This window comes from Hyperolius riggenbachi, chromosome 3 (genome assembly GCF_040937935.1).
Source record: "Hyperolius riggenbachi isolate aHypRig1 chromosome 3, aHypRig1.pri, whole genome shotgun sequence".
Lineage (NCBI taxonomy): Eukaryota > Metazoa > Chordata > Amphibia > Anura > Hyperoliidae > Hyperolius > Hyperolius riggenbachi.
The window spans coordinates 203,263,319-203,551,676 of NC_090648.1; the positions used below are offsets into that span (position 1 = coordinate 203,263,319).

At 44.1% G+C, this 288,358-nt stretch overlaps 5 protein-coding genes and 1 long non-coding RNA gene across 14 annotated transcripts in view; 2 read left to right on the forward strand and 4 right to left on the reverse strand.

The window, feature by feature from the left end:
• Window positions 1–248: 248 nt before the first annotated feature.
• Window positions 249–6,841, reverse strand: MCEE (methylmalonyl-CoA epimerase). Its single transcript, XM_068275581.1, has 3 exons — window positions 6,737–6,841; window positions 4,159–4,499; window positions 249–741 (listed from the first exon to the last, which is right to left on the reverse strand). Exons 1-3 carry the CDS (start codon window positions 6,762–6,764, stop codon window positions 589–591), a joined length of 522 nt encoding a protein of 173 aa, XP_068131682.1. The 5' UTR covers window positions 6,765–6,841; the 3' UTR covers window positions 249–588.
• Window positions 6,597–19,636, forward strand: LOC137563296 (uncharacterized). Of its 2 annotated transcripts, none has more exons than XR_011030312.1 (4): window positions 6,597–6,899; window positions 9,783–9,907; window positions 14,233–14,793; window positions 19,470–19,636. It is a non-coding gene; the product is annotated as an uncharacterized lncRNA (long non-coding RNA). The 2 variants fall into 2 exon arrangements; XR_011030311.1 differs by lacking the exon at window positions 6,597–6,899 and adding an exon at window positions 6,906–7,029.
• MPHOSPH10 (M-phase phosphoprotein 10) lies at window positions 19,196–46,089 on the reverse strand. The gene is made up of 11 exons (XM_068275580.1): window positions 45,929–46,089; window positions 42,644–43,313; window positions 38,685–38,866; window positions 35,665–35,890; window positions 34,237–34,378; window positions 28,637–28,704; window positions 26,856–26,993; window positions 26,577–26,687; window positions 24,594–24,701; window positions 24,195–24,425; window positions 19,196–19,520 (listed from the first exon to the last, which is right to left on the reverse strand). The coding sequence occupies exons 1-11, from the start codon at window positions 46,009–46,011 to the stop codon at window positions 19,371–19,373; spliced, it is 2,109 nt and encodes a 702-aa protein (XP_068131681.1). The 5' UTR covers window positions 46,012–46,089; the 3' UTR covers window positions 19,196–19,370.
• FAN1 (FANCD2 and FANCI associated nuclease 1) lies at window positions 46,009–79,345 on the forward strand. 4 transcript variants are annotated; one of them, XM_068275577.1, is made up of 14 exons: window positions 46,009–46,494; window positions 50,275–51,497; window positions 52,265–52,405; window positions 52,818–53,007; window positions 54,859–55,092; window positions 55,923–56,054; window positions 58,821–58,929; window positions 63,511–63,630; window positions 63,783–63,947; window positions 67,728–67,893; window positions 69,261–69,364; window positions 70,722–70,916; window positions 74,089–74,217; window positions 79,149–79,345. In XM_068275577.1, exons 2-14 carry the CDS (start codon window positions 50,294–50,296, stop codon window positions 79,284–79,286), a joined length of 3,027 nt encoding a protein of 1,008 aa, XP_068131678.1. In that variant the 5' UTR covers window positions 46,009–46,494; window positions 50,275–50,293; the 3' UTR covers window positions 79,287–79,345. The 4 variants fall into 4 exon arrangements, with proteins under 4 accessions (XP_068131678.1, XP_068131680.1, XP_068131677.1 ...); XM_068275579.1 differs by having other exon boundaries at window positions 46,009–46,334; XM_068275576.1 differs by having other exon boundaries at window positions 46,010–46,494; window positions 50,253–51,497.
• Window positions 79,346–81,750: 2,405 nt separating this feature from the next.
• Window positions 81,751–189,646, reverse strand: MTMR10 (myotubularin related protein 10). Its single transcript, XM_068275583.1, has 17 exons — window positions 189,290–189,646; window positions 188,848–188,908; window positions 148,613–148,749; window positions 146,441–146,513; window positions 144,612–144,754; window positions 141,770–141,860; window positions 141,413–141,572; window positions 130,290–130,377; window positions 129,990–130,078; window positions 127,337–127,467; window positions 114,569–114,638; window positions 110,835–110,905; window positions 102,575–102,744; window positions 101,789–101,959; window positions 98,064–98,246; window positions 94,329–94,391; window positions 81,751–88,382 (listed from the first exon to the last, which is right to left on the reverse strand). Exons 1-17 carry the CDS (start codon window positions 189,344–189,346, stop codon window positions 87,780–87,782), a joined length of 2,361 nt encoding a protein of 786 aa, XP_068131684.1. The 5' UTR covers window positions 189,347–189,646; the 3' UTR covers window positions 81,751–87,779.
• A 29,394-nt stretch (window positions 189,647–219,040) lies between these two features.
• TRPM1 (transient receptor potential cation channel subfamily M member 1) overlaps window positions 219,041–288,358 on the reverse strand; it is a 299,961-nt gene continuing 230,643 nt past the window's right edge. For 3 of the 5 annotated variants that reach the window (XM_068275588.1, XM_068275586.1, XM_068275584.1), the window contains 11 exons: window positions 270,566–270,794; window positions 269,111–269,233; window positions 266,739–266,870; window positions 256,781–256,909; window positions 254,727–254,978; window positions 250,506–250,698; window positions 239,172–239,192; window positions 238,895–239,039; window positions 226,020–226,222; window positions 221,420–221,552; window positions 219,041–221,315 (listed from right to left, as the gene is read on the reverse strand). In XM_068275588.1, the coding sequence (XP_068131689.1) occupies window positions 220,034–221,315; window positions 221,420–221,552; window positions 226,020–226,222; window positions 238,895–239,039; window positions 239,172–239,192; window positions 250,506–250,698; window positions 254,727–254,978; window positions 256,781–256,909; window positions 266,739–266,870; window positions 269,111–269,233; window positions 270,566–270,794 (2,842 nt within the window). In that variant the 3' untranslated portion in view covers window positions 219,041–220,033. The remainder of the gene's footprint in view (window positions 221,316–221,419; window positions 221,553–226,019; window positions 226,223–238,894; window positions 239,040–239,171; window positions 239,193–250,505; window positions 250,699–254,726; window positions 254,979–256,780; window positions 256,910–266,738; window positions 266,871–269,110; window positions 269,234–270,565; window positions 270,795–288,358) is intronic. The other 2 variants (XM_068275587.1, XM_068275585.1) reach the window with 1 other exon arrangement.

Here is a 288,358-nt window from a genome sequence, read left to right on the forward strand (position 1 = left end):
TGTTCCCCCTCTTATTTCCTCTTTCCTTATTGGCTACTAGGTGGCCTTTCTCCTGACCCTGTTTGTTGTGTTGTGTTGATTTCTTGTGACACCATAGGACTCTTAATTACTCTCCTTGCCTGTTATCAATGGATGTTACCAATGACTCTACTTATCATTGTATTATGTTTTTAATAAAAGTTTTGTTGAAAAAAAAAATAGAGGTGGAGCTGGACTTACCTCCTCCAAGTAGACACAAATTAGTAATGTTGTATCAACAAAATAATTTATTTATACACTTCAAGAATAGGTACAACACGTTTCACAGGAATGACCCTGCTCCATCAGGCAATAGGGATGGAGTATACAGCAATGCAGGTCTTGGACTAAGCCATACGCCTCTGTAGAATTCATATGATGATCTACAGGAGATGTACATAGCCGAGACACACAAATATATTTTATTCTTGTAATCTGGCAATCAGCCCACTTACACAAAACAATGAAAACCGCTGATCATTGTGTAGCACATAATTTTATACGTTTATAAAGTTTATATAGAAGGTTCAGTGATCCCAGTTTAGTTTCCACGAGCCTCTGTCAGTTGCACTAAGCTTGCTCAAGCTCCACAAGGACACCATCACAGTCTTTTGGGTGCAGAAAAACAACTGGTTTGCCATGAGCACCTATCCTAGGCTCTTCACTTAGAAGTCTAATATTTTTCTTTTTAAGATCAGACATTGCTCCTTCGATGTCATCCACCTGTGAAGATATAATGGACAAGACAAAAATAAAACCTTCATTCTGCAAGAACTGGCACCTTTAAAGGACTTCCGAGGCCAAAACTAAGAAAATTACACTGTACCTTTTTTCTAGCCGAATCCACGGAGGACGCCCTGCGCGTCCTCCGCTCCGTTCTGCCGTCAGTGTTGGCCTATTCGTTCCCCCAGGGCAAGCCCCGACCCCACCGAACGGGTCGCATCGATGCCACCCCTAAGATGGCCGCCGCCTTGATCCGCGGCTGCGCAGTACGCTTTGCCGCGATTGCGACTGCGCAGCCTTTAGCCCGCCTCTCGCCGCGTATGGGTCCCGGCATCCTCCTGAAGCGTGCGGCGGGAGGCGGGCTAAAGGCTGCGCAGTCGCGGCAAAGCGTACTGCGCAGCCGCGGATCAAGGCGGCGGCCATCTTAGGGATGGCATCGATGCGACCCGTTCGGTGGGGTCGGGGCTTGCCCTGGGGGAACGAATAGGCCGACACTGACGGCAGAACGGAGCGGAGGACGCGCAGGGCGTCCTCCGTGGATTCGGCTAGAAAAAAGGTACAGTGTAATTTTCTTAGTTTTGGCCTCGGAAGTCCTTTAACATTTCACCAAGAAGTTCAATAATTTTTACATAATATAGCTATACATTTATTTACCTTATTTACCTAAGTAGTGAGAAGCCTTTGGATGGTCCAGAGACTTCCCAGATCCTCCTCGAACCCACTACTGCTGCTAGGGACCATCTTCATCTCCATAGCTGCGCTCCTGTCCAAGTACAAGCTTCTTTGTACTGGGCATGCATGAACACATGTTCAGTAGAACATAGCTGACTCATGCATGGAGCAAAAAGCTGTGCACAAGTGATTTTGTTCTACTAAGAATGTGCAGTACTCTTGCTCATACACAAATATGTTCAGAGGGATCCAGCGCTGGAACAGTGGGGCACCAGGAGGATTCAGGAAGCATCTGGACCATGCAAAGGCTTCCATCTACTTAGGTAAGTATCCATGCTCATCTCTGACAACCTTCCACCTGAATGAACCGAAACCCTTCTTTCAATGAACTGGAATCTTCCAGCAACCTGTTCCTGGTCTCAGGCCCTGCAATGCTACCCACCCCAATCAACACTCCCCCCCCCCCCCATAGACTATTATTAGACATTTTCATTGGCCTTTATTTTAAAAACTTATTTTTTAAAAAAGTTCTCATTGTGGTCGAACAAGCATTGCTACAATCATTTATTCATTCAACTGAAGTGCAATGGTTTGCTTTGGTTTACTGTACTTTAAAGTGGACGTGAACTTACAACTTATTCTCTGCTCTAAAAGTTAAACAGCAGCAAAACCTTTTAAAAGGGACTCCAAGCACCTCTCATGGGCATGCCTTTAAAGGAGTTATCAGGCATTCCAAAAGAAAATAAGTTAGTTACCCGGGGCTTCCTCCAGCCCAAAGCTCCCAGCATGTCCCTCGCCGCAGCCGTTCACAGCCTCTGCCTCTCGGTCCCCAGTGATGACGTCAGGCCAACCTCCAGGTTGGCCTGTACTGCGCCTGCGGCGCTGTCAATCATCGGCACGTGGACCAGAGCGTACTGTGCCTGCGCGAGCGGCGCTGTCAATCATCGCCATGTGGACTGGAGCGTACTGCGCAGGTGCAGAACTACTGCGCCCGCGCAGTACAGGTGCAGAACTACTGTGCCTCCGGTCCACGTGGCGGTGATTGACAGCGCCGCTCACGCAGGCGCAGTACAGGCCGACATCCAGGTCGGCCTGACGTCATCACCGCAGACTGGGAGGCAGAGCCGGCGAACAGCTGCGGGGAGAGCTGCGGCCAGGGACATGCTGGGAGCTTGGAGCTGGAGGAAGTCCCGGGTAAGTAGCACTTATTTTCTTTTGGAATGCCTGATAACTCCATCAAGACTCCGACCAGTACTGCAAAGTACTTAAACACTTGCCGACCGCGCACTCATACCGCGCGTCGGCAAAGTGGCAGCTGCAGGCCCAGCGACACAGTTCTGCGTCGCCGGCTGCAGGCTAATTAATCAGGAAGCAGCCGCTAGAGCGTGTCAATTCACGGCGGGGGCTCCGTGAATAGCCTGCGGGCCGCCGATCGCGGCTCGCAGGCTAAATGTAAACACAAGCGGAAATAATCCGCATTGTTTACATTTTTACAACGCTGCTACAGTAGCAGCGTTGTAGTAGATCAGCGATCCCCGGCCAATCAGCGGCCAGGGATCGCTGTCACATGACAGCGGGGAGCCTATTAGAGGCTGCACAGGACAGATCCGTTCCTGTGCAGCCTCCGATCTCTCGGGCAGGGAGGGAGAAGAGGGAGGGGGAGAATGTCGCCGGAGGGGGGCTTTGAGGTGGCCCCCACCCCGCCACCCACAGCATGCAGAAGCGATCAGACCCCCCCAGCACATCATCCCCCTAGGGGGGGAAAAAGGGGGGCGATCTGATCACTCTGCATGCCAGCTGATCTGTGCTGGGGGCTGTAGAGCCCACCCAGCACAGATCTGAAAATACAGCGCTGGTCCTTAAGGGGGGGTAAAGGCTGGGTCATCAAGTGGTTAAAGTTGCATACCTTTCTGTAGCTTGTGCTCTCCTCTTTCATTTGATGTCTGAATCACTGTTCTACACCAAATAAAAGATTTCAATTGCTGCTGCCATCTTGGCTATATTATAACTTCCGGGTCACCCCTGTCTTTTCTGTTAGAGAAGTGCATCACTGAATGAAGCAGGAAAAGGAAGTGACACGCATGGCCATTGCAAGAGGCAACTCCAGAGGGGTCATAGCATGACTTTGTTGAAAGTCGTCTGGCTTAAAGGCATGTCCATTAGAGGTGCTTGGCAGTGGCTGGATAGTGTACTGGTTAAGGGCACCGCCTTTGACATGGGAGACCAGGGTTCGAATCCTGGCTAGGGTCAGTACCTATTCAGTAGGGGGGCCTCTTGAGCGCATCCCAGTGGCTGCAGCTCTTGAGCGCTTTGAGTCCAACAGGAGACAAGCGCTAAGAAAAACATTTGTTACAGCTGATACAAATCCTGCAATAAATCTGTAGTGTTTCTACTTCCTCCTTTCATGGAAGCAGACATATTAACATCCTATGTTTCAAATTAGCCTCTCTGCCATGGCAGTCATCTGTCACAGCTAAGGGATCAAATTACAACTTGTGATTCGACACAGATGAGGGGGAATTAGACAGGCTAAACTCTCTAAATACATACAGGGTACACTTCTCTCTGTTTTCCTTCTGTCCTGTGCAAGAGTTCAGGTCCACTTTAATGCTATCCTGTAAATGTAACTAGGCCTCTGACTCAGTGTTCCTTATCATAACCCATCTGTTAGTTACTGGTCTTGCTGTCTCAAGGGCTTAACCTCTTTTACACTGCATGCAGCAAAGCTACACAGGATGGATTTACCTCAATGCAAATATGATGCATTCCACCAGCCTTGTTCTTCTGTAGGAAGTTGGATATTGGGCTGTTCTGACCCAATGGATGCAAGAGTTCCAGCTTTGTGTTTCCAAGCTCTACAAAAATGGTGTACACCCCATGTTCAGGAAGAGGGACAGTCTCACTCACTTGGGCCCCCAAGACATTCTGATACAGAGACTTGGCTTTTTCCAAGTCAGGAACAGCAATGGCAACATGGTTGAGTCTCCCTAATTTCCACAAAGAATCTGGAATTTTCTGGGCTTGCTTTTGTGTAAAGGAGACACTTCTCTTGGCTTGAATAATGCCATGAACTCTACAGGATAATCCTATGAAGAATAAGAAAAAACAAGGCAATTTGTTTAAAGCGTACCTGAACCGACATATGCTATGATGCAAGAAACATGCATCTATTGTATTCACAAATTATGTTGTACATAAGGTAGGGACTAACCAACGCCATTTGTGTTTCCACTTAAAGAGACTCCGAAGCGAGTCTAAATTCACTTTAACTTGTAGCCATGTTAAGAACTATAAGCCCTGCTAAATCGCCGCTAAACGAGGGGTTTATACCCCCCCCCCCCCCCCCCGCAAAATCCACGACTTTCTTGGTCGTGGATTCTGCTGCTCATGGAGGCAGAGCTTTCACCTGCAGCTCTGCCTCCATGTGTGTCAATCGCCGCGCTGATCTCCGCCTCTCCCCCGCCCCTCTCTGTGAAGGAAGATTGAGAGCGGCAGGGAGAGGCGGCAATCAGCAGGGATTGACGCGCCAAGAGGCAGAGCTACAGCCATAAGCTCTGTCTCTATGAGGAAGTGCTCCCCGGACACAGCAGAGGGGATTTGGGGGGGTATAAGCCCCTCGTTTTGCCGCAGGATAGCGGCGGTTTAGCAGGGCTTATAGTTCTTAACATGGCTACAAGTTAAAAAAAGTGAATTTAGACTCGCTTCAGAGTCTCTTTAAAAAAACCTGAACAGATGTCTAACTTAAAGGACTCACGAGGTGAAAAAGGTTAGCAATCGTTATTTACCTGTGGCTTCTTCCAGCCCCTAGATGTCTTCTGAGTCCCTCGCCGCAACTCCGGTGCTCCCCGCTGTCCCACTGGCTGCCCGTGAAGCTCAGAAACCAGTTGGCAGGTCGGCTCTTCTGCGCACGTACAGGCACAGCAGCATTAGGTCATGCACTCGATGACATGGATGGACGGCCGTGTGCGCTTACACATGCACAGAGGAGCAAACTCCCTGACGGGTTGCCGAGGTTCACGGGCGGACCGCAGGGACCACTGGAGCTGTGGCGAGGGACTCCGAAGACATCTAAGGGCTGGAAGAAGCCACAGGTAAGCTGCTAACCTTTTTCACCTCGTGAGTCCTTTAAAAGGACAACTTAAGTGAGAGGTATATAGAGGCTGCAATATTTATTTCCTTTTAAACAATACCAGTTGCCTGGCAGTCCTGTTGATCTATTTGGCTTCAGTAGTGTCTGAATAACACCAGAAACAAACATGCAAGGTCATATCTGACAATGTCAGAAACACCTGAATACATACTCATGTTCAGGGTCTATGGCTAAAAGTATTAAAGGCAGAGGATCAGCAGGAAAGCCAGGCAACTGGTATAGCTTAAAAGGAGATAAATATGGCAGCTTTCATATCCATCTCACTTCAGTTATCATTTAAAGCCTTGAACACGTGAGGTCCATACTGTGATGTACACCAGGACACAAAAAATACAGTGTCATAGAAGTTATCATATGTCAAAATCTCCACCTCCTGGTCTAACTCACAGCATTTAAACAACAAACAGAAAATGACATACTACACTAGTGTGAAATTATGTCAATTATGTACAGAGTAGAGAACACGTAGATCAACTGTTTAGCATCTTGCAGGTAGCTTATGTGATTAATGCTAGGTACACACCATACAATTTTCTGTTAGATTCTTCTGTTAGATTTACCTACAACATGGAAAAAAGCTATCTGGCAGATAAATCTAAGAGAAAATCTAACAGAAAATTGTATGGTGTGTACCTAGCATAACAATTTCCAGGAGTCTGAGTTATCAGAGACATGCGCAGTAAGGAGGTTATGTTACACTGACAAGAACAAGATGCTCAGAGCATGCGCAATGAACACTATGTGATGCACCCCTTGATTGGTTACATACAATACATTGGAGGAAACCCAAGATCTTCATGCCCATGACCCCTAAGGAGTCCTGGGAAGGTAGAGAGGGGACCCCATAACTTGCTTCTTGTGGAATTGCAGACCCCCAGCCCCTCTGGTTCCTGAGATACAATACACAACCTATCTCGGAAACCAGCAACACTGGAGATGCACAATTCGGCACAGAAGCGGCTGAGGGGCCCCTCCCTACTCCCAGAATGTGGGTCCCGTAGTGCGCCAGGTCGCGGAGAAACCGTTCTTTACATCGCTGCCGAGGTTCCCCCCTCCTTCGGGGATCGCTAGCCTCGGGGATTCTCCTGTGACACTAAGGGCTCCAAGTGTCCCGAGATGCAGCCCTCCGATTGCTTTTTTTAGGATCAATGTATTTACATGATCTCCTATTACCTGTCACCCTGAATATAGACGTCGCCATATTGTTAACATTTTTTTTCAATAAAACTTTATTTTTTAAACCCGTGTCTGCAGCCGTCCGTTGGAGAGACTGAGTCTGGGAGACTTCCGCTTTCGTAGTGAACAAGGGACGCTACAACCACCATATTTAAAATGGGTAAACCGAACCGCAAATCGAGTGCAAATAAACGAATGATAACACCGTTGTAGCTCTATAGATATGCGGTGGCTGATTAGGATAGAATACAGTCTTGCTCTGGGAACGGGAAAAGCTAGTTAATGAAAATGTATGTTTTTCTTTTTCAAAATGATGCTTATACACCTGAGAGAATAACTATTTCATTCTAATTTATCGTTGTTTAGGCTGGAGAATGGAACTGATACCTGAAAATTGAGAAATGTGTAAAGTACATTTTGCATAGTTGCCAAAATGTACATTTTTATTTTTTCAGGTAGAGCTGTTGGAGGCTTGGAGCTAGTCCAGTTGAGGTGACCCGCGATAGCTTCCTTCTAGCTGCTGTTTGGTTGCCACCACACACTAATTAAAATGAACCTTAACCGTATTCACTTATCTGGGGCTTCTACCAACCTTTTGCAGCCACCCTGTGCACGCGCCATTGCAAATAATCGGTCCTCCAGTCCCCTGCAGCGAACCCTCTGTCACTTGGATGTATGGCCCTGGTCCGCATGCCTCCTTAATCACATTCCCGTGGACAGGAGTGCTCTGTATATATGCGCAGTATGAAAAAAATACTACTGCGCTCCTGGCAACGGGAGCGTGATCGAGGATGCGCATGGATGGGCATGGGCAGTGGTCCATCGACTCACTAGTCAGCTGGTCAGAAGAGGGTCACTGTAGGGGACTGGAGGAACACTTAGTAACAGGGTCGGCTGCAGAAAGCTGGTAGAAGCCCCAGGTAAGTTAAAGTGGACCCAAATTAAAAATAAAAGATTTAAAAAATTAAATCTATTTTCTAAATTATAATAAATAGCAGCCTTTTTCCAGCTGCATGATGACGAATATAAAATATTTTACATTTATTGGAGGAACCCCTCCTTTCCTTTCATATTGCCGGGTCAGAATCCGGCAAACTGGTGGAGGAGATAAAAACCAAAAACAAAACACAGCCTGATTCTGATGATGTCACGGGGGAGGTGATCTCAGCTTCTGTGAGATTTCACATAGACGACGCCCCTGTGAGGGAGGGTAGCTGATGACAAACACACCCATGATCTAAACCTCCTACTAAGCTCAGAAGTAATGGCTGCCACCTGTATAACCCAAGTTATGAAAAGAGAAGGGTGAAAAGCATGCACTGAAATTTCATAGGCTTGAAGGAGTGTTTATTTATCTTTGTATGTGTCAGATAAGTCAGATTGTCCATTAAAAAAATGTTTGGTTTGGGTCCACTTTAAACTTTTTTTTTTCATACTGTTAAGGTTCTCTTTAAGAAATAGGAAATCCAATGGGAAACACTATCCATGAGTAAACGGCTGCCACCTCCACTCAGGGTTGCCAACCTCATTTCCAATTTTTGCAGGAAAAAAGGTCCAAAAATGTGAAACCTAACCTTTTGGATAGATGAGGAGTGGAGTCAGTGGCAGAGCCAGCAGCGTACTCTCTGAAGGATAGGGCTAAATTGTAGGTGCATATTTGCATACTTTACACACACACATAGTAAGCGTGTAGAAATAGAAATTTCATGCTGAATTTGATCAGGAATCGGCCTGCGGTGTATGGGCAGGCAACAGATCTCTCTCTGATCAGATTCGATGAGAGAGAGATCTGTCTCTTGGTCGATCTGCCCATACATTTGCACACTACATAACAGCAAAATCTGATAATTCTGGTCGGCAAAGGCAGGGTTTATCAATAAGCAACTAAATGAAGCGAAAAGACACAATTTTAACCCTTAAAAATCAGTCAAATTGTTTTAGCTGTTAATGTTTTGCTGTGTTTAACACTATAGACTATAAATTAAATTTGAGTATAATATACTTTAAGTGACCCTTGTGCTAGCATGACAGAACCATATTTCCATAATGTGTTTTCCCGAAAATAAGACAGGGTCTTATATGAATTTTTGCTTCAAAATATGCATTAGGGCTTATTTTTAGAAGATTACTATTTTTCCATGAACAACAATCTACACTTTATTCTTCAACAAAATAATCAACATCTATCCGAATATAGTCATGTCATCACATTCAGGGACATCACCACGCCTCTCTGAATTACATCATGAATTTCTTGTGACCCTACTTCCTTTTCCATATACAACAATCTACATTTACAGATGTTCTTGTTTATGAATAAAAATCAATATTTATTTAAAAAAAAACCCTGCTGACTGAATGCAGCTACAACTCTCCTTCACGCTATGTGAAGGGCTCGGGAGTGGAATGACACCAGCGGGATTTCCCGAATTGTGTGTATGAGTCCAGCACTTGCTAACCCTTATGCTATTTTTCTTGGTCACGTGGGGTCTTTAGAGTGTCATTCTTTTGAGGGTGTCTGCTATCCTTGGTGAAGGCTCTATCTGTCCTGCTGCATTCTAGCGCATTGCCAACTGATTCTGATGCTTTTCATGTACACTGTAGGGGCCTGGACTTTATTTGCATTGACTTTTTTATGAACTGTAACGGGGGGCTTATTTTTGGAGTAGGGCTTCTATTTCAAGCATTCACAAAAATCTTGAAGCAGACCTAAACTCAGAACTTCCTCTCTGCTCTAAATGATGAGCAACAGCATAATAACCTTTAAATCAAAACATTTCTTTGTTACAACTGATACAAATCCTGCAATAAATCTAGTGTGTCTACTTAATGCTTTCATGGAAGCAGACATAGGGTTAACATCCTGTGTTTACAGATTAGCTGCTTTGCCAAGGCAGCCAGCTGACACAACTGAGGTCCACTTTAAAAAAATCAAACTTATTTTCAGGGTAGATCTTATTTTTAGGGAAACTATTCCTCCTTGTACATGCTGCCTAGGTATCTAGTGATAATGTTCCATTGTTTGTATAATTTGATATTGCAGATGGTCAACCTATCTGGAAACCATTGTTACAAGCAGCTACAGCCATACTGGGATACTTTTGAGGAAGAGGATGAGGAGGATGAGGAAGACAGTGTTGAGATAGAAGAATTCCCTACAGATGAGAAGTAATTTTACTTTATAGATGTATTTTTTTCAGGATTATTATGTAATGGAGAACATGCCAATACTGTAATAAAATATAGACAAACATTGGTAATGCAGATATACTCCAGAGCCAAGAGACTTTTGGCTAAAGTAAAATATGACAGGAGACACGGAGAGTCGCAGTACAGTGTTGTCTGTGGTTGGATCCGGTAAGGTTGTGCTTGAACCACCATCACTACCATTATTCTGCTTAGGGAGGGCGGCCACTAGACCACCAGGGAACACTCTATGGGGGAGGGAGGTGAGAACCACTGGATGTCAGGAAACACTGTATGGGGAGGAAGGTGGGACCACTCTACACCAGATAATGCTGTATGGGGGAGGGAGTCGCACCAGGTAACATTGTATGAAGGAAGGAAGGTGGGGCCACTATAAAACACCAGGTAATGCTGTATAGGGGAGGATGCACCACTAGACACCAGGGAATGCTGTATAGGGAGGAAGGAGGCACAAAACATCAGAAAGCAGTATATGGGGGGGGGGGGGGGGGGGGGGTGGAACCACAAGACACCAGGGAAGGGTATATGGGGGAGGGAGGGAGACACTACACCATCAGAGTAGCAATATAAAAGTAGCAGCACAGGTTTTTACTCATTTTTCCAGTTTCTCAAGGAAAAAAATATGTATCTTGGTTTATACTTGGATCAGTTTACATTCAAACTAGCCATTCGGCCCATTTATTAATGGGTGCTAGGTTGTACACAGTGCCTCCTGCTGTACTGTGCATGTGCAGGGTTGCGGCCTTTTGCGCGCACGCCACACGGGCCTGCGCAGTACGGAGGTGGCGCACTTGAGCGCAGACACCTGTGGTTTTATTAGGTAAGATATACACAGTTTTCTTCCTTTAGAACAGGGGTCAGGAACCTTTTTGGCTGAGAGAGCCATAAACGCCACACATTTTAAAATGTATTTCTGTGAGAGCCATACAATATGTTTCAAACTGGGATAGTGCGCATGCGCAGTGGATGGCTGTCCCTGTTGCCATGGTAATGTGTGTACAGTTGATCCTCTGGTACAGCAGAAGTGTCAGACACATCTTCAGCGTCTCTTGGGTTTCAGCAACATCAGCAATTTCCCCAAGAGCCAGACAGGAGAAATACAGACTAACAGCTTGTACAATTAGCTAGCTGACTTGGGGGTTTATTCACTTTGTAGGATGAGATCTCCGCACTTCGGCCCAATAGGCTGCTTATCAAGTGACAGGCAGCCTATTGGGCCAGTCAAAGTGCGGGGATCTCGTTCTACAAAGTCACTGGACCTGACAGGATCCAGAGTGGGACAATTGGGGTAGCGTGAGTAAGTTAGTAGTGCATGCTACAGCAGTAGCGTGCCTACTCTGAAAATTTTATTTGCTCTGCCACTCTGTGCTGCTTGAGCGGTGTAGCTCAGTGAATCAACTCCTACTGATTTGTATGTGAGACAAATGCAGCCATCAAAAGAGCCACATCTGGCTCCCGAGCCATAGGTTCCCTACCCCTGCCTCAGAACATAATAATACTTTAAAAAACTATTTTAGACTAAAGTTGATTTATTATAGTACCCTTGAAAGTTTAAACACATTTTACAGATATTTCCCAATATTTACTAGTGTACCCTATAACCATACTAACATATAACATCTTGAAATTATAAATCCAAATGCAAAGATTTTTCCTGCAGGTTATCTGCAAGTATCTATTCACGGTTAGCAGAATTTCAAGCAAAGGATAGGGTTAAATTAACCTTATACAAATAGCAAAGGTCTTTTTTATGATAGCTAAAAAAGTACTACATTTGCACTAGTCTACTTTGCAACAGGGACAAGTTGGTTTCAGGTAGGCAATTTTGCAACTTATCTTGGATGAGAAAGATCAAGAGCTCAGTTTATGACTTGATAAACTGCATGAAGCTGCCAGTGATGTTGTTATACTAGCATAGGAAGCCATAGAGGAATTTAAGTTTAGGCAACTTATGGCCTGTTTTCTAAGTTGCCTTTGGAAACACGATTGCAGGGACAACAGAGAGTGCATAGACTGCACTGTCTGATGTTTCCATACATGCGCTGCGATTCACCACTGAATTGCAGTGCATAGTTGCATGCATTTTGGGGTGATTGCGTCCGAGATCCCATTCATTCTAATAAATTGGATTGCAAGCGCCGCCTATGAGAATCATATGATGCAACACAGAGCCGTGCTGACGTACAGCCACCTGCATTGCAATGGAAACGAGCCCTAAGGGCTCTTTCACATTAGACAACGAGCTGTTTCCTGCACGCATTGTCTAGCCTGCGGCATGTCGTCGGGATGAAGTGGTGCGATGCTCATTAGCGGTGGTAGTAATTAATGAACCCAACGGGAAAGCGCCGGCTCCTGGCGGTTCAACGCTCCCCGGTGCGTTGAACCGCAACGCACCGAAACGCAGCGTCAGGTGTGAAAAGTAAAATGAAAGTCTATGGACTTTTATTTTACCTTGGTTAACGCAAAGTTTCGACTTTGCATCGAAACGCAGGAAAAGGGCTCTAATATGAAAGAGCCCTAAGTGTTCAGAGTGAATGAAATAAAAAGCTATAGGGTTTTCCTTTGTCCTTGAACCAAATGTCAAAATTACATTCACTTTGATTGGCTCTGGACATTCTTGTTAAATTGTACACTGTACTAGCTATGATTTACAGACTTTAAAGAGAGTCTGAAGGTAATTACATTTTCTCTTTTTATTGCCCACTTAAGTTAAGCAGTAAGAGCAAAGCTGATTCGCTGCAACATCTCCTCAGAATGAGGTATTTATCCCCCAAAAGCCCGGGGAAAAATTCCACGACTGTCCAGGTCATGGATTTTGCTGCCTGGGGGAGGCAGAGCTTTGCGCTGTGGCTCTGCCTCCAGTGCAGTCAATCTCCACCTCTCCCCGCCCCTCTCAGTGAAAGAAGACAGAGGGGCAGGAAGTGGCGGAGAGTGACTGAAGCAGAGGCAGAGATACTGCGCAAAGCTCTGCCTCCCCTAAGAAGCGATCCCCGAATTTTGCCCCAGGGATTTTGGGGGTATAAATACATTGTTCTGCCGTGCTGTTGAGCTTTGCTCTTACTGCTCAACTTAAGTGCGCAATAAAAAGAGAAAATTTAATTCGCTTGAGACTCTCTTTAAAGAGACTCTGTAACCTCAAAAACATCCCCTGGGGGGTACTCACCTCGGGTGGGGGAAGCCTCCGGATCCTAATGAGGCTTCCCATGCCGTCCTCTGTCCCACGGGGGCGTGGGAAGCCTCATTAGGATCCGGAGGCTTCCCCCACCCGAGGTGAGTACCCCCCAGGGGACGTTTTGACATTACAGACCTCTTTAAAACCCATTTAAAATAGAATTAAAACAGAATTAGACAACATATGTCCTAAAAAACAAAACACTACTTAATTATACTTAGAGGATCTGTAATCCACCCCCCCCCCCCCCGCCCACCTACCTCAGAAGCGAACACGCTGAAACCAGCTCAGGAGATTTGAGCGCAGCCACCATGCAGCTGAAACCAGCTCAGGAGATTTGAGCGCAGCCGGCGCCACCATGCAGCTGAAACCAGCACAGGAGATTTGAGCGCAGCCGGCGCCACCATAGGCCGTAATAGGAATTATGGCTATAGCAGGCACAGGGAGTAACTTCAGCGCTGTCAGAAGACGGAGCTGAAGTTACTGTTAAAACACTATAATTCGGCCTCCAGCAATTGCTGGAAGCTGAATTATTTAATTTCCCACTATCCATGGCGGCCTGGAGGGGGAATAGTAATTAACACGGCCCGGACTTGTGCGGCAGCAGGATCAGCCATATACCGGCTGTATCCTGCGCCCAAGTCTCCCGCGCCATTATCTCTCGTATGCCTCAGGAAGGGGAAGCCTCTGGATCCTAACCAGGCTTACCCCATCCTCCTCTACCCCTCGGTTCCAGTGCTGGCTTCCCCGCAGTAGCGCCTGCAATATTTACTTTCCCTGGCTCCAGCGCAGGCACAGTAGTGGCTTTCAGATTGGGCTCAGTCAGAAATAGCAGAGCTAGATCAGGTCCGCTCTATTGCGCAGGCGACTCACGCTGGAGTCGGGGGAAGGTAAATATTTAGATGTCCACCGTCCGGTGGCTTCCAGCGCTGCAACTGAGGGACGGAGGAGGATGCCTCATAAGGATCCAGAGGCTTCCCCCTCCCAAGGTGAGTACCCCATAGGGGATTTTTTTTTTTTTACAGATCCGCTTTAAACTATCTTCCTGTAATTTAGGTTTTTTTTAAAGTTATTAGAAAAGCAATTTTAAAACTATTTTTTTTTTAATTTTTAGATTATCCACAATATTGTTCTGGCAATCACTTTTTAGCCTCAGTCTGCTGCTTATAGAATTTACAGTCAAGGATGCCGAAGATTTTCAGAGTAAAGTCATCGTTACCGTTCTTCAATTATTGAAGATAATTCAGTGCGTTTTCTTAGGCATCTTCCTGGCATCCTACATTTTCATCTTCATTCTTGAGTCGAGAGGGTTGCGAAGGCCAACAGTAGGGTGCAGCTTACCCTAATAAAACCTGCTGGAATCTTTTCTATTGCGCCACTGTGAGATCTGTGCCCGGTGTACCTTCAGATTGCACACCCGTAGATGGAAGTGTTCTGCACAAGTGCCGTTAACAATGTTTGTGAAGTATGCACATGCAGAACACTCCCATACTTCTGAACCGTGTGAATGCCAGATAAAATGAACAGAGAGTGCACTGAGTGTGATGGAACACTGGCCCGGAAGCTGTTCTGGAATCAGCGCCATTTTCAAATGGAGGAACAGTCTTTCCCAAAAGACAGCAGACATATGGGACAATAGATGACCAAAAAGAGGACGTCAGGCTGAATCTGAGAGGTGAGTATTTAAAACGGGAGTTTGAAAAGGTGTTTAAAAAAAAAAAAAAAAATATATATATATATATATATATATATATATAAAGGGGAACTGAAGCGAGAGGTATATGGAGGCTGCCATGTTTATTTCCTTTTAAGCAATACCAGTTCCCTGGCATCCCTGCTGATCCTCTGCCTCTAATACTATTAGCCATAGCCCCTGAACAAGCATGCAGCAGATCAGGTGTTTCAGACTTTAAAGTCAGATCTGACAAGACTAGCTGCATGCTTGTTTCTGGTGTTATTCAGATACTACTGCAGCCAAATAGACCAGCAGGGCTGCCAGGCAACTGGTATCGATTAAAAGGAAATAAATATGGCAGCCTCCGTATACCTCTTACTTCAGTTTCCCTTTAAAGCGGATCCAAACCAAACATTTTCTTATTTCAAAATATTTAGTTGCACCACTCTGACACATACAAAGAAATAAACACTCCTTCAACCCTATGAGCATTTCAGTGCATGCTTTTCACCCTTCTCTTTTCATAACTAGGGTTATACAGGTGGCAGCCATTAGCAATTCCTCCTTTGCCGGACACCATCCACTCCACCAGTTTGCCGGACACCATCTACTCCACCAGTTTGCTGGATTCTGTCCCGGCAATATGAAAGGAAGGGAGGGGTTCCTCCAATAAATGTAAAATATTTTATATTTGTCACCATGCAGCTGAAAAAAAGGCTGCTATTTATTATAATTTAGAAAATAGATTTTATTTCTGAAATCTTGTATTTTTAATTTGGGTCCACGTTAAAGAGAGCCCAACGTGGGCTCAAAAAAAGAAATTATGCAACCTGATCCGGGGGGCTCAGGTAGCCACCAAAACCGCCACTCCTATGGGCCACACTGACTGATGCTAGAAAGAGAGATCTCTCTCCTAGCGTGCAGGCAGGCGGGGGATTGGCAGGGGCCGTGGCCAGGGACAGAGAGTTGCCCAATAGTTGCTCTGGAAACCCAGCAGGAATGCCCCTAGCGGGCATTTTGAACATGGAATCCCTCTTCACTATTTATCCTCCGAAAAAGCGACAAATATTGTCGCTAATTTCGGGGGGAGGCTATAGCGTGGTTGTGAAGGTTAGGGCAGAGAGCTGCGGTGTGGGGACACAGAGGCATGTCATGAGGCAGAGAACATGCCTCTGTGTCCCCCAAGAATCCGCCTCGGGTTCTCTTTAAAGAACAAGTGACACCCATGCTAACCTAGAAATAAAAAACACATACTGTATATAAGTAAATAAGCAAAAACTCGGTATACAGAGGCGCCAGAGTAAAACGTTTAAAAAAAACGCTTAAAAGCAGAGGGGGATGTTAGGGTGAACTTACCTCCCTCTTACAAAAAAAAAGAGAAAACTCACTCGAGTCTCGATAAAACAGAATTGACAAATAATTTATTCAACTCCACAAATGCGACGCGTTTCGCGGGCGTGACCCCGCTTCCTCAGGCAAAAATGGGAGCATAACTCAATGGGCCAAGCACAGAGGCCCTCAAACCTATTGCTTGACCCACTGTGTTGTGCTCCCATTTTTGCCTGAGGAAGCGGGGTCCCGCCCACGAAACACGTCGCATTTGTGGAGTTGAATAAATTCAACAACCGCCATCCGAAAGCGGTTAAATAAGACATGCAGTCAAGTTTTAAATTTGTAAATTTGAATTTGTTCACTTCCGACATCCTTTCAGGCATAAAGGTATCAGTCATTTGTCTGCATTTTATTGAGTTGGCAGAATACAATTTTACTGTATTTCCCCATCAAGAAATCTCTACCAAAGCAACAATGAATAGAATGAGACGTGTAGGGGGAAAATGCAAGTGCAGTCAAATTAGGCTGTGTTTAGTGTAAATGGGATATAAAATAACTTCTCTGCATGACTGGATGTTTGAAGTGTACAGGATAAAGTTAACTGTACATCTCTTTCAATTGCTTACCCCTACACGCTTTTTATATTAGACACCCTGATAAATGAATCCCAGCATGGATTACTATTTTATATAAATTAAACTGTCAACTTAATTCTAGGAAGTAATTACAGTTTCCATTGTACTTCAGGTTAAGTTAACAGTTTGCACAGCAGTAATCTAACAGTTCCCATGTTTAAAACGCTGGTAATAGCTTCAGCCATGAAACTTCACATTCCAACTTAAAAGTAAACATTTGAAAAAGACTAAAATACTGCCTAACAACACAGCTGGAATCCAAATGTGCTGGCAGTGGCATTTAGCATCCCTATCTGGCCATTTCCCAGCCTTTGGCCTTCCCGCTTGTGTTGCTGGGTCCATCACCTCAGCATGATGCTGTTGCCTGAGCAACCAACTATATGTGGTAGCATCATCCTGTGAGGTGAGGAAGCAAGTGCAAATATCAGATTTCAATAATTTACAGAGAACCCGAGGCGGATTTAGTAAATCTTAAGACACAGAGGCATGTCCTGTGCATAATGACATGCCTCTGTGTTGTTCTGGACCGACCCCAGTCCCCCCAAAAATACAGCCAGGCTAGCAACAATCTGCTTGTCACTAGCCTGCTATTTACCCAAGCTTGTCAATCAGCTTGTCCTCCATAGCGTGGCTACCCCCTGCCTCTGCTAGCTTCCTCCAACTGGAAGCTAAGCCGTGACCCAGGAAGTGCTTCCTCCGACTGGATGAAGCTAGCAGAGGCGGGGAGAGCCACGCTATGGAGAACAAGCTGTATGACAGGCTCAGGTAAATAGCAGGCTAGCGGCGATTTTCGGGAGGGGGGGGGGGGGGAGGGTGTGGAAGACACGACTGAGGTCGGTCCAGTACAAGACACAGAGGCATGTCGTAGTGCACAGGACATGCCTCTGTGTCTTATTAAGATTTCATGAATCCGCCTTGGGTCCTCTTTAAACTGTTGTCTTCCCCAACACTGCAACTCTGTAAAGTAAAATTCAACTTTGGGAAAAGAGTGCACTCAGTACAACTTTATAGACTGAAACGTCATTTCAACTTAGCCAAATGCCTGTGTTGAACCCTGGTGCTGAGCACTGGATAACAGAAAAAGTTTGAAAAATTAGGAAGCTCTCGATCTGTGGAGCTTAATACTTAAGCAACAAGGCAGTAAGTACTTGCCAGTCCGTATTCTACAGGCAGTAAAAGGTAAGTGTGCAAAGGTACTCTTGGATCATATTTGGTTACGAATTGAAATGGAAAGATGGTTACTATTAACATTGAATCTTAAAAATATAAAAATTGGAGTGAAAAGGGTGGTGAAAGGTCGTTGCAAATAAAATGTAAATCAATACAGCTTACACATGCAGCAGTGCATAACCCCTTTTGGCCAGTGCTTCCAAGCTGGAGCTCTCCTATTCTTATAAAACTACAGCTCATTATTGCAGTGGTGTAAGGAATTAGCCAAACTATAAGGGCCTGTTTCCACTGCACGCAGATTGGATGCAGAAAAACTGACTCCAATGAGTGCCTATGGGAAAATCTGCATCAGAAAAATCGTGTTTAGTGGAAACAGGCCCATAGGCATTCATTGGAGTCAGTTTTTCTGCATCCATTCTGCATGTAGCGGAAACAGGCCCCTAAGTGGAAGTGAATGGGTGCGATTTTTATAAAGTGCTCTGAAAGCGCTAATCAATCACAAGCGCTCAGAAAAGCGCTTATAGTGTGGCTGAGCCCTAAGAGAGTTTGTAGCTCCTTGAATGGCTGCTTGGATGCATATATGTGCATGTTCCCTTATTTAAAGGTCAAGAACACAAATTGCGCCCACTCTAAATTTCAAGTTGTGTGCATGAATTGTCTGCTTACATGCTGGTATGAGTGAGCTAATCCTAGGGAGGGAACCGTGACAAGGTAGGTTGACTTTACTTTGAAAATGCTGCAGCATCTTTGAAGTGTGAAGATTCTCCATTTTAAGACCCCGATTTACATTCTAAAATTCATCACAGATGGTGACACCTTTAGTGCTCTCAGGAGCAGCTCTGTGAAATGTTTGTTTACGGAGAGTTCTAAAGTCGAAATACCTGGTTTTCCAGAGGGTTCTGGGAGAAGAATTATGCATAGCTAAATAGGCTAGGCTGTGACATCACTGGGAGGCAACGGCTACAGCAATATGTAGATATAGGAAAGATATCTATAGATATAGGAAGTATTTCTGATGCGGAAAACAGGGTATTCACATAAAAGTCTTCAGTGACTGGTGCCCCAGTTTCCTCACATATCCTGAAAACATATCGGTAGGTTAACTGACTTTCCAGAAAATGGATCCTAGAATGTTATGACTGACTAAGTTAAGTGCATGGTTCAAAGTTCTCTATAAAAATACTGAACATGTCTGTCCCATGGACAACATGTACAATAATCACATAGCAAAATGTATAATTTATTATTTGTCAAGAAACTGGAAGTGGAACAATTCTCATTTAATGAGCTGAGGGCACAGTAAACAGATACATGAAAAATAAACCATTGCCATTTAAATAATTCCCATATTTCCAGCTTATATAGCCAAAACGGAATAGTTTTTGTTTTAGTCTGTTGTATTCTGGAAAAAATTGTATTTTTGTAGACATACATTTTTTTTTACAGTTTTAATTTATGAGCAGAAAGTTCATTCCGTTTCTTTGAGGATTTCTGTGCAGACTTCACACCTTTAATCTGTGATCTCACTTGATCTTGCAGCTGAGAGAAGAATACTTGAGAGGACTTCAGTGCTTTATCCTTCCCTTCGTCCTGAAACAAAATAACACAATGTAAAAATGCAGCACTAATCTCCCAAGATCTGAAATAATGGGCAGAAATGTATAATTAATATTTCATGAAGTCCGTAAATAAATTCTGTGTGGTAATGCTGACTTCTTTCATTACAGTGAGTGGAGCAGGACAAATTAAAGAAAACTTCTATCGAAAAAAAGGGCCCCTGGAGGGTACTTACCTCAGGGAGGGGAAGCCTCAATCGGATCCAGAGGCTTCCCCATCCCGAGGTAAGTACCCCCCCCCCCCCCCCAGGGGCCCTTTCTTTCTATCCCACGGTGGTCTTGTTGGGCCACTCCGAACAGCGGCCATGTAAAAATTTACCTTCCCGGCTCCATCGCAGGCGCAGTAGTGGCTCTCGGCTCAGGATCAGGCAGAAATAGCCGATCCCAGTCAGATCCGCTTTACGCAGGCGCAGTATACTATTTCCGCCTGATCTGAGCCGAGAGGCACTACTGCGCCTGTGCTGGAGCCAGGGAAGGTAAATATTGCAGGCGCTACTGCGACTGAGCCAAAGCCTGACTAATTGGAGGAGGACGGGGGAAGCCTCAATCGGATCCAGAGGATTCCCCTCCTAAGGTAAGTACCCCTTTTTTGCGGTACAGAGTCTCTTTAAAGGGGGATTATACTTCCAAAAAGAAAATTTCAGTAACAGCTCTTATTTACATAGAAGAACATTTGAAAGCAATCTCTATGTGTAAAAATGAATTCCTTCACTGCAGAGATATGTAAAAGATAGCTTATCTCTGGCTACTGGCAAATCAAATGTAATCATTGCTGGCTGAAGCTATCTTGTACTGATTTCCGCATCCCCCTTGTACTTCCGCTTAGCGAGAAGCACAGGGAGGGAAAAAAAATTGAAGGTGGCCATCTTGTGGCCAAATAGTAAAACTACATCTACATATTTTTTACATTACAATTTACACATATAACATTAAAAATTAACTGTTTATGTCCCACACCAAAATATTACCCAAATAAAATTTTTAATGGAAAAAAAAAATTACAATTAAAAAACAGTTACATTTAAATATGCATTTGAAGGGGGTATCATACAAAAATGTTTTAAATTATGAGCTTGTAAATAGTGATGGACACAAAACGGAAACAATGCACCTTCATTTCCAAATAAAATATTGGAGCCATACATTGCGACAGGGACAAAATTTAAACGGTATAATAACCAAGACAAACGGGCAAATAAAATACATAGGTTTTAATTATGGTAGTGTGGATTATTTTAAAGCTATAATGGACGAAAACTGAGAAATAATGATTTTTTTTCCATTTTTTTCTTATTAATCCTGTTAAAATGCATTTATAAAAAAAAATAATTCTTAGCAAGATGTACCACCCAAAGAAAGCCTAAGGCCCGGTTCACATTAGCGGTCGCCGTCCGGAATCGCCGGAGCCGGACCGCATGCAGAACGGACGGAACGGACGCACGGCATAGCAATGAAAGCCTATGCGTCCGTTCACATGCGTCCGTTTCGTCCGGACCGGATCCGGACTCCGGCATAAGACCCAACATGCGCTATTTTTTGGTTCGGCTCCTCCGGCAGCCGTATCCGGAGCGGAGCCGGACAGCACCATCCGGCCAATACAAACCAATGAGAACCGGAGAGCGCACAACACACTGGCTAAAAATCCGGATGTTCTACCCCACTTCCTATGCGTATTGAAGCGGCGATTTTGGATGGGGACACATGGGCAAGCATTTTGAAGTGGAGCAGCAGTGATTTTAAACGTGCTGGAGATGTTGGCAGTATGTCGGAGGTGGAGGTGAGTGCTAAACAGCGGAGGGCCTGATTCCACAGGTCCACCTTCTGCTGACCTCCCAGACCCCAACATTTTTATTCCTTTTCTACTATCTTTTGCCAAACGGATCCGGATCGCATCCTGATGAACACCTGATGCAAACTGACCGGATCCGGTCAGGTCATCCGGTCCGTTTGGCAGAGAACCGCAAGTGTTAACGGGGCCTTATTAGTGGCGGAAAAAACAAGATATAGATCAATAAATTGTGATAAGTAGTGATAAAGTTATTAGCGAATGAATGGGAGGTGAAAATTGCTCTGATGCATAAGGCGAAAAATCCCCGCGGGCTGAAATGGTTAATAAGGGTGCAGCAGTGCAATATGGCATTAGCAGGAACACCAGACATTTCCTTCTCTGAAATGTCTGATATCTTTACACATCACATACTACATGCAGGTTATTACACCATAAAATCTGCAGAAGACTTTAGTGTTAATACAGCAAACCAGACCATACAATTTTAATACAGCAAACCAACCCATATGACTCCAGATTTGCTTTGGAGAGGCCAAATTCAACAGCTGATAAATAATTATAAGAATGCTTTGTTAAGTATAAGAAATGAACATGTTGTGACTTTTAATGACCAATGGTAAGCTGGAAATTTGGTCTCCTTTCATTATGCCCATCTGTCACTTTTATATAAAAAGTGACAATATATTGCACTGCTGAGATGTCCACTGGGCAGCTTAGCTAACATGGAATTTTGTTTTATTGTAGAACAAGTTAAAGGAGTTATCAGGCAAAAAAAAAAAAATGAGTTTCACTTACCTGGGGCTTCTACCAGCCACATGCAGCCATCCTGTGCCCTCGTAGTCACTCACTGCTGCTCCAGTCCCCCGCCGCCAGCTAGTTTCGCTTTTGGCGACCTCGGAGTCGGCGGGCCGCATTGCGTACATTTTTACGCATTCCCGCTAATGCAGGAATATCAACACATACATTTTTACGCGTTAGTGGTTCAATGCGTACATTTTTACGCATCGAACCACCTACGCGTAAAAATGTATGTGTTGCTGCAGCTTGAGTGCTTTGAGTCTGACAGGAGAAAAGCGAAAATGTTCGTATTATTATTATTGGATACCTAAGCTCTCAATTAATTCTGTATTAGATGCCATGCGTGCATGGAGAGGTGCCCATAAGCTTACTGTACCTCTTGTGGCCCGGCGTCTGCCTTCATTCATCTAAAAAATGTCTCGGTTATAAGCAGGGATTGGTGGGGTTGGCGCGCACTCCTATGGGAGAATGCGTAGCTGGCACACGTGGTCACAGGTGCCCAAGCAGACATACTGCGCATGTGCATGCAGTATAACCAGGTCAGAGGATAAGCACGCCAGCTAAGTCTTCCTGCGGGAGAGCGCATGCACTCCCTCGGACATACTGCGGCTGTGCCGGCCCCTGCTTACAACCAGGACCTTTTTTGTAGATGAACGGAGGCAGACCCCGGGCCACGGTAAGCCTATGCACACCTCCCCAAACACACACATGGCGCCTATTACAGAATTATTTAAGAGCCAAGGTATCCTTTAAAGGGGCACTACAGCGAATAACTGTAAGTTTTAAAATATGTGCAAAGATATACAAATAAGAAGTACATTTTTTCCAGAGTAACATGAGCCATAAATTACTTTTCTCCTATGTTGCTGTCACTTGCAGTTGGCAGTAGAAATCTGACGGAAGTGACAGGGTTTGGACTAGTCCATCTCTTTATAGGGGATTCTCAGCAAGGCTTTTATTCTTTATAAAGATATTCCTGAAAAAGGATTTAAACAATGATGCTGGCCAGCTTCCCTACACAGTTTTTTGGCAGTTGGACGGAGCAACTGCCATTCACTAAGTGCTTTTGAAAATAAATATATCCCTGAGAATCCCCTATAAAGAGATGGGCTAGTCTAAAACCTGTCACTTCTGTCAGATTTCTACTACCTACTGTAAGTGACAGGAACATAGGAGAAAAGTAAATATTTTAAATGTTATAGTTTTTCGCTGTAATGCCCCTGAAGCCACTGAAGCAAAAAAAAAAAAAAATTATAATATAATATATAAACTACTCAGCATTATAAATGATTTTACAGAGCAGGCCAGCAAACTATTGGTCTGTCCTTTGCAGAAGAAAAAAAACAATACAGTGACTGAAAGTTGAGATAACAAGCTTTAGAAGACGAGTGCGACTTTGAATGTTGTGGAGCTCAATGGCTTTTTTGCATAGATAACAACTGGAGTTTAACTCTTCCTGTACTGGAAACAATGTTAGGCTTATGTCTCTGCTCCTAATGTTTTATTTCTTAGCTGTACTACACATACACAAATATTAGATCATAATTTTTTTTCCGCTTCAGTGTCTAAGTCAGCAAAGCCATACATCACCAACAAGTCCTAGTATACACAGATTGCTTCCCAGCATTTAAACTGCTTTACAACTCCAGAAATGCTCTTGTGTGAAACCCCCAATCACACTAATATAAGCATCTTAGGGCGTCACATTTATCGAAATAATAGCAACATGATAAATTTGGGCAGTGGGCTCAGCAGAACAACGAAGGGGTCCGAGAAGACACCGAGGGACCCAACTGACTACATGGGGCTGGAAAAAAAACCCAGGTGAATATAAGCCAACTTTGTCCTTTGTCTCGTGTACTGTTTAGAAAAGTCCTGTAAAATATTCCTGTTAGCTGGGCCTAGAATAGCTTTTATAGGCAGGCTGCTGTACTAAAAAAATAGTAACTAAGCTTTAAAACCATAAAATGAACTAAGATTCCTATTTAAGAGTGAAAACAATGTCTCAGGTTTTATAAAACAGCAAGCTAGTAAGTGGAAGATAATTTGTTTTAGTTTTACCTTGAGCACGGTAGCCTTTCCTTCCTTGGCGAGTTTCTTTATGCTGGCCTCCGCTGCTTGTTTGGTTGGCTTCTTCCCTTTTTCTGCTCTCGTCTTCTCTGCCAGTTTCTGTCGCTTTTCTTTTTCCTTCAGTTTGAACTTTTTCATTGCCTTCTTCTTTCTCCTCTCTCGCTTCTTGTCTGTGGCGGTCTTCTCTGCATTTGTTTTTAAATCTCCAGCTTTGTTCTTTTCCTATAAAAGAACAAATAAAGAGTGAGCTATCTGCAAGCATAGTGCCATCCTGGTCAGGGCTTTTGGGATTAATGAGCTAACACATATCTGGCGTTTGCACGCTGTCAGAGCCTATCATGCACTCGGACAGTAAAGCCCACAGACTCAGGGCAGGGAACAATGGCTTACTTTAATTTCTTCTGGAGCCAGGAGAACAGCTTCACTCACTCCTACAGGTGCCACCTCTTCCATACTGATTGCAGGGAGATTTGATACCACCTTAATTTCTGGAACCGGCTGCAAAACAAAAGAAAGGAGTTAGCGCACAAATTTTCTTATTTCCATTAATGCTTTTCAATAGGTTCCTCCCCTTCCTTAAAGTATACCTGTGAAAAACATAATAAAAATTGAATAATCATCCCGAGCCTTTCCCCAGCTTCTTCCTACCTTGCTGTTCCAGCGCTGGGAATATCTGGGTATATTTGACAAGAGCTTATTGAATATGTTCAACATGGCTGTTTTACTGTACGTGTATGATCCCAGTCACACTGTACAGGCACAAGTATGGCCTGTACCTGCACAGTAGCACAGAGCTTTGTGCTACTGAGTAGGCTGTACTTGTGGCTGCGCAGTGCTGCTGCACTCATACACGTACGGGAGAGCGGCCATGAACAAGAGGGTCCCAGTGAGCAGCGGTGGGGTGGATGGGAACTGGAGAAGCCTCTAGATCATCCAGAGACTTCCCTTATACTGAGGTAAGTAACTTTTCCCCCCACAGATTTGCTGTAAATCATATGGTAAATGAAATGTACACATTTATCTGCTCTTTTTCTGTATAAAGTATTGTGGGGGGGGGGGAGGTTGTAAATCAGAAAAAATGAAGCACTTCCACATGTGCACGCTGGGTGTACAGTTGAACAACCAGAGTCAAAGACTGCCACTAAAATGTTTGCAAGCAAGACATAATACAATCAACCCTGATGACCTCCTGGCTCTGGCCCCAGATTCACACACCTGGAAGGTGCATACAATCAATAGACACACATCAGTTGGCCTGCATATTCATTCTGGGGCACAACACAACAACCAGGCAGGTTGTATTTTTCAAGAAGTTACAAACATGGCAGCCTCCAATTTAACTAGAGGGTTTCCTGAAAGTATCACTGTTTTTGTGCAATCTGTACTTCTTGCCTATTCTCACGTTTGCTTGATGCACAACCAATGCTGACCGTGCTGGCCTTCTTCCTACCTACATAAGAATGTCCTCTGAAGGCAAGTGTTCCAGATGTCTGGTCTTTCTCTAGGTGCGCAGGTAGCTAATAATTATATGATGGGAAAGCTCAAAGTAAACCTTTAGGGAAAAAAGTGCCCCTGGGGGTTACTTGCCTTAAGGAGGGGGAAGCCTCTGGATCCTAATGAGGCTTCCCCCATCCTCCTCAGGCAACTCATTCCAGCGCTGGTACCCCAGAGCAAACAGCAGCAATAATATTTACTGTTGCCTGCTTGGGCAGGGGCACTAGCGGCTCTACACCCGGACTCCGGCAGAAATAGCCGAGCCCTGTTGGGTCTGAGCAGGCACTGACCGCTTGCGCCTGCGTAGTAGAGCGGACCTGATCAGGCTCGGCTATTTCCGCCAGAGCCCAAGCAGAAACCAGCTAGTGTGCATACAGACAAGGCTTCTTCCAGCTCCTAGAAGTCTGTGTGTCCCTTGCCGGAGGTCCGCCAAGCTCCAGGGTCCCGCTGTCAGCCCTGTAGTAGGTCAGTGGCTTCTGCGCATGCATAGTGCCTCTCGTTATTCTGCTGCCAGGTACGTTTTATGCATGCGCAGTGCTACTTCGATAGGGAGAGACCAGCACATATGGGTCAGTGTTCCACTACAGGGCTGACAGCGGGACCCTGGAGCACAGCGGACCTGCGGCGAGAGATACACAGATTTCTAAAGGTTGGAAGAAGCACCAGATAAGTAAAGCAATTATGTGAACTCCTCCTGACCCTGTCCACAGGTTTGGGTGCTAAAATGTGGTGGCAGGCGAATTCAGAATTTCAATTACCTAAATTCAGACACCAACACTAGACCGTTCATCAGCTAGCTTACAGACCAGTATAGAATGATGTTCTGTCTACACAGGACTGGGAAAATATTTGCGCCTGAGGTCGGGCTAAATATGTTACCGGCTTTGGAGTGAAATGGAAATTTGCTAAGGCATCAAGCTTCAGGAAAAGGCTATCCATCAATTTCTGGATTTCCACGTGCCTTGGATCTTCTTCCTCTTCTTCCTTTTTCTACAAATAAAAAAAGAAGTTGATCAGTTTCACACACCTTATTCCCATTGTTTGTTATATTGAAAATAAACAATACAATTATTATAAATATTCTTGCACATTTTTCAGTTCACTGATCTCAAGCCATTAAAACAAAAACACTTAACATAAAACATTACACTTATTTACCTGGTTGAGTTTCAAGTACTCCTTTTCGTAAATCTCTGCAAGACTCAGTTTGCTTTTATCATGGTCCAGTGTGAGTCGCTTTTTGTACTCATAAGCATTTTCTTTTGGTTTTTCCTTTCGGACTACATCATCCCACACCTTGGCACCGGAAGAAGAAAAAAGAAATCAAAATGTCTTGTGTGTAAGTGGCAACAATTTAACAGTCTAAAGTAAGAAGCACTTAACACTAAAAGAATACACAGATTGAACAGCAACTATTGTGACTCCATCTGATTGACCAAGTCTAAAACTGCAGCAAAAAAAGGCTGTGTTTACTGGAACAGAATTAACACAAACACAAAAAATGTACATTAAATGCATCCCATGTAATTAATAGGATGTGTTTACACTGTCAAAACACAAATGCAGGATGCAATTGCCAGACTGCAAATGCAAATTCCCAACCTGCTGCATTATTCCGCAACAGTATCGCAAACGCACTGCAAATACCGCAAATCAGACCCAATGGAAGCCTATCGGATAGGACAGTGTCTGTTCACACTAGGATTCTCACCACATGAAAATCGCTTACTTGTGCCGTGGATTTTTGGTTCCACCACGGCTGCTTGGTCCACTGCAGGGCATCCAAGCCCAGCAAAGCATGGTGCACCTCATTGGTTTGCAAAAGGATCAATGGAAATCTTCTTACAACAGGGAAAATTCTCATTAGTTCATGATGGACTAATGTGAATCTACCCTGTTGCTAGGTAGGATCCGCATTTTTTTTTTTTTTTTGTCAAACCAACAGGAAGCCCTATGCTTCCAGGTCTCATGGATCGAGCAGGGACAGCGGGAAAAGCAGCAGAAATGATTAGCGACCGAAGGGACAGATGGCAATGCAAATGCAGCAGATGTAAATGGCAGGAGTGAACAATGCAACACACATGTACTTTAATTTTTCTGCATCCACAGCGTTTGTGTTGCAGTGTGGACCCAGCTTTAAAGAACAAGCAACACCCATGCTAACCTAGAAATAAACACATATATAAGTAGATAAATAGTACTTCTACTTACGAAACACATGTATTGTGCTATCCACGTAATGATTCCTGTGAATTTTGTAAAGGAAAAGCAGAAAATCCTATTCCAGGCAGTGGCCATTTTGCAAAGCTAATGCTGACATCATATCCTCCCTGACTCTTGTTTCCCCCCCTCCCGTCTCTTGCTCATTGTGTATTCATTAGCTGCCCTCCTTCCACAGTCTTCAGACACTCCCACCAAGGTGTATACTAGGAACTGCACTGTCTTTTCTCCTCCAATCGCTGAGTCACCTCAGCCTTGCTTGTAAACACAAGTGAGCAGAGGCGTTTCAGATAAGAAGCCAGGCAGGGAAATAAATGGAAGAGGAGGAATATATTATAGATAAAAAGAACTCCCAGCATTCAACTGTTTGACACTGACTACTAAAAGGCCAGTGCTCCTTAAGTATGTGATAACTCCAAATCATAACAGCAGAAAAAGTTTTGCAAGTTTTGAATGCAGGATTAGCACCTTTATCACTTAATGCACTCAGACCAGTTACTGTTGAAATTTGATTTTTATGGTGACAATACCGCTTTAACCTTCACCTCACAGCAGTAAAGGTACATAAACACGCAGGACGGGAGACGCTCTAAACAATATTTTATCGTCAATTTGTGCAACAGTTTACCTGTGATCCATGTAAAGGCATGTCTCATTACTGTTCAATACCAGATATTAACAAGTATAGCTATGTTTTGCCACAAATATAATGCACTAACCTGGTCTTTGATTCTCTGTTTGATGATATCTTCCAGCTGTAGTGTGGTTTCTTCTGTGATTATGGGTGCTGTTATCAAAGATGTAGGTGTTAAGACCAAACACTTATAGTCCACAATATACAGTAATTTACACTGTACAGCAGGCAAGGTCAAAGTATGGTCTATTTCTCTATGTTTAGTATAATTATATAATGTTACTATAATCATATTAATGCAAAAGAAGAAAACAACAACACTAAACAAAAAAAACAAAAAAAGATTTAAAGAGCAGGGGGTAGGGGTGGGGGTATAGTGATACATAGAAAAATGCCCCCATTATTGGGCGGAGGGGGGGGCAGGGAATGCCAGTAACGTAAGGTACATGTTCAGTATGTCAGGCAATGCTTTTAGGGCCTGTTCACACTAGGGTTGCCGCGATATGACGGTATATCACGGTTTCAATGTGCATGGTAATCGTACCATGCACATTCACGAAATACCGTTTTTTTCCGCTTCCGCTGCGCTCTTCGTTTGCCGCCAAGTGCCCGGCTGTCTCTGCACACGAGATATCGCACTTCCCGGCAGCAAGTTCGTGCACTCATTGGCTCAGCGCATGGTAAGAGGCGTGACCATAGCGCTTGCCGGCAACTGCAGACAGTGCAGAGGCTCATGGCTGTCTGAGCTGTGTAGAGACGTGATATGCAGAGACTGTGCACAAACACTGACCAGCTGAGCAGGAATGTTAATTAGTTTATATGGAATTCAGCGCTTGAAGCGGGGACCGGGGACGGAGCAGTGCGGCGGGCTGCGATTGATCGCACAGTGAAGAAACACGTGCTGGAGTCCTACATGGAGCTGATAGTGGGACTGAGCAGTGTGGTGAGCTTTGATTGATAGCACAGTGAAGAAACACGTGCTGGAGTCCTACGGGGAGCTGATAGTGGGACTGAGCAGTGTGGTGAGCTGTGATTTACAGCATAGTGGAGGGTCGCATGCAGGTCATGGAGAGGGATGGAATACGGTCTGTGGAGTCAGCTGCAGTGTAAACTGCAGACATAATGTAGTGAGAGCCAGTGGAAGCACTTAGCTCTCTTTATTGTTCTTATATATTGTTCTATATGTGTGCTTGTGAGGGGAGAGTCCTGGGTCTCTCTCTAGGTATATAGATTTTTTTTTTCCTCTCCTACCATAGTCTGAGATTCCCCTGTCCACCATTACCTCCCCATCAGCATCACACAGTGTGAGACCCCCTCCCCATATCACCCAAAAGGAAGATGCTCCCTTGTCCATTAGCAGCAGCCAGTGTTTACCCCCAGTCCACTAGCATCACACAGTGTGAGGCATCTAGTAAGAACCCCTTACCCACATCAACAGCTCCCAGGGTGAGATCTCCCTCCCCACCTTATAGCTTTCAGTGGCACTACATTCCCATCCAGCAGCACTCAGCACAATGTTCTCCCATACCCAGTTTACCGAAACCCCCCACATGACATGTGATCATCTACACACACCCTAGAACTGCACCCTGTATGTACTTAACCTGCCCTCTCATCTGACTGAGCCCAGCAGAACACATAATTTGATCTCTCCCGTGTCACTTGTGACCTGACTGAGGGAAGGAGAACAGAGATTTCTGCACCCTGCATGTATTTAAAGAGAACCCGAGGCGGCATTTTCAAATCTTAATAGGACACAGAAACTTGTCCTGTATGCCTGTGTCATTGTGCTGCAGCCGATTCCCCGCCCCCCCCAACCGCTCTCTGCTACCCCCCCCCCCCCCCCCCCCCCAGCAAAATACCACCAGGCTAACAACAATCTGCTTGTCCCTAGCCTTCTATTTACCTGCGGCTTTTCAATCCATCAACAGGCTCCCCCCGCCGCTAGCTTCCTCCCGGAGGGGCAAGCAGCTGCAGCACAATGACACAGAGGCAGGTTACTGTGCACAGGACATGCCTCTGTGTCTTATTAAGATTTAAAAATGGCGCCTCGGGTTCTCTTTAAAGAGTTTTAGAGCCTGTCTAATGCCCTGTCATCTGTGACAAAGCACAGCACACATTGTAATTTAATCTCTCCCCTGTGTCCACTGACTGCCGCCTCAGATAAGCTAATTTTGAAAGTACACCAACTAACTGAGCACATGTTGTAATTTGATCTCTCCGCGTGTCACCTGTGACCTGACTGCCACCATGGCAGATAAGCTAATTTTTAAAGAGAACCTGTTGCACTGCAGATACTGTAGCTGAAGATTTTCAGCCACAGATCATGCAAGCTCAGGCAGCAGAGATGTATGCAGCTGTACCTAAGCCTCTACTAGCTGAGTGAAGCAAAGGAAATATGCAGGATGCTGATGTGATGCTTTTTATAAGGGTGATTGCAATGAGAATAATTGTGTAATACCGTATACCGTGATACCGTCATACCGCGGTATTTTTTTTGACGGTTATCATACCGTGAATTTTCATACCGTTGCAACCTAAGTTCACACTAGGGGCATTTTCCGCCTTTTTTCAAGCCAGGCGATTTTTAAAAATCGCCCACAAAACACTTGTGCAATTATTTCCTATAAGAGTTCACAGGTGAGCGGTTTGTTTCCGATCCACTCAGCAAAGCGGCTGTACCATTTTTGAGGAATTTTTTGCTATAATGGAAGGTATAGGAAAAACACAAAATGCTCACAAAATCGCTTTGTACAGCGATATTGTGAGCATTTTTAAGAATAAATACATTGTATTTATTCATTGCCAGGTCAAAGAGTTCACTTCCCTACTTGCGTCAGGGAGCGAGTTACAAAACCGTTCTGAAAAAGCACTTAGAAAAGCGCCGTTTACAAAAATGCAGCACGCAAGTGGAGCGCCGGAAGGGGAAAAAAAGTGCACAAATGAGGCCTTAAAGCATTCTGTGAAAACTTTATTAGAACTTAAAAATCTTTCTGCTAGGGAGAAGGTGGATTTAGCAATGGCATTATTGGCCCAGTGCTGAGCTAAGCAGCCACATCATTAGTTATATTATCAGCGGGAGGAGACAGATTTGGTGACTGCCCTAGAAAGCAAATTAACATTTAGCATTAGGCATTATGCTGGGCACACACGGTACGACTTTCCACTCAATAGATGGATCTGATAACATAATATCCGGCATGTCCGATATTACATCCGATCAATTCTGCGCTCGATTTCTCATAGAAGTAAATAGAAATAGATAAGAAAAACGAGCGAAGATAAGAGAATCAAGCAGAATCGAGTGCAGCATCGAGCAGAAAAAACAATCGGGAGGGGAAATCGAGCGGAAAATCGTACCGTGTGTACCCAGCATTAGGAGGGTTAGTGCTGGAGATCAGGGTAAACAGAGGTTAAAGAGCACCAAACAAATTTTCTAAACAACAGGGCTTCTCAACTGGGTAGTCAAAAAAATGCAAACAACAAGTCTCTTTAATAATAATAATAATAAAAAAAATCCATTATTACAGTACCTTTTTTTAACTGGAAGATTCTATCCAAGGTACTCCTTAGCTACCGCAGGTGCCACAGGAACCAAGTTCCTGGCTGCGAAATGTAGCTCTGTGTCGCATGTAAACCACAGAACTGAAATCTCCCGGGAACTGGCCAGCTTGAGGCATGCTGTGGAAAATACAATACAAGCAACTCTCCTCTCTTCTATGCTGTTGCTTTGTCTGTTCTCAGTTAGTGCAGTCAGATAAGAACTGTTCCCTAAAGGTGCGTACACACACACACACACACACACTACTACAGAGAACGACGGGTCCGTCAGACCCTCCCGCTGGGCGGTCGTTCTCCCAACAGTAGTGTGTGTACAGTCTGTCTGCAGACTGATAAAGCTGCTTCTCAGAAACAGCCTTATCAGTCTGCAGACAGAGTGTGCACCCGCACTACTGTCGGGAGAACGACCGCCCAGTGGGAGGGTCTGACGGACCTGTCGTTCTCTGTATTAGTTTGTGTGTACGCAGCTTATGCTGTTTAGTCGGTGGTTATTGCATAATGTAACAATTCTTACCCGACCTGCAGTCAAAAGCCTAAACAGGGTAAGCAGGGAGGACAATAGGGCACTGCTTGTACTGAATTACAGTGTGTTTCAAGCTGTTCATAGAACATTTTGTTCAGACTGCAGCTGGGATTTGTGAGAGGGGGAAAAGGGACCTGTAGAGACAGGTAAGCACAAGACAACGGAGGGATGCTGGCTGAGGGCAGGCAGAAGGCAGGAGGAGGTAGCTTCCCCCATCCCCTCCTTGAACACGGTGGCACCTACAGCTACTTGAAAATAGGTGGAAGTGCGGGAAAATGAATGGCAAAGAATCCAGGATACTGCTCCAGACCACCATTGGGATACACTCGGTGAGGCATTGCGTTTGCCATAGTTTTTAAACTTTAATATATGCTACTGATATCCCTTTATAGAAGAACAGGTTTAGGCATCAAGAAGATGGGATATTAGGGTTAGGCATCAAGAGGTTAAATGATAAGGGGATAGGCAAGACGCTATTCATTAAGGGGATTGGTTAAGTTTAGGTGATCAAAGGAGGTACAAGTCCTAAAACCAATGATAAAACAGCATTGCATAGCAGAAAAGCACATAGCAGGTGGGGTGGGGGGAGGGGGGGGGGGTGAGAGACGAAACCAGGTCCCCATAGCAGCATGTTATGCTGCATGAGGCGTGTAAGAGTAATTCAGGGCTCCGGCAATTCCCGGACCCCGAATTACACCACCCTCCATGTTGCCACAACATAGAGGGGGAATAGTATTTAATGCTGCCAGGGAGTTTAGCGGCAGCAGGGAGAGCCGTCATTTGGCTCTCCCGGCGCCCAACTCATCGACGGCATTCTAACGCGAAGAGCAGCCTTTGCCAAATGAGTTTCTATGAAAAATCAACTGAGCCCAAGTGTTCAGTATGTATTCATTCTTTTTATTTCCCATTTAAAATTCATGTAAAATTGTAGCAATTTGGGATATATAGTGCAAATGGCGATAGCTCACCACTCTTGGAGCAATTCTAGCTTATTCAGAGAAACGGAAAAGAATATAGGGAAAATAGTAAGAAAGGGTTGCAGCCCATCTGAGACTGAACAGAAGTAGTGAGGACCTACTATGGGTATGCTACAGCATTTGTGGTGGAGACAACAAACCAAATCTTGTGGAATAAAGGAAGTCTGTCCCTTAAAGAGAATCTGTACTTGGAAAAAAAAAAACCCTCTGGGGGACACTTACCTTGGGAGGGGGAAGTCTCAGGATCCCCCCTCCACTGTAGCTTCAGGCAATACAGAACTGCCCCCCCCCCTCCCCCGGCACACTTGACAAGGCATTATATATTTACCTCTCCGGGATCCAGCGCAGGTGCAGTAGTGGCACTTCATTGGGGCTAGACAGAAATAGCCAAACCCGTTCATTGCTAGTGCACCTGTGCAGGATCACGGCGGGTAAATATTTACCTTGTCATACTTTGGGGGACCCTGGCTTTAATTGAGCAGTTTGGTGCAATGTGTTTTTATTGAATATTAATAGAATATGGGAAGATCTAAAATCACAATACTGTTCACACCAGAAAGCTATTCAGATAAAAAGGTCCATCAGCAATAAGTTGTTGATCAACAAGAAAAAAAAAAATCTCACCCATTTTGGAGGCGTGGTCAAAAAGTAGGGACTCTGATAGAAGACTGTTCTCTGGCCTCTTCTGTGATGTCACCTCTCCAGTCAGTTGCCATGACTTCTCACCAAGCATTTGTTCCTGCAGTGACTGAATCTTCTCATTCATCTGTCAATCAAAAGTTTCCTTAGTCAGTTTCTTTATTAGTATTTTATCTAGTTTCTTATCCTAGCAATAGCCAGGGCTCTAGTGTGATCTAAACTTTCTATTTCCTTTAGGGGGTGCTTTCTCCATAAAAACACCTGGGAGTGGTTTCACTGCCCTAAACTCAACAGTAGTTTCCCCTAAACAAAGAAGAAAAAAAATGACATTGCAGAGTGGGAATTGGGGAGATTGGCATACAACAATGCCTTGGGTGCCTGGGGCAGGCAGCGGGAGCATTCATTGCTCCCACACTCTATCTCATAAAGATTAGAATTACAGCGTAACATAAATACATGTCTACTGTAAAGGATTTACACCTGTACATGCCATTATTGCTCTTCAGAAGCATACTGGGAACTCACAGTAGACTTGTGTGAACATTCTGACTTCAGGTTGAGCATGACCTGACCGCTTCTCAAATTACTACAGTGAGAGACAATCACAATGATCATCGGTTAAGTTCAGAAGGCACTAATGCAAGGTTTTTTTTTATTAAGTTTTGCATATCAAAGTGTCCAGGATTTGAGGCTCCTCTTGAAGAACAATATACTTCTGTTGCAGGACTTAGAATTCAGCTGTTTTTATAAAAGAATGAACTGTAAATTGTGCTACATCTGTCAGCATAGCCACACAATTGTACTTGGTGCCCTCTATGAAGTACTGTAGTTATTGTGTCAGATAGACAACTCTGCGGCAAGCATGCCATATGCAGAAGTCTTTATATCCCAAGTCTGTGCAAAATCGAAGTTTTTAATCACAGTCTATCGCACATTACCATAGCAACGCACACTGCCCCCCTGCTGTTCGTATATTAAAAACTGCAGTGTGCTGACAATTTTACCATTGCATTGTGTATCAGGCCGCGGTTCTCTACCCACCTTGCCACTTTATCTCAGGGAAGCTTGGCAGGGATCAGAGTAGCTGCATTCAGCAGCCAGGGCAAAGCTAAGCTTACCTCTTTCAAGGAAAGGCATGCAACTGATGTGAAAGTGTGATTTATACATGATCATGGGCCACTTGTACTTCATGTTGTACTTTCCACATGAAGCAGAAGTGACATGAAGTACCTGACTGGCTTATCAGAGACTTACAAATTGCTCTCATGCTTCTCCATGAAGTTTTATGTGGGATAAGTGGACCATCTCTACCTATAGGCTGCAGTGGGCAGCTGCTTCAATTCCCTTTGCACCTGTTTCTGTAAATCACACTGTTGATGTAGAGCACATATTGTTCTAGCTTCTCATACTAACCTTTTGTTCTCTCTTCTCAAAAGAGGACTTCAGTTCAGCTGGATCCTGAGGTTTTTCTGAATTCTTCTTTCCACCAAGTATGTCATTAACATCTTCACCATCACTGTCATCTGACAGGTCAAATGTCACCCTCTTGAAAGCTTCCTTTGCTCTTCTACTGTCTTCTGTGTCCTCCATCATTTCTTCTTCCTCTTCTTCATCATCCTCACCCTCATCCAATTCATCCCTGAAATAAAAAGACAATGTGTTATCTTAGAAAGTGTAAACAATTGGTTTAGGCTTTGTTCCCATCTTTGTTTTTCCTTTGTCAAGACTCATTTTAAAGCAAGTTTTACATTGGTGTATAAAAACTACTGAACTACTCGGAACTTCATTCCAAAGCTAGAAATCTGTAACAGAACATATGTCTTCAGTTGTCAGTATACCTTTGCTTAAAGTACACCAGAGATGGGATAATTAAAACATGTGATACTTACCTGGGCTTCCTCCAGCCCCATAAGCCGGTAACTGGCTCAGTCGCATCATTCCGGGTCTTCTGCGTATGTGCGGACCCCGAATGAGCGAGTTACCGGGTTGATTGTGGCTGAACAGCAGACCGTGGGAGGACGGCGAGGGGCTTTGCTTATGGGGCTGGAGGAAGCCCCGGGTAAGTAGCAAATCTTTTAATTATGAGAGAGAGAGAGAGAGAGAGAGAGAGAGAGAGAGAGAGAGAGAGAGAGAGAGAGAGAGAGAGAGAGAGAGAGAGAACACGTTGCTTACAAGCAGATTATTCAAACGGGGATTAGTAAAACTGCAATTAGTTTACTATCATCATAAGCTTAACCGTACTGCACATGTGCAAGCATGGCCACGTCTGTGGAGCAGCATAAAGCCTTAAAGAAAATCTGAGGTGGGTTTTACAAATCCTATTAGCACACAGAGGCTGGGCCTGCATATAATGTCAAGCCTCTGCTGGCCCCCATAAATCAAACCACCATGCTAGCGACACACAGCATGTCTCTAACAAGCTGTTTACATGTAAACTGTCAGTCTCCACCGCTCCCCCGCCTCCTCTATATCGTTGTTCCCCGCCTGCGTCCCTTTCCTCCAATCACCGGGGAGGGAAGGGATGCAGGCATGGAGCGGCGGAGAGTGACAGTATACAAGTAAACAGCTTGTTAGCGACACGCTGTGTGTCGCTAGCATGGCGGTATGATTTATGGGGGCCAGCAGAGCGCAGGGGGAGGGGCCTGTGTGAGAACTGTATATTAACAGAGGCTTGACATTATATGCAGGCCCAGCCTCTGTGTGCTAATAGGATTTGTAATACCCACCTCAGGTTCTCTTTAAAGGACAACTAAAATGAAAGGGATATGGAGGCTGCCATATTTGTTCCCTCTTAAGCAATACCAGTTGCCTGGCTGCCCTGTTGAACCTCTGCCCCTAATGCTTTTAGCCACAGACCTTGAACAAGTATGCAGCAGATCAGGGGTTTCTGACATTGGCCTCAATTCACTAAGATCATACTGGAGATAATAAGGCAAGAGAAAACGTACCTCCACACAGTGAGAGAGTTATCTTATCTCTTCATTCCCTAAGTTACCTCCTCTGTAGTTATTTTCTCACACAGGTAATTAACAGCCTGTCTTTAACTTTAGAATTCTGGAGTTATTTTAAGGATTGAAGACTTAACTTAAAAGACAGAAGAGTTAACTTTAGGTTTGACTGAGGTAAAATGTTTCCTGAATACTACATGCCTCATTACCATGGTGATAACTATAGAAACTATCATTAAACACATGAGATAAGCTTAGTAAATTGAGGCCATTGTCAGATCCGACAAGATGATCTGCATGTTTGTTTCTGGTGTGATTCAGTTATTACTGCCACCAAACAGACCAGCAGGGCTGCCCGGCAACTGGTATTGCTTAAAAGGAAATACATATGGCAGCCTCTATATACTTCTCACTTCAGTTGTCCTTTAAGCATGTGCAGTACAAGGTCATGCTCGTACATGGAGGGGAGCACAGCATAAGAATATATCCAACAAGCTCTTGCTGGATTTGTTCAGAGGGACCCTGCGCAGGAACAGTGGGTGGATCAGGAAGCCTCTGGACTATCCAGAAGCTTCACTCTACTGAGGCAAGCATTTCTTTTTTTTTTATTCTACAGGTTTGCTTTAAGCTCCTTTTAAGAGGACAACACCAGGATACTCCATTACCTGCAGTGCATGACTGACAGAAATTAGCCTTTAATGTCTAGCGTTCAATCATTTTTTTTCTATCAAAAATCTAAAAAGAAGGCCATTGTTTTCATCAGATTTTAATTCAATTAAATGCTTTTTCCAAATCAAATAAGGGAGTGAGACACCGAGAGCCCAGTATAGTGTAGTATGTACTGGGAAAGTGAAGTGGAAATATGATTGTAAGAAACACACTCACAAATCTGGGTTACCGTCCAGGTAACCACTGTATAGGCAGGTGGGGAGAATTAGACCTGTCCCCACTCAGGATTAAGAAGTCGCTCTATGTAGATCGGACAAAAAGGGGCCAAAATACCCTCCCACCAGGGGTGGACTCAAAGTGTAAACAATGTTACAGAGGCGCCAGTAGTGTAAAATAATGATAAAAGGTTTCAAAAAGGGAAGGAGGCTAGTCAGTGGTGGACTTACCTCACAAGGTAATGTCGATTTTTCAACAAAAATAATTTATTCACATACGCCAAAAAATTGCAATGCGTTTCTTGGGCATATCCCACTTCATGGGATATGTGGGATTCAAGTGCGATATACCCAAGAAACGCGTTGCAATTCTTTGGCGTACTTGAAAATTCTTTTTGTTGAAATATCAACATTACCTTGTGTCTACATTGGGGAGGTAAGTCCACCACTGACTAGCCTCCTTCCCTTTTTAAACCTTTTATCATTATTATACACTACTGGCACCTCTGTAACATTGTTTACCAAATCAAATACCTGCGTTATTTAAAACAGGTAACTGAGCAGGGCAGATAGTCTGCTACAAGCAGAATTAAGATCTTACATTTCTTCCAAGGCACCCTCTTCATCTTCACCCAAAACTTCCTCTTCATCTTCTGACATCTCTTCATCTCCCGATTCTCGTTCTCTCTTTTCTTCACTCGATTGTCTGTGCGCCTCATTTTCATCCCCCTCTACTGGATCAAAGTAATCTTTATACTTAAGGTTCCGGGAACTTTCAGCCACCTGAAGAAAGAAAACCGCATTTAATTACAGTTTTTATCTGTAATTGCATAACACAAAGAGTAAACAGAGTAAAAAAAGACAAAGTACAGTGACAAGTGAGTGCTTCCCAAGGACTAGGAGCCCCGGCATAAGTATTTCTGAGCTTACCACTGTAGCTTTCAATTGATCCAGAGCGTCCAATTTTTAGAGAACACTGGAACGCAAGCACACCTAGACTGGTTTTATCTTATGCAGGGGTAAAGGTCAGCAAAGCTTGCTATACCTCTCTGTCATACCTGAATAAAATGCTGAAAGGTTGGGAAGTATTAGTCAAGGTGGTTACATGTATGTGTGCACAACAGGAACTTCTCCCCGGCAACTCACAGACAACTTTAAAGGAAAAAGAGTCCATAGCAGACCTGTGGGAATAGCTTATGTTCTCCAACTTTAAGTAAATCAACTCCAAAGTATTATGGCTGAAAAATACAAACGCCATGCAAGTTTTTTTTTCTTTGAGGGAAGACATCTATATTCCTGTCACTGCACCTTGCAGCAAATTTACTGCCAGGTATCCCTACAACCCCCCACCACCCTTCATTTTCTGAAGCAAGGCTTAACTGCTATTTAATACTTGATACTGCAGAAAATGTGTTAAGCAAGCAATCTGCTGCAGTGATAAAAACAATTTCTCAGCTAAATATCAGTCTGGCTTGCATTCATTTGCACCAGAATGGCCGCTGTGAGCTGGGTGACAGCTGCTCTCACAGCAGAGTCTGGTCTGTGCTCAGAACAGGTTTCCACTGCTGCAGAGCTCTGCATTAAAAGAAAATTCCACCTTTGCTTAAAAAATTGCTATAAAAAATGCTTCTCAAGTATTTTGTATTTTAATGTAATTAAAAATAACCTTTCCATTTCAATTTCCAGCGTACTGTGAATGTTCAAACTGACTGTAAGCTCAAGTTCCTTTACTTATCTAGTAGGGAATCTATTCTGTGTTGCACTAGTTTTCAGTTTAAATGACCCAGGTCTCTCTCTCCTGCATGAGTACTTATGGGTGGATACTAACCAACTGATGGGGGAGGCTCTTGCTCATGAGAGGGGATTAAGCAATTTAACAATACATTCATTATATGTACGTCTGTTATTTTTAAAAACATTTTTTTCCCACAACAGTGCCCCTTTAAAGGGGTTCTTTCGCGAAAAAAGTAGGCAGTTAAAAAATGTGACAGATGACAGGTTTTGGGCAAGTCCATCTTTTTAAGGGGGGTTCTCAGGGCTTTCTTTGTTTTCAACAGCATTTCCTGAACAGCAGTTGCAAAATCTAACTGACATAATAGTGTGCAAGTGATTAGGGAGGCCGGCTGGTATCTTGCTATTTTGGCAGTTAAACTGCTGTTTAGGAAATGCTGTTGAAAACAAAGAAAGCCCTGAGAATCCCCCTTAAAAAGATGGACTGGCTCAAAACCTGTCATCTGTCACATTTTTTAACTGCCTACTTTTTTCGCGAAAGAACCCCTTTAAGTAATTGAATTCATTTATACAAGAAAGTATTTTGAATTCATGGTAATAGATGTCAGGGTCCAGGCAAACAGAAAATCTAAACAAAAATCTATACCAGGACATGTCGTTTGGTGATTGGTCATTTTATAGCGCAACCCATCAATAAGACATGCACATTCTTTATCATTCGTGAAGAGAGGAGCAATTGGCACACAATCAACATTCCCATAGTTTTGTACTGCATTGAGCAGAACAAAGCTAAAATCTGGTCACTAATGTTATGAAACTTACACTAAATATCACGTCTAAATTGTTACAAACTTCGTATGGTGTATGCCTAGCTTTAGTCAAGGCCTATCAACAGGTCTACAGCCAGTGACGTCTGAAATATCTCATTTTCCATTACAGCTACTTCCAGATCAAAGACTCGCTGGGTACTGAAACCCTGTTTGGGATAAAAGCTTTTGTTTTTGCATATGTAAACACAAATAGCGCAATACCTACTCTTATGCTAGGTACACACTATCAAGGTTGCTCTCACGAGTAATCATGAGTGCTTACTCGTTATTTAAATGAGGCTTAATTGGCGCAGGTGTGCGGCGGGGATACAAGGGGTTATTTACCCATAAATCCGCCATCCACCCTGCGTTCCAAACAGCTTGCACATGTCCTATTGGTCCCATTGCAAGCCTCACACCTGCGCACTTCCTCCTCCTGGCTTGAAGGAGGAAATGCGCCGGGGTGAGGCTTGCAACACAACCAATAGGATGCGCGCAAGCTGTTTGGAACACAGGGCGGGTGGCGGATTTATAGGTAAATAACCCCTTGTATCCTCGCCACACACCTGCGCCAATTAACCATTTCCCCTCTACATCCCTGCAAAATGCCACAACTCTGTGCAGGGGCGTAGGTACTACGTCCCTCCCCCTGCGCTCGGTACCGCCGCTCATTACCGCCGATCGCCCGCCGCTAGATCAATGAATGGGAAACAAATCCATTCATTGATCTTATTCCCCGTGTGAATGGCTGCAGCCGTCTATTCAATCGGCTCTGCCACTCATGAATCCCGTGCACGTAGTGCTTCCGTTGCCGTACTAACAGTCACCACCTACCATCTTGTAGTATTACATCCCCCCCTTTTTTTTCAGTTTATCATCCCGTTACTTTTTTTTTTTTTTTAATGACCCCCTGACCTCCCACACTCCCCTAAAGTTACTTTTTTTTTTTTAATTAAAAAAAAAAAAAATTACAAATAAAAGAAAATACATAAAGTTACCTTAGGGACTGAACTTTATGTTTATACAAAAAATGTATACTACAATTACTTTATAAATTATGGGCTTGTAATTAGGGATAGACGCAAAACTTAAAAACTGCACCTTTATTTCCAAATAAAATATTGGCGTCATACATTGTAGTAGGGAAAAATTTTAAACGTTGCAGTAACCGATACAAATGGGCAAATAAAATGTGTGGGTTTTAATTACAGTAGCATGTTTTATTTTGAAACTATAATGGTCAAAAACTGAGAAATAATGCATTTTTTTCCCCCATTAAAACTGAGTTAGAACAAAATCATTCTTAGCAAAAAGTACCCCCAAAGAAAGCCTAATCAGTGGCGAATAAAAAACAAGATATAGATTGTTTTGTTGTGGTAAGTAGTAATAAAGTTATAGGTGAATGAATGGAAGGAGCGCTGATGGGTGAAAATTGCTCTGTTTTTTTTTTTTTAGAGGAAAAACCCTTCGAGGTGAAAAGGTTTAGGCCCCTTTTACACTTAATCAGTTGGTGTGCGTTAGTACGTGTTGGTATGCATTTTTTCCATAGCAGTGCATTTGGAAGAAGATTTCAGTTAAAACGCCTTAAGTGTAAAAGGAAAACATGGGCATTACTTTGAAAATCAGTTTTCTTTCAGTTATAACTGAGAGCAACTGATTAAGTGTAAAAGGGCCCTAAGCCTCATTTGAATCATGGGTAAACACTCGTGAGAGCAACCCTGCACACTATAAGATTTTCTGTCAGATTGATTATTTCCAACATGTCCGGTCTGATTTCTGATCGATTTCCAATTATTTTCCAATCAAAGTGAACGAGAAATGTATGTAACCAACTTCCCTAGCAGTGCCACAGTAAAGAACACTGCATGTGCCATTACTAAATGCTCCAACTATGCCATACAGTCTGACATAGCAGCACCCCAACATTTGCAGACCAGAGGCAGATAACTAGGGACCCTTCAGACACTTCTGATTTATGTATGGGAAAACAAAGTCACAAAGCATTGTTCAGGTATTTTACCTGTTTTGTTGTTTTTCTTGTTTGAAGCTCTTCCTCGTCATCATCATAATCAGAATCAATGTCTTCAAAATAATCCACATCTTCATCATCATTCTCCTCATTATCACCATCTTCCTTCTCGGCCTGCTCCAAAAAAGCCTCCATCTCAGACAGCTTGAAGAACTGATCATCTACTATGGACTTTTCTGCTGGCCGTTTAAGTGTTTTTTTATTTGGTTTGTTCTTGTTCTGTTGTTCCAATTTATCAATATCAAAGTCTGTTTCCAAATCATCTTCGCTGAAACTCTCTGCATCCGGCTTCCGGGCGTTTTTACCTAGAAATAAGTTACGATTCTTTTCTTTCCTTTTATGACTATCAGGGTTTATCTCGGGTTGTTCTTCTGGATCTTCTTTTTCTCCGTCTTCTTCATCAGCATTTTCTGATTCCTCCTCAGAAAGTTCTAAGATATTCAGTTCTTGGTCCTTCACAGCCTTACTAATGGCCTTTTTGAAGTAACCTAGCACAGCAGTATTCTGAAGTTCAAGCTGCTGCCAGATTTGCTCTTCATCAAAATTTTCAGTAACCAGTACATTCAACGGACTTCCTACTCCAAGGGCAACCTCTGATTTATGCAAGTCGTATAATGCTTTTGTTAAACTGGAAAACTCAGAGGCCAGTCCCTCTTGAACACTACAAAAAGAGTATAAGTGTTAAGACATGAGATACATTATTTACAGTTTTGCAAAGTAATAGAAGATACTACATTGGTTAGCAATCGTAAGCTCCTCTACAGCAGGTATATTTTGTGCACATCTGTCAATAAGTTATGCATTTACAGTACACAAACTTAGTACAGTACGTTTAATTTAAACGCCTACATACACAACATGACATGCACAAGAGGCGGCAGGTGACTAGCACAAAAACGCATCAAATTTCTGTAGAATGTCTATATTAAATAGCAGAGAATGCTCTCAGTGTAGACTACTATCTGCTGAAACGAGCTGTCATAATTCTCTAAACAAACCAAGGACTGGCCTAACTGGCTCCCATATTCCAAAATCATTTATCGCTAGTTCATAGATCAATCCATGTTACAAGAACTCAGCTAGCAGTGATTTTATAGAATATTGTGCTGCTTAGATATAAAGGTCAAGAGCACTGTTTTTTTACTCAACCTGCCCGCTATGTCATACACAGTGCAACCCCTGCCCCCGCCCTTCATAGCAACAAAATGTTTTTCTAGCCTATAGGCTGGCGACGTGTCTATACAGAACGTGGTCCCAAGCTGTTGCCCAAAGAATTGAGTTCAGATCACTGTTTACATGTGTACAAGGCTTTTTTAACCAACTTGGCGGTAAGGACAAGCCAGACTCGTCCAGCTAAAAGATGTGGCTTGTCCATGCCACGAGGGAGATTTAAAACGGCTCTGCTTCTGTGTGCTTCCCTAGGTCTGCTGGATGCCTGCCAGCACACTATGGGTAGTGATCTGTGCTACCCACAGTGTGCCAACAAGCATCCACCAGTCCTACGGAAGCCCACATGGAGCTGGCAGAGCTATTTTGTGTGGTGTCTCCTTCCCCCACTACTTCCCACTCTCCCTGCAGTGATCCCTAGTGCTGTGATGCATGTGAGTATCAGGCATGGGCAAACTTGGCCCTCCAGCTGTTAAGGAACTACAAATCCCACAATGCATTTGCCTTTATGAGTCATGACGGTGGCTGTCAGACTCCTGCAATGCATTGTGGGACTTGTAGTTCCTCAACAGCTGGAGGACCAAGTTTGCCCATGCCTGGTGAGTATTACTCACCATGCCTCTCTCCAGCGCTGATCACACCACCTCCGCCGCATACAGCTCCGGTCTACTGTCCACAGCACTGGGACGTGGCTTGATGACGTCATCAAGCTGTGTCCCGCTGCTGTGGACAGTACACCGTATTGAATTCAATACAATAGCCTGTTGTGAGATGAGAAACTGCATAGTATTTTACATGCATTTTTATGCAAATGTTTACATATGATTTTTCACAATAGCCCTAATTTACATATACTGCTATGTGACAACATGACAAGTTCCAATGAGAACCATGCATAGAATATAATATTTTATGCGATAAAACCCATAAGGAATGCAAAGAAATGCAGCAGGCGGTCAGTTATTTTTCTTGCATACAAAAATTTGATTGAAAAGGAAACTAGCCCATTCACAATTATTGGTTTTCAGACAAACGGAAACAGCCTAGTTTCCACTGAGCATGCCGAATCTGCCTACATGCAATGACAAATGCATAGGTAGGAGGGTTAAGGTGCCCATTAACGGTACAATTTTTTCACTAAACGTGATCTTTCCATGTGATTTAGATGATCGCAAGTAATCTGAAGGCAATTATTGATTGTTCACATTTACTGAACGATTCTTTCTTCAAATTCAATCATAAATTCCAACTCTCGGATCAATGTGATCCTATTTAACGATCCACCAAAGAATCGTTCATTATCGATAGCCTTCATAAACCAGGGCTGTGGAGTCAGTACAAAAATCTTCCCGACTCCAACCCCGACTCCTCAGTTTATGAAACCACGACTCCGACTGCCCAAAATGGCTCCGACTCCTTAGTCTAATACTTAACAGGGCTGTGGATTTTGTACAAAAATAATCCGACTCCTCAGTGTATGAAATCAACGACTCCGACTCCGGGTGCCCAAAATTGCCCAGACTCCACAGCCCTGTCATAAACAGCAAATTTCCATGCAATGCGATCATAAAAATTGCATCAAAAGATAGCATTTGGTGAAATTGTACCATTAATGGGCACTTTTAGGGTTAGGGAGGGGATAGTAAAGTCAGTGGGATGTAGGTTAGGTTGACAATGTAGGCTGTCATTGGAACACCGGCGTGTCTAGCAGGACGCACGCCAATACTTGCAGTAATGCAAGTACCCATCAGAATTGCTGAGACATCCTATGCATGACCATAGGGATTCGGGTGCGTTGCAGCATGCCATCCAGAATCACACTGCGATGAGATTCAGAAGGCAAGCCATTGCCCGAATAAGAAGCGTTTCCCGAGGCAACTCGTCTGCTGTGAAAAGCTGCAGACTTGACCCTTGAAGAAACTAGACCAGTGGACCTGATTTAAACTAACCATAAAGTTTCAAAAAGGCATAAAGTATGAAAAGACATTATGGCAGTCATGGACACTATACTACTCCAACAGCTGAAGAGGTGATCAGCTGCTAGTACACACGCTCACAGAGCCTGTTACATTACTGCTCATGTGTTGCCACCAGTGCATACCATCGTACCTGAGCAGCTGCTCGGGATGAGCACTGACATTCTCCAGCACCTCTGTACACCGCCACAACCCCGGCTGCGACACCTCTGCCATGTTCACTGTATACCGCAGCACTTTCCCATACACAGTTCCCACATGGTCAGCGCAGCAGCGGATGTGCCCTTGCTAAAACAACCCAGCAGGAAACTCGAACCGTGCTCAAAGGTTCCGTGTAACATTCTAACTATCCATACTGATCGCTCGTATTGCAGATTTCTTAATATCGAACAATTAGCTTCACATTTATTTTCCTACAGGACGATTTGGAGCAATTTCTTTTCTTTACTCCGAATTGTTTTTTTTCTTGTCTGTCCTATGAATAAAGCTACGTTTGAAGACTCTGGCGCCAATATGGCGGCGACCATGGAGAGTCACAGGTAAATGAGCTTTCCTGGAGGTGTACTGTAGTGAGTACTTTGCCCCTGCTGGTTCATACTGTGTCCTGCGGATCGCTGGATTACACCAGGCAGGCACTGCTGGACAGGACGATGGTTTCCAAGACTCTCTGAGCAGAAGCCCAAGCAATTCAGGCTCCAGGTTTGTGGTTTAGAAAGCCCTAAATAAATGACATGCCTGTTTGGATTGGTAATGTCTGCGTGTCACTGATAGGAAGAGCAATGGCCTGCAGGCTGCAGCTAGGAAGCGCACGACAACCAGACATGTATGTTATATAATATTTAATACTAGTTTTGGCATTTCTGTAGTGCCAACATCTTTAGCAGTGCTGGGCAGAGTATATTGTCTTGTCACTGAGCTGTCCCTCAGAGTGTCTCACAATCTAACCACTACCATCATCATATGTGTATGTATGTATCGGAGTCTAGGACCAATTTAGGTAGAAGTCAATTAACTTAGCTGTATGTTTTTGGGATGAGGGAGGAAACCAGAATGCCTGGAGGAAACCCACACAGATACAGGGAGAACATACAAACTCTGCAGATAGTGCCCTGGCTGGGATTCAAACCAGGGACCCAGCGCTGTAAAGCAAGAGTGCTAACCTCTATGCCACCATACTGAGAAATGTTATATATAGTACTAAATAATAATAATAATAATAATACTATTGTAATTAATTCTCAGATTATGTAGAGATGCTACCTGAAATTCAACTTTAGCCGTTTTTGATCTTCAAAGTCTGAAAGGTGCTGAACTAAAACTTTGCTATATTCTGATATAGAATTGATAACAAGATATGAAGCTGTCAAGCAATTCATCATCATTTAACTTTCAGGCTTCTTGCACACAGGGACGTTACAGGCGCACGTTAGTGCAGCCTGTAACGCTCCCCCAACGCACAGCAATGTAACACAAGTGACCGGTTCACACTGCCCACGTTGCGTTACATTGTAACGCAGCAAAGTGCTGCATGCTGTGCGTTCTCCGCGGCTAAGCCGCGTTAGACTGTTTGCACATGCTCAGTCATGTTGGGGAGGAGGGGAGAGCGGCCGGGCACATGGCTAATTAATATTCACTGAACTCAGTGACGTGCAGTGTTTACTTCCTGGAGCGGCCGCTCTGTGCGGCAATTGGCCGGGCGGGACCGCATGTGTCCAAGAGTACGCATCACGGACGCCAGAGTGAGCTGCACAACGCGGCTCACTCCAACGTCCACACCAGAGAGCACCAGGCGTTGCATTAGGGGCACGTTATGTGCCCTATAACGTCCCCTAAACGCAACGTCCTGGTGTTTAACTAGCCTCCAACCTATTTAGCACTGTGAATTTCAAAGTTCCAAGGGCTTAACGCTTATGTTTAACCCCCTTGGCGGTATGAAAAATACCGCCAGGGGGCAGCGCAGCAGTTTTTTTTTATTTTTTTTTTAAATCATGTAGCGAGCCCAGGGCTCGCTACATGATAGCCGCTGCTCAGCGGCATCCCCCCAGCCCCGCCGATCGCCTCCGGCGATAGGCGATCAGGAAATCCCGTTCAAAGAACGGGATTTCCTGGAGGGCTTCCCCCGTCGCCATGGCGACGGGGCGGGATGACGTCACCGACGTCAGCACCTCATTGGGAGACCCGATCCACCCCTTGGCGCTGCCTGGCACTGATTGGCCAGGCAGCACAGGGGTCTGGGGGGGGGGGGCCGCGTGCCGCACCGAATAGCGGCGATCGGGCGCGCGGCGGCGGCGATCGGGGAGCTGGCGCAGCTAGCAAAGTGCTAGCTGCGTCCAGCAAAAAAAAAATTATGTAAATCGGCCCAGTAGGGCCTGAGCGGCACCCTCCGGCGGCTTACCCCGTGTCACACACGGGGTTACCGCTAAGGAGGTTAATGTCATTGTAAATTGTTATGACCAAGTCACACAAGCAATAAAATGTCAGTGGACATCGTGGATACTACATGTATCGGGTAAGATGATAGGATCTACCGCTGTGTTTTAGCAAACGATGCAAAAACTTAAAAAACCGCTTCCATTCATATAAATAGAATGGTGGGCCCGTTCACATATAATCGCAAAACGCCGACGATTACCACCGGCGTTTTGCGGGAGTGATTTTCCCGCAATTTAACGCGGAAAAAAATCACTGGACACTGCGGCAGTTTTGGAGCTATGCATGCTAATTGCGAATCGCCGGCAAACCGCTGCATGTAACAGGTTTGCGGTTAACGCTAACTGCAAACGTGGCAGTGAGAACACTGCCATGTGTTACATGCTGTAGCGGTTTTTACAAAACCGCTAGCGGTTTGCCTTGAGTGGGAATCGCTGAAAACGCAGCATTTACCACCCATCGGAACCAGCCCTGAACAATACAGTGGCTGTTGTCTTGTCATCATGGCTGATAGCGTTGCTAAGGAAAATAAACCTTTTTATTTTTACTCCCTTCACACAGTCTAGTAACCCAAGTTTTATTTTGTTTCTTGCACAGCAGGGAAGCCTAAAAAATCTGATCTGTTCCCAAGTTGTGGTAGGGCCCATTCACACTTGCAAAACGCTAGAGCTTTTGCTAGCATTTTGCTCTGGCAATTTTTGGCGATTAACGTGAAAAAAATCGCCATTCACACTTTGTTATTTTTTTTTTTTTTTTTTTTTTTCGATCGCGTTTAGTGCTTCTATAACACTAAACGTGATCGCCAGGAAATTGCCTGACAATGGTGCAGGATACAAATTTGCATTTGGGGATTTGCATTAATCGCCGGTGATTAACACAAATCGCCCAAGTGAGAACGGGCCCATAGGGTATTATGGCACTAGCGCTTTAAAAAGCGTGAAAACGCTCAGATGTGAACTGGGCCGTAAAGTGGTCCTGAACTCTTGCACAGGACAGAAGGAAAACCTAGAAAAATGCACCCTGTATGTATTTACAGAGTTTAGCCTGTCTAATTCCCCCTCATCTGTGACTAATCATCACAGTAATATGATCTCTCAGCTGTGTCAGCTCAGGGATCTCCTCTGCAATGGCAGAGCAGCTAATTTGTGAACACAGGGTGTTAGCCCTATGTCTGCTTCCATGAAAGCACACACACTGCAGATTTATTGCAGGATTTGTATCAGCTGTAACAAAAAATGTTTTCTTTAACCACTTGAGGACCGCAGTGTTAACCCCCCCCGTGACTAGGCCATTTTTAGTTAAATAGGCCACTGCAGCTTTAAGGTGAAGCTGCAGGGCTGTGCAACGCAGCACACAAGTGATTTCCCCCCCCCCTCCCCCGCCTTTTCTCCCCACCAACAGAGCTTTCTGTTGGTGGGGTCTGATCGCGCTCCCACCCCCCAAGCCGTGTTTTTTGTTTTTTTTTATAAATATTTGTTGTTTTTTAATAAAATCCTGCTTTTTTTTTAATTTTATTTTATTCTGTATATTAACTTTACTACTCTCCCTCCCCCTGCCAGCCAATCGGCGCGATCGGCTGTGATAGGCTTCAGCCTATCACAGCGGATCGCTTCCCTGTGTCCCAGCGGGACAGCAGTGTCAAACGGCTGTCCCCAGTACAGCGCTGCTGCAGATCAGAGCACTGTACAAAGTAATTAGACGGCGGTTTCGCCATCTAAGTCTCCTGAGCAGCGATCGCCGCTCCGAGTCTGAAGGTGAGGCGCGATCTCCTGCTAGCCCCATAGACAGCCGTTCACGCCAATCGGCGTGGAGCGGTCCTGGGGCTGCCGCACTGCTCACGCCAATTGGTGTAGTGCAGTCGGCAAGTAGTTAAAGGTTATTATGCTATTGCATCTCTTTTAGAGCAGAGAGGAAGTTCTGAGTTCAGGTCCGTTTTTAAATGTATTGCATTTTTCATGCTAAACTTATGTTACTAATATTTGAATTGTTATTGTATTTTTTTTTTTTAATTTATTTTTTTTTTAAAGCTGAAACCATCAATGTTTTCAGATAAATCCATCGAATCATTATGTCACCATCTAAATCTCCTGAAAAGAAAAAGTCCCGTCTGTCCCTGTCTAAAAATCGAAACAGTTTAACTCCAAAACGTACTCAGTCTTCAGACAAGCCATCAACCTCTCCGTCAATTCTTTCTCTGTTTAAGAATGCACCCCCTGCAAGACTTTCTTGCCCTCTCTGCAGTGAGATGGTTCCTCGCTTCAGTCTGAACAAACACATTGATGAGGAATGCTCTAAGGCAAAGGAGGAGAATGATGATGTCATCTTGGTTGAAGATGTGAAATCGGCCCAACTGTCTTCATCCATCTCGGAGCCTCAACTGTCGCAAGAATTTAAATCTCACGCTACAAAACATGAAGCTAACACAGATGACTGCCATCAGACAATAATCGGCACAGAACAACACAGCCAATACTTCAAGAAAAATCCTTCTGTACCAGATAATGTGAACGATGTGAAGGTAGCAAAAACAGTACCTCTGGGTAGTCTTTCCTCTAAACTCTCCCGGAGAACTCACAAGCCTAAACAAGATGCAAGTAAAGAACGCACTGACCACCTTGATTTTCTGTCACAAGAATCCCTTCCTACTGCCATCTTACAAAAAGAACCACTGTCTTGTAAAAGGAGTGGCTATTTGAATGTACCACCTGTTAGAGAAGGCACAGAAAGTGTTGAAAAAATAACTTTACCTGTATGTACAAGTAATGAACACAAGAATAATAGTGATCAAAAATTCAATTCAGTTTCTAGTGATGAACCAAATATATCACCCTGCCCTGCACATGATGTATATTCTAAACCAAACCAGAGAAGTGAGCCTATCAAGCATAAGATGGACTTGCCCCTTTCAGACAAAACTAGCTGTGGTAAAAAAGCCAAACGCAGCACTCCTCTGGAGAGCTTTTCTGACCTTTCTGCTCCACCTGAGAACTGTGGTGATTCTCTTCAAATCTCTTCTGTAGAGGACAACGGTAATATTCTTCCTGTGGAAGATCCTAATTTATTTGATGAATTTCTGAAGCCCTTTGATCTAGATGGTGAAGCTGAGGCAGACAAAACCAGCATAAAGGAAAGTGGTTCTGAGTCAGACAGGCAGCCATATTACTTGCGGAACTTCTTAATGGTTTTAGAAACTGTAATGGAGACTGAGGAGGACATGAGTCTGTTTGATGAAGAAGATACTCGCACTTTAATGACGTTCAAAGAACTATCTGGTATGTCTTTATTTTTCAAACTGCCTAAGGTGCCTAAAGTATTGTTTTAGAGATATGATGGCTACTTTACATTACCACTGCAGATATAGCATGTCGGGCTCCTGACCGGAAAGTTACAGGGCCATGCTAAATGGATTGTTTAAAACTGGCATCTCTCCCATGACAGAAAATGCTATCATTAGGCAGCTTAGCCCAGTCTACAGACAGAAAAGGGAGTCAGCTGCCTCTTGGCTTTGTGATTGGTCTGTAACTCACAGGATCACAATGGAGGGGAAAAATCGCGTTGTGTGCAATGCATACAGTACATAAAAAGTATGCTTCACTCCAACTGTTAAACACACACTTTATGCATTACCGCACTGCATTCCACATGTTATTAAAGTGGTTTCCATTGTACAAATCTAACACGCCAATGTGAATATGCCATTACAGTATAATTGCAACACAATGAACAATGTAATCACATTGCTCATTGTGTTGCAATGATACTGTAATGGCATGTACTGTAATGCACTGCAACAATTTCGTATTGCCGTTTCACCATCTTTATATTTTCCCGTTAAAAAAAAAAAATAGCCTTTAGAGCCGTATGAAAAAATGTTGTGCATCAGGGCCATTGTTACTAGGAGACAATGAAGAACTTATAGCAAATGTGTAATGTATTGATATGTGTTTGACATCTATATACTGTATAGCTATGCTTAGTTTGCATAACGATGTCCTCTCTGTCGCTTTACCTGTTTGTTACATATGATCTTGTCTTGAAGCCGGGGGACAGAAGTTGTATGTTCGGCTGTTCTTGCGCAAGTTGAACTGGATAAAAACAAACAAGATAGAATATTCTGAGATTGGCTCAGACCTGACTCCTTATATCGAGGAACTGATTCGGTTTGGTTTCCTGCAGTCAGGTATTTATATTTTCTTCCATTAGAGACAATTATGGGGAGGGGAATTTGCTAATATGACCATTTTTTGTAACTGGAGAACTCAGGTGTGCCCAGTTTTGTCAGTGAATTATTCAAACATAATTTCCATTCATTGCAGCTCTATATATTACAAAGATCATTAAACAATCAAACATTTAATAATTGTTTGGCAAACATCATTTTAACTTTTACTCTGTTTTACATCCTTCACCTTATTCAAAGAAATAAAGCTGTTTGTAATAAATATTGTTCTAGAACACAAAAAGCATCCAGTTGAAATTAACTTTGCGTGTTGTTTTTGGATATGCCATTAACCTGGATACAGTAGATGAGAAATTGTAAGTCTGAGGAATAAGCAGTTTGAAATGACCAATTTTCTGGGTTCCCTCTCTAGACTGTGAGCTGGAGGACCTGTCAGAAGCTCTGGATCTTCTGTCTGCTCCAGAGCTGAAGAATTTGGCTAAAGGATTTCGCATGATAAATCCCAGCGCTCCGAAGCAGCAACTTGTGGAGGAGTTCCTGAAACTATCTAAACAACGATCCATATTCAGCAAATCCGGCATCGCTTCCACCATTCTTAAAAAGTACCTTTCTCTGCTATATTTTGATTTAGAAGATGTCAGTTTCATTGTCTTAAAGGACAACTGAAGTGAGAAGACTATGGTGGCTGCCATGTTTATTTCTTGTTAAACAATACCAGTTACCTGGCAGCCCCGCCGGTCTGTTTGGCTTCAGAAGTGTCTGAATAACACCAGAAACAAGCATGCAGCCAATCTGTCAGATCTGACAATAATGTCAAACACCTGATCTGATGCATGCTTGTTCAGGGTCTATGGTTGAAAGTATTAGAGGCAGAGGGCCAGCAGGGCTGCCAGGCAACTGGTATTGCTGAAAAAGGAAATAAACATGGCAGCTTCCATATACCTCTCTCTTCAGTCTTCAGTTGTCCTTTAAGCTTTATACTTATACTAGATATTTTGAAATTAACCTTAAATGATTGTGCATGTCTATGGAATATGTTATACTGTAAATCAATAATAATAATTTGTTCATGATATTGTGTGTGTGTGACCGCATACCACTTATACAGGTGTTCTCTGACCTTGGCTTGTGCCATTTCAGCAATCTATTGAGTTGGCTATAGTTTCCGCTGCAGCAGGATTTCTTTGGCTCAAATTTCCTCTTTCTATCTATCTATATCCAAAGAAGTCCTGCTGCAGTTGAAAATATATATAATTTTTTTTTTTTATTTATTTTTTATTTTATTTTTTTACTAGAGGCATCCTTACATTAGTTATGTGGATTTCAGATAGTTCATGTCTGGCAAATCTAGGTATTATATAAAGTTATGGAAATGCTTAGCAGAAAGTCTGTAAAAAATAACACCTAAAATAATAATACATATTACTTAAAATGTGTACTAGCTGAAAATAAACCTTTGAATTGGCCAGTTAGCTTATTAGTTTAGAATGGATTTTTTTCACCTTTAAATTAGAACTTTTGTTAAAAAAAATCGCCCTATAAGTTCCATAGTGATTGTTAAACAAAGTGAAAATGATGTGCCAAAAATGTAATCCGATAATGATCTGTATTGGCTTATAGAGCAGTATAAAAAAGTGCTATTTTTTTGTAAGCACTTAGCATCTTACAAGTTCACAACAGCTGCATCTCACTGAGGAGGAGATTAAGACAGCCAAGTCAAGTTACGGTAGTTGCCTCTCTTATTTACAGTACTTGGGTATTAACATATTGGTTCGCTCATTATGCTGGATAGTGTACTGGTTAAGGGCTCTGCCTTTGACATGGGAGATCAGGGTTCAAATCCTGGCTAGGGTCAGTACCTATTCAGTAAGACGTCCTTGTGCAAGACTCCCTAACACTGCAGGGTGGTCCCTTGAGTGCGCCCTTAGTGGCTGCAGCTCTTAAATGCTTTGAGTCCAATATGAGAAAAGTGCTATACAAATGTTAAGATTATTAGGATCTTATTAGGAAAATACAGAAGGCCATATTACCCGCGTACATATAAAAATGGCACCTTATAAAAAGGACTCAGGTGATTGTTGTTAGTAGAATATCATTAAAATTAGCGATATTTTTCTACTGAATTACCAATATTTTACTATGACTAAACCTAACCGTACTCTCACACGGAACCCTACCTTTACCGATGCCTAACCCAGAACTGTCCCTCTACCGATGCCGAACCCTAACCCCATAGAAGAATAACTTGTAAATCTGTGTTTGAGATTCAAATAAGAAAACAATGCAGCAAAACATGCAAATTTTATAAAAGTAACACATTTAGTTTCTATTAACTTGTACAATAACTACTTGTTGACCGCAAACTATAGTTCTCTTAGACTGGACAGTTAGCTTATTAGGATGAGTTTTATGCAGTTCATTTTAGTATTGCAATTCTTTCCATTTATTTGTAGAGTGAAAGATGCTGCTGGTCGAGCAGTGCGGATTTGCCGAGCGCCTAGAGCTGTGTTTTGCCGAGTCCTCCTCTTGTTCTCATTGACACAGTCTGTGGATGTGGAAGAAGCTGCTAGTGGAGGACAGAGTCTGCTCTCCACAGTCCTCATGGTTAACATGGGCCGAGTGACCTTCCCAAAGTACACTGTACAGCGGAGCGCCCAGATATTCCAGGACAGAGAAGACCTCATCAGGCAAAAACTAAACACATTTGTTTTGTATTATCAACATGCAGAAAACCATTTGTTTTAATAGGTACAACCTTTCAGTGGAGAAGCACAATATGTGAGCTAGGAATTTGCCACTTCTGAAATGTCCTCACAGCTTTATTTCAGAAATGCCTTTTGTATACATATGCATCACCAGCATTGCCAGTAATGATTGTGCTCTGTTCTTAGTGATACTGTGAGGAATTAGTGCTATACAGACATGTTACTATGATATAAGCAGTATATACTGTTCATTGGCGTGAAGTGGAGGAGGGGCAACAGGGCGGTGAACTTTGTCCGCTTCTGGGGAGGGAGGTAGGCGTGAGAACAATAGAGGTATTTATACGTGTCACCTTGAAATATGGTGTCACTCTTTCACAGTGTGACATCTCAGTTTTGGTTGTGAATCCATTTGATGAATGTGACACCATTATTTGGCTTTTAAAGACCATGTCAGGTCAATACAAGTATCTTGACCATTTACGCAGCTAAACTAAATTGTAAAGGTAAAATGCATCATACAGTATTTTTATTACAGTTTCAACTGAATATGCTAAATTTTATAAGTTATGCACTTGTTTCTACACCATAAACAACATTGAGCTACAGTCCAGTTAGTATTTAGTTATCCTGCACCACACAAAATGCATTAATATAAAATGTGATTTGAAACCATAATTGTTTTCATTCTGCAGGTGACTTTTAACATCCAGGCATTATGTAATGAGAGAGAATGGGTTATCTGGCTGGTTTGTTTGGAAATGAGTGGTGCATAGTTCTGCATTCGCTTACCATGTGATTCTGCCTTCCTTTAGATATGAGTCTGCAATGCACAAGCTGGTAGATATTGTACTTGCCATGACAAATGGTAACTGGAATGATGCACACATGTTGTATCAGGCTGCTAAAGAAGACTGGGAGCAGCTGAAGAATGAACCTGCATTAAGGTACCTTATCTCAGCTCAGTGGCAAATCTATTGTGTGATCTCTTATGAATCTCATGTTACAACTGTTGATATTTACAACAATATTTAAATTTAATTTGAGTCAGGACGCATGAATTTCTAGGTGCAACTCGTACTGTGTGGCCTTGCTAGTACAACTGTGCTGGAACTGACATTCCTGTTGGCTAAATGCTTCTTAAACCGTGTACAAACTATAAATACGTGTCGCCTGAAACAATCATTCCTGGTTCTCAGGTGTCAGTTGTGGGGTGGTCGGAGAGGCGGAGAGTGAGGGCCCATTCACACTTCAGCGTTTTGCCGGCGATTTTGGCAAAATGCTCAAAAGCTAGCGTTTTTCAGGGTAATAAAAGTCTATGGGCCCATTCTCATTTGGGCGATTTGCGCTAAGTGCCGCAAATCGGCCCAAAACGCTAAACGCAAACGCGTAGCCTACACCATTTTCAGGTGATTTCCGGGGGATCGCGTTTTAGTGCTACAGAAACGCAAAATGCGATCGCTAAAAAATTGCCAGGTGTGAATGGTGCTTTTTTGGCGTTAATCGCCAAAAAACGCAGAGCAAAACGCTAGCAAAATCGCTAGCGTTTTGCGATCAGCAAGTGTGAATGGGCCCTAAGTGGTTCTCTACTGTGGGAACTTTCAAGGAATTTTCCACCATTTATTTTGATGGACATTGCAGCATTCAGCTAGGGGTTTCTTTGGCATGGTGTGGCTGGCTTTCCCCTCAAGTTCCCTGCAGTACAAGTCCTATAGGGTTCGGCAGTATTTGAAATTCTAGTCACAAATCTGGTGTAGTGAGGAGATGCTTCATGTGTCTAACCCTACTTCTCAAAAGCGTACAGCATTCTGACTTGGCACTGACAACTGACTGACAACATTAGTATTAATGAGTAAAGCCTAATTGTGGGAATATTTAGCCTTTAATTAATGAAATATTGGTTCCACTGGGACATTATTCTCTTCAAACCAAAATATCCTATAGTAATAGGCATAATGTTTTGAATAAACGACTCCGTGTAAGGATTAGTGAGCAAGCAAATGAATTAATAAACCTAGGTAATCAATCTTCTATAAAAGAAGGATGATGAGTGAAAATTTCTCATGCACCATGCCAACAAATATATATAATGAGGCCACAAAGAAGAGAATTGGCTCTTGGGTGCATGAAAAATTAGTAAATATGAACTTTATTATAAAATAGTAGAAAAACACATAAAGACTATACAATAATACATAAACCCCCCTAACACATTCTAAAATGTTAATCCTCCACCTCAGCTAGGTATGTGCTCCACTGAATCAATAAGGGGCTGCAGTCCCCAAAACTCATTGAATGATTGAAGGCAATTCAATGTGATGGCTGGACAGCAAAATCAAGCGACATATATAGGCTGATGTACTGGCAAAGATTTAAGCATGAAGTCACAGAGCCTGTAGTGATCATGAATAAGCAGCTGGTGATCTGATATTAAACATGGATCCAAGATCTCCAATCATGTATTGCCAAATGAATGGTATCAGTTCATCATATCATACCATGCAGGAAAAATGAAGCAAAGCTTCTTATTCCAATCAACTATTGCCAAAAGCATCTTTCATATAGCCAGAAGGAACAGGTGATCAAATCCTCCATATGCTAATATGGGCTGTAAGTCCCCCACTCGCAGGGACAAGCATTGATTGATAAGTAGCAATGATGTGAATGTAGCAAGGCAAAGCAAAGCCATACACGACCGGTCCATGCAGGATAAATCTGGCCATGCAGTTTATGCAAAGCAGGTCCAAGCAGTACAAATGCAAGGCATAGCCATCAGAGGTCGCATAGTTACCAGTCCTTGTGTACTGCTGCCGTGTAGATAAATGAGAGGATAAGATCCAGTGGAGGTTCCTATAACATGCCCAGCAGGGTGAGGTTACTGTCAAAGATGCAAAGGCATATAACATGCCCAGCAGGGTGAGGTTACTGTCAAAGATGCAAAGGCATCTTTGACAGTAACCTCACCCTGCTGGGCATGTTATAGGAACCTCCACTGGATCTTATCCTCTCATTTATCTACACGGCAGCAGTACACAAGGACTCGCCGGCTGCTACTTTTTATTGTATGGGGGGCGGGGAGAGGAGAGAGGCGGGTGAGGAGAGAGGCAGTGCGAAAGCCGGCGGCTTCATCTATTACATTGCCGCCGGCTATATTTAATTAAATTAAGCAAGGTTGTCATAAATTTGGCCGCAGCGAGACGGCATAAACATAACATTTCTAACATTGGCCGCTGCGCTGCGGCCACTTCGCACATTGGCCGGCCACAACCCGAAGTGGCCACACTACGGGTTCTGGCCGTAACATATACAAGGATATACGGTAAATTAGACTCACCATTTTCTGTGACATAACGGCTTTAATTCTAATCATGAATATTAAAGCTCTTTCAGATGTACATTAAAAGGAAGCTTTTAGACACTGCATACTGTATGTATAATACGTTTTTTTTTATTCACTTTTGTTTGTTTTACTTTGCCTGTAACGATATACACATCACCTGCAGAATACCATATTGGCTTTACAGTTTAAATACCCTAGTTTATAAATTCCTCTTTAGTCAGTGAGACAAAGGTTTTATAGACAACCCCAGTCCAAATTATCTTATATGTAGATGGAGGGGGTGGGGTTTCTCTATCACTTATGAGAATTGTAGTCTCCTGATGTTTAATCTTTACTCTGTGAGCATGAATTAATTCTATATATCATTGTACAGGTTCCATGCAGAACTGCCATTATACCTGCGCTGCTTTACCGTGGGCTGGTTGTACACCAGGATCCTGTCACGAGGCGTGGAGATACTGCAGAGACTGCATTTGTATGAGGTACGCATGTTTGATCTTTAGGATTTTTTTTTCTATTAGTATCTACTGTATTGCATTGTATAGTACTGCATGTTTAAAGCGGCATTGTCACCATAAAAATCAAATCTCAACAGCAACTGGTCTGAGTGTATTAAGTGATAAAGATGCTAATCCTGCATTCAAAACTTGCAAAACTTTTTCTGCTGTTATGGTTTGTAGTTCTCACATACTTTAGGAGCACTGGCCCTAGTGCCAAACAGTGCCAAAGAGTTGAATGCTGGGAGTTCTTTTTATCTATAATATATTTCTCCTCTTCCATTTATGTCCCTGCCTTGCTGCTTATAAGAAACACCCTCTGATTACTTGTGTTTACAAGCAAGGCTGGGGTGACTCAGTGATTGGATGTGTAAATAAAAAAAAAAAAAGACAGTAAAGTTGTTAGTATACACCTCAGTGATGAGTGTCTGAAGACTGGGAGGAGGGCAGCTAATGAATACACAATGAGCAAGAGAAGGGAGGGGGGAAAACAAGAGTCAGGGAGGATATGAGGTCAGCATTAGCTTGGCAAAATGGCCATTGCCTAGAATAGGATTTTCTGCATTTCCTTTATAAAATTCACAGGAATCATTACGTAGATAGCACAATACATCTGTTATGTAAGTAGAAGCAATATTTATCTACTTATATATGTGTTTTTTATTTCTAGGTTAGCATGGGTGTCGCTTGTTCTTTAATGGGCACCTATCCAAGATATTGGTCTAATACAATATGTACAGTTTCCAAACTTTTTTTCACTTTCCTCCACTTGCCTAATAAGGAAAAAAGAGCAACAGTCCAGATATATTTTTCCTATTTTTTTTTTTAACAATACTCTTAACCTCTGCTCCAGAATTCCTCTTCTTCCCAGCTGAATGTTGCCCTTGGGCTCATGCTTGTTTATAAGTGGATGTCAGATGATGCAAGGAAGGCTGCGGGCATTTTCATTACTTTTCCTATCAGAGGCTATGCAGGTAGGAAGAGGTGGCACTTGTACTGAATTATGCAAAGATAGTGAAAGCAATTTCAATAGTCAAGTGAACCTTAAGTGATAATAAACTGATGAGATATACAAGTGTATCTACTCTCCTACTCCTAAAAATGACTTTTAGATATCCCAAAGTAGATTTATTGTTTTGTGTTTTTTTTATATCCTCAACTCCATAACAGTCGGTCTTGTGTCTCAGAGAGCTAAAATGTATGAACTATTGACCTTTTTTTATCTTCCCTTTGCGCCCAATTCTCTGCCAGAAAAGTATTTTCTGGCTATAAATCCTTATCAGTGAGGAAGTTCTAGTCTGACTTGCTCCTGGATATTAACTCTTTCATGTATTTGTATGCTGCAGATTTAATGAGTCCCAATGGCTTGATTGATAGTTCAATCGATTTTGGTCAAAAATCGATCAAAGCAGTCAATTGTAACAGACAGAAGATAGCAGGCGGCCGGTCAGGAGCGATGGAAGATCGAGATCATTGAGAAGCAGATTGATTCAGTTTGGAATGGGACTAATAAATCCAGTTATAATAAAGTTTGCATCAACTCTGGATTTTTACAATCTGATTGACCATCCCTAGTTACAGCCTTATACTTTCTTGGGGCGTGCTCATATGTGTGCAAAAAGTGTACAAGAGGGGGAGCAGTTAGAAATACTGAAAAAGGCTAGTGCTTGTTGGTGAGTGATGGTGGGTGATGGGTAAAAAGCAGGACAGCTCAGGTGTGCTATCATTCAGTGTCCATTGTTAGTACAGGGTTATTCTGCTTCCACTATGTCAGTGAGTCATACAGCATTCAGGTGTGCATCACACATCTACTCTTAACTTGAGACGTGAACTAAAATTCAACAAGGGAGTGTATTATGTTCTACAATGAACGGGAACTCCCCAGAGCTAAAATGGACCTTTTACAGGACTAATCAGATTCAGAAGGTTAATGACTGATGCCTAATAGCCAGAATACATAAACTGTCAGCCTTCCGGATCTGATTAGACCCATACAATGATCCATAGCCGGCCTTTGACTTGAGCGACTGGAGAGGTCACTCAGGGTGCTGGCTTCCAAGAGGACGTTAGCGTCAGTATAATATGTGCACAAATTATTCCCTACTAAGGAGACATTGGCAGCGCTTCCAAACAGAGGCTGCACCCGAATTGACTACCTGCAATAGATATGCAGAGCTCCACAATTGTGGACTAAAATACACAACATGCATTCAAAACAGGTACAGCAAAGGAGGACGTTGGCTTCAGTATAAATAATATGTGCACAAATGGTTCCCTACTAGGAGACATTGGCAGCGCTTCCAAACAGAGGCTGCACCCGAATTGACTACCTGCAATAGATATGCAGAGCTCCACAATTGTGGACTAAAATACACAACATGCATTCAAAACAGGTACAGCAAAGGAGGACGTTAGCTTCAGTATAAATAATATGTGCACAAATGGTTCCCTACTAGGAGACATTGGCAGCGCTTCCAAACAGAGGCTGCACCCGAATTGACTACCTGCAATAGATATGCAGAGCTCCACAATTGTGGACTAAAATACACAACATGCATTCAAAACCGGTACAGCAAAGGAGGACGTTGGCTTCAGTATAAATAATATGTGCACAAATGGTTCCCTACTAGGAGACATTGGCAGCGCTTCCAAACAGAGGCTGCACCCGAATTGACTACCTGCAAATTAGTAGGGAATAATTTGTGCACATATTATTTATACTAAAGCGAACATCCTACTTTGCTGTACCTATTTTGAATGCATGTTGTGTATTTTAGTCCACAATTGTGGAGCTCTGCACATCTATTGCAGGTAGTCAATTCGGGTGCAGCCTCTGGAAGCGCTGCAGTTTAGCACATACACTCCATTGTATGGTTCAGAAATTCCCCTAGAGCATCTCAATCAAATACACTTGTGAAGTTCTATTGCCGTGATCTGCAAACTTGGCTCTTCAGCTGTTAAGGAACTACAAGTCCCAGAATGCTTTGCGGGAGTCTGACAGCCACAGTCATGACTAATAAAGGCAAATGCATTGTGGGACTTGTAGTTCCTTAACAGCTGGAGAGCCAAGTTTGCAGATCACTGGTCTATTGGGATGCATCTAGCAATTCATCTGAATGAATATTTAGTATCACATTTTTACACATAACTGAATGGTCTTTGATCTCAAAAATGTATATATACAAAAATGGTATTTGGTAAAGTCTGAGCAAATAGCACCCTCTGTTAGGAAGTAAAGCGCTGGGCACAGAGTGGAGAGTGGTCATCCCATATTGCTATGACTAAGGAGCCATGTTTGCTCCGACACACGTAGGCTAGTGTATGCGGTTTGTCCGCATTGTGAAAATAAAGCTTTTTATTGCCATACAGTGGGCAGAGTTTCCTTTTCTCCATAAAGTGATTGACCTCCCCTCTCTGCCCCCGGTGGCATGTTTGATGGTTTGCAGCAGATTCTTCTGCATAACCATTCTCCCCTTTACGTTTTCATACTTTTGTAGGTAGTCCTATTGAAAGCAACACAGTGCTGTTTAGACAGATTACATAGTAAATATTTCTATGGGTTGCATCTAGCTTTAATACATTTATAAGGTAGGTAAAGTAAACAGTAAGTATACGCAAGGAAGCTAATCACTTTGCCACTTTTAAGATGCCCATCGATCATACAATCTTAAAGGGAACTTTAACTGAGTGGGATATGGATGTTTCCTTTTAAACCATACCAGTTGCCTGGCTGTCCTGCTGATCTCTTTGGCTGCAGTAGTGGCTGAATCGCATACCTGAAACAACCATACAGCTAATCCAGTGTGACTTCAGTCAGAGCACCTGATCTGCATGCTTGTTGAGGGGCTGTGGCTAAAAGTATTAGAGACACAGGATCAGCAGCAGGAGATTCAGGCAACTGGTATTATTTTAAAAGGAGAAATCCATATCCTCAGTTTAGGTTCACTTTAAAGGCTAACTGATGTGAGAGGCATATGGAGGCTGCCATATTTATTTCCTTTTTAGAAATAACCGGTTGCCGGGTTATCCTGCTGATCCCCTGCTTCTAATATATTTAGCCATAGACCCCAAACAAGCATGCAGCAGATCAGGTCTTTCTGACATTATTGTCAGATCTGACAAGATTAGCTGCATGCTTGTTTCTGGTGTGATTCAGACACTACTGCAGCCAAATAGAACAGCAGGGCTGGCAGGAAACTGGTATTGTTTAAACTGAATTAAATATGGCTGCCTCCACATACCTCTCACTGCAGTGGTCCTTTAACATAGTAGAAGGGTAAAGTGAGTGAAACTACTTTGGCTACATTAGGTAGTCTTATATTACATAGATGTGGTAAGATTGTACAACAAGATTGTATCATAGATGGACACAGTTACACTCTTGGTGATTGAATCCTTTGTGTTGCTGAATGCTCTGACCATATGCAGTCAAAATTTAGGCTTGGTTTACTTCTGGAATAGTCAGAAACTCTGCCATTTATCTAGTAGATCCTCTTATATTCATTACACCTCTGTCTGGTGGCTATACTGAAAACTTGTAATAAAAAAGTGTGTGTTATATTGCAGGAAGCAGTGGAGCTACTGCAAACACTGCTGGCTCAAAATATATACTGCCCAGACAGCAGGGGGCAATGGTGGGATCGGCTTGTTCTGAATTTGCACCAGCACTTAAAGCAGACACAGAAGGTGAGTGCAGTAGTGTTTCGATTTTTGTTTTTTTTCTTGATAAAGAATTTGTAAATATTTGGGATTGGATATTTGACTGCGACATACATGACTGGTAGAAATGGCAGTTGATACAAAAAAAAAGTCATGGCTAATTCTGTGTTGTTTTGCAGGCGATAATGTTTATAATGGAGGGCTTGTCAGATCCTTGTGTCCGCACTGGGCATCAGCTGTCTCTGTATCAGAGGGCGGTGAGAATGAGAGACTCTCCAAGCTGCAAGAAGTTCCACAAGATGTTCAGCAATCTACCAGAGATCATTGTAGAAGATGCACCTCATGTGAGACTGAGCTTCTCTTCATTAAATGATAGTGTACCAAACTAACACAAACCCGTATTTAAGGCACACTTCAAATAAAGGTGACCTTATCTGCATTTGAAGTAACATGCTTACCACAGTATGATTTCACTGTTCTTGCTGCATCATCGCTGGTATCTGCTGCCTGGAGCTGCCATCTTACTGTTGGTTGTGGCTCTATGCACATTGACATATTTTATGTTTTTTTTATATATATTTTATAGTCTATATTTTATAGTCACATGATTTGTTTTTTATTTTTGCACATGTCAGCTGAGACCACTACGCATTATTAACTGTTCAATATTTTCCTCAGGTGAGATCATTCAATCAGATTTTTATGATTGAATTGTACAGAAAAACAATATGTGGAAAATAATCATTGTGAAATGGTTCTATGGTTGCTAGAATACAGACTTATGTCTTTTGGAATGTTGGATTTTACATTCATATCTGCAGAAAGAAAGTTTCCCAGAAAACCCATTTATGAGAACAGTCTATAATTACCTTCCAATTACTTCTCTTTGACTCTGACTCTTTGTGACCATATGTACTTTTGCCCGCCAGCTGTGTTGGTCAATCACTGCTTCTGTCAGCTATTGCATAGGCATGTTCATAGCTTCACATACTCTGTCTATCCATCTTAGCCTCTGCTTTCCTCTTCTCATTAGCCCTCATTTTTTCCAAGCATCAAGAATTTTGCCAAAGAATCTGATCATTTCAATATGGGACAGAAGTATTTGAGTTTTAATAGTATCCGCCCTTCTAGTGAACACTCTGGCCTTATTTCTTTAACTGCTTTAAGTTCCAGGATGTAGATTCGACGTCCTAATTAGACCCCCTGTATGTTCTAGGACGTAGAACCTACGTCCTGCATTAAATTGCGCTGTCTGCTGCCGCATGCTCGTGCACAGTCACGTGGATGGTCCTGTGAATGATTGTTGCTGTTAGCAGCAACAATCATTCAACAATGAAGTTAGGGGGAAAAAAAGTTGTAAAATTAAAAAAAAAAAAAAAAAAGTGACGTGGGCCCAATAAAATAAAGTGGTTTTTTTTTTTTGTTTTTTTTTTAAATTTCTCATTAATTTTTAACCCAAACTTAGCCTATTAACCCCTGCAATACCTATGCCTGTTTATAAACTTTTAATGACTGCTGCCAATAGCGATCGGATGCAATCGCTAGGGCGAAAGTTTCAGGCCCCAATACTCTACAGATGTAACGCTCTGCCATTGCCTAGTGATGCATCTGTACAGCTCTATGCCCCCTGAACTGTCACCCTAAAGAAACGCATTCGATCGCCACAGACGCGCAGAATGGGATATCGGTCCGCCACATGCTCCGCTAGAAGTAAAATATGGCATATGGGGTATCATTTTAAACGGGAAGGGCCAAATCATTTATTTGTAAATGTTTTATAACTATGGCACGTGAGATGTGAAAATTAGGGAGGGGGCAAAATGAAAAAAATGTTTTTCTGCGTTTACTCCTAAATTTTCCCCCATAAATGGACTATAAAACAAAATAGTTTGGGGTGAAAAATATTACCCAAACAAAACCTAGATTGTACTGAAAAAAAACAAAAAGATATGTATCACTAAGATGGCATCGATACTTAAAAAGTTACTACTGTATCAAAACGACACAGCTAAAGTGTCAAAAATGCCAGGAACTTTAAGTTGTAAAAACCGTGGACCGCGAAAGGGTTAAAGTACACCGGAACTAAGAGTAATATGGAGGCTGACATATGTATTTCTTTTTAAACAATGCAGATTGCCTGGGTATCCTGCTGAGCATCTGTCTCTAATACTCGACATACGGTAGACCAAGAACAAGTATGCAGATCAGATTTTTCTGACTGAAGTGTGACTAGAATAACTACATGCTAGTTTCAGGTGTGTGAATCAGATACTACTGCAGCCAAACTGATCAGCAGGACTGTCAGGCAACTGGGATTTCTTAAAAGGAAATGAATATGGCATAAATAAGTATTGATCTTCTGGCAGTCCAAGGACCTCTTAATTTTTTTTTTTTTTTTTTACATTTTGCATATATACAGCAGCAACAAACCATACCGATTCCTAGTTCTCTCCCAGCCAGCCCCCTCCCCCAATGCCTTGGTCCTTTGGGTATGCTAATCAAGGCAACCAAATTCTGTCAAACTTTGCCAGGCAATTTCTCTGCGTATATGTAAGTTTGTACATTTGAAGAGATGAGTTAACCAGTGTCACCCATTCACCTGAAGTGGGAGGCGCTGTACGGATCCAATGTAAAACTATGACTTTCCATAATAAAGACACAGAATGCACCATAACAAGACTGCTCTTCTAGAGGTTATAATCTCACACCCAAACCCTAATAACATTTTGGCATCCAGAGTAAGTGGCATGTGAAAGATCTTCTTCAAAATCTTAACTGTATGTTCCCAATACCTCCTAGAATAGGACAAGACCAGATCACATGGGTAAAATCACCAATTCCTGTCAAACATCGAGGGCATGTATCCTCTCTTCCCACAAACCTCTTTTCCAACCTTACCGGGGTATAATTAAATCCTATTTGAGTTGGATCAAACAATCCTTCATTGAGATAAGGTAGTCTTTTGTGTCTTCCAGCAGGTCGGTCCACACCACCTCATCTAAGACGCGCGCCGCTCAAGTGGAATCACGCCCTCACAGTTCAAAAGCATACATTTTCTATGCATGACCTAATTTATAGTTCAAGTTTCACAGCCATACGGTGCTATTGTTACTCGGCACCTTAAAGCAGCCCATACACTCAGCCGATTTTCTGGCTGACCGATCGATCCCGATCGATCAATCGATTGCAAATCGGTTGGCCAATCGACCGATCGACGGCCGATTTCGATGGATTTCCATCGAACTTGCAGGGTGGAAAATTTAGGTCGATCTGATGAGATTGCTTATCAGTTTGCATTGGCCTTAATGGAAATCTGATGGCAAAAAAATGCCATCAGATCGAATTTCAATAGATTTCAAACTGAAATCTATTGGAATTCTATCCTGGTAAAAAATGTTCTAAAAACGCATCAGATAGATCATCAGATGCATTTCTTATCTGTCTGCTGCCAATCTGACGAGTGTATGGGCACCTTAACCGTCACATAGAAGTCATTTCTTATCACTTCTCAGTTTGTTGGAGGTTTCAGCTGGACACTATTTGATTAGAGACACACCACAGAGCACTTTTCAGATAATTTTAATTAAAAAAAAAAAAAAAACTCCCATTGAGTTGCATTAAAATTGTTGCAAAACATTTTTTTAAAATCGCGATTGTGGCTATTTTGCCATGGGTTTTATCACAATGTTAATGCAAGTCAATGGGAGTGTTGCTGTTTTTGTTTTTGTTTTGTTTTTTAAACGAAAAAAGCGATCTGTGGTGTGAATCCAAATTAACTACTCAAGGACCTTGACTAATGTTAAAGTGACTTTTTATTTAGTGTTGACCTGTTTAAATTCAGTACAGCCTGGGTTTATTTATAAAACAAAAATCCTTACTACAAGTGCTGCGCACGACGGCATGTGATTTGCTAACCTAACCCTCAGCCTAGAGTTGCAAACCTTTTCACATAATAGAAAAAAAATATAATAAATGCAGTCTGGGTTTGCTGAATCACATAAGTTCTCACGGTTCTTCCAACATTAGTAAGTCAACCCTCTGGTCTTAGTGTATATCCAACAATACTTGTTGCACAGTTGTTAGTAATTGTATATTTTATTTTTTTTTTATCTTGTAACATGTAGGTCACCATCAAAGGCAGGATGTACCCCCAGACCGGCATGGGCAAATCGGTGTTTCTAATGGAGAGTCTGGCAGAGGAAGAGGGTGAGGATATTTCTCTCTCTACGGTCATGTGTTCAGTGGAAGAGTTGGCGCTGGCCCACTACCGAGAGCTTGGCTATGAACAAGGTATGTTTGCTGCCACTGTGCACTAAGCACAGCATTCTATGGTCTTCTGTAACTAATGTGTATGAAAGCCTGTCTAGCTTCAAAGTTAGTTTGTATGTTCTGAAATTGCTCTTTTTTAATATATAGAATGAGATTTTAGTCAAAGTGATAAATTGTGCCTGTCCCTTCCTGTCTTGCACATCATCACTGTAAAACATTAAGCAGGACAAACTTTTCAGGGGAACCAACATTCCTTACATTTACTGAAGAAGTCAAACGCAGGATAAAAGCCTTGTACACATGCCAAACAGTTCTCTGCCACGGTAGCCAATTCAGGCCACCTCTGTGGGTACTGTGCGTGCGTATACCCATCCATCTAATGGCTTCTTGTGCCTTAATATGTCAGTCAGAGATCCAAGACATGAATTGTAAAATGTAAAACTATACACCTGATGACCCTTATTACTTATACCTGTATATATTCCAGAGGTGGACAAATTGATATGGAATTCAGGAACTAGTAAGACGTTTTTAGGAGCTTAATTAGTAATAGTTAGCAATAGAGGAAAACTCAACTTGGGCACCAGTAGTAAAATGCCAGGAATCTGGATCTCCTGACTCCAAAAAAATAATTCAGTAAATTGTGGAGTACATTTTTTCACAGACATTTACTTAATAATTATCTGAAAAGATTGCTGCCTAATAAGTCTGCGCACAGATACATTTACAGCAGGTCTTCTAATAATATATGTGCAGTACATTCCTTCTTAATCTGTTAGTGTACCCGAGGCGACATGTGACATGATGAGATAAACATGTGTATGTATAGTGCAAAACATATTAATAACCAGACTGTGCTACTATTTTTAGGCGTGACAGCTTCTGTCTAGTCGGGAATATAGTAAACATCACTGATAAACATATTACAGCTATAAACGTTTTCCTGGCAGAATACAACTTCTGAGAGCAGGAAGAGATAGAAAAAGGGCAATAGTTCTTGTATTTTAACTTTGGGACACTTGACAGGCTGCCACTGAGCAAAGGCAACAAAACGGTCACTCTACTTTGTAAGTGTTTAACTAGAAAACCCTGGGATATCTTAAAAAAAGCAAAAATTTAGGAGTAGGAGAATAAATACTATTGTTTATCTCATCAGTTATTGTTCACTTTAAGGGCCAGATGATAAATTCTGATTTGAGCTCAGGTAGTGTCATTGCCTAGTGCAGAAACAGGTCGGCTACATAAACACAGGAAAATACGATTGGGCATATTTTGAGTGAGTGCTTGTTTTCAATTCTACTTTATCACTAAGTAGGGCTAACAAGATGTTTTGAAAAAAGACCCTTGTATTGCTCTCTGCATAAATTGTCTCGTCCATTCATTGCCAGGAATTCATGGAGAAGGCTCCACATTCTGTACCCTGTATGGCTTGCTCATGTGGGATATAATATTCATGGACCATATTCCTGATGTTTTTAGGAACCCTTACCAGGTACTTTTGATAATTTTTGTTTGTTTGTTTTTTACAGTTTACATCATCTAAAAATTAAGGCTACGTGCTGGAAAATCTTGCAATATTAAAAAGCCTTCAGTATACACTGGCATTTCTGCTATAAAATAATTGTTAGTTTAAACTACTTATTTAACTGTGTATATACTATGCAATACTTTGTATAGCGATGATATTTTTGCAGATTTTACAGAGTCCATAGTCATGTCACTAACTGTGCCTCAGAGGAATTCACTATCTAATGTCTGTCATAGCCTAATATTTTCAGAGCAGGCTATTTGATAATGAGGTTTGGCACGAGTCAATAGTGTTGATTAGTGGTAATTGGGTGTCCAAGCAGTGAGTGGATTGTAGTGCTTGTTTGGGCCCCAGTGTTAGGAGGTTCGGTTTAGGCACTTATTCTGTTGAAAGTTCACTCTCTGCCTACCACTTTATTCTTTTCCGGTTGGTTATTGTTGATGGTTAGATGCTATATGCAGTACCGGATTTACCATAAGGCACATGCCTACAGCTTCCTGATGATTGAAAGGCGGCTCACTCCCTTACCTTAGTGCTTCCCTCCCTCCTTCCCTATGGAGAGCCCTGATGAGAGTGTAAATGTGGTTACTTACCCTGCTCTCAGCATTCCACTGATGAGATCTCCCTTCAGTCAGGGGCATCTCTAGCTGCTTAATACTGAGGTTCTTCTAGCTACCTAATACTTGGGTTCACCTCTAGCTACTTAATGTTGAGGGTACTTCTGGCTACCTAATACTAAGGGGCACCTGTGAAGGGCAAGGGAAGTAAGAGAGAAGTGACAGCGGGGACAGCCAGCACACTTGCGGTGCAGTTTGGTGTGGGTTTCTAGGTTTATGTAGGGTGAAGTATAAGGTGCCAGGGCTTATGTGCCTATAGGCTCCTGTGAGGTAAACCCAGGCTTGGCTATATGTAACTTGCGAAGCATTTAACCGCGTTATGTTGTCACTTCTCTTCATCTGTTTGGTTTAAGTCATAAACTACTGCAACAGCAATAGCCAGTGATTTCCACCAGGTAGAGCAATACCCGGGCAGTCAAGATACCTCTCCACTGTATATACTGTTATGTTTGAACTAAATGCTCTTCTCACCCACCAAGTCTTACTTACAATTTTATTGATTGCTGCGTGAATTTGTTTTTGACAAACTATTGTTCCTCGGTACCCTGTTTGTAACCGTTGTCTTTCTTAAAACTTAAAAATTATTGAAAAAAAAAAATTTGAGGACCTGCCTTCCAGACTGGCCTGCAGAGAGTGTGTCGGAGCCTTGTGAAGCACTGAATTTTGCCTCTGGGCAATGTCAGCATGCATTATTTCTGTTGCAGGCATTTCCTTTGGATCTTTATACAGACAGCTTTTATGAGAATAGAAAGGAAGCCATAGAAAACCGTCTCCAGGTGCTGCAGGAATCCTCTGAGGAAACTCTGCATGACTTGATGGCGGACGTGTGGAATGAACACCTTGGGGAAGCAGCTGCTCTTGTCAACTGGGAACGCTTCTCCTCTCTGCAACAGGCTCAGGTAAATCACTCCTAGACTGAGAGAGACATTTTGTACGGGTTTTTTTTTGTATGTGTAATGTTACATTAATGTATTTGCTTGTCTGGCCTCACTTGTATTTTTCTGAAAAGTTGAGGTTGTTGAAAACAATAGTCTGTGGTTCCTGTTTTGCATTACAAGGGAGAGTTTGATAATGTGATTTATGCCTAACCTCTTTTCAACGGCGGATGCAGTGCGCAAGGCTGATTCTGGATTAGGAATCGGCCTAATTGGATTCGATTAGAGAGAGATTTGTCTCTTGGTGGAATCTGCCCATAATCGCTAGATGCATGGCTACCTTAAAGTGAACCTTAAGTAAAAAAAAAAAAAGTTTTACTTACCTGGGGCTTCCCTCAGCCCCCTGCAGCTGTCCGGTGCCCTTGCTCCGACCCACCTGTCCCCGCCGGCGGCTACTTCCGGTTTCGGCGACAGGCTGGGAACGCGAGTGATTCTTTGCGTTCCCGGCCACAATAGCACCCTCTATACTGCTATTGCGGCCTTCCTTTACTTAAGGTTCACTTTAAAGTGTACCTGAGCCGAAGCTTGTGTACACAAAATCAGATCTTTACCTAAAGAGAGAGGAGCCTCAGGATCCTATTGAAGCTTCACTCACTACTCTGTTGTCCCCCGTTGCTGAGCTTAGCGCCCCGTACGATTAGCGATTGGGGCCGCGCAGCTCCTCTTCCGTGTAGCCGCGCAATAGCCGACTGAGCCAGCGTGCGCTGTAAGCCAGAGCTGCGAGCCCCGCGCTACTGCACATGGGTGGGCTTGTGAGGCTACAGAGCGACCAATAGTGTGGAAGTGAAGCTGCGTGGCCCAGATTCAGAGAGGGGGCTGCACTCTACAGTGGGGCTGCTGACAAGAGAGGGAAGCCTCAATAGGATCTTGAGGCTTCTCTGCAGAGTAAGAACTTCTTTAAACCCCAGCTTCAGCTCGGGTTCATTTTAACAGCTTCCTGACTGCCTAATGCAGAATTGTGGCAGGAGAGAGGCTGTCTCGTTCTTCTGCGGCGCATATGTGCATCATCTTGTGAGGAATGAGATTAAACGGAAGCTCGAGCTCCCGTCAGACACAGCGGGCCCCAGCAATCATTGCATATTTTTATTCAATTGTAAAAAAAAAAAAAAAGAATATAGTCTTGTCACTTAACTGTCCTTTGGAGGGGCTCACAATCTAATGCCTAACATAGGCATCTGTCTATGTACATATAGCGTAGTGTATGTAACGTAGCCTAGGGCCAATTTAGGGGAGGTTATTATAAAACTTTTTTGGGGGGGGGGGGGGGTTGTTTTTTCTTTTTGCTAAATTTTTTTTTTTTTTTTTTTTTTTTTTTTTTTTAATTAATAAAAAAACTAAACTAAAACTAGCAGCAGCATTCAAATGGCACCAAAAGAAAGCTCTATTTCTGGGAAGAAAAGGAGGTAAAATTAATTTGGGTGCTAAGTTGTATGACCAAGCCCATTGGAAGGAAGGAAGGAAGGAAGGAAAGAAAGAAATGCTTCCCCACTCATTATTGCCATTTTGCTATAGAGGGCATAGCTGGAGGGGGACCTGCTACCCCCTCCAGCTCGGCGGCCCCCCGCGGCCAGGGCTGGGCATGCTGCAAAAATGTCTTTATGACCCTTTTAATGCATCCCAAAATGTTTGCTTGCTCTTGTGCCTCACGTGACTTGATTCTTCCTTCTTAAGGCACCAGAGTCGCGTGAAATGAGCCGTGAGCCAGTAAGTGAACTGACGCCTTCCACATGTTGCTGAAGTGTGATGTTTGGCAGAATTTGGGTGTTCTGAATGCAATGTGCCGAATTCTAACACTAGCATCAAACCCCCAATAGCCTGGATTAGAGTGCACTGAGCATAAAATGTCATCATCATATTGCAACTTATTTAGGTATTTTTGATCTTTGTGAGTTTTAAAGTGAGACAAATCACGGGAGGGTCAGGAAGATATATGGAGGATTTTCTAGGAGCTTAGAGTATCTTTTTTGGACTTCATTACTTTACTTGTTGCCTCAACTACTAATTGGTCCTTGGAACTCACCATAAGCCCTGTAAAGACAGAGGGCTTTTGCCAGACACAATGATCATGACCGATTCTGCTAACCGTGTAAAGCACATATGAACTGAGAGGGCATATGGAGGCTGACCTACTTATTTCCTTTTAAAGGGAACAAGAGATTAATAAGGAAAAATATTTTATATGTACCTGGAGCTTCCTCCAGCCCCATCCGCCTGGATCGCTCCCACGCCGCCGTCCTCAGCTACGAGAACCAGGTCCTGTCACTGACCTCATCTGAGCCAGCCTATGCAGGAGAAGTTCGCCCTCCACGTATCTCTCCAGCGGCTGCTGCAGAGATACGCAAACAGAGCACTTCTCTTACGCTAGACTGGGTCTGACTGATGGAAGTGCGCGGATCTAGTTCTCGTAGCTGCGGGCAGCAGAGGACAGCAGTGTTGGAGCGATCCAGGCGGATGGGGCTGGAGGAAGCCCCAGGTATGTGTAAAATATTTTTCCTTATTCATCTCTGGTCACTTTAAGCAATGCACATTGCCTGGCTGTCCTGCTGATTATCTGCCTCTAATACATTTAGCCGTAGACCCTGAACAAGCATGCAGATTAGGTGTTACTGACTAAAGTCTGACTAGATTAGCTGCATGCTTGTTTCAGGTGCATGATTTAGACACTACTGTAACCCAAGAGACCCAGCAGGACACCAGGCAACTGGTATTGTTTAAAAGGAAATAAATATGGCAGCCTCCCTTTCACTTCAGGTATACCTTAATCCAAGCAGTGAAAGTACATAGACGTAGCTGGGGCTGCCTTTTCTGAGAACCCCCCAAGCATTTGTATGAGGGTTAAGACTATTCCAGCATGTAATAGTATTTACTGATGCACTTGCAAAGACATATGTTAAAGAGTAGTTCTAATGTTCTACATCAAGCATCGAAGATGGAACGGAAATAATAATAAAAAAAAGTGTACCTGGCTGGTTGCCTTTTTATGTGTTAATGTGATAGTACAACAAATTACGGGAGGGATACTTCTTTTTGTCACTGTCAATATTAGGACTGAGTGGTTTATGGTAAAAATGTTTTAATAATTACCTGTAGTTTACCTTTTTCCCTTTGATGATAATCATTTTTCCTGGCTTCCCAGAGTCTCGCCTCCTGCCTTGGAGGACCGCTGCTAAGTGGCGTGTGTAGGAAAATGTCTAAAGACATGAGGCACAGTAGAGGAGGCCTCCCTGATCTGGTGGTGTGGAATGCACAGAAGATGATCTATAAGGTAAATTGTCAAGCATAAACCGTGGTTTTACTGTACATGCGTTAGGACTTGCTTCTTGATTTACCTTGTCTGGTTTGTGCCCAAGTTGTGCTGTTTGTACAGAGTGTTTCAATGAGTTGTGCTTAAAGGGACTCCGAGCAGTGCAAAAACTATGGAAAGAAGCATATCATTTTAAAGCTCTCTTTCTCCTCTTTCCAATGATATATAAACCGCCACCCTACGCCTTTTAGTTTTCGCCATTTTCGCGATTGAAATTGCCGCGGCCGCGATTTCAATTGCGAAAATAGACAACTAAAAGGCGTAGGGCGACGATTTAGGGGTCGTCAGAAAGAGAGCTTTAAAATATCCATCTTTCCATAGTTACATTGTATTACACAGGGCGACGTTTTCTCAAAGTCAGCAGCTCCATTCAGCAGAATGGAGCTGCTGATTTTAGGCCACTAAAATCTGCACTGCTCTGAGTCCCTTTAAAGCGGACCCAAACCAAACATTTTTTTTTAATTCAAAATATTTACTTGCACCACTGACTCATACAAAGATAAATAAACACCCCTTCAAGCCTATGAGCATTTCAGTGCATGCTTTTCACCCTTCTCTTTTCATAACTAGGGTTATACAGGTGGCAGCCATTAGCAATTCCTCCATTGCCGGACACCATCTACTCCACCAGTTTGCCGGATTCTGTCCCGGCAATATGAAAGGAAGGGAGGGGTTCCTCCAATAAATGTAAAATATAAATATTTGTCATCATGCAGCTGAAAAAAGGCTGCTATTTATTATTATAATTTAGAAAATAGACTTTATTTCTGAAATATTGTATTTTTAATTTGGGTCCACTTTAAAAGGAACCTGAAGTGAGGCTGCTATAATGCTATCACATTTTAAAAATTCAATGTATCTGGCTATTGTATTGATCCTTAGCTTCAGTCACACACCTGATACAGGCATGAATGTTCAGTGAGTCAGAACACCTGACCTGCATACTCACTCTGGGTAAAGGTGGGTACACACCTCAGATAAGTCTTTGGAAAATGAAAGATCACAGACCAATTTTACCCCTTCCATGTAGTATGAGAGCCATACTCTACACAGTCTATTCTATGGAGCTGAACTCCCCATCAGATAAAAATCTTTGCAAGATGCTGCACACAAAGATGTTGTACACATTCAACAGATCAGTATCTGCAAAAGATCTGTTCCTGCAAAAGATCCGTTCCTGCAAATTGCATTTATAGTTTGATATCTGCAGATCTCATACACACCTTGTTTAACGTACATTCATCTGCAGATCAGACAATTATCTGCCGATCTGAAGATCCATCCTGGTGGATCTGATCTGCAGATAATTGTCCGTTTAAACAAGGTATGTATGAGGATCTGCAGATATCAGACTATGAATGCATTTTACACGAACTGATCTTTTCCATATACTGATCTGTTGTATGTGTACAGCATCTTGCAAAGATTTTTATCTGATGAGGAGTTCAGCTCAATAGAATAGAATGTGTAGGTATGGCTCTCATACTACATGGAAGGGGGTAAAATTGGTCTGTGATCTTTCATTTTCCAAAGACTTTATCTGACGTGTGTACCCACCTTTAGGCCTCGTTCACACTTGTAAATGCAGATAGCCATGTGATCAGAATGCAAGGCACATGATCGCATACCATCTGCGCTGCTAATACTATTTAGTACAGTGAATGGATAATCAGCGTTGCTTTTTACCCAAAAAGTCAGCAGCGTGATAACGCGCCGCAGGTATCCTTAACGTCAGACAGTGCAGTCTATGCACTTCTGATGTTCTTGCGCGTCGTACACCATTTGCGGGGGAGAATTATTCACGCTACATGTGTAGTAGGCCTTAATGATTCAGTATGACAGAGCGCCAGTCCTGTGAAGCGAACACGGTAAATCCAGCGCTGGAGACTTGGGCGCAGCAGCGCAGGAGACTTGGGCGCAGCCGGCGCCACCATAGGCCGTAATAGGAACTACGGCTATCGCAGGCACATGGAGTAACTTCAGCGCCGTCAGAAGACGGATCTGAAGTTGCTTTTAAAACAATAATTCGGCTTCCAGCTATTGCTGGAAGCCGAATTATTTTATTCCCCCACTATCCATGTCGGCCTGGAGGGGGAATAGTAATTAACACGGCCCGGACTTGTGCGGCAGCAGGATTAGCCATATACTGGCTGTGTCCTGCGCCCAAGTCTCCGGCGCCGTTCTCTCTCGTACGCCTGTGAAGTGCCTCCTAGAGAAAGCATTTAGGCCTAGTGCACACCAGAGCGGTTCCGCTGCGGTTTGCGATCCGGTGCAGATAAGTTTGGGTAATGTATTTCAATGGGCTTGTGCACACCAGAACGGGAGGCGTTTTGCAGAAACGCATACTCCCGGGCTGCTGCAGATTTTAGATTGCGGATGCATTTTTGCCTCAATGTTAAGTATAGGAAAAAACGCAAACCGCTCTGAAAAATGGCACTTCAGAGCGGTTTGCCTGGCGGTTTTTGTTACAGTAGCTGTTCAGTAACAGCTTTACTGTAACAATACATGAAATATACTACACCAAAAACGCTTCACAAAACCGCAAAGTGCTAGCTGAAACGCTACAGAAAAAGAACAGAGTTTCAAAATCTGCTAGCATTTTGCGGATCTGCTAGCGTTTTTTGGTGTGCACCAGGCCTCAGAGAGAGGACATGAATATACCTACACAACTGTGTAAGGCTGGGTTTACACTGGCATAAAAATGATTCAGCTTATTGAAGCAGAACAAGATGGTTCCTGTGAAAGGCAAGAGGATTCATTCACATTGATCTGTTCCGATGAGTTGGACTGAAGGTTCTGCATGACATAAATCTCGGGACAGACAGATCGTTAATGCAGCAGATACTATTGGAAAAAATGGAAGTCTATTAAAACGGACAATGTGTGTTCAGCGCTTGTACATTTTTTTTTTCTTCTTCCTACTCAACTATCTTTTGTCACCTGTTTTCGGGTCCACTGCAAGGGGTAAGCGTTGCTATACAAATCGGAGCCCTGGCAGAAGCATTATGAGGCACATTTGTCCCCTACAGTGCACCAGAGCAGTAGTGGCGGACTTGAGGTGGCAGAAGCATACCGTATGTGAACAAGTCTACAGATGACAAACCACAGTGTACTTGCACTGTTGTATGTCCAGAATAGTATGAACCCAGCCTTACACCTTTCCTTAGAACAATATTCAGAAGGAATATGATATATACCTATGTGAACTGGCATAACCTCTATGGTCCAGCCTGCATATGACCTAAAAACACCACACAATTCCCTTTCCATCAAAGGAGCTATTTGTTGTAAACCAAATTATCTGACTTATTTCCCGTTTCATGTTCAAATTGGATAGGTTGCATTGAGGCAACAGCAAATCACTAAATTTATTTGTCCTTCAAAACAAGCATACCTGGCTTGTAAATCAGTCTGTTCTGTGTCAGGGCTGTCATTCTAATGTGACAGCGTGACTTCAGCTGACTAGCTAGTAATTATGGAACTTATCTAAGTATAGCCCCGCTATCTGACTTACATTACAAGGTGTCATTTCTTCTGGAGAAGCAGAGAGCAGTAACCTGCAGTGGGACTGGGGGTGACTTTGTATTCTTCTGTTGTTGCTGCTGTGTGCAGTGTATTCTTACATGAAAAACATCTCTAGTTGACTTTTGTTGGTGCAATGTTCTTGAATATACCTTTCATAAGTAGCCTACAGATAAGATGTTATTAACCATGCTGAATAATAGAGATTTCTTGGCTGTAATGTGTTCTAAATTGCCTCCTAGAACATGTATGCAGAATTGTTGCTCTGAAACTTCAAATCTGCATCCATGTTCAAATTCAGTATCACAGGAAGTAGCATTTGTTGGAAAAACAAAAAGTGTCTATCGGAAGCCATTAATATAAACACAGTCCTACCTTCCATATAAGGAAGAAAAGCTCAGTCTTCACAGCATGCTTTGAACCTTTATTGGAAGCAACACCCAGTGAACATAATTAAAATGATCACTACTTCCAAACTGAATAAGAACTTTGGTTCAGTAAACAGTACCTTCCTCTGTCATTAAAAACACAGCCGGCTATGCATATTTAGAAATACAAAAGCCATTTCAGTGCCGTTGTGCTAAATGGTCTTTGACCTAAAAATAATATTTATGAAAATCACAAATAACCACCCTGTTCTCAAGTAGTGTGGAAGCACCTGTTTCATGCAGTATGCTTCAGTCAAAGATTTTTCAGTCAGAAAATTATAAAAAGTTTACGTTGAAGCTCCTCCTATATAGATTAACCTTTCATCACCTATAGTCACTGCGGCTGATTGCAGCACACTGATAAAGTTCATTGGAAAAATGGAACTAAACCAGTTAGATCTTTCAGACACATACAATAAAGTGCTGCAGTAATTTGGGTGCCGAAAAAGTGGAATATTGGTAAAATTACTGATATACTACTAAAAGATTAGTAATTTTTTTTCTACTAATATTTTACTACCACTTAACTCTGTTCTCACACAGGCCCTCCCTCTACCAATGCCTAACTAACCCCCCAACAAATGGCTAACCCTAACCACCACCCCACCTTACTGCTGATATAGGCACCCATGTTAATAGCTGTGATTATATGGATATTTGGGTGCCAGGCAAACTGTGGCTACAAATAGCAGGTGCCAAGTGCAGCGGTTTTTGTATAGGGGCTATTAACATAAGCACCTATAGAAGCACCCAAATTGTCTGATTTGCTTTGACACCTTTTGCCTTATGATGGTGTACCTTCTCTAAATGTATTTAAGTGTTCTGGTTAGCGCCACTGCACCGTTCATATGACCACTACTGTACTTATATTGATTTACTGTTGGCATACAACTTTCTTGCATTGTTCTACATTCTCTAAAACTGATGTTCTGTATGTTGCAGGTGGTGGAGGTGAAGGGTCCAAATGATCGCTTGTCACACAAGCAGATGGTTTGGTTGCATGAGCTGAAGAAGTTGGGGGCAGATGCAGAAGTGTGTCATGTTGTTGCTATTGGAGCCAAAAGTAACAGACTTACCTAAATTCACTATGCCACTAAATTAGCAGTATTCATTTTGTAAATAAAATCAGCTTTATGTAATTTGGCTCTTCTTTCTTTTCATGTGTAAATCAGTTATACATGTAAAATTGCAAGTGAAGGCTCAGGTTAATTTATGTCCTCACCTGTGCATGGATCAACAATCCCAGGTTTTCATTATAATTAAAGATCAGACATCCTAAAGGCAGCCATACACTGGTCGATTGCCACCAGATAGATCCCTCTGTTCGAATCTGATCAAAGAGGGATCTATTGGCTGCCTACACTGCAAACAGGTTTTGAATCGATTTCACTATGAAACAGATTCACAATCTGTGGAGCTGCCGCCCCCTGCATACATTACCTGATCTGGCTGACACGAATCCCCAAGTCTCGGCTGTCTCTGCTTCTCTCTGGGCTCCAGCTTCACTTTACTTCCTGTCGGGGGAAGTTTAAACAGTAGAGGGTGCTTTACTGTTTAAATTTCCCCCGACAGGAAGTGAAGCCAGCCGGAGCCCAGCGCGGAGAAGGGACAGCGGGGACACGTGCCGGCGGAACAGGTAATGTATTGCTGCTAGCATCGGTCATTCGAATGCCGCCATTACAGTGATCGAATCTGCTGGCTATCATCGGGAAATAGCGTAGGTGTATGAGCACTTTAAGGCCGGATCCACACTAAAAGCAATTGTGAGCGCTTGCATTTGATTAGCGGTTGTTAAAAAAAAAAAAATACACCAGTCGCACGGATGCGGCGATTCATATGCTCATACTGCTAAAGAGTACTAACTAGATAGTAAAAGGTAATTTTTTTTCACTTCAGACCCTCTTTAAATCTCAACACTCAAGTGAGAACAGACATAGCATTACATTACCCAAGTATTTTTCAAATCACTGTAGCTTGGAAAAGCACTCATAGGCCTAGTGCACACCGGAGCGTTTCCGCTGCGGTTTGCGATCTGCTTGCGGGTGCGGATCCGCTAGGGTAATGTATTTCAATGGGCTGGTGCACACCAGAGCGGGAGGCATTTTGCAGAAATGCATACTCCCGGGCTGCTGCAGATTTTGGATTGCGAATGCGTTTCTGCCTCAATGTTAAGTATAGGAAAACCGCAAACCGCTCTGAAAAACGGCACTTCAGAGCGGTTTGCCAGGCGTTTGTTACAGTAGCTGTTCAGTAACAGCTTTACTGTAACAATACATGAAATCTACTATAGCAAAACCGCTACACAAAACCGCAAAACGCTAGCTGAAACGCTGCAGGAAAAAAAAGAAAGAGTTTCAAAATCTGCTAGCATTTTGCGGATATGCTAGCGGTTTTTGGTGTGCACTAGGCCAGGGGTCCCCAACCTGGGGGCCGCGGCCCCCTTGGTGGTCCCTGGGCAGTTTTTCTGAGGGGCCGAGTGTATATACTACACTCACAATCGGGGGGGAAAAAAGGCAGGAGGGGGACTGCCGCCGCCACTAACCATGACCCCCAAATCCCCGCCCCCCTCCCCTGGGCCCCAGAGAAAAGTTTGGTCGGTATAGGGGGCCCCGGGCTCAAAAAGGTTGGGGACCCCTGCACTAGGCCATAGTGCAAACCAGCCCTTACTGTAGATGGGACACAGTGATGCTGAAAGCCTGCATGCAGAATGACCTTCAGAAAGAACAGGCTCACTCTAATGCTGGAAATACAGATCCAATCGGATTTTGATTGTTTTTCTAAACCATTTCCTGATCACTTCTAAAATCGATCGGACCTGTGGGCAATGGTCTATCGATCCAGCCGTTGGAAAATTGCATGGTGTATTCCCACCATAAAGCCAGCTAGCAGTAGCAGATATCAGAGGATGGCTAAAATTAGTTTGTGTGGATTTCCACTATACATTTTGGGGAAGTAAGGGCCCGTTCACACTTAAAGCGCAAAACATGTAGGCGATTTTACCACGATTAGCAAGATAATCACTGTACACTTCAGAGCGATTGCAATCAGTGCTTTAAGCACTGTACTGTGATCTCTCCAGAATTGTGGCAAAAATTCTGCAGGTAACGCGTTTTACAATTACAGCTAATCGTAAAGTGCCCGCAATCGGCACCAATCGTGGCAGTGAGATCACTGCCATAGGTTAGAATAGATTCCCGCTAATCGCTAAAGCGCTATTCTAACCTATCACCTAGTGTGAATACACACTAATGGCTTGTACACACAAGTCAATATTCAATACTGATCAACTTAATGGTGCGGGGGGGAAAAAAATCAGAATATCCACAGAGCCAAAGAAAATTTTGGTTCTAGAAATGGATGATATGGAAAACGAATCCATTTTCTTGGCCACTGAGCAATCAGACATGCTAAATCTCAGATAATTACGATAAATGACTCAGCAAAGTATAGGAAACCTCTTACTACTGGATAAAAACTCAGTTATTGAAGAAATTCAAAAGAAAAAACTTCAGTCCACATAAATGCAACATTTGTCTTTATTTAAAAAAAAAAATGATTTTTGATCTGCATTTTAAATACATCACATTCAGTAAGCAGTCACTACAGAGTACCAAGGTTATGACTCAGGTTTAATAATCTGCACTATATACAGGTTTTAATTTAAAGTTTAAAGGCACTTCTACATCTATATTATAAACTTAAGACTTATCTACAGCAGAGGTTAACAGTGCACATCATTTTAATAATTCATGAATTCTTGAAAATGCCAACTGGCATACCCAACGTTTTGGATGGCCAGCAATACACAAGAACAAATCTTCTACTGAGAGCCACCAAACTCTTTCACTAGTGTTCTGTACCAGCATAGACTAAACTAGTTAACACAGCATAATGATACTCTCACTTCAGGTACAGTATTGGTGTCAGTGTATAATAAACTATACTAAAAATAACTGTACCCACCTATTAAAAAAAAAAAACACTTAAGACGAGGGAAGGCTCTGGATCCTATAAAGCCTTACCGGTTCACTTGTTCCCCTGTTGCAGTGATCCAACTTAATTCTCAAGGAAGCCAGTAGGGGGTTTGAATGGGCTGCTGGCGGTGGAACGAACAGACCGAGAAAGGATCGGGAAGTCTCTAAAGGATTCAGTCATCCCTCATAAGTATGTAACTTTACTTTTTACTTCTAGGTGGGTACAATTACCCTTTCAGGTATGGAGCCCAGAAAAAACTAAACCATTTAATGATTTTTGCTTAGCCGCCTGTGCAGTAGTGTGAACCTGATCAAACTTGGCTTTTTCTGCTCAAGGGGGTCTGTGCTACTGCACAGGTGCAGTGCAGCCACACTTCAGTCTCATCACTAGATTGGCCTGGCTGAGGACGACAGGTGAAACCTCTTGAGGATCCAGAGGCTTCCCCCTCCTGCGTTTAGTACTGTATTCCAAATTGCCTGTAGTAAACCTTACAAGTTTGCTTTAATGAAAAAGTACTGGTTGGAACGATAAAGACCCTCCAAGATGACCCAAGCAAGGGGGTACAAAAAGATCTACACCAGAATTCCACACATCCTACCTCACTAAAATTGCCTGGATTTAGTTAACCTGTGCAGTGTTTTCTTAGCAGCCAATTTAAACAAACCGTGGCAGTGGGTCACCAGGTCTTTAGTAATCTTTATCAGAAATGAAAATACATGAGTATGCATACATACAATATCCTGCCCATAGTAGTTTACAGTTTTGGACTAGTAAAACTCTTCAAGTTTCCTTTATTTTTTTTCCAACAATACTCCCTGGGAAGGACCTATACAAAAGATACTGGTTGGCCTGTGTACTAGCTGTACACTATTCTGGCAGTCAGACTGTGCCACTGCCATTTAGACACTGCTTTTGAAAACAAAGGAAATCCTGAGATATTCCACAATGAGGAGTTGGACTAGTCCACAAGCTGTCAGATTAATACTCTGTACTGTAAGTGGCAGCTACATAGGAAGAAGTCATTTATAGTGCATTTTACTCTTAAGACACGTGACCTTATACATACACAGTACATGCATTTTAGAATGTATAATTTTTTCATGATAGTGGTTGTTGAAGGCTACTATGGCTATCATTCATAAAGCATTTCCACATGCAGAAATGCATAAAACAGCTGACTTTACCGAACACTCGGCAAAGTCAGCATTCATAAAGGCTCTTTCCGCATGAAAAAATTACATTACCGAGCAGAGTGATAAATCACCGCTTTGTGCAGTGATTATTGGAACAAATGTAGCAAAATGTTCATTCATAAAGATTAGAGCAAGCGGTGTGAGGTCGGGAAGTACCGCTCACTCTGATGTGGCGATACCAATGTAAGTGAATGGAGACACACAGACCTCCCAGGCAGCTGCAGCAGAGCGGAACACGGAGAAATGTATCAACTCGGCAGCTTCCGTGTCTCCGCAACCCTTCCGCCTGCCTAGTTTGGAGAATCTCCGCACTGCTACCGCACATGGATACATTTTTATGAATGCCCACCCAGAAGTCTAAAATACCGGCAGCTGTGTTTTCCCGCACTGATTCTCCAACAGCTCCTTTATGAATGATAGCCTTAATCTTGTTTTAAGCCATCGTTAACATTTTGGATTTGTATTCAATGTTTCCAGGCAAGCTTTGAAAGGTATTTTAGAAACTATGGAAAGGTGACTACATTACAAATGAGAACCACTAAGTAAAAGAAAGTACAGGGACATTGATGATTTTACTAGACAGCACTCCACCCACTAGTGTGTCTTTCACTGTAGGGGCCTAGGAATTCCCCAACCCTCACAATGCAATGCTTGGTAATAGAGTACCTACTGCTACATTAGCTGTGCTTATGCAACAACAGAGTCTCAAAGGCATTTATAGAAGTATCCTGTAGTTTCAGCTATTAACCTAACATGGCCACAGGTTCATTATAAATGTGCCTTTTAAAGCTTGAGCTTCAGACTAGCATTTTCAGGGTACGGTTAGAAATCGCCTGGGTTTGGGTCCTTTGACACAACTAGTTCACTAGGCAACTGGGGAAAAAAAAGGCCCACATTAATATAAGATTTACTATAATAAATGTATGTTAGAAAATAATCTACATTCCAGAAGGAATTAATTTGCTTGACTAATTTCTAAATTAAGAGATAAATTTAAACTTTAGAAGAAAAAAAAAACCAGAACTTTAACATACTGACTACTCTAGAACAATCCAGAGCTACAAAAATATATAAAACATTCAGTGATTTGATCCCCAAGCTCTAAAATTAGCATGTTATACTTTGTCTGGACCTATAAATCTGACAGCAAGAAAACCACAGAGAATACATTTGTGAAGAGGAGGCCACACAGTACTTCCAGAGTGCCATCAGAATACTCCTATCTGCCAGCGTAAGAAATGCTCCGATCTGGTAACAAGTTTCCAGTGATGACCATACTGACCCCGTATTGATGTTGGCCAGACCATAAGCACTACTTTCAATGTGTGCAATTAAGGGCTAGATTCTGCCATCAGAAAAAGCCAGCGCTCATCCACACTACAATAAAGTAAGGTCTAAATAACAGATTACTGCATACTATAAAAGTGCTTCCTAACATCCGTGGCCAGCGTAATCGGTCACGCCATTTCTGCAAAGTACTCACCAACCAGGTTAAGGTCCCACCCCTTCCCTCTAATGTTTACAGTGGCTTCTCAGATGATCATGCAGCTCTCCTCTGAGCTCCAGCTATCAGGTTTGCTCTATATATGTGACAGCATACAAAATGCATAGTGTGTACAAAAGACTCCTCCCAGCTGCATTATAGTGGTTTCATAAGCTACATATTCTAGTTCAACAACATATTTAATACAAAAATGCTTTTTAGGTAAACACTAGCATTTTTGCACATAAAAACTGAATTTGTGATCTAGATTTGCATTAAGAAATATGAACGGTACATTATTAAAGCCCAATTCTAGCTTCCTGATAAATGTGATAACATAAGACAGAGTAGCAAATATTAATGCTAAGACACAGCATTAGTTTCCCTGGTCATTGGTAGATGCACAGCCTCTTAGCTGAGTGCCTTGTGCTAACAGGGAACAGTGAACAGTATGTGTGCACAAGTATAGCTGTACTCAGCTGTGTCTACAATTCCTCCTCACACAAAGGACGACCCTAACCATCCTGTGCAAATATGAAGTGGCAACATAGGTGGAAAACAATATTCACTTCTAACTTCTGCCTTAAAGTATAACATTAATCAGAAAAAAGTGAACACTTTGGGCACTACAAGTCCAGATCACATGGAAGGCAGTCCCCTATATTTCCTGTAACATCGCTCTGTACCATCTGCTTAAAAAGCACTATGTCACTAATGAACATTTGTAAGAATCTGAATTAACACTCTCTAATTCTAGAAGTGAAGTATTATTATTCACAGTCTCGAATTCTAAAAGTAAAGTATTATTAGTGGACCAGTTGCTTCCCATGTCTATTTACTATTTCTTGCCTCATCAAAATAAAAACCATGCTTATCTGCAGTTTATGCTGAGAGGTGTCTTCATATGACTGTGCTTCTTAGGCTGATATGTGATTTTTAGTTTGGAAAATTACAATATATAACAGTTAGGCCCGGTTCACATTAGCGTTCGCTATCCGGATTTTCCGGATCTGATCCGGACCGCATACTGTACAAACGGAACGTACGTTCCGCATAGCAATGTAAAGTCTATGCGGACGTTCACACGCGTCCGTTCCGTACGTATCGGAGCCGGACCGGATCCGGACTCTTTTCCAACATGCGCTATTTTTTTGGGTCCGGATCTCCGGCCCACGCACCTGGACCTGAGCCTGACAGCACCATCCGGAACACAGAAACCAATGGGAAACGGAAGGCACAGAACACACTGCCTACACAAACCTGACGTTCTACCCCACTTCCTATGCGTATCCAAGCGGCCATTTCGGATGGGGACACATGGGCCAAGCATGTCTGGAGTGGAGCAGCAGTGACAGACGTGCTGGAGCTGCTTGGCAGAATGTCGGAGGTGGAGGTGAGGCCTACAGCGGAGGAACCTGATTGTACAGGTGCACCAGGTGCATCTTCTGCTGACCCCAACATTTTTTTATTTAAATTTAACTATTTTTTGCCCACTGATCCGGATGGCAGCCTGATGCATGCCTGATACAAACGGACCGGATCGGAACCGTACGGTTCTGATCAGGATCAGGTCAGGATCCGGTCCGTTTACTTGCCAAAACGCAAGTGTGAACGGGGCCTAAGGCTGGAATTCAACATGGCAGCATTTCCTGTTTTGGTATGAAAATTGGAGTTCATCAACTTGCAGTTTTGTTGGCCATAGCGTGATGAGAAATGTAGAAACAAACTGACATTAGCTACTGGGATTCAATGTTTTGAGTAGGATATTAACAGCTAACAGCCACCATGATGGGAAGTGTAGCTCTGCAGTTGGTGCCTGAGATAGCATCAGCCATTCTAGAGATCTACTGATAGGGAGGTACAGCAGAGCTAGACTGATGAGGTCATCAGCATAAACAAAACTATTTTAGGCTTTGTTTAAATTTCAATGCATGCAGTTATGCACCATAGTGCACATGCCCACTGAGTTGGGCCATATAATGCATACTCCTTTAACTAACCTGAATGGTGCTGTGAATCTTACAAATGCATTTGAACAGCTTGTCGCCATATTCCATAGCATGTGATGTGAACAGGGACGCTGAAATACACTGGCTGTACCAGCATCTAATGTAAAATATGCATTAAGCATCCAGCAATTAAATAGTGTTACTGATATTAAGGGCTCAGCAAGCCTCATGTATTAAAGTGTATAAAGTGAATGTCATCAGAGGAGAGTATGGAATGTGTATGGGGATTTTCTAGGAGCCGGATATCCCCCTTAAAGTGAACCGAGCAGCAATTTTAGCCCCCCAGGGCATCTCAACAGCACATTAAAAATGAATGCTTACAATGTGGCTTATTACTAAAAAAAAAATCTACCTCCTCTTCTTACATTTAAAAGTTTGTTAGAGGCTTTTACTGCCCAAATTCCATGGCGTGCTGTCGGCAGAAAGAGCAGCCAGTAAGGACTGCTGTAATTAGCAGTAGCAATGAGAAAACAACAGCTTTCAGCAGCGGGGGGGGGGGGGGGGGGAGATAGGACACTGTAATTCAACAGTTTAGAGAAGTCACACTTGATTACATTCATACCTACCCCAAGAAAAATAAGGGCGGGGGGGGGGGGGGCGGGTGTCAGTTCCTACAGCTATAAGAAATCAGGTCAAACTGCTGTAAAAAAAAAAAAAAAAAAAAAAAAGCTTCTTGTATCCCTTTAAGTGGTCTGGAAATAAAAGACCGGCAGCTTACATGGGACAACAACTCATTTTAAGGATTTCAGTTAAAGTCTAACCATATTCCCATAAAATGTGTGTGCAACTTTTTATGAAGTAAAAATAAAATAAACTTAGAAGGTCAGTGTTTGGTTAACGATAAAACAAACTGCAGCACTTTGTTCTGTGAATAATCCTTATACCATTGTGTAAGCCTTAGGTTAAACATTTCTCAGTCCTCATTTGCAAGCGTTTCGGTGGAAAGCCAAATTTTGGCACCATTCAAGAACTTGGTTAACGGAGTCCCCAGAATACTTCTTCGGCATAAGTTCCCAACTGGAGAGAAAGGGAAGGAAGACGAGAGGAAGTCCAAGCTTTCATAGCTACCGTGCAAGTCGTCTGCTCGGAAAAACATTCTGCTTTGTTCACTTTCTGGGGAGGTGGCCTGGGACAGCGGGTATGACCGATACTGCCGCAAGCTGGACTGCAGCATTTCAATCTCATCTGCCAACAGAGAAATTTTATGGAAAGCGGTAATAAAGCCGCCATGGTTAATTTGAGCTTCTGGAACCCATCTAAGGTAACAGAGTTTCCACAGTTTTATGTCTGGCCCATTTAGCCTTGGTAACAAGACCCCATGCAGGTCTGCTGGCTTAGAGAACCAGTCTCTGACATACTCTTCTAGTCCATTGTTCCTCGTTTCTGGAACATGGTGAACAAGGTCAGGCTTCAGTCTTAATATGAGAGAGTTCCTGCGTGGCATGATCTCTGGCTGTGGAAGAATGCCATTCTTCAAGGCTAGTGGCATCCCCCTCAATGTGGAGCTATAGTTCTTCTGGATGGAAAACAGGAGAAAGATTGTTGTTAGGCACAGATTGTACTGTATGTGGGGCAGCAATATACAAGCAGATAACTTGATGACACAAATACATTCCTCAAAGCTGGGCTAGATTGTGCCCTTACCAGGAAACATACTATGGGGAGTCTCTAAACGGCAGAAAATGTTATAGGGGGAAAAGAGCTTTTTTTTTTTTTAATGGAAACCTGAAGTGAGAGGTATAAGGAGGCTGCCATATTTATTTTCTTTAAAATACCAGTTGCCTGGCAGTCCTGGTGATCTCCTTGGTTGCAGTAGTGTCTGGCTAATCCAGTCAGAAACATTTGATCTGCATGTTTTTTTAGGGTCTATTGCTTAAGATATCAGAGGCAGAGGACAAGCAGTAAAGCCAGGCAACACATTGTTCGAAAGAAATATGTCAGCCACCATATCTCTCTCTTTCCTCCTTAAGGCTGGTTTCACAGTGGGACGTTACAGGCGCACGTTAGAGCAGCCTGTAACGCACCCCACCGCACAGCAATGAAAAATCAATGGGCTGTTCACAGTGCCCACGTTGCGTTACATAGTAACGCTGCGCCACCAGACAACGTACTGCATGCAGTACTTTCTAAGCGGCAGAGCCGCGTTAGACTGCTTGCACATGCTCAGTAACGTTGGGGAAAAGCGGAGAGCGGCCAGGCACATGGCTAATTAATATTCACTGCACTCAGTGACGTGCAGTCTTTACTTCCTGGAGCGGCCGCTCTGTGCAGCGATTGGCCGGCGGGACCATGTGATGCCGCACGCGCACAAGAGTACGCATCACAGCATCACGGACGCCAGAGTGAGCTTCACAACGCGGCTCACTCCGACGTCCAAAGCAGGGAGCACCAGGCGTTGTGTTAGGGGCACGTTATGAGACCATAACGTCCCCTAAAACGCAACGTCCTGGGGTGCAAGTAGCCTAAAGGTTGTTCGGAAAATTGGATTCACAGATTCTCTTTATGGGACATTCGCCATATACAGTTGCTGCAATTCATACAGATTTTAGAAGCCAGTCAGTTTAAACTTGCAGTTTTGCTTGCTAGATCGAAACTTCACCTCAGTCACACCCCCAGACCAGACAACAGGACCGGGGGAGGGGTGGGTCTGCTCCTCTCCCCATCCTGCACTTTCCGTGTCCTCACACCACCTACCTCTCTACAATTCACATCATTCGAGGCCCACACCATCCGCCTCTACCACCCCCTCCCTGCCATTGTTGCGGTCTTATACCGTCCTCCGGGCTCCACCCCACAATTTCTCGATGACCTTGCCTCCTGACTCCCTCACATCCGCTCCTCTGACCTCCCCACCATCATCCTTGGGGATTTCAATATTCCCATTGATGAAGCCCAGAACTCCGCTGTGACCAGGCTACTCACCATTGCCAACTCACTTGGACTAGTACAACACACCAACACCACCACTCACACTGCAGGTCACACTCTCGACCTTATATTCACTAAATCCACCACCATTGCAGACCTTGACATCGCACCCTTTCCACCCTCAGACCATCACCTTCTCAACTTCAACCTCCTCACGGAAGGCACCTCCAAACTACCCACCCACCCAGTCAATGGCAGCGAGACCTACGCAAGCTCAACCCTAGCGTCCTTGCTGACCCCCTCCATGCCCTCTCCTCCACTCTCCCCACCCTAACCTGTCCTGATCTTGCTGCAGCTCAGTATCGCCAAACTCTCTCATCAGCCCTAGAGAAAGCTGCTCCACCAATATTTCGCCGCAACCGACCACCTAACCCCCAGCCCTGGCACACTACCCATACTCGCAACCTTCAGAGGAAAACATGCGCCACTGAACGGAAATGGAGGAAAACTAGACTTAACCAGGATTTCCTACAGTACAAGACCAACCTGCTGCAGTTCCACACTGCCCTTGCTCATGCGAAGCAAGAATACTTTACCAAGCTCATCGGAGCACAAGCTTCCAACCCCCGGCGCCTTTTTGCCACTTTCAACTTCCTGCTTAAACCTACCCCACCCCCACCCTCCGTTTCCTCCCTCTCTGCCACAGATTTAGCCACTTACTTCACCAACAAAATTGTCTCCATCCGCCAGGAAATATCCAATCTCAAATCTTCACCTCCCAACCAGCTCCTCCTCCACCCTATCCTCCCCTCACATCCTTCACTCCTACTACCACCGAGGAAGTCATCCACCTACTGCAAACTTCCCAGTACTTCCCCCCCCTTGACCCCATCCCTTCTGATTTACTCCAGCCTCACTTCACTGAATTGGCCCCAGTCCTTACTACCCTGTTCAACCTCTCCCTATCCACAGGCACCTTCCCCTCAGACTTCAAGCAGGCCACTGTACTACCCCTGCTTAAGATTCGCCCTTTCCTGACCTCTGCCACCACCAAACTCCTCATCCATGCCATCATAATTTCCCACCTTGACTACTGCAATGCCCTGCTGTCTGGTCTCCCTATGACCCGAACAGCCCCACCGCAGTCCATCATGAATGCGGCAGCCAGAATTATCCACTGCTCCTATCGCTCCACCACGGTGGATCCCCTCCTTGAATCCCTCCACTGGCTTCCTATCCAGTCCAGAATCAGATTCAAGATACTGTCTCTGACCTACAAATCTGTCCACAAAACCTGTCCAACCTACATTTCCGATCTTACTCAGAGGTACACACCTAGCCGCTCACTCCGCTCTTCCAATGAACTTCGCCTAACCGCCCCCCGCATCACCCAGTCCCATGCACGCCTCCAGGACTTCTCAAGAGCTGCTCCAACACTATGGAACTCCCTACCTCCACCCATTAGGGCAGCCCCCTCCAACATCTTCAAGAAAGCCCTCAAAACTCACCTTTTCACTCTGGCCTACTACCCCTCACAAGTGCTCTAAACCCACAGCTGAACTCTGGTCCCCTACCTTCCGTGTCCCTACCTCTCCCTCTAGATTGTAAGCCTTTGGGCAGGGTCCCCCTCCTTTTGTGTCCTACCTGATCATGCACCTCCATTACTGTGAAACCATGCTATGCATCTGCGTGAACCTAACTTGCCTAATCTCCATGCTCCCCTCCAGTGACTGACTAAGCATTACCTTGTACTCATACTGTGCTGCATGAACTGGTCTTTCTTGTATTCAGGTATTGTTATTTTGCTGTATGTCACCCCTAAATATTGTATGTATCCCTATTTATTGTCCAGCGCTGCGTAATATGTTGGCGCTTTATAAATACGATAAATAAATAAATTTATTGCAGAATACTTTAATAGATTTCTTAGATCAATAATGCAATTCAATAGCCTCACTGAGTTTCCCGTGTAATGACTGCAATGCAGAGGTTGGTAAGTCCCCAGCTGAGAGGTTTATCCCTTTACTGTTGGAAAGCCCCAACCACTGTAGAAGTGCTTCCCTTTGTGTCTGAATCTCCTCAGATCTTGCAAACGCAAGACATTACCCCTGTGTGACAGTGGCTAAAGTCCCATTACAGGCCTGTCAGCGGCTGCACAGCAGTCCTCTCCTCACACATGCCATGTGACAGTTATTCTCCCAGCCAAACAGGACTGTAAAAAGCCTCTGAGGCTAGAATCCAGTCTGTTCTGAGCAACATATTCTGCAGCTCTCATGCAATCTGCTTAGCAGGACTCCACCTGGAGCTCTTAAAGGACCACTATCACACAAAGTAACATTTTAAAATACACAAACTCATTCAAACAAGTATGTTTCTTACCTGAGTAAAATGAGCCATAAATTACGTTTCTCCTATGTTGCTGACACCTACAGGAGGTTGTATGAATCTGACAGAACAGACAGGTTTTTGGCTACTCTATATCCTCATGGGGGGATTCTCAGCATGGCCTTTATAGTTTATAAAAGACAATCTTTGAAAAGGATTTATACAAATATGCTGGCCAGCCTCCCTGCACACAACTGCCATTCAAGTGCTTTTGAAAATAAACAAAACCTTGAGAACAACTGCCATGAGGAGATGGGCTAGTCCAAATCATGTTGGTTCTGTCACATTTCTACTTCCCACTGTAAGTGACAGCAATGTAGGGGAGTATGGCTCATTTTACTCTGGAAAACAAAAGTTTGCTTTCTTAAAACAGAAATAATTTGCGATAATGCAGGTTGGAGTGAGATTGAGATGTCTCCCAGAGCAACACTGCTGAATATATGCAAATTAACCATTGTCGTCCTTAGAAGCTAAACACCTCCAGATCCGCTGGAATGCAATGATATATGATATCAGCTTGTTAATTTGTACAGAGCCATAATAATCTAACATGCATACAGACTGTTTTGGATTGTTTGATCCTCATCAGTGCATGGCATAGATGGAGGGTAAAGGGGGTCTCTAGATTGTAAGCCTTTGGGCAGGGTCCTCCTCCTTTTGTGTCCTTCCTGATCATGCACCTCCATTACTGTAAACCCATGCTATCCATTTGAGTGAACCTAACTTGCCTAATCTCCATGCTCCCATCCAGTGACTGACTAAGCATTACCCTGTACTCATACTGTGCTGTGTGATCTGGTTTTCTTGTATTGTCATTGCTGTATGTCACTCCTAAATATTGTCTGTAACCTAAACTAATGTCCAGCGCTGTGTAATATGTTGGGGCTTTATAAATACAATAAATAACAATAATGGGAGGGTAAAGGCAATGAAGCCAATGCTTGTCAGCTGTTTCTGTGCGGTACCTAGACTTTCACTAGTGCTCGACATGGCAGTTGAGATGCCTCCACCACACTGAATCGTATCCAGCAGGTGGGAAGCTGTGCAGTACCTAGACATTCACTAGTGCTCGACACGGCAGTGGAGATGCCACCACCACACTGAATCGTATCCAGCAGGTGGGAAGCTGTCCAGCACCTAGACATTCACTAGTGCTCGACACGGCAGTGGAGATTCCACCACCACACAGTCGTATCCAGCAGATGGGAAGCTGAACCATCCGACAAGCACACAGTTCAGCCTCCGGTGTGAAATAGGTTTTACTGCAGCACTTCTCAGGGCACTTTATGTCAACTGTACCCTCTGAGGAGCAGATCATCTAACCCTACCCTAGTCTAAGGCTGATTTCAGGGGAGCCAATTAAGATACCAATTTAGATGAGTGGAAGTGAACATAAGAGTGCTTGGAGGAATCTCATTTCATGCAGATAGATTTTTGGCTAAGATTTCCACCTGGAACTCTGGCCCAGGCGGGAGTACTGGTCACCTCCCCACCCCATATGGCAGTTTACTTTTATAGGTGCAGGCCCGTTTCTAGGGCCGTGCGGTCTCCTCTTCTCTTCATAGCCGCTGATACACACACTGCTTCCTGTTTAGCCGGAAGCAGCGTGTGTATCAGCGGCTGTGAGGAGAAGACAGAAGAGGAGACCGGCGGCGATTCGAACCAGGGAGGCGAGTTGCCCTCCCTACACAGCACTTCCCTACAGTCAGAGTCAGACTCTGAGGAGGGAGCACGGAGGGCGGCCCGCGGCGAGGAAGGGATGGAGAGGTCGGGCTGCCCTCCCCGCGGCTGACTCCCCCCTCCATACTGGGGAGCACCTACCTAAGCTAACCTATACTGGGGGGCACCTTCCTATCTAACCTGTATTGGGGGCACCTACCTACCTAGCCTATACTGGTGGCAACTATACTGGTTACCTATATTGGAGGCACCTACCTATCTAACCTAGGCTGGGGGCAACTATTCTGACTCCCTATATTAGAGGCACCCACCTAGCTAACCTATACTGGGGGCAACTATACTGGGGCACCTATGCCTGGCTACCTATACTATGCCTGGCTACCTATACTAGGGGGAACCTATAGCTGGCTACCTATACTGAGTGCAACTAGACCTGGCTAACCTATACTGGGGGGAGGGGGGGGGGGGGTTGACTGCGGACTGCTAAAGGTCATGTCTCTTTTGCTGCTCATACTTGTTCCACACTCACATTTGGCTTGATACTCAAGTGTGACTGCTCTGGTACACTCCGTGTTGTCTGCGTCCCCCAGTGCTGCATAGAAGAAAGAAAAAGGGGAAAGAAGAATAAGAATTCAAACAAAAATTACATTGATTATATAGGAAACACAGCAAAGACAGTTGTTAAAAACTATGCATTTTCTGCATGCAGGCATCCTAAGCAAGTCTTTTTCAAGAAGGGTGCAAAAAGTCTTAAGGCCGGTTACACACTCAAAACGTGCAGGAGAACGGCTCCTGCAGGCGTTGCGGCGTGTCAGGAATCTGCGGTGCGATGCTGAGTAGCGGCGGTAGTAATTTATTTATCCAGAGGGGAAGCGCCGATTCCAGACGATAAAATGCACTGGAATGCGTCGTACCACAACGCATCGAAACGCAGCGTCGGGTGTGAAAGGTAAAATGAAAGTCTATGGACTTTCCTTTTACCTTGGTTAACGCAACTTTCAGTAAACACCATTATAAGTTTATCACTTTAATTTGTGCTGCAAACTGATGCCTCTTTGAAAGGTCCCCTACCTCTGAGCCTTAATAGATAGGATCTGGTGGATATACTACAGCAGGCTTTCTCAACCAGGGTTCCCTGGAACCATATGGAACACATTTCATACAAATTCAAGTCAGACTCCATGTGTTTGCCCAGATTTGGTACCATTGAATCGTGATTTTTTTTTCCCCCTGAGCCAGATATCTAGTCCTTAGGTTCTTCTGCTGTATTTATAGAGCTAAAATCCTTTATAGTTAACCTCTTTCTTTCTGGAGTAATGAGTTACTACCAGTGGCATACCTACCCACAAGGCTGCAGGAGCTCCCCGCCCTGAATGTAGCCATGCTTAGGGGTGCCGCTGCGTGCTCAGCTACTGTGTTGCTCCACTTGGGACTTTTTTTTTCATATTCTGGCAAATAGCTGCAGGCAGTGCAGGGGACTGTACTACTTCCTACACTAGATGTGGTACCCGGTTTCCAACTCGTCCCCTCCCCCCAAAGTAAAGTTATATAGCAAATAGGTTTACCCTAACTTTCTACAGATTACATAATTATGAGACAGACTGTCCTCAGAGAAGCTCAGAATCTAATGCAGTCATAGTTTAGTTTAACCACTTGCCGACCGCACGCTTATACCGTGCGTCGGCAAAGTGGCAGCTGCAGGACCAGCGACGCAGTATTGCGTCGCCAGCTGCAGGCTGATTAATCAGGAAGCAGCCGCTCGCGCGAGCGGCTGCTTCCTGTCAATTCACGGCGGGGGGCTCCGTGAATAGCCTGCGGGCCGCCTACGGTCGGCTCGCAGGCTAAATGTAAACACAAGCGGAAATAATCCGCTTTGTTTACATTGTACGGCGCTGCTGCGCAGCAGCGCCGTAAGGCATATCGGCGATCCCCGGCCAATCAGCGGCCGGGGATCGCCGCCATGTGACAGGGGACAGCCTGTCACTGGCTGCACAGGACGGATAGCGTAGTGTGCAGCCCGGTTCACCAGAGGGGGCCAGGTAGGAGAGGGAGGGGGGGGGATTTCGCCGCGGAGGGGGGCTTTGAGGTGCCCCCCCCCCGCAACACCTGGCAGGCAGGAGCGATCAGACCCCCCCAGCACATCATCCCCCTTTTTGGGTAAAGAGGCGCCCTGGTTGAGATAAAAGCGTCTAAAAACAGCTTAAAACAAAAAGATAATATGAGGTGGCTTACCTCAATAACGAAATCTTTGTCTGTAACAAAAGATTTTTATTTAGCACAGGCAACGCGTTTCGCAGGTCTGAGCCCGCTTCATCAGGCCAATAAAACTGCCAAATGACTGGGTAGATACAGCATAGGGAGCCTCCCTATGCTGTATCTACCCAGTCATTTGGCACTTTTATTGGCCTGATGAAGCGGGCTCAGACCTGCGAAACGCGTTGCCTGTGCTAAATAAAAATCTTTTGTTACAGACAAAGATTTCGTTATTGAGGTAAGCCACCTCATATTATCTTTTTGTTTTAAGCTGTTTTTAGACGCTTTTATCTCAACCAGGGTGCCTCTTTACCCAAATTGTGCTTAGTTCACACCCACACACTCAGTGTTTGAGGGGTGGTGACAGATCACCTCTGGGTCCACCACAGTGGATACCTGTCCCTGTTTTTCCAAGGAGAGCGACCACATCCAGGTCCCAGCTGGGACAACCCCGAGTGGAGTCGGGTTCATGGTCTCCACCTGCTTCTTACGGTCGGTTGCCCTTTGCAACCCCCCTTTGTGAGTAGTATTCCTTTTAATTCGATTCTTCATTGTATACAGACATATTACACTATTGGGCTCCCGTTTTTGTCTCCTATATTTTTTTCTCTGCAAGGTGCCGAGACACCCCCACTGCATTACATCATCCCCCTAGTGGGGAAAAAAGGGGGGCGATCTGGTCGCTCTGCCTGCACCCTGATCTGTGCTGGGGGCTGCAGAGCCCACCCAGCACAGATCAGCTAAAACAGCGCTGGTCCTTAAGGGGGAGTAAAGGGTGGGTCCTCAAGTGGTTAATGTCCTACCATATTATGGTGTATGTACTGTATATACTCGATTATAAGCCTAATTTTTCAGCACAAAAAATGTGTTGCAAAGTTACCCCCTCGGCTTATAGGCAAGTCAGTGGAGCAGAACGGAGGGTGGAGCAGGTTTTGGTACTGGTAGAGAAGCATAAGGATCATGCACTAGTAATCCTGCTCTGGCCATCTGGCTCCCTGCTGTGTCCGTGCCCCATCCCCTGCAACATGGTGTGCAGCGTGCGCTTCTCAATACTACCTGTGTCCCCCAGCATGTGGAGCAGAGCATGCCAGCAACTTCTCAGAGGTGCAATGAACCGGAATTATTCCTTGTTGGCATCTTGAGACACAGCTGTATTATCCTTGGGGTACATCTGGCTATGGGGAGGGGAGCTGGCTTGTACTGGGGCACATCTGGCTTCTGTGGAGGGGGCTATACTAAAGAGTGGGCTTATACGCGAGTCAATCAGTTTTTACTATTTTCTTAGGGAAAAGAGAGTACCTTGCCTTATGCACGGGTCGGCTTATATGCGGGTATTTAGCACTGACATCTGCAGCACTTTAGAGTACATAGTAATGTAACAGACTGTCCTCAGAGAATCTCACAATCTAATCCTATCATAGTCCTAGTCTAAGGTCCTACCATATTATTATTGTGTATTTATATAGCACTGAAATCTTCTGCAGCACTGTATAGAGTAAAGAGTTTCATAACGCTTACCCCAGCCACATGCTGATGACTGCTTTTCCCCCCAAATTGCCACAAAATTTGCAGGAACATGCTCAGCTCATCAACCCTCCAATCCCAAAAAATTGTTGATTGGATGAGGGAGGGGTGTGTGTCTGTAAATGGTCAGCGCCGGGTTTCAAATTCCCTAGGTACGCCATTGGTTACTAATACCTGTATTCTGTGTGATTGGATTTGTTTCTTAGTGACCCACTGCTTTGACCACTTGTTATGTTTATTTTGCTTGCAACACCGTGTCTTGCCTGTTATGTTTAAAAAACAAAAATGAGTACAAATTTAAAGTAACAAAAAAAAAAGTAATAGACCCACAAGGCTGGAAGATACGGGAACCACTGTACACAAACAGAAGAAGATTGACCTGATTTTAGAAAGAAGAAACTGGCACTACACATACCTTCATAACAATTACATCATTGTCAATGAATTGTGCAAATTGCTGGAAGCCTTTTTCATCAGCTCAATTTACCTTTGATCTCTTAAAAACTTTTGCATTTCCATTCTGTACATTGGGCACACTCTTTCCGATGTACAAAGGGTTATTGAACAGAGAGCGATCTTTTGCTGAAAACTGCAGAGCCCAGTTCCACACAGAGGGGAATTTCAATCCCTTTTCATCCCCCAGTTGAATATTTTTCCCTATTGCGAATTCCTGGAAGGGAAGATGTACAGGAACTACCGTAAATAATCAATATAAGGAAACCTAGGCCAAACCAAGCAATCATTGTAGATCTTAAATTAGATACAAACAATGAGCTGATAGAATTTTTTGCGGAAATTTTATGCAACTTGAAGATGCTACGGCATGTGAATATGTCATTTTCAAGATTCATACATTAGCATAAGTTACCATTACACTTGCATCAGTTCAGATTTATCTCATGGCTCATCCTTAGCAATTATAGTAGGTGCCCAATTTTACAATGTAAAATTGCCCCACATCTAACAAACATTTCCTCTTCCTTTGCCAAACACTAACCATGCACTCAGCCTATATACCAAGACTAATTCCCCACTCACTTCTGCCATATATAACCACGCATCAGCCCTTTTTCAAGTACTAACTTGCCCGCCTTCCTCTGCCAAACACTTGCCATGCATGCCCCAGCCCCTTTTTCAACACTAATCTTCCCATGCTCCTCTGCCAAACACTAATCGTGCCCCCAAGCCCCTTTCTCAACACTAACCTTTCCAGCCCCCTCTGCTAAACACTAATCCTGCCCCCAGCCCCTTTCTCAACACTAACGTTCCTATCCTCTATCAAACATAAACCATGCCATATCTCCATACATTTGGATGAAAGACAAGTCTCAGGGGTGCTGTCTAAGGATTTCTTGGGAAATATTCATAGAACAGAATGGCTACACTTATTACCCTACGTATTAATGTATAGAGTTCTGCAGCAGCAAGCTAAATCCTTGCATAGATAGGTCATCAATGGAAAAGATCTGCCACCTGCTGCATGCTTCTAGGCTGTGTTCCAGCTAGCTTGAGAATTCCACTGGAAAGAGAAACAATACAAAGGGAGGGGAAGGGAAAAAGAGCATACCTAAAATGTGTACAAAGTAAAAAGAAAAGGACTGATACAACCACCAAACAATGAAAGGAGCTCAATAGATTATATGGCTGGTGGTGACTGCAGTTTGCTCCAGCAACCAAAGCTTATGTATATCCAAACCAGTCTTGGCGTAAAAGACCTACTTTGTGTTCACAGATGCCATTAGCTGCAGAGTTCTGGAACACAGCCCAAGTGATGAGCCTTGTAAGATTGCATATATTGAATCCTAGGCTCCTTAAGTAAGCATTCACTGGAGAATTTAATATACAGTACTAAAGCCTTTACTAAACAGACCCAAAAAGGGTTTAAGACAGGTTTGTCCTCTGGAGAAGAGGTATTGGTTTCTCTTGAAATGCCTGTCCAATTCAGTTCAAGCGCCACTGCACTTTGCATTAAACACTCCAAAATTATTTGATTAACAGGAAAGCCTTCACCACACCTGGTCAAATGCTATTCACTAGATCGTTAGACCACCATGGTCTAGTCACGCATTGGGGATATTCCCAGGTCATCCCTAACCTTCAACGATCAGTACATTCCACTCCAGAGGGCTTCTTGCAAGAAAGTGGAGTGACACTTGAAGTGAATTGGACTTGTAACCATATATAGCAGGGCACGCACCCTACCTGTTAACAAGACTACAACCTTAGGGAGCTGTTGCGCACCAATATATTTTACCAATTTTCTTGAAATGCATTGGTTCTGTTGACTTTTATTTGCATTAGGTCCCAGGTCAGGGTGATGCACTGTTCCTGAGTTAGGGAGCATTGAAGGAGAGGTGTCTCCTGAACCTGGCTGCAGAGAGTGTGTTTAGAGGAGTACCGGACGAACCAGAAACAATCATCACAGACAAACTAGGCGATCATCAACAGTGCACCTGGGAGGCCACCTTCCTCCTCCTTCAGACGAGTCTGTTTTCATGAATCTCGAGTTCCTGGTATCGCGCATTACAGCAGAAGAGGGAGAAGCCAAGGTATGCATCTTCATCTTCTGTCCCTGGATGTCTTACTGGCTGGCACTGGAGACTCAATTCGAAGAAATGTGTCCTCTGCAGCCAAGTGCGGGCGAGGGACACCCTTCCTTCAAAATCCCTTAACTTGGGAAGGGGGCATTGCGCCAACTTGGGACCTGGATCAACAGAAAGCCAGGACTGCTTTCCTAAAATTGTAAGATCTTGCCAGGAGAGTAAACAGAATTTTAACCGGGGGTTGCAAAACTCAGTCGACAGGATAATACACACTTATCAAAACTTCTAAATTCTCCAGTGAATGCTTACCTTTAGTGTCCTGCAATCCAATAAATGGCATCTATCCAAATCTCATCATCTGGGGTCAGGGGCGTAGCAATAGGGGTTGCAGAGGTTGCGACTGCATCGGGGCCCTTCCCTCAACTACAGTATCAGCTCTCTATTGGCCCTGTGCTCATAATAATCACTTCTATAGATATATAGAATTGTGGTAATCATTAACAAGCTGTTCCCCATCCCTTTCTTGCACCTCTGACACTGTAGTTGCCATTGGGAGAATTTGGTGCACCATATCAATTGTTATGTATAGAGTGCTTGAGGGCCTCATTGTAAAATTTGCATCGGGGCCCACAGCTCCTTAGCTACGCCACTGTCTGGGGTATGCTGTAGCATTCTACAGCTAGTGGCATTTGAGAACACAAGATGTGCAGTTTCTATAGGTGGTCTCTTGCAGCATACCTGCTTGGCTATACATATCTTTGTTGCTAGACATAACTGGCGAGACACTGACAGCCCTATAATTTGGTGAGCCCTGTCCTTGTACAGGTCATATTGAAGGTATCCATATTTTACCTTTAGATGTGCTCCTAAGGAGCAGCTCCTTTTACCTTCTCGTCACTTTTCTGTACTGTACAGTTTTAGCACCTATACCTCTAATAGATGCACAAATTGATGGCAGGTCTTTCACTGGCTACACTGGGAAGATTGCAAGCAGTTTCTCCCAATCTCAGGTTTTATCCCACTAAACTGGCAAAGGAAAGAGAAGAGAACAGTAATGGGCTTTCAGTGTTAGGTGTTAGATTCCCAAAGGCAAAGTTTGGTATTCTCCATTTTACAACATGCTCCCAGGTTCTGATCCAATCAGGCTCTACTAAATTGCATGCAATTGTGTTGCCAACTCCAAGCTTTATCTAGCTTTTAAACTTCAGTCACTGAACAGATAATTCATGATTGTTTTGGGTGAGCCTATGATGTCTATACATTACTCATTTTCCCATACACATTAATTCCTTACTAGGGAAAGGGCAAGAGCATTGTTTGGATTGTTTCAGCCAATTCCAGTTGTATTCCCTCTAATATTCCTCCTCCCATTTCCCATGGCACAGTACACTGCAGTGTCTCTTTGCAGAGATGAGTGTGGAAGTCTATACTCTGATTGCTGTGCAGAACGGAGATATTCATAAAATCCTGACTATCAGGTTTCTGAGACTGATTAGCATTGCCAAGTAGGTAATCACTGCATACGATATCATTAGCCTCCCACTTTGTAACAATTACAATAACAGGTATATTTTTTGGTAACCACTCTTTTAAATTTAAGAAATTTAAGTTAAAGGTTCATCACATCAAATAAGAAGACTTGGTTGAGCAGTGATGGAGTCATACTCACCGTACTTTGTTGGACACGTTGGTGGGGACAGTTGAAGAGAAATGTTCCAAAGAGTGAGATGTTTGTACTGTCATGTAACACAGTCAAATAGGTCTCTGTAAACTGAAAGGCTGCTGGGTACTGCTCCTGCAGCTGCCAAACACAGTCCAAGAACAAGACAAACAGGGGGCACTACAGAAGAGAAGCAGGTGTTAGATCAAAAACAGATTAATGGATTCACTGTCAAATAACAGGTTACATTTCCATCCCTATGCTTATACACTGACATTATACTGGTTTTTAAGCAGATATGGTTCCACAAAGAGGAGAAATATATTCCTCTGACTAGTTCCTTTCATGTAGCATTCATCTTGGAACTGGTCAGGTAGCACAAGTCTTGACATGAATACAGAGGTGTTCCAGCTACAATAAACAAAATATATTTTGGTTTGTCTATACTATAACGATGTACTGTTCTATTTTGGGGTCTAGATATATACTTGCTTTGGTGCCAATAGATGAAGTTTTAAAATGTCATAGATATAAGAATATGGCTAAATATCTACAAATACTTGCATTATATATTCAGAAGGTTATCAGTAACATTAAAGATCAGCAAAATAATGATCACACAATATACATTTATTATACTGCAAGCTATGTCTATTGGCCATAAAATCACTGCAACCTATTCTGCTGAGCAGATCTACTCTGGCTTCTGCTGACTCTCCCAAACCAAGTTTATTACAGAAACAGCATTATGGCAGTAAGGTAGACGAGAAATCACTTTGTATAACTGTGCTGTACCTCCTTGTCAGATTTTCTTAAGTGGTTGCATCTGTCGAGAAATGGATATCCAGCCATGACCCACTCTTTCTGTATAAGACTCTGAAATCCAACAATGGTCCGGAAATACGGGTCTGACATCAGCTGGACAAGAGAGGCCACGAGGCAGCTGAGATCCCGGCCTTCCTCCTCTGCAAACACACACACATGAAAGCAGCTGTCAGAGCAACCACTGCATCACATCACTGGCGTGTGGCCAGATCTAATCTGCAGAGTACATGACAAGCATTCGTAAACATGCAACTAAAGATTTAAAATATTTCCACGGAAACTAGTGAGAAGTAGAAACTTGCTAGCACTGGCACTGTCAAGACAAGAATCAGAGTTTATTAAATAAAACAATTATAAAAAGCATTGCAAGTACTGAGAGATGTAGGTGCTTGGAGCCAAAGTACCAATCGGCGAATCCCTGCAGGCCTTCCAGGAATTAGCGGTGAGCCACCAGACATAAGGAGACCACTTCTCCCCAAAAAGTCCACCAAAATGACAAAAAAGACCAGGGCTCAACCAAACAGTGCTTATCGCATATAAAGCTTAATTTGTCAGAAGAATACACAGAGAAACACCGTTGACACCTAAGAAAGGGAGGACTAGCCCTTCTGTAAAAAGCATTGATATTTACCTAGGGCTTCTTCCAGCCAGGGACACATAGCTATTCAGTTGATGACGCAGGGACACTTGCATTTTATTGTATAGGATAGCTTCCTTTATGGTTATTTCCAAAATATTGTCATTTCTGGTTTAACTGTGTTACTCTATTTCTCACATGTTAAGAAGCCCGTTGAATACACAAATACCGTATTTTTCGGAATATAAGACGCACTTTTTCTCCCCCAAAAATAGGAAGAAAAAGTGCCTGCGTCTTCTATTCCAAAAGCAGGGAATCCCAGACCTCAGAACCGCCTGCCGATGCCAACCGCCGATCCGCCGCATTGTCGGGGACTCCCTGCCTTGTCCCCCTGTGTGGTCTGCCGATCCGCTCCCCCGGTAACAATAACTGCAGAGCAACTCACCTTTCTATGGATTCCAGCGTTGTGTAGTCTGCTATGTGGTCCTCCGCCTCCAGCATGTCAGCTACACCTGTAAATGAAAAGTAAGCGCAGAGACGCTCACCTACTCAGCGGCAGCCGCGCGGTGGCAGCACGATCTGCAGACATCTCTCCCGGGAGGCTTCCCCTAGTGACGGCTCCTGCTAATGACTCATTGAGTCATGGGGAATGACTCATTGAATCATTAACAGGAGCCGTCACTAGGGGGAGCCGCGCAGCTTCCCCCAGAGACGGCTCCTGTGAATGATTCAATGAGTCATTCCCCATGACTCTGAGTCATTAGCAGGAGCCGTCACTAGGGGAAGCCTCCCGGGACCAAGATGTCTGCAGATCGTGCTGCCACCGCGCGGCTGCCGTCTCGGCCTCCCGGGACCGAGATGTCTGCAGATCGTGCCGCCGCCGCTGAGTAGGTGAGTGTCACTGCGCTAACTTTTCATTTACAGGTGTAGTGCTGTCATGCTGGAGGCGGAGGCCCACACAGCAGACCACACAGCGCTGGAATCCATAGAAAGGTGAGTTGCTCTGCAGTTATGGTTACCGGGGGAGAGCTCGACATGGGGAGGGGGGGGGGGCAGAGGACAGGATGGGGACTGGGGGGGGGGGGGGGCACACACATGGACATGCACAGGAGGGGCACACACAGGAGGACAGGAGGGGGACACAGGGACTGGAGGACCACACAGGGGGGTGAAGGGGACACAGAAACACACACAAGGGGGGCAGGAGGGGACACAGGCACACACAGGGGGACAGAAGTGGACACAAGGGGCCTGGAGGACCACAGAGGAGGGCTGGAGGAGACACACAGGACATGAGGGGACACATGGGGCAAGAGGATCACACAAGGTGGCAGGAAGGGATGCCACACACAGGGGGACAGAAAGGGACACATAGTGGACACAAGAGGACAATGGTGAGAACATGTACTGTACAATACGCTCCTGGAATATGGACGCACCAGGTTTAGTATATACTGTATACATTTTTTCCCAGATTTTTGCCCTCTAAACCTAGGTGCGTCTTATATTCCAAAAAATACGGTACTTCTCATAATGTTTGTAAAATGCAAGGTAATCAATATTGTAATTTTTTCCATCTTTATTCTCTCAATAAAAATTATTGATAAGTAAAAATAAATACTTTATTTTTTTCAGTTTAAGGGACTGCAGCAAAACCCCACCTTTGATTAAAAATCAAATATCATCATACATTGTGACAGAAACATAATTTAAGTGTTGTGATAAATGGGAGAACTAGAACAAAAAAAAAAAATTAGAGTTTTTTTTTTATCTACAGCAGCACTATTTTAAAACTAGAATGGGTAAAAACTAAGAAATGTATTGTTTAATGTTTAGGTCTCCATATCTGCTGTATAAAGCATAAAAAAATAAAACACACACACACACTGTATCACTTAGTAGTCTTAAGTAGTGGTAAAGTTATTGCTGATTGCACAGGGACATAGCTAAAATGTTAAAACTGCTCTGGTCCTTAAACCGCATGCGCAGAGGGCCTCGACTGACGTTACTGAGCCTTTTACCGGGGCTGATCGTGGCTGAACGGCAGACTGTGGGAGGACAGCGAGGGACTCGCACGTGCTTATGGGGCTGGAGGAAGCCCTGGGTAAGTATTGTTTCCTCTTATTAAGTCAGTGCTGGTACACTTTAAGGGGGTTTTGTAGGTCGGTACTGAAGTGGTTAATCATTGTGTGTTTAGACTTCTTACGACTAGTATATGTGGCTACTGCTGTATTGAAATAATTAATGGGCAAGTCCAGCCACACATCTAAAAACAACAGTGGATACAAACACAGACATTGCTTTGCCTGGAAAAAATAGCAAAGTAATAGTTTTGTGATGCACCCAACCCTGTATAAAAACATTGAACAAGTAGGGGGAAACACTGTGCGAGTACAGTCTTTCAGCACCGCAGTTTCAGAACTGTGCTTTGATTTATCTGGTTAGTGTTATATTGGCTTTTCAAAAAACCTTTGCCAAGGCCTAATCTTCACCTGCATATGCCTAACCTTAAAGTGCTACCAAACCAAAGCTTGGGTACAAAATCAGATACTTACCTTAAAGGAATACTATCGATACCCAAGTGTTCTAAAATGACAGTGTACAAATAATGTCTAAGTAGCTGTGTAAACATTTTCCTACTTTTCATGTTAAATATCAGAGGCAAAAGCTGTAATTTATTGAGGATAGGATTCAGCTATATTGGGACAAATCAATTGCAGAAGGGGTGTCTGCTTCAATGCACAGCCAGAGTTGCATATCAGACTACAGAAAGCAAATATCAAACATATCAAACTCTGAAAGCAAAAACAGTATGAAAAAGCTGTGACAATTAGTTACATTTCCTCTGCTCTCTTCAGACACTTCAGTCAGAAACAGAGCTCCCAACAGCTGCAGCTTCTGTGTCCTGTCTCTCTCTGTCACACACAGAGCTACACTTAGGCCTAGTGCACACCAGAGCGGTTCTGCTGCGGTTTGCGATCCGCTTGCGGGTGCGGATCCGCTAGGGTAATGTATTTCAATGGGCTGGTGCACACCAGAGCGGGAGGCGTTTTGCAGAAACGCATACTCCCGGGCTGCTGCAGATTTTGGATTGCGGATGCGTTTCTGCCTCAATGTTAAGTATAGGAAAAACGCAAACCGCTCTGAAAAACGGCACTTCAGAGCGGTTTGCCAGGCGTTCTTTGTTACAGTAGCTGTTCAGTAACAGCTTTACTGTAACAATACATGAAATCTACTACACCAAAAACGCTTCACAAAACCGCAAAACGCAAGCTGAAACGCTACAGAAAAAGAAGAAAAAGCGTTTCAAAATCTGCTAGCATTTTGCGGATCTGCTAGCGTTTTTTGGTGTGCACCAGGCCATAGAGTGAACTGATCAAGTGTGAGGGGAATTTCCCCTCTCCTCATGGCTCAGTCAGCCGTCAGTTTTGGCGTCAGTAAACTTTGAATGTATTTTGCTAACAGTAAACAAAGAAGTTGCTACTAAAATGTATACACCAGTACTTAGCAGCACTTCCCAAACAATTCCTGTGTCAATTGAAAAAAATATGTGAATAGATAGTATTCCTTTAAGAGAGGGAAGCCTCAGGATCCTATTGAGGCTTCCCTCACTACTCTATTGTCGCCCATCACTGAGCGTGGCCCCTCGGAAGATTAGAATCAAGGCATGGTCGCTAATCACATTGGGGCTGCGCAACTCCTCTTCCTCCAGCGCAGCCACACAATAGCCAGCCGAGCCCTCCGATGCATGCACAGTAAGCCTCCGCAGCTAATGCATGGCTATGATAGAGGAAGAGGAGTTGTGCAGCCCTGATGTGGAGGGGGTCAGCGCTCAGCAGCAGGGGGCGTCCGACCACGAGGGAAGCCTCAATAGGATCCCAAGGCTTCCCTCTATATTCAGGGGAAATATGGGATTTAAAAATGCCTTTTTAGCAGTAACTAATTAACGCGAAATTCCATTTTTCTTGAAAAATACAACATTTTAGTTTAGCAGTACACACTGTTTGGATTAATGCCAAACCATTCTAAATCGTGTACTTTGGCTCCAAGCACACAATCAGACTATTTATGATTGACCCACAAGTGTACAGGAAGGATACAGAGGTATGTGGTTAAATTACTATATGCCTCTTACAGGGAGCTTGTCAGCAGCTGGAGAATGGAAGAGGCATTGCTATCATACTTAAAAATGTTAATTACATAACTGTCTTTTGCCATTAAAATGGTTTTAAACCCCAACCCTAGAAGACTTATGTATAACAGATTTTGTCAGTCCACTCTGCCTCAGCAACCCGCATGCTTGCTGTACTTGTGTGTTCAAATAAATGATGCCAGGGATCACTATGACAAACAGGCAGATTGTAGGTTTTCACAATGAGGTCAGCAATCTCTCCTCTCTATACATCTAACTTAACTTCACTACAGAGAGGATTTTCCTTGTTTGGTCACAATGAGGTTTCCTTCATTTGGCGTAAAAAAGCCTTTAACCCAAAGAACACCATCCCCATGGTAGTGGGAACCTAATGCTTTGTGGGGGGTCTGCAATTATAGGGAGGGTTTGTTTGCTGTAATAGCCAATAAAGGCTTTTCTATTGATTATTGAGAAGGGTATGAATAATTTTGGACTGGACACTTTTTGCTCAAATGTAAATAAAAGCTGAGAAATGTTTTTTTTTCTACAGTAATGTTTCTTGTACATCATCTTCTCTTTTGGGAGACACCTATGTCATTTACCATCAAAAAATGACTTGCTGGTTGAATAAAAGTAACTAAGTCAACATTTGCCAGGGTATGAATAATTATGGGCAGCACTATAACTGCGTAGAGGAGGAAGGGGGATCCCACAAGCATCCTCCTGCAAATGAAGCATGTAATTGCTACACAGGGATTTTGTCTTTTGGCTGTTACACTGTAAGATATAGTACTTTTTAAGGGGGAGATGGTAGACATAACTTAAGCTTGGAAGGGAGATGGAATTTAAGGATTTGGCTGAGGATGCAAAACAGTTTCACCAAAATAGTAATTTTCTGACTCAACAGCTGTGCAAGCCTCTCGGATCAGTGGACTTGGCAAGAGAAGGGAGTGAGTCACACACTGGAAGGCTGAGTCTGAGAGGGAAATCCCTCTATACTCTGCATACAGAGATGGAATTCCTTTACAGCAGTAACTAAGCTCCTGTTCGGATGCAGATGCTTCAATGGGACAGACCTTTATCTACAGCACATCAGAGATCAGTTTTAATTCCATCATCTTTCAGCTACATGTCCTGTATCAAGTAGATCACATACAAAGTGCAATCAAATAACCAAGCTAATTTCCCCTTTCTGATTTAGTCAAAACCATTCACCCCTTTCCTACATATCCAAGAAATAGAAATTAAGGTTTAACCTTAAAAAACAAAGATGAAGTAGTGTTATCTGAACAATATTGATAGTCACTTTCAAAGGAACTTTCTCTACTTCTTACTTGGTGGCAGAGTTTTCCTAGCGGACAACTATGGTAAAAAGCAACAAGGAAGGTAAACATACAGACCCTTCTGCTTTCACCTTCAACAAATCTCACTATTGGAGACGGAATCGGATTGTGATGAATTACTACGCTTAAAACTTCTTTTCAACATAAGCCCTGAAGACTTTAAAGTAAAACAACGTAGACACTATCAATATTGTTCATACTATGCAACTATGACACTTTAGAGACTTTCCTCAGCCAAAGTAACTGTTCCAAAATCTAAAGTGGATAAATGGGTCCCTGAATGTAACATATCCCTTTGAGAGGCAGGTGAGGGAGTAATATCTTTAACTGCAGAGGTGTTCCCCAATGTCACAGGCCTTCTCTTTAGTCAACTGGCAGGATAGATCACTCACTCTTGATTCATTGTTTGCACAGCAACCTCAGAGAAAGCTTCTACAGCCAGGTGTCCTCTGTCCCCTCTGCATAAAACAAAATATGCTGCTCAACTGCAGTAGAGAGAGTAGAGAGTAAAACAGAATAGAGCAGCACCTCTGTACTGTGCCGGTAGAAAAACAACTGCACAAAACAATCCTTTGCCATCATTTGGGCAACAATGTTCCATAAGGTGCATGTAGCTTAAAACTGTTAGAAAAGGAATATGGGAGCTACCACTGGTGAACTTTCCCCTCTTCAAATAAAGTTATTCTTCAGCTCCCAGTGAATTCAGTGCTGAAATAAAGTGGTCATGTGATACATGCTGGGATGTTGGTCAACATTTCAGAAGGTCACATGGCCGAGCTGCTACTCACCAGCCCTATCATTCTGGACTACAGAGGGGACCATGCCTGAACATTCCTTTTGGAATGAAAGGTGGACAGCTAATAGTGCGGGGACAATAGAGTGGGCACACTGCACCAGCTTAGAAGTGATATAAAGCAAACAAGTATCACAGATGAGGTTAATAAATCAAATTATTATCCACGTATAATCAGTGATAAGGAAAACTTGCCCGCTGTTATTTTTGGATTGTAGGATTTCTATTTAACGTACAATTACACCATAAGCTAGCAGCCAGTGTAGTCTAAAAAGACCCATCCTTTATGTCTGTAAAACCTAAGACTTACTATAGGGTGAAAAAACAGTCTTGGGGTAATGGAGCTTGTACCTTTAAATCCAATTCTGGAAAATAGTAGCCAAGCCAGAGTAGAAGCCCTACCAATCAAAAGTAGTCACAAGTGATCCTATTCTTAGTAAGAGAGGTATTACATTTTTCAAAGTGCTTCTAGTTTGCCTTTGTTTAAATAATACCGTCTCACCTTCACCTTCAGCCTGCAATTAGTTAAATTAGATAAAATAATAATGATTTCATGTTAAAATGTAACGCTAATTATTGTGACAGGCATGATCAGTTTTTGATTTGGGGCTGCTTTAACTTTGCAGGGACATGAGTTTTTATAACACCCTCTCCCCATCCCTTCAGTTGGGCAAAGGCGCATTATAACAAAGCCTCAGGCATGCTTGTTGGATACAATAATAATACAACAACATTTGTAAAGCGCTTTTCTCCCATAGGACTCAAAGTGTATAGATATGTCTCAGATCAATTCAGGGTTGCAGGCTGGACTGTGTAGTCAGGTATTCATAAAAGCCAAACTAAACAGGTGGCTTTTCAGTTCAGACTTAAATGTTTCCAGGGATGGAGATGTCCTTATTGGGTGTGGCATGGAGTTCAAAAGTGTAGAGGCAGCATGATAGAAGGCTTAGTCTCCAAAGGTTTTGAGGTGGACTCTGGGTCATTGTACATATAGATTGTGACATGTTGAATTCTCTTCCCCACAGACTTTTGTCATTTGTAATTCTTTTTGACAGTCGTACACAAATTGTAAATGTTACATTTGGTACTGTTTGGTGGCTAGGTATTATCTTGCTAAGATTAATAAAACATAACTAAAAACTTGCTAGACTTAACAGAATCAGAGCTTTTTTGTGTGCCAGCAGCAAAATGTCACATGGACAGGAATTCTTCCCAACAGGGACAAAAACAATAAAAACACTTGACAAGTTCTAACTTTTCCAGGATATTGCCAGGAAAACCATTTCCAGGACTTTTCCAGGAAAACCATTCAATAGTATTTCACCTTCGTGATATATACAAAAATAAAAATAATAGACAACAGTATAGTTTAATAAAAGAATAACCTTGAATGACAACAGAAAGCCTTCTGCAATCCAAGACATAGACAAGCTCAGCTGCTTGCTTCAGAAACGTCCTGCAAACACAAAACAAAAAGAAAAGAGTAAACATAATTTAACAAGCCAAAAAGTAGCCACACACACTACAATTTTTTAGATTTCTTTTTTCAAATTAAGAATTATAATCAACTACGGTACTATCAAATTTTCTGATTGATTGTATCATCTGAAAAATCTGACCAATGTATCACACGTCTGTGACCAATTTTTTCCCCTTTCTGAAAAAAAAATCAAAAATAGCTTGGATCTAAAAATCAAGAAATTGTCAATCTGTCATACACCATTCAATCTCCATAAAAATTGAATCAGAAAAATCAGCCACTTCTGATCATCTTAGATCAATAAAAAAAATAGGAAATCAGAATGGATTGCTCAACCTAATAAAACCAACACGACCAGCAGTAAGGTTACTATCCCTGCCATGCCATCTTGATTTGATCAGTGGCTATAATGAGACTCCTGGGTCTACTACAGTAATGTAGAAAATGTACAGAATGGAGTACCACACTTTAATGTAAGAGTAATGCATACATTATTATTTTTTTCATTTTTGTGTGTGTTTATTTTTATCCATTTAGTGTTGTCTAATGGCAGAACCCCACTCCCTCATTCATAGTTCATTCGTTTAGTCGACTCCGACTCTTTGTGACCGTTTGTACTCTTGCACACCAGAGGTGTCTGTCAATCCGTGCTTCTTTCAGCTATTGCACAGGCCTGTTCACAGTTCTAGTCATTCAAAAATCTTCGGCTTGTCTCTTGTGCAGCCCAACCTATCAAAATCCTTATTAAATTTAATATACAACACCCTGATGGGACAAAAAGCAAAACCAATGGCCTTAGATACAGTACTTAATTTTTCGTTTTGCCCATTCATGTAAATCTGTCTGAAGTTCCAAGATATATGCAGTGTGGCAGTGTATGCTGACAACACACTGCTACATGTCTTTTAGTGTGCACAGCTGTTCAGTTACAATCAGTGTTATTGAATGGTGTCAATACTGCAGTGAAGAGCAATGCAGGTGATGTGCATTTCTGTAAAACCCACAACCACTTCAATTGCATAATCAAGACGAAGAACAGAGGCACCAGAACAATAAAAACAGACTTTAACCACTTGCCGACCGCGCACTCATACCGCGCGTCGGCAAAGTGGCAGCTGCAGGACCAGCGACGCAGTATTGCGTCGCCAGCTGCAGGCTGATTAATCAGGAAGCAGCCGCTCGCGCGAGCGGCTGCTTCCTGTCAATTCACGGCGGGGGGCTCCGTGAATAGCCTGCGGGCCGCCGATCGCGGCTCGCAGGCTAAATGTAAACACAAGCGGAAATAATCCGCTTTGTTTACATTGTACGGCGCTGCTGCGCAGCAGCGCCGTAAGGCAGATCGGCGATCCCCGGCCAATCAGCGGCCGGGGATCGCCGCCATGTGACAGGGGACAGCCTGTCACTGGCTGCACAGGACGGATAGCGTCCTGTGCAGCCCAGATCACCGGGGATGAGCAGATAGGAGAGGGAGGGGGGAATTTCGCTGCGGAGGGGGGCTTTGAGGTGCGCCCCCCCCCCCCCCCCCCGCAACATGCCAGACAGGAGGAGCGATCAGACCCCCCCCTGCACATCATCCCCATAGGGGTGAAAAAAGGGGGGTGATCTGATCGCTCTGTGTGCCAGCTGATCTGTGCTAGGGGCTGCAGAGCCCACCCAGCACAGATCACAAAAAATAACGCTGGTCCTTAAGGGGGGGTAAAGGGTGGGTCCTCAAGTGGTTAAAATTGTTAAAAATTGCTTGGGAGGCAGTGGTGGACTTAACTCCTATAAGCAGACATTGGAAACTCAATTAATGAAACAAATGATTTATTGGCATACTCCACAAAAGGTTGCAATGCTTTTTACAGGCAATCTGCTGCTTCCTCAGGCAATTAAGAATGGGGGAGCATACAACTGTAGGCCGAGGCAAAACAAGGGAGCATATGCATCAGAACCATATACTGTGCAACATAATAGATCATTTTTATACAAACTTTACAATCAGCTAATCAGATATCAATATAATTATGATTATAATCGTTCCAATAGTGAACGTGTTCATAGTGAGTAGTGTGGGAATATAGGACACCTTATTATAGGTCTGATCAAGTAATAATGATAGATAACTAAATAGTTGAAGTGTGTACTGGTAAGGGAGTATGGGTGGGGGAGAGGGGAAGGATCTGCCTAGTTTGTAGCATACGTGTGCATGGTGAGGGAGAAGGAACCCATTTTGTGGCTATGGTCATAATATTATGCCTATTATACCTAATATGCTCACAAGGGTTTTTATTCTGCGCCCCCCCATTCCATACCCCCCCCCCCCCCAGCAAATACCTGATGTATGATCATAGCCACAAAATGGGGTCCTCCCTCATCATGCACACATATGCTACATACTAGGCAGATCCTCCGCCCCCCCACCCCCCCCCATACTCCCTTACCAGCACACACTTCAACCATTTAGTTATCAATCATTATTACTTGACAGGACCTATAATAAGGTGTCCTATATTCCCACACTACTCACTATGAACACGTTCACTATTGGAACGATTATAATCATGATTATATTGATATCTGATTAGCTGATTGTAAAGTTTGTATAAAAATGATCTATTATGTTGCACAGTATATGGTTCTGATGCATATGCTCCCTTGTTTTGCCTCGGCCTACAGTTGTATGCTCCCCCATTCTTAATTGCCTGAGGAAGCAGGAGATTGCCTGTAAAAAGCATTGCAACCTTTTGTGGAGTATACCAATGAATCATTTGTTTCATTAATTGACAGTTTCTAGTGTCTGCTTATAGGAGGTAAGTCCACCACTGCCTCCCAAGCAATTTTTTACAATTTTAAAATCTGTTTTTATTCTTCTGGCTCCTCTGTTCTTTGTCTCGGTTTTGAATCCACCCTTGGTGGAAGGGGGACCCCCCCCCCCCCTTTCTTCCTATTTCCAGACAGCGATGTCTTAATCCTGAGTGGGGTCAGGAAAATCTCCCCACCTGCCTATTCAGTGGTTTGCCTTGGAGGTAACCCTGGCTTGTGAGTATACAATTTATAGTCTTTACTTTTCCACTATTCCAGTACATACTACCTATATTGGGCTTTGTGTCATTTCTTTAAATATCAATTGCATAATGTACACAGGTCCCAAGGCCTAGGTGATGGGACGCTATTATTATAGTGGTCATATAGGTAAAAATCAGGCTTCTTTCAGTCCATCACATGCTGTAAGCTTACTGGACAGCTATTTTCCCTAAGGATTCCTTCACTAACAGACTGAAATAGTGTTTCCTCACCTCCTCTGAGATGCAAAATTCAAGGATGTGAGCGAAGTGTCTGCACCACATGCGTTGTACCCAGGCCATCACAACACTGAGCTAGTGATCTTTATTCTTTTAACTTGGAATATAATCAAGAGGTGAACCTCAGTGTAGAAAATTACCAAAACTACTCACAGACTTGCACTGCCCGAACCATCACATATGCAGACCATAATGAGGTTTTATCACCACTGGAAATATTATCACTACATAAAAATGTGCTCAGGGTGAAGTCATCAAAACATTTGTTATCAATGTTCTCAAGCTATGACACGATTGTATATTCAGACTAAAATGCAGGCAAACACAAAGAAAATGTACATTAATCAGTGTATACCTGACATACTCCAGCCATCGTGTGCTTTCTAGGGAAGAGAACCAACGCTCCTCTGTTTCATCATACGGTTCTATAGGGAGAGAAACATTTGCTTACAGTACTGCCACAGCACAAGGCACACAGATATACAGTCCTCTACATCCTGCAACATGACAAATGACAAGAGTAACCATTTGCTTACAGTACTGCCACAGCACAAGGCACACAGATATACAGTCCTCTACATCCTGCAACATGACAAATGACAAGGGTAACAGCCGACAGCATGTAAAGTAGATAAAATCTGCAAGGCCTCATGGACCCATTACAAGCAAATGAAGCATGAAGTAAAGGGAGCAAGATCAGTGAAAGCCAATTTCCTCTTATCTGCTTTTAACCACTTTTCTTTTTACAAGAGTCTTTCTTAAAATCAGTCAAAAAAACAAAACAAAACAGTAATTTGATACAATTAGACTGGACAATGTCATAAGTCAACATGAACAAGATTTGAACCATCTTTCCTGCTTTATAGTGTATGTGCCTGGAAAGTGCTATTTAAGGCATTTATTCCATCTAACTCTGAAGTAATTTAGTCAAAAGAGATTACTTGTTTTCACAAATTAAAGGGGCACTACAGCGAAAAACTGTAAAATTTAAAATATGTGCAAACATATACAAATAAGAAGTACATTTTTTCCAGTGTAAAATGAGCCATAAATTACTTTTCTCCTATGCTGCTGTCACTTACAGTAGGTAGCAGAGATCTGACAGAAGTGACAGGTTTTGGACTAGTCCATCCCTTTATAGGGGATTCTCAGGGATTTATTTCTTTTCAAAAGCACTTAGTAAATGGCAGTTGCTCTGTCTGTCTGAGAAAAGTAATTCATGGCTCATTTTACTCTGGAAAAAACGTACTTCGTATTTGTTTATGTTTGCACATATTTTAATTTTTACAATTTTTCGCTGTAGTGCCCCTTTAACCCCCCTGGCGGTCTAAAAAAATTCCGCCAGGAGGCAGCGCAGCAGGTTTTTTTCTTTTTTAAATCATGTAGCGAGCCCAGGGCTCGCTACATGATAGCCGCTGCTCAGAAGCATTCCCCCGCCCGCTTCGATCACCTTCGGCGATCTCCGATCAGGAAATCCCGTTCAAAGAACGGGATTTTCTGGAGGGCTTCCCCTGTCGCCATGGCGGCGGGGCGGGATGACGTCACCGACATCGGGACGTCATTGGGAGTCCCGATCCACCCCTCAGCGCTGCCTGGCACTGATTGGCCAGGCAGCGCACGGGGTCTGGGGGGAGGGGCCACGCGGCGCATAGCGGCGCTCGAGCGTGGGGCGGCGGCGATCGTTGTGCTGACGCAGCTAGCAAAGTGCTAGCTGCGTGCATCAAAAAAAAATTAAGCAAATTGGCCCAGCAGGGCCTGAGAAAACCTCCTGCGTGGCCTACCCCGAACGTAGGAGGTTAAGCAACATTGGGGGTCTCACATTACATCAATAATTACATATTGCCCAGCAAGCTTATGGTGAACCAGAACTCCTAGGAGTGTGTAAGGGCCCGTTCATACTTGGGCGAGTAGCAGGAGTTTACCGCTAATCACGGATGTTCCCTAGTGGTTCTTAAAGCGCTAGTGCAATTAAAAGTATATGGCAGTGATCTCACTGCTGCGATCGCCGGAAATTCGCGGTAAATGCAGATGCGCTACACGCAGCATTTTTTAGCGATTTTAGAGCGATTGAATTGTATTTACACGTGAATCCCTATCACTTGAAAATCACGAAAATGTAGTGATTTTTTTTCTCTGCGTTTGTCGTGAAAAAAATTGCAAACGTAATTGTGAAAGGGCCATAAGAGGCTTAACAGGACACAAACGTCCTCTTACTAAAAACATTACGCAAAACAGATATTTGCCTTCTTAAAAGGTATTGATGGAGTGACTGGTGGTAATGTGTAATTAAGGTGTTAATTAATGTCAAAGTTCTGTCGCCTTTTGACCTACTGTGATTTTCCAGCTTCCCCCCACATCTTTCTTATGCATCAACATTTATTAGTCATTTCAGATGATATTTTAGCAAATATTCACATTACAAAAATAGCCACTGTTCAGCCTACAAATTCATAGACTAGTTTCATTGTACATCTGCTCTTTCAGTAATCTTAAATGTAAGAATGTCAGATCTAGCACAAGCTGGTCCTTGTTATAACAGGTTTAGAAACCAACTTATAAAACACACCATACTTCCTCCAACTTAGTCCATGTCTGCCATGTGCTATATACCTAATGTCATACCAATATCAGCTTTTCCAGCTAGAACGGAAGAATCTGCTGTTTCATGGAGGCTACCATTTGGGATTTCTTCATTGCAGGCTAAAGACAGGGTGTCATGTCAATATCCACTCTAGCAACCCCCAATTCTACATTTGTGCTTTAAGTATTGCCACCTGCTACATTTTACTTAGAATAATTTTATTTTCTGTTAAGGAGATAACTGAAATAGAAGTCTTCAAGGAAAAAAGTAAACAATGAGATGATTTTGATGATGATGATGAAGATTTGTATGCCAATTCAAAAGACAATTGTATGCCGCTTGGAATTAGACCAGCAGAAGGTGTAGCGATTGGCCCAGCTCCAACCTGCATACAATCTGAATGCAAGCCAAAATAATGACCAGCTCATTTACATTGCACAATAGAGAAAGATTACAGGAGCAGCACACCGTATCCTTCATACAAAAATCCATATCTTTATACTTCAACTTCATAAAAAAACAGCAGCAATCTTGGTATAAAAAAAAAAAACAAAAACAAACAAAAAAAACATACTTATAGGCACATGAAGACTTCAGGAGGTACGGAGAGAGGTCGAAAATCGTTTCGCCCTGATATCTGGGCTTAATCAAGACCGTAGATGCAAGAGCTCATTGACTATCACTAATACAAACAAGCAGCATTTATTAGACGTTACGCCTATATGTACAGGCTGAAGGTGTCCCATGTATGGATGAATAGAAAGGTTTGTACTGCAAGGTATACATTTAACAAGCCAATCTCTATCTGCCTCATGTGTGACTAACTTTTATTGGACAGGCATCACCTTCTATACAATTATACTGACATTTATAACCACACTAAAAGCATCATTAGGTGCAATTACCTTTGTTTGGATAGTGTAATAATTGTAGCACTGCCTGATACCTAGCACCACCTAATAGAGATGAGAATGCAACAGGCCTCTAGACAAATACCTGTAACTGGAGTCCACTTGCCTATTACGTAGGTATAAGATACATAGACATGCTGTCTGAATGTCATATGTTCTGCTTCTTCACTTACTTGAACAATTCTATCTAATACCTTTGCTACTCAAGCACCCTGACCAACCACAGATATACTCTCCACATACTGCTCTTCAGAAGTTAATGTAAAGCCTACTGGCTTTAGTGGGGAGCCACCTCATAGATTTTATGATGGTGGTCACAGAAGGTAGAAAGGAAGACGTAACTGGATGAGTAATTATCTCTCTGTGGCAGGAGAGAAAGTGAGGACATCACCACTTATACAAAATAATCACACACCCTAGAATAGGGGAAGCTTACGGTAAGATGTACAGAAACCAGTCCAACTGTTCCTATTTTTTTTTCAACCTGCAGAGAAGCAACACTCAACAGGTATCGCTTCACCTCCTACAACAGGGAAGCATACCAAATAAAACAGAAATGTCATTCGTAAGGCAATGCTGGCATCTTCCAGTTTTTCTCATTTTAAACCCATCTCTGCTTTAGTCCAGTTCTTGTACCTGTGCAGCCTATGTAAACACAGTTAAAAAAAAAAAAAAAACAGCAATAGCCACTATACAAACTGCACAAGAAGCAGCTAAAAAGTTGAGGTAATTGAGTTATCAACACAGAGTTATATTCTAACTGCCTTTACATGGAACAAGACACTCTCCTGTTGTAGGAGGATCGGATTACAGATGATTTATAAGAGATGGCTTTAGTTACTCAGTGGTGGAGAGGTCCAGTCCCCAGTTACTAATGATAGGTGAGGAATCGCCCAGGCTGCAGTATGGAGCCAGCACTGGCAGGAAGAGGCCAGGATCTTCCAGTTATTGGTTAAGGAGGAGGTTGTGTGATTGCCCCAAGCTCTGCAGGAGCTGCTCCCCAATCACCTACAATGCTTTATGGCATAGAGCACTGGGGAAGGGTTCACCATTCCTGATCATGCTTAATTCAAGTTAATATGTATTTTTAATTTTAAAGCCCGTCAAAAAGATGGAACAGGAATTTTACAATTCCATTCCAATTACAGAGCTTATCAGCAGACTGTAAAGACATTGTTCCAGCTGAGCATTGTAAGAACTTGTACTACAGTGGCTTGCAAAAGTATTCGGCCCCCTTGAAGTTTTCTACATTTTGTCACATTTACTGCCACGAACATGCATACATTTTATTGGAATTCCACATGAAAGACCAACACAAAGTGGTGTACACATGAGAAGTGGAACGAAAATCATACATGATTCCAAACATTTTTTTACAAATCAATAACTGCAAAGTGGGGTGTGCGTAATTATTCAGCCCCCTTTGGTCTGAGTGCAGTCAGTTGCCCATAGACATTGCCTGATGAGTGCTAATGACTAAATAGAGTGCACCTGTGTGTAATCTAATGTCAGTACAAATATAGCTGCTCTGTGATGGCCTCAGAGGTTGTCTAAGAGAATATTGGGAGCAACAACACCATGAAGTCCAAAGAACACACCAGACAGGTCAGGGATAAAGTTATTGAGAAATTTAAAGCAGGTTTAAGCTACAAAAAGATTTCCAAAGCCTTAAACATCCCACGGAGCACTGTTCAAGCAATCATTCAGAAATGGAAGGAGTATGGCACAACTGTAAACCTACCAAGACAAGGCCGTGTACCTAAACTCACGGGCCGAACAAGGAGAGCGCTGATCAGAAATGCAGTCAAGAGGCCCATGGAGGAATCTGTCCATAGGACAACTATTAGTTGTGCACTGCACAAAGTTGGCTCTTATGGAAGAGTGACAAGAAGAAAGCCATTGTTAACAAAAGGGCATAAGTCCCGTTTGCAGTTTGCCACATGCCATGTGGGGGGATACAGCAAACATGCTCTGGTCGGATGAGACCAAAATGGAACTTTTTGGCCAAAATGCAAAACGCTATGTGTGGCAGAAAACTAACACTGCACATCACTCAGAACACACCATCCCCACTGTCAAATATGGTGGTGGCAGCATCATGCTCTGGGGTTGCTTCTCTTCAGCAGGGACAGGGAAGCTGGTCAAAGTTGATGGGAAGATGGATGGAGCCAAATACAGGGCAATCTTGGAAGAAAACCTCTTGGAGTCTGCAAAGGACTTGAGACTGGGGCGGAGGTTCTCCTTTCAGCAGGACAACGACCCTAAAAGCCAGGGCAACAATGGAATGGTTTAAAACAGAACATATCCATGCGTTAGAATGGCCCAGTGAAAGTCCAGATCTAAATCCAATCGAGAATCTGTGGCAAGATCTGAAAACTGCTGTTCACAAACGCTGTCCATCTAATCTGACTGAGCTGGAGCTGTTTTGCAAAGAAGAATGGGCAAGGATTTCAGTCTCTAGATGTGCAAAGCTGGTAGAGACATACCCTAAAAGACTGGCAGCTGTAATTGCAGCAAAATGTGGTTCTACAAAGTATTGACTCAGGGGGCTGAATAATTACGCACACCCCACTTTGCAGTTATTGATTTGTAAAAAATACTCAATGATAGAGGAATGAAAGGAAGATCGGCACCAAATGTAACAACAGGCAGCCTTCTGGGGGGTCCTCAACACTTGCTCCCTGTGCCTCCGGTTGAAAGACACCAATTGTGATGTGATAAAAGGATAAAGGATACCAGGCACCAGCTGCTTTGCAAGGCTAATTTATTTCATCCCACCAAGACAGACACCAAAATTCAGGCAGTAGGTCTAACAGCCGTTTCGCAAGCTGACAATGCTTGCTTCCTCTGAGGAAGCAAGCATTGTCAGCTTGCGAAACGGCTGTTAGACCTACTGCCTGAATTTTGGTGTCTGTCTTGGTGGGATGAAATAAATTAGCCTTGCAAAGCAGCTGGTGCCCGGTATCCTTTATCCTTTTATCACATCACGATTTGTAAAAAATGTTTGGAATCATGTATGATTTTCGTTCCACTTCTCACGTGTACACCACTTTGTATTGGTCTTTCACGTGGAATTCCAATAAAATTGATTCATGTTTGTGGCAGTAATGTGACAAAATGTGGAAAACTTCAAGGGGGCCGAATACTTTTGCAAGCCACTGTATTTGCACAAAACTAATGGGGACTAATGTGCCATGACCAACACTTTTTAAACAACTAGTCCATTTCTGATAGGTTAAATACACCTTATGTGCACTTCCTTGCTGTCTCCACACCTAGAGCTACTTAGTAGGTCTAGTGTTTGCTTACTAGCAGACAAATGCTATCTCATTATTTTGTTACCCAGACCTTGAGGCCCCTTGCGTCGCACCGTGGTACACTTCCCCACCGCTTCCACATTGCAAGGGCCATGCAAGTCTATGGAAACGTGCAGACTTCACGCAATGTGATGCGGTGCTCTTGAAGTTCTAATATCGCTACAATGCTGATGCAAAGGCTGCATGATCTGTACCTGTCGCACAGATTATGCAGTAATGCAAGTCAATGGGCGACGCAGGCAGTGTGCACAACAGGAGCGCAATATGACGCAGCGCACATGCATGGAACAATGGGAATCCAAAGTACTTCCTGCCCGGCAGGGAGCACGCCACTTGCTGGGGGGCGGCACTAGGGCTGCACGGTTTTTCGGTTTAAAACCGAAACCGTTGTTCGTGGCAAGACGGTCTGCTGATCGTCAGTACCTTTGGTTTTTCGGTCTGCTGTCTGTAATACCTTGCTTCTGGCCCCGCTGTGCGCGGATTGGCCAGAAGCAGTGAATATGTATAAGTGTTAATGAGCGGGGGGGCGGATCCACTCGAGCGAGCGGCCGGGCACATACAGCATTACCAATCACTGGCTAGCGATGGAATGACGGCAGCGGTAGGCGGAGCTGTATGCTCTGTACAGCTCCGCCTACCACTGCCGTCATTCCATCGCTAGCACACTTCTACATATTCACTGCTTCTGGCCAATCCGCGCACAGCAGGGCCAGAAGCAAGGTATTACAGTCAGCGGACCGGGCAGTGTGGACCGTGAACCAACCGCCCCCCCCCCCCCCCCAAAGTGCGAAAAGCAGGGTTTGAAGAAGAAAGAAAAAGAAAAAAAAAAGTGAAAAATCGAAATTGCAATTTCTGAGAGAAAAATCGCAATTTCGATTTTTCCCTAAAATCGTGCAGCCCTAGGCGGCACTATGCATATGACCCTAATGCTACACTGTGGTAAGGGGGTCATGTAAAGCCTCATATCTGCAGTGCTCACACCGCATCGCAAACATCAAGTGTAAAACTGGCCTCAAGAAAAGGCATGCTTTCACCCTTTCATAAACGGCAGAGGCCATTATAAAGTACTCTGCGCTGAGACTCAAATCTAAAATCCCCTCTCAGGTGCGCTATTGGAAAAAGATCACTGTATCTTTAAAAATAAACAACAGTGCGCCACAATCACATCTATACCCAGCTCTCTATAAAATGTCCAAATGCAACCCAAAACGATAATATAAGGATCAAATGACATGGACTATCATCACAGCCAAATTAAAACACCAAATTCAGTCCAAATGCAATCCACAGGTCACAGGACAACAGCAGTAGTCATGAAATGTACAATGTACTCGTTGCTCTTTTGTAAGAGTGTAATAACAACCCCCACTCACCAGATCCCCAGACTCACCACAGGAGTCTGCTGCACGTTGAAGGGTTTCAGCCCCCTTCTGGGTTCTCTGGCTTTTTCTCTCCTGCTCAGCAGTTTGTGTTCAACAACTTCCCCCACTACAGAGGATTCTCATCTGGTGCTGCTGTAAAAAAGTTCCCCCACTACAGAGAAAACGCTCCCAGCATAAAAATGTAGATGTATGTCAAAGCATAGAGTTTTTGCCGGGTTGTCCAGATGCTACCTCTAGTAGATATAGGGAGGTGGTTTCCTCTAGTAACGGGCAGAGGTTTAAACTGAGGGGTCTTTGTTGCACAAAGCAGGTTATTCACATGCTGTGGTGAACATGTGGAAAACAAACTTTGAAAATGTTGCTGGCCATGGGAGAAATGTGTCAAAACTCACAGTGCATCACAGTTTGCTAAATATGGGCCTGTGGACTTCTGTTCACCACCAAAAACACATACAATGGACTTGTGTGTGTGCGTTGGAAAAAATGAGCTCTATCACAGAGGTTCCAACTTTCCAAGTATTTTCAATCTATTGGCGCGTATGCTACATAGATTCGGTAAATCTGTACAACCAAGATTGTATGCTGTGTGTTGAGCCAGAAATGTTATGATTTCCTTACTGTACGTCTGTCTGTGTTGGACACACAGCATCAAGTAACACGGCTCTTTGTGATTTTTTTTTGTCTACACCACGGTGACCTACAGCTCAAGGCTATCCAGCCAACATCGACCTCAAAGACCAGACATGTCCATTCAATATTTTGATCAAATACTGACACCTTAGCTTCCAATACATTTTTTTTTTAAGGTCCGATGCGGATCTCAAATAATCAAAACTATTTAAAAATGCATTATGTATGCCTCCCTTTACACTGGTGTACAATTAATCAAAATTCAAAAATGCAAAGTGATTATACTGTTAAACAAATTACCCTGACTACTTTCTCTGTGCAACACCCACAATCTGCTTCTCTAACCTTTTTCAAGGGTAAATTACTTATGTTACAATACAATTACAATGTATTGTAAAAAATACAATAATGTTACAATTGTTACAATTCTGAATTTTACTGACACATGAAGAACTTATTTCACCTGGCATACACTTACTTAAACCCAGCTTCTGTAGAATAAAAGCATCAACATTATATTGAAGTATCTGGTGTAAATACAATAATGTGGTGTTGTATGTAATAGGATCAGGTTGCCTGAGGGCCTTGCTAGCTGATTCCAGCTACTCAGCACATTGCTGTGCAGTCAAACCAGTCAGTGAACAAACCTGTCCACAGTATTCTTAATAACTGGCTGAGCTGACTGGCTTGGTGAATATAATTTGGCACACGCACCTGTAATGTTGTACCGCAATAACACACACAATCAAGCTCTGTGTGACCGAAAGACAATCAATAGTGGTTCAGGGACAGCTCAGTGGTAGAATGTGAAGGTCAATCTCTGCTCTACCCTCAGGAAATTATTTAAGTGCAACTCCAATCCCATGGAAAATTCAGCTTTCAACGTAACAAGGCTGAAATTTAATAAGCTATAATTGTGATAATGAAACCGTGTGACCGTTTTCTAAAGCTGCTGTACGCTAGCTGTATTACGTATCTGACAAGCAGTACAGCTTGCAGACATTCAGAATACAGCAGGTCACTTTAAAGGTAGCCATACACTGGTCGATTTGCCATTAGATCGACCAGCTGACAGATCCCTATCTGATCGAATCTGATCAGAGAGGGATCGTATGGCTGCCTTTACTGCAAACAGATTGTGAATCGATTTCAGCCTGAAACCGATCACAACCTGTGGAGCCGCCGCTGCCGCCTGTCCCCCCCCGCGCATACATTACCTGACGCTGGCTCCCGGGCATCTTCTCCACGCTGCACCCGCTCCATCCCGGCGCTTCCTGTGTCACTCCGTGACCAGGAAGTTCAAATAGAGCGCCCTCTATTTGAACTTCCTGGTCACTGCAGTGACAAGAAGCGCCGGGATGGAGCGGGTGCAGCGCGGAGAAGATGCGGAGAAGATGCGGAGAAGACGCCCGGGAGCTAGCATCAGGTAATGTATACCTGATCGGATCGGCCGCCGCTAGTGACGCACTCCCTACCCGCGGGCGATCGAGGGTAATTTCCCACACGGCGCGATCGACGGACCGATCCGATTTCGGGAGGAAATCGGATCGGCGGGTGCGTTTAGCACGAACGACTGGCAGCAGATTTGATCCCAGGATCGAATCTGCTGTCGAAACGGCTGCGAATTGGGCCAGTGTATGGCCACCTTAAGAGTTTCAGCTGACTAGTGTTTACATAATCCCTTAACATGTACAAGGATGGTCGTTTGTAAAGACTAGGACTTAATCCCTTGGCCAAATTTCAGGGTCAATGCTATGGTGCTTAATATGGCCTATGTATGAGGGTCATCTGGAAAGTAATAGCTGTTTTCAATTCATCAGTTCAAGGAAACCTGAGATGGGGTAGGAGAAAAACTATACATAGCAGGGGCATTGTCCAGCTCCCACCAGGCTGATCACTCCCTCGCCGTCCTCCTGTGCTGCCAAGATCTTTCGCAAATTACTCCATAAAGTCCTCTGGTCGGGGGGGGGGGGGGGGCGTACTGCACATGCACAGCCCAGTCACGCATGCGCCCCAATCGCTGGGAGCATACTGTGCCCACGCAGTAATACTCTGCTCGCACACAATGCTCCCGGCCATGGGGCATGATGGGGCAGCACATGTGGGGCAGACTGCGCCAACTGGCCCCAACTGGAGGACTTTCCAGGGCCAACTCCAGAGGATCCAAGTAGCGCAGGATGACAAGGAAGGGATCAGCTTGGAGGGGGCTGGAGGAAACTTTATGATTATTATTTTGGACACACTATCTTCTGATTACTTCTCCACATAATCACTTTCTTTATTTATGTATATCTTTTTACCAGGTTTTCAATCCCTTTGTTGTAGTAGCATCACACTCCTCGTCAATGAGTAGGAGGATTTGACGTGAAAGTGGGGGTGGGTGGGGATTCAGGTTAATGCTACTTAAACAGTTACCATCATGTGACAACTGGTACAGGGAGAGAAGAGCTTAACCTGAAAGACGCAAAAATTACTCTAAAAGAATAACTTGTGTGGCAGCTAAAAGTAAACATCTGATTCTGCATGCTTGTCCAGGGTTTCTGGCTAAAAGTATTAGAGACAGTGGATCAGGACAGCCAAGCAATGTGTATTATTTAAAAATGAAAAAATAAAACCGATTTGGTTTTCAATACCATTTTTATGCAGATGGTATACAACATGTACCTCTCCGCCCCCCAACCTTTCATGTCTACCAATTCTGGATTAAGTACCAGTCTGTATATTTTGTGTATATCATTGTATGTTTATGTATTAATTTGTACCCCATGTTTGTTTCTTACACTTTACAACACCACAAAATATGTTGGCACTTTATAAATCAATAAGAATAATGCTAGTGAGTAGTCAGTGAAGAGCTAGTGGGAATGAGAATAAATATTTAGCAGCGTCTCCCTGGCTTCTATTATAGTGATGACAAAGGCTCAGCGGATCCTATATAGGATTGTGCAACATTAAGAATCAGAAGAATCATCTTTATTTTCGCCTAACTAAAGAAGAGGAAAGCTTTAAAGAGGAACTGTAAGCAAGAATTGAACTTCAACCCAATCAGTAACTGAATCTTACTAAATATAAATGTGAAAGTTTGGATGTTTGTTACTCAATCACGCAACAATTGCTGAACGGATTTGAATTAAATTTAGCACACACATAGTACATTACCTGGAATAACATCTCTATATATAATTGGCAAGTGTCTCTGCGTCCGTTTTTGTCCCTGTGTCAGTGCGTTTTAGCACTGCACATGTGCAAGGACAAGACGCAGAGACACTGCCGACGGTGCCGAGAGCCGGAGGACGGGACCAGAAGGTGAGGGCGCGTGTCGGGCTTTACCTGGGCGCGCGCAGTGGGCGTCACGGCGGGCGCCCCGGGGCGTGCATGGTGGGCGTCATGCGTGCGGCGAAGTAATGACAAACCTAGCCCGTTTTTAAACTGGCTAAGGTGACTAGTATAGGATAATTTTTATCCCCATAACCAAAAAGTAGGCAGAGACAAATACAACATTTCACTGGCATAATGTAAACTGTAGCCATTCTTACACTGTTAATGGCAGGGTTCTCAAACTTTGCACAGTTGGTCACTGGGTGACTGGGATGAATATTCACTAAAGTGGGTGGAGCCTACAAAAGCCAATCAAAATTCACCTATTGATTTTCAAGGGGAATATTTAAATGCTACAATTCTTGTACCATTAATGGCACGAGCCTCAAACCTGGTACAGTCGGTAATTGGGTGACTAGGGTTCAAATTCAGAAAAGGGGGTGAAACCACAAACAGCTAATCAGATTTGTTTCATTTCAGTGCAAATTATTGATGCCAAAGACCACAAAGCTCACAAACTAGGTCATTGAGTAATTGTGTGATAGGGTTAGAAAAAGTGGGAGGAGCCAACACCACATACCTGGGCAACGCCGGGCCATCAGCTATTGTATGTATGTATGTATGTATGTATGTATGTATGTATGTATGTATGTATGTCTGTGGGTCAAACAACATGAACAAATTATATGGCGAATATCAATCATTTCATTATCTCTCTTCTATTTTTTAACTTCTCACTTTTCAACGTATTGATTTATTTTTTCCCCTTTTTTTTTTTGCCAAAGTTCCTCTTTAACGTCTCCATCACAGTGGTTGGCTCTGATAAATAAACTGTACAGCTTTTAGAAAATACTAGTCTGGAATTCAACAGTCATACAAGATATTTATTTAATGCTTTCTCAAAAGAGCTGTAAGAAGAAAAAAGTTTGTTACATAAATGTGTGAAATCTAAAAAAAATTAAACTGACTGTCCAGCGCACTCACCATTTACACACAGCTGTTTGAACTTGGTGAAAGCAGCCTGAACATCCTGGATAGTTGGGAGGCCATGGTCAAGGTCACATTTGTAAACATCACTTCTTAGTGGATGACTACGGGTGATTCCACCACAAACCCTTGACAAGAAAGATGAGAGAAAAAAAATCAACGGTATAACTTAATGTTAAGCAGTCTATAGCAGCAGAGACAGCTCTGGATCCCTCTTCAAGTAGAGAGGTGATCCTGCAGCCAAGCATTGCAGAAAGGGTTAGCAGGCTACATAAGCTGCAGCCTTATCTTTAAAGCATAACTGTCAGGCATAAAATCAAAAATCAATTATTTTTATCTGGTAAACAAATAAGGATGCTACACAGGCAATCCAAAAGTTAAAAAAAAAAAAAAAAAAAAAAAAAAATCACTCTTACTTTTCTTTTCCATAAAACATCATTCCCCAGTTTCCCTGGCTCTTATTTGGCACATCTGCCACACAAAGAAAGTTGCAGGGCATGCTGGGTTTTCTTTTTTTCTTCTTTACTTTCCCCCTCAGACATAACTAATGCAGCCTGATTGGCTGAAGCCTCTTTCCTTCCCGTTTTCCACTCCCACACCTCAGTTCCTCTCTGATTAACCAATATTTCTGATGCGGAGAAGCTGGGTGGAAGTGTCTGAAGACTGGTAGGAGGGTGGGCAATGATAGACAGAATAAGGGAGGAAATTATGTCAGGATTGGCTTCAAGATACATAGTCAAATTGGAAAATTCCAAAAAGGATTTTCTCTTTTTTTTTACTATAGAAAAAATCACTAAAATCAAAATGTGGACAGTGCAATACAGATGTTATGTAAGTAGAGCAAGTATTTATCTACTTATATATGTGATTTTTTTTTCTGAGATAGTATGACTGACAGCTCCTCTTTAAAGGACATTATGTAACTGAAAAAGTATCAAGGTAATGTCTCATTCAGTCATTCGAATACAGTCACAGGAAGACATTCTGACATGCATGCAGGTTCTCAGCAGTGGAAAAAGCTCAGAGGAATGGCAATAAGATGTGTTTAGTTGCTTTAGACAGCGGTCACTATACTCCACCCATAGTGAGTAGCCTCCTGCTCCCATCCATAGTATACCATACATACTTACAGTGATAGCCATCTGAAAACATTGTTATTTATTATTTCAGATGGCCTTTCACTGTGCAAACAGGCTACTCTGCTCTCTGCCAAGGAGTATGTTTCAATCTATGGAGATCACTAAGCAAACTATAGATAACACCCAGATCAAGCTCAGCAGTGGTGCAGCAATAGGGGATGCAGAGGTTGTGATCACACCAGGGTCCCTGGGCTAGAGGCGCCTACTAGGTGACCTCCTTCATCCATCTCATTAGATTTGCATTGGTGCTATGCTGATAATGAACACCTCTATATGTGCTTTGAATAGTGGTAATCTTTAATTGTGTCCTTACTCCAAACACACCTCACTGACACTGCAGATGTCCTCGGTAGGTTTTGGGGCTCCATATTAATAGAGTGCTTGGGCCCCAAGCCAGTTAGTTACGCCGCTGAAGCTCAGGATTAGGATATAAAATCTGTAGATCACTTTACCTCTGCATCGGGCAGCAGAGGATCTGCAAGCTGAGGTCTCATATCCACAGGTGGCTGAATTACTTGTTTGCCATGTAGTTCAGCTGTCGGCCACAATTCCAAATGGCAGTGTTCTGTAACATCTCATGTGTCTTATTTCCCACACAGCGGCGTTACCCAGCAGTGAAAACCCGTCTCATGTCGCGTTTGAGTACATGGGGGGGCTGCCTGTGCAGAGCACGATCAAGTGCCCTGATGGTGGATGAGAACAGCTGACAGGTAGAGAGTACAACATCATCAGCTGATTGTGGAAGAGAGGGCTAATAGATGCAGACTTCGCAGTGTATTTGTACTTCTAGCGCAGAAGGCTGCATATGGTTTATCTCAGGAGGTCCTGAAGCAGTCCAGGAAGGTGTGTGGGCATTTCAGGCGTTCCTACACGGCCATGGCACGCTTGGCCGATATTCAGCAGAGAAACAACTTGCCGGTGAGTCGCTTGATTTGCGATAGCCTGACTCGCTGGAATTCAACGCTCCTCATGTTTGACCGCCTGCTACAACAGGAGAAAGCAGTCAATGGTTTATCTCCATAGTTGCCTAGCTAACTATGGGATTCCTGCTCCACAACCAGTCGTTATAAGCACACAAACATTGTATGGCTAGGATATCTAAATGCCTAGTACATAGATGACCTCACATCCAGGTACTATATCTCCTGACATGCATTGCAGGTAACTAAAGCAATTTGGCAGGTGCGGTCCGTCCGTGGAGAACATGGTGCAGCCCATACAGGCCAGAGAATCGCCACGCAGTAGGTAACTAGTGAGGTTTACCCCAACACCCGCCCTGCCAATGGCACACTCTAGGGAGGTTCATTTAAAAAAATAGTTTCCTAATGCTCAGTTGCCTTTAATAGGACAGCCGTGGAGGGGAGATTGTGAGAGCTTCAAGCAAGTATACTAGCTTCAACTAATCAGACTCTGCACTTGGGTCTCTCTCTACAATAGCTGGACAGACTCTTACACCTCGGCAGTACAGTCAAGAAATACTCACACTCATCCAGTAAAGTACTACCTCTTACCTCTGGTCTATCTTGCGCTGATGCAACAAATCCTTGATACTTGCCATCCTCACAAGAGCGCTTCCATTAGAGTGGTTCCAGCACCATAGCTGCATCAAACAAACACAATATCACATGCTGCTCAGTAGGAAATGCTACACATTCCCTGCCATTACTGCAGGCTAGTGGAAACGCATGCTTTCATCTTTCTCTGCTTCATTTAACAACCACTTAAGGTTATTAAAAGCTGTGCATGTATTATTTAATAGCTAGAACATTGACAACACTGCCCGTAAAAGACTTCAATCAATACATACTCACTGGCATGCGTCTTCCAAAAAATGAGTATGAATACTGCTTTAGATCTGTATCTGCCAAAGAGGAAGGAACGACGAAGTATTCCGGGAGGCTAAAAGAAGACACAAAAAGCCATTATAAGTTGTGTGCGCTATCATTGTAGCCGAGTAAATAGGCTTAGACAGAAGCTATTCATCATTGTGGCATGTCCTATCGTCCATGTCTATGAAAAATTACACACTAAGCTATCCTATTTACTTGTTTTACTTGTCACGAGCCAGTTGTGTGTCAGGGGTCTGAACATTGCTACAGTTGTGCTACTTCTTTTAGCTGTGTCAAAAATGCTAATCACATTTTTTGATCCATTATACTGTCTCTGGGAGTGTTAATCCAGCATAAGGGGAATTAGGGCTAGTTCATACTGGGGTGCTTTTCAGTGCTTTGCCAATTGCCAGCGATGACAATGAAACTCTATGGGAGCATTCTCCCTGCAGCATTACGATTTGTAGGTAAAAATCGCAAAAAGATGGATGCATTGCAAAAGCATTTTGGAGCGACCATAAAGAGGTTATTGTTCCCTCAAAAAAATTGCAATTGTGTTTTGCCATTGTAAGTGTGAAGCAGCCCTTATGGATAATTTGCTGAGGACCAATCTGACTGCTGAATTACGTCAGTACAGTCATTACACATCTGATATCTGTGCCAGAGATAACATCAGTGAACAGCAAGTATCTACGACAGATAATTTCTGCCGATTGCCATGTTCCATTCCAGGGCTGGATCACACTGCAAGAGCTTTTTCTGAGCGCTTGTGATTTTAAAAACTCTTGCTAGTGTAATGCTATGGGTGTGATCTCACTAAGAAAAAAAAAAAGAAATCGCCCATAGCATTGCATTAGTAAGAGCTTTTCAAATCACAAGCGCTTAAAAAGCTCTTGCAGTGTAAACCAGCCCAAAGGAGCTTCCTGCTTCTCCTCCCCTCACCACAGAACTGTACACGCTGGGTAGACTTATTTTTATGACCCTTTAAAGAGGATTTGAACATATTATAGAAAATGCATTGGCTCCTGAGCTCCACCATGGGCCCATCCAAGTCATTAGCAGTATGCAGCACAGGAAGTGCAGATGTTGTGGTGGAGGAAGGGGGGGGGGCGGGGGATCTCTTCACTACTCTACTCCCATGGTAGCAAGAGAAGCGGAATCTTTACAGGAAGTTATGCTTTTAAATGCACCTAGCTCCTCCCCCACCCCTCCCTTCACTTTCCCCAGTGCTATAGCCACTACTTGAACATTAAGGGCCAACAGATTTTAGATACTATGAACAGTTTTTGTAGGTAAGCTCTGAAACTACATGGAGTTGGTAAAATTGGTCAGTGATTTGCCAATGAAAATTGAAGGTGTGAACAAATTAGTTCACTTGTTATTAATGTACAAACAGCTTGGGAGATATTGAAATTTTTTCAATTTAAAAAGATGTGGTCTTTCAATATGTATAAAGAGGCACAAATATTAATTTTCATTTTAGCCGGTCCATAGTGATGAAACTTCACATAGTTACTGAAAGGTTGTAATAATGTGCTGCTTAAATCACCCCGATATTAAAATATATACAGCACATCACAATTTCTTAAAAATGACATCATTGCTTCAACTAGTCAGCAGCACATTCCTCCAGACAGTGCTTTACAGATACATTAATAATTAACACTCTAGAAGTTCCAGGCACCTGAATACAAAACCTGTATTTCAATACCCAGTTGGTATATTACCATACAAGCCACTGTGACAGAGATCTGAAGACTCAGACCTATTCATGCATTGTTGTTAAAAAACCTGGTCTATTGAGAAATTAACACATGTAACAAAGTCTACCTCTGCCAGTTGTTTACAGAATAACAAATCCTATTGTCTCTGCTGTCTGTACCATGTCTATGCTATTGTTTCAAATATTTTCTATGTGCACTCCGGTCTAATCTGGTTTTTCCCTAACATCAGGGTGTATATAAGATTGACCTGTAAATAAAGATTTCAGATGCTGTTCCACCAATTTAAGTGTTTGTGGTTCTGTATCTCCCAGCTGGAAGAGAGGGTATTCACTTGGATTGGGGGAGAACTTTAACCTGGGTTGCAGATTATTCTGCTAAGTCATCTTGTAGCTGCCTCCGCTGAAACTGAGCTAACAGTTTGGTGTCGAGAAGTTGGATCCGCCATATACAGTATCGGGTGAGTAATTCTATTTTTTGATTACCACCCTATACTGTCAGAGCGGATTAATAGAACCCGGAGGGAAAGTGCTTCTGTAGCGCCTCTCCCAGGAATCTGATATTCCTAAAGTAAATAGCGGGTCTGATGCCCCAATTAAGAAAGCAGTACTGTGTGTCTAAGTGAATATTCTCTCTAAACCTTGTATATTGTTGTATAGTCGCTTAAGTGAATTTTAGTTATATAAGATTGCATGTTACTGTATAGATTTGTGCATAATGGGAAAGTCTCAAAGGTAAGGGGACTCCCAAGGGTTATTTTTGATTTATGATGTATCATATTCTGTGATGCTGTTTAATGCGGATATATAGATTTGTAAGTTTTAGAAAGAATCATGTTCCACAATTTGCTTTGAATCTTATTTCTGACTAACTCTATTTAGGAGTTTCATTTTTTTTCTCGGAGACACTCAGCAGTTGCAGGTGTCTCTCTGGACCAGGACATTTTGAATGGGCATTGCGGCCGCAGGATAACTTTTTTTATCAGTCCCTCCAAAATGTTCTGGCCTGGCTACTAGATGTTTCTGAGCCTTTTCTTCTAATTACTGTAAATGTGTTTGTCTATCTCCTCTCACTGTAGTTTCTGTGGAACTGTGATTTAAATTGCTTGTGTATGACTGGTTGCACTTTTTCAGCTAGGTTGTACTTTAAATATGCATCTCTGGACATCTGCTCAGAGTTGTTGCAGGTTTCTACCCCCTCCCTCCATGTATTGGGAGAGACTTGTGTTAATGCTTTTGTTTTTTCTCTTTCCTCTTCCCTGAAAAGACTGGGGGCAATGAGGAGAGTGTCAGGAAACAGAAACAAAAGAAGATCCCAGCTATATGTTGTTTGTCTGTTTGTGTATGTGTCTGTGCACAGAGAGTATCCAAATATTTTTTTTAGAGTTAGGAATAAACCTCTTAATTTAATTGATCGTTTTTTTCTACAGTCAGAAAAGTCAAAAGCTAAATTATTGTTGGAGTCTAAGGTATGCGGACTGTGGTTATGTAAATGTGCATGTGTTGTCTTTCTTTGTCTACTATAGGAGAGGGTTTGTAAATTGTCTTGAGGCAAGGCAGGTGAGATTGAATGTGTAATTGGTTTTCACCTCATATAATGAATGACCCATGCACAAAGTTGCTGGCCATTGTGATGTTTTGAATTTAGTGTTTTGCAAAGGAAACAATTTATTTCGGGTGAACCAGATGTAACATGTCTTAAAATTTGTAATTTAAAGTTGGTTATAAAAAATTAACATACGGAAAGGCATGTTCCATCTGAAGTTTTTTGTTTTTCATGTGGGTTTTTTTTTTGTCAGGTATTTTTGCATATACCTGAGAATTCAAAGCACACAACAGTTTTGCTGTCAATGGGTGAATTAGGTTTGTAAATCTTCCAGTAGGAATTAAGTTGCTGTGAATGAAATGTAATCATTTTAACTTGAGCTTGCACTCATGCCGATATGAATGTAATGTAGAGATTGTGTCCAAAATCATCTTGCTCAAATTACTAGAAGTTATGCTCATGCCAGGTTTTCTGTTCATATTGCCAAGAATAATGCAAACAATTGTGTGAATGTTTGGGTACGTGTATAATATTAATGGTGATGAGTCCCTTAAGCAAAGTGACATACTTATATTTTTTCACTTGTAATTGTGTAAAATTCTAACAAATGCTTTTACAGCAATTTCTTTGTTGGTTTCTGGTCTGTCTCTGGTTACAATCTGAGGGGTGTGGGAAACAAACCCTGGTGTTGTGCATTTGGGGAGGGTTTTGAACAGCAGACGTTGACCCCCTGTACCACCTACTGTGCACAGGGTGAGATGGGGGGCCAACTAAACCTGCAAGTGGCTGAATCACACAGCCTCATAACCCGGCCCACATCAGTGTTCTAACATGCCTGGAGAGGGTGGAGACAAATATGTCATGTAAAATACTTATTGGTTGATTTGATTGTAATTGTCTCCATATGTCTGTTTGTATTGATACTGTGCTGTATAAAGCAAGGTCAGAGAAATGTGTTTAAGTGTCAGAACTCTATAGTACTAGGATTTACAGACAGTATGATGTTAGTAAAAGAAATTTGAATAGAGAGAGTAACCTTTGTCAAAAATATTGTTACATAGCTACGCATGTGGTAAATAGGTTGCACACACCCACTAAGCTGTTTAACTTCTTATTACCATTGAGGACCTCTACATAACTGCTTTGATTGAGACTGAGCTATCAATTACTTGTCTCATGCAGTTTGACAAACCTTGAACTCTTGTCTGATTCATCTTTACTAATTTGCCTGCACAAGTGTTCTTTATTACCTGTTCACTTGGAGACCTGCCTGTGATATCACCTGATTATGGAATACTTTGGAGATCATCTGATATGATTCTCCTGCACTGATGCAGCCCTAGAAGGATGACCCTCTGCTGTAAGGATGAGCCCTTCCTGCACCTGCCCTCCTCCTGTGTTGGTGATGGCTGCTTCAAGCCTTTCTTTTGTGTCATCCTTTGGGAAGAACTCCGCCTCTGCTGTTGCAACTGTGAGGTTTCTCAACTGGGATGAGAAGTTGAGTCTGCCCTTCCCTGCCTTCTACAACCTGGCTGCAATTGCTACATCCTTGTTATAAATCTGTTTCCATTTCTTTTGTGGGTGCCCAATGCCATACAATGAAACTGCTAACAAAAAGGCACTGGGTGTAGCCACGGTGATTACACGGCCAGCTCTCAGCCGCCACTGTCTGTTTGCCCCGAGACAGTGAGAGCTTGGCAGAAAAACATCTGCATTCATCATGAGGGCTTGTGGTGATGAATTCACCGTCCTCCTTCACCCTTCAAATGAACAATATTCTACTCTGCAATAATGAACTGACATTTCCTGGACCCACTCGAGGATCATTTTTTTTTCCAAAATGCATTAAGGAGTTCTAACCTTATGGGTGAGGTGTGGCTTTAGGCAACCTGTTACAGTTTACCACATTCAGTTTTCCATTAAGTTATGCAGGGCTAGATTAGGATGATATACTAGCAAAGCTAACTACTGTTAATTCATCGTGTAGTTGTGTAACCCTTTAAACTGTATATTGTATTTGTGTACCAATGACAACACTAACTCATTGATCTCTAACATACATAGAGCTGTGCATAGTATCTAAGTGATCCCGCCCTTTCCTTTAGAAAAGGTTGGGATCAAAGGTTGGGTTGAAAGGTTGTAATAATGTGCTGCTTAAATCACCCCGATATTAAAATATATACAGCACATCACAATTTCTTAAAAATGACATCATTGCTTCAACTAGTCAGCAGCACATTCCTCCAGACAGTGCTTTACAGATACATTAATAATTAACACTCTAGAAGTTCCAGGCACCTGAATACAAAACCTGTATTTCAATACCCAGTTGGTATATTACCATACAAGCCACTGTGACAGAGATCTGAAGACTCAGACCTATTCATGCATTGTTGTTAAAAAACCTGGTCTATTGAGAAATTAACACATGTAACAAAGTCTACCTCTGCCAGTTGTTTACAGAATAACAAATCCTATTGTCTCTGCTGTCTGTACCATGTCTATGCTATTGTTTCAAATATTTTCTATGTGCACTCCGGTCTAATCTGGTTTTTCCCTAACATCAGGGTGTATATAAGATTGACCTGTAAATAAAGATTTCAGATGCTGTTCCACCAATTTAAGTGTTTGTGGTTCTGTATCTCCCAGCTGGAAGAGAGGGTATTCACTTGGATTGGGGGAGAACTTTAACCTGGGTTGCAGATTATTCTGCTAAGTCATCTTGTAGCTGCCTCCGCTGAAACTGAGCTAACAGTTACTTTTATACAAATACTGACATCAATAATCAATCAATAATCCTGCAGCTAATGTGAACAGCCGAATTACAATTGTCACTTTATATGTGAATGTAATCCATAGACATGACCCGGGGGGGGGGGGGGGGCGATGGTGACTATTGGAGGCACAGATATGTGCCTCCAATAGTCACTTCAGTACTGATAGATCATGTAATAACACATACACACATTATCTGCATGTAAATTGTATGTTCTCCAAAAACATACTTGTAAGTTCATTGGCTTAGACCACAGGTGCCCACACTGTTTTCCGCTTGTGAGCTACTTAGCAACTTAAAATGATCCACCTATACAATTTTAGGCGCACAGTTGTATATACAGAATGGAAAATGTAGTGCGGTTGGGATCTACCATGAAGTCCTTTGTGATCTACCAGTAGAATCTGATCTACCCAATGGGCACCCATGGCTTAGAAGATGACAGAGATTCTAGACTATGACTGTGGTAGAGATAAGATTGTGAGTAACTATCCAACCTGTAAAGCACTGCAAAAAAGAATTTAAGTCCCAGTTTTCTAGCTCTGCGTAATGAGTGGCCCCGCTGCCAGCAGAAGGGTTTACCCATATGCCTGTATATATGTGGAACCAATTAATCTCATTTTTTGGGATGTTGTGCTTATCCACTGGCTACAATTGCCTGTAACCTTGTTTATTGTAGAGCACTAAGTGATATGTTGGTGCTACATGCATCTAATACTCTTCCACAATATTTTTATTTGATGGTTGCAAACATGTCATACCAAGTCTTCAAATATTTTTTGGACGCCTTTGCTTTGTTTTTCACAAAGCAAGTCATATTTGAGCATTCTGATTACAAAGCCTATAGCTGGGGTATAACATTGACTCTGGGGAATGGATTTGTAAGCTGCATTATGCAGGAAGTACAAGTAGACTTACTGCCCATCTCTCTAATCATCCCCATATCTTTTTTGCTGCATCAGGCTTCACAAACACCCATAAATAGAAGTGAGCCCGATTCAGAGCAGGAAGCAATGGAGGAGACAGGAGAAACACATTAGGCTGCCATATGTTGTGCAATTACGTGGAATCATACGCACAGGCTGTGATAGCAGCGTGCAATAAAGTTTGACAGCAGCAAACTGACAAGCTCTCAACAAAGCCCGTCCTAATTAGTTGGTTCACAATGAGAACAGCCGCATCTCTGCCGTCTATAAAATGCTAGAAAACAAATTAGCTCCTATAGTCTGCTGCACAGTCTTATGCATTCTGCACGCTGGAGAAAGGAATTTGTTTTGTGCTCAGGATCATTTTTTTTATATGAAGAACATATGGCATAGAGAGGAGTGCTCAAAATAGAAACTCTTAAATGGCTTAGCTTTAATCTGCATTGTGCAGCGAACCACTACTCGTCATACTCCTGAAGCCAGTCACAAAGGAGAGACGAGGTATATTGTGGGAGCTTTAATCTGCATTGTGCAGCGAACCACTACTTGTCATACACCTGAACCCAGCTACAAAGGGGAGACAAGGTATATTGTGGGAGCTTTAATCTGCATTGTGCAGCGAACCACTACTTGTCATACACCTGAACCCAGCTACAAAGGAGAGACAAGGTATATTGTGGGAGCTTTAATCTGCATTGTGCAGCGAACCACTACTTGTCATACACCTGAACCCAGCTACAAAGGGGAGACAAGGTATATTGTGGGAGCTTTAATCTGCATTGTGCAGCGAACCACTACTTGTCATACACCTGAACCCAGCTACAAAGGGGAGACAAGGTATATTGTGGGAGCTTTAATCTGCATTGTGCAGCGAACCACTACTTGTCATACACCTGAACCCAGCTACAAAGGAGAGACAAGGTATATTGTGGGAGCTTTAATCTGCATTGTGCAGCGAACCACTACTTGTCATACACCTGAACCCAGCTACAAAGGAGAGACAAGGTATATTTGTGGAAGCTTATTACCTTCTATGACCCAGTTATCCTTCCTGACACATTTTACTCATATACAGGAAAATTAGCTTTTTACTTTCTATAGAAACAGGATTAGGCAGCAGCATACCAGTATAGCCAAATGATGCAAGAGAAGCAAGAAATCATAGATGTAAAGGTACTGCTGATCACTACGATCGACAGTGGATCGTAGTGATCACTTATAGAGCTGCAGCGGTAGGGGGAGGAAGAAGAGGATCCACTCACCTCCCTGTTCCCCCGACAATCGGCGCTTCCCTCTGCTCTGGCTGGCATCTCTGCTCCCTCTGACGTCAGCGCCGGGGCTTGATGAGGTCATCAAGCTGCGACCCGGAACTGAGCGGTAGTAGGAGCAGAGATGCCGGCCGGAGCAGAGGGGTCCGCTGCGGCTCATCTTTTGAAATCAAAGCAATTGAGGAAAAACAAACAAAACAAAAACAAACACTAATGGTGCACTCTTTACCTACCTAACGACCGCGTCACGCCGACGGGCGTGACCACGGCGGCAGCCCCAGGACTGCCTAACGCCGATTGGTGTCAAGTCCTGGAGCTGTAGTTTGGCAGGGAATGCATGCACATGATGCGCGATCGTTCCCTGCTGGTTCACGGAGCTCCGTAATCGCGGCTACCAGACTGTTAAATAAATAATTCCCCTTTGTTTACAATTGTACAGTGCTGCCATCTCCTGCAGCGCTGTACGAGGGACACTGGGCTGTCCCTCAGAGCGGCTCGATCTGTGTGCCCTCTCATAGACCGATGCCTATGAGAGGCGGGGAGCAGTGCCGATCGCCGTCCTATAGACCTTAAGGACCAGAGACTTCTGGAAAGGTAAAATGGTGCTTACCAACGAATCGCTGCAATCATCCACCGCCGGTCACGCCGTTCTGTCCCGTCCCTCTCTCTGCCGTCCCTATGACGGCAGAGCTGTGCGAGAAGGTCAGGTCATTGGCTCCTGACACTGTCAATCAATGTAAGCCAATGGGATTGGCTTACAGTGATGACCAGGTCGGGAGCCAAGGAAACCAGCTCCTGACCAGCTGCACACAGCTCTGCCGTCATAGCTGTGTGCATGGGTGAGTGATCTGCAGCAGGAAGACAGCAGCGCCATTGGCAGGAGCGGCGGAACTGCGTGGTGAGGAGTGTTGTAATCTACCTCCTGTCAGATCCGCGCAGCAACATGCAGGACGTTGGTTTCAACTGTGTCGTTCCGGAACAGTTAACATGTGGGAATATTTCATCTTCCATTAAAATGAAGGGGGGAGGGCAGCAATGCTAGTGCTACAAGTACAGCACCACCCTGCATGTCTCATCTGTCAAAACAGTGATTTAGCATAATGCAGACTGCTCTCCTCCACAGTGCCTCGCATCTTAGCTAGTGATTGTAGTTGTTCTACACTTGTGGTGGCTCATGCGTTGAGTATCTGTGTAAATATGTGGTCATAGGACTGCCAGAGGATCCACTGATCTAGGCATCTGTGACACAGGCCTAGCATCCAGCAGAGTGACATATGCCATGGAAGGGGGAAAGCTGCATATAATCCAATTATAAAAACTTAAAGAGGAACTCCAGTGAAAATAATGTAATTTAAAAAAAAAGTGCTTCATTTTTACAATAATTATGTATAAATGAGTTAGTCAGTGTTTGCCCATTGTAAAAGCTTTAATATCCCCGAATTTACAATTTGACATTACATGGTGACATTTTTACTGTTGGCAGGTGATGTAGCTGCTGCATGCTTTTTTTGGCAGTTGGAAACAGCTGTAAACAGGTATTTCCCACAATACGAGGTTCACAGACAGGAAACTGCCAGGAGTGCTACGGTCCTCAGAGTTTCTTGTGGGAGGGGTTTCACCACAATATGGTCTGTTTGTGAAAAAGAATAGATTTCTCACGTAAAAGGGGGTATCAGCTACTGATTGGGATAAATAGGAGACACCGAGAGCCCAATATAGTGTAGTATGTATTGGAAACCGTGGATAAATGTAAGTGTGAGATGAATATACTCACAAACATGGGTTACCTCTTAGGCAACCACTGTAGATGCAGGTGAGGAGATTAGACCTGTCCTCACTCAGGATTAAGATGTCGCTCTCTGTAGATCAGGAAAGTAGGGGTAGGTCACCCCTCCACCAGGGGTGGACACAGTATTATCGTAAGAGAAACAGAGGCGCCAGCAGGATAAAAAGGTAATAAAAATTTTAAAATTTGCTGGGAGGCAGTGGTGGACTTACCTCCGGAAGGCAGACTCAAAATACTGTCTGAATTAAACAAATACATTTATTATTGGTACCCCAAAAGGTGCAACGCGTTTATCTTATTGCCTGATGAAGCGGGCTGTGCCTGCAAAATGCGTTGCACCTTTTGGGGTACCAATAATAAATTTATTTGTTTAATTCAGACAGTATTTTGAGTCTGCCTTCCGGAGGTAAGTCCACCACTGCCTCCCAGCAAATTTTAAAATTTTTATTACCTTTTATCCTGCTGGCGCCTCTGTTTCTCTTACGATAATACTGATTGGGATAAAGTTCAATTCTTGGTCGGAGTTTCTCTTTAAAGAGAGTCTGAAGCGAGAATAGATCTCACTTCAGACCTCATAGCTAGCAGGGGCATGCGTGCCCCTGCTAAAACGCCGCTATAGCGCGGCTTAACGGGGGTCCCTGTCCCCCCAAACCCCCTCCGTGCAGCGGGGGAACGCTTCCTGGTTGGGGCAGGGCTAACCGCCGCAGCCCTGCCCCATGTGCGTCTGTCAGACGCGTATCTCCGCCTCTCCCCCGCCCCTCTCAGTCTCCCTTCACTGAGAGGGGCGGGGGAGAGGCGGCGATGCGCATCTGATAGACGCGCTGGGAGGCAGGGCTGCAGCCGTTAGCCTTGCCTCCAGGAAGAGTTTTCCCTACGACCATTTTACGACCAACTTTTGCGGGGGGTGGGTTGGGGGTGAAGGGACCCCCGTTAAGCCGCGGGATAGCGGCGTTTTAGCAGGGGCACACGTGCCCCTGCTATATATAAGACCTGAAGCGAGATTTAGTCTCGCTTCAGTGTCTCTTTAAACTCAACTACACTTTAATTTGCTAGGTAAAATTGGTAGAATTCTTTGTTACTTGCCATTTGGAGATCATGTAGCCTTCATTTACAGAGCAGACTCTCCAATCAGTGGCTCGAGTTCTCTTGATCTCGCGATCCCAATCAGAAAAAGTTTCAAATAGAGGAGTCTTTGCACTATTATCGCCTCCGCCTCCTGGATCTATCCCATTGACTTTTTCCGCTGTAAATTATAGTTTGCAAAATAAAGACATTAAAAATGTACACCATAAAAAAAACCCTAACTGGGTAAAACAGAATTTGTTCTTCTGCACAATTAGAATAACTTCCACAGATTTACCATCTATGGCATTTACTTTTCAACATAGCTACATGGACACAAATGAAATCACAGTAAAACATATAAACAGAAAGGTGTACCTGGACTGTGATACATCCTAGCAACGTATTCAAAGGCAAACAGAAGTTGGAGGTCTGTTGGTTGTGAGTAATGTGCCAGTGCAAGGCATACCTGCAAGGGTAGAAGAGGAAAGTGTTAGGGCCTGTTTCCACTACACGCAGATTGGATGCAGAATGGATGCAGAAAAACTGACTCCAATGAATGCCTATGGGCCTGTTTCCACTAAACATGATTTTTCTGATGCAGATTTTTCCCATAGGCATTCATTGGAGTTTTTCTGTAGCCAACCTGCATGTACTGGAAACAGGCCCTTATACTGGCGGAAAAAATAAAATGTACAACTGGCTGTAATATTTAAAGATGTGTCAGATCACAGAAAGTTTCAGCTCCCAAAATTGCATTCAGCACTCCGTTATAAAAGTACAGGTGATGATCTATATTTATCTTTTTCATCACCCATAGTATACATACATTCACCTTATTAGGCACATATCTGATACAGGTCTGCTGTAGCCATGTATGTAACAGTGGAGTGAGCACTGTAGCTTTCTACACTGGCCCAAGTCCACGCAGCACTCCATAGCAGGAATTACTACAGGCAGATTACACTAAAGAACGTGGTTTGTACTGGATCACTTCTCAGAACATGGGCTGTCTCATCCATTCTCTAATCGAGCCAGGTTGAAGTAATTTAGTGAAGCACAGCCATACTGCAATGTTTTCAGGAAGTTCTGATGAATAATCCTGTTGTTCACCCTTTCCTGAACTACCAAAGTGGAGTTTGGCAGGTTGCACTGAGTGAAAGCATTCCTCTGCCAGAGGAAATTGTGTCCAGCTCAATGTCCAGGAGACAGATTTTACTGATCAGTGAATGACTTGTATGCGGATCTGGGAACGCAGGAGTATTCCAGCAAAGAACTGGCAGATACACAACTCCTGCTATTTCAGTCATAAAAACTAGTGTTAAAGAGGTCTGAGGCCCTGTAATTCAGTAAATGTTATGACCTAACATACACAGGAATTTCATATCAAATGTAAGATCTTATATTTTATCACCATCAAGCTGGTTAGGTTATACTTCACATGGTCTTATCTGTAAAAAGGACTTTACAGTCACAATTAACAGAGCTGCTTGACATTTTCATCTTATATGGAAGAAATAACATTCAATCTACTGTATGGATAAAACAAAATCACATCACAGACTTGGCATGTGCTTCCAACACTGAAAATGAAGTGCAGGCTGGAAGATGTGGTAATGAAGAAAACATCAACCTCTTGCTCAGTTCAGGGGCAGGAGATCAAATGACTTTGCACCTTGGCCATTACAATTGGAAAAATAGTGAATAGACGATTGAAGCCAGTAGGATAAAGCTGAAAGGACATTTGGAACCTGCAACACTGCAAGCCCTTCAATGTCTGTAGATTATAACACAATGTTCATACATGCCAAGTGCATGAACACCAGCATGCAAGTTAGAAGACTCATATCAACTGGTACCTCTAGCAGGGTCAATATGGATTTATCTAGCAACTAGGATATGAAGGAGCCAAAGAAAGAAAAAAAGTAATTTAATGTATACATGGACCACAAGGAGATCTTTAATGTCCAGTGCAACTTCACTTATTAGAAATCGGAAAAAGATGAACCCTACACCTAAGAGCAATCAGTGGGGTTTGGGGCTATCCTGTACATCAAACTGTGTGCTATTGCCAGGTAAGGATTGTCTGAGATGCAAATGATGTAATGCAGAGTCTATGCCGCTTGAAATGGACCAAATGAAGCCTGTGATGGCTTCATTTCATAGGACCATTTTTAAGCTGCATACATTTGGATAAAAAAAAATGTGCTTAATTCTGCACCAAACTTGGTTTGCATCTTACTTACAATCCCTATTGCCAGGCTACAGTGAATGAGAAATGAACTTCCTGGCATTGTTCCAGTACTGGTGATACCAAAGGCTCTTCTGTGATTAACACCAGTCCAGGATGTCACTGGGAAATAAAGCGCAGTATTCTCCCCAGACATTTTTTCCAGCCGGGTGGTATGAAAAAGTAACAGTGTGGTGTGAGACGGGGGGAATATGCAGGGCCAGCGCAACTCTGCTTACAGCTTAGGAGGAGGATAAGGTGACGAGCCAATGTCAGATGGTTGTTCACCAAAATTAGTTGGGTGGAGCACCCGGCTAAAAAAGCCTGGGGAGAACACTGTAGTGAGTGATAAAAAAAATAAATAAAGGAAAAAATAAAAAAAACCTAACAGAGGTTCTTCCTCTTCCTCATTGTATATTAAAAAGAAACACCAAAACAAACTTGTTTTCACTGAGGTTTCAGTCACTTGTTGACTAGATCTACCTTCTTTGCTGCCTGGATAGGAGTAGGGGGAGCATTTCCCCCAAGGGAGATGCATCAGGAAAAGAAGGGGAAAACAAAAAACAAAAAGTGCACTAGTGGACTTAGGCCCTTAGGGCCCGTTCACACAGGCAGCTGTGCTGAACAGTGTACACCATTTGGCATCGCCGCTGACTGTGGTGGTATACAGAGTTAGGCAGGACATCTCCATCTCTACAAAATCTGCAAGGATACATTTCCTACATGATACCACATCAATGGGTGGTGTGAATGGCACAATGTTCTTGAACGCAGAAACTAGGCAGCAGCTGGGGAAGAGGTCGTGCAGAGCGGTGAGCACTGTTCTGCGCTGCCTTTGGCGTGACAGTAACTTACAGAATCCACTGGAGTTTGCATTACACTGAAGAGCTAGCCCACCAGCTACAAATTATATTCTACCAGTGACCCCATAGGAACCCGCAGTATTGTAAGTGAATTTGCATCAAATCACTCTGCTCTCAGTGACTTTACCTTCTTTGCACTTTCTGGGCCAGATTCATCAAAGCGGAAGCGGAGAATACGGAAGTCTTTGCAATAAATGATTAACTCTGTTGGGTTGAATTTCAGCTTCTTATTGAATGAGAGGATCTTTTGCTTTCTTTTGGTGTCATTTACTGGAAGAAAAAAAAAAACATAATAGTGACAAAGTGATTAATTTATCTTCATGCATGACAGAGAGCACAAACATGGGGTGAAAAAAAATATTTTTCTAGCAGGCATTATAAAACCCAGGAGACTTAACTCAACACTGTGCCCAGAAAAAAAAAAAAAAAAAAAAAAAAACACCCTCCCTTTTCTCAAGTGGTATCCCAACCTATATTGTACCTCAGAAACAAAACACAATAAGTCATTGTCTTCAATTCATGAGAGACATTGAGGCTCATGCATCTCTTTGCATGCTCAAGTAGGAGTACAGGCCTTATGATTTATCTGCAGACCTGCTTGTAATTGTTCCATGAGATACCAAGTAGTGAGTATGAAATGATTAATCTGTTTTGTTTTTGGACACTCAGCAAGTTCCGTATACACACTTAACCAAGCCGCCTGATTGTCGTCCGATTTTGGTCTGTTGGACGACAATAAGGCGTGTGTATGCATGGCAAATGACTAGACGAGCGACTGATAACAGCCCTGATCCATCTAGCGGATCAACTCACACGTCTGTTGGGCTGATATTGTGCTGTTGGCCAATGCAAGTCATATAACCAGTTTGTCATGGTGTCGGCCGTGTTGTGGTGTTGGTCATGCACTTTGCTGGACGTGTGTACGTAGAATTAGGAAATTAGGAATTAAAAAAAATATTTTTACATGGCTTGCAAAGTATTTATTTTCTCCTGGTCAAATTGATTTTGCAGATTTAGGCTGCTTACACACAGGGACGTTACAGGCGCACGTTAGTGCGCCTGTAACGCTCCCCCAACTCACAGCAATGTAACACAAGTGGGCTGTTCACACAGCCCACGTTGCGTTACATGTAACGCTGCACGTTGTCCGGAAAGTGCAGCATACTACGGCGTTAGAGCGGCTATAGCCGCGTTAGACTGTTTGCACATGCTCAGTGGGGGGCGGAGAGGAGGCGGGGAGAGCCAGCTACAGTAGCCGCGCACATGGCTACTTAATATTCACTGCACTGGCGGCAGCTGATTGGCCGGCGGGACCACGTGATGCGGAGTGTCTCACTCCGCATCACGTGGTCCCGCCGGCCAATCAGCGCCACTCTGGGAGACCTTATAGGGATAGAGCCGCCTAATGCAGCTCACTCTACCGTCCTCTCTTGCAGCACCATACGTTGTGTTAGGTGCACGTTATGCGACCTTAACGTAGCACCTAACGCAACGTCTTGGTGTGCAAGTAGCCTTATGGCTGGTTGGTTACTCAGGAGTGACACTGCAAATCCCAAAAGTACAATAAATAATACAGGCAGTAGTAACAAAAGTGCACACCTGTACACAACACTGCCCACCTAATCCACACCCAGCTTTCTATAAAAGAGATTGGCGAAACTTGTGTCAGTCACTATGTTGGCACAGACTGTTCAAAACCCCACTTTTGGAACAGGAAGCCAGCTAGTGCAGGGGTCTTGTGTCTGTGGGGACAACTGGACACTGCAGGCAAGCACAAGTATACAAAAATAATTTTATATTTGAGAATACAGTACCAACCGGACTATTCACATCCAAAACACATCATTGGGTTGAGCCTGTAACATAACTGGCAGTCCCTTCTCTTTCCTCCTCGCATCATTGCTAGGCATTTCAGCTACCACATAGGCACAGCAGCACAAACATCACTGTACATACCTACAACTATTTGCTCTATACATGTTAATGGGACATCATGTTCACCCAGAAGAAGATTCTTGTAGTGGAATTTCTGGAATTAAATAAACAAACAAAATCAATATCAGATGCAAAAAAATTAAAGAAGTAAAACCAATAAATAATGCACAAAGCATTAAAAGGAAAATGCTACTTTTAGTTGAAAACATATTGCTTTTCATTCAGCTATATTTATAGCGAAAGTGAATATATAGTGATAGTGAAACTCCATGGGAAATCATTCTAAATTACATGAAGCTATAGTTAGGTTTAATAAAAAGTGTTCTAAACTTAGCATCATCTATCCACAAATGCTACACAGAGTGGATGTAAACACTCAGTCCTCTAAATAACAAAAATGGTGTGTGTGTTTGGGTCATATGCACCAAAAGGATGCCATAGCAGGAGCAGCCAACTTACAAGTAATTAAGCTGGAGGCCCAGTCAATTACAACAAAAAAAAAAAAGTTACTGCAATGGATTGTAACTAATTTACAGTCTATTCCCCTGGGCATTTGACCCTCCTGTTTTACATACTAGCCAGATTACCATCTGCTTTCTCCTCAACTAAAGGGTGGGATCTTTAACAATAGGAGTCCTACTGTGGTGTTCATAACCCAGCAGAAGGTTTTTAGGTTGCGCAAACACAAACCATGTGTGTTGCCCATCAGGATCAAGCTTGATCCTGTAGATAACACTGCAGAGTACAGAGGTATCACTCTAGAGAGGGAATGAGGAATAATGGAGTGGTGCACTATGAAGCAGCTTCTGACGAGCAGAAGTTTCAGTCTACAGGCTGAGATTCCTTCACACAACTGTGGGGAGCACAGAGGGTGTATGAGTGGACAGAGCATCTGCCTTTCCTGGGAGGGCAAAGCAGGAAGATGAAGGGGAGGCCAGTGAAGCTGAGGAGCCATAGGGATTACAGAGACATAAAACAACCCCTGGGTATGGCCACAGCAAATTTATTTTCAGGTCAGGTGTCCTTTAATGCCCAGTGCCCGCTGGAGAGTTTTCAACAGTAATTTTACATTCACGCTTACAAGATTTTGCACGCGCTTCACCACTCCTCTGGAATGCCCTCCCACAACACATCTGTCACTCGCCAACCTTTGTTACCTTTAATCACTTAACGACCGGGGCTGGTTTCTCTGATCTGTGCTGCGTGGGCTCTCCAGCCCGCAGCACAGATCGTGTAAAAGGCAGGGCAATCAGACTCCCCCCCCCCTTTTTTCCCCCACTAGGAGGATGTCTTTACGGCGCTGTATGATCTAAACACAGGGGATTTCTTCCCCACGTGTTTAACATTTAGCCTGCGAGCCGCGATCGGAGGCTCGCAGGCTGTTCACGGAGACACCCTCCGTGAACAGACATGGAAACCCACAAACGACCAGCCGCCGCCTATCTGCGTTAGCTGATCGTTACGTGGTTAAACGCTCTCTAAAAACGAATTTGTTCTGCCAAGCATATGCGCTACCTTAGGCCACTTCCCTTTGTCCTTAGACCAAATTGCACTCCTACTAGGTATCCTAAAACACACTGCCTTTATATATTTTATCGTATACTACCCCTCCTCTTGTTTCCACCCATTCCCTTTAGAATGTAAGCTTGCAAGGGCAAAATTACACATTTTATTCATCATGTTACTTTTATCACTGTCATTACCAATTCTGTATTCTGTATGTATCATTTTTTTGTATTTTGTCACTAATTATGTATCTTGTATATTGGTGTACACCACTGTCTGTATTATGTACCTCATGTTTGTTTCTTACTTTGTACAGCACCACGGAATATGTTGGCGCTTTATTAATCAATAATAATAATAATAATTTGCACTGCTGACGAATTGTCGGCAATACCCAAAACGCCTGGCTAATGAAAGCCTATGGCCATGATTCCACTACAATCACAACTGCAGTGTCATCAGTATTTTTGGAATCATTTGATTCAGGGAATGCAGGAGCCAAAATTGCACTCCATAAAAATTACACAGTTTTTAGTGGCAAAAATCACTCTAAAAAATGAGGGTGAGGATGGGGTGCATCACTTTATCGCACTGGATGTGTGGTGGGGAGCATTTGCAATCAAATGTACATTTAGTAAAATAAAACAGAGATTGTATTTAGAAAACATGACTATTTGGGATACAAACCTGAAATGGCACGGCATTGTCTGTAATGAAGGATAGCTTGAAGTTGGTGCACACCAGTTTCCCCCACAGATCGTACACACTGGTATCAGAGGCAATACACTTCCTCACAAAGTTCACTTCATTCACCACAATTTCACCTACGTTGTCAAAGAAAAATAGATGGAGGTTACAAAGGTTGAACATCCAACCACATAACACACTTTAATTGTATCAAACATGAACTTCTGAATATAAAATTTCAAGTCTGCAGTAACTGAACAGCATTCCAGCCATTTGACGGCTACTGCAGTAGAAAGTAATCAGCTAGCTGGAGTTTGCAGCTTAGGAAGGCAAATGCCTACTGAAATACCACCTTATACCGTGAGGCGCACACACATATACATTGGGAATGCCAGTGCTGAGGATGCCTCATACTCATCCTGTATACTACTACTCACAAACATTGGATTAGTCAATTTCCAAGCTGCATTTTTTTTAAATATAAAATTAGCATACAGTATGCATCAACTCTGAATAAATAGTATCTTGTTGAATATCCCCAACTACTCATGCAGATCCAGTCCTGGTCCTTCTATTGTCCATTTTGGTGTGTCCATTGCAGTAACAAAATGTGAAGTCCAGACCGGTACGATTTCTACAGAGACGGATGCTATTTTGACATGTCCAATTTGATCTGACAGATCTGGACAAAGGCTTTGTGCCATGGATGTGGACAGTATATGCACTTGTTTGCACTGTCACCATACATGGCACCCAGTCATCTAAGTTTGGACCCAGCCAAGACTTGTGCTTTACAAAGGCCGGTTATCTTACATTTCATTTGCTACCCATACTAACAGTTTTGTACTAGAATATGAAGAGAGGGGGTGGAAGAGGAACAAGAAGCCTCCTGCTGCAGGAGATTATTACAGCAACTCAATGAGTAAACAAAATCCCCTGCAGCTATTCATGAATGCATTGCTGTGCAGTGCATGTGTGGGAATGTTAAGGTGGCCATACACTGGCCTGATTCGCGGCCGTTTCGACAGCAGATTCGATCCTGGGATCGAATCTGCTGCCAATCGTTCGCGCTAAACGCACCCGCCGATCCGATTTCCTCCCAAAATCGAATCGGTCCGTCGATCGCGCCGTGCGGGAAATTACCCTCGATCGCCCGCGGGTAGGGAGCGCGTCGCTAGCGGCGGCCGATCCGATCAGGTATACATTACCTGACGCTGGCTCCCGGGCGTCTTCTCCGCGCTGCACCAGCTCCATCCGGCGCTTCCTGTCACTGCAGTGACCAGGAAGTTCAAATAGAGGGCGCTCTATTTGAACTTCCTGGTCACGGAGTGCCACAATAAGCGCCGGGATGGAGCGGGTGCAGCGTGGAGAAGATGCGGAGAAGACGCCCGGGAGCCAGCGTCAGGTAATGTATGCGCGGGGGGGGGGGGGGGCATCTGATACCCCCACTGCTATGTACCTGCTATTTCTCCCACCGGAATAAAGGTATTTTAAAGAAGCGGTGCCTCCTCCTTTGCTTTCTACTACATTGGATTTCAACTGTTTTCTGGACGTGCACGCTCCGATTCCCATCTCCGGTGTGTCCGCCCTGCTGCATTTGGTGCCAGGTACTGTGTTTCTATTTCTATTCCAGATTTGACCATCAGATAGATTTCTGTCAGATGCCTGTCAAGTCAAATCTGACAGGAATCTATCTAATGTGTGCCACACACTAGGAACAGATTTTCAATAGATTTCAGAATGAAATCTATTGGAAATCGAAGCAGAAAATGAGGAGAAAGATGGGCACAGCTGCATAAAATACCCTTTATTGTGACCGGGTTGACACAATAGTTACCGGAGGGGGGGGGAGGAAGATCTTCCTTCCCCCCCACTGCTGTAACTATTGTGTCAACTCGGTCACAATAAAGGGTATTTTATGCAGCTGTGCCCATCTTTCTCCTCATTTTCTGCTTGGGATCGTACACTGTACTGGGGCACGCTGCAGGTAAGCCCTGTGTGATTTGGGATCCGTCCCTGCCGCATTTGGTGCCTTTTTTTTTTTTTTGCTCTTTTTATTCCTGAATCTATATTGGAAATCGATCTAAATGCATTATTGGACCATTAGATTCAATGCAACTCTATGGGCCATCGATCTGCTGCCCTCAGCAGATCGACCTAGATTTTCCATCCTGTCAGATCAAATTGATCGAAATTGTCCGCAAATCAATCGATTTGATAGAATCGATTTCCGATCGATCAATCGATTCCATAGAATCGATCGATGGCTGAAATTGACCAGTGTATGGGCCCCTTTAGACAGCACTCTCTTGTGTCCTTGGCTTATCACACCATGTACATTGCTGGAAACCACAGAGCAGTGCTGGCGCATAAGATCTTAAATGAAGCTTAGGTTTGCCTGAAGTTTCAGAGCTAATTTATTCCTCAGTTTACTTAATTGCCATTCGTGAACAAATCTAGGATCATTTCTACACCTACTAAGAAATCATATACCTCATCCATAATCATAGGGTTATATGTGACAGGAGTCTACTCAATCAGCGCTACACCCAGACCCTCCCAAAAGCTCTTGGGTAAGGGAAATTAATCTAGCCAGCCAGAGTACTGTGACGTCTATCAGTTTAACTCATATCTAGTCTCGACTATTAAAATATACAGGAGTGATATTACCAGAAGAAAGATTCATTACACTATTACAAATTTGGGTGACTAGCAGTGAGAAATCATAAGCACACATAAGAAAAACAAAATGTTTTTGAAAGGTAATAAAAAACAAAAAAACTGTCTACAGACAACTAAAGCCTTATTTACACTGACTGTTGTTCCAGCCACTTACCACAGAGTATTACCATGCCTCAGTGGCTAATGCATGAAAAAGTAAATCTAATGTCCCAGTACAGGTGCCACTGATGACATTGCAATTAAAGGGTACCTGAACGGACATGTGACATGGCAAGATAAGCATGTGTATGTACAGTTCCAAGCCTACATACTGCAGGCTAGGCTGGGTTCCTTCTTAATCATTTCTTACTGAAAGTTTTAAGAATTCAGGTATGCAAATTACACTCAGCATGAAATCTATAAAAAAAAATAAAAATCTAACTACAGTGGTGCACTGCAGTGCAACGCTACAGAATGTCAATCTGCCACTGCTCCCATGCCACCACCGATCGATATCTTCCACCCAATACGATCAACCTTTTTGGTTGAGCTGGCATAATAGGGCATTGATTTCCAGCAGACTCAATCAAATGATGGAATCAGACAGATATTGACAGTAAAACAAAAACAAAAAAAACAGGGTAGGCCAAACTAACTTTACTGCAAATAAGACCTTTCTGTACCATTCTAGTTTGGTTTCAAGTCTGCTGGAAATTCTCCTGTTGCAGAACTGTGTTTTCTTTGCTCCCAAATAAAAAAACAATGCCAGTCGCTTTTATAACCATATATCAATTTAAAAAAAAGAATAAAATATGTTTAACTGGCTGTTAAACAGCAATTCAAAAAGTCACACACCAGACTTTTACCATTTTTGAATGTGAACTGTAGAGGTACTGTGGTTTGATCTGACAGAAATTGTGTTGCCCTGAGAACAACTCAAGATTGTCTGGGGCATAATTATAAAAGCAATGCAAAAAAGGAAGATAGAGCAGGGTTTAGGCCTCATTCACACTAGGTACGTTTTTGTGCGTTTTTCAGAGTGCATTGTGCAGTGCATTCTGCAAGACATTGATTTTCCCATGTAATGTGCCTTGTTCACATCTATGCGCTGAGCTGCGTTACAAAAACAGTGTTCCATGCATTTCTGTGCGTTGAGCTTTAAAGTGCACGTCAATGCAAGTGAATAGGTGCGCTTTTTTAGCGCATAGAAATGCATTCATTTTTACCCCTAAATTTTCATTTGAAAACAAATCTTTGACAACTGCTGCAATAAGCAAAACATGCTAAAAAAACGCAACTCACTGAAACGCGCACTAAAAGCGCACACAAACGCATGCGTTTAATGCACCCAATCCACTCTAGCACCTGTGATACTCCAATCTTCCTCGCAATGGTTTCAAATAAGTCTATCTCCTTGTTTAACTGTATAATCTGCTACTCAATGTACAATATATATTTGCCTGTTTAATACAAGCCATCAGGAACACAGAATCCAAAGAATTTCTATTCAGCTGATAATCTCAGCAGGGTAAAAAGAGTAAGTTGCATTCAGTCCAGAAATAATGCTGGTACGCTCTGCATTGCTCAGTAATTGCAGTGTTGATATAAATTAATTGCCGTCATGTGATAAGTGTAGTCTACAAATCTGAATTCACCTGGGAGGATGCAAAATCCCAAACAATGCAAATCCCTGTATATTTCTATGTATAAAGAAATACAGCTCTGTAACAGACTCCAACCCCAACATATAAAGGGGAAAAAAAAACCAACACCAAAATCCAGAACATGTTATGCAAAGAACAAAAAATTGGTTACAGAAGTAGTTTTACACATATTAAGTAGGGTCTTGAATGGTTACTTATCCAGATGTTGTTATGCAACAGAACCCTGCTCATGAGTGGCACACATTGTTCTGCTGAAAACCAGAATGGATACAAGTTGTCCTAGAGTCAGCCATTGCCATGGCACATGACTAACAACAAAACATGCTGTATTAGATAGTTAGCAGCCACTCTAAATCAGCCATTGTTAAAAAATACATAACAGTACTTTATTATTGCCACTAAGGAGACAGTTTCAGAAGCAGTGTGTTTTTAGCGAGGAGACTATATCATGGTAATAGGGTGGTTTCCCTCTTCACTAGAAATGTATATTTCTAGGCGTTAATAACCAGCACTGTTGCTCTTCTACCTTCCCTGCCTGACAGAAGCCTGGGGCCATTTATACAGCAGTGGAAACTATTTGCTACTGAAGTACTCTGCAGAATTAGGCACAGGATACTGATGGCTTAATAGGAGATACAGACATCCACAAATATCCCACACCCAATGTGGTGTTCCCACCTACCTTATTCATTGCCCTTTTTTAGTTAAAGCAGGAAGATCAATCTACAGCTTTGTTACACTGCAAGGATTTATAAAATTAATAAAAAAAAAAAAAAAATTACAATAAAAAGTATTTGAATACATAGAAAATGTATACATTTTCAAATATGGAGCAGGAATGCGGTCACCCTGCTTTGCTGGGTGCCACTGTGCGTTCCAGCATTCATACAGTTTTATCCCAGTTTGTTCAATTGCCCTCTGTTTCATTTTTTAAATTATGCTGCTGTGAGTTTATGAGTGCACACAAGTTTCAGGATAAGCAAGTACAGGTAGTCCTCGATTTACAAACGACCCGCCGATATGAACGGCATGGATTCTGTGTTGCCATGGAAACAAGTCAAAACATTTTTTTTTTTTCAAATTGGACTTATAGTTTGAGAAAAACTATAAAAAAAAATAAAATCAAAGAAAAAAATGGCTTTAAAACTTGTATAAGCAGGTACAGAGGGCAGAGGTGATGCCGAGGGTGATACTGGAGGTATGGCATGAAGGTCTGCTTTAAAGGATACCACAACTGAAATGTGACATAATGAGATAGACATGTGTATGTACAGTGCCTAGCACACAAATAACTATGCTGTGTTCCTTTTTTTTCTTTCTCTCTCTGAAAGAGTTAAATATCAGGTATGTAAGTGGCTGACTCAGTCCTGACTCAGACAGGAAGTGACTACAGTGTGACCCTCACTGATAGGAAATTCCTCTTTTTATCTCTTTCTTGCTCTCAGAAGCCATTTTCTGCTAGGAAAGTATTTTATAGGTGGAATTTCTTATCAGGGAGGGTCACACTGTAGTCACTTCCTGTCTGAGTCAGGACTGAGTCAGCCACTTACATACCTGATATTTAACTCTTTCAGGCACAGAAAGAAAAAAAGGAATACAGCATAGGTATTTGTGTGCTAGGCACTGTACATACACATGTCTATCTCAACATGTCACAAGTCAGTTGTGGTATCCTTTAAAGAGAACCCGAGGTGTGTTTAAAGAATGTTATCTGCATACAGAGGCTGGATCTGCCTATACAGCCCAGCCTCTGTTGCTATCCCAAACCCCACTAAGGTCCCCCTGCACTCTGCAATCCCTCATAAATCACAGCCGTGCTGAGAGGCTCTGTTTACATCTGTAGTGTCAGTCTCAGCTGCTCCCCCGCCTCCTGCATAGCTCCGGTCCCTGCCCCCGTCCCTTCCCTCCAATCAGCAGGGAGGGAAGGGATGCAGGCGGGGACTGGAGTTCTGCAGGAGGCGGGGAGAGCAGCAGACTGACACTATAGAGATAAACACAGCCAGCTCTGACAAGCTGTTTGTCAGCAGCGTGGCTGTGATTTATGAGGGATTGCAGAGTGCAGGGGGACCTTAGGGGGGTTTGGGATAGCAACAGAGGCTGGGCTGTATAGGCAGATACAGCCTCTGTATGCAGATAATATTCTTCAAACCCACCTCGGGTTCTCTTTAAGCTTTGGGGCCATGTGACACAGGTGGCTAAATCACAGCAACAAGTCGCTAAGCATTGCAACTAGCTGCTGCAAATCAGTCTTAGCAGCCAGTCATTGACACTATTGGTTAATTGCATTCACTAAAATCTATTTAAAGAGACACTGAAGCGAAAAAAAATATATGATATAGTGAATTGGTTGTGTACTATGAATAATTACTAGAAGATTAGCAGCAAAGAAAATATTCTCATACTTTTATTTTCAGGTATATAGTGTTTTTTCTAACATTGCATCATTCTATAATATGTGCACATTACACAACACTCAGCATTCAAAATGAGTCTTTCAGAGCAGTCTGTGAAGTAATGACCTCTCCTCTAGCAGAGGAAAAGTAAATAGTCCAGAAACAGTTGAGATAATAAAAGTCAGATAACAGCCCTCTCCACGACTAAGTTAGTCGGAGAGCTTAATGGCTTGTTTGCATAGAGATAACAACTGGAGTTTCTCAACTCTTCCTGTACTGGAAACAATTACACTGATGTATCTGATCTTAATGTTTTATTTCTTAGCTGTGCTACACATACAAATCATAATATTTTTTTTTCGCTTCAGTGTCTCTTTAAGCCTAGTCACAGCTACCAGTTGAGGTGACCAAGTTGCCCATGTAACATGGTCATTAGTTCCTTCCTAACAGCCCCTTAGAAAATCCCAAGCTTGAAGTAAAGCCAAGGAAAAAATAGACTGATGAAAAACAATTTCATCTATCCTCCTAGTCCTAAAAATTACTTGATGCTGGGTACACACGGTGCGTTCCCGCATGCGATGCCCCGCTCGATTATTTCCAACATGTCGGGTTTCGATGGGTCGTGAGGTTGATTTGGCATGCTTTACATGAGAATTGACCCCTAACAATCATTGATACGGGATCGGAGATGCTCGGAAATAATCGAGCGGCCGGGAATCGAGCAGGGCATCGAGTGCGGGAACGCACCGTGTGTACCCAGCATTAGATATCCCTAAACTTTATTTTATGTTTAAAAACGTAAAAAGTAGACTTAGCGTTTTATTGCCTCTGTTCATTGACAGAGTCTTTCAAGTGTCCCAGAGCTAAAATATATGAACTATTGACCTTTATCTAACCCATGCACTCAGAAGTCTAACCCCAAGATCTCCTTCCCATAGGTAGCTGGCTGCGGGTGTTTTGTGCACCTACCTCCTGTCAGCTTCTCCCATGGACCTGCCAGGTGCTTGCAAGTGCTTAGCAAGGGCAGGGTGGCAGAATCTGTTCCATTAATACACATCTGAGCGCATCAACTGAGATGTGAAATGAGGCGCTTTTTTTGCTGCTATGTAACCATACAGCATGTCAAGCACTGATGTGTGTGCAGCCAGAAGAGTCTCATTGGAGGTATCTCAGGGCTGAACTGAATGGAAAGCATGCAGTTCAGTTACCAAGTGAAAAAGACTTCCTCAAATCTTTCCTAACCTTCCTAGTTTTCATATGGATGGGCAAGCTGTAATTGTGTGTCTGCCGACTATTGATAATCATCTATCAGGATGAGGCTAATCACAATCAGCACAGACCCCAGGTGAACAGCACTGCAAGCTTCTATTTGTGCAGTGCATTTGTTGTAATCTGCAACACACACACACACACACACACAACACACCATTACAAAGTACCGTAACTAAATCCTTCAAAGTATACAGTAGGCAGCAGTAGTAAATGTAAAGGGAGAAACTCAAGCCCTGATCTTGTATAAGACTGTGACAGAAATTCCAAGCATCCTGGCAGGCAGAATGGCTGACACATGCATGAATTCTTAGTCATCCTTACAAGACTGCGCCAGCAACATTCCACTTTGTGAAAGGTCCAGAAACACACAATTCATTGTCTGACCTTGGCTGAGCGCACAGGATCCCAGAACAAATAAGTGATTAATTCAATTACGGAGGGATAGGATCAGCAAGTAACATCTTCCTGTGAATACTGGATATGGAAACTGGATTAAGCAACATAACAAAATCGCAAAGCCATGAGCGTTAACTCTACAGAATGGGAAGAAGTTTTTGCAGTGCAGTTACTGTATGCTCCATTTCTTTTAGCTCATGGAAAAAAAATCCAAGAAGCTCACGCTCATAGAGGCTGACTCATCTGCTATTGCATAACAGGCTAGTGACTTCCTCAGCATGTAATAAAGATTCCTTAAATTTACTGTGTCTCTAGGCAACAGTGACAACCCAAAGCCAGAGCAGAGGTTTCAGAGAATATGCACACTACAACACACTTACACATCTGAGAACTGGGACTACTAGTTCTGTAAAGTAACTCCGGAAAAAAAATAAATAAAAATAAAGTGTGCCCTCACTTTGGGGCTATAGATGCAGGACCAAAAGCAGTTCACTTGATGTTAGAGCATGTACCTAGGGGAGTCTGCATGTACCTAGGGGAGTCTGGATGTAGGATAAGTTATCCCTTGAAGTGCTAATGGGAAAGTCAAATGAGGTACCACAGCAAGCTAACTAGTGACTTTCCTCCAGAACGTCTGTCACAGCACAACTCTATCACTTGAGCTTCTCAGCCCGTGACTGTAGGTCACAAAGAGCAAGACTGAGGCCTTGGAGGCTGTGGGGCCGCTCCCAGCTTTCTACTGCAGTGATTATTGCCATTTCAAAGCTTTCTAGACACTCTTGTGGGGCTCTGAAGCTTGCAAAAGATGGGTTGATTGACCAGACTGGCCTGCTATCAATATACCACCCCATTCCAAACTATCGCAATCAGATTTTAGTTGAGGTTTTATAGAAAAGTAAATGGTTGCCTTGTTAGCAAAATCAAAAACAGACGAAGATCCCATACATACTCGCTAAAAGAAAATGCTCTGTGTAACGGGTCAGCTTTTAAAGGCATCAGTTTTCCATCCGTGACCCTCCATTCCGTTAGTTCGCAGTCAATGCGACTCAAAAGAAAGAAAAAAAAAATTGTGCAGACCCAAAACTTGCTATCCGTGCAGCAGAACAGACCCAACATATCCATTTGAACAGACCAATGTGAACGGATTCATTCATTAACATTGGATCCATTTGCATGCGTTCTCGTTCATTCCACTGCAGTCCGTTAAACTGTCCATTTTTTAGACCAATTTGAACTGGCCTTATTCAAAATGCCAAAATAGGAGTTAAAGAGGAACTCCAGTGAAAATAATGTAATAAAAAAAAAAAAAAAAAAAAAGGTGCTTCATTTTTACAATAAGTATGTATAAATGATTTATTTAGTGTTTGCCCATTGTAAAATATTTCCTCTCCCTGATTTACATTCTGACATTTATCACACGGTGACATTTTTACCGCTAGCAGGCGATGTCAGTGTAAGTAGCGGTTTGCTTTTTTTGGCTGTTGGAAACAGCTGTAAACAGCCATTTCCCACAATGCAACAAGGTTCACAGACAGGAAACTGCCAGGACGATGGTCCTCACAGTTTCCTGTGGGAGGGGTTTCACCACAATATCAGCCATACAGCGCCCCCTGATGATCCGCTTGAGAAAAGGAAATTATTTTTCATGGGAAAGGGGGTATCAGCTACTGATTGGGATGAAGCTCTTTTCTTGGTCACGGTTTCTCTTTAAGTGAACATCCTGACACACTCAGTCAAGCAAAAGGCAAAGGTGGTAAATGACTTGACTTATAGCTTGCATTAGGAGTAGCACACATGGTTAAAAATAAAAGATAAAATGAAAACAAGTCTCTAGCATGCGCCTTCTCACTGTTGTACTTTTTTTTATACTTCAATAGTTTGTAGCGTTTGCAGTAAACACATGCTTACCACAATTACATTCCCCTAAAACAAAAAAAACAAAAAATAAAATAGAATGTTTTGTGCTTATTGTATAAGCAAACCAGAAGAAACTGGCACGAGCTAAAACTCCATGTTAAATGTTTCTCCGGGTTGCCTTTATATTAGACAAGCCTGAGCAGCTGTGAAGCTTTCCCTGCAGTTCACAGTTAAAGTGGTAAATAGTAAATGTGTTTTATGTAATAGACATCCCTTGGCCTGTAAAGAGCAGACCAGCTCCCCAGCACAGTAGTAAACAAACACTTGAACTTGCATACTTATGAGATGTGTCCTGAAGAGTCAAACAATGACACTGGTCATGAGGCAGCCTATTGAAGCCAACTATGCTCACAGTCAGCTGCAGCCCTTCATGCTGTACTGGCTAGATGTTTTGTGCCCACGAGAAATCTTGTTAAGAACCCTACTTTTAACCAATACTGCTCCTGAAATTTGGAAAGGCTTATGCTACTTATGCACTTTAGGCCTGGAACCCACTAGAAAGCGCAAAACGCTATCGCAATGGCTAGTGGTTTTTGATAGCGTTTTGCAAGCGATTTCCCTGCTCCTGTACAATTCATCAGAATGGAAAAGCTCCCAAAATTCTGCATGTTCTGCGATTGCGATTTCCTTAATCGCAATCGCTCTAATGGAATCAGTCCCATCCATTTACATTGGCAGAGAGCTTAGGGAAATCGCTAGCAATTGAAAGCGCTCCCTAAAAACTCAAAAAAATGCTCTAGTGGGTTCCAGGCCTCACATTTTTTGTTGCCTTTAAAGTGTACCTGAGATGGGGAACTGAAAAGAAAATATACACACCTGGGAATTCCTCCAGCCCCCTCCAGCCTGATCGCTCCCTCGGCGTCCCCAGTTGCCGCTTAGTTTGTCTGCAACTGGCCCAGTAAGTCGTCTAGTCGGCACATGCGCATTCCTTCTGCGAGCGCTCTGGCCTGCGCAGTTGGCCCTGGACTGGAGGACTTTTGCTGAACAACAAGGACGACAAGGGAGCGATCAGACCGGAGGGGGCTGGCAGAAGCCCCAGGTAGGTATATTTTCTTTTTAGGGCTCCATCTCAGGTTCTCTTTAAGAACCACTATCACAAAAATGGTAATATTTAATATACAGATGTACAATAATGCACCTTAAATTACTTTTCTCCTATGCTCCTGTTGCTTATATCAAGCAGTAAATATCTGACAGATTGTGGACTAATCCAAATTTTCACAAGGGATACTCAAATTTTTTTTAATTTTCAAAAGCACTTATTGAACGGCGGTTGCTCACTCCAACTGCTAAAATAGTGTGCAAATGAGTAGGGGGCTAGCCGGCATCTTTGTATAGATCCTTTCCGGGGAGGATTTTAGAATAGAATAAATTAAATAGTGAGAATTTCCATGAGGAGATGCACCAGTGCAAAACCTCTCAGACTTACTGCCTACTGTGACTTAAACATAGGAAAAAGTAATTTACGGCACTTGCGCATTAAACCATCTAGCACATGGTCAGCTTGCCAAGCCGAAATGTGTACACTGCAACTGCAAAGCAGCCGATTTGTCTTGAATCAGCTGCTCCACCTCATCTGCAGCGCTGTTTTGGCCACAGCTGCAGATGCATAGCATTCAGAGAGTTGCCCATAAACAGCTGATCTGACTGGCAACAGCAGCTCGATGTAACATTAATTCTGCTGTATGTGACATACCGGTAATTACTGTATTATTAAAATATGCTGCCAAGGCTCAATCAGCTGATCCAGGTGGCAATATCACTTTTACACTCCCCTGCAGCAGTGAGTGCCTCCTAGTCTCTAGACAGCTCTCCTGTTGTCTGACTCTCCAGGGATCAGCACCACTGCTCAGACATCCATGGCCGTGATGATCTTTCCGACTGTTCAGGCAGAAGACCGATTAAAGGATAGAAAGCAGAGCAGACAGCTCAGCCCTGGTGTCACCATAGCTATCTTCCATGATCACCCCCATCTCCTGCTGGCCATTCACCCTGCTGCAGACACTACGGATGGATGAGCTGATTGAGCTCTGGCAGCATATTTTAATTACAGTAATTCACATACAGCGGCATTGTTACATTGAGCCGCTGTTGCCAGTCAGATCAGCTGTTGAGCAACTTTAAATGCTATGCAGTGCAGCTGTGTCCAAATCAGCGCTGCAGATAGAGTGGAGCAGAGTGGAGCAGAAGATTCAAGACGAATCATCTGCTCTTTAGTCGCAGTAGACAAGCCATTCTGCTACGGCTCAATACACAAGCACTGTAATTTCTATTGCATTTTACTCTGGGAGCATTGTACTTCTTATAAGTATGCAGACAAATGTATTTGACATTTTTTTGCAATAGTGGATTGTGCTTTGATGTGCTCCTTCCTTTACACTGTCTTCTACAAAGATTCAAAATTCCAGTCTACAGAAGTCTAAAGAAGGATCACAAATGCTCATATACAAAAAGTGCTGTAATATGTATGAACAGAGGCGCCAAGCAGAGTAAAACAATGTTCTAAAAATGACAAAAAGAGGTAAGTCGAGGTGGACCTACCTCCCTCTGGTAGTGGACACATACTCAAATGCAGACTAAAGCGACAGAGGCGCTCACACGCTTTATGGACCTAAACCAGTTTTATATGCTCCTGTGATGCCTGATGGGGCGGGATTGTTGACCGCGAGGCGTGTTGCGATTTTGTGGAGCTGTGAATAAATTGTATATTTTTTACTCTGCATTTGAGTATGTGTCCACTACCAGAGGGAGGCAAGTCCACCTCGACTTCCCTCTTTTTGTCATTTTTAGAACATTGTTACTCTGCTTGGCGCCTCTGTTCGTACATATTACAGCACGATTAAGTCCACCCCTGGTGGAGGGGTTCTTTCCCCATTTTCCTATCTACAGAGAGCGACTTTTATACCTGAGTGGGGTCAGGTACTAATACTCCCCCACCTGCCTGTCAAGTGGTTACCTGATGGTAACCCACCTTTGTGAGTATAAGAACCTTTGACATTACATTATATATTGAGCTTACCAGACAATATTGCACTATTGGGCTCTTGGTGTCCTCGGTTTTGTTTTTACATATACAAAAAAGGTAATTCACAGGTGTCATTTTTCTTGATATGTCAGTGGTCATAATGCTTTGGGCAATAGGAAGCAATTGTAACCTATTTCCCACAGTTGAACTTAAACTTTACTGCTGAACCTGAGTTTATTTATTCCCTAAGAAGTAAAATCTTCAAATTATAAGTTTTTGAACCGCTCTGTTTACACTGGAAGGGAATAATATACACATGGGTTTATTTTTATTTAGTTACATGCTAAACTGGGCGCTGAGTAAATAGTCACAGCTCCAGCTGTAACCACAGCTCCCACACCCTTGTCCTAAAGTATGGAGAACTTTGGAATAAATTAGGACAGTAGTTCAGCCAAAGCCTGTGCTCTAACCCGCTGGTCTGTCCACATTACTTAGTTTCTATATGTTCATTTTTCAACACCATTTAGAGACATTTTTGGACTTACGCCAGTTCTACACACCGCATGGGTGAAGTATTGAAACGGCGCACAGACTCTTCAGAGTTGTATACTAAAAGATGACATTGATTTAACTTTAACAGAAGATTTGAAGGATACAACGTTAGCACATTAGTTAATCCCGTACATAAGCAGGCTGTTATGGACGTGGTGTAAAGTTTCACAGTGAGAAGAAATTGCAGTTCCTGAGCACAATGCCAAAAATACAGCTCCAGGAGTTCACAAACAAGCTACTTGTATTTCAGTGTGGAGGTCAAACAATTTACTGACAAGTCTCTGAATTTAGTACAAATTAGGAAAACAAAAATGAATAGATCACAACACAAATGTCTGAACGTCAAAAACATAGCACTCACTCACTTAGGCCTAGTGCACACCAAAAACCGCTAGCAGATCCGCAAAACGCTAGCGATTTTTGAAGCGTTTTTTCTTCTTATTATGAAGCGTTTTGCGGTTTTGTGTAGCGTTTTTTGTGTAGCAGATTACAGATATTGTTACAGTAAAGCTGTTACTGAACAGCTACTGTAACAAAAACGCCAGGAAAACCGCTCTGATCTGGCGTTTTATCAAGCGTTTTGCATTTTTCCTATACTTAACATTAGAGTCCGAAACGCCTCTGAAATCCAAAAAATGCTGCAGCCCGGAAGTAGACGTTTCTGCTAAACGCCTACCGCTCTGGTGTGCACCAGCCCATTGAAATACATTACCCAAGCATTTCCTCAGCCGCAAGTGACCCTAAAAACGCGACCGAACTGCTTGGTGTGCACTAGGCCTAAGACCTGTTCAGTAAAAATTTCATGAGAGGCAAATTCAGGGCTGTGGAGTCAGTACAAAAATCATCCGACTCCTCAGTTTATGAAACCACCGACTCACAACTGTTCCTGCTCCGACTCCTTAGTCTAATTTTTACAAAGTCTATGAATTTTGTTAAAAAAAATCATCAGACTCCAACTCCTCAGTTTATCGAGACCACCGACTCCAGGTACCCAAAATTGCTCCGACTCCAACTCCTCAACCCTGGATAAATTATCACTGCCATTCGACTGCATTTAAACTGCACACGTATTGCACTTGCAGACGGGACGATGAATTGCTTGGCAAGAAAGCAGTTCAGTCTTCTGGCTGAAAGAGGCCTTACTTTCCTGAATAATTTCATTTGCATACCTCTTTGCTCAACCATCTGATACAGTAACCTCACAAGTGGCTGTTAGTCATTTTACCAACAGCTCCAGGCTGGAAGTAAAATAGAGAACATTTAACTTGTTTCACTGCATGTGTCATCCTGTGTGATTTGACATTTATGAGGCATTTACCTCACAAGTCAGTCATTTACCTCACTAGTCGATAATTTTATTCTTCCCTGTGGTAACAGCCTTTGTAAAATGATGTTTGACAAACTGTCCAGTAAAATCAGTTTACTGCTTTCCCGGTATAACACAACACAAAGTTTCTCACATCTCCTGCTTACTGCCACAAGCACGGTCAATGCAGACGGTTATGCCCCTGAAAGCCACTCACATCCAGAGCCACTAGTGCACATTGTATCTATATCATCTACATTTTCCACAGACACACTTATCCAAGATGCCTGCAGCCATTTTGGAGTTTTTGCTCCTTATCAGTGCATGGTATGGATTAATATGGCTCTATGTGGTAGGGCTTGGACCGAGTAGCACAGAGTACTTTGAAAGCTCATGGTGGCCCAAAACAAAAATGCCATTAAAAAAAAAAAAAAAAGTTTAGTAGAAATTTGCCTTCACTGCAATCTCTCAGCTGAGTAGAATGGGAACTAAAACGAAAAACTCACTATGCCGCACTAGGGGTATGTGGTGGCTGCATACTACATCACAATGTACAATCACCTGTTCTGCAAACTGGTGCAGTCAGGGGCGTTGCTAGGATCCTAGGAGTTCCGGGGAACTTTTGGGCACTCCCGCCAGAAAATGGGTGTGGCCATGCACTAGAATGTGGGTGTGGTCATGGGTGGAGCCAAATTTAAATTAACTTAAAGAGTACCCGAGGTGGGATTTAATAAAGTTAGTAGGGCACAGAGGCTGGCTGTGCACACTATCACCACCCTCTGTTGCCCTATGGTGTGCCCCCAAGACCCCCCTGCGTTCTGCTGTCCCCTGTAACAAAAACCGCCGTGCTAATGACACACAGCAAGTCGCCAGTAGGCTGTTTACCTGTGAGTGTCTGTCACTGCCGCTCCCCCGCCTCCTCTGTATCGGCGCTCCCCGCCCGCATCCCTTCCCTCCAATCAGTGGGAGGGAAGGGATGCGGGCGGGGAGCGCCGATACAGAGGAGGCGGGGGAACGGCAGTGACAGACACTCACAGGTAAACAGCCTACTGGCAACATGCTGTGTGTTGCTAGCACGCCAGTTTTTGTTACAGGGGACAGCAGAGCACAGGGCGGTCCTGAGGGCACACCATAGGGCAACAGAGGGTGGCGATAGTGTGCACAACCAGCCTCTGTGCCCTACTAAATTTATTAAATCCCACCTCTGGTTCTCTTTAACAGTAGTCTAAGTAGGCCTGCTCAGCAAAATGTTGGATGAAGCCCCCTCTCTATTAATACAAAAAAAAATAAATTAAAGACATGAAAACAAAATTATAAACATAATTAGGAAAAGTTACCTGGTTTCTGTGCTGGCTAACCTGACTTTCTGCTGGGCAGGTTGGCCTGCCGCCAGGTTATCTGGCAGTCCTCCCATAGCATTCCCTGACTTTCTAGTGCCCCCCCCCCCCCCCATGCCTCCCATTGAGGCACCACAACTCCCAGCATGCCCCTATAGAAGAACCACAGCTCCCTGCATTACCTCATAAAGGCTTCACAGCGCCCACCATGGCACCACAGCACCCAGCATGCCCACCATTGAGGCAGCACAGCTGACAGCCTGGGGGACATCCGGGGCACCACAGAATAGATCCGGGGCACGTGCCACTGGTCTTTGAGGCTAGCAATGCCCCTGGGTGCAGCCCTGACCCCTAATTACACTGAATAAGGCAGAACTGGGCAATAACATCACACAGTGTTTGCATCAGTATATGCTGCGTTTGCAATATCTGATGTCCTTACAGATCGCACATCAAATACTAAATAATAATAAATAATAATAATAATATGCGAGTCTTGCAAGTGGCTGAGCAGCAGGGCAGAGGGGGACGCAGGCACTGCCAAACCTTCCACAGAATGAAACACAAATTCATTAGTAAATCTATTAGTGAATCATATCCACTTACAGACAATTAGCCATGAATTACCAGCAGTAGCTAGAAAAGCAATAGCATTTACAGTCTGCACCGTCTGCAAACACAGGACTTGATTTACTGAGGCATCTCCAAAGCCAAGCAGGTCATTTTGGTGCTGCTGCACAGTTTTTACATGTACACCTTCAAGGTGGTATCATAAGTGATTTAGCAAACCCAAGGAAGGCCCAGTTCACACTGCACAGATGGAAAACTGATCCGTGTTAGTTTTTAAAAACATCAGTTTTCCATCCAGGACAGTCTCTTCCAATAGCACGTGGTCAATGTCACATCTGTCAATCCAGAAAAGTTACTGCAGATCCAAACTTACGGTCCGTCCAGCAGATGGTGTAGAACGGATCCGTTCAAATGGACCAATTTGTACATTTCGAAAGGGTAACATTGGATCCATCAGCATCTGTTCGGATCCATTCCATTACGATCCGCTAACAGTCAATTTTTAGTGCCGGTGTGGCCCGGGCCTTAAAGGACCACGATCGCAAAAAAAGTAGACAGTTAATATCTGACAGAACCGACAGGTCTTGGGCCAGTCCATGTCCTCATGGGGGATTTTCAGGGTTTTCTTTGTTTTCAACAGCATTTCCTGAACAGCAGTTGCAAAGTCTAAGGGCTCAGACACACTATGAGCACTTTTCTGAGCGTTTGCTGAGCGCTTTCTGAGCATTTTTAAAAAATGTCACCCATTCACTTGCATAAAAAAAAAAAAAAATCGCAGTAAAATCGTGTGAAAATAGCCGCGACCGCGTATGTTTTCACACGCTCATGGCAATTTTTCTGCAACTTTTACCACAATTTAATGCAAGTGAATGGGAGTGCCCAGCAATCGCAAGCGCTCAGAAAAGTGCTTACAGTGTGTCTGAGGCCTCATTTCCACGGACAGTTGGTAGGCAGTGAAATACCTCTCAAACTCTCACAACTGCTTGCTGTTGCCTGGCAACTGCTTGCTGAGCACACATTTCAACTGTCCAAGGAAAAGAGGTCTATCTGACAAAAGAGTGTGCAAGTGAGTAGCGAGGCTGTCTAGTATCTTACTATTTTGGCAGTTAAGCTAAGTACACACTTGAAAGATTAATGAAAGATCACAGACCAATTTTACCCCCTTCCATGTAGTATGAGAGCCATACTCTACACCAGGGGTCTCAAACTCGCGGCCTGCGGGCCATTTGCGGCCCTTGATACAATATTTTGTGGCCCTCGCCGGCAAAAGCTTCTTTATAGTTCGCTTCAGTGCTCCCCGCTAAACGAGGGCTGCAGAGCCCGCAAATCGCCCGGGTGCAATACGCCGGCATTTCCTGGAAGGGGCAGAGCTTTCAGCCTCAGCTCTGCCCCTCCTGACATCAATCGCCGCACGGATCGCCGCCTCTCCCCGCCCCTCTCTGTGAAGGAAGAGTGAGAGGGGCGGGCAGAGGCGGCGATGTGCCGCGATTGTGAAATTCCTTATGCGGCCCAGCCTCATCCTGACTTTGCCTCCTGCGGCCCCCCAGGTAAATTGAGTTTGAGACCCCTGCTCTACACAGTCTATCCTATTGAGCTGTACTCCCCATCAGATAAAAATGTTTGCAAGATGCTCTACACATTCAAGAGATCAGTTCCTGCAAAAGATCCGTTCCTGCAAAAGATCCGTTCCTGCAAAAGATCCGTTCCTGCAAAAGATCCGTTCCTGCAAAAGATCCGTTCCTGCAAAATGCATTCATAATCTAGGATATCTGCAGATCTCATACACACCTTGTTTAACAGACATTCATCTGCAGATCAGACAATCATCTGCAGATCTGAGGATCATCGGCATCCGCAGAAAATTTTCCATGGGGGGGGGGGGGGGCAAGAAGGAGTGGGGGGGGGGGGGAATGGTGCGGTGCGTGTAGCGCAGCAAAAATTTGGGGGTACGTTGTGCCGAAAAATGGGTGTGGTCATGGACCAGAAGGTGGAGCCAAATTTACATGAACTTTGCAATGGTGGGACATTAGACTAGGACAATGGTGGCGAACCTTTTGGAGGCCGAGTGCCCAAACTACAACCCAAAAGTCACTTATCTATCGCAAAGTGCCAACACAGCAATTTAAACTAAACACAAATGTTTTAACTAATACATGAATATTATGGAAAATCCAAGTTGAAAATAAACTGTGAAGATAAACAATTTCATCCATCCTACTCCTGAAAAATGTATTCATCTTTTTAGAACCTCCCAGTTTTAATTTTCCGTCCTAAAAAGCTAAAAAAGTAGGTTTAATGCTATTGTCTCATATGATGATTGTTCAGCTTTTCCCATAGTCTCGCAGCTAGCAATCATGTGACCCCCAACAAGACAAATTCAGCAATCATGAGGCCCCCAACAAGACAAATTCAGCAATCATGAGGCCCCCAACAAGACAAATTTAGCAATCATGAGGCCCCCAACAAGACAAAATTAGCAGTCATAAGGCACATACATAGACAGCATTTCACATAAATAGGCAGAATGCCCACTTAATATGGTAGACACCTCTCCTCTACTGGCTGCTGTGCTTGGCTGGCATGGCAATACTGTTTTTGGATGGCTTGGGGATGATGTGTGGGCTGAAAGGCCTGGCAGTGATGCTGTGCCCTGGCTGGCAGTGATGCTGGACTGGCCTGGCTGGCGGTGATGCTTGGCTGGCTGGCTGGCCTGGATAGTTTAGGTAGTGACAGGGCCCCCCCCCCCCTGACTTATACAGAGTAAGGGGGAGCCTCAAGGTGAGGGAAGGGGGGGGGGGGGGGAGACGTCCCCCCATCTCCACCGATGTGCCTGCAGCTCCCCTTTCACTGTGCTGAGTCGGGTGGGGCGCCACTGATTCGGCCGGAGGGGGGGGGAGGGGGCAGCAGGCGGCGGCAGCCACCCCAATTTGCCCAATGTGCGGATGCCCATGCTGAGGATTCATCCTGGTGGATCTGATCTGCAGATGAATGTCTGTTGTATGAGTTCTGCAGATATCATAGATATAGACTATGAATGCATTTTGCAGGAGCGGATCTTTTGCAGGAACAGATCTTTTGAATGTGTACAGCATCTGTGTGTGCAGCATCTTGCACAGATTTTTATCTGATTCCCGTTCAGCTCAATAGAATAGACTGTGTAGAGTATGGTCTCATACTACATGGAAAGGGGTAAAATAGGTCTGTGATCTTCCATTAATCTTTCAAGTGTGTACATAGCTTAACTGCTGTCCAGAAAATGCTGTTGAACACAAAGAAAACCCTGAGAATCCCCCATAAGGACATGGACTGGCCTAAAACCTGTCAGATTTTAACTGCCTCCTTTTTTCTCAATAGTGGTCCTTTAATGAAAAAAAACGGTCTACTGTTATGGTTTAAAAAAAAAAAAAAAAATTGTCTAACAAATCACACTTTAAGTGAGGTTTGTAAACTATGAGGGCCTCTTTAGGGGGTAAAGCAGGAATTTACTTCTCAGTAGCCCCCCCCACCCATATTCTATCCCCTGTGCTGCAGAGCCAAAAATTCCTGCAGTTTCGTCCTTTGCCCCAGGAAGCCACTACGCATTATTATTTAGTATTTCTATACAGCCGGCATCTTCTGCAGCACTTTACAATTGGTTTGTCACTTAACTGTCCCTCAGAGGGGCTGACAATCTAATCCCTACCACAGTCATATGTCCATTGTAGTCTAAGGCCAATTTAGGGGAAGCCAATTCACTTATCTGTATGTTTTTGGGATGTGGGAGGAAACCAGAGTGCCCGGAAGTAACCCACACAGACATGGGGAGAACATACAAACTCCGTGCAGTCAGTGTCCTGGGTGGGGTTCGAACTGGGGACCTAGCGCTGCAGGGCGAGCGTACTATCAACTACGCCACTGTGCACGCCAGGAGATGCAGCTCCCAACAATCTGATTATACCTCCTGGCAGGGAGATGAAACCACATCAATGAACTTCATCTCCAGGCCTGCATCATGATGGCTGGAGAGACAGGATATCACCACACAAAATGTGAACCTGCGGCATAGGAGATAGAAAATGGAGGCATCCATAAGGACAAGGGGGGCTACAGAGCAGCGGTTATAGGAAAGTACCGTAAATGCCTGCTGCTTCCCCCCCAAAGCGCACATATTTTACAAAATTTCCTTTAGGGGGAATGTCATTTGACACATTTTCCAGAACTAGGAGGACACAGATGCCCAGTTGCCATTAAGTGGTTATGATTTGCCAACCTCGCCCGGGTCATATCAGATTGTAATGATTGCTGAGCAGGTTGGGAATATATGGTATAATTGAAGTTACATGCAGCCTCCATGACAAGGTTTTCCCCTCCTAAAAAATAAATGGGAAGAAAAAAAAAACTTGCTATAGGCACATAAAGAGACTGCAATCACACTGCTGCTAAATTACTAACCTTTCAGCAACTCTCTCTTTGTTTCAATAATGCCAGGGTGAGGGCTTAAATCTTTTAAAGGCTCGTACACGTCAGATTTTTCCAAACGACCGGTGGTTTGGACGTTTGAACGTCAAATAGGGCGTGTGTACGATCGGTCGTTCAGCTGATAAGACTGGTTTTGATTGATCCACTTGGTGGATCGGTCAAATCTAGTCTTATCAGCTGAACAACCAATCGTACACACGCCCGATTTGACGTCCAAACGACCGGACGTTCAAACATCCAAGCGACTGGTCATTTGGAAAAATCCGACGTGTGTATGTTACAGCTTTGTTGGATCAGTTAAGATATCCCCTATAGAGATATCTGGCGATGCTTTAGTAGATCAGGACCACAGTCCCAGTGATGATAACCCACCCGCCTGGCTGCATCAGGCCAGGTTTTGATGTGTGCAGACACTGGTCACAAGTGCAATCAGTGAGCAGGAAATGTGGATGTTGGAACACAACAACTGACCCTAAAAAGGCATTTGCCTAGTTATCTACCCTAAAGTGTAGCACATTACAGCAAGGAACCACTGTGTGGAACATGGTGAGCTAAAACCACACACTAGAGGCCTGCACGGGTCCACTTTTTCATACCCGCAACCCGACCCGCATGCCCGCTTTTTTACATTTTCTTCTAAAGTGCACATTTTAAGTAACATTGGGGAGCTGTAAAGTTAATAAAACCGATTTTTATACACAAACCAAAGCTAAAGATGGTTTTTAAAGACTTATTTTTTTTTTATTTAAATGAACAGAAGATATAATAGTCATTACAAATATCACAACAACCTAATACCCAATCCAAGTTTACAGGATCATCTATGTGTGACAATTCAGCCTTCATAAAAACAACCCAATGATAGCTATATGGGACTTGAATATGAATGTATGAAAAAAAAAAAAAAAGTTTTATACATACCTGAGGCTTCCTCTAGCCCCATGCGCACAAATCGCTCCCACACAGCCTCCTCCAGTCTCCTCCAGCTCCGGGTCCCGCAAGTTCTGCCAGTCCGTGCAAGAGAAGTCATACCTGGGGCACTTCTCTTCACTATGCCGCAGAGATATGAAGAGGCCGCACTTTTCTTGCGCAGACTAGCCACGACTGACAGAACTTATGGGACATGCCGGTACCGGAGCTGGATAAGAGTGAAGACGGTGGCATGGGAGCGATCTGTACGAATGGGGCTGGAGGAAGCCCCAGGTACGTATGTATAAAACTTTTATTTACTATGTCTCCAGTACACTTTTATGCGCTCCTGTATAGTGACATTCAGCAGAGGCACAGGGAAGAAGAAAGGATATACTGTGCATGCATGGCTCAGTATGTCCGGGTCCTAGGTTTTGCGATCGTCTGGGTCGGCCAAATGAACAGACATTACTGAAGGAGAGCTGCAGGAGAATGGCAAATGACAGAGGGGAAAGGAAGGTGAGGTAAGTAATTGCTTATACCACCCTACCCACAACACATGCCTATTTAAAGTGTAGGAGAACATGTAGGGAAAGCAATCAACATTTTTTTTTCTATGCTGTCAGACCAAATCGATCAAAATCAACCGCAGATCGATAGGCAGTCGATTTTCAATCGATTTGATAAAATCAATCGATCACTGAAATCAACCAGTGTATGGGCCCCTTTACATTACGACACCTCAGCAGCAAAATAACAATGGCATTTGAATGAGACAATCAGCATTGCATAAAAGTACAACAATATGAACCAAAGATCAGTTAATTGGAGCAGATTTATCACAACAAAGAAAAACAGCTGCAAAATTGGTTTGAAAGTAGAGCAGTGCTCAATATTTTGTTCCACTTTTGCAATAGTTTTCCCTCCATCTTGCATGAATGTATGTTAATAAATGTGCTCTATTGTCTTGTACCTGACCTGTCTGATAATAAAAACCTGTATTGAATGAATCTTCTCATTTGCAGCAAAAACATACCTGTGTTAGCTAGATCAGTGCTGTCCAACTGGCGGCCTGCGGGTCGCATCCGGCCCGCCAGGCCTCCTGCTGCGGCCCCCCTGCCGCCTGCTCCATGCTGTGGAAGGCAGCACAACTTTTTTTTTCTTTTAAACCCTTTCCCCCATGCTGCGGCCTATAAATATTTACAGCCTCCCCCCTCTTTGTCCCCCGTGCTGCCGCCTCTAACACCCCTCAGACCGGCGGCGGCAGCAGATAGGAACCAGCCACACCAGCGCATGGCAGCCGCACGGGGGACTTTAAGTGCTGGACGTGAGCGATGATGTCACGTCCTCCATTCAAATTCACCGGGCGGCTGCTATGCGCCGGTGTTCCGACGTGACTAGTTCCAATCTCATGCCCGCCGCTGCCGATCTGAGGTGAATTAGAGGCGGTAGCACGGGGGACAAAGAGGGGGGAGGCTGTACATATTTATATGCTGCAGCATGGGGGAAAGGGTTTTAAAAACAGACGGCAGCACGGGGGGGAAGGGGTAAATATTTTAGCTCTGCGGCCAATCAGTGCATTTTGTGGGCACAACTGCGGCCAATCTGAGTGCATTTTGTGGGCACAACTGCGGCCAATCTGAGTGCATTTTGTGGGCACATCTGAGTGCATTTTGTGGGCACATCTGCGGCCACTCTGACTGCATTTGGTGGGTAAATCTGCGGCCAATCTTTGTGTATTTGGTGGGTAAATCTGCGGGCAATCTTTGTGTATTTGGTGGGTAAATCTGCAGGCCATCTTTGTGTATTTGGTGGGTAAATCTGCAGCCAACGTGAATGTATTATGTGGGTAAATCTGCAGCCAATCTTTGTGTATTTTGTGGGTAAATCTGCAGCCAATGTTTGTGCATTTTGTGGTCTGCTATCACTCCATTTGCATTTTGTGGGTAAATCTGCTGCTAGATTTTTTTTTTCCCAGGGGGGTGGGGGGGGGGGGTTAGATTGTGTCAGACTGCCGGCCCTCCACCATGTGGTCTGAAAAAAAAAAAAAAAAAAAACAGCCCTCCATGCCCGCGAAGTTGGACAGCACTGAGCTAGATGGCTGTGGATGCAGCTGCCTGGCCCTGCACAATTCTCTGAGAGTCTCTCAGTCAGTGTCTCTGCTTCTTTTCCAGCTCATGAGTGTGATAGGGTCTCCACCCTTCAGCTTTGAGAACTTGAGAACGTACCCAGCCCAAACCCAGAACATTCTAGACCCAGAACATTCTAGGCCCAGGCCCAGCCCATATTCACTGAAAGACAGTTTTCATAACTGCCCTCCCCTTAATTTAAACTGAGCAAACTGAGCATGCTCTAGGATGTTAGTTCTGTCCAGCTATGAAAAAAACATATACTTGGCTGTATTACTGTTCCCAGTTAGCTTGTTCTAGTAGAAACTAGTATGGAGGGAGGGGACAGGGAGTCTCTCAGGTTGAGAGCAGGAAGAAGTCTGCTCTGGCATTAAAAATTAGCAGCAGTAAACAAGTATTCTGGTTCCACTTACATCATCTATCACAGAATGTTGGGACGCAAAAAAGACAGTCAGAATTAACATGTTTGCTTTCACTACCCGCGACCCGCACCCGCAGACCGCTACCCGCACCCGACCCGCACCTTAAATCAATTTGGGTACCTGAAACCGACCCGCATTTCGGGTTACCTGCGGGTACCCGACCCGCTGCAGGCCTCTACCACACTACCTCAGAAAGGAACCACTGTGTGGAAGGTGGTGTGCTAAAACCACACATTACCTCAGAAAGGAACCAGTGTGTGGAAGGTGGTGTGCTAAAACCACACACTACCTCAGAAAGGAACCAGTGTGTGGAAGGTGGTGTGCTAAAACCACACACTACCTCAGAAAGGAACCACTGTGTGGAAGGTGGTGTGCTAAAACTACACACTACCTCAGAAAGGAACCACTGTGTGGAAGGTGGTGTGCTAAAACCACACACTACCTCAGAAAGGAACCACTGTGTGGAAGGTGGTGTGCTAAAACCACACACTACCTCAGAAAGGAACCACTGTGTGGAAGGTGGTGTGCTAAAACCACACACTACCTCAGAAAGGAACCACTGTGTGGAAGGTGGTGTGCTAAAACCACACACTACCTCAGAAAGGAACCACTGTGTAGAAGGTGGTGTGCTAAAACTACACACTACCTCACCGGTCAGCCACAACTTTTCTTGCAAATCCACAAATGAAATCAGGTTCCTGCTGCTCCCAGGAGCTCCTGTAATCAGCAGAGATCACCCTTTATGACGGACAGCAGCAATACGCTATAAGTTTGCTGTGGTATAGAAAATACAATCCATTTACATAACAAACAAATGTGCCTTCAATGGACAAATACGTCATTTTCTACTAAAATGTTACTAGGCCTGTTGTGTTTAAATACAAAACCTTGTTTCAAGACAATTTTCAGATTCCTTTTATGTCAGTACCACAGGCTAAACATCATACAATGTGTTGCTCTAAGCCTTGGCCCCTTTGATGATTTATAATAGGACTGAATAATAGGCACTACTGGTAATAAATGCATATTACGTTTCAATGCAGATCAATCAGGTACAGGGGAGGACTGGCCTGTACCAGTCCTCCCCTGTACCTGGGGGGGGGGGGGGGGAGAATCATCCCCCCCCCCCCCAGGCATCCTCTCCTTTAATGATTTAGGGCTGGTGCAGGGCCTGCTGCATTTGGGGTTTTGCATAAGGCAATGTGAAACACTGCTGGCTGAGGGAAATAAACACACAATTGCAGAGCAATTAGAGGATGGGCAAGTTGGTAAACATGCACAGCATGATGTAGAGCAGAGGCCTGCCTGGAGTGTCCATAGAAAAAAAAAAAACCTCTGTCTGCCCTCTCACCATCACAGCTATCAACTGTCCCTTTCGAAGGGACAGTCCCTCTTTCGACATAAGTGTGGGGGGGGGGGGGGCTTGGGGAATTAGGGTGGCCAATACTTTTGTTGACTCGGCAATCAATCTACTGTTTTCATAATAACGATCGAATTGGATGAAAATTGGTGCCATCACAAGGCGCCTCAAATGACTACCGGCATATAGTATGTGGGGCACGTATGCAATGCCATTTAGGCTGAGGCTGCCATGAACCGCATGGGCTTCTAGTTTGTGTTTTCCCCCCAGGCCGAAAGGTCCCAGTCCTCCCCTGATCAGGTATCAAGCAAACAATAGCTAGGCAGCAAACAGAACACTGCTTGATCAGCTCTGGGTCACTTTATACAGACAGCCATTAAAACAAAGAAAAGCTCTATGGAGCGTGTGACTGCTAAACTTGTGAACTTTAAATAAATAGAAAATCGTAGCTTGTAATCAATGAGAAAAATGCCAAATACAAAGTTACACTGGTATTAAACCTTCAAAAAAAGGGGGGGAAAAGAACTAGCGAAACAAAGTCATAGGTTCTGAATAAGGTTTTACGACTTAAGTAATCCTACCCCCTACAGTGCTTTTCCTTTCAATAATACAAACACTTGCAGATGTCCAGCATATTATAAAACCCAACAATGCTATGCAAGTCTTGTTTCTTGGCATAACTAAAGAATGCTCACATTGTTATTCTCACAAACCAGGAAGGATTTCTTTAAGTTGTATTTTATTGAGATGTTATTTGTAGATATACAAACAACCAAACAAAAACCAGGAAGGCTTAAAAGGCCACTCACTACCATGAAAAATTGTAAAAAAATGTAACATACATATATACACATACTATGTAAGAAGTAGGTTTCTCCCAGAGTAAAATGTACTATAAAATTACCCTTTTCCTATGTCACTGTCACTTAACAGTAGACAGTACAAATATTATAGATGTGACAGGTTTTGGACCTTCATGGAGGATTTTTAGCATTTCCTTTATTGTTTACAAAAGCAGCCCCTACTCACTTGTACCCCGTTCTGGCAGTTGGACTGAGCTATTCAGTGATTTATTACAGTTTCTCTTTACAGTGTACATGAGATGGCGTGTAGGGGCCAATTTATGCTTACCTGGGGGTTTTCTCCAACCCCATGAGCTACGTGGAGTCCCTCACCGCCATCCCCAGCCCCTCAGCCATTTACGAGAAGACATTCAGACACTTATGATAAAGACCCTATTCGCAAAAAAAAAAAACAACCCTAACACTAACAAGGGCTCCCAACTTCTAAGAATTGTCCCCAACTTAAGGGGAGAGGTTGCACCCCTATCATGAGGGCTACATTGCTCTTGTTCCAGTTCCACATGCCTTGCTTCCTGTAGTGAAGATGCCACACCTCCCATCCACAGATAAGAAATGAAAGAAGAGAGACAGGATGGCTTTGACCAGTACAACACAGTAACCAAGCAGCTCGGGGTGACCAGGGCAAAAAGAGATAATTTGCATATTTAGTAGCCGTGCATTGTGGGTAACTGAATAATTGTAAATTCCTTGTTTTAAGAAGGCAAACCACACGAAGGATGGCTTCATCTCCTCCCACAGCGTCACTTCACTCTGCATTATGACCAATGTCCCTCACCATTAACCAGAATGGGAAGGAGCAATTAGTGGCTGTAACCCTTACCCTCAGCTCCTTATATCCGCAGCAAAGGGAGGGAGTGCATGATGTCTGGTTGGTTCCAAATTCTTCCAGTGAGGAAACAGCCCCCTTCAGCAGCTGCCATCTAAGTTACCTACTGCACCCCATGTTCCCTAAGCCCATAATAAGATCTTACATTAAAAAAAAAAAAAAAAGTGCCCAATATGGTCGGGGGAAGGAAGCAGCTGAACATTAAATGTATGAGTATTAACTACTGTATACTATAATTCACTATCTTTACTTGTATTTATGGTAATCATCACATACTATTTACAAGATTATATCAGTTACTTTGCCTTAAAATCACCCATAACCTATAATGTATGTACAGATATCCATGGAGATGAAACAAACATGACATCATCCTGTCATTAACCATTCAAAGCACATCATTCTTCAGCAGACTCCCAAAATGCATCAAGTGAAAGGCCAAAGCAATGCCCATTCAGCATGCTTGTACCCTTCCCTGGCAACAGCATAGTGACTTTGTTGTTGCCTGGCAATACAATGTCATGAGGAATGACTAAATGGTGGCTGAATCAGTCTGCTGCTTTCCACTGCACAAGCAAAATGAGGAGAAAACATGCATGATACAAACCCACTACTTAGTGCCATATATTGGAGAGAATATTGCACAATTACTTTCACTGCCACTGGTTAGTATTTAAGCCTAACTTCATACAAAAACACACCTAGAGGCAGGAAGGTTTTAAACCTGGATGAGGTTTATATGCATATTCCTGTAATTCTGTAACAAGGATTCCTACTTCTCCTGGAAGTAGAAGAACTCTGGTATAAACTGTCTGTTTTGCACATTTTTGAAGTTGGGAAATTAGTAATACCAAATTATTTCCTCTTCTGTATTAGACATCCAGAATTGTCCAAGATGCCTTAACATACCGGTAACTGGGAGGCTGGAGGCTTCTGCATATTGCACATATGACATCTGCTCTTAGGTGCCCATTAATAGTTCAATTTTTAGCAAGCCATCACATTTTTAATAAGACAATTCAGATTAAAAGAAAAAAAAATTGCATTTAATATATCCACAGCAGAAACTACTCCCGACCTCTGCAAATGATTTTGCTACTGGATGAATGAAAAACACTGCCACACTAATCGGCCAGTTCTTTAACCCTTTCGGGACCAGACAGCTCTGGCCCCTTTCTCCCCTTAAGTCCTTCCCCTATTCGCACTGTAATTGGCTCGCAGTAACCACAGGGTCAGGATCCAATAAAATTGCCTCCTGACCGAGATACGGAAACTCCGCAGTTAGCATCACAGCAGAGCGAGTGGGTGCAGCGATGGAACATCGGCGCAAAAGTGATGAGAAAGCGTGGTCTGGTTGATTGAAATCTATGCCCTGGCAGGGATAGCAACACCCAACCAGGGTGGCATTGCAGGTGGTCAGTAGTCAAGAAACTACCTAAACCATAGAAATTGCAGAGAATTGCTTCTTGCATAGTGGAGCATTCCTCTCCTGGTACCCTCGTCCCCCTGCAGGCTCCCCCCCGATGGGTCAGGGACTGCTCTCTGCCGCTGCAGTAGGCTTTGGAAGTCTTAAGGAGCCTGAATGCTCCTGAAGACAGGCTGCTCCGTATTGTGCATGTGCACTCTCTCACACACTTGCACATGCGCAGTACGGAGCTGCCTGTCTTTGGGAGCACTCAGGCTTCCAAAGCCTTCCGTGGTGGGCAATTTGAACTAAGGACCCTGCGGGGAATGAGAGGACCGTGAGAGCAGTGGTCTGCCCAGGCTCTTTAAGCCGGGTGCTCAACCTGGCTAATTTTGGGGAGCACGCGGCTGTCATCAGCTTGCCTCCTCATGCTCCTCCTATGCTTTAAGGAGAGTTGCACCACCCCTGCACTCCCCCCTTGCAACCCACCTGGCTACTTTTTCCTGCCTACCAGCTGGAAAACAATTTTGTGGGGGACACTGAAGAGGCATGGGAAAGCTCTGTAAGACCCAGAGCCTTCCCTCTCCTTAGGGGAGCTTTTTTTTTTTTTTTTTTTTTTTTTTAAAAATTCGCTTCAGCAGTGTTCTCCCCAGAATTTTTTTTCAGCCGGGTGGCATGAAAAAGTAGCCGGGTGGGGAAGTAAGGGCCCTTTTCCACTAGGTAGTGCGATCGCAAATGCGCTGCGATCACGCAACCTACAATTTACACTACCCGTGATTGCTCCATATAGCTGCTGGGAACGGATCACGATCGCCCGACAATTGTGATTCAGAAAAATACGACGCATGCTAGTGGGAAATGAGCACCGCGATTTACATGTTATCACGGTGCTCATCAAAACGGCTGCGATCCGCTTTCTGAAGCGGATCGCAGGTAGTGGAAAAGGGCCCTAAGGTCATGCTGGGTGGAAAAGAAGGGTAACACCGAAGTGGTGTGGGTGGGTAAGTCAGGCTGGTGGGTTAAGTGGGTAGGTAGGTCTAGGGTAGGCTTGTGGTCAGGCTGGTGGCTAGTGGGGAGGTGGTCAGACTGGTGGGCTAGTGGGGTGGGTGGTCAGGTTGGTGGGCTATTGGGGAGGTGGTCAGGCTTGTGGGCTATTGGGGAGGTGGTCAGGCTTGTGGGCTAGTGGGGAGGTGGTCAGGCTGGTGAGCTAGTGGGGTGGTGATTGGGCTGGTGGGCTAGTGGGGTGGTGATTGGGCTGGTGGGCTAGTGGTCAGGTTGGTGGGGTGGTGATTTGGCTGGTGGGCTAGTGGGGGGGGGGGTGGTCAGGCTGGTGGGCTAGTGGTCAGGCTGGTGGGCTAGTGGTCAGGCTGGTGGGCTAGTGGTCAGGCTGGTGAGCTAGTGGGGTGGTGATTAGGCTGGTGGGCTAGTGGGGAGGTGGTCAGGCTGGTAGGCTAGTGGGGAGGTGGTCAGGCTGGTGAGCTAGTGGGGTGGTGATTGGGCTGGTAGGCTAGTGGGGAGGTGGTCAGGCTGGTGGGCTAGTGGGGAGGTGGTCAGGCTGGTGGGGTGAGTTGTCAGGCTGGTGGGCTAGTGTTCAGGCTGGTGAGCTAGTGGGGTGGTGATTAGGCTGGTGGGCTAGTGGGGTGGTGATTAGGCGGGTGGGCTAGTGGGGAGGTGGTCAGGCTGGTGGGGAGGGTGTGCAACTCACCTCGACCCCCCCCCCCTCCCCAGATGGAGCTGGCTCCCGGGCTTTCGCAAACCTTAAGTGGGGGCGGCAGCGTGCTTTGCTCAACCAGCTCCTCAGGCGGTGGCAAATTCAGCGTCACTGGCTCTCGGCTGTCTCAAACGCTAGAGCACAAGCCTGCTGCCTGATTCACGTTGTCTCATGTCCTCTCCCCGATGCTGCACATACTTTTTAGTAAAAACACAGAACGATTTAAAAAACACCTCAGTGTTCTCCCCAGGCTGCGAGCAGTGTGGAGTAGGGGAATGCCCACAAGTGCAGTAGCTGGGGTCCGGCCTCAATCCCCCCTCCCTCTCCCCCCGCTCAACCAGCTCCTCAGGCGGTGTCAAAATTCAGCGTCACTGGCTCTCGGCTGTCTCAAACGCTAGAGCACAAGCCAGCCGCCTGATTCACGTTGTCTCATGTCCTCTCCGATGCTGTGCATACTAAAAAGTATGTGCAGCATCGGGGAGAGGACATGAGACAACGTGAATCAGGCGGCTGGCTTGTGCTCTAGCGTTTGAGACAGCCGAGAGCCAGTGACGCTGAATTTTGACACCGCCTGAGGAGCTGGTTGAGCGGGGGGAGAGGGAGGGGGGATTGAGGCCGGACCCCAGCTACTGCACTTGTGGGCATTCCCCTACTCCACACTGCTCGCAGCCTGGGGAGAACACCGAGGTGTTTTTTTTTTTAAATCGTTCTTGTTTTTTTTTATTCCCTGCAATAGCTAGCTCCCAAATAGCCCCCGACAACCCGTCCGCCCGCAACTTCATTCATATGGCTAGATTGCAGGGCCTGTCAGCCTGTTACATATGCATACTTATAGGCTTGACAGTGTCCGTGCACGCAGACAGCCTCAATGCACGCCTCTGCTGTGTCGGCTGCCTCGCTCGCGCGCCGCCTCCTCTGTTGTTCTGCGTGTCAGTCTTCAGCCTCACGCGCTGGTCCCGCCTCTACTGCTCGGCCAATTAATGCACGAGCTCGCCGGGAAGCGCGAGATCTCGTGCACGGAACTGTGTAGCTTCAGGAGCAGCGCTGGGTTTTTTTTTTTTTTTTCCTTGCGAGAGTGCCCAACGCCGGTGATAACTGGAACGCAGCCAGCCGGGCGGTAATTGAATTTACCCGGGCGGCCCGCCCACTTGTTTGATCCTGGGGAGAACACTGCTTCAGACTCACTTTAGTAGGCCTTACTCACTGGCCCTGAATGAGCATGCAGATGAGAGGATTTGACTCTGGTCTGACCCAACTGGTTGCGTGCTTGCTGCAGGTGTGTGACTCAAAAACAGCTAAAGCCAAAAGCTCAGCATGGCAGCCAGGCAACCAGCATGGTGTATAAAAGAATGAAGATGGCAGCCTCCATATTCCTCTGACTTCAAGAAAACCTGAACAGAAAATTAAGTCAAAATAAACATACACAATTCACACTTACCTCCTGTGTAGTCTACGCCTCAATCTCTTTCTCCTCTTCCGCATCCTGTTTGTCCACTGTGATTGACCGAATTCTTCGCCCTCCATTTTGAAAATGGCCATTACCCCATAACAGCTTCCTGGTCAGCGCACTGTTAAACTGTAACATTGTCCACTTGAGCCATAGGGACACATGGACATTACCGGGCACATCAGTTGTCCACTCAGCTATAACTGACAGCAACTGATATATTTCAGTTCTGACAAAATATTGTCAGAACTGGAAGGGATCATTGTCAGAAGAAAATGGTGAGCTTCTGAGAGGAACTGATGGCAAGGTAACTATGTAATGTTCATTTGAAGTTACATCATGTGTTTATTTTAAATAATTTTATTCAGTACAGGTTCCCTTTAGGGTTGCCTTCATAGAACAGTTAGAAAAAACATGCAGGTCACAGACACTTTTCAAACTGTCATACGGCATTTTACTTTTATTGCAGCCTTCTCACTTTTGTATTCGAAATTAGCCAGGCAGCTTCAAGCTTTCCTCTCCAAAACCCTCCAGCTGCTCTTACAGCCAGGAAACAGCTGATCTAATGGGGTCTGAGTGTGATGACCTTCATTCAGCCAGTTACAAGCGAGTAGCTTTCCTAATTCTCTACTGCCTCAAGTGTCTACCTTTCCTCCATCTGAATCCTGCCATGCCACACCAGAAAGAAATGAGGTATAGTGGCTTCATATAGTCGCACTATTTGTCCATCGAATAACAAAGCATACCCCTCAGTGTAACCAGACAGGCAGTGAAAGGGTGTGCAGCTCGGCCTTCAATAGTGTTAATACACTGGGACTGTGAACAAAACACAACATGTAGTGCTGGGTGTTTATCTGAAAACATCAGCCTCTAGGTCACTTCTGTTTGCAGGAGTTTGCTGTGACTGCATGAGGTCAGCTATTTCCCTAGTTACTCATCTGCTGACAGAATCCAGCATGGCATTATGGGTGGGTCCCCACATTAACTCTGCCCGCAGGACACCTACAAATAAGATTCTCAAATAAACGCCATTACTCACAAATGGGGGAATTAAAAAAAAAAAAAAAAAAAAAAAAAAGTGAATATCAAAAATTCAACTGTTCCCATTCTGCACTGCCTCAGAATTACGGTATATTACAGAAAACCAAATATATACACTGGAAATACAGAAACTAAAACAGACTGGAAGAATTATCACATACATGCAAAAAGGGTGCCAATGACGTTGCTAGGATCCTAAGAGATCCGAGGCACTTTTGGGCACTCAAGCCAGAAAATGGGTGTGGTCATGCACCAGAATGTGGGTGTGGTCATGGGTAGCGCCAAATGTACATGAATTTAACAGCAGTCTCAGTAGGCCTGCCCAGCAAAATGTTGGATGAAGCCCCCTCTCCATTAATAAAAAATAAAATAAAAAATGCAGCATATCACATAAATAAGCAGTGTCACTTAAACATAACTAGGCAGAGTTACCTGGCTTCTGTGCTGGCTTTCTGCAGGGCGGGCTGCCCTGTTCAGTTTGGCAGTCCCCTCCATAGCATTCCCCCTCCCATGCTTCCATGGGCCTCCCATTGGGGCACCACAAGTCCCAGCATGCCTCCATAGAAAAACCACAGCTCCCTGAATGCCTCCATAAAGGCACCACAGCACCCAACAAATGGAATTTGATTTTGTGGCTGACAATGCCTCTTTCAGTTCCTGTAGCTGGCAACAATAGATAACTGCAACAGTGTTTCTAAAATGTTACCATGCAAAGGAGACAAATTATAATAGCTGCCCAAAAAAAATACCGCTTGTTCCCTAGTAGAGTACTGATGCTCTGTGCAGCATGCTCATCCGGGTTTAAGACATTAAAGCAGATGTGAACTCAGAACTTCCTCTCTGCTCTAAAAAATATGCAACAGCATAATAATCTTTAAAGAAAAACATTTCATTGTTACAGCTTATAGAACTCCTGCAATAAATCTGCAGTGTTTCTACTTCCTGTTTTCTTGGAAGCAGACATTGTTAACAGCCTATGCTTTCAAATGAGCTTATCTGCCTTGGCAGTCATGGGGGAGAGATCAAATACAACTTGCGATCTGATACAAATGAAGGAGGAATTAGACAGGCTAAACTCTCTAAATACATACAGGGTGCATTTCTCTAAGTTTTCCTTCTGTCCTGTGCAAGAGTTCAGGTATACTTTAACAAATAATGGAGTATGCAGATCAGGTCTTAATTATTTACAGTGCCATCCTCTGCCAACGTTAAAGCGGTATTGTCACCATAAAAATCAAAATTTCAACAGCAACTGGTCTGGTCTGAGTGTAATAAGTGATAAAGATGCTAATCCTGCATTCAAAATTTTCTGCTGTTATGGTTTGGAGTTATCACATACTTTAGGAGCACTGGCCCTAGTGCCAAACAGTGCCAAAAAGTTGAATGCTGGGAGTATCACGATCACTCCAAAATTGCGAGAAAATGCTACATGCCGAACGTTTTGAGATTGCCGTTAATTGCAAAACGCCCGCGATTGGCGGCATTTGCAGTAGTGAGATAACTGCCATATGGTTACAATTGCGCTAGTGCTTTGGCGATAAGCGGGAATCACCTGCTAATCGCCCTAATGTGAATGATCCCTCAGACACCTTATACAGGAACACACTTCTGCTGAACATCTCTGGTCAGCTGTTCACATATAGACCTTCGAACTCATTGTTACTGAGCATATCCGAAAGCACCTGGCAGCCTATTGTTTACACGTGCTTTCCCTATACTAGCTGGTGCAACAGCACTTTGCCCTCTTCAGGAAGAATCTTGTATCACTGTAAAATACATGCAGCATCAAGACTCACCTCCCAGTTCCTATAGTTGGCAACTGGATACAATTGCTGCAACAGCATTTCATGTTGTTTCATATTATGGTTATCCATGAGGTTAGCCAGCATAACAGGCTAGGTTTGTTGTGTCTTATTTGTTTTGAATACATGCAAGTTAACATCATCCCACAGCTCTACAATGACCTCAACCTACACAAAGCATCATCAGCCTTTGTTTTTCTCCTTTGATTGTAAATCCCCAGCCTCTATGTAATGATGTAACCATCCTGACATTCTGTGACCCTAATTATATAAACCTCAACGCAAACGCTGCGTGAAATGTACAGTATGGGAGAGATGATGGGTGTGTCATGTGGGTAACTGCATCAAGTACACAGAACTGATTCACAGCAGCGTGACTACCAGACTCTATCCTATCCAGATCTGGATACTTGGCAACACTGAAAATACCAAAACACCAATCTGCAGAAAGTAGTATCTGCACAGAAACTTTAATAATAAGATTTATGGCTGGTGCATTGGATAGCCTACAACCTACTGATGAACAGCCCAGCCTCTCACTATAAAGGAAAGGAATACGATTTTGGTTAGCTTGTAATAGCAACTATGTCCACACTATTTGGCCAATTAGAACTCACTAAGTTATAGAGGGTGCTGTGCTTGGAGAACTGTGCCTTATGAGCAGGGCTGTGGAGTTTGAGTCAAGGAGTTGGAGCAATTTGGGGTACCTGGAGTTGGAGTCAGATGTTTCATAAACTGAGGAGTCGGACTTTGAGTCTGACGATTTTTGTACCCACTCCATAGCCATGCAAAGGCTGTGGAGGAGTTGGAGCAATTTGGGGTACCTTGAGTTGGAGGCTTCCGAAACTGAGGAAATCAGATCATTTTTGTACAGACTCCACAGCCCTGCTTATGAGTTTTCCTGCTGGGTCACCTCAGCCATACTAGCACCAACAATGGGCAAATCCATACCTTGTCACCGCAGCGCAACAGATTCCATCTTAACAATGAGAGTAGAGCTGTGCACTACCGGACACCTTATGCTCACTGTACAAATAAATGGCGATGAATTACCACATGCAATACATGAGTTACTGGGACACTAGTTTTGAGACCAGTTGCAATCTGTTGCTTGAGCATCGCATTGTGTGAATTTAGCCTTAGGCCTGGAACCCACTAGCAGCGTTTTTCTATGCGTCTGTGATTCGTAAAGCTTTTGATAATGTAATGCTATGGGGGGGGGGGGGGGAATCAGCAAATAAACATTCCTCAAGTGGGATCACGTGCGTAGAATTACATTAGCAAGTGCTTTTCAAATCACAAAAAATAAAAAATCCCAAGTGACAAATGTGCATATTACAGGGAATCCAGAAAACATTACCTCCTTCCTTTGCAGCAGTCAGCAATGAAAGGAAGCTGTATTTGGGCATGTCTGTACATAGACTGTGAACAGACATTTTGCATATGCTAAATCCTACCTACAAAAATGAAGCACTCTCTACAGAACTACATAAAGATGTTAAAATGGAAATTTGGAGTTATTCCGTTTACCAAACGGTGGGCTGTTGTCATGGCTGCAATGATAAGCATGTGCCAAATCTACACAAACATACTTCATACTCAATTGGAAAGGTAATTTCAGCAGTATTAAAACTACATAGGGTTTAAATTAAAGTCCACATGACATATGCATTGGGCATGATTCACAAAGCTTTTTCACCTTATCTATGTTACATTTTTAAGCTTCCAAAGAGCAAAAAATATAATATAATTAAGGCAAGAAAAGTAATATTGAAATAAAGTTAATCACTTTGAGTGATTATTTTGTTTGTAAATGTGCTGAAAGGTAATTTTTATCAATTAGGTGATACATTGGACATTTATGAGAAGTGTTGTGAATAAAGCCTGTTATAGGTGAAGCTCTACCCCATTTCTTGAAGAATGAAGGACAAATTATAAGATCAGTGTTAACACTTCCACAATGAATGACTTTGCATAACCAGGGACCCTAGCACAGGGGCGGCTGTTCTTGTTCAAGTCACCTGTTACTATTTACTTTCGTAGAAGGAAAAGTTAGCCATTAATATGTTTCACAGACTTCAATGGGAGAAAGAAACAATCAGTTGCTCCTTACAGGGGTTCTGTAGCATGTAAAAGCAGGAGAAAAAAAAAAAAATACAATCTGTTCCCCGCCACCGAGCAAATTATTCATCTAAAGCGACTGCAGATGCGCGTCCGTGCGTATCTCCGGGAGCTTATTGCGCAGGCCGAGAAAATCTTGTACTGCGCCTTTGCAGTAAGCTCCCGGAGACGCGAGCGCGCACTATTGCTCGTTAGACAAATAATTGACTTGTGTCGGCGGCAGGGAACGGAGGCGGACAGTGTGGGACATCACAGCTACAGTGGGCTGATAGAAGCCCCAGGTAAGTGTCAAGTTGTTTGTTTTCTAACATGCCACAGAACCCCTTTAAAAGACACACCTGAGCTCTATTAACCACTAAAGGACCGGGCTCATTTGCAGCGATCTGTGCTGAATGGGCTCTCCAGCCCACAGCACAGATCGTGTTTGAGCCAGGGCGACCAGACTCCCCCCCCCCCCTTTTTCCCCACTAGGGGGATGTCCTGCTGGGGGGGGTCTGATCGCCGCCGGCTATCTTTGTGTTGCGTCCTGCGCCACCTCTGATAGGATTCCACAGAAATTAAATCAGAAAATGGAAATCGTATTTCTGCGGAAATACCGCATTACTGCAACTCGGTCATTTGAGCCCTATCACAGAACTCAGAAGCATTGGATCAATCAGAGAATGCAGAGTCAACTCTGAAATATTTGGCCAATTAAAGAATGCAAAAATGATAAAAAAAACAAACAAACAAACCAAAAACGACTCCTCAGAAATCAGAATTGGAAATTGGAAATCTGCAGAATCGGTATAGGTGGAAATCGGAATTTCCATAGAATTGGAAATCTGCATTTCCGACCATCCCTAAGTTGAAAGCCTTTGGATGGTCCACAGACTTTCCAGATCCTCATAAAGTCCCTCATTACAGCCTCTGGCCGGGGATCGCCGATCTCCTTTACGGCGCTGCTGCGCAGCAGCGCCGTATGATGTAAACAGCGGGGATCTCTTCCCCGCGTGTTTACATTTAGCCTGAGAGCCATGATCGGAGGCTCGCAGGCTGTTCACGGAGACACCCTCCGTTAACTGACATGGAAAGGCCGCTGGAACGAGCGGCCGTTTCCATGTAATACCACTAACGACCAGCCGCTGCATATCGGCGTTAGGCGGTCGTTAAGTGGTTAAAATAAAAATCTGCTTACCTGGGGCTTCCTTCAGCCCCTGCCAGCTATCCTGCGCCATTGCCATAGCTCCACCCACTGCCGGTGGCTCGGGATCCCCTCCGGCGCAGGATGTCCACTGTGCCTGCAGTTGCACTGACATCATCCGGACTGTACTGCATAGGCGCAAAAGCAGCAGTACAGTCAGGATGACGTCAGCACGACCAGTGAGCCGCATGCTGAAGCACAGGAGAAGCCGACCCGATCCGGGAGCCACCGGAGCTGCGGTGAGGGCACAGGATGGATGCAGGGGGCTGGAGAAGGCCCCAGGTAAGTGGATTTTTTATTTTTAAAAAGCTTGGACCTTCCCTTTAAAGGGAACCCTAGGTGAGAGGGATATGGAGGCTGACATGTTTGTTTCCTTTTAAATAATGCACATTACCTGGCTGTCCTGCTGATCCTCTGCCTCTAATACTTTAAAAAGCCATAGACCCTGAACAAGCATATGTAGATTATATGTCTATGACAAATCTGACAAAATTCGCTACATGCATGTTTCAGGTGTGTGATTTACATCCTACTGACCAGAAAGATCAGCAGCACTGCCAGGCAACTGATACTGCTTAAAGGGAAATCAATATGGCAGCTTCCATAGGTCTCACACCTCAGGTTCCTTTTAATGAGATTAAAAAACAATTATAACTGAACCAACATACCCCCAAACCCCCAATGCCCAATATACACGGTATGATTTTCCGTGCGATAGATGGATCCGATAGATAAAAATCAGTCATGTCCGATATTGCTACCGATCGTTTCCGCACTCGATTTCTCATAGCGGTGAATGGAGAAAGATAAGAAAACTAATGAAGATCAGAGAATCGAGCGCAGAATCGTGCAGGAAAAACAATATGTCTCAAAATCGCATGGAAAATCTTACCGGGTGTACCCAGCATAACTCTATAGTAAATAAAGCCTACCACTATCATTGCCCTTTCCAGTGCTAGTCTACTTTAGGGAACCCAGCAGGAAACGTCATAGGGAAACTCCACTCACATGATTTTGGTGGACAGCACCTCTGGAACTTCTAGGTTTCAGACAGGTTGTAGTACACTACAGCCGCACTATTCAACCAATCACAGCGCTTTGTGCTGTAGCGAGTACAGTGACTGGAGAACTGTTCCCTATGGGGTTCTCTGCTGAGTCACCCTAAAGTAGACTTGTGCAAAGTCTCCAAACACTATGCTCTATAGAACCAGAATCATCATTAAAAAAAAAAACTACATTTTTTTTCCTCCATTTTTTGGCATTAGAATAACACCTAAAATTTTAATGTTTCCTCTTTTTTACATGCAATTGGAACAAGGCAATACATTTACTCTACTTAGGGGGAAAACAGGTATTTGCTTCCTCATTTTCGTAGTTCTTCAAATGAAGTGTGGAAAATTCCCCAGCTTGTCAAACAGTAGTGCAAACTACTGGCCATGCTTATCACTTATCTGCATGACAGAAAACACACAGAGGCAGCAAACAGTGTATAATCAGTGCTAATGCCGTGGAAGGTCTGTCTCACCTGCCAGCAAGACTGGCTTCAGCTTCTTAATCTTGGTTTCAGGGCTCAGTTTATCTTCATGCTGGGAAAAAAAATTACATTTTTCAGTATATTTCACTATCACCATACACTGTATGTAGCGACTGTCTGATCTGAAAGCCCAACAAGCATGTGTTGGGTGAAACACATGTGTGGACCAGATTCCCAAGCTACAGAAAATATACAGCTATCTGCACATTAGTCAGATTTGTGGAACGTTCAGGCAAAACTTCAATCCCAGAAGTGACACTTGTGGCAAAAGGACACAGGCCTGCCTGCCTCCCCCTTCAGCTGAACACACTGCACCCCTGGCATATGAGGCACTGCTGTTACTGGCTGCCTATACTGCAGATCCCCAATATTTACAAGCTCTGCATCTACCTACCTCTGCTTGCAGCCTACAGATCACTGGTAGATCACGTACCTGTGGAGGCAGAAGGTAAGATTTAAACGTAGGTTTAGCTTGCTTCATGGAAAACATTGTGGCTTCCCAAACAAGTGTCCCTGCTGGTAGGTGTCTATAGAGAGGTGCTCCTGGCTGGAGCAGGAAGCGTAGGGGGAAGCTGTGTCCAGTTATCGCTGCTTCTCGCTCTATCCTCCCAAGTTATCCTCCCTGGACCTGTACATGCTGCTGCTGCAGCTCCATGGCTGGGGTCTTCTGGCTTTTGTTGTGTCTCAGGCCAGACATTTCCCTCTCCCTCTGTGTGTCTCACTCACTCCCACACGCACTTTGTATTTGCATTCTCACTGATTTCCTGTGAGTCTGTCCCTTTCTTTTCACAGCCTGTGCACATGTGCAGAAGCCCATTCAGGGACGCTGTTTCTCACGTTCTATATCGCCATCTAGTGTCCAAGAGCAATGCTGCAGTTTATAAAACAATCATAGCTCCAGCTCCATTATTGCCAAGAAAAAGTCAGCCCCTTCAGTTCAGCTTTTATTCAGCTCTCAACAGTGTAGTAAGTAATGGGAAACACTATTTCAGCTTGTTTGCATATAATCATGTAAAACATAAGCAAAAAAAAAAGTTTTAGTTGCAGCCAGTCAGTAAATTCATCCATGCACCTAATTATTCATGCAGCAAGATGGGAAGTTTCTGAGCTGTCCGTACTCCACAATGAGCATACAGGTTACAGATTTATAAAGAATGCAGTTAAAGTCATTTCTGGATGCAAAGTGCAATGGTGACATTGTGGTGTGGTGAAAATGTTTGCAACTTTATAAGATTTTGCAACCGGGTGCAATAAATTTATAGTGCAACCCAACCATTAACTTTAAAGAGGAGCTGTTAGGTATAGGGTCTCAGAGAAAATAAACACATATATCAGTAGCTAAAGATTGGCTGTACTTACATTACATATGCATTTCACTGTCCACGTTTGGATTTCACAGAATTTGTATATAGTATATGCAGAGATAGATGCTCCTGACAGCTCATGGCAGGCTCCATGTTTGTGAAGCCAAATGTGTCGTCATGTCCTGCCTGCTTCTGATCACAGATACACTCGTTCTTGAACAACACGGTGTGCAGTGAATATTAATGAGCCATGTGGCTAGGAACAATAGCTGACTCCTGCAGTGTAGTCTGCCCGGAGATTTATCAGTGCTGTGGCTGGACTGATTACACAAGCTGCTGTACCGTCTCATTAGCAGCCGAGGGGAGGGCCCCAGAATGCTTTGCAGTTTAGCTGCGGCTTGCGTCTTTATGGGTCTATGAGGGCTGGTGCACACCGAGCGGCTTTTTGGGCGTTTTCAGATCCGCTTGCGGCTGCGGATCTGCTTGGTCAATGTATCTCAATGGGGTGGTGCACACCAGAGCGGCAGGCGTTTTGCAGAAACGAAAAATGCCTGGGTGAGGCATTTTTTGGATTGCGGATGCGTTTCTGCCTCAATGTTAAGTATAGGAAAAACGCAAACCGCTCTGAAAAACGGCACTTCAGAGCGGTTTTGCAGGCGTTTTTGTTACAGAAGCTGTTCAGTAACAGCTTTACTGTAACAATATATGAAATCTACTATACTGAAAACCGCAGCAGCAATCCGCAAAACGCTAGCAAAACGCCTCATAAAAATAAAAAAAAGCGTTTAAAAATCTGCTAGCGTTTTGCGGATCTGCTAGCGGGTTTTGGTGTGCACCAGCCCTAACAGAGGTTAAGATAAGCACACATCAAAGGTAACTGAAATGTTTATCTTCACTAATGGCTTTTGAGCTTCCTTCTAAACTGTTTAACACAGGAGAATAGAGGTTTAAATTAGCTTCTGCAGCCTGACAGTTACTCTTTAATGTGTCATCTCATGATCCCAAAATGCAACTCAGCCTAACCCTATTCTCATACAGAACTGTGGTGGGCAACTAATAACCCCCCCGGAGGGAAGTAATAACCCCCCTTTGCGGGCAACTAATAACACCCCCTGGAGTGAGGTAATTACCCCCCTCGAGTGAATTAATAGCCCCCCTGGAGTTAATAACCCCCGCTTGGTGGCCAACTAATAACACCCCCTGGAGGGAATGTATAACTCCCCTCCCTTGGTCAGCAAGTGATAACCCCCCGGAGGGAAATAAACATCGGCAGTTGCAAAATCTTACTGCGGGGATGAGTGAAAGACTGTGCGCATGCACATTTATGAACAGTCTGTACAGTGCACATACATTGTAGGACAAGTTGCAAAATCTTATGGGTGGCAACATTTTTCATATCAATATTTGTTTGTAGCAGTTTTCAGTGAAAGTGAAGTTTCCCTTTAAAGGGACCGTCCAGTGCAGAGATGTTCAAACTTTTTAGGCCAAAGGTCATGTTGCCGTTCTTGAGAGTGCTAGTGGGCCGAACTAGTGAAATGAAACATAATTTTTGCTGATTGCTGTTAGGTACACTATGCCTGTGACATTTTGCCAATAACCCATATACTGTGTTTGTTTAGCATACTGGCAGCTGCTAATCAGTGGCTGTCACTGCTGCTGGCACAGTGGCAGCTGCTAATCAGTGGGTGTTGCTGCTGGCATAGTGGCAGGCTGGCAGCTGCTAATCAGTGGCTGTTACTCCTGCTGGCACAGTGGCAGCTGCTAATCAGTGGGTGTTGCTGCTGCTGGCATAGTGGCAGGCTGGCAGCTGCTAATCAGTGGCTGTTACTCCTGCTGGCACAGTGGCAGCTGCTAATCGGTGGGTGTTGCTGCTGGCATAGTGGCAGCTGCTAATCAGTGGTTGTTTGTGCTGCTGGCACAGTGGCATATGCTAATCAGTGGGTGTTACTGCTGCTGGCACACTGGCAGCTACTAATCAGTGGCTGTTACTGCTGCTGGCACAGTGGCAGCTGCTAATCAGTGTTTGTTACTGCTGCTGGCACGCTGGCAGCTACTAATCAGTGGCTGATTGTTACTGCTGCTGGCACAGTGGCAGCTGCTAATCAGTGTTTGTTACTGCTGCTGGTACCCTGAAAGCTGCTAATCAGTGGCTGTTACTGCTGCTGGCACAGTGGCAGCTGCTAATCAGTGGCGGTTATTGCTGCTGGCACAGTGGCAGCTGCTGATCAGTGGCTGTTACTGCTCCTGGCACGCTGGGAGCTACTAATCAGTGGCTGACTGTTACTGCTGCAGGCACAGTGGCAGCTGTTAGGGCCCATTCACACTTACAATCGCAGAACGCCGGCGATTACCGCCGGCGTTCTGCGGGAGTGATTTTCCCGCGATTAGCGCGGAAAAATCACTGGACACTGCGGCGGTTTTGGAGCGATCGCGATTAGCGTGCTATGCACGCTAATCACGATCGCAAATCGCGGAACGCTCGTCGCCGGCAAACCGCTGCATGCAACGCGGTTGCGGTTATCGCTAACCGCAACCGCGGCAGTGAGAACACGGCCACTGGCTACAATGTGTAGCGGTTCTTGCAGAACCGCTAGCGGTTTGCCGCGAGCGGGAATCGTGCGATTCCCGCTCAGGTGTGAATGGGCCCTTAATCAGTGGCTGTTACTGCTGCTGGCACAGTGGCAACTGCTAATCAGTGGCTGTTACTGCTGCTGCTGGCACAGTGGCAGATGCTAATCAGTGTTTGTTACTGCTGCTGGCACGCTGACAGCTGCTAATCAGTGGCTATTACTGCTGTTGGACCCTGCATGTGCAACTGCAGCTACAGCCTGCAGGCCGTGTGAAATTAACTTTAGAGAGTTTTGGGGGCCACCATAAATGGCTTGATGGACCATATTTGTCCCCCGGGCCAGACTTTGGACATGCCTGCTCTAGTCACTAGAGTCTAGTGGATCCAAGTATATGAATTTGCTACTATGTTATGAAAGAGATGTGTTATCATGAATGTAGCCAAACACATTTACAGGTGTAGAAATAGAAATTGTTCTTATAATAAATTTAAATTATTAAATCTTCTCTCAAGTTGTAATAGTGGATTCATATGCTTGGAAACACTAATGGGTCATTTTAAGCACCAAACATATTTATTTATTTATTGTATTTATAAAGCACCAACATATTACGCAGCGCTGGACATTAATTTAGGTTACAGACAATATTTAGGGGTGATATACAGCAATAAGACAATACAGGAATACAAGAAAAACCAGATCACGCAGCACAGTATGAGTACAAGGTAATGCTTAGTCAGTCACTGGATGAGAGCATGGGGATTAGGCAAGTCGAGTTCACTCAAATGCATAGCATGAGTGCACAGTAATGCAGGTGTGTGCTTACAATCGAGAGGGAGAGGAAGGGACATGAAAGGTAGGGGACCAGAGTTCAGCTGCGGGTTTAGAGCACCAGTGAGGGGTGGTAGGCCAGAGTGAAAAGGTGAGTTTTGAGGGCATTCTTGAAGAGGGGAGGGATGGTAAATATATAAAAACTAGAAAACATTTTTCTAGTTGGTAACATTTTAGAGCTTTTAAATTTTGACTTGCAGAAACTACCGTATTTGATTTTTTTCCCTTATTACAGTAGAGTCTTGGTTAACCATTTCAGCCTGCGGGTATTTTTCACTTTATGGACAAGAGGAATTTTCACATTTCAGCGCTCCTCCCTTTCATTCCCCAATAACTTTATCACTACTTATCGCAACAAAATGATCTATACCTTTCTGCCACCAATTAGGCTTTCTTTGGGTGATATGTTATGGTAAGAATTTTTATTCTAAATGCAATATAATGGGAATAATAAGAAAAAAAATGAAAAAAATCATTACGTCTCACTTTTTTATAGTTTTAAAATAAGACATGCTACCTTAATTAAAATGAACACATTTTTATTTGGTCATTTGTCACGGTTATTGCAACATTAAAATTATATCCCTAGTATTATGTATGGTGACAATATTTTATTTGGAAATAAAGTTGCATTTTTTAAGTTTTACATCCATCACTAACTTTTAGCCCATAATTTAATAATAATAATAATATGCCCTCTTGACATACATATGAAAAAAATGTTATTCCCCAAAGTCAGTAGGTGTAATTTTACTATTTGTCCACAAGATGTCCCCACTGAGTACTTCCTATCCGCGTACAATAAGTATGCAATAGGAAGCAATGTGTTGCTACACTGTAACTAGGAAAGTGACGCAGGCATCAATGGATGCCTGCGATCACGGTGGCCTAGAAGGAAGATTAATGAATGGGATCATTATTGATCCGCTTACCACCGCTGATCTAACGATCAGCGGTGGTAAGCGGCGGAAATCGGCGGCAGGAGGAAGAACGGCAGTTCTATTTAAGAATGAACACTTTTTTTTTAACTAAAACAGTGTTCATTCTCGGTGGACATGTACGGATTGGCTCAGGGGACTTTTGTCCCTTGCAGCCAATCTCCCCTGTTGCCAGTAACAGCGCGATCACTGGCATCTGCCCGCATGATCGCGCGCACAGACCCCCAAACTGCAGGGATGTGGCTAGTGCGTCCCTGCAGCTGTAGCAACTGCCACTGCGGATGTGAGGCTCACGTCCCAGCGGCAGAAATGGTTAAATGTGCTTTCTGGTTGCTTAAGACTCAATGTTAAAAAATAGGCCTAGCTGATACAATATTATACCCGACACTATATACATCTATAAATGCTGTATTAATGTTAAAGTACTGTAATTGAAAGTATATTAATCCATAGAGACAAATTTATTGAGCAAGACCCCAGGAGAGTTGGAGCAGTATGGAGTGCCACTGGCTGATGGCTTCTGTACTGTACTGTGGGAAAGCAGTACTGTACTGTAGTTATGTAAGCCCTTAACAATTACGCGCCTTAGCAGGACCTCAGGAGAGAGGGAGCAGTGTGGAGTGCATTGTCAAGAGATGAGAAGCATTTCTGCAAGTGATTCAGAAGCCAGGCTCTAAAGTTGTGGACAGCCACAGATGGTGAGCAGAGGCTCACTCGGAATGCAAATCTTGAACACATGCTTAGACTCCTTTCACACTAGGTGCTGAGCCATCCATTCTGATGGTCAATCAAGTTTTAGGATAAAAGCATTCATCATCAGATCTTGATTCTATAGAACTCCACCAGCAGGCACCCGTGAGGGAGAAAACTCACCCCATTCCTTTGACAACCGCAAGTTTGGTAAGAGTGCGCTCCGGGCTCCTTGAGGGGTTTCTATGGCCTTTGTAGTCATGTTGGCCTCTCTTCCCCATCCGAATATGCAGAGCAGCACAGTGGTGCACACTTACCTGCTTCAGCATCGAGTTCTCTTGTCTTCTTTCCTCTTCACTGCAGCCATAACAACAAGAGCCCTACTCGCGAAGGAGGGTACAGCCCTATTGTCCCAGTATAGCTTCCCCCTCTCATAACAGCTACCAGCTTTTTTATTCCAGCACTGTTTTATTCCCCTCAACACATCCCCCTCAGAGTAGCTCCCTTCTTTGTCTCTCCAGGTGAAAGACTGACGGAAGATGTAGCAGATTCCCAGTAAGGATGCTGTCCCAGCGTGAGAAAAACAGCAAGAGAGACTAGCAGAGGCCTGATTTGACACTGCTAAGATAATGGCCTCAATTCACTAAGATCATGCTGGAGATAATAAGGCAAGAGAAAACTTACCACCACACAGTGAGAGAGTTATCTTATCTCTTCATTCCTTAAGTTACCTCCTCTGTAGTTAAGTTACCTCCTCTGTAGTTATTTTCACCCGCAGTTAATTAACAGCCTGTCTTTAACTTTAGAATTCTGGAGTTATTTTAAGGAATGAAGAGTTAACTTAAAGACAAAAGAGTTAACTTAAGGTTTGCCTGAGGTAAAATGTTTCCTAAATACTATATGCCTTATCACCATGGTGATCACTCTAGAAACGTTATTAAAGACAGGAGATAAGCTTAGTGAATTGAGGCCAATGTATACCAAGTTTTGTTGTCACAAAGTTTTAGGTTTGTATTTTTCCCTCCAAACTTGCTTCAGCCTTTACCCCCAACACAGTTCCTCCCTGCAGAGCAGTTCCATCTTCCTGGGCACATCATCCTCTCAGTGCAGCTACTTTCTCCTCACTGACAGCAACGCTCCCTCCTTCCCCCTTCTAACATAGTTACTCCTGTGCCAGTACTGATGCATCCTCCTCCCTCTCAGCAGACAAAAGATAGCAAAAAGACAAAGAAGATTCCCAGGAGGCTGTTCCGACAAGAGAAGAGTGAGATAACAAAACATTTCCAAAAGATGCTACGTGTCTGGGGTGGTACCTGAGATGCAGGGTGAAAATCAATAGGCACCTAAGTAAGGAAAATAAATTCCTGTCAATGTTTTATGGGTCCAAGTTCAGGTTTACATAAAATTTGAATGCGAGGAAACATTAGTTGCATCTCATTGATCATCCCTAATTGCAAGTAATCTAAAAGATTTGATACAGATACAGGTTCAAAAACATATAAATGTATTTGCTAAAAAAAAAATTCTTCATTTCTTCTGAAATTTGTCCATTTGGCCTACAGGCAAACCAATCCCCTGTCGGTAGCACTGAGGTTTATTATATCATGCTTCTTTGAAAATAAGTCAGGGTCTTATTTTCAGAGATGTCTTATTTTTCCATGAACAACATTTATTCTTAAACAAAAACAATCAACATTTGTTCAAATATAGTCATGTCATCAAATACTGGAACATCACCATAACCTTCTAAACCCAGAATTCCATTATGAATTTTTTTCCATGTACAATAAACCACATTAACTGAGCAGCTGGAACTTGTCAGTCCTTTTTGTTTTGGTCTCAGGGGGGTCTTTTGAGAGCGATTCTTGTCAGGTTTCCTTGGTGAAGGGTCTACCTGTCCTGTTGCTAATTGATTTAGCTTTTTAACCTGTATACCGTATCTGCCTGGACAATATGTAAATTGACTGTATTTTTGGAGTAGGGCATTTATTTTGAGCACCCAGGGCCGTTTCTCTCATGAAGCAAGGTGAAACATTTGCACCAGGCGCAGAGATTGGAGGGGCAGCATGTTTGGACTGCGTTTACACTAACAGCATGCAGTCAGAGTAGGAGGAGGAGAGAAAAGCTAGGTGAAGAGGTCATCATTGGGGAAAAGCAGCTTGCTGTGCTGTGTAAGGAGTCTGACAGTGGGTGAGAAGGGGGGAGATAGGAGAGCAGTAGTGTCTCATTTGACTTGCACAGCAGAAGGGAGGAGGTGGCACTGCTGTCTGGCTGCCGAAGAGATAGGTAGAGGGAGCATTTCTCTTGCGCAGACCGGCCGTGACTGGCAGAACTAAAGGGACCCGATACCGGAGCTGCAGGCAGCGGAGGACGGCGGCGTGGGAGTGATCGTTGCGCATGGGGCTGGAGGAAGCCCCAAGTATGTATAAAACATTTTTTTTTATTGGTCTCTGGTACACTTTAAGCTGCAGCACTGCAGCATGTCATGGGAAAACATTAAAGAGGAAGTGTCGCAAAAATCTTAAAATTTAAAACATACAAATAAGAAGTACATTTCTCCCAGAGTAAAATGAGCCATAAATTACTTTGCTCCTAAGTTGCTGTCATTTATAGAGATGGCCCGAACAGTTTACCGGCGAACTTGTTTGCTCGAACCTCGGTGGCTCGCGCCTGCGGGCGATTCGCGAACACATAGCAAGTTCGACCCGCCCCCTATACCACATCATGGGGCTAAACTTTTACCCTCTACATCACAGTCAGCAGACACATGGCAGCCAATCAGACTGCACTCCCTTCTGGACCCACGCCCCCCCCCCCCCCCTATAAAAACAGCGCAGCGTCGGGCCAATATCTCAGTCTGCTGATCTTGCTATAGTGAGAGGAAGGGACAGTGCTTGCTGGAGATAGGGAAAGCGTAGTTAGGCTCTTGTAGCCTGCTCCTATCTGCTATTTGTTGCTGAGAAGCAACAAATAGCAGAAGTGTGTGTGTGTGGGGGGGACAGTGCTTGCTGGAGATAGGGAAAGCGTAGTAAGGCTCTTGTAGCCTGCTCCTATCTACTATTTGTTGCTGAGAAGCAACAAATAGCAGATGTGTGTGTGTGTGTGTGTGTGTGTGTGTGTGTGTGTGTGTCCCACTGCACTGCATTATACAGCCCTGCTGTGTGTTGCAGCTGCCCCTTGCAATTACTAATTAATACTGTGCCAGCCAGGGCCAGTACATTTACTGTATACTTCACTGGCATTGGACCTGTGTGTGTGACAGACAGTGCCAGTTGCACATTGTACTGTATTGTGTAATACCATACCACGACCAGTCCATGCATACCTGTAACTGTGTGTGACCGCAGTAATTGTATTATATATCACCACCAGCAGCAGTCACTGCATGTATTCATTTTCTCTGTACCTACGTGTGTGTGAAAGACGCACATTGAATTGTGTAAGACTATACCACCACCAGTCCACGCTGCATACCTGTGTGTGACCGCAGTAGTTGCATTATATACTACCAGCAGCAGCAGTCACTGCATTTATTCTTTTCTCTGTACCTGCGTGTGTGTGAAAGCCACACATTGAATTGTGTAAGACCACCACCAGTCCACGCTGCATACCTGTGTGTGACCGCAGTAGTTGTATTATATACTACCAGCAGCAGCAGTCACTGCAGTTATTCATTTCTCTGTACCTGCGTGTGTGTGAAAGCCACACATTGAATTGTGTAAGACCATACCATCACCAGTCCATGCTGCACAAAGATTTGTCTCTAAAGACCCAGGCTTTCAGGAGGTCCTGAAACAGTCTAGGAAGGTGTGTGGGCATTTCAGGCGTTCCTACACGGCCATGGCGCGCTTGGCCAAAATCCAGCAGAGAAACAACTTGCCGGTGAGGCGCTTGATTTGTGATAGCCCGACCTGCAGGAATTCAACACTCCTGATGGTCGACCACCTATTGCAACAGGAGAAAGCCGTCAATGACTATCTGTACAGCTACGCTCGAAGGTCAAGCTCTAGGGAGCTGGGGATTTTCTGGCCGAAGTACTGGACACTGATGCGTAATGCCTGCAGGCTCATGCGGCCATTTGAGGAGGTGACAAATCTGGTGAGTCGCACTGAAGGCGCCATCAGCGACTTGATCCCATATGCGTTCTTCCTGGAGCGTGCCATGCGAAGAGTGGTGGATCAAACTGTAGATGAGAGTGAACAGGAAGAGGAGAAAGAGTTGTGGGATCCACAAGATGTGTCACCAACACCTGCGGCAGCACAGAGGAGGGGGGAAGAGGAGGAGGAGGAAGAGTCATCTGGGGAAGAGGAGTCAGATGAGGAAGGTGGTTTTTTTTTTAGGAGGAGGAGGGGGAAGAACAACCGCAGCAGGTGTCGCAGGGGGCTTGTGCTGCTCACCTTTCCCGTGGTATTGTTCGTGGCTGGAGGGAGGAGGAGAACTTACCTGACATCACTGAGGAAGAGCAAGAGGAGATGGCTACTACATCGACATCCAACTTTGTGCAGATGGCATCTTTCATGCTGTCCAGCCTGTTGAGGGACCTCTGTATAAAAAAACTCAAGGGGAATGACCTGTACTGGGTGGCAATGCTACTAGACCCTCGCACAAAGTGGGAGAGATGTTACCAACTAAACACAAGGCTGAAAGGATGCAGTACTTAAAACACTATTTGGCAACTTTGGTGTACAGTGCGTTTAAGGTTGATGTCACAACACAACACAACGGTGCCACTGCCAGTAATCTTCCTCCTCCTCCTCCTCCCATGTCCATGCAGGCAAGGACTAGATGCTCTAGCGATCTCATGGTGATGTCGGAAATGCAGACATTCTTTAGTCCAACACCTCACCTTAGCCCTTCTGGATCCACCCTCCACCAACGCCTGGACCAGCAGGTAGCCGACTACCTGGCCTTAACTGCAGATGTAGACACTCTGAGCAGCGATGAACCCCGGGACTACTGGGTGCACAGGCTTGACCTATGTCCAGAGCAGTCCTAATTTGCCATCCAACTTCTGGCTTGCCCTGCCTCAAGTGTCCTGTCAGAGAGGACCTTCAGTGCAGCTGGAGGCATTGTCAGTGAGAAAAGAAGTTGCCTAGGTCAAAAAAGTGTTCAGTACCTCACCTTTATCAAAATGAATGAGGCATGGATCCCGGAAGGCTACTCCCCGCCCGAAGACTAAGTCAGTCTCCCCACACAGCATCTCTGCCTGCCTGCCCAGCCGCTGCTGCCTGCCCCAAGAAGACTAAGTCGGGCCCCACACAGCATCTCTGCCTGCAGGCTGCTTGACTGCCTTCCGCCACCACCAACAGGGTCCAGGACTCCAGGTGGATCTGCTAGCAGCGACCGCTTACAAAAAGTATAATAATGTTTCTGGTGCCTGTATATGCTTATTTTTTCTGGCTGCCCTACGGCTGCAGCTGCAACAACAAAACAAAGGGCATGTATATGTGTCAATTCCCCTTCGTGATCGTTACCTTGCTGCAGTGAAGGGGCTTGCATGTCACAATAAAGCAATGACCGGCTATATGAGTGTGAGTGTCTGTTGATAAGGTCGTTGCTTCATTGTGGACAGACCAAATTCGATCAGCTGTACAGTCACTGCTGTTCTGTCATTGAGCTACCTCAGCCCGACCATATGGGCTTGAAAACCCCCATCGCCTGCACTCTCGCCATCGTGTGTACCAGTCCAGAACAGCCATCACTACATGAACAGCTGTTTGCAGTCACTGGCTGCATACCTTTCACTGCATCTGTGACTGCACATTGTATTATACCTGGCAGTCAGTGCATACCTTTTACTTGAATGGATGGCAGACTTGCACTCCATAACAGACTGTCGTTAAAGGATTTAAAGTTGATTCATCTCATATAGAGCAGGGCCTCGAAAGAGTCCTCCTGTATTGTCATTTCTCGTCACTACCTCCCTGAGTCGGGACTTGCGTGCCATGCCTACTGCCCTCCTTGGATGTGTGGTGGTAGCCATTCCTGCTCCTTTGCCCGCAGCACAGCCAGGTGTCCGTGCCGTTAAGGAAAGCTTTCTTTGAGCACATTGGTTTATTTCTCAGGCTTCCACTCCTGACCGCAATCGAACCCTCATTCCCGGCCTGTTACCCGTCGTGGACACCATGGTACTGAGAAAGTACCAAAGAAAATTTATCCCACAGTTTAATGGATGCCAGACTTGCCCTCCATAGATTCTCGTTGTAGGTACTGAACTGAAAGCAAAAAAAGAAATTAAAAAAAATACATGTAAGCTTTAACAATGCTAGAGAAAGAACCATTGAAAGTTGATAAGGTAGTCAGACATTACGTGACATCACTGATGTGAGGAAGAGCAATCTTGCCATGGTGCGCACCAGTCCAGCATGGCCATCACTACACAAACAGCTGTTTGCGGTGCGCTACACAGTGAGTTTGGTCTGTCAGTGTGAAGCAGTACACTAATTACACTCCCTGATTGATGTATACACACGCAAAATGTTTTCAAGCACTTTAGGCCTCCAATTTAGCAATGCAATGTGATTTCTGCCCTTAAAGAGACACTGAAGTGTCTAAAAAAATCTTTTTATTTAATTAAATGTGTTTAACTTCATAGCCCAAACTAAACCGCCGCATCCCCGCGGCTGTAAGCTATCTTAATCCCCCCTAACTCCCCCCTCCCTCTCCACTGCAAAATCCATTACTTTCTTGGCTGTGGATTTTGCTGCCCTAATCGCTTCCGTGTGAGGCAGGGCTATGAGCTGCAGCCCTGCCTCACACGCGTCTGTCAGTGGCGGATCTCCGCCTCTCCCCCGCCCCTCTCAGCGAAGGAAGACTGAGAGGGGCAGGGGAGAGGCGGCGATCCGCCGCTGACAGACGAGTGTGAGGCAGGGCTGCAGCTCATAGCCCTGCCTCACACGGAAGCGCTGCCCGGATTGCCCCCGGGGAGTTTGGGGGGATTTAGTTAGATTAGAGCGGTGCAAATGCGGCGGTTTAGTTAGGGCTATTCTATTAAATAAAAAGAAGCTTTTTTGAGACTTCAGAGTCTCTTTAAAACCCTGCTGTGCGTCAAATCCGGATTTTTCCCCGGGACTTTGGGCATGTATCCCACTCCACCATGCCCACATCCAGGTGATAGACCCCATGAAACATCTTTCTCACCACTTTTGTGGCCAGAACCAGTGTTTGTAGTTTTTCAAGCTCGCCTGCCCATTGAAGTCTATTCCGGTTCGCAGAGTTCGCAGGTTCACGAACCCTTTGCGGAAGTTCGCAAACCGAAAATCTGAGGTTCACTCCATCTCTAGTCACTTACAGTAAGTAGTAGAAATCTGACATTACCGACAGATTTTGGACTAACCCATCTTCTCATAGGGGGGTTCTCAGGGTTTTCTTTATTTTTAAAAGCACTTAGTGAATGGCAGTTGCTCCGTCCAACTGCCAAAATAGTGTGCAGTGAGCAGGAAGGCTGGCCAGCAGCTTTATGTAAAGAATAAAGAATAAAGGCCATGCTTAGAATCCCCTATGGAGAGATGGACTAGCCCAAAACCTGTCGGTAATGTCAGATTTCTACTACCTACTGTAAGTGACAGCACGAGAGAAGTAATTTATGGCTCATTTTACTCTGGGAAAAATGTACTTCTTATTTGTATGTGTTTTAAATTATAAGATTTTCGCGACAGTTCCTCTTTAAATGAAGCAGAGTAAATTGTCGGGTGCTGTGTGATCATTCTAAAGGGGAGGGGGGGGCATCCTCACAAGTTTTCCTCAGGCAGAAAAAAGTCTAGAACCGGCCCTGCAAGCACCCTCAAAAAAAATCATGAAAAATCATGCTAGTTTTGGGGAATGGTCTTATTTATCAAATGTGCTATGTGACTAGAAACAGCAGTTGTCAGGGAAGCTATGCCCCAAAACCCAGTCAATCACAAAAACCAGAAAGGCCCTTCAGTGCTAAATCACAATACTTATTCCAAGTACAATCCAATACAGATCAACCGTTCAGACTCAATCAGGAATGTTTTCCCCAGTGCTTCCTACTCATGTATGAGAGTACAAAGTAAAAAGGAGAACAAATAATAAAAAAGAATAAAAACACTAACCAGGTACCCAGATCTGGGGTCCTAGTAACTTAGGACCCAGCAAAAGCGTTTTCCACACCTCAAGGGGTATAATACAGTTTCACCTATCATCAGGGGCCAGAAGGGCAAAACTTGGTGGGTTGAGCGTGCACATACCTTTGATGACATCTGTGTTACAACACTTTTTAATTGCCGGGTTTTAGATGACTAGAATGCGGTAAAAACACTGCACCTCCCCAGTGTGAAAGCACCCTGAATGGGAGTACTTGTTTGGTGGTTTTATTTTTTAATGAAAGCATTCATTATACTTTCCTGAAAAGTGCTCACCCCATTTTTTCTACTTTTTACGCTCATATATGAGTGGGGGACATATCCTATACAAAGAGGCAAGTGGAAAGGTGGCGCCACTTCAAGAAACTGGAGAAAAAGCTTTCCGGTGGATTATGAAGAGTTGATCTGTATTGGATTGCTCCTGGGACATGTACTGTGACATAGCGCTAAGGGACTTTTCTGGTTTAGGCACTTCATTGTAGCAAGCACAGCTACACAGAGGATTTTTTAATCTAAATAGTTTACTTACAAAGGTCATACTTCTAACATACACAAATCAACACAAATACTTACTCATACATACTCAATTTGCTTTGTTTAATTTTTGGTTCAGCTTTAAATAAAGCTAGGTAAATATTTGCTATTGCTGTTCAATGAGTGGAATTCACAAAGACTGAAGCAGAACTTTGATTTGGAAGGCTAATGATTGATCACTGACAGAGTTGACTACTCATCTGTCAAATATCAATTATCAGCCTTCCAAATCTCTTTCATCCTGTGAAAAGGACCACTCCAATCCATGTGAATTGTGCTTCTTGTCAATGACTGATAGGGACATCCACCAAAGAGATTTGTTGTATACCTAAAGAATATCAAAGGTCAGCAAAGCATCATAAACTTACCATCATCAAACAAATACACTGTACAGTGCATCTCAATATATTTAATGAAATTTATATGGAATGCCAGATCTGTCCGCAACAAGCTCACATCCATCCATGAGCTCTTCCTCTCCAAATCCCTCACCTTCCTCACCCTCACAGAGACATGGCTCACCCCCTCTGACTGTACCGCAGCCGCTGCTCTCTCCTATGGGGGACTGCATATTAGTCACACCCCCAGACCTGACAACAGGTCTGGAGGAGGAGTGGGTCTGCTTCTCTCTGCACCCTGCACCTCCCGGGTCCTATCACCACCCCCTTCCCTGCACTTCTCATCCTTTGAGGCCCACGTAATCCGCCTGTACCAACCTCTCCCAGCCATCATTGCGGTCCTATATCACCCCCCATCTGCTCCAACTTCACTCTTCCTGGACAACCTGGCCTCCTGGCTCCCCCACATCCTGTCATCTGACCTCCCCACCATCATACTCTGGGATTTCAACTTACCTATCGATCAGCCTATCTCCACTGCTGCCAAGCAACTACTCTCCCTCACCAAATCCCTTGGTCTCTCTCAGCACACAAATTCCGCCACCCACCGCGCTGGTCATACTCTTGACCTCATATTCCACCTCCCTCAGCAACCTGGACATCGCACCTTTCCCTATCTCTGACCATCACCTCCTCACCTTCACCATCTCCCCACCAACAACTTCTCTCCCCACCCCTCAGCCTGGTTGATGGCAGAGAGACCTACGTAATCTCAGCCCAAATGTCCTAGCAAGTCCCCTTCTCTCCCTCTCCTCCCACCTACTTACCCTGACATGCCCCCAAGGAAGCGGCTGCACAATATAACCTTGCCCTCTCATCTGCTTTAGATCAAGCTGCCCCCTCAATCTTCCGCCCTAACAAGCCCCCCAACCCCGAACCCTGGCACAACACCCACACACGTAACCTCAGGAAAGAAACTCGAGCAGCCGAACGGAAATGGAGGAAATCACATCTCAATTCTGACTTCCTAGATTACAAGGCCAAACTTTTACTCTTCCACACTGCCCTCTCTGAGGCTAAACAAAGGTTCTTTGCAGCACTGATTAGAACCCAAGCTTCCAACCCTCAACAGCTTTTTGCTACCTTCAATTCCCTCCTCAACCCCACTCCTCCTCCTCCCAGCTTCTCCCTCTCAGCCAACGACTTTGCTGACCACTTCACCACTAAAATTGAAACAATACGCAATGAAATTTCCCGCCTCCATCCCTCCCTTCCCAACGCCTCTCAGGTTGTCCCCTTGCCTTCCCTCCCAGCTGCTCCCCTGTCTCATCCACCCCTCGCCTCTTTTGCTCCTGCCACCATTGATGAAGTCAGCCTGCTGCTAGTGGCTTCCCCCCCTCCCCCCCACATCCTCTCCCTGTGATCCGGTACCCGCGAATACTCTTCGTCCCCACTTCCCTGACCTGGCCCCAGTCCTCACCTCCTTGTTCAATCTCTCCCTTTCCACAGGCATCTTCCCCAATGCATTCAAACAGGCCACTGTACTTCCCCTGCTGAAAAAACCCTCACTCGACCCATCCCTACCCTCAAACTACCGCCCAATCTCCCTCTTTCCCTATGCTTCTAAACTCCTCGAACGCCTAGTCCACCAACGCATTACCCAATACATCAACACCAATACCCTACTTGACCCCCTACAGTCTGGATTCCGACCTGCACACTCAACTGAAACAGCCCTCGCCAAGGTGGTCAACGACCTTACCCTTGCCAGGGCCAAAGGCAGTTATTCCATCCTGCTCCTCCTTGACCTCTCTGCAGCATTTGACACTGTTGACCACTCCCTCCTCCTCCAATCACTACAGTCCATGGGCATCCATGGTCTTGCCTTGGCCTGGATCTCCTCCTACCTATCCAATTGCTCCTTCACCACTTCCTTCAATGGCTCCTCCTCAACCCCTGCCCCCCTCTCAGTTGGGGTCCCCCAGGGCTCTGTTCTAGGCCCCCTTCTTTTCTTCATATACACTTCCTCAATTGACAAGCTTATCTCCTCCCTGGGCTTCAATTACCACCTTTATGCAGATGACACTCAGATTTACCTCCATACCCCCGATCTCTCATCCACCACCATAAACAAGGTCTCCTCGTGTCTCTCAGCAATTTCCTCTTGGATGTCAGCTAGGTTCCTAAAGCTTAACCTAGACAAAACTGAGCTCCTGATCTTTCCACCCCATGCTGCTGCACCCCTCCCAGATTTCCACCTCACAATCGACAACACAACCATTCTCCCTACCTCCCAGGCCCGCTGTCTGGGTGTCACCTTGGACTCTGACCTCTCCTTCATCCCACACATCCAAAACATCACCAGAGCCTGCAATTTCCACCTCCGTAATATCTCCAAGATCCGCCCCTTCTTAACTCCGGACACGACCAAACTGCTTATCCATGCCCTCATCATCTCCCGCCTTGATTACTGTAACTCCCTCCTTTCTGGCCTCCCCCTGAAACGCACTGCCCCCCTTCAATCAGTGATGAACGCGGCTGCAAGACTCATCCATTCTTCGCACCGCTCTGCATCCACATCTCCCCTTTGTGAATCCCTGCACTGGCTGCCTATCCGTTTCAGGATAAGTTTCAAGATTCTATGCCTGGCGTATAAATCTGTGCACAAAACCTGCCCTACCTACATCTCGGAGCTTGTTCACAAGTATACACCAGGTCGCCCCCTCCGTTCCTCAAACGACCTTCGCCTTACCACCCCACGCATTTCACACTCCCATGCCCGCCTGCAGGATTTCTCAAGAGCTGCCCCCACCCTCTGGAATGCCCTTCCTCCACCCATCAGACTTGCTCCCTCTTTTAACACATTCAAGCAAGCCCTCAAAACCCACCTCTTTATGATGGCCTACCCACCTCCTACCACACAGTAACTCTCTAAGGAATATTTAACTGCCCCACCTAGTGTTTCCACCCCTCCCTTTAGATTGTAAGCCTCTGGCAGCGTCCTCCACTCCCTAGTGTAATCTACAGGATCGTGTGCTCCTGTCCTATGACAGCCTGTACTTGTAATACTGGGCCTACCTAACCAGCCCATATTGCATGATCATGTATTTTGTACAATTTGCATGTATAACTTTGTTCTATGTTGTATAACCCTATGTCTGTCATCCTTGTATCATTGTATATATTTATTGTCCAGCGCTGCGTAATATGTTGGCGCTTTATAAATACAATAAATAATAATAATAATATATTTTGCTATCTTAACACATTTTTACCAAAATTACAGATTACCACCAGGGTTAATCGGGCCACTGTGGTGCCCCAAGAAAGGCTTCTTTTGTTCCAACCCTACCCTCTTCCAATAATGTGAATCGGTGGATTGTAGTGTATAGCATCTGCCTTGTTTGTCTATGCCTAAAAACAGTCTTGCACATTACTACTTTCAATGATTTAATTAAATTAGCTATCAGTGTGTAAAATCACAATTTAAAAACAACTTTCAGATAATATAATCAGCCAGAATGATGATGACTTACAGTATTTTTTGGACTAAGTGGGAGGAAAAAGTCACTGCGTTTTATAGTCCAAATGTAGGGAGTTCCTGACTTGTGAACGCCTGCCGATACGAACCTCCAACAAGGGGGGCACAAATGGGGCATAGAGGAGGACACAAGGGGGACAGAGGAGGACATAGGGAGACACAAGAAGTACAAGGGGCCATGAGGTACAAAGGGGGCATAATCCACAAGATGCCCCTTTACCATGGATGCACCAGGTTAAGTATATTTTCCCCTGGTTTTGTCTTCTAAACCTAGGTGTGTCTTATGGTTAGGAGAGTCTTATAGTCTGAAAAATATGGTTATCACATAGGTGAGAAGAGACATGAGGTTATGTGTTTTTGCTCTTCATGCTGAACCTAAAGCATACTAGAATTTTCTGTAATACATGATCATGGTTGGGTACTATTATCTGAAGTTTACCAGGGCACCAACTACATTGGCTGGCTGAGAGTGGGCAGATTTGTTTTTGGCACCATGTAATAAGCAATCAAAACCTTTAGATTTGTGGTAGTTAATTTATGGCAATGAGCTGAGGGTGCAGACAAGAGCCTAGCTATATATAAATAAAGGGCCCTGTTTTCACCAATTCACTAGGGCCCTGTTTTCACTAATTCACTAGGGCTCTGTTTTCATTAAGTATCTGTATTATCTGGGGTTACAGCTGATGCCTTCTGATCCAATGTTGTGAATACACATATTTTGCTAAGAGCAAGGTCACACATCCTGTAAGGTAACTTTGGCACTTTGTTCCCACTAATGTGATCCATTTTTTCTCCAATATGCAGACGTAATGCATGCAGTATTTTATTTTTTTTGCAGACGTTTTGCAACTGCTAGTTTGTAGGACAACAAGTATTAATTTGGAATATTGCTTTTATATTATTCCAAGTACAATGATACCTGATAGAATTCTCCTTCAACAATGATTGGCAATGAGTTCCTATGTGTTACAGCCCTTTATAATTGTTCTCCCCACTGTATTGATGAATGCCGTACACAGAGTAATCGTATTCATCGTTATTCATCTCTTAGCTTCACATGGTTGCCTGAAAGGCAGACAGTAAATGAAGATGTGCGAGTGTGAAAATGCCGTTTGTCAAAACCATAAAATGGACACAGCTATACCGTTCATTTTAATAACGTGATTAAATCTTTTGAATCCCTTTGGATTTGTGTTCTTCATAGTAGTGGTTTGCAGTCATGTTCTAACAGTAATAAAATACTATTAATAATTAACTCCAGGTTAAGATATAATTCAAAATCATCTAAATCTACTGGGTGCCACAAGATCAGCAGCACTTTTCCCCACATATTCTACAGTTTAAAGCGGAACTGTAGATCTAAAATAAACACATTGTTTCTCTTACCTGGGGCCTCCCCAAGCCCCAAGCAGCTGTCCTGTCCCGCGCCGGTCCTCAACGAGTCTCCGTTCCCCCGCCACCGCTCGGTCCCATACCTCGACTTGTAAGTCGATGCCAGCGCGGCTCTGGCCAAGCCTATCCTTTCTTCGCGTTCCCCTCTGCAATAGCGGGGAATGCGAAGAAAGGATACGCGTGGCCAGAGCCGCGCAGACGCAGGGGCCCGGCGGCGGAACCGAAAGTAGCTGGCGGTGGGCGAACAGAGGCTCGTTGAGGAGCGTCGCGGGACAGGACTGCTGCTGGGGGCTTGTGGAAGCCCCAGGTAAGTGAAACAATGTGTTTATTTTAGATCTACAGTTCCACTTTGAGACATAATTTCATGCATTGGGCTTGAGTCACGTATTGCCGGTAAAACTAACGTGCATGTCATAGCAATGCTCATATTACTTATATACGGGTTGCATTAATTGCTCAACACCCTGTACTCTGCTGGCATTAGTGTCCAGTAATATTGCTGTGTGCTTTCTATGCACGACAGTATTACTGGCACTATGTGAATCAAGGTTATAGACACGTCACTAAGTTATTGTCAACTGGACTACTGAGAGTCTTTCCCATAGGAAACGATTGGCCTTCTATCAAAATTTGTGTTGAGGACAGTTTAGAAAGGATCTGATTGGCTGATCTGACTGACTGTAATAAGCAAAGAGTACTTTTCACTTTCACGTTGATCAATTCCTGAACCTTCAGAGACATCAGTAGGTATCCATAAGAAAGTCATAGTGGCACTAAGGTCGTTGGTGATTTAGCTAATTTATAGTAAAGAAGAGCAAATTTATACATTTACCCTAGTTTATTTTAATTGATCTGCAAATTGTTTCACCAAGAACCAATTTTAAGTCCTTGGAAATTATTTTCTACCTGTTAACTAGTTCTGCCCATTCTTTATCCCTGTGTGACAAACTATGCTCAATATGGTTTTTAATTTACAGTGAGATGAAACTCAAAATTACAGATTTGCTCTAAAACATTAAACACAGTGAAAATGAATAAGAAACAACATATAGGTTGCCATACATTAGAACGATTATGGGCAGATTCGACCAAGAGACAAATTTATCTTTTATCGAATCTGATTAGAGATAAATTTGTCTCTAGTCGAAATCTGCCCATACACTACAGGCCGATTCCCGTCCGATTTCAGCATGAAATCATCAGGGAATCGGCTGAGCCGCCGCATTCGCCCCGCCGCTGCCCCCAAAATGTATAAATGTATGTAGTGTAGTGCATTTATACATTACCTGTCCTGTAGCAGCTTCCGCACGGTGTCCGTCCATCTCGCCGGGTAAGCCGCATACACGCTAGCGGCGCATAGCGTCTGACGTCAGACACTATGCGCCTTTGTGACGTCAGACATAGCACCGCCGGCGTGTATGCGGAACCCGGCGAGATGGACGGAAACCGCTTGGAGGCTGACACCGGACAGGTAATGTATAATTGCAGTGGAAGCCAAAGTTCCTCCATAGTATAATAAATGCAGCCTTTGTTTTGGACGCAGGGCATGCATTTTCAGGCTAATAGAGGTGGTGCATGCCTGAGCGATTAACCAGTCAATTGCAGCATGTTTTTAGGGATGAGCAACCTCCCCCCTTTTCATAATTTTGCTAGTATGTAACTACCAGGTTAGCTGCCCCCAGCCTGTATTCCTGAGTTTCCCGTTTGCATGGTAAGTAATAGTAGTTATGCATATGATTTGCATCTGAATTGAATGCAAAGTGTGCAGATAGCTTATTATAGGTGCTGCACATGTGAGCTGTTGGTCATTTCAGATGCAGCCTTTGTAGTATGCGCTGGCCCTCTCCTCGCTCTCCTCGCTATAAATGCACTACATTACATACATGTATACATTGCGGCTGCGGGGGTGACGTCGTCTCGTCGCTCGTTCGCAATTCGGCCGCCTTACGGCCGCGCACCCGACCAACCAACTTCGCACCGACATTTTCCAGCATGCGTGCGGCCAATTTCTGTCCCGAAATTGGTCGCTTTGTCGGTCAGGTATGCACTTGGCAGCACCAATTTTCATTCAATTCGATTATAATAATCGAATTGGATGGTCGATTGGTTGACTAGTGTATGGCCCTATTAAGACTGTTCTACCGTCATTTGAAGGCATATTTACAGTGGGTTGCAAAAGTATTCGGCCCCCTTGAAGTTTTATACATTTTGTCATAGTACTGCCACAAACATGAATCAATTTTATTGAAATTCCACATGAAAGACCAACACAAAGTGATGTACACATGAGAAGTGGAACGAAAATCATACATGATTCCAAACATTTTTTACAAATAAATAACTGCAAAGTGGTGTGTGCATAATTATTCAGCCCCCTTTGATCTGAGTGCAGTCAGTTGCCTATAGACATTGCCTGATGAGTGCTAATGACTAAATAGAGTGCACCTGTGTGTAATCTAGTGTCAGTACAAATACAGCTGCTCTGTGACGGCCTTAGAGGTTGTTTAAGAGAATATTGGGAGCAACAACACCGTGAAGTCCAAAGAACACACAAGACAGGTCCAAGACAGGTCAGGGATCAAGTTATTGAGAAATGTAAAGCAGGCTTAGGCTACAAAAAGATTTCCAAAGCCTTGAACATCCCAAAAAGCACTGTTCAAGCGATCATTCAGAAATGGAAGGAGTATGGCACAACTGTAAACCTTTTGCAAAAAGGGTGTGTGCATCAATCACCAAGTGAACCCTTAAATACCTGGCTTAGCAGATGAGGCCTAATTAGCTTACTAAATGAGGCATAGCTCCAGCAAATCTGCATTCGCTTTCACATGCCAGGATTTGCAGGGCTTTGCCAACTAATTCACCGCAAAATTTTTGCCCTGCGGGGGATTAGTTTGCGCAGCATTTTCGCACTTATTCAGGATCGCCACATGGAGGCCCCACCAGGATCCCAGGAAAAGGGGGGCCAACAGGGCACTCCAAGCACCCTCACTGCTCAGAGACCCTGCAGCCGCCCCCCCGGGGGGGAGGCTGAAAAGCGCGGGCGGACCCCCCAAGCGCTGCCACCGCCAGAGAGAGCTGCCCCCACCCGCCTCCCAAAGGATAGGACCTACCTTATTTCGTACTGCGTCCAAGTGCATTATTATGCCAGGCCAAATGTGCGCAACTTGGGAGCACTACGAAAGGGATGGAGTGAAACAGAGGTCACCCCAAGCCAGGTAAAGCTCAGGGGTGACTCTACAGCTCCACACCCCAATGGGGAAGCAGGCTGCTGACAGCCCTTAGAGAGGGTCATCCACCACCTGCCTCCAGAAGAAAGAAACAACATTTTGCAAAAAGGGTGTGTGCATCAATCACCAAGTGAACCCTTAAATACCTGGCTTAGCAGATGAAGCCTAATTAGCTTACTAAATGAGGCATAGCTCCAGCAAATCTGCATTCGCTTTCACATGCCAGGATTTGCAGGGTTTTGCCAACTAATTCACCGCAAAATTTTTGCCCTGCGGGGGATTAGTTTGCGCAGCATTTAGCACTTATCCAGGATCGCCACGTGGAGGCCCCCCCAGGATCCCAGGAAAAGGGGGGCCAACAGGGCACTCCAAGCACCCTCACTGCTCAGAGACCCTGCAGCCGCCCCCCCCCCCCCCCCGGGGTGTGGAGCTGTAGAGTCACCCCTGAGTGCCCTGTTGGCCCCCCTTTTCCTGGGATCCTGGGGGGGCCTCCACGTGGCGATCCTGGATAAGTGCTAAATGCTGCGCAAACTAATCCCCCTGCAGGGCAAAAATTTTACGGTGAATTAGTTGGCAAAACCCTGCAAATCCTGGCGTGTGAAAGTGAATGCAGATTTGCTGGAGCTATGCCTCATTTAGTAAGCCAATTAGGCCTCATCTGCTAAGCCAGGTATTTAAGGGTTCACTTGGTAAATGATGCACACACCCTTTTTGCAAAATGTTGTTTGTTTCTTTCTTCTGGAGGCAGGTGGTGGATGACCCTCTTTAAGGGCTGTCCGCAGCCTGCTTCCCCATTGGGGTGTGGAGCTGTAGAGTCACCCCTGAGCTTTACCTGGCTTGGGGTGACCTCTGTTCCACTCCCAACCTTTTCGTAGTGCTCCCAAGTTGCGCACATTTGGCCTGGCATAATAATGCACTTGGACGCAGTACAAAATAAGGTAGGTCCTATCCTTTGGGAGGTGGGTGGGGGCGGCTCTCTCTGGCGGTGGCAGCACTTGGGGGGGGGGTGCCCGCGCTTCTCAGCCTCCACCCCGGGGGGGGCGGCTGCAGGGTCTCTGAGCAGTGAGGGTGCTTGGAGTGCCCTGTTGGCCCCCCTTTTCCTGGGGTCCCTGGGGGGGCCTCCACGTGGCGATCCTGGATAAGTGCTAAATGCTGTGCAAACTAATCCCCCGCAGGGCAAACATTTTGCGGTGAATTAGTTGGCAAAACCCTGCAAATCCTGGCGTGTGAAAGCGAATGCAGATTTGCTGGAGCTATGCCTCATTTAATAAGCCAATTAGGCCTCATCTGCTAAGCCAGGTATTTAAGGGTTCACTTGGTGATTGATGCACACACCCTTTTTGCAAAAAACAACTGTAAACCTACCAAGACAAGGCCATCCACCTAAACTCACAGGCCGAACAAGGAGAGCGCTGATCAGAAATGCAGTCAAGAGGCCCATGGTGACTCTTGACGAGCTGCAGAGATCTACAGCTCAGGTGGGAGACTCTGTCCATAGGACAACTATTAGTCATGCACTGTACAAAGTTGGCCTTTATGGAAGAGTGGCAAGAAGAAAGGCATTGTTAACAGAAAGCATAAGTCGTCCCGTTTGCAGTTTGCCACAAGCCATGTGGGGGACACAGCAACCATGTGGAAGAAAGTGCTCTGGTCAGATTAGACCAAAATGGAACTTTTTGGCAGAAATGCAAAACGCTATGTGTGGCAGAAAACTAACACTGCACATCACTCTGAACACACCATCCCCACTGTCAAATATGGTGGTGGCAGCATCATGCTTGGGGGGTGCATCTCTTCAGCAGGGACAGGGAAGCTGGTCAGAGTTGATGGGAAGGTGGATGGAGCCAAATACAGGACAATCTTGGAAGAAAACCTCTTGGAGACTGCAAAAGACTTGAGACTGGGTCGGAGGTTCACCTTCCAGCAGGACAATGACCCTAAACATAAAGCCAGGGCAACAATGTAATGGTTTAAAACAAAACATATCTATGTGTTAGAATGGCCCAGTCAAAGTCCAGATCTAAATCCAATCGAGAATCTGTGGCAAGATCTGAAAACTGCTGTTCACAAACGCTGTCCATCTAATCTGACTGAGCTGGAGCTGTTTTGCAAAGAAGAATGGGCAAGGATTTCAGTCTCTAGATGTGCAAAGCTGGTAGAAACATACCCTAAAAGACTGGCAGCTGTAATTGCAGCAAAAGGTGGTTCTACAAAGTATTGACTCAGGGGGCCCAATAATTACGCACACCCCACTTTGCAGTTATTTATTTGTAAAAAATGTTTGGAATCATGTATGATTTTCGATCCACTTCTCACATGTACACCACTTTGTATTGGTCTTTCACGTGGAATTCCAATCAAATTGATGCATGTTTGTGGCAGTAATGTGACAAAATGTGGAAAACTTCAAGGGGGCTGAATACTTTTGCAACCCACTGTACACTTCACTGAAGCTAACTGATAACACTGCTGGTTTCAGGGCAAATTAGATTGACTTGTAATTAAGTAATAAATAAGCAAATACAAGAGAGAAACCCTCCACTTCCCCTAAATATAGCAGTAACTTCTGCATTATTTACACATTTCAGTATACTTCTACACAATCTGATAATTCTGGATGGCAACAGCAATCTTATTGATTAGTAGCTCAAGGAAATGAAAAATTTGATTATTAACCCTTCCAGTAACTTGGAAACCATTTATATATTTTTTTACTATTACTTTTATGCTGTGTTTAATTGGTTTAAAGACCATAGATACAATTAAACACATTTAGATAGTAAGAGTACCGTATATACTCGCATACAAGCCGAATTTTTGACCCCCAAAAAGGGGCTCAAAAGTTGGGGGGTCGGCTTGTATGAGAGTCTTTCCTGGTGGTCTAGTGGTCGGGTGGTCTGTGCCCCGCTCCCCCCTCCCCGCTCCCCCTGCGGCCGCCGCTGCTATTACCTGCTTAGGCAGCGGCCGCTTCCTAATCCGCGTTCCCCTTCTCATGTTTAGTTGCAGAGTGCATCACAGCTGTGACGATGCAGGGGCAGGAAAGAGCGGTTCCCCTGGTAACGACGATACAGATCGCGCGCTACAGGGAGCCGCGCTCTTTCCTGCCCCCTGCATCGTCACAGCAGCAGCGCCGGGCGCGCTGCTGTGATGCACTCTGCAACTAAACATGAGAAGGGGAACGCGGATTAGGAAGCGGCCGCTGCCTAAGCAGGTAATAGCAGCGGCGGCCGCGGGGGGAGCGGGCAGGGGGGGAGCGCTATACTGGGGCACTACCTACCCATATTGGGCATTTTACTAACTATAATGGGCCTTATACTAGCTATACTGGGCATTTTACTAGCTATACTGGGCACTATACTGGCTGTACTGGGCACTATACTATCTATACTGGGCACTATACTACCTATACTGGGCACTATACTAGCCATACTGGGGCACTATACTAGCCATACTGGGGCACTATACTAGCCATACTGGGGCACTATACTAGCCATACTGGGGTACTATACTAGCTAAACTGGGCACTTTACTAGCTATACTGGACACTACCTACCTATACTGGGCACTTTACTAGCTATACTGGGCACTATACTAGCTATACTGGACACTACCTACCTATACTGGCTATACTGGGCACTATACTGGCTATACTGGGCACTATACTAGCCATACTGGGCACTATACTAGCCATACTGGGCACTTTACTAGCCATACTGGGCACTTTACTAGCCATACTGGGCACTCTACTAGCTATACTGGGCACTATACTGGCTATACTGGGCACTATACTGGCTATACTGGGCACTATACTGGCTATACTGGGCACTATACTGGGCACTGTACTGGCTATACTGGGCACTGTACTGGCTATACTGGGCACTGTACTGGCTATACTGGGCACTGTTCTAGCTATACTGGGCACTTTACTAGGGCACTATACTAGCTATACTGGGCACTATACTAGCTATACTAAGGCACTACCTACCCATACTGGGCGCTATACTGGGACACACTGGGGGGCTGCACCAATCCAGCATTTCCTACCCCCGGCTTATATGGGGGTCAATCATTTTCCCCTGGTTTTTCAGGTAAAAGTTGGGGGGTCGACTTATATGCGGGTCGGCTTATATGCGAGTATATACGGTAGTTTCCAATACAGATGCTGATCTGTGGACTGGAGGAAGAAACATAATTATTCATATTCATATTGTTGAAACGCTCACCCCCTTATTACTGGACGCTACACAGGAGCAGGGGGTGTCTGAATAACTGTCTTATCCACCAGCATTTTTTTTTTTTTACTCGCCTCTGTATATGTTGAGTGCTTTGGATTGCTTCTGCTCTACAGCAACAGAGCCAGAAGGCTAAGACAGCAGCATCATTTGACAAGTGGTACTGAGTCTTACCACACCAGCTCACATGTTTATAAGGCTCCTGTTGGTAATAAGAGATGTTCAGTAAGGTGTGGTAATTCATACACTGCTTACTGCAGCTTTACTGGACTGTAGTGAATAAACTTTTTTTTTAAAAGCAATACGGAGGGATACGGAGGCTGCAATATTTCTTTCCTTTAAGGCCTCGTTCACATCCAAAATCGTAATCGCAAGCGTTTTGCGATTTTGAGTGGAGTTTTTTTTCCCCCTCTTGGCACTCCACTGCACACTGCATTTTTGGTAAAAGCGCTTTTCTGGTGCAGTATTTAAATTCACTCCCTGATGCAAGTCAGGAAGTGAACTTTTTGACCAGGAAAAATATAAATACAATGTATTTATTTTTAAAAACGCAATCGCTGCACAAAGCGATTTTGTGAGCGTTTTCATTTTTCCTATACCTTCCATTGAGGCAAAATCGCCTCAAAAATGGCACAGGCACTGCTTTGCTGAGCGGATCGGATTGGAAACGAACCGCTCAAATGTGAACTCTCTCATAGGGAGTCATTGCACAAGCGTTTTTAAAATGTTGAAAATCGCCTGCACTTGAAAAAAGGGCAAAAACACCCTTAGTGTGAACGAGCCCTCATACAATACTAGTTGCCTTGCTGTTCTGCTGATCCTCTGCCTCTAAAACGTTTAACCATAGACCTGCAGATCAGGTGATCTGACTGAATTCTGACTGGATTCACTCCATGCTTGTTTCCAATGTGTGTGGTCCAGACAACATTGCAGCCAAAGAGATCAGCAGGATGCCAGGTAACTGGTATTGTTTAAAAGAAAATAAATATTTCAGCCTCCATATACCACTCACTTTTAGGTTCCTTTTCAATCAATATTTTGCACTAAATAATTGTGTGAAAATTTTGTAAAGCAATTCCAGCAATTGGCCAAACTCTCAGGAATAGTTAGTGATTAGGGTTAGAATAGTATTTAGATTTTTTTGTTTGAATGGTTTTTGGTATGTGTGTTATACCATCTTTAATTAATAGTTGGTTTGTGTACAATTTGCATCTTTTTTTCCCCTGATGGAACACTTCTGATATCTGGCACTGTGAAATGTTCATAATAGAAATTATTGAATTTAAACTGTAGCAACTGATTATAGAGCAATCTCTGAAATAATCTCTGTACAGCCATTTCTCTTAGCAAATGATGGTTATCTATGAGTAGCAGTTGTTTTATAGCCAGGCAGTAACCATAAATGTAGACACAGTCAATGTTGTATTGTAAAGGATATGGTAAATGGAATGGAAGTAAATAATTTTCACATGCTGCAGTGGTTAAAGTGTATCTGAAAACAGTAAACAAGGCCATTCTTTCCTAGACACAGATTTAAATATAACATCTGATGGTAAACAGAGTGAGGAAATAGTATTTCTGTGTTAAAGTGGATCCGAGGTGAACTTTTACACATTGAATAATTGTGTTCCTTTCCTATTGTTAATAGGGCATTCCTCAAGCCAAATACGTTTTTGTTTTAATACTCTAATTCCCTATAAACTAAAAAAGCCACGCCCACAGGGTTTCAGAGAGCCTTGGCAGTAGCAAAGGCTCATGGAAGCTCAGTCTGGGCAGGAGGAGGGGGATGTGTTACTAGCCATTGATTTCAGAGGCAGAGGGTAGGAGGGAGGAGGAGAGGGGATTAGGCTGATGGCTCAAGATACAGATAAGCCTGCCTCTATGTAATGCTTACAGACAACATGGCGGCTGTCATTGTATCACAGGCATAAATAATCATATTCTATTAAAACTGTTTGCAGCTAGATTTGCTGTGTAAACCATCTAAACTTTAGATAAGATATATAGACGAGTTACTTGTTATAGTTCGTTTTTCATCTTGGATCCGCTTTAAGGAGGAGAGAAAATGTGGTCATGTGATCCGAACCTTAAGAGTTAAAAGCAAGTCCCATGGGTTCAATTTCTACTACTGTTAAAGGGAACTGAGAGTGATATGGATGTTTCCTGTTAAACAATACCAGTTGCCTGGCAGTCCAGCTGATCTCTGTGACTGCAATAGTGGCTGAATCAAACCCTGAAACAAGCATGCAGCTAATCCAGTCTGACTTCAGTCAGAGCACCTGATCTGCATGCTTGTTCAGGGGCTGTGGCTAAAAGTATTAGAGACACAGGATCAGCAGGCGATTCAGGCAACTGGTATTATTTTAAAAGGAAAAATCCATATCCTTCTCAGTTTAGGTTCCCTTTAAGCACAGTATAACAATGCTGTTCCTACCAGAAATAAAACACACTTAAGGGCACATTCATAAAAAAAAACCTAACATTTATTACTGTACAGTTTGAAAACAATAATCCGTCATACTTAAAATATCATATTTTTTTGAACGATTTGATATAATAAATGCCCAGATTATGATTTAAATAGTGCTGGAGGTAAACTGTATAAAAGAACTGTGAACTGTTGATTGATTGCACTGTGCGTAGATACTAATGAATACACCACTGCATTACCCTACAAGGCCATTAAAGGACACATTTCCCATTCCTCATAGACAATGCATGCATCCATCAGGTAGAAAATAATGAATCACAACCGGAGAACTAAAACTAGCTTGACTCTTATGAATAGCACCACAACTAGCCTCCTGTGACATCAATGAACAGCTATTTCCAATTCAGATTAATTTGAACTGCTGTAGAATTGATTCAGCTCTCTCAGAAAACTGTAAGCTACATATACTGAAGTCTGTGATACAGGAAGTGTCTAGTGCAGGTAATTATGATGAGGTACTTTCAGACTGAATATTTGACATCAGATAATGAAAAAGCATCCACAAAGACTGAAACATGCTCCGACACTGAGTGTCTACACAGGACAGAGAAAATATTTGTACTGGGAGACAGGCTTTAAATTGCACCAAAATTGCAGGCCATTGCAGATCAACGATAAACCTTTGAGACTCCAAAGGTTTTTAATAATGGCAGTATTTGTATAGCGCCTTTCTCCTGTCGGACTCAAGGCGCTTGCGAGGCAGCCACTAAGCGTACTCAGTAGGCAGTAACAGTGTTAAGGAGACTTGCCCAAGAAACTCCTTACTGAAATAGGTGCTGGCTTACTGAGCCGAGATTCGAACCCAGGTCTCCTGTGTCAGAGGCAGAGCCCTTAACCATTACATTATCCAGCCACTGCTGGACTCCAAAGGTTTTTAAGTATTTTATAAACTATACAACATTGTTATTAAAATATTAGAGGACCATATGGCAATTACCCATCCCAATTTTTTACTGTGCAACATAAAATATAAATAATTTAACATTAACATTCTGTTTCTGTGGATGCATTATCTTTCTTTGCTCTTGAGTCATCTGCAGCACTACCGCAGGCCACTACAATATTCATGACACTGCTTGCATGTCCTGGCCTTTCTAACTTATCCATTATGGACCGAGATTTTCTTGAATGGCAGTGTAAACTCTTTGATCTAGGAGAGGCAGAGCCACCAGTCTTGTCTGTTCCTACAGACAATAGGTTTTTTGTCTCTGTCCTTTCTGTGAAAGGCGAACAAGGAAAGGAGGCACTGTTTCCTATTTCTCCAATATCGCTTTCGTCTTCTGTATCTGTTAGCAGTGGCTTGAGCTCAGCCTGGATCTCAGCTTCTGATACAATGTTGGGAAGCTCAGGAGATTGTTTTCGAGACAGGTTTTCATGGTAGCTCCAGTGGGCATCCCAGTTTTCCACCTCAGGAGGACACATCTGATCCATAATTGTGCTGTATTCTGTAGTCCAGTTGTTAACACCTCCAACTAACTTTCCACCTTGGGTAAACACGTAACTGCTAGATTTGGTCATTGTTGTCTGACAAGTGTTAAATGACTGACAAGGGAAATATCTTATAGCTTTTGACTTCTCTAAAGGATAGGATATGGTGGCTTCCAATTTAGTTTTTTCTACTGTCAAATGAGAGTTTGAAAAATCAGCACCAGTGACTTCTCCTATTGACTGGCCATTCATGATGACATCGGATTCCTTTTGTCCATCAGGGTTTTCAGTGTTCAAATGCTTTTCACTTTCAGGAGTCCAAATATCCATGCTAGAAAGAGGTCTAATTGTTTGGGAAACAATTCCTAAAGTGACTTTATTAAAGTCTTTTGTACCTACAGCATTTGCGCTTGAAGCATAGCGAAGACTTGCTTGCCGTGGCACTAGCTGCATCTGTTTATCATCTTCACCTCTGTCTGTTTTCATCCCAAAAGAATAAGCTTTTCTACGGATTCCAGGAGCTGGTGACATTGAACCTGTGCTCTCATCACATGGTACTTCGTCAGGTTCTACATGGTACGTATATAAGCTGTTTCCATCAGAGCTGTTGACACTGCCTTGTCGTAAGAGATACGCAGCATCGACGTCTGATGACGCACGTGAACGTACATGGATCAGTTCAGATTTATCAATTCCAGCAAGCTTCTCAAGCGCATTAACCATTCTTCCTGAAAGTTCTTCCAGTTGAGAAAGCCGAAGGTCCACAGTCTGCAGAGAGGCCTTCATGAAGTGCTCACGCTCATTGACTTCTTCTAATCGCATGGACATATTTTCAACCCTACAATAATAAATTGAAAATTCAGATAGTGACAGCTTAGGCAATATGTACTAAACCTGCTTATGCTGCATAAGGTAGTGTTTGTTGTTCTAAAATAGAAGTACCTTTCAGAAGTAACACGAATACGTTCATCATTAGAAGACTGCTGCTCATCTTCCTTCTCTTGGAAGTATTCTTCCACACATTGCTCTTCAAACTCATACAGCTTCTTCAGCTCTTCATCATTCAGAAACAGTTCTAAAGGATTACAGAATGCATTCAGTTAGTTTAATGAAGAGTTTGAACTGTATTAACCATTGGAAGGAGCAAGAAAAGGTAGGTTAAAGGGAACCTAAAGCGAGTAAAATTATTTAAAATAAACACATGACGTAGCTGTAAATGAATATTACATACTAACCTCACAGCCAGTTCCTCTCAGAAGCTCACTATTTTTTTCTTACAGTGATGCCTTCCAGTTCTGACAATATTTTGTCAGAATTGAAATATATCAGTTGCTATCAGTTATATTTCAGCACCTGTCAGTTACAACGGAATCTGCAAGGTAATGTCCATGTTTCCCTATGACTCAAGTGGGTGATAGTACAGTTAACGGGTGTGCTGACTAGGAAGCTGTTATGGGGTAATGGCCATTTTTAAAAATGGAGGATAAAGAATTCCTTTAAACACAGTGCACAAATGGGACACAGGAGAGGAGGAAGAGATTGAGGAGTAGACTACATAGGAGGTAAGTATGACCTGTGTATGGCTACTTTGACTTTTTATGTTCAGTTCAGGTTCTCTTTAATACATACCATATATTGGCTAATTGAGTATATTACAAAAGTAAGCTTATGAAAAAGCTTAAAGCTAATTGTAATCAAATGTAAAAATCAGAGCTAGTGCTGTGAGTAGAGCACTGGCCTGGCTGTCTTAACTACTTATAAAGTCCTTTCACTATAGTGTGGTGGGTGCAGCCTGCTCCCATCCACTCCCCTCCTAAACAGAGGTAGCTTATGTTTCCTGTGAAATGCAGCATGTGTCCTCCAGTAACCTACCAATCAGAAGTTCTGCAGCTCTCCTGAAGTCCAGGGACCCCTCCTACAGCTACAGTTGTTGTTCTCTATAGCGTACACTTTTAGGACTTCGCTTGGAAAGCGAAAAAAAAACAAAAAACTCTGGCACCTGAAAATGTTAAAATACAGTATAACCATATTGACATAAAAGCACTTACCAGATTGCCCCAGTGCAATGTACTTTAGTCAATAGCTGTGCACCACTGATTACTCTGGAATATACAAGTGATGCCTCAGTCAGGCACCTTGTAAGTTCCACTGATCCCAGAATAATCAATGTATTCTCTTGTAGCAGTAGCATGCAGTATTGTTTTGTATGAGCTGGCTTAAAGAGAACCCGAGGTGGGTTTGAAGAATGTAATCTGCATGCAGAGGCTGGATCTGCCTATACAGCCCAGCTTCTGTTGCTATCCCAAACCCCCCTAAGGTCCCCCTGCACTCTGCAATCCCTCATAAATCACAGCCACGCTGCTGACAAACATCTTGTCAGAGCTGGCTGTGTTTATCTCTATAGTGTCAGTCTGCTGCTCTCCCCGCCTGCTGCAGAACTCCGATCAACGCCTGCATCCCTTCCCTCCCTGCTGATTGGAGGGAAGGGATGGGGGCAGGGACCGGAGCTATGCAGGAGGCGAGGGAGCAGCCGAGACTGACACTACAGATGTAAACACAGCCTCACAGCACGGCTGTGATTTCTGGGGGATTGCAGAGTGCAGGGGGACCTTAGGGGGGTTTGGGATAGCAACAGAGGCTGGGCTGTATAGACAGATCCAGCCTCTGTATGCAGATAACATTTTTTAAACACACCTCGGGTTCTCTTTAAGGCACATGTATTGGGTACATGAGCAAAGGGAGAAATTTAAAAAGCATTTTGCTCATGTTATTCAGAGCTCTGCTCTCACCAGCTAGTCAGAAAAGGTGAAAAGGAAGAAGCTGCTCCATGTATGTATATGTCATGTCCTGCCCACCTCCCAAACCATGTGATTCATGAGCGAATGGAGGAGAAGCAGTTCCACTCCATGGCAACACTATGGACACTGAGGGGAACGGAGGACACTGCAGGGTTGTAAAGATACAATGTGATTTATATGCCTTGCCCCCATAGCTCCCAACTGTCCCTCTTTTGGAGGGACAGTCCCTCTTTGGGAACACTGTCCCTCTATCCCTCTTTCCTCCTCATTTGTAGCTCTTTCAAGACTTTGTCCCTCTTTCTTTGTAAATATATATATTTATCTACTAAAAATGTGTTTGATTGACTCTAAACTTTATTCACATCCTTTAAATTGATATATCACTAATTTTAAAATGTTAATATGAAGGAAAATGAACCAAGATAGAAAGGAACCGTGTGGTTTGAATGATAAAAAAAACATATTTTTCTCATGAAATGTTTATGGTATGCGTGACTAGGGATGTGACAGGGTCGTAATCAGGGGTGTGGCAGGGGTGTGGCTTAAGTGTCCCTCTTTCTCATCTCAAAAAGTTGGGAGGTATGCTTGCCCCTTATCTAGGTTATTCATTTATCTAGAGTCATTTGACCATGTTGTCTGTTTGTTAACCAGGAAGTGTTTAATAAAGCTTAGAGAGCAGATAACAAAAGAGAACAGTGTGTGTTCATGAGAGAAACCACAGCATGGTGTCAGTGTGCAGTTTATCCTCCATTAGAGATCCGTTGTAACTCACAACTTAGATGAGAAAGCAGCATCAGGCCAGGTATCCCATCTCTTAAATCAAAATGGCATCAAGGATACTAGAATCAGAATCAGAATCATTTTATTTCGCCAAGCATGACTGGGTCAAGCCCGGAATTTGGTTTGGCACAATGGAGCAGTACATAGAAAGAAATGCAGGGAAGAAACATTAGAATGACAGTAATACCTCATACTCAAATATAGATATACACAAATCTACAGTCAACATTAGATATACAGGATCTTCTCAAAAAATTAGCATATTGTGATAAAGTTCATTATTTTCTGTAATGTACTGATAAACATTAGACTTTCATATATTTTAGATTCAAATACACACAACTGAAGTAGTTCAAGCCTTTTATTGTTTTAATATTGATGATTTTGGCATACAGCTCATGAAAACCCAAAATTCCTATCTCAAAAAATTAGCATATTTAATCCGACCAATAAAAGAAAAGTGTTTTTAAAACGAAAAAAGTCAACCTTCAAATAATTATGTTCAGTTATGCACTCAGTACTTGGTCGGGAATCCTTTTGTAGTAATGACTGCTTCAATGCGGCGTGGCATGGAGGCAATCGGCCTGTGGCACTGCTCAGGTGTTATGGAGGCCCAGGATGCTTCGATAGCGGCCTTAAGCTCATCCAGAGTGTTGGGTCTTGCGTCTCTCAACTTTCTCTTCACAATATCCCACAGATTCTCTATGGGGTTCAGGTCAGGAGAGTTGGCAGGCCAATTGAGCACAGTAATACCATGGTCAGTAAACCATTTACCAGTGATTTTGGTACTGTGAGCAGGTGCCAGATTGTGCTGAAAAAATGAAATCTTCATCTCCATAAAGCTTTTCAGCACAATTATTTGAAGGTTGACTTTTTTTGTTTTAAAAACACTTTTCTTTTATTGGTCGGATGAAATATGCTAATTTTTGGTTTTCATGAGCTGTATGCCAAAATCATCAATATTAAAACAAAAAAAGGCTTGAACTATTTCAGTTGTGTGTATTTGAATCTAAAATATATAAAAGTCTAATGTTTATCAGTACATTACAGAAAATAATGAACTTATCACAATATGCAAATTTTTTGAGAAGATCCTGTACATATAGCTCAGTATTCATCTTACGAAAACACACACTACTAAAATCTACCACTCCTATGCAGGTGGTAGGGCCTTGATAGAGGGTGGTAGAATATTAAGGGAGTTCAGAAGGCTAACGGCCATCGGGAAGAACGAGTTCTTGTGTCTGGTGGTCTTGGTGGGGATGGCTCGAAGCTTCCGACCCAGTGGAAGTGGGGTGAAAAAACAGTGGCCTGGGTGAGAGAGGTCGCTTGCAATCCTCAGTGCCCTGGCTCGCAGTCTTGTGTTATACAGGTGGTCAAGTGGAGGCAGAGGTCTCTCAATCACCCTCTCCGCATACTAGGAGGGCTATTTGGGGGTGGTGTGTAGCTGCCTCACAATAACACTGTCAGGCTCCCTGCACACTGCAAATCCAATTTGCGATTCCGATTTGCAATTCCGATTTTCCCTGAATGCTATAAACAGAAAAAAGCAGAAAAAACGCAGCATGCAGTAATGATTGAAAATCGGAAATCGCATGTAAAAAGACGATTCAAAATCTGAATTGCATGCAGTGTGCAGGGAGCCTCATAGTGGGGGCAGTTGGAGTTGCTGCCTGGCATTAGGCAGGGTACTGGGGAAAGGTGGATGACTATATGATTCTATGGGGCCTATTTCTTGTCTTTTTGTTAGCACTTTGCAATCTCTGTCTTGGACACTGGAGGACTTTATCCTGGATGAGTATACACTATGCTTCCCCTTGACAGGTTCTGCATTATGTCCTAGCGTTCTACTTCAAACTACTAATTGTAGTGGTTAATCTGGTAACTACTTCAATGTATGTATAGTTATATTTTTAATAATATGCAAAAAATATAGAGAAGACAGGGAAAAAGTGCAAACCTACTTAGGCCTCTGTCCCGCTCATCATTGTCCCCTTCTTGTCCCTTTCTACAACGACAGCAGAGACGTTTCAAGATGATGTACATGTGGCTGAAGATGATCATAGGAGGTGGCAAGACAGGCCGATCATTGAAAGTCATGATGAGCTGGTAACGCTGGAACTTCCATACTTGGTTTGAAATAGACTTTACTTCGAAAAAGGTGTTGCTATGAAGAAGAATACATTTGAAATTGTTAATAAAATAAAAACAAACACACAGAAAATTAAAGAACAACTGAAGCGAGAGGGATACGGAGGCTGCCATATTTATTTCCTTTTCGGCAATACCAATTGCCTGCCTGCAGTGGCATAGCAATAGGGGTTGCAGAGGTTGCTACTGTATCGGGGCCCTCCCTTAACTGCAGTATTATCTCTTTATTGGTCCTGTGCTTGTTATAATCACTTCTATAAATGCTTTGAATGATAATAATCATTAACAAGCTGCTCCCCATGCCCCTCTTGCCCCTCTGTGCCCCACCCACTGTGGTTGTCCTTGGCAGGTTTTGGTGAGCCATATCAATTGTTATGTAAAGAGTGCTGGGGGGGGGGGGGGGGGCATGTAAAACTCACACCAGGGCCCCTACCTCCTAAGCTACACCACTGGTTGCCTTCCTGTCCTGCTGATCCTCTGTCTCTAAAGGTAGCCATACACTGGTCGATTTGCCATCAGATTCGACCAACAGATAGATCCCTCTCTGATCGAATCTGATCAGAGAGGGATCGTATGGCTGCATTTACTGCATACAGATTGTGAACCGATTTCAGCCTGAAACCGATTCACCATCTGCTGAGCTCCCGCTGTCGCCTGCCGTTCCCCCCCCCCCCCCCCCGCATACATTACCTGAAGCCTGGTCCCGGGCATCTTCTCCGCATCGGCTCCCGGCTGGCATCTTCTCCCATCACCTTCCGCATCACGACATCCGGCATCTGCATATTACTTTCTGTCACTCCAGTGACAGCGGAAGTTCAAATAGAGCGCCCTCTATTTGTACTTCCGCTGTCACTGCAGTGACACAGGAAGTTATACATGGATGCAGCCGGATGCCTGCCGTGATGCGGAGAAGATGCCGGGAGCCAGCTTCAGGTAGTGTATATCTGCGACATTCTTACGCCGCTAGCGACGCGCTCCCTACCCGCGGGCGATCAACGGTAATTTCCCAGACAGAGCGATCGACGGGATCGATCTATTTCGGGACAAAATAGATCGAAATTTAGCGTTTAGCATGAACGATGTGACAGCAGATTCGATCCCAGTGATCGAATCTGCTGTCGATCGGCGGGTAATCGGCTAGTGTATGGCCGGCTTAATACTTGTTGCCCTAGACCAGGGGTCGGGAACCTATGGCTCGCGAGCCATATATGGCTCTTTTCATCCCCGCATATGGCTCTCTGGCTCGCTAAAAGACGTGTGACAGAGCGGCCAGAGAGACTGTGTTTACTTTTAAAATTAGTGCGCCGCCTCCTCCTCCAGGCCCGGCCTTCATATTTACATGTCCGCCTCCTTCATCGGCACCGCCTCCCCTCACATTGCCCGTGCTGAGCGCTGCCTCCTCCAGCCACCGCAGCCAGCGTACTGTGGCTCCGCCCCCATGGTTATGCGGCGTGCAGGGACTGGAGGCCTGAGTGAGTTTTGCGGCCAGTGATTACATCAGCTGAGCCCGCACTGTGGAACTCCGCTGTGAAGCTGACTGGAAGCTGCCTGGCCTGGTGAGTGTGCACTATTAGCATTATAAAGCCTGCCCCCCAGCGCCTCACCTGTTTCCCCCCACCCAGCCACCAAGCAATATCACCTGCCTACCCAGCACCTCACCTGCTTCCCCCCCGCACCCACCAAGCAATATCAGCTGCTTATCGAGCACCTCACCTGTTTACCCCCACCCTCCCACCCACCAAGCAATATTACCTACCCATCCAGCACCTCACCTGTTTCCCCTCACCCTGCCACCAAGCAAAATATCACCTGCCTGAGCAGCACCTCACCTGCCTCCCCCCCCCCAACCAAGCAATATGACCTACCCACCCATCACCTCACCCGATTCCCCCCCACCCACCCACCAAGCAATATCACCTACCCACCCAGCACCTCACCTGTCTATCCCCACCCACCAAGCAATATCACCTACCCACCCAGCACCTCACCTGTTCCCCCACCAAGCAATATCACCTACCCACCCAGCACCCCACCTGTTTCCTCCACCACCCACCAAGCAATATCACCTACCCACCCAGCACCTTACCTGTTTCCCCCACCCACCAAGCAATATCACCTGCCCACCCAGCACCTCACCATCCTCCCCCCCCCCCAGTGGCCCCACCAAGCAATATCACCTGCCCACCCAGCACCTCACCATCCTCCCCCCCCCCACCAAGCAATATCACCTGCCCACCCAGCACCTCACCATCCTCCCCCCCCCCAACAAGCAATATCACCTGCTCACCCAGCTTCTTGACCTACCTCTTGTGAGAATCCGCTCAGCTGCCTGCGCAGGCAGGCAGCCTTTTGACCATTGTTTAGGTTTGCATGCTGCAGGACTCTGGAACAGAGACCTGTCTTTCCATTGCAAGTTCTGGTCTGTTCTCTTGCTGGGGAATTTGCATACATTCGTTATGCAAATCCCCTACCTGCCTTCTTTGATGACTGGCACTATAAGAGCTTTATGTTTCCCAGAAGGCTTTGCTGGTCATTTCCCTTCCACGGTCTGTTCCTGATGGACACTGCTGGAGTGTCAGCCATTGCTATCTAGTATAGTTAATTCCTGGGGGTTGCTTTAGGCTCCCCTTCTAGCCCAGTCAGGTTGTATTATCTGTATTGCCTGTTCTGTCTTGTCTTGCCTGTTGCCATTGTCCTGTCCCAACGGTGGTCGACAGGAAATGGTTCTGATCTCTGTTCTTGGAGTATAGCTGGTGCAGCGGTTGCTACCAGCTATCTCTTCTGTTCTGTCTTCTGGGATCGCGCTAGCTACTTTTTGCTAGCGCTGGGGATCCTTCTGTTCTGTCTTCTGGGATCGCGCTAGCTACTTTTCGCTAGCGCTGGGGATCCTTCTGTTCTGTCTTCTGGGATCGTGCTAGCTACTTTTCGCTAGCGCTGGGGATCCTTCTGTTCTGCTACTCTGTACCTGGATCGCGCTAGCCACTTTTCGTTAGTGCTGTGGATCCTATCTCTCGCTTGTCCCTGTTTTCGTGTGTCTGTCTTGTCTGCTACGCTTGCTGGAGGCTCGGTGAGGTAACCGTTAAGCAAGCGCTCGCGTCCTCTGTTTCATGTTTGTCTGTCGATGGTTAGTTAGGCGTGCTTGTCTCTATTGTGCTTATCACGTGGAGACCGCGCATAACCGCGTGCACTGTTGCGAATGAGTGCGGTGTTCGCGGTTAGCTAGCGTTTGTTATTTTCCGTATCTTCTCATTGTATTATTTGCTGTGCCTTTGCTACCCTCGTATTCTATTCTGATCTGCCTCGTGTCACGTCTGGCGATCGCACCTCTCGCGATCGCGTTCCTATTTCATATCTGCTGTTGTGTGTGCGTGGTCGCGGGGTGGCACTGGCGACTGGATTGGCGCACATACAACCTGTCCCTTTCCTCGTTCTCATTCGCAATCACCTCTCTTGCGATTGCGTTCTGCGCTTCATACAATTCCTGTCTGGCATTTGTGGAGGTACAGAGGATTGGTTCCTCTGCACTCCTCAGCGCCATCTGCCGACAGGAATTTCCCTCTACAGGTGCGTAGCACCTTTTGCTGGGTGCCTGCAAATATACGCTTGTGGAGGATTTCCGCCGTGTCAGCGCACGCGTTGTGCGCTGATCACGGAAATAGTTCCACAAACGTTACATCTCTCCACACCCTGACCTGCCGCTCCCATTATTTTCTGGTGAATGCTGCCCACTTTACGATTATTTTCTGGTGAATGCTGCCCACTTTACGATTATTTTCTGGTGAAATGCTGCCCACTTTACGATTAATTTCTGGTGAAATGCTGCCCACTTTACAATTATTTTATGGCGAAATGCTGCCCACTTTACGATTATTTTATGGTGAAATGCTGCCCACTTTACGATTATTTTATGGTGAAATGCTGCCCACTTTACGATTATTTTATGGTGAAATGCTGCCCATTTTACGATTAATTTCTGGTGAAATGCTGCCCACTTTACGATTATTTTATGGTGAAATGCTGCCCACTTTACGATTAATTTCTGGTAAAATGCTGCCCACTTTACGATTAATTTCTGGTGAAACATTGCTGCATTAGGATTATTTTATGGTGAAACGCTGCCCCATTACAATTCTTTCAACCGTTAGCAACAGCATAACAACGTTATTAAAAAGAATTCAGACACTTATTGTACTTTAAAGTGTTGGTTTTGCATAAAATGCACACATTTGCTTGTATTTAGTTATTGTATGGCTCGAACGGAATTACATTTTAAAAGATGTCGTGTTTATGACTCTCTCAGCCAAAAAGGTTCCCTACCCCTGCCCTAGACCCTGAACAAGCATATGCAGATCAGGTGTTTTTTACATTATTGGCAGATCTGACATGATTAGCTACATGCTTGTTTCTGGTGTTATTCAGACACTCCTGCAGCCAAATAAACTAGGCTGCCAGGCAACCGGTGTTGTTTAAAAGGAAACAAATATGGCAGCCTCCATAGTTTTCTCACTACAGTTGTCCTTTAAGTTTTCTACAAAGTTTTACTTCAGATTCACTTTAGATACTTACCTTACCAGGGGAAAAACTGGATGGTCCAGAAGCTCCCCCCATTGTCCTTGTCCCCACTGATCCAGCGCTGTGACCCTTTAAACAACCTGACAAAAGCTTACGGGATTTACTTTTGCTGCTGTGCCCCCTTCGTGTGTGAGCACAGCCACACTGCGCCTCTGTCAGTCCTGTCTGCACCTGTGCAGTAGCACAAAGTTGCTTGTCTACATCTTTGCCCTCTGTGCATGAGCGGTTTCATGCTACTGCACAGGCGCAGACAGGACTCATGCATTGTGACCATGCTTGTACATAGAGTGGAGTGCAGCTGCTTAGAAGAAGGAGGTTCCTGGTGAGCAGCAGAGGGGTCCAGGAGAACATGGGAAGCCTCCGGATCATCCGCATCTATTTGTTAATTTATTGTTTCTCACAAGTTTGCTTTAAAGTCCCGCTTTTGCAGGAAAGAAAAACACAATCCATTCAGGTTTGTACTTTTTACTGCATAGATTAAAAGAAAATATTATTTCTGTGTTTTATCTACATGCAGAGTGTTTCCACAGCATTTCTTACAAAAAATAGACATATGTGGACATTAGAATTTTCTGTAAAGTCATTGGATTAGTTTGGATGATGAATGCTCTGTGCATTCCTCAGGCAGCAAGGTGGGAGCTTCTACATAGTCTGTACTCCAGAGTACTGCTGCCATGGTTACAAGGAAGGGCAGTACAATTCTTAGTCGGTTGCATAATGAAATGGAAACATCATTTAAGATTCCATTACAAACAAAAAACAAAACCAAGAAACAATAATAAAAAAAAAGTATAATAAAAGTGGAATTTCCGTTTTAATAGTTGTCTTTAGGGGATGGTGTTAAAACCCTGAGTTTCACCTGCATGTTAGTTATTCATTTTATTTTGAACAATAATGCAAAAAATCTTATTGCATGGCCTTTTTTTTTAGGTAGAGACGTGTAAACTTTTGTTAACAGCAGATGGCAGCAGGCTTTCACACAATTACTGCATTTCTACTACCTTCTGAAATGGCTTCATTAGAAGTATTAAGGCTTATCCAGGCTGTACCATGTTTTCTTAATAAGATTACATTACCATCTGCTTTCTCTTAAACAGTAACTGTCAGTTTTCTGTGCACTGCCAAGTAAAGCTATAGCCACACGAACGTTTTTGTGCAGCCAGGAAAAGCAGGAATAAAGACTAAAAGACTCTTCATTTGATGAAAGTTTCATCTTACATTGCTCAGTTTTTGTTCAGACAGGTTCCTGTGCTTTTAACCCCTTCCTGCCACAGCGCCATAAATGAATGCACCACTATCGCAAAAAAATAAATAAATAAATTCACAATGTTAATTTGTTCCAGAGTAAAATGCGCTGTAAATTAAATGTTTCCTACATCGCTGTCACTTACAGTAAGCAGTAAAAATCTGACAGATTTAGAAGGTTTTGGACTTGTCCATCTACTCATGGGGGTTCTCAGGGTTTGTTTTCTTTATTCTTAAAACCACTAACTTAATGGTAGTTGTGGGTAGGTAGGGTGATCTGAGAGCAACCTGGAGTGAAAACAAAAAACACAGAGACACCGGGATCCTCAATAGTGTAGTATGTCAAACAATTGAAGCAAATGGTGGAGAAGAATGGGTACTCACATAGGGAGGTTGCAGGCAGGCAACCAACCACTGTAGACAAGTGGAGGTGCACAAACCCAACTCCACTCAGTCCAGTCCAACTACAATGTGGTCGCTCTCTTGTTACAAAATAGCTCTAGATGGTTGTAGGGGGTAGAACCAAAAAGACTACCCCTCTCGAAGGAGGATGTATGACACAAAGGGGGATAAGAGGCGCCCAGATGATGATAAAACTGCACTTGGCATGTTAAAATTCTTTGTCATTATCTGACTTTGCCGTCATTGAAGTAAACCACCTCACCCCTTCTATTTTAACTGTTTTTAACACAGTTTTATCATCATCTGGGCGCCTCTTATCCCCCTTTGTGTCAATGGTAGTTGCTCAGTCCAACTGCTAAAATAGTGTGTAAATATGAGGGGGCTGGCCTGCATGTTTGTATAGAGCCTTTCCATACAACGCTTTTCTAAAGCAAAAAGGAAATACTGAAAATCCCCCATGAGGTGTTGGACTGGTCAAAAACCTGTCAGATCTGTCAGATTTTACTGCTTGCTGTAAGCGACAGCAACATTGGAGAAAAATGATTGACAGTACAATTTCCTCTGGGAGAAATGTACTTTTTATAAATAGGTATTTAAAATTTTACATAGGTGGTGCTAGCCACATTACAGAGCAGCCGCCATGCTGAACCGCAACACACCACTGTGAACTTGGCCTAAACCTTTCTGCAAGATGTACCCCCATACTGCAGAAGTGTTAATCTACTGACCACTCTGTGTGTGCCTATGTATTGTAGAGCAGGGCCTGACTTCAGAGGCTACATGTCAGCTTGCAGTTTCATTATGATTGAGGAATAGTGATTATGATCATGTCTAGGAGAACACATGGAGAAGCATGTGATTTGTTTGATCAGCTGATAGATTTGCAAGGCTCTGATTTGCTGTGATCACATTCCGCTTTAGCACATGATCATGACTAGCAAACTGGAGATTTCCAAATCTGTCACCTGACCAAACTGATCACATCCTTCTTCATGACTTCTCCTAGATATGACCATCACTATTAAGGACCATATGCTGCTAATTTCTTCTTTTGTGTACTACAGTTGTGTCATGTCTAAAAAGCTTCACCAAAAATTTGTAGATTAAAGAGAACCCGAGGTGGGGATATGGGGGGCATATGTGACACAGAGCCATGTTCTCTTCCTAATGACATGGCTCTGTGTACCCCAACCGCCGCTCTCTGCCCCCCCCTACAGCCACGCCATAGCCCCCCGAGTTTAGTGACATGATTTGTCGCTAACTTGGAGGTAAACAGAGGGGAGAGGAATTCCCTGTTTAAAACATCTGCCAGGGGCATTCCTACAGGGTTTCCCCTGGCCGCGCCTCCTGCAGCTCCCCCGGCTCGCTGCATGCTATGAGAGACAACACAGTTTCTCAACGCAGCGCCGTGACCCAGGGGTCACGCAAGTGAAAGTGGGCTATTGCAGCCCATGGGAGCGTGGGAAACGGCGGTTTTTGTGGCTACCTGATCCGCTCAGCCCTGTGGATCAGGTAGCCTACTTTTTTTTTTTTGAGCCCACCTCGGGCTCTCTTTAAAGCATGGAATTGTTAACGAGCTTAGAATCACTGCAATTCCAATCCATGCATTATTTAAATACTTATTTTTCTACCAAAACGTTTATTTCCAACTTCACAAAAAACTAGATTCATTTTTTTTGTTTCTTGTAGGTAACATTTTCTTAGATGTGTCCTTGATATCCAATATCATATATTAAATATGGTGATGATAGCTTTTTTGTGGGGCTTTGCAATTTACTTAAAGGGAAACAGAAGTGAGTGGTAAATGGAGGTTTATTTCCTGTTAAAAAATACCAGTTGCCTGCCAGTCAGAGGCGTATCTACAGACGTGCAGGCGTGGCTAATGCCCTGGGCGCCGCCTCCTTCCAGCTACTAGGGGGGCGCAGTTCCCTCTTCCTCCTCCCTGTGCTGTGAATGCTCGATTCTGCCCTCCACTCACGCTGTGTAAATAAAGAGGGGACAGAGCACATTACAGCTTCCCTCCCCCTTCCCTTCATCTGTATCAGTGACGGTATTAGCTCAGGTCCTGCAGCCATCACCCTGCCTGAGCACGGAAGATCAGTGATGGCTGTTTATGGCTTCTCATGCTGCAGCTCCGTATTGCCTGCTCGATCTCCCTCCCTCCTCAGCTGCTGGGGACAGTAACATATCAGCAGTCATTTCCCCACCACATGGATAACACAGAAAGTCCGTGACATGCAGATCGACATCTCTCCCCCTCCACAGCTGCTCTACAATCACCTGGCTGGTCTTCCTGCTTCTCTGAACAGACCCAGCTGGATGATTACAGAGTGGCTGCAGGAAGGGGGAGAGATGCAGATCTGCTGGTCACTGACTGAACTTCTGTGCTACACGTGGTGGGGCAATGAGTGCTGAAACACTGTGAGTACCCACCCCACACTAGCCAGATTCTGCCATGCATCCATCCACCCCAGCCATATTCTGCCATCCATCCACCCCAGCCAGATTCTGCCATCCATCCACCCCAGCCAGATTATGCCATCCATCCACCCCAGCCAGATTCTGCCATCCATCCATTCACCCCAGCCAGATGCTGCCAGCAAGCAGCCAGATGCTGCCACTCACCCCAGCCAGATGCTGCCTGCAAGCAGCCAGATGCTGCCACTCACCCCAGCCAGATGCTGCCTGCAAGCAGCCAGATGCTGCCACCCACCCCAGCCAGATGCTGCCACCCGCCACAGCCAGATGCTGCCACCCACCCCAGCAAGCAGCCAGATGCTGCCACCCACCCCAGCCAGATGCTGCCTGCAAGCAGCCAGATGCTGCCACCCACCCCAGCCAGATGCTGCCTGCAAGCAGCCAGATGCTGCCACCCACCCCAGCCCAGCAAGCAGCCAGATGCTGCCCCCCACCACCTCAGCATGCAGCCAGTCTATTTAATTTTGAGGCACATGGCTACTTAAATCTAAAATATAGGGGACCATGGCTATTCAATTTATGTTACAGGGACACTTTAAACTAGTAATTGGGGGGTGGGGGGCGCGCAAATTTAGTGTTTGCCATAGGCGCCATATTACTCAGATATGCCCCTGCTGCCAGTCCTGCTGATCTCTTTGGCCTTAGCGGCCACAAGCATGCAAGTAATCTAGTCAGACTTCCAGGTCTATGGCTAAAAGTATTAGAGGCAGAGAATCAGCAGGACAGTCAGGCATCTGCAATGTTTAAAAGGAAATAACTATGTCAGCCTCCATATGCCTCTCACTTCAGGTTTCCTTCAAGGTGGAAACCAACCTAAGGGTGTCAATGCAAAAAAAAGTAACATTTTGGGTATTATGTCTGTGCAAAACCTGCAGTCACCTTGTGCAAAAACAAACTCCCAGGTGACCATTATCAGAAATGCAGTAAAATACGATCAGTTCTGTTGCACAAAATGTATGAATTTCCACAAACATTGGTGTATCAGTCACTCCAGCGACGCCTGCCATTGCAGGGGGGCCCAGAGGCTTTGGGGGCCACTCCTCCTTCCTTTCCCCAACTGCAAGTGCAGTCAATAAGCAAAAACCCCTCGCTGTTCGCTCAAAAAAAAGTCCCCTGCCACCTCCTCCCACCATGCAGAGTAGCGAATAGCTGTCATTTTTTTCTGCTACCAGATGCTGCTTCACAGCAGAATACTCCCTGCTGCCATTCGCCAACTCCCGATCACATGACTCTCATGGGGTTCGGCGACCAAGAGGGCCCCATGCTATCATTTTTGCCCCTGAAAACAAGTTAAGTTAAAAGCATTTACATTGTGGCCCCTGCACAAAAGATCCAAATGCACATACACACCTTCAGTAAAATCTGCACTGTTTAAAGAGACACCGAAGCGGAAAAAAAATATATTATGATTTGTATGTGTAGCACAGCTAAGAAATAAAACATTAAGACCAGATACATCAGTCTAATTGTTTCCAGTACAGGAAGGGTTAAGAAACTCCAGTTGTTATCTCTATGTAAAAAAGCCATTAAGCTCTACGACTTTCAAAGTCGTGGAGAGGGCTGTTTTCTGACTTTTATTATCTCAACTGATAGTGAACTATTTACTTTTTCTCTGGCAGATGAGAGGTCATTAGTTCACAGACTGCTCTGAAAGAATCATTTTGAATGCTGAGTGTTGTGTAATCTGCACACATTAGAGAATGATGCAATGTTAGAAAAAACACTATATACCTAAAAATAAAAATATGAGAATATTTTCTTTGCTGCTAATCTTCTAGTAATTATTCATAGTACACAACCAATTCATTATATCATATATTTTTTTTTCGCTTCAGTGTCTCTTTAAGTGCTAGCTGCAAAATTGTTCAAATCTGCCAAATACACTTGATCCATACAATAAAATAATGCCCACTATCCAACTCCACCACGTTAAAACTCCGTAATGGTGAAACCTGGTCAGGTTGGAGAGTGTGGCAGATTTTGTATAGATATAATCAGGGGTCTAGTCCTGGAAAAAAGGTGAGTGGACTCACCTTAAAAATCTCTGCGCCGTGCGTAGCGTGGTGTGCCAAACAATGGGCGTGGTTAAGCATAGTATGGGCGTGGTCATGGGTTGGGCCAAATATACATGGCCTTAGCAGTGGTATAAAAGGTCTGCCAGGGGAAGTTTGAGCTCTGTCGTAGTGTATCCCCAAAAAGTAGATGTAATCTGACAGCATTTCACCAAAAATACACATAATCTGGCAGGTTCCTCCAAAATACAGATAATATGGCAGTGGTTCCCCCAAAATAGACAATCTGGCAGCAGTAGTTCCCCCAACATACACATAATCTGGAAGCAGTTCCCCAAAATACGAAAAACCTGCCAGTGGGTCACCCAAAATACACATAACACCCAAACTACATGTAATCTGGCAGCAGTGGTCCCCCAACATACACAATCTGGCAGCGGTTCCCCAAAATACACATAATCTGGCATCAGCGGTTGCCCAAAAATACAGATCTGACAGCAGTTCCCCCAAAATAGGTACCCCCAGTATAGCTAGCCAGGTCTATAAGTTTCCCCAGTATAAGTAGCCATGTGTATAGTTGTCCCCAGAATAGGTGGCCAGATGTAGAGATGTCACCAGAATAGGTAGCCAGGTGTATAGATGTCCTCAGAATAGGTGGCCAGGTGTATAGATATTACCAGAATAGGTGGTCAGGTGTATAGATGTCCCCAGAATAGGTAGCCAGGTCTATACATGTCCCCAGTATATGTAACCAGGTGTTCAGGTGTCCCCAGTATAGCCAGGTGTATAGGTGTCTGTAGTATATGTAGCGAGGTGTATAGGTGTCCCCAGTATATGTAGCCAGGTGTATAGGTGCCCCCAATATAGTCAGGTGTATAGGTGTCCCCAGTATATGTAGCCAGGTGTATAGGTGTCCCCAGTATATGTAGCCAGGTGTATAGGTGCCCCCAGTATAGCCAGGTGTATATGTGCCCAGTATATGTAGCCAGGTGTATAGGTGTCCCCAGTATATGTAGCCAGGTGTATAGTGGCCCCAGTATAGCCAGGTGTATAGGTGTCCCCAGTATATGTAGCCAGGTGTATAGGTGTCCCCAGTATATGTAGCCAGGTGTATAGTGGCCCCAGTATAGCAAGGTGTATAGGTGTCCCCAGTATATGTAGCCAGGTGTATAGTGGCCCCAGTATATGTAGCCAGGTGTATAGGTGCCCCCAGTATATGTAGCCAGGTGTATAGTGGCCCCAGTATAGCCAGGTGTATATGTGTCCCCAGTATATGTAGCCAGGTGTATAGTGGCCCCAGTATATGTAGCCAGGTGTATAGGTGTCTCCAGAATAGGTAGCCAGGTGTCCCCCCAGCTGGAGGGGAGCAGCGCAGTGGAGAGGAGCATTGGGCAGAGCAGCGGGAAAGCGCGGACGTCTCCCCCCCCCCCTTCCCTCACCTTGGGGCTCCTCTTCCTGGCTCTCCCTTCCAGAACAATTACGGTGGTGGCTGGCAGCGGGCATCAGTGGGCGGGACTTACGTCCTCCTGTTCTGGCGAGTTGACGCTGTGTGTGTCACTGCTCTGGTCTTCACTAGACCAGACTAGCTGCACGCACAGCATCAGCTCACCGGAACAGGAGGAGGTAAGTCCCGCCCACTGATGCCCGCTGCCAGCCACCGCCGCAATCGTTCTGGAGGGGAGAGCCAGGAAGAGGAGCCCCAAGGTGAGGGAAGGGGGGGGGAGACGTCCGCCCTTCCCCGCTGCCCTGCCCAATGCTCCTCTCCACTGCGCTGCTCCCCTCCAGGGTGCTAGGGTGGACGACGTCCACTCTCCAATAAAAGTAAGTGGACGTCGTCCACCCGCGTTTTACGCAGGACTCGACCCCTGGATATAATCACTACACATATTAATATTACATCCGTGTCACTCCTTTGTAAAGAACAATATCCACATTTAGGCCTTCACAATCATTCATAACATTTTTCACTGAACACTTACTTGAACACTGCAATTAATAGGTTTACTAGGAGGATGTTTGCCACCAATAAGTAACAGGCCATGATAGCTGGAGTGAGCCAAGCACCAGGAATGCAGGGAGGGAGACGCTTCCCATCATCATCATACAGATTATCACCACAGGGAGCTGCAATAAAACACATTTATGTTTAACTTTATGTTCCAATATCAACATTGCAAAAGCTCTTAAAAAGACAGCTTCCTAATTAGGAGGCTATGGCCTTGTAAGTTACAACAGAATAAAAATTGCCATACTTACGATTTATCTCCATGGCGTAAACTGGTTGGGACAGCAACATAGGTGTGGGGAAAAAAGAGAAAATAAACATCAAAATGTAAACAAATGATGTATCATAATTACATTATTACTACCTGTATAAAGATTAAATAATCTGCTGTGTGTTCAACACAAGGGAATACGTTATCAGGGAGAGAATATTTGAACAACTAGGGTTTAGTAATATGATTTATCCAAATCTCTTAGGCCTCGTTCACCCTAGAAAACGCAGCTGGCCATGTGATTGGAACGCAACACACGAGATTGCATACCCTCTGCGTTGCCGTGCATTGTGCTGCTGATCCCATTCACTACAGTGGTCAGCATTGTGTTTTGCCCAAAATGCATGCAGCAGTGCTATATTGCATTGCAGCACATGTAGTCTGAATGCCAGACAGTGCAGTCTATGCACTTCTCATGTTTCCTGCCTGTTGCACACCAAAACGCGCATGGAAACATGTATAGTGTGAACGAGGCCTTAGTGCCACATTAATGTTCCAGTACATACTGGTTAATGCCATTTTGAATATTAGATACAAGACACAGAATATTTATATCATGCTTTTCTCTTGGCGGACTCAAAGTGCTTGAGCTACAGCCACTAGGACATGCTCTATAGGCAGTAGCAAGTGTTAGGGAGTCTTGCCCAAGGTCTCCTACTAAATATGTGCTGGCTTACTGAATAGGAAGAGCTGAGATTCAAACCCCGGTTACCTGTGTCAGAGGCAGAGCCCTTAATCAGTACACTATCCAGCCACTGCCTTATCTGCCTTATCTGCCTTATGTAGACCAGAGAGTATCAATGAGATGCAAATTGAGCTTGCCTGCAAATTGTTTCCATCTTCAAAATGGTGAACAAGTGGTTACAGGCAGCACCCAACCATCTAGATGCGACGTGCTATTGGTCGTTGTCCCTCTGTCTCCAGGAACAGCAAGCAGGAACTCCAAGAGAAGAGACCCAGCACCGTCTTCAAGTGTATTATAAGCTCTTTTATTTATTTAAGGCATCAAAAAGACAAAAAGGGCAAGTCTGTGCGACGTTTCGAGAGGCGACTCCTCTCTTTCTCAAGCTGACAAGCCCTCTGAATACATAAGACTCAATCAGCCTTAAATAGTCCTTGCTCCACTAGGGAGCCAATCAAAATGGTCTGGACGCCCTGTCATCAACCAATTAGGTTAAGTTCCTGCTTGCAGGCCCTCCCATCTGGTGGAGGACCTGATGGGGAACTACATCTATTTATACACTCCAATCATTTTAAAATGGCCGCTAGAGGGCCGACCAATGGGGGTAGAGCATGTTCTGAATGGAAAAAACGTCATTCAACCGTCATGCGGAAATCCGCATTGAAAATCCGCATGTGGTTGCGTTCAATGCGTATGCGTAAAAACGTACGCGTAAAACCATATTCCAATACTATGACCACGCGGAAATCCGCATTGGATATCCGCATATGGTTAAAATTAATGCGTATGCGTAAAAACGTACGCGTAAACACCCGGAAGCAAAAAATCGTCTAAACCATAGACGTTTCAATCCAATCGCCTATACTGGTTACGCATAAAATTGATCTATACCGATTGAAAAATGTACATGCTCCTAACCCTAATAGGAATGAGTGTCAACAATATATAATATATGATAAGAGAAATCTGAAAAAAATATAAAAAGGAAAAAATGACAAAACTCACGCTAGGTGTCTGGCGGCCACCCACAGCGGCGGCCAGACACCGAACGTCACAAAAAATGAATATAAACCACATCTCACCCTCCCAGACTGGCGTCCGTCTAAATCGCGGCGGCCAGTCTGGGCTAGCGAGAACAAAATTACCAATTCTGTCCCGACTGGCGTCCATCCCTGGCGGCCACTCGGGAAAGAAACAGGCAAAAAATCAAAAAATATATGCTTTGAAGGCCAGCCTGGACTGGCGGCCACATATCAGCGGCGGCCAGTCCAGGAGAGCCAACAAATCAACATAGTCAATAAATATATTTTTTCAAAACAAATAATAAGTTTTGTTATAAACTCCTCTCCCCCCCGGCCAGCGGCCACCAATTGTGGCCGCAGGTCGGGAAGGATCGGGAAAAAAAGAAAACAGAACCAACCCAAAAAGGAGACTCCAGGCGTCCAGACCAAACAATAAACAACAAGACATCTATCTATAAACACATGGACCCAACTCGCACTCCCGGTTAAGACCCCCTGGACCAAGGGCATCCAGCTTCCTAATCCAAAACAACTCCCGTCTCAATAATAATTTGACCCTATCACCCCCCCTGCGTGGTGGGGGGACAGAGTCAATCACCTGGACCCTCAACTGGCTAACACCATGGCGACAGGCAGAAAAATGGCTAGCAACCGCTTGTTCAGATGTGCCCGAGCGGATAGCTGACTTATGCGCAGAGATGCGCATTTTAAGTATCTGTGTGGTCATCCCCACATAAATCAATCCGCAAGGGCAACGAAGAAGATATACAACATATGCAGAGTCACATGTGTAATAACCATTAATTGAAAAACGTTTCCCTGTAGTAGGGTGTGTAAAAGTATCTCCTTTAACAATGCAATTACACATATGACACGACAAACAGGGAAAAGTCCCTTTTCTTGTAGTAGTTAAATTGGCAGTTCGAGAGCCAATATCTGCCCTCACCAAAGTGTCACCAACTGTAGGAGCCCGTCTATATGACATAAGTGGATATTCCTGAAATTCCTTAACCTGTGGAAAACCTTGTTTTAATAAAGGCCAATGTTTCCTAACAATTTTCTCAATTTGTTTGGAATTGGTTGAAAAAGTAGTGACCAGAGGAGTCCGATCGATCTGTCTGGAGCGTGATCTTTTAGTTGGGGAGGATCGGCTAAAGGGATTGCACAAATCTAGAGGATAATCTCTTTGAATAAATCTATTGGCCATTTCCTTCAGACGTGTATCTCTCAATGTCGCATCAGACACTATTCTATTAACACGTTCAAATTGATTTTTTGGAATGTTATTGGCAATATGGGAAGGATGGAAACTTCTATAATGGAGTAACGCATTTCTATCAGTAGATTTCCTAAATATATCGGTGGTCAATTTTCCACCAACTTTCGTGACCACCGTATCCAAGTATGATACAGAATGAATACTACAAGTATACGTTAGGGAAATGTATGGACAACATGCATGCAGATCTTTAATAAAGCATTCAAGGGTCGAACGTGGCCCCGCCCAAATCAAAAAAACATCATCAATGTATCTCCACCACCCCTTGGAGTGGCGGAGAAACAATTGATTTGTATACACAAATGAATCTTCGTAAAGACCCATGTATAAATTAGCATAAGTCGGGGCCACGTTCGACCCCATAGCTGTACCTCTACATTGTTCATAAAATGTGTCCTCAAACAAGAAGTAATTCCTCCTCAAAATCACCTCCAACAGATCGATAAGAAAACGTCTCTGATCATCAAAAACATCTGAACAGGTTTGCAAATAATGAGATACCGCCTCCACACCTCCATCATGAGGGATGGAGGTGTAGAGTGACTCTACATCAATTGTAACCAATAAATCATCATCATCTAAATTTTCAAATTTATCAATCACCTCTAGGAACACTTGAGTGTCCCTGAGGTAAGACGGTAAAGCTACTACCATAGGTCTAAGAATACAATCTAAATATTTAGCAATTGGACAAAATAATGAATTTACACCTGCAACGATTGGCCGACCAGGTGGATCGACCAATCGTTTGTGTACTTTTGGAAGGACATACATAACAGGAGTTACAGGATTGTCCTGAACCAGGAAAGTAGCTAGATCCCTGTCTATGATGTTTTTTCCAGAGCATTCTTTAACAAACGATCAATCAACTTCCTCAGATCCCAGATTGGGTCTCGATCTAAAATTCTATAAACACTTCTATCCCCCAACTGGCGTAAAATCTCTGCACGATAATTGATAGTGTCCATTACGACAACTGAGCCCCCCTTATCTGCGGGCTTAATTGTTAGGGCCTTATTGGCCTTAAGACATTTAAGAGCTTCCTGTTCGTGTTTATTGAGGTTCTTCATTGCTTGAGAACCAGATCTTTGTAGCTCCTGAATGTCCCGTTGCACATTCCCTAAGAATGTATCAATCACTTGGTTGGACGGGGGGCAGAAAGAGCTCTTATTTCGTAATGGAGTGTCCTTAAGTCTCAAGGGCCCCATGGTTGGTAAGGGAACCTGAGTAGGTTTTCGGAAGATTGCTAAAAAAACATTTCAACTTCAAAGTCCTTGCAAAAGACCAAAGATCATATTCCAATTGGAGTGAGTCCCCATCGTTGGTAATACTGAATGAGAGACCTCGATTGAGTACCCTAATCTGGATATCATCCAAGACATATGAAGAGATATTAATGACTAAGGATTCTTGCGTTCTCTGAGTGTCATTGGAGAGCCCGAGGGTTCGGCGCGTTTCTTTGTGCTTTTTGGCAAGCTGATATTTTCTCCCACCTCTCCTAATCCGTCTGGAGGGATATTGGCCGAACTGTCCGAGGGCAAAAAATCGGATTCTGATTGCTCTTCTTCTCTAGTTGTTAAAGGATCATGAATGGGTCGAGGTTGTACAGGCCGTGGACCCTTAGGTGGAGCTCCTCTGGGACGGGGTCTAGGTTTACCCGGCCCACGAGGCAAGTTAGAGGAGGGTTGTTTCTGCCATATGTATACATAACCACTCTCATAATCAAGTGAGTCCCGTTGGAACTTCTGACGTTTAACACCTTCGAGTTCTTTACGGTATTTCTCCAAGTTTCTGGATAAAAATTCCTCATAAGCTGAGATATCATCATTGTTAGGAAACATTGGCCTTTATTAAAACAAGGTTTTCCACAGGTTAAGGAATTTCAGGAATATCCACTTATGTCATATAGACGGGCTCCTACAGTTGGTGACACTTTGGTGAGGGCAGATATTGGCTCTCGAACTGCCAATTTAACTACTACAAGAAAAGGGACTTTTCCCTGTTTGTCGTGTCATATGTGTAATTCCATTGTTAAAGGAGATACTTTTACACACCCTACTACAGGGAAACGTTTTTCAATTAATGGTTATTACACATGTGACTCTGCATATGTTGTATATCTTCTTCGTTGCCCTTGCGGATTGATTTATGTGGGGATGACCACACAGATACTTAAAATGCGCATCTCTGCGCATAAGTCAGCTATCCGCTCGGGCACATCTGAACAAGCGGTTGCTAGCCATTTTTCTGCCTGTCGCCATGGTGTTAGCCAGTTGAGGGTCCAGGTGATTGACTCTGTCCCCCCACCACGCAGGGGGGGGTGATAGGGTCAAATTATTATTGAGACGGGAGTTGTTTTGGATTAGGAAGCTGGATGCCCTTGGTCCAGGGGGTCTTAACCGGGAGTGCGAGTTGGGTCCATGTGTTTATAGATAGATGTCTTGTTGTTTATTGTTTGGTCTGGACGCCTGGAGTCTCCTTTTTGGGTTGGTTCTGTTTTCTTTTTTTCCCGATCCTTCCCGACCTGCGGCCACAATTGGTGGCCGCTGGCCGGGGGGGAGAGGAGTTTATAACAAAACTTATTATTTGTTTTGAAAAAATATATTTATTGACTATGTTGATTTGTTGGCTCTCCTGGACTGGCCGCCGCTGATATGTGGCCGCCAGTCCAGGCTGGCCTTCAAAGCATATATTTTTTGATTTTTTGCCTGTTTCTTTCCCGAGTGGCCGCCAGGGATGGACGCCAGTCGGGACAGAATTGGTAATTTTGTTCTCGCTAGCCCAGACTGGCCGCCGCGATTTAGACGGACGCCAGTCTGGGAGGGTGAGATGTGGTTTATATTCATTTTTTGTGACGTTCGGTGTCTGGCCGCCGCTGTGGGTGGCCGCCAGACACCTAGCGTGAGTTTTGTCATTTTTTCCTTTTTATATTTTTTTCAGATTTCTCTTATCATATATTATATATTGTTGACACTCATTCCTATTAGGGTTAGGAGCATGTACATTTTTCAATCGGTATAGATCAATTTTATGCGTAACCGGTATAGGCGATTGGATTGAAACGTCTATGGTTTAGACGATTTTTTGCTTCCGGGTGTTTACGCGTACGTTTTTACGCATACGCATTAATTTTAACCATATGCGGATATCCAATGCGGATTTCCGCGTGGTCATAGTATTGGAATATGGTTTTACGCGTACGTTTTTACGCATACGCATTGAACGCAACCACATGCGGATTTTCAATGCGGATTTCCGCATGACGGTTGAATGACGTTTTTTCCATTCAGAACATGCTCTACCCCCATTGGTCGGCCCTCTAGCGGCCATTTTAAAATGATTGGAGTGTATAAATAGATGTAGTTCCCCATCAGGTCCTCCACCAGATGGGAGGGCCTGCAAGCAGGAACTTAACCTAATTGGTTGATGACAGGGCGTCCAGACCATTTTGATTGGCTCCCTAGTGGAGCAAGGACTATTTAAGGCTGATTGAGTCTTATGTATTCAGAGGGCTTGTCAGCTTGAGAAAGAGAGGAGTCGCCTCTCGAAACGTCGCACAGACTTGCCCTTTTTGTCTTTTTGATGCCTTAAATAAATAAAAGAGCTTATAATACACTTGAAGACGGTGCTGGGTATCTTCAAAATGGGAAATACAAATGAACCATTTAAAGATGGGTGGTGACCATGTCGGCCATTTTGACATCGGCCATTTTGAATCCAACTTTTGTTTTTTCAATAGGAAGAGTGTCATGTGACACATCAAACTTATTGGGAATTTCACAAGAAAAACAATGGTGTGCTTGGTTTTAATGTAAATTTATTCTTTCATGAGTTATTTACAAGTTTCTCTTTGTTTACAGCCATTGACATATTGCAGCGATTAACACGTGAGGAGCGGATAGAAATTGTGTTGATGTCTGGTGAACGCAGTAACCGGGTCACTGCAGCAGATTTCAATGCAAGACATCCTACGAGGCCACCCATCTCCCATGCTACAGTTAGCAAACTGCTTGTTAAGTTTTGTGAAACTGGTTCAGTGTTGGATATGCCAAAATGTAGACGCATGAAATCTGTCACTAATGAAGAAACATCAGTGGCTGTCCTAGCTTCATTCAGCAAAAGCCCACAGCGTAGCACTTGCCGCATGTCACTGGAGAGTGGCATTAGTCGAACATCCCTTCGGCGGATATTAGCTACTCACAAATGGCACTCTTACAAACTTCAGCTACTTATACACTTTCCGAATGCGTACCAGGGAAATACAAATCATGCACTGTTGTCTTAATCAAGATGGGCCCTATTAGTACATATAGGTAGATTTTATTATTATTATTATTTATTGTATTTATAAAGCGCCAACATATTACGTAGCGGGAATTTAATGTACTTAAACTGCCAGCAGACAAGGTTTTTCTTTTTCCTGGGCCACAAACCCTCTTACGTTAAAACTAAGCACACCATTGTTTTTCTTGTTAAATTCCCAATGAGTTTTATGTGTCACATGACCCTCTTCCTATTGAAAAAACAAAAGTTGGATTCAAAATGGCTGACTTCAAAATGGCCGCCATGGTCAACAACCCATCTTGAAAAGTTTCCCCCCTCACATATACTAACGTGCCACAAACAGGAAGTTAATATCACCAACCACTCCCATTTTATCTGTATCTAAAATTATTACAATAAAAAGCATACCATTCTATTCCTTATGTTCTCCTGGGCCCCTCTTTGCTGTTTCTGCCACTCCCTGCTGCAATCTTGGCTTCTAATTGCCAGTTTTAGGCAGTGTTTACAAACAAAAGACATGGCTGCTAACCAGCATGTGATAGGCTGAGAGAAGCTCAGTCTGTGACTCAAACAAAGCCTGGAGGGGGCTTGGAGAGGGTGCGTATAACTTCTACCTATCACAGCAGAGCAGCACATTCCTGCCTGAGCCGACAAAGCTGGCAAAGGAAAGAAGATTAGATTATATAACAGAGATAATACAGCCACTGTGCAACTAGGAAAGGCTGCAGTAAGACAGACCACATTACAACAGGTATAGGAACTTATAGGATAGAAGAAATAAGGCTGAAAATTTTGTTACAGAGTTTCTTTAAGGTGTATCCATATAAATGGCCCACCCTGTACTTCTGTAGTTAGAATATGGGCCAATTCACATGAATGGGTAGGTGCTCGTTGTTCCAGAGGTTTTCCCATTAAGAAACTTGCCTTCCCACTGGGAAAATGGGCACCATAGAAATTTAAAGAAGCATTGGGTACAGCACAATGTGTGGTGGATTTCAAAAGTGAAGTGATCTAGCAAACCAAGCAGGATTGACTGAAAACTACATGTTAAGTAGTTAGAATCCAAAAAATCCAGCATCATCACTGAGTCATATCAGATCCTACAGCACAGTGTGTAGGCGACCCCCACCATCATGAAAGGGGGTCTATGGGGCACACTCCTGTGGTGACATGTGTCATACTTCATCTGCTTCTGTTCTGGCTGCAGTACAGGTCCACCTCATTCACGTCTTCATTGCTTGTCACACGGCATGCAGAGATGGGAGCTGCAAGCTGGTAGGCTGCACAGCCTACAGCTGCACTGAAGATAAGGAGGACCAGACCTGAGGTTTGTGATTTGGTGAATTTGCTACAGGAAGCAGGGGCATATCAATAAACCCCATGACCCCTGACATTGTGTGTGTGTGGGGGGAGGGGGGAGGCTTAGGGGTCCCAGATGCAGAGCATGGCAGTAGAAACTGCATACATTACCTGTTGTCAGCAGAGCTAGCGACATGTCCTCTTCACTCCTCTCTCAGCCACGCTGTGTAGTGTAACTCCTTGCGGACACCTGATGCATGTCACATGACATGGAGGAATGGGAGCTGAAAGGAGTTCCACTGTACGTGAGTGACGTGGATGTGTCGCTAGCTCCTCAGGGGGGGGACCACCGTGTCCTTATTATGCCCTGACAGATACATTTTATTTATTTTTTAAACGTAGGGCTGCTTGGGTTTATTAAAAACCCAGTGATTGGCCAATCATAATTGAAAGTGTGTACGGGGCATTAGTCTTAGGACAAAATAAAGTGCAAACCTCACACTACATGGCTGAATCAGTTGCATCTGTTCCAAGTGCAAATTTATAAAAAAAAAACTGTATACAGAAATAAGGTTTTAAGAGATCAACACAGGATTGACACATATTTATAAGTTTTCTTTAAAGGAAACCTATCCCCAAGAAGGAACATTTTGAAATGCAATAGTTAAAAAACAGTTAAAATACATTGTTCTTTCTTTATGCATATTTTTATTTCTTCATCCGTAAGGCAGGGGTCACACTTGCAGGATCGCAAATGTTTTGTAATGTGTTTGCATTTTTTATGCAATTTTAGTGCATTTTGTCTCATTTAAACGCATAATTAGCAATTTGCATGTGATTCGAGAACGCACACTGAAAAGACCACGTAGTCAGTTTTTCTACCCACACCAAAATTACATCCCCAAATCGCAGAATCGCTGTAGGCCCATAGGAAAACATTATGTACATTGCGGCAAAACATAAGTGATTTTGCCTAGTGTGACTCCTGCCTGACTATTCTTATGTCATCTGTATTTTCCTGTTCTCCTATCTTACTTAAAGAATGCCACCCTACAGTCCGTACTCAGAACATTCTGCTGCAATATTGACCTCAGGGAAAGGGATGCTCTGTATGAAATTCAGTTAAGTTCCACTGGATCAAAACTGAATTTCCCAGCAAGGAGTCATTTGATTTTCCCTCCAACAATTTCCATTGGTCCAGAGACTCGGTGGGCTATTCAAACATCCCAAAGCTGAGGATTACAGTCCTCAGTGTTGTGATGGGAAGCAGTGAGTATGAACAGTGTAGAAGTGCTTCTCAAGCAAGACAGAAAAGAAGAGAACAACACAGTTACAGACAAGACCATGCCAGACATAGACAAAAATACAGATGAAGAAAGAAAAAAAATATGAAGATAGAAGGACAGATAAAAACAGACATAAACAGAAGAATACAGGTGAAAAGATTCTTTAAGTATTCTCAAACTTAGCTTTCAATAACTTTCAATAATAATTTGTTTTGTCTTTCCCACCTTCCCAAATGCTGGTGTCAAATTAGAGAAATAAAATACTAATTTGGAGAACATCACTTCATATATTTTAGCTCAGTCAACTAGACCCTAGGTTCTCAACGTGTGGTACGCGTACCCCGGGGGTACTTCTGATGGTTCTGGGTTACTCAGGCTTGATAAACTTAACCAAGAATAACAAATTTAGAGTTTTAGAAAATGATAAATCTTTTTTAACCAACACCAAGTTAGTGTTTAACCACCCTGGCGTTCTGATTAAATCGCCAGGGTGGCTGCGGGAGGGTTTTTTTTAAATAAAAAAAAAACTATTTCATGCAGCCAACTGAAAGTTGGCTGCATGAAAGCCCACTAGAGGGCGCTCCGGAGGCGTTCTTCCGATCGCCTCTGGCGCCCAGAATAAACAAGGAAGGCCGCAATGAGCGGCCTTCCTTGTTTTCCGTAGATCGTCGCCATAGCGACGAGCGGAGTGACGTCATCGATGTCAGCCGACGTCCTGACGTCAGCCGCCTCCGATCCAGCCCTTAGCGCTGGCCGGAACTTTTTGTTCCGGCTACGCTGGGCTCAGGCTGCTGGGGGGACCCTCTTTCGCCGCTGCTCGCGGCGAATCGCCGCAGAGCGGCGGCGATCAGGCAGCACACGCGGCTGGCAAAGTGCCGGCTGCGTGTGCTGCTTTTTATTTCACAAAAATCGGCCCAGCAGGGCCTGAGCGGCAGCCTCTGGCGGTGTTGGACGAGCTGAGCTCGTCCAGACCGCTCAGCAGGTTAAGCTAATTAAAAACAGTAGTAAACGTTTGGAAATTGTTTAGTACCAATTATCATGTACTACAATTAAATATATATTTTTCAAGGGGTACTTGTGATAATGTTTACTATGCTAGTGGGTACTTGGTGAGTACAGGGCTTTAAAGGGGGTACATACCAATAAAATGTTGAGAAACACTGAACTAGACCATCATTTTTATTCATAGAGCACTGCATACAGTGGCACATGCTGACTAGTGAGAACTAATATACTCATACACATGTACCTGATTTACCAAAATATTAGCTTGCACAAAAGTCATGTAAGGTTACACTATTGATATTTGAAATCTGGTTACATTTATATCTGCAAATAAGTATAAAAGTACTGGATTTATATTAAAAAAACATTTACTAAATTATTTGTTTTCCAAATGGAAACAGATGTAGTGTTAATTAGGACTGATCATCTGCCTGGGTAACAGGAAGCAGAGTCTTACTATGAACTTTAGTCTTACGGTCTATCTGGTCTGCAAACACCTCTCCGTAGATCATCCAGTAAGGCATGTAGAAGATATTGCGGGCAAGTCTCCATGACGGCTCCTCATCTGGGTGCAAAATTGCCTGCCTTGCAACTCCAAAACTCATCAACACCACCAGCATGATGATCACAAAATACAGCATGTCAATCATCTAAAAGAAGCAACATCTAATGTAATCTATTGTAATCGAACCAAAACATAATGTAAACAATGACTCATTTTGATGTTTCACATTAAATACTCAATAACCCTGTTATTAAAGTCAAATCATAGTAAAAATCGTCCCCTCTGCTTTAAGGGATTGACCACAATATTATGCTATTTTTTTAAAGCGCCACAAATGTGTATTACAAATTACTTTCATTATCTAATGGTGCCTTATATATATACACAAAAAGCTCTCCATATTTAAAGCAAGAAATGTGACTGGTTGCTCAGAAGCATGGCCGAGTGACAGCTACACTGATTGTAAGCAGCAAAATTAGCATTGCACTTCATTGTAATAAGTTATTGAAACAAAGGAAAGTTTATTAGACACGCAGTATATTGGACATTTCCTTCATTTCATTGTTGTATAATATCTTATCATTTTAACATGAGCAGTGGACAGATTTACAGAAGTCTGCCTTTCTGTCTGTTACAATGGACACCAAAAGAGACCAGTATTGCAGTTTTAGAGCAGGTGCAGAGATGGGAAACAAAATTGATTAGTGGGATGGAAGGTCTCACCAGGAAAGGTTAGATTTGGAGAAAAGATGCCTTAGATGAGATCTAATAATTGACATGTATAAATACAAAAGCTTGGCAGATAAGCTTTTTGTCCCTAGGCTTGTGCAATGAACAGGAGACATGATCTGCACATGGAGGAAAAAAAGTTTTAGTCATTTATTTTGGAAAGGGTTCTTTATAGTAAGACTGATTAAAATGTGGAATGTATTATCTCAGGAAGAAGTAATAGCAAATTTAAAATCTGCGTTGAAGGGGGGCTTAGATGCTTTTCTTGCGTTGAAAGACATCCATTGCTACAAATACTAGGCAATTCCCGGTGGTGTTGATCCAGGGATTTTTTCTGATTGCCATCTGGAGTCAGGAAGGAATTTTTTCCCTTTTGGGGATAATTGGGCCATGACTTGTAAGGGTTTTTTTGCATTGCCCTGGATCAACAGGGATAAGTGAGGATGTAGGCTAGTTTTGTACCTTATTTTCTGGTTGAACTCAATGGATGTAGGTCTTTTTTCAACCTAAATAAATATGTAATTATGTAAGGTATATTTATGTAAGGCGTAAGGTCCTTGGGGCTCGCTCTGCAGGAGAGCCCGCGCGTATCTCCGCTAAGGAGGCAGAGCTCTGCTCCGCCTTCAGCCTCCCAGCGCCGATTGCCGCTCAGAGACTGTTAGACGGCAAACTTGCCTTGTACAATGTTACGATCCACAGCAGTGCTGTACTGGGGACAGCCGTGTGACACGGGTGTCCCCCTGGGAGACCTGATGGTGATCGGCTGTCATAGGCTGAAGCCTATGACAGCCGATCACGCTGATTGGCTGGTGGAGAAATACATAGACACAAAAAAACACAAGGAAATTTATTTAAAAAAAATAAAGACATAAATATTTACAAACAAACAAACATCCAGGGGGCGAGCTGAGGATCCCCAAGCTGAGGATCTCAGTCCTCAGTGTTGTGGTGGGAAGCAGTGAGTATGAACAGTGTAGAAGTGCTTCTCAAGCAAGACAGAAAAGAAGAGAAAAACACAGATACAGACAAGACCATGCCAGACATAGACAAAAATATGAAGATAGAAGGACAGAGTAGTTATACATCAGAGGACAGAAGTATAAAGGTGAAAACAGACATTTACAAAAGAGTACAGGTGAAAAGATCTGATGGAGAAAATGTGTGTGTGTGTGTGTGTGTGTGTGAAGGGGGGGGGGGGGGGGGGGGGGAATCACTTGTGTGCTGAGTTGAGCAGCCCTGCAGCGAGACCTTGAAGCTGCAGTGGCCTATTTATAAAAAAATGGCCTGGTCTTTAGGGGGGCTTACCACTGTGGTTATCAAGAGGTTAAGCATAAATGTAAATGGTTTACATTAAAATAAGGAGTTTTATGAAGATTTGTGTTTCAAATAATGAACTAGTGCAAAACCTGCCAATACAAAAGAAAAATGCGCAGACAGAACAATACATCCAAACTGCACTTTATTAATAATCTAATTTTAAATGTACCATTATATTTAACCACTTCACCTTTCACCTTAAAGGAACACTAATGCGGAAATTGTAAAATACATGTAAACACATTCAAATAAGAAGTACATTTCTTCCAGAGTAAAATGAGCCATAAATTACTTTCCTCCTATGTTGCTATCACTTATAGTAGGCAGTAGGAATCTGACAGAACCAACAGGTTTTGGAGTAGCTCATCATCTCATGGGGGGTTCTCAGGGTTTTCTTTATTTTCAAAATCACTTGCTCCGTCCAACTGCCAAAAAAGAGTGAAGCAAGCAGGAAGGCTGGCCAGCATCTTTGTATACATCCTTTTCAGGGAGTGACTTTATAAAGAATAAAGGCCATGCTGAGAACCCCCTATGAAGAGATGGACTAGACCAGTGATAGGCAAACTTGGCATTCCAGCTGTTAAGGAACTATGAGTCCCACAATGCATTTGCCTTTATGAATCATGACTATGGCTGTCAGACTCCTGCAATGCATTGTGGGACTTGTAGTTACTTATCAGCTGGAGAGCCAAGTTTGCCTATCACTGGACTAGCCCAAAACCTTTCGGTTCCGTCAGATCTCTACTACCTACTGTAAGTGACAGCAACATAGCAGAAACATAATTTATGGCTCATTTTACTCTGGAAGAAATGTTTTTCTTATTTGTATGTGTTTACACGAATTTTACATTTTTTCATTTTTTCACAATAGTGGTCCTTTAAGGTTGGAAGCAATTTCAGCGGTCCTCTAATTCATTTGCCAATAACTTTATAATTACTTATCACACCTAAATGATCTATATCTTTTTTTTTCCAACACAAATTAGGCTTTTTGGGGGCTTATACTTGTTTTCAGAAATTGCTTTATTTTGTATTCATTTTAAAGGAAAAAAAATTCAAAAATATACATTTTCTTTCATTTCAAAATAAACATTGCTTCTGTAAATCAAACTGGCATATTTTATTTGCCGATTTGTTCCAGTTATTACATTTAAAGTGTACCGGTGACAACAGATACTTACCTTTTTATGTATACCTGGGGCTTCCTCCAGCCCCATGGGCATGGATGCTCCCACGCCGCCGCCCTCCCCTGCCTGCAGCTCTGGTATCGGGACCCGTAACTTCCTCCAGTCATGGCCAGTCTGACGCAAGTGAAGTGCGCTATTTACGTAGCGAAGATCGCACTTCCTCTTGCGCAGAAAGTGAAATAAAAGTAATGAAAGTGTATTTTTTCTATTTTTTTATCTAATCAACAAATACAAACTCTTATTTGCAAAAATAACAGTACTATACCATTATGACATACATAGTTAAAAGCTGAGTCTCTTAGGCAACTATTTATGTACTTTAAAAAAAAACAAAAAACTCTGTCTCTTTTTCTAAAATAAATGTTTTATTTTTAGTAACTATGGGGGAGGGTATTTACAAATGAGTTAATGCTATTGTAATCTTATTAATGTCAATTTACTGTCATTTTTGGCCCCAAGATGGTGATAAATACTATACTGGTTACCAGGAAGTGTTTGACTATTTTTTATGAGAAACTTTTACTTTCATTTTTATGAATGACCATGGTTCTTGATTAGAGTCATGTTCATTCATTCCCAGGTACTTTATTTGGTTCAGGGAACACATGTTACAGTTTGCCAATTACCGACATTTAAGCCCCGCCATGAACGAGCAGCGGTTGTCCAGATTGTTTTTTAGAGACTCAAACTGGATGCATATAAATATCCAGTTTGGGTTAAGAGGTTAATATGGACTGTGCACAAAACCTGCAACCATAATGAAATGTTCATCGGTAAATGGAGTGTCACTAGATTACTCTAGTGTGACATAAATAGTTACAAATAATATGACAGCTGTTGCTTAAGAACCTTGTCGTAGTTCATGTAATCCCAAATGCTTAAAATAAAATTTGCTTATTATTTTTCACTGCTCCTACAATGAGGCTTTGCATGCACTTACCATTTTTCCTATCATCATGACATAGGGTCCAAGGTACTTGTTGACACCAAAAATGTCCAAAACCCGTATATACCAAAAGATGATATCCACACAGTAAATGACTCTTCCGTAACCCATGTATGGCTCATTCTGAAGACGAAGAATTGCTCCAATTATGAACACTGAAATGGCTACAAGGTCAGTGATATTCCAATACTCTTGTAACCAAACCTTCACCTTCTGGCTCAGCTTTCCTGGTTCAGACATTAGAATCTAAAGATGCAGATAGAATAGAAGGCTGTTAAGGTATAGGCGATAAATGGGGGACATATGCCAAGACACTGATGAAAAAAACCATCACAAACCTGAAATAGGAGAGAATTGGTAGGCATATTGCCCATACTCTGCTATTCAGGAGCTGACAGTGACACCTGATCTTGGATGTATGGATCTGTGCCAGATCCATACATATCAACATTAGTCCAGTGTCGATCAACATCGAGATAGAATTTCTACAAAATGATGACATTACACTAACAACATGAGATATCTTGTGCAGAAATGTTGATATGAAGCTCAGCCACCTCTGTGACACGGTTATTAGAATGTGAAACAGCCATTAGAGTGGATTCTAGCAGTGTGCACTAACTTTAGAAAGCTAGTAACTATAAGGATAAAATCTAAATACTCAGGTCTAATTTTAAATCCAGATAGGATAAGTTGTTGGAAAATAATTCTGTCACATGTATAAATACATAATCAGATGATACCTTCATTCAGTGAAATCCACACATCAAGATGATCATTCTAGAGTGTTGATATAATTTATTCATAACTGCTTGCTTAATTTTGCATCAACTTAGAATTATTTGCATATTTCAAATCAAGTTGAAAGTTTGCATTTAAACAAAACGTTGTACTAAATGCCTTTAGACATATGTGGCAAAGGAATATTGGGTAACCAAAACCTCTATAGATGTCCTCAGCAGGTAGAATTAGTTGTGGACTAAAACATCTGTAGATGTCTGTGGTGTATGGATACGGAAACACCTATAGATGTTTGCTGCAGTCTAAAGGTTAAATTGTTGCACTACTTGCCCATGCCATATGTCACTGAATGGCGTTATCCTTCTCCATCTTCACATCATAGAGACTTTGCCTTTTGGGAATAATCTTTTTACATCTAATCATATCTCTGACCTGTTGTAAATTAATCTAATGAATGATGAGATGCTCCACTGTTTTATTTTTCCCAGGGTTTTTCTTTTGGGAGGGGCAGGTTTTTTTTTTTTCAATTTCTCCAGGTTTTTTTTTTCTGTTTGCTTTTTTTTTCTACTGGATGTAGATTCAACGTTTTGATGAATGGAGCATTCCTGCCGTTACCGTCGATCTCACCGTTCTGAACCCACCACAGTTTGCTTGCTCTGCTGTCTAGAAGACGGCAGAGCTCTGTAAGCAGGTCAGAAGCAGCTTTCATTGGCTCCTGACTGTGAGATCATGGAGAGCCAATCACATTGGCTCCCATTGATAGACAGCATCAGGAGCCAATGAAAGCTGCTCCTGACTGGCTGTCAGCACTCATAGAGATGGCATAGAGAGGAGCCTGCTGCGATGGGGCAGCGTCGTGAGCGGGGAGAGCAGCAGGTATGTGTGGCGATTCGTCGGGAGGCGTCATTTTACCGTACCAGCAGTCTCCGGGCCTTAAGGGGGCAGAGACTGTTAAGCATCTGGCTCGAATCTGAAGAAGTAATAACATTATCTTTTGTTTACATTTCTTTGTTTGCTACAATTAATATCTAGCCAACAGCATGCTGACACTGAACTGCACACATTGTAGAACCAGAAAGAGCTGAGAAGCGATCACTGAATATGTTATAATATATAAATATAGCAGCTACGCAGTAAAATGCAATGGCAGCTTCCAGAGCAGGTAAACTGTACTTTGGGAATTTGTGATTTTTAGACAGACAATAATACTTGTGCACAAAAGCAAATAGAAAAAAAAAGAGTTTTATCCCACGTTAACTCAATTAGTAGCATATCATTTGACCATGGAAATGTAAAGTTAATCTTACCTCTCTTACTTTCTCCACTCCTAGAGTCAAGATATATGAGATGACAATCCATTCTTGGTATGAAGGCCAACGCTCCATCTTCACCAAAATTATATAGTTAAATAACAGTAAATATCCTAGGTAAGAAATCTGGAAAATGAAATATACCAGTATTCACCCCTCAGTTTTGCAGTAGTTAATCAAACAGATGTAACAAAACAAAATAAGCATTTTTGAAGACACGCAGGCCCGGTCCAGCATTTTTGAAGACACGCAGGCCCGGTCCACCCATGATGCCAAGTGAGACAACTTCCTCAGGTGGCAGAAGTCTGGAGGTAGCACCAGGCAGAAACAGGAAGTGAAGAGAGTGCTTGGCCAACCTATACTGGAGGCAACTGTACCTGGCTAACCTATACTGGGGGCAACTGCACCTAGGTACCAATACTGGGGGCATCTATACCTGGCTACCTACCTATACTGAGGGTGTGTCTTTGGGGGGCTCACCACAGCTATAATGTGCGGTGCAAATTGTTGGGTGCTGTGCGATCATTCCAATGCGGGAGGGGGGGGGGGTTAAGGCCCATACTCACAAGATTGCCTCAGGCAGAAAAAAAGTCTAGATAGAACTGGCCCTGAACACAAATTTAGCTCAGACGCTGGATAACTGCATAAAGATAGAATCCGAAGTTTGTAATCGCAAAGTGTTTAAATTAAACATATTGCTTTGGGTCATGGTGGTTCATTGAAGCCATTGTAGAAATAAGGTGCCAAAGAAACCCTCAAAGGAATTTGTTTTGTCCTTGATCTCTGGCTGTATAATCCCCCTTAAGATGATTTGTGGAGAATTACTGAAAAAGGTCAAATGGTTTAACACAGCGATCACCTCTGCACTGAACTCTGATCTGACCTAAGGAAGGTTCACAGAACACAGAGATAATGGATTTCCTCACTCTTACTAACTGAAGCATAAAATAAACACACTGTTAGATGGCTAGTGCGTGATCTGCGCAACTAGAATTGAAAGTAGCTCATTAGGTCTCTTTATTGAATTGCTGTTTCTTGTAGAAACAATATGATAATGAAAAACAGGTCAGTGTATCAGTCATGCAAGAGCATTACGTTGATCAAAGCTGCCAATGTCACTTCAAATTCAGGAATGGATGAAAGCAGCAGATATGTTAAATGAAGGTAATCGTGTTGATGTATTTGTAGCATCCAAACATATCAAGATCAAGTGTTGTTTTTCAGTGTTGCACTTGTTTAAAGGGAACCTGATGTGAGAGGGATATGAAGGCTGACATATGTATTCAACATTAAGCAATACCAGTTGTCTGGCAGTTTTGTTGATCCTCTGCCTCTAATACTTTTAGCCATAGACCCTGAACAAGCATGCAACAGATCAGGTGTTTCTGACAAACATGTGACTAGCTGCATGTTTATTTCAGGTGTGTGTTTCAGACAGAATGATTAACAGGACTGCCGGGCAACTGGTATTGTTTAAAGGGAACCTAAACTGAGAGGGATATGGATGTTTCCTTTTAAACAATACAATATACAATAACATTTGTAAAGCGCTTTTCTCCCATAGGACTCAAAGCGCATAATACCAGTTGCCTGGCAGTAGTGGCTGAATCACACACCTGAAACAAGCATGCAGCTAATCCAGTCTGACTTCAGTCAGAGCACCTGATCTGCATGCTTGTTGAGGAACTGTGGCTAAAAGTATTGGAGACACGGGATCAGTAGGAGAGTCAGACAACGGGTATTATTTTAAAAGGAAAAATATCCTTCTCAGTTTAGGTTCCCTTTAAAAGACAATAAATATGGCAGACTTTGGGTTCCCTTTAAATGTTCATATTTCTTTATTCTATGTGTTTGGATCTTTTGTATTTATAACAAATTGATATTTAAATCTGTAATAGGATTAAAGAATTAATCTTTGTTTTCTTAAGAATTGTTACATTTTAATCACACACAAACATAAAAAATAACAATTTGATTCAGTTATATAGGCAATGAAGAATGAAAAATTAATTTTCATCTTCTTTTAATTTACTCAAAAACTCTGACTCATAGCTGCATTTAAGCTGGTCAGAGAGGACCGCACTGTGAGCTATCCTAGCTCTGCTGCATTGCACTGTGCTTCCAGTCTAAAGCCTCGTACACATGCTAGATGCTAGGTGATTCCTGGCAAAGGCAGCCAATTAGGGAGGAATCTAGCATGTCTGCAACGGACATGGATCCTCCCTCAATGCATCAGCAAGAGAGATGGCCTGCTTGGCTCAGCGCAGACTGATGCTGCTGTTCTGCTCCTCACCTCTCCCGCCCTGTGCTGCTCTGTCACGCACTGTGCTGTTCGCCCTCCTGCTCCCTCTATAGCAACAGAATGGGTAGATAGCCTTAGGCTAGCAACACATCTGTTCATGTCATGATCCCAGCAGGTGACAGTAAAGGCTCAGACACACTATAAGCGTTTCTCTGAGCGTTTTTTTTTCCTCTAGAGCTTTCTGAGAGCTTTTTAAAAAACGCTCACATTACATTTAAATCGCAGTAAAATTGCAATCGATGTAAAATTGTGCGATTTTACCGCTAACTCGATTTTACCGCAATTTTAATGTAAGGCAATGAGAGCATTTTTTAAAAAGCTTTCAGAAAGCCCTGGAGGCCAAAAAGTGCTCAGAAAAGCGCTTAGGCCTGGTGCACACCAAGCGTTTTTGGTTGCGTTTTTAAAAAAGCGCGTCTGCTTGTGAAAACGCTTGGCTAATGAATCTCAATGGGATGGTGCACACCAGCGGTTTGAGGTTTTTAGCAAACCGCAAACGTGCCCCCTGCTGCATTTTTGCGGCTTGCAGATGCGTTTCTGCCTCAATGTAAAGTATAGGAAAGCTCAAACTGCTTTGAAAAACGCCAAAACAGAGCGGTTTTCCAGGCGTTTTTGTTACAGAAGCTGTTCAGCAACAGCTTTTACTGTAACAATATATGAAATCTGCTAGAAGCGCTCTGTAATGTGCTTCAAAAACCTCTAGCATTTTGCGGATCTGCTACAGGTTTTTGGTGTGCACTGGGCCATAGTGTGTCTGAGCCCTCAGGACTGGTGCGCATTACAAGAGCTTTTCTAAGCGCTTTGTGATTTTAAAAGCTCCTGCTAATGTTATCCTATGTGTGTGTTCTCACTGGAGCGATGTGATTTTGTAAAAATCCCCCATAGCATTACATTAGTAAGAGCTTTTAAAATCTCTAGTGTTTAAAAAGCTCTTGTAGTGTGCACCAGCCCTAATTGTGTATGTGTATAGTGTGAGACTGATTACTAAGCAGAGCATTGTGCTAATCAGTTAAAGTGGCATCATAGTGACATATAGTAAAATGTAGTAAATTATTCAGCATTCCAATTTTAACAGTAATTATCCATCCTGGTTTCAGCATCAAAAACACTTCTTATATCTATATGATGCTATATATTGTACAGTATGTAGCCTTGCCCTCCCAGTGATGTCACAGCCTAGGCTGTTTAGTTATGTCAGAATCTCCTTCCAGAGCATACTAAGAGACCAGGTTTTTTTTTTCTACTGGCTTTGGAACACTGAGTATACAAACATTCTGCAGAGCTGCACCTGACAGCCCTAAAGATGTCACCACCCAAGATGAATTTCAGAATGTAAATCAGGGAGAGGAAAGCGTGAAGAAAAAATGTACACTGGGTAGTGAGGGTCATCATGTGGTAGATTGGATGGGATCGCTAGGGCGACAGTTCAGGAACCCAATGCTGCACAGTTGCATCGCTCTGCTGTTGCCTATTGATGCACCTGTACAGTATCAGCGCCTCTGCAATCAGATCCAATCTCTACAGAGAAACAATCTGGGGATAATGGTCTGCTACATGCCTGACTAGTAATGAATTAAGGCATATGTTTTGTCATTTTAACTGGGAACAACCGAGGGATATACTTTGAGGTGCTTTATAGCAATGGCACGTTCAACGGGAAAGTATGACCAAGTTTTTATTAGAGTTGGGCCGAACCTCCGATTTTAGGTTCGCGAACCGGGTTCGCGAACTTCCGCGGAAGGTTCGGTTCGCGTAAAAGTTCGCGAACCGCAATAGACTTCAATGGGGATGCGAACTTTGAAAAAAAAAAATTATGCTGGCCACAAAAGTGATGAAAAAGATGTTTCAAGGGGTCTAACACCTGGAGGGGGGCATGGCGGAGTGGGATACACACCAAAAGTCCCCGGGAAAAATCAGGATTTGACGCAAAGCAGCGTTTTAAGGGCAGAAATCACATTGAATGCTAAATGACAGGCCTAAAGTGCTTTAAAACGTCTTGCATGTGTATACATCAATCAGGTAGTGTAATTAAGGTACTGCTTCACACTGACACACCAAACTCATAACGCACCGCAAACAGCTGTTTGTGTAGTGACGGCCGTGCTGGACTGGTGCGCACCATGGCGAGAGTGCAGGTTTTGGTGGCTTTACAGCCCATATAGTCGCCTGGCTGATGTAGCTGAATGACAGAACAGTGACTGTCCAGCTGTTTAAATTTGGTCTGACCACAATGAAGCAACGACCTTATTATCTTTTGTGTGCCCCCTGAGACACTCATCTAGGCATCGGTCATTGCTTCATTGTGATACGCAAGCCCCTTCACCACGGCAAGGTAATGATCACGAAGGGGAATGGGCGCATGTACATGCCTTTTCTTTTGTTGTTGCAGCTGCCCGCAGTGCAGCCAGAAAAATTAGGCAGTCATGTACACGCACCAGAAAAATTATTACAGCGGCCGCTGCTAGCAGCGGCCTAAAAAATTCAGCAATCCGCCTGGAGTCCCGGACCCTGTTGGTGGTGGCGGAGAAGGTAGTCAAGCGGCCTGCAGGCAGACATGCTGTGTGGAGGGACTGGGAGCGACTTAGTCTTCTTGGGGCAGGCCAGGCAGCCAGTCACACGGCGTGCAGGCAGAGATGCTGTGTGTGCGGGGACTGACTTAGTCTTGGGGCGAGCAGCAGCCCTCCGGGATCCATGCCTCATTCATTTTGATAAAGGTGAGGTACTTAACACTTTTGTGACTTAGGCGACTTCTCTTCTCAGTGACAATGCCTCCAGCTGCGCTGAAGGTCCTTTCTGACAGGACGCTTGCGGCAGGGCAGGAGAGAAGTTGGATGGCAAATTGGGACAGCTCTGGCCACAGGTCAAGCCTGCGCACCCAGTAGTTCAAGGGTTCCTCATCGCTGTTCACAGCAGTGTCTACATCCACACTTAAGGCCAGGTAGCCAGCTACCTGCCGTTCCAGGCGTTGGTGGAGGGTGGATCCGGAAGGGCTACGGCGAGGCGTTGAACTAAAGAACGTCCGCATGTCCGACATCACCATGAGATCGCTGGAGCGTCCTGTCTTTGACTGCGTGGACACGGGAGGAGGATTAGTGGCAGTGGTACCTTGCTGGCGTTGTGCTGTCACATCACCCTTAAAGGCATTGTAAAGCATAGTTGACAGCTGGTTCTGCATGTGCTGCATCCTTTCCACCTTCAGGTGAGTTGGTAACAGGTCCGCCACTTTGTGCCTGTACCGAGGGTCTAGTAGTGTTGCCACCCAGTACAGCTCATTCCCCTTGAGGTTTTTTATACGGGGGTCCCTCAACAGGCAGGACAGCATAAAAGACGACATCTGCACAAAGTCGGATCCAGTACCCTCCATCTCCTCTTGCTCTTCCTCAGTGACGTCACGTAAGTCAACCTCCTCCCCCCAGCCGCGAACAATACCACGGGAAGGTTGAGCAGCACAAGCCCCCGGCGACGCCTGCTGCGGGTGTTCTCCTGCCGCCGTCCCCTCCTCCTCCTCCTCCCCAAAGAAACACCTTGCTCATCATCCTCTGAGTCTGACTCATCTTCTGCACACGACTTCTCTTCTTCCTCCTCCTCCCCCCTCTGTGCTGCCGCAGGTGTTGAGGAAACAGCTGGGTCTGATGAAAATTGGTCCCATGCCTGTTCCTGCCGTAACGGTTCCTGGTCACGCTCATTCGCAGCTTCATCCGCCACTCTACGCACAGCACGCTCCAAGAAGTAAGCGTAGGGAATTAAGTCGCTGATGGTGCCCTCACTGCGGCTCACCAGGTTGATCACCTCCTCAAACGGCCGCATGAGCCTGCATGCATTTTTCATCAGTGTCCAGTTGTCGGGCCAGAACATCCCCATCTTCCCAGACTGTTTCATTCTACTGTAGTTGTAGAGGTAGTGGGTGACGGCTTTCTTCTGTATTAGCAGGCGGGAGAACATGAGCAGGGTCAAATTCCAGTGAGTCGGGCTATCGCAAATGAGGCGTCTCACCGGCATGTTGTTTTTCCGCTGAATTTCCGCAAAGCGTGCCATGGCTGTGTAAGACCGCCTCAAATGCCCACAGACCTTCCTGGCCTGTTTCAGGACATCCGCTAAGCCAGGGTACTTTGCCACAAATCTTTGAACAACTAGATTCATGACATGTGCCATGCAGGGTATGTGTGTCAGCTTCCCCATATGCAAAGCGGCAAGCAGATTGCTGCCGTTGTCGCACACCACGTTGCCTATCTCCAGGTGGTGCGGGGTCAGCCACTCATCCACCTGTTTCTTAAGAGCAGCCAGGAGAGCTGCTCCAGTGTGACTCTCCGCTTTGAGACAAGACATGTCTAAGATGGCGTGACACCGTCGTACCTGGCATGCAGCATAGGCCCTGCGGAGCTGGGGCTGTGTAGCTGGAGAGGAGAACTGCCACTCAGCCAAGGAGGAGGAGGACAGCAAAGAGCATGTAGCAGGAGGAGAGGAGGTGGCAGGAGGCCTGCCTGCAAGCCGTGGAGGTGTCACAATTTGGTCCGCTGCGCCCTGCTTGCCATCGTTCACCACCAGGTTGACCCAATGGGCTGTGTACGTAATGTAGCGGCCCTGCCCGTGCTTGGCAGACCAGGCATCCGTGGTCAGGTGTACCCTTGACCCAACGCTCTTCGCAAGAGATGACACCACTTGCCTCTCAACTTCACGGTGCAGTTGGGGTATGGCCTTTTTTGAAAAATAAGTGCGGCCTGGCATCTTCCACTGCGGTGTTCCGATGGCCACAAATTTACGGAAGGCCTCAGAGTCCACCAGCCGGTATGGTAACAGCTGGCGAGCTAACAGTTCCGCCACGCCAGCTGTCAGACGCCGGGCAAGGGGGTGACTGGCCGAAATTGGCTTCTTCCGCTCAAACATTTCCTTTACGGACACCTGACTGCTGCTGTGGGCAGAGGAGCAGGAACCGCTCAAGGGCAGAGGCGGAGTGGAGGAGGGTGCCTGTGAAGGTGGAAGGGAGAAAGCGGCAGAAGCAGATGATGCACCTGAAATAGGAAGAGGAGAAGGAGGGTTACCTTTCTTTTGTGTGCTGCTGCTGCTTTTGCTCAGGTGGCCATCCCATTGCTGTTTGTGCCTTTTCTCCAGGTGCCTTCGTAAGGCACTTGTCCCTACATGAGTGTTGGCCTTTCCACAGCTCAATTTTTGTTGGCAGAGCGAACAGATGGCTTTGCTCTGATCTGAGGCACACACATTAAAAAATTTCCACACCGCTGAGCCACCCTGGGATGTGGGCACTATGGGGACCTCAACAGCTGATGCTGAAGGGCAAGTTGGCTGGCTGTACATAGGTGGCGATACATGGTGCCGGACACTGCCACCAGCTGTTTCTGACGAAGAGCTGCCCCAGCTTCTTTCAGCAACTTCTCTCCTCCTACTACTCTCTGACTCCCCCTCTGAACTGTCCCCCTCTTCATCTCCTCTATTGGGAACATACAGAGGATCCCTATCATTGTCATCATCGTAATCATCCTGCCCAGCTTCGCTTGCCTCAGACAAATCCAAACATGCACCATCAGTAGGTCCTTCATCCTCCTTACACGTTACATCCATAGTGTTGCCGCGTAACTCAGACATATGAGCTGGTGAAAATTCATCTGGCTGTAACAACAATGGCTGTGCATCAGTGATTTCAAGTGAAGTGTCAAATGCAGCGGAAGTGGTGCTAGTAGTAGCGCTGGTGGCTGAGCAAGATGAGGTGTTCTGTGTCGCTAAATACTCAACCACGTCCTGACAATCTTGGGAGGTGATGGGACGTGCCTTCTTCCGAGCACTGTACTGTGGGCCAGGTCCACACGAAATTACATTTACACGACCTCGCGCAGACCTGCCGGGTGGCCTTCCTCTGGCTCTGGCACTACCTCTTCCTCTACCTGTTTTGTCCATATCGGGTATGCACGGAGTGGTATATCACACTGCGTGCACTCACGTAGGTAGGTGGGTTCACTTAACTGCACAGGTATGCGCACTGATGCGGTGGGTTCACTGAACAGAACAGGTATACAGTGGCGGGTTCACAGAACAGGTATGCAGTGGCAGGTTCACTGAACAGAACAGGTATGCAGTGGCGGGTTCACTGAACAGTACAGGTATACAGTGGCAGGTTCACAGAACAGGTATGCAGTGGCAGGTTCACTGAACAGAACAGGTATGCAGTGGCGGTTTCACTGAACACAACAGGTATGCAGTGGCGGGTTCACTGAACAGAACCGGTATACAGTAGCGGCTCCACTGAACAGAACAGGTATGCAGTGGCGGGTTCACTGAACAGTACAGGTATACAGTGGCGGGTTCACTGAACAGAACAGGTATACAGTAGCGGGTCCACTGAACAGAACAGGTATGCAGTGGCGGGTTCACTGAACAGTACAGGTATACAGTGGCGGGTTCACAGAACAGGTATGCAGTGGCGGGTTCACTGAACAGGTATACAGTGGCGTGTTCACTGAACAGAACAGGTATACAGTGGCGGGTCCACTGAACAGAACAGGTATGCAGTGGCGGGTTCACTGAACACAACAAGTATGCAGTGGCGGGTTCACTGAACACAACAGGTATGCAGTGGCGGGTTCACTGAACAGGTATACAGTGGCGGGTCCACTGAACAGAACAGGTATGCAGTGGCAGGTTCACTGAACACAACAGGTATGCAGTGGTGGGTTCACAGAACAGGTATGCAGTGGTGGGTTCACTGAACAGGTATGCAGTGGTGGGTTCACAGAACAGGTATGCAGTGGCAGGTTCACTGAACAGGTATGCAGTGGTGGGTTCACTGAACAGGTATGCAGTGGTGGGTTCACTGAACAGGTATGCAGTGGTGGGTTCACAGTACAGGTATGCAGTGGTGGGTTCACAGAACAAGTATGCAGTGGTGGGTTCACTGAACAGGTATGCAGTGGTGGGTTCACAGTACAGGTATGCAGTGGTGGGTTCACAGAACAGGTATGCAGCCAGGAACAAGCTAAGCCTAACTAATCTTTCCCTATGAGAGACAGTCTGCAGCAGCTCGCCCTACTCTCACTAATGCAGGCACACGAGTAACCGTAATGGCCGCCGCTGCCTGCCCTATATAAGGGAGGTGGGGCTCCAGGGGCTAGTGTAGCCTAATTGGCTACACTGGGCCTGCTGACTGTGATGTAGAGGGTCAAAGTTGACCCTCCATGTGCATTATGGGGCGAACCGAACTTCCGCAAAGGTTCGCCTGCGGGACGCGAACGCGAACCACGGAAGTTCGCATGGAACCGTTCGCAGGCGAACCGTTCGGCCCAACTCTAGTTTTTATAAAGCAGGTGTCTGTTTTTTTGATGATATGTGATGGAGATTGAGTGCTGTAATATGGTGAGTAAAACACTTTTTCCAGATTCGGGAGCATTTACTCGTTTACATTATCAGACCACCATGGACCTGTTTATGGCTAGCATAAGACTGAGCATTATGTGAATTATTAGGTATCCTGAGAAGAAAAGTGATAGTAACTAGGGAAGTGAATATGTTGGAACTTTGGAACTTTATAAATACAATACATAAATAAATAAATATAGTCCATGCAGTTGATTTTTTTTAAACAACGTATTATTTTCATGCAGTTGATCTTTAGAGAAGTTTAACCAAACAATAAAATAATCTTCCACTTACTGTATAAAACCAGAACTTGACAATTGGGGCATTGTAAAATTCATAAATCTTAGTACCAATGGGTATACTTCTTTGTTTGTTTCTTCCATTTTCTTCATCCCCTTTCCTAGAGGTGACATCAGCATTCCCATCCTAGGTTAAAAGAACATGTCATTATCCCTAGCACATCATTTGTTTTTAGAAAATAATTATAAATGAATGTATATAGCCTTGTAAATTAAGCAACTTTTGTACTGTAAATTTTTAGATACTGTAGTAAACTTAAAGTTTACCCGAGGCTTATTTTTGTAATACAAATGGAACACAGAGGCATGCTCTTTGCTTAATGACATGTCTTTGTCTTCTCTCCATCCCACCTTCTCTCCACTGCGGACCCCTGAATATGAAGACAACAGGTTTGTCACTAGATAACTAGGGGAAGGAGTGTCCCTAGCAGGAGAGGAACTCCTGCAAAACGCCCCTTACCCTACTCCTGTAGCCGCTTCCCCTCCTCTTTGCGCCTCTCCCAACCTCTATCCCTCCCCTTTTAGCCTCTTCTCGCCTCTATCCCTCCCCTTTTAGCCTCTTCTCGCCTCTATCCCTCCCCTTTTAGCCTCTCCCTGCCTCTATCCCTCCCCTTTTAGCCTCTCCCCGCCTCTATCCCACCCCTTTTAGCCTCTCCCTGCCTCTATCCCTCCCCTTTTAGCCCCCCCTGCCTCTATCCCACCCCTTTTAGCCTCTCCCCGCCTCTATCCCCGCCCCTATCCTAGGTGATATTTTAACCACTTCCGGATTCTCGGAGCGTATATACACGCCCCTGAATCCTGAAGTGTATACCATGGAAACGTTCCATGTCAGTTCACGGAGGGTGTCTCCGTGAACACCCTGCGAGCCGATCTTCCCCGGTGTTTACATGTATACGGCGCTGCTGCGCAGCAGCGCCGTAGAGGAGATCGGCGATCCCCGGCCTCTGATTGGCCGGGGATCACCGGCATCTGATAGGCTAAAGCCTATCCCATCAGGCGCAGGACGGAAATCCGTCCTGCGGCGCTCACAGGGGGAGGGAGAGGGAGGAAAGGGGAAGGAGGCCAGGAAGCGCTGCGGAGGGGGGCTTTGAAGAGCCCCCCCCCCGCAAGCGCAAGCAGCCGGCGGCGATCAGACCCCCCCAGCAGGACATCCCCCTAGTGGGGAAAAAAGGGGGGAAGTCTGATCGCCCTGGCTGCTAGCTGATCTGTGCTGTGGGCTGGAGAGCCCACGCTGCACAGATCAGCATAAAATTTCATGGTGTGGAAGTGGTTAAACTTTGAAATAAAATGCCCTTTAAACCCCCAGCAAGCAAGAAAACACTTAATATCATTTTGATTGTACTCTTTTACCTAATTTGTGGTACATTTTCAATTGCAGACTACAGGAAAGTTAATTTAATAGAAGATGAAAAAAAAAAATCACAATATATGCAATATGCAATTCACTTTTACACCAAAGTTTTCTCCTAGAAGAAATTTTTTCATCTTCTATTTAAAATAACTTTCAGCACTGCACTCTGCAAATGAGAAAAAAATACCAAAGGTTGGTGAAAAAATGCTGTCAAAATTACCTGTATCTGTATTCTGCTAGCTGGTGGCTTAAAATGCATTTTATTCATAAAGTAAGAAAATAGCAAAAAAGGAGAAAACTCAGGAGAAAACGTTAATTGCATATGGGCCCTGCTGTTCACAAGGTATATATTAACATTATTATTCAATTCACCTTTTCACCTAAGTTTTCTCCTAGGAGATATTTTTTCACCTGTTTTTTATGTTAACTTCTTATCACTCTGCAGTTGAAAAAATATTACCAAAAAGTATATGAAAAAGTAGCATTAAAATTATTTTGAGTATTTTCTTGTTTGCTGGTGGCTTAAAAGGCATTTGTTTTTGATAGGATGTAAAAAGATCACCTAGGACAAAACTTAGGAGAAAAGTGGATTGAGTAGGGGCTATTATATCTTGATTGGCTAATAAGATTATTTCATGCTATGTATTCTCAATATAGTATGAGTTTTGCTTTAATAAAATCAGAATTGTTGATCTTTACTTTAGTGTACTTTTATCAGCTTTCCTAGCCAGAGGAGAGACACATTCATGGAGATCAGAGAAGGCAGAAAAGGGGGTCCATGACCAGTCCTTTTCAATTATAAAAGTGGGCAAATAAATACATAGAAATTAACCAACCACAATTAAACATTCTAATATACTGCAAAGTGGTTTTTTTTACATTATTTTATGGGTTATTTCTCAGCTTTCCTATTTGTTTGGAATTTATATAAAGATATGTGGTAAATGTGCAAGGGGAAACACTCTTATATAGCACTCATGCAGATTCAGAGATTGGTTCTCTGAAAATGTTCTTACAATATTGTCGTCTTCTTTTTCTTTTCCTTCCTCGTATTCCTTGGAGGTGTGATATGAGAGGTCATCTGGAGATCGAAACTCCAAAAAAAATATGGTTGGAGGTAGAAGAATGCCCAATATCACCTGTATTTAGCAAAGAAGAAAGATATATGATTATATGTTCATTCAGAAAAAAATTGTATTACTTTCATAGGCAGACATATTTCAAGTGACACTGTGCCTAAAACGTGCTGGGTAAGGTAAAAGCATGTAGAGGTACTGTATATTCACTAACAATGGGAAATCTTATGGGCATATAAATCTTATGGGCCTGGCATCCTGCCCCGACAGACATAACGGTGTAAACATAACCACCCCATTTAACTTCAAAGGTTCTATGTCACATAAACTAACCACAATAGTAATATTGCATTAAAAAGGAGGGGGGGGGGTGGACTCTCTCCATGCAGAAGATTTGATCTGCACCCCATGCACGGAAGGGGGGTTGTATACCCACAGAATCAGTATTTAGTCACCAGCTGTGACAGCAGCAGATCTGCCCAGGAACAGGCCAGCTTCACCTACAAGATAATTAGAACTAATGAGAGGAGGAGCACAGGTAAAATACAGTTTGCATTTTAAAGAGAGCAAGAAAGAAGGGAAAGGGGGAGGGCCTGCCGCACCTCCATTCTTTGGGGAAGAGGCTTTCTACTGTGTGCCCCCGATACATTGCTGGTAGAATACGCATTACGCTTACGTTATGTGTGTATTGACCAACAAACCATACGTATGTTGTCTCTGCACAAGATTTACCATTTTTAGAGAATACACCTCATGATACGTAAGTAATGGTAAGAATTCCTTTAACCTGTTAACATAAGATGTGCAGAATAATTTTAATTTGGTTTTCTGGTTTTGTCTTGACAATGTTAGGCAGCAGGCAGCTGCAGATCCCCAAGATTAAAATTAGGAGCTAGGAATTGCTGCAGGTATCTTCTTCTTTGAGAGGGGTAGGGGGAGACATTGGGGGTTGGAGCAGTAACAGTAGGTACAAGCCCGCTTCCAAGGTGCACTATGCATCACATACACAGGGGGAGGCTAGTTTGAGACATTGGCAGTTTGGCTTATAATCGGGGAACACATTATTACGTTTTTGAGAGGCAGAAGTTGTGGGGTCGGCCTATACTCAGGTCAGCTTATACTCGAGTATGTATGGTAATAAAATGTTCTATGAAATATACATAAAACATGCCTGAATTTTGGCTTTGATAAAACCCTTGAAATGCTTTCTATACTGGAGTGGATACTAATAAATGACAACCTTTCATGGGACCAACTGCTATAATGATGCATCTCTAGATAATATAAATAGTTTTATTTGTATTATTAAAGCATTACTGCTGTTTCCTGCATGATAGGTTGTAAATAAATAGTGTACAAACTGCATGTTCTGTAGTAAGAAACCCCCCTAAGTACCTTAAGACCTGGATTCTTCCTCATACGTAGACGCCCCATCCACATATCAGTCAGCAGCATCTGGCTGCATGTGTGTGCTATAAAATCTCGATGTTTGGCAGCCACAGCTAGTTTTAGGCAGGTGGAGTTACTCCAGTTCTTTAGCTCATATGTTAGAAGCTTCATGGCAACCTGTTCATCGTGTTTATAAGACTGGTCCAACAACTCCACAGCCAGCTGACCAAAATCCCTAAGAAAAGGTATAATGAGCGGTTAGTCAGTCATGACATATAAGTGAATATTATGATCCAGTGTATTGAATTATTGACAGCAAAGCAAAAAATATAATAATTTCAGTTTTATCAAGGCTTAAAAAAGCACTTAAATGACACGTAGCAAAACGTAATAAGTTGTTCAGGATACCCGTTTTTACCTTAATTATCCTGATTTCATCATCAGAAATGCTTCTTATACCTGTATATTGCTCTACAATGTTATGTAACCCTGCCCTCCCAAAGTGACTCACCTTTCCAGTAGTAAAGAAGCTGGCATTTCTGATAAATTTAAGAATGTAAATTAGAGTAAAGTAAAATGTTACAATGGACAAATATTGACTAAATAATTTATAAATTAATATTTTAAAAGTAAGTAGCTTTATTGTTAATGTGAACACGAGGTGAAAATAAACTGATGAGATAAACAATTATATTTATCCTCCTACTCCTAAAAATGACTGTTGTTAAGTATCCCATGACTTTCTTTTATATGTAAACATTTACAAAGTAGGTTGAATGTTTTACTGTCTGTAATCAGTGGCAGCCTATTAAGTGTCCCAGAGTTAAAAAAAAAGGTCAATAGTTAATGTATTTTATCTCTCCCTGCTCTCAGAAGTTGTATTCTGCTAGGAAAACTTTTATGGATGTAATCTGCTTATCAGTAATGTTTACTATATTCCTGACAAGGTACCAGCAAGACAATAGCTGTCACTTCCATGCCTAGAAATTAACTCTTTCAGGCAGCAAAATAAAACAAGTAATACAGCCTGGTTATTAATATGTTTTATACTGTACATACACATATTTATCTCATCATGTCACATATAGCCTGAGGTACACTCTAAGTTACATACATTAAAATACCTATTTAAGCTGCTGTTGCAAAAAAATGAAGATATACATTGTTACGTTTTAGGTTGCATGGGTATATTTAAAAAAAAACAGTCAGTTGTGTACCTCCATCACAACCTTCTGTATGTCCAGGTACCACATCAGTGTCTAGTGAAAATGTCATCTTCTTCAGAATCTTCACAATGGTTACTAGACCCCACAACAGACATTTCTGGTAATACAAATTACATCTACAGGTTTGTTGCCTCTAATACTGATAATACATTTTAAACCTTGCCAAGTACTAACAGCTTTTATAGGTACGGGTCCCACACTTGGAAAAAAAGCAGGCTCATATTACAGAATATCTAAGATGTTGGAATTTTTTGCATGGACTGTGTAACGATTGGTGTCAGCAACACAGATGTTTTCTGGATATTGGTGATCTGCAGTATTACCAATAATACAGATGCTATACCTGATTATGTGTGATCTGCAGAATCACCAATAATGCTAGTATAGCTAGACAGAGGACACCCAATGTGATGTAGTGTTTGGTTCAACAGTAATCAGAGAAGTTATCTACCGTGAGGCGGGAGATATAGACACTACTGCAGCCAAGGATTCCCTGAGGGGCAGGGAACCAGGCTGTACTGCAGCCAGTGGATACCTGAGGAGCAGGAATCACTGTCTGGAGTAGTATAGAAGATGATTGGTCTGCAGCTAGGGATTCCCTGAGGAGCAGGGAATCAGACTGTACTGCAGCCAAGGATTCCCTGAGAGGCAGGGAATCAGACTGTACTGCTGCCAGTGGACCTTAGATAGGTAGAGACCCACTGACTGTGCTGCACGATGGTCTCCAGTGGAGCTAGTGACCATAGGCCTGATATAGCAGCTAATAACCACCTGAAGAGCAGGTGTCACAGGTACACAGTAAGACTGATCACCCAGGGGCTAGGTGACAGCCAGAAAGGTCAGACAAGCCAGGTCGGCAACACACGGACAGACAAAGTACAGAAGCGAAAGACTGATTTGGTATAGGCAATGTTGGCAGGTAATCAGATGGGCGGAAGTACCGGATCAGAGAACAGGAGAGTAGTCAGGAAAGCCAGAGGTCATAACAGATAACAGTATATATATCAATCCTAGTCTTAGGTGTGAGGTCCTTGGTCTCAACACTCGGGAACTAGTCTAACAGATGATAGTAACAATAGAGCAATCGCCTAGTCTTAGGTGTGAGGTCCTTGGTCTCAACACCTGGGAACTAGTCTAACAGACGATAGTAACAATATAGCAATCTCCTAGTCTTAGGTGTGAGGTCCATGGTCTCAACACCTGGGAACTAGTCTAACACATAAAAAGTAGCAAGCAATAGTACTTTAAAGCTATCAATGGAATCTGACTCAGTGTGAATTGCCAGCTCCGGCTGGTTCTAACACACTGTGGGATCTGACTCAGGTCTGAGCGCTCACACGTATATGTTCGCAACAGCAGACAACTTGCAAGTGACAAGCGGGTCCTATATATACTAAAAGCGCTCCACAGCGCCGCCCCAGTCACTCAGGCAATCCGGAGCATAGCTGGAGTCAGCTGATCGGCATGATCAGCTGACTCCTCTTCTAGCAGCATAAAGGTCCTGTCACCTGGCGCGCGCACGCGTAGTTCTCTATCTGTGTGCACTAGAAGGACCAGGCAAGGCAGCATCACGCTGCTGCGCGGCAGCAGCCGCCAGCTGTGATGCGGAGATAGACGCCATGCCGCTCTCCCATGCGGCGGCATCTCCGCTATTCATTCCCCCCCCCCCCGAGGAGTGGACCCTGGACGCTTCCTACCCGGTTTCTCAGGTTGTAAGTCATGAAACTCTTTTTTCAATTCCTCAGCATGCATGCGACAATCCAGCACCCAAGTTCTCTTCTCCAGACCATACCCCTTCCAGTGGACCAGATACGGCACAGAATTTTGCACGAATCGAGAATCCCAAATCTTCTCGATCTCATACTCGAGTTGGTCGTTAACCATCACAGGGGGGGGGGGGGGGGAGAGGAATCCACGTGCACTGCAGGCTTCAACAGAGACACATGGAATGATCTCACACCTTTCATGCTAGCTGGGAAATCAACTGCATATGTGACGTCATTAATCCTTCTGGACACCGGGTATGGTCCTACAAATCTGGGTCCCAATTTAGGTGACGGTTGCTTTAAAGCCAAATGCCGAGTGGATACCCACACCATGTCCCCTGGGGAAAACTTCCACTCTACAGACCGTCTTTTATCCGCCTGTTTCTTCTGAGCCTGGAAGGCTTTCCCCAGATTGCTCTTAACCATTCCCCAAATCTCCCTCAATGCCCTTTGTCAATCCTCCAGGGCTGGATATGGGGTAGATGACACAGGTAATGGGGCAAACTTGGGAGATCTTCCTGAGACTACCTGAAACGGGGAGAATCCTGAAGAGGAACTCTTCAGATTGTTATGTGCAAATTCTGCAAATGGCAAAAACTTTACCCAGTCAGACTGTGCATCTAACACATAACATCTGAGAAACTGCTCAAGGGACTGGTTTATTCTCTCGGTCTGGCCATTGGTCTGTGGGTGGTAGCCTGATGAAAATGAAAGGTCCATCTCCAGCTGATGGCAAAAGGCCCTCCAAAATTGTGACACGAACTGGACTCCCCAATCTGACACTACATTCTCCGGAATGCCATGCAGCCGGAAAATGTGCTGGATGAAGAGATCAGCCAACTACTGGGCCGAGGGTAGTCCTTTTAGAGGGACAAAATGAGCCATTTTACTGAATCTATCTACTACCACCCAAATGACTGTCTTGCCCTCAGACTTGGGGAGTTCTCCCACAAAGTCCATCAACAGATGGGTCCAGGGTTCACTGGGCACTGGTAAGGGTTGTAGTGTACCCACTGGTGCCTGACGAGAGGGCTTACTCCTGGCACAAACTGAGCACTCTCTTACAAACTCCTTACAATCAGTTGCTAGCGTAGGCCACCAAGTGCATCTGGTCAGCAAATCCTGCCCCACATTTTTACGGGAATGGAACAATTGCAGGAGTTGTAGGCGGAAGGGTAGTGGTACAAACATGACTCCCTCAGGCTTCCCTTCTGGAACATCCTGCTGATAGGGGCCCAGAGTAGCCGTCCAATCCTTCCAGGTCTCAGTAGCTGCCAAGACTATTTTCTGAGGTAGGGTGGTTTCTGGGGTTGAGGGCTGCACTGTCTCGGGCTCGAACGTCAGCTTTGACGTTCTTACTCCCTGGGGTGTACGTTATGACAAATCTGAATCTTGAAAAGAACAAAGACCAATGGGCCTATCGAGGACTAAGTCTTTTGGCCCCTTCTATGTACTCCAAGTTTTTATGATCTGTATCGACTGTGATAGTATGCTCTGCCCCTTCTAGCCAATGTCGCCATTCTTCGAAGGCTAATTTAATGGCCAAAAGTTCTCGATTGCCAACATCGTAGTTCTTCTCAGCAGGAGAGAACCTACGGGAAAAGTAAGCACAGGGGTGAAGTTTGCCCTGCAGACCAGAGCGTTGAGACAGTACAGCCCCAACCCCGACCTCTGAGGCATTGACCTCTACAATGAAGGGGAAGGTGACATCCACATGTCTCAAAATGGGAGCATAACAGAACAGTTTTTTCAATGTGGAGAAGGCAGAATGTGCCTCTGCTGACCAGTGGTATGTGTCAGCCCCTTTCTTGGTAAGACTGGTGAGGGGTGACACTACCGAAGAGAAACCCTTGATGAATCTCCTGTAGTTATTGGCAAAGCCCAAAAATCTTTGGAGTGCCTTCAAACCCACAGGTTGTGGCCACTCCAAAACAGCCGAGACTTTTTCTGGATCCATGGAGAGACCAGATGTGGAGATAATATAACCCAGAAAAGGAACAGAAGTGACCTCGAAGAGGCACTTCTCTAACTTGGCATACAGTGAATTCTGTCTTAATTTCCTCAAAACGTACTTGACATGTTTACGATGTTCTGTCAGATTAAGAGAAAAAATCAGTATGCCGTCTAGATACACTAGCACGAATTTCCCCCGTACCTCCCTGAAAACCTCATTGATCAACTCCTGGAAGACGGCAGGGGCGTTACACAACCCGAAGGGCATCACCAGATACTCGTAGTCCCCATCGGGTATGTTGAACGCCGTCTTCCATTCGTCACCGTCTCTAATCCGTACCAGGTTGTATGCACCTTGCAAATCCAGTTTGGAAAAAAATACTGGCATTGGTCACCTGAGCGAATAAATCGTCAATCAAAGGCAAAGGGTAACAATTTTTTACTGTAATCTTATTTAAACCTCGGTAGTCAATGCAGGGTCGGAGGCCTCCATCCTTTTTCTGTACGAAAAAGAATCCTGCCCCAGCTGGTGAACGAGAAGGGCGGATGAAGCCTTTGGCCAAATTCTCTTTGATGTAATCCTGCATTGCTACCTTCTCAGGTCCTGATAGATTATAAAGGTGACCCCTAGGAGGCATACAACCAGATCTTAAATCGATGGGACAATCGAAGCTACGGTGAGGCGGGAGTTTGTCTGCAGACTTGGGACAGAACACATCAGAGAATTCCGCATACTGTACTGGCACACCTTTAACCTGAATCTTGGTAGCGCAAACAGCAACTTTCTCCAAACAATGATGATGACAATGGGCCGACCAGCGCTTTAGCTGACCTGTAGCCCAGTCAATCTGAGGAGAGTGAAGTTGTAACCAAGGCATACCAAGAATAATGGTAGAGGTTGCCATCTGCAGGACCAAGAACTGTAAACTCTCTTTATGTAACACCCCTACATTACACACCAACAATGGGGTCTGAGAAAGAGGTTGTCTACTCTGTAATGGAGAGTCGTCAACTGCAGTAACCAGAATCTGTCGGTCTAATGGAAGTAAAGGAATTCCCAATTTCTTAGCAAAGTCATAATCTTTGAAATTAGCTGCAGAGTCGGAGTCTACAAAGGCTTCTGTGGGGACAGTCTGACCCTCCCACGTGATGGAACAGGGAAGGAGCAGACGATTATTGTTTAGAGGTAGAGACTGCTCGCCTAGGGTATTACCTCTGACTACACCTAGGCGGCAGCGTTTCCTGACTTCTTAGGACAATTCTGAAGCCTGTGACCCTCCTCAGCACAGTATAAACAGAGTTTTTCTGATTTCCTGCGATTCTTTTCCACCTGCGTCAATCCAGAGTGTCCGATTTGCATCGGCTCTGGCGAGGGTGACGAGGGTGGAGAGGAGGCGTAGGAGACATATCTTACAGCATTTCTACCCCGGGACTGTCTTTGATAGCGTAAGCGGCGATCTACCCTTACAGCTAAAGCGATTGCCTCGTCAATGGACTTAGGCTCAGGATGTCCCAACATTAATTCGGAAACTGCATCAGATAAACTTGACAAAAAACAGTCTGATAGTAACAATATAGCAATCTCCTAGTCTTAGGTGTGAGGTCCTTGGTCTCAACACCTGGGAACTAGTCTAACACATAAACAGTAGCAAGCAATAGTACTTTAACCACTTGAGGACTGCAGGGCTAAACCCCCCTAGTGACCAGGCCATTTTTAGCAAAATTGGCCACTGCAGCTTTAAGGCCAAGCTGCAGGGCCGCACAACTCAGCACACAAGTGATTTCCCCCCCTTTTCTCCCCACCAACAGAGATCTCTGTTGGTGGGATCTGATCGCTCCCCCATGTTTATTTTTCTTTAAATAAATATTATTGTTTTTTTTTCTAAAAACCCCTGTTTCTTTAAATGTATTCCCTCCCTCGCTCCCTCCCCACAGCCGGCCAATTATGGCGATCGGCTGTCATAGGCTTCTGCCTATGAGAGCCGATCGCTCTCTTGTCCCCCATGGGGACAGCCGTGTCACACGGCTGTCCCCAGTGCAGCGCTGCTGCTCATCGCAGCGCTGCACCAAGTAAATAGACGGCGTGATCGCCGTCTAACAGTCTTCCGAGCGGCAATAGCCATTTGGAGACTGAAGGCGGGGCGGAGCTCCGCCCTCCGTGCATGAGATGCGCGCGCACCATGCGCGCGATTTCATGCAAAATAGAGCCCCAGGACTTTACGCCAATTGGCGTTAGGCGGTCCTGGGGCTGCCGCCGCGACCACGCCTACTGGCGTGACGCGGGCGGCAGAAGGTTAAAGCTATCAATGGAATCTGGCTCAGTGTGAATTGCCAGCTCCGGCTGGTTCTAACACACTGTGGGATCTGACTCAGGTCTGAGCGCTCACACGTATATGTTCGCAACAGCAGACAACTTGCAAGTGACAAGCGGGTCCTATATATACTAAAAGTGCTCCACAGCGCTGCCCCAGTCACTCAGCCAATCCAGAGCATAGCTGGAGTCAGCTGATCGGCATGATCAGCTGACTCCCCTTCTAGCAGCATAAAGGTCCTGTCACCTGGCGCGCGCGCGCGTAGCTCTCCATCTGTGTGCACTAGAAGGACCAGGCAAGGCAGCATCACGCTGCTGCGCGGCAGTAGCCGCCGGCTGGGACGCGGAGATAGCCGCCATGCCGCTCTCCCATGCGGCGGCATCTCCGCTATTCATTACAGACTGTTTATGCATTTTACTGTAGCACACTTACACTGTCTGTTGTAGGGGCCATCGGGGCTGGGTAATAGATGGGAGGTATATTTCCCCGGTATTTGGACTATGGTCACTTTAAAACCCTGTGTGGTCCTAGGAAGGGAGTCCGGATTTTAGCAGCAAGCAGTTGCTGCTTGGTTTTTTTTCTTCTCAGGGCCGGACTCCTGGGATGGGAGGGAAGGAAGGGCGGGCCTTCCCATCCCACCTAGGTACACACCTGGTTGTCAGTGAGGCTGAGAGTCTCACTAATTATGGTATTGATGAGATGCAAATTTATGCTTAAGAAGCAGCCTCAGAGGCAATCTGAGAAGAGGTGTTGAAGGAGTAGCATGTATGCTGTGGAATCTCCTGACAAGGAATATTGGAGTATGTGATGGAAGCCAAACCATACCCTGCTCTGTTGTTTGTATGGTGGTGGCCTGATGAAAACTGAACTTTGTTTGATCCTGCTGGACTTTATATTACAAAGCTGAAGTAAGCTGAACTGTTATTTTCCACTTATACTGCTGAACTGAAGCTGTTTTCTTCTACTGCACAATAAACGGACTTTGTTTTATACATCTGTGTACTGCGTGCTGGCTGCGACCCCCTGTAAACTTCACAACTGGTGCTCGGATGCGGGCAGCGCAGCACTGCAGGAAAAGAAAAAGTTCCGTTTAAAAAGTGACATTTAACCACTTGAGGACCTAGGGCTTTCTACCCCTTAAGGACCGGCCACTTTTTTTCCATTTAGACCACTGCAGCTTTCACGGTTTATTGCTCGCTCATACAACCTACCACCTAAATGAATTTTGGCTCCTTTTCTTGTCACTAATAAAGCTTTCTTTTAGTGCTATTTGATTGCTCCTGCGATTTTTACTTTTTATTATATTCAGCAAAAAAGACATGAATTTTGGCAAAAAAATGATTTTTTTAACTTTCTGTGCTGACAGTTTTCAAATAAAGTAAAATTTCTGTATACATGCAGCGCGAAAAATGTGGACAAACATGTTTTTGATAAAAAAAACCCCATTCAGTGTATATTTATTGGTTTGGGTAAAAGTTATAGCGTTTACAAACTATGGTGCAAAAAGTGAATTTTCCCATTTTCAAGCATCTCTGACTTTTCTGACCCTCTGTCATGTTTCATGAGGGGCTAGAATTCCAGGATAGTATAAATACCCCCCAAATGACCCCATTTTGGAAAGAAGACATCCCAAAGTATTCACTGAGAGGCATAGTGAGTTCATAGAAGATATTATTTTTTATCACAAGTAAGCGGAAAATGACACTTTGTGAAAAAAAAAAAAAAAAAAAAAAGTTTCCATTTCTTCTAACTTGCGACAAAAAAAAATGAAATCTGCCACGGACTCACCATGCTCCTCTCTGAATACCTTGAAGTGTCTACTTTCCAAAATGGGGTCATTTGTGGGGTGTGTTTACTGTCCTGACATTTTGGGGGGTGCTAAATTGTAAGCACCCCTGTAAAGCCTGAAGGTGCTCATTGGACTTTGGACCCCTTAGCGCAGTTAGGGTGCAAAAAAGTGCCACACATGTGGTATTGCCGTACTCAGGAGAAGTAGTATAATGTGTTTTGGGGTGTATTTTTACACATACCCATGCTGGGTGGGAGAAATATCTCTGTAAATGACAATTTGTTAATTTTTTTTACACACAATTGTCCATTTACAGAGATCTTTCTCCCACTCAGCATGGGTATGTGTAAAAATACACCACAAAACACATTATACTACTTCTCCTGAGTACGGCGATACCACATGTGTGGCACTTTTTTGCACCCTAACTGCGCTAAAGGGCCCAAAGTCCAATGAGTACCTTTAGAATTTCACAGGTCATTTTGAGAAATTTCGTTTCAAGACTACTCCTCACGGTTTAGGGCCCCTAAAATGCCAGGGCAGTATAGGAACCCCACAAATGACCCCATTTTAGAAAGAAGACACCCCAAGGTATTCCGTTAGGAGTATAGTGAGTTCATAGAAGATTTTATTTTTTTGTCAAAAGTTAGCGGAAATTGATTTTAATTGTGTTTTTTCACAAAGTGTCATTTTCCGCTAACTTTTGACAAAAAATAAAATCTTCTATGAACTCACCATACTCCTAACGGAATACCTTGGGGTGTCTTCTTTCTAAAATGGGGTCATTTGTGGGGTTCCTATACTGCCCTGGCATTTTAGGGGCCCTAAACCGTGAGGAGTAGTCTTGAAACGAAATTTCTCAAAATGACCTGTGAAATTCTAAAGGTACTCATTGGACTTTGGGCCCTTTAGCGCAGTTAGGGTGCAAAAAAGTGCCACACATGTGGTATCGCCGTACTCAGGAGAAGTAGTACAATGTGTTTTGGGGTGTATTTTTACACATACCCATGCTGGGTGGGAGAAATACCTCTGTAAATGGACAATTGTGTGTAAAAAAATCAAAAGATTGTCATTTACAGAGGTATTTCTCCCACCCAGCATGGGTATGTGTAAAAATACACCCCAAAACACATTATACTACTTCTCCCGAGTACGGCGATACCACATGTGTGGCACTTTTTTGCACCCTAACTGCACTAAGGGGCCCAAAGTGCAATGAGTACCTTTAGGATTTCACAGGTCATTTTTGTTTCAAGACTACTCCTCACGGTTTAGGGCCCCTAAAATGCCAGGGCAGTATAGGAACCCCACTAATGACCCCATTTTAGAAAGAAGACACCCCAAGGTATTCCGTTAGGAGTATGGTGAGTTCATAGAAGTTTTTATTTTTTTGTCACAAGTTAGCGGAAATTGATTTTAATAGTTTTTTTTCACAAAGTGTCATTTTCCGCTAACTTGTGACAAAAAATAAAATCTTCTATGAACTCACCATACTCCGTACGGAATACCTTTGGGTGTCTTCTTTCTAGAATGGGGTCATTTGTGGGGTTCCTATACTGCCCTGGCATTTTAGGGGCCCTAAACCGTGAGGAGTAGTCTTGAAACCAAATGTCGCAAAATGACCTGTGAAATCCTAAAGGTACTCATTGGACTTTGGGCCCCTTAGCGTACTTAGGGTGTAAAAAAGTGTCACACATGTGGTACCGCCGTACTCAGGAGAAGTAGTATAATGCGTTTTGGGGTGTATTTTTACACATACCCATGCTAAGTGGGAGAAATATCTCTGTAAATGACAATTGTTTGATTTTTTTACACACAATTGTCCATTTACATAGAAATTTCTCCCATCCAGCATGGGTATGTGTAAAAATACACCCCAAAACACATTATACTACTTTTCCTGAGTACAGCGGTACCACATGTGTGACAATTTTTTGCAGCCTAGGTGCGCTAAGGGGCCCAACGTCCTATTCACAGGTAATTTTGAAGCATTTGTTTTCTAGACTACTCCTCGCGGTTTAGGGCCCCTAAAATGCCAGGGCAGTATAGGAACCCCACAAGTGACCCCATTTTAGAAAGAAGACACCCCAAGGTATTCCGTTAGGTGTATGGCGAGTTCATAGAAGATTTTATTTTTTGTCACAAGTTAGTGAAAAATGACACTTTGTGAAAAAAAAAACAATAAAAATTAATTTCCGCTAACTTTTGACAAAAAATAAAATCTTCTATGAACTCGTCATACACCTAACAGAATACCTTGGGGTGTCTTTTTTTCTAAAATAGGGTCACTTGTGGGGTTCCTATACCGCCCTGGCATTTTACAGGCCCAAAACCGTGAGTAGTCTGGAAACCAAATGTCTCAAAATGACTGTTCAGGGGTATAAGCATCTGCAAATTTTGATGACAGGTGGTCTATGAGGGGGCGAATTTTGTGGAACCGGTCATAAGCAGGGTGGCCTTTTAGATGACAGGTTGTATTGGGCCTGATCTGATGGATAGGAGTGCTAGGGGGGTGACAGGAGGTGATTGATGGGTGTCTCAGGGGGTGGTTAGAGGGGAAAATAGATGCAATCAATGCACTGGGGAGGTGATCGGAAGGGGGTCTGAGGGGGATCTGAGGGATTTGGCGAGTGATCAGGAGCCCACACGGGGCAAATTGGGGCCTGATCTGATGGGTAGGTGTGCTAGGGGGTGACAGGAGGTGATTGATGGGTGTCTCAAGGTGTGATTAGAGGGGGGAATAGATGCAAGCAATGCACTGGCGAGGTGATCAGGGCTGGGGTCTGAGGGCATTCTGAGGGTGTGGGCGGGTGATTGAGTGCCCTAGGGGCAGATAGGGGTCTAATCTGATAGGTAGCAGTGACAGGGGGTGATTGATGGGTAATTAGTGGGTGTTTAGGGTAGAGAATAGATGGAAACACTGCGCTTGGGTGGTGATCTGATGTCGGATCTGCGGGCGATCTATTGGTGTGGGTGGGTGATCAGTTTGCCCGCAAGGGGCAGGTTAGGGGCTGATTGATGGGTGGCAGTGACAGCGGGTGATTGATGGGTGGAAGTGACAGGGGGTGATTGATGGGTGGCAGTGACAGGGGGTGATTGATGGGTGATTGATAGGTGATTGACAGGTAATCAGTGGGTTATTACAGGGGAGAACAGATGTAAATATTGCACTGGCGAATTGATAAGGGGGGGTCTGAGGGCAATCTGAGCGTGTAGGCGGGCGATTGGGTGCCCGCAAGGGGCAGATTAGGGTCTGATCTGATGGGTAACAGTGACAGGTGGTGATAGGGGGTGATTGATGGGTAATTAGTGGGTGTTTAGAGGAGAGAATAGATGTAAACGCTGCGCTTGGGTGGTGATCTGATGTCGGATCTGCAGGCGATCTATTGGTGTGGGTGGGTGATCAGATTGCCCGCAAGGGGCAGGTTAGGGGCTGATTGTTGGGTGGCAGTGACGGGGTGATTGATGGGTGATAGGTGATTGGCAGGTGATTGACAGGTGGTCAGTGGGTTATTACAGGGAAGGACAGATGTAATTAATGCACTGGCGAATTGATAAGGGGGGGGTCTGAGGGCAATCTGAGCGTGTGGGCGGGTGATTGGGTGCCCGCAAGGGGCAGATTAGGGTCTGATCTGATAGGTAACAGTGACAGGTGGTGATATTGGGTGATTAATGGGTGATTGATGGGTAATTAGTGGGTGTTTAGAGAAGATAACAGATGTAAACAATACATTTGGGAGGTAATCTGACGGCGGGTTTGCGGGCGATCTAATGGTGTGGGTGGGTGATCAGATTGCCCGCAAGGGGCAGGTTAGGGGCTGATTGATGGGTGGCAGTGACAGGGGGTGATTGATGGGTGATAGGTGATTGGCAGGTGATTGACAGGTGATCAGTGGGTTATTACAGGGAAGAACAGATGTAATTAATGCACTGGTGAATTGATAAGGGGGGGTCAGAGGGCAATCTGAGCGTGTGGGCGGGTGATTGGGTGCCCGCAAGGGGCAGATTAGGGTCTGATCTGATAGGTAAAAGTGACAGGTGGTGATAGGGGGTGATTGATGGGTGATTGATGGGTAATTAGTGTGTGTTTAGAGGAGAGAATAGATGTAAACAATGGATTTGGGAGGTGATCTGATGTCGGATCTGCGGGCGATCTATTGGTGTGGGGGGGTGATCAGATTGCCCGCAAGGGGCAGGTTAGGGGCTGGCTGATGGGTGGCAGTGACAGGGGGTGATTGACGGGTGATTGACGGGTGATTGACGGGTGATTGACAGGTGATTGACAGGTGATCAGGGGGATAGATGCATACAGTAAACAGGGGGGGTGGTCTGGGGGGGGGGTCTGGGGAGAATCTGAGGGGTGGGGGGTGATCAGGAGGGGGCAGGGAGCAGGGTGGGGGATAAAAAAAAAAATAGCGTTGACAGATAGTGACAGGGAGTGATTGATGGGTGATTAGGGGGGTGATTGGGTGCAAACAGGGGTCTGGGGGGTGGGCAGGGGGGGGTCTGATGGGTGCTGTGGGCGATCTGGGGCAGGGGGGGGGGAAAAATCAGTGTGCTTGGTGCAGACTAGGGTGGCTGCAGCCTGCCCTGGTGGTCCCTCGGACACTGGGACCACCAGGGCAGGAGGCAGCCTGTATAATACACTTTGTAAACATTACAAAGTGTATTATACACTTTGTATGCGGCGATCGCGGGGTTAACATCCCGCCGGCGCTTCCGTATGGCCGGCGGGATGTTGCGGCGGGTGAGCGGCGCCAGGCGGAGGCGGAGGATCGCGTCACTGATGACGCGATCGCTCCGCCCATGCCCCTACAAGGACCGCCGCCAATTGTCAATACGGCGGTCCTTGCGGGGTGCACTTCCCGGCCGCCAATTGTACATACGGCGGTCGGGAAGTGGTTAAAGGGCCAGTCTCCTTGTATGCATGATGGAGGAATTGCTGAAACAAATGGCCTTAGCAACTGTGCAGCTACAGCAGAGTATGGTGTCTCAGCAGGCGAGTATGGTGACTCAACAGCAAGCCACGGAAGCCCTGCGAGAGGCCTCAGAGGCGCAAGCCAAAATCCTGCTTGAGGCGGTGCAGAAGCTGGCCCAGGGGAAAGAGACAGCAGGAGCTGCCCCTAGCAACCAGGCGATGGTGAGAGCCAGCCACTTTCTGCAGAAACTAACCCCCACAGATGATGTGGAAGCCTTTCTGAAAATGTTCGAAAGGACAGCAGAGCGGGAAGGATGGCCGAAAGACAAATGGGCTGGTATCCTTGCACCGTTCCTGACGGGAGAACCCCAGAAGGCCTACTACGATCTCAACGCTGCAGACGCCCTCGACTATGATCGACTACAGGCAGAGATCCTGGCCCGACTAGGTGTAACAACAGCGGTCCGGGCACAGAGGGTGTACAGCTGGAAATACCGGGTGGATCATCCAGCCAGATCACAGATGTATGACCTCATCCAACTGGCGACAAAGTGGCTGCAACCAGAGGTACTTACCGGGCCTGAGATGGTGGAGCGATTCGTGCTGGATCGTTTTCTGCGTGCCTTGCCAGTGGGACTACAGCGATGGGTCAGTCATGCAGACCCCAAAAAAGCGGAGCAGCTGGTGGAGTTGGTGGAGAGATATACCGTAGTGGAAGATCTACTCTCTCCAAAGGGCCAGGCGGGCCCCATCTTACCCCGTGTTGCAAGGTTCCCTGACTCTGGAAAGGGTGCTTCACGGAACCCCGCAACCAGCATCACCAGAAATAGGGAAGTATTCCCAAAAGCTGCTCAGGGGTTGCCACCTGCTATGGCTACACCCCGGAAGGGAGGTGTGATCCAGTGTTGGAGATGTTCTGCTTGGGGCCATACCAGAGCCCAGTGTCCACTGCAGGAGGAACCCATGCAGTGTGACGTACTACGGAGGGTGTCCTTTTTTGCCCAGGAGGTATGCCTGGCAGAGTGCCAGGAGAGTTTTGTGTGTCCCGTCAGTGTGAACCAGGTACCTGCCAAAGCCTTGCTGGACTCAGGCAGTATGGTAACCATGGTGCATGCTGATCTGATTGGAACTATTGACACTGTGCTAAAGCCGCTTAAGGTGGTGTGTATTCACGGAGACACAAAGACTTATCCTGTGGTGCCAGTGTCGATTTCAACGGACTGTGGGACAATTACTCACGACGTCGGAGTGGTAAGAAACCTAATGTGCCAAGTTATATTGGGTCGAGACTTTCCACTATTTTGGGTACTGTGGGAGAATGTCAAGGGGAAGTTGTTTAAGGACTCTGATAATAACTTAGCCCCTCCTCCCCCTACCCGAGAACTTGATGTACCAAGTCTAGATACAAATGTTGCAGAAAATGTATTGCAAAATGATCATGTATTATTGCAAAAAGATGATGTCATGTTGCCAATGGATGAAAATGAGACTGACCATCCTTGTCGGGACCCTGAGCAGGTTACAGAGGGGGGGGATGATTCCCCATTAAAAGTTATGTTGGGCGAGGATGATGAGGAATCTTCCCCCCAATCTATGCTCCCTGACCTGGATGTGTCAAAAGGGTTGTTTATCACTGCGCAGATGCGGGATCCAACGTTATCCCATGCGAGAGAACAAGTATCTGTGGTAAATGGAGTTCCCCAGGAACCTGGGGCAGAGGAGAGATTCCCTCATTTTTCAGTTCATGGGGATATGTTATATCAGGTTGCCAAGGTCAGAGAAGAGGTTGTTGAGCAGCTGCTAGTGCCTCAGGAGTTTCGGAGGATGGTACTAGACTTGGCTCACAATGAAGCATTGGGAGGTCACCTGGGTGCCGAGAAAACGGAGGCGCGGATAACTGACAGGTTTTACTGGCCTGGGTTAAAGGCCGAAGTAAAGAATTACTGCGCTTCTTGCCCCACCTGTCAGTTAACCGCGCCAGTGTCCCATTTTCGAAGCCCTTTGGTGCCCTTGCCAATCATCGAGGTGCCATTCGAGCGCATTGCCATGGATATAGTGGGGCCACTGGTAAAGTCTGCCAGGGGGCACCAATATATCCTTGTCATACTCGACTATGCCACTCGCTTCCCGGAAGCCTTTCCGTTAAGAAAACCCACGTCCAAAGCTATCGCCCGAGAATTGTTTAATATGTTCACTCGGACGGGTTTTCCTAAGGAAATTCTTACGGACCAAGGAACCCCGTTTATGTCTAAAGTGATGGGTGATGTGTGTAAACTGTTCCAGATTAAGCAGATGAGAACCTCTGTTTACCACCCTCAGACAGATGGGCTGGTGGAACGGTTTAATAAAACCTTAAAAATGATGTTAAAAAGAGTTGTTCAAAGGGACGGAAAAGATTGGGATTGTTTATTGCCGGCAGTGATGTTTGCTGTTCGGGAGGTACCTCAAGCCTCCACAGGTTTTTCACCATTTGAACTGGTCTATGGGCGCAGACCTCGAGGGTTGCTTGACTTGGTCAAAGAAACCTGGGAAAGTGAGTCCAGTCCCCACAAAAGTGTGGTGGAACACGTTTTCCAGTTGCAAGAACGCATTGCCAAGGTGATGCCCCTGGTCAAGGAACACTTACTGGCAGCCCAAGAAGCGCAGAGTCGGGTATACAACCGCTCCGCAAAGATCAGGCAGTTCCAGGTGGGGGATAGAGTGGCAGTATTGATCCCAACCGTGGAGAGTAAATTCTTGGCCAGGTGGCACGGTCCCTTCGAGATCGTTGAAAAAGTGGGGGAAGTGAATTATAAGGTACATCCGCCAGGGAGACGGAAACCCTATCAACTGTATCACGTCAATCTGTTAAAACCCTGGAAAGAGAGAGAGACCACGCCGGTTAGGGTAGGTGTGAGTGTTGTACCCAATATCAGCATTGAGGATGTGAAAATAGCCCCCACTCTTTCCAAATCCCAGGTCCAACAAGTAAAAGAGTTTCTTCAGAGAAACAAGGGGATATTTTCGGATTTGCCTGGACTTACGGGTATGGTGGAGCACAACATTGTTACTGAGCCCAGGGCTAAAGTGTTCGTCAGGCCCTATCGCATCCCGGAGGCCCGCAGAAAGGCAGTGTCAGAGGAAGTGAAGCGCATGTTAGAATTGGACGTTATTGAAGAATCGCAGAGTGAATGGTCAAGCCCGATTGTGTTGGTACCCAAGCCAAACGGAACTCTGCGATTCTGTAACGATTTCCGGAAATTAAACGAAATTTCCAAATTTGACGGTTATCCCATGCCCCGTGTGGACGAATTGATAGAAAGGTTAGGCCCAGCCCGCTACATAACCACATTAGATCTGACCAAAGGATATTGGCAAATACCCTTGGCCAAAGACGCCAGAGAGAAAACGGCATTTTCTACACCTGAGGGCCATTTTCAGTATAAAAGAATGCCGTTTGGGTTACAGACCACCCCGGCCACATTTCAGAGAGTTATGGACAGAATGTTGCGTCCACACCAAAGATACGCGTCGGTCTATTTAGACGACATCGTAATTTTCAGTTCAGACTGGGAGTCCCACCTTCCCAAGGTGCAAGCAGTCCTGGATGCGTTAAAGAAGGCGGGTTTTACAGTGAACCCCGAGAAATGTGCCCTAGGTATGGAGGAAGCAAAGTACTTGGGGTACATTGTCGGAAGGGGGTTGGTAAAACCCCAAATTAACAAAATTGAGGCAATCCAGGAATGGCCCCACCCCATCAGTAAGAAACAGGTTCGAGCTTTCTTAGGGATAGTGGGATACTATAGACGGTTCATTCCCAATTTTTCTACCCTAGCAGCTCCCCTAACTGACTTGA

What these genes read in the sequence shown, in the direction of transcription:
- MCEE (XM_068275581.1), bottom strand. Translation starts at nt 6,764, where the DNA reads ATGGCGACGTCTATATTCAGGGTGACAG. An exon ending in GTCTATATTCAGGGTGACAG is followed by an intron (nt 4,500 to 6,736) that starts GTAATAGGAGAT and finishes TATTCTTCATAG; the next exon opens with GATTATCCTGTAGAGTTCAT. An exon ending in TGCATCATATTTGCATTGAG is followed by an intron (nt 742 to 4,158) that starts GTAAATCCATCC and finishes ATATCTTCACAG; the next exon opens with GTGGATGACATCGAAGGAGC.
- MPHOSPH10 (XM_068275580.1), bottom strand. Translation starts at nt 46,011, where the DNA reads ATGGCAGAGGTGTCGCAGCCGGGGTTGTGGCGGTGTACAGAGGTGCTG. An exon ending in CATCCCGAGCAGCTGCTCAG is followed by an intron (nt 43,314 to 45,928) that starts GTACGATGGTAT and finishes CTCTTTTTGTAG; the next exon opens with TGTTCAAGAGGGACTGGCCT. An exon ending in TCCATTTCACTCCAAAGCCG is followed by an intron (nt 24,702 to 26,576) that starts GTAACATATTTA and finishes TTTGTTTTGCAG; the next exon opens with CCGGTTCCAGAAATTAAGGT.
- FAN1 (XM_068275577.1), top strand. Translation starts at nt 50,294, where the DNA reads ATGTCACCATCTAAATCTCCTGAAAAGAAAAAGTCCCGTCTGTCCCTG. An exon ending in GTTTGGTTTCCTGCAGTCAG is followed by an intron (nt 52,406 to 52,817) that starts GTATTTATATTT and finishes TTCCCTCTCTAG; the next exon opens with ACTGTGAGCTGGAGGACCTG. An exon ending in GACAGAGAAGACCTCATCAG is followed by an intron (nt 55,093 to 55,922) that starts GCAAAAACTAAA and finishes GCCTTCCTTTAG; the next exon opens with ATATGAGTCTGCAATGCACA.
- MTMR10 (XM_068275583.1), bottom strand. Translation starts at nt 189,346, where the DNA reads ATGTTTTCCATGAAGCAAGCTAAACCTACGTTTAAATCTTACCTTCTG. An exon ending in TATAGAGCAAATAGTTGTAG is followed by an intron (nt 144,755 to 146,440) that starts GTATGTACAGTG and finishes TTTTTCTTCCAG; the next exon opens with TAAATGACACCAAAAGAAAG. An exon ending in GCTTTCTGTTGTCATTCAAG is followed by an intron (nt 102,745 to 110,834) that starts GTTATTCTTTTA and finishes GTGTGTTTGCAG; the next exon opens with AGGAGGAAGGCCGGGATCTC.